General features: G+C 37.4%; 1 protein-coding gene and 1 pseudogene across 2 annotated transcripts; one reads left to right on the forward strand and one right to left on the reverse strand.

Moving 5' to 3' along the window:
• The first annotated feature begins 38,378 nt into the window (after nt 1–38,378).
• STAG2 (STAG2 cohesin complex component) lies at nt 38,379–175,534 on the forward strand. 2 transcript variants are annotated; one of them, XM_074208613.1, is made up of 34 exons: nt 38,379–38,461; nt 85,573–85,716; nt 93,457–93,535; nt 109,058–109,219; nt 111,344–111,440; nt 113,418–113,494; nt 115,967–116,171; nt 118,466–118,617; nt 119,087–119,160; nt 119,440–119,563; nt 120,312–120,410; nt 120,510–120,589; nt 126,027–126,134; nt 131,626–131,737; nt 133,578–133,695; nt 134,107–134,210; nt 134,976–135,068; nt 135,218–135,307; nt 136,215–136,418; nt 139,980–140,050; nt 140,648–140,735; nt 140,821–140,901; nt 142,039–142,131; nt 144,850–145,024; nt 146,646–146,785; nt 147,771–147,872; nt 148,301–148,449; nt 150,388–150,516; nt 151,265–151,470; nt 154,186–154,375; nt 154,468–154,581; nt 160,683–160,809; nt 165,841–165,918; nt 172,093–175,301. In XM_074208613.1, the coding sequence occupies exons 2-34, from the start codon at nt 85,673–85,675 to the stop codon at nt 172,114–172,116; spliced, it is 3,789 nt and encodes a 1,262-aa protein (XP_074064714.1). In that variant the 5' UTR covers nt 38,379–38,461; nt 85,573–85,672; the 3' UTR covers nt 172,117–175,301. The 2 variants fall into 2 exon arrangements, with proteins under 2 accessions (XP_074064714.1, XP_074064715.1); XM_074208614.1 differs by lacking the exon at nt 154,468–154,581 and having other exon boundaries at nt 172,093–175,534.
• On the reverse strand, nt 129,770–130,458 carry LOC141503373 (large ribosomal subunit protein eL19-like; annotated as a pseudogene).
• Nucleotides 175,535–288,358: the final 112,824 nt, after the last annotated feature.

Raw genomic sequence — 288,358 nt, forward strand, 5'->3', positions numbered from 1 at the left:
TTGGGGAAAGAGGACACTGGGATTTCAGGACATCTCCAGATGTAGAAGTTGTGGCCTTGGCAGTGAGAAGGGAATACAAGTATTTGAGAACAAGCCCTCTTTTTTTCTCTGTAACATCCATGGCAAATGGTCACTCAGTTACTAGTCTCTGCCAATTAACAAGAAAAGGGGAAAGAAATAAATGCCACCTACGTCCAAGGCAACATATTGCAAATATTATCTCATTTGGTCCTCACAATAATCCTCAGAAGTAGGCGCTGTTATCATTTTGCAGTTAGGGACTGCAAAGAGAGGTTAAGTGATTTGGAAAATAGTAAGTTTCTGAGGCAGAATTTCCTGAATTTGCTACTTCATTCCATAGCTATACATTATTCAGAAACTTCCTTTTACTGAACTATACTATTTTTCTGTAACTTGTAAACATTGGTCTGAGTTCTGTCTTCAAGGGCCAAGAAAATAAATCAAATTCATCTTCTACATGCTAGCAATCAATCAATAAGCATTTGTCCAACAATTCCTATGTGCTAGGGGATACAAGCGCTAAGAATGAAACAAGGTCTATTTCCAATAAGTTTACTTTTGAAAGAGGAGACAGGGAATGTATACACACACACACATATAAATACATGCAGCATAAATAAATATAACATGAATAGATAGTAATATATACAAAGAAGTTAAATATTAAATAGTCGGGGAAAGAGGGCATTGGGAATATGGGGGGATTCAGGAGATTCTCAGATATAGAAGTTATGACTTTGGCAGTGAGAAGGGAATACAATTATTTGAGAACAAGACCTCCTTAAAATCTTTCCTTCTATAATCCAACCCCCCCCCTTTCTGTCAGATAATCTTCATATGACATGGTTGCAGGCTTACTTACCATTTTGGTCACCCCCAGGTATGCTCTCTTCTCTGCCTCTTGGAAGTCCCAGACTTTCTTAAAATTTAGTACAAGCTTAGTATAAGTACCAGCTTCTCCCTGATATCCCCAGCTTCCTTCTCATCCAAGGATAACTTGTTTCTTTTTGCTTTGTGTGTGTCATATATATATATATATATATATATATATATATATATATGTGTGTGTGTGTGTGTGTGTGTGTGTGTGTGTGTGTATTTGTGTTTGCTTGTGCATGGATGCATGTATAGATCCATGTATGTGGATGTATATATATATATATATATATACATATATGTATATGTGTCATCTATCTTAATAAAATGTAAATCCCTTGAGGGGAGAGATCATTTCACAAATTGTCTTTGTGTCTCCATTGCCTACCAAAATGTTCGGCATAGAGTAATCATAAGTTTAAGTCATGAAGGGTCTTTATTGTTCCATCAAATACAATCTCTTCATTTTACATTTGACAGAACTAAGGAGGTGAACTGATTTGCCCAGGATCACCCAAGTAATCATTTACTAAATGATGATGTTTCAGTAAACAAAGCACCAACCCTAGAGTCAGGAGGAGCTGAGTTCAAATCTGGTCTCAGACACTTAATAATTACCTAGCTATGTGATTTTAGCAAGTAACTTAACCCCATTGCCTTGCAAAAAGCCAAAAAAAATTAACCCCAAAACATAATAAATGATGATGTTTGTCCTTCATTCTCTAGGAAGACCATGACATCGGGGAAGTGATGCCATGACAATCACCTGAATTGCATTTGAGTGAGGGGAAGCTATGCTAAGTCACCAGCCTTACTTTCTGCTACAAAGCCATCTGGATTTGGTGGCCAGATATGAATCAGGGACTGGAGATAGCCTGGGATTTGAGGCAATCAGGGTTAGGTGACTTATCCAAGGTCACATAGCTAGTAAGTGGCAAGTGTCTGAGGCCAAATTTGAACTCAGGTTCCCCTGACTCCTAGGTTGGTGCTCTACCCACTGCACCACTGAGTTGCCATCAAATTGTTGGATGAAATAAAGAAGATGTTGGAGTGTAATCACAATCTACAAACGTTCATTAATCTCGTACTATATATGCAAGGACACTGTGATAGATTTTGGAACTACTCATACTGAAAGGAAAAACAATCCTTGTCATCTAATATCAACCCAGATAAATATGGACGGTATAATTGAGGAGAAAGGAAAAAAGGAAAAAAGAACTTTGGCATAAGGGAGAGAAGTTCATTGGGTAGGTGGGGCTATGTCCTGAAGTGACTATGATATTATGTTGGTCAGAGATGAAGCTTTCATGGGAAAAAAAAGGTTTTAAAAGAGCAGAGAACAGTGGGGCAGCTAGGTGGTGCAGTGGATAGAGCACTGGCTCTGGAGTCAGGGGTACCTGAGTTCAAATGCAACCTCAGACACTTAATAATTGCCTGTGTGACCTTGGGCAAGTCACTTAACCCTATTGCCTTAAATAAATTTTTTTTTTAAAAGAGCAGAGAGCAGCAAATTGGTTGTGGAAAGGTATTAAATGTGTGAGATGATACATGAACTGAACCTGAGATTTTCTTTTTTTCATTTTTTTCTTCTTTTTCAAAAAAATTATTTTTTCAACTATATGCAAAGGTTTTCATTTTTCTGTAAGGTTTTGATTCCCACATTTTTCTCCCTCCTTCCCTTCCCCTCACCCTTCCCCTTGACAGTGAGCAATCTGATATAGGTTATACAGCTACAACTATGTTAAACTTATTTCTATATTAGTCAAGTTGCAGATGCCAGAGATTTTCAAGAAGAGGTGAGAAGTGTGTACTTTGAAGGTATGGGGGACAAGATACATAATTTCATGGAGGCCATCCTTGGATCCAGAAGGTCAAGAAATTTTAGGGAAGAGAGATTTATCCCTTAGGCCAGTGGAGTGGTCATTCTTGGGGAGGCAAAGAAGCTGAGGCCTTAAGTTAAATCCAGGGCCAGGTCTGATCCCTGGGCATTAACAGGAAGCTAGGAAGAACAGGATCTAAGGCCAGGGATTACTAAAGCAGTAACCTTTGATATTCTGCCTTCCTCCATTTCTGGCTGCCCTTTGGAGCTGAAGGATCAAAGTGCCAGTGACAGCCTTCCCTCCTCCTTCCCTGTACACATAATCCACTTGATGAGTGCCAGCTGCTAAGGCAGGTGACAGCAGGTGACAGCTGACCCCTCAGGCATGGAGCATTCTTCATACATATACATACATAGTCTTTAGTTACCCTGCTCCCACAAGGGGTGGGGCAGATTCTCAGAATACTCCACATCAGCTGTTAGGGGGCTAAATAGAATTCTTCCCTTCTTTCCCCCCTCCCCATTCCCCATTCTCCTCCAGAATCCCTTTTCACTAGGGTCTGGAAAAAAGACTTCAGTCCTCCTCCTAGTCCTAAATGTGCTGGAAGCCCAGTTTGTTCTTAAGCATTCTGGGGAGGCTAAGTATGGGGCTGTGTGGAATGGATGTCAGCTCAGATCTCCCGGGAGTGGGGGGGGGGGGATGGGAGGGGTGAGGGGAGGAAGTCCTTTTGCCAGTCTTTAACTAAACCATCATCTCTTTAAAGTTTTATGCTTCTTTATAGTTTCTATGTAAATGAATAGAGAGATCTAATGTAGACAAACTAGCAAAGACATTCAGAAAGTTTTTGATTGCAAAGTCTGAAATTGAACTCGGTCCTCCTCTTGCAGCTGAAGTTCTTTCATACATTTTGGTTTGTCATGATCATTCTGAATGCATTCATGATCTCCTGCCCATTACAAGGTGCTACCTCCCCCAACGAAGCTTTCTTTGATCTCCCTCCTCCAAGCAATCTCTTTGATTTTCTCCAAGCACTTTGTTTAGCCCTCCTTCCCCCAGTGTGTCCATTGTTCCTGGACCCAGCCAGCTAAGTGTGGACATGCTCGTTGGCTCCCAGATGCTGATCTATTCTGATCTGGTATCTAGGTTGTCAGAGGAACACCCACACCACTGAAATGGAAGTATTGACCCCATGACTAGGGTCACTAGGCCAAAGGGGCTTGAACAGTTTGGTAATCTTTATTGTGTGTGTACTGTTAGATTGCTTGCTAAAAAGATTGCACCAGCTCCAAATTCCACAAGTGTAGTGGATTTCTGGGTCTGTTTCCCCACAGCTCAGCCAACTTGTATTTTATTGGCTTCTTTAACCATTGTCAATTTAAAGGTAGGCAGAACAAGACAAACAAAAGTGTTGGAATCTTAAAAGATTTGTGCCTAGAAGCTGGCTCAACTGGGTCCTATTGCTAGGGCTGGCTACTCTGTGGGGTTTGGCTTCACTGGGTTCCCCTGCTTGCCGCAAACTCTGTGACTCTAAAATAATGTCTATACTCAAGTCATTGGAGTAAGTTTGTAAGGATGCATTTTCAGGTTATTTGAAGAAGACATTTTGCATTATTATTACAATCTCCTGCTATCATCACGATGCCTCCCATTTCAGGATTACAAAGTGCTTTCTCTAGGACAACTCTGAAAAGTGTTACATCACTTCTTCTTAGAGCTGCCTGGGTTGCCTGTAGGGTCATGTAAGCTTTTGTAAGAAAATTCTACTGTTTATTTTAGCTTTTGAATACATTAGCCCTGATTTTTGTCCTCTCCACTCCTCAGTATTGGCTTTTCATGAGCTCTCCAACAGACCCCAGAGGCAAGTCAGAGAGGGGAAGAGACTTGTCCAAAGTCACGTGGAAATCACAGCTCTAGAGTGGAAAGGGAACATTGAGGCTGGCTAGTCTAACTTCCTCACTTTACAGATGAAGAACTCGGGGCTAGAGAACTGACATAATTTGTCCAAGGAGTCAAATTTGAGTTCCGGTCCTGTAAAGTGAAAGCCCGTGTATGGGCTTTCCCTCGTACCTCAGTGCTTCCCTTGTAGCTCAGTGGTAGCCACACAACTAAACTGCTGCTTGAAAAATAGGCATACAATATGTAGGTGTGTTTCTTTGTCATTTTTTTAAAGCAATTAGAGTTAAGTGACTTGTCCAGGGTTACATATTCAGTGTTCTATCCACTGTGCCACCTAGCTGCCCCTGTAGGTGTGTTTCTAACTAGATTTCGAGCTAGAAGATACTTTAAATTCTAAAGTTTAGAGCGTATCAGTTCAAAATCCTCCTTTCTTTCCATTTTACTGTTGAGGAGATGGACACAGAAAAGTTAAATGATTTTCTCCCCACAGCTAGCAAACACAGCTAGCAAATGTGTTACTTGTAACTTCTAAGAACACCCCAAATGGGTTCATAAAGAGTCAGTCTCAACTGAATAACAGCGTCTGGGATTTGAACTTGTCATTCTGACATCTGTCCCATAGCCTCTCCATTATACCCCATTGCCTTTCCGGCTCACGAGGACCTGCCTAAATTCTGGCACAGACTTTGCCATGTCCCAGTCACCGCCATTCTGCGATCTTTTATGAATAGAAGAATGACATAACTCTAGACCTGTGTTTTAGAAATATCACTTTGGCAAGTATGTGGAGGATGGATTGGGCAGGAGATCAGATGAGTTCACAAGTAAAGCATTTTACAAAGCTAGCTATTATTATCTGGCATTAGCCTAGGATTCCAGAAGCAAATGAACCTCATTAGACACATTCCCCCTCATCTTCACTCCCCCCCCCCCAAGTCCTTTAAATCTATGGTTCTTAACTTGAAGGTCCAAGGATTTGGATGGGGGCGGGGGAATACATCTTTATTCTAATAATTCATTTCTTTTGTGTTTTGATGTATTTTGTTTTATGCCTTTAAGAACACAATTCTGAGAACGGGGTCTGTGGGCTTCCAAATACTGCCAAAGGGATCTAAGAACCAAAAAGGCCTTCGACTGTGCAGATGACTTCAGCACCTGTTTTTCTGGAACTATATTTTCTGAGGAGTTTTACATCTAGACTGAGCTTTTCATCTTCCACTTTTGTTATTCATTCAACCCCTCCCCTACCAAATTCATTGATTTGTTCTCTTCTCCACTCTGCCCCATCTCTTTCTCACCTTTTATTATTCGGTCCCCAACTGCTTCTAGCATTAATTTCTAGTGTCTAACATTAGAAGTGCTATCAGCATAAAACAGCAGATTTGCTACCAATGTTAGACATCAAAGACTGACCAGGCTTCCAGTGTTTGCTTTTATTTAACCCAGCTAGTCAGTAGGAAATCTCTTTCTTGGCATTCAAATGCAAGTAGTGGTCCTAGATGTGTATTATAAGAATACTCTCCAGAACCTTAGGAGATGCCAATGTCAAAGTTTTGCTTTAGCCTTGTATTATACACAACAGAGTATCACCTGTTAAAATTGTAATTCACCTAGAAGTTTGAACGCTTTGATTATTTCCTCCATTTTTTTTTTGGCAAATTGTCATTTATATTGCTGCTCCTCCCAAAGCTGATCTCATAGAAATGCTTTTATCTATGAATTTTAAAAAATGCTTAACCTATAAAGTCTTGGGAAGGAGGGCTAATTCGATTCCATTCAACACTATCTGCTGAGTACTTGTTATATTTAAAGATCGCTGCTGGGGACAGAAGGGAAAATGTCAGAGACAAATAAACACTGTGAAAATCAATCAATCAATCAACAAGCATTTATTACTAGGTGCCATCCACTGTTAACAATAGGAGGCAGTTTCTCATTAAATGTCCAAAAGAGTGAATTTGGATCTATAAAGAGAAAGGGGGTGGATGTCTGGACCAGACAAGGAGACGGTCTGAGCCCGGGGCTGGTGGTGGCAATGAATGTGCCATATTCTTGGACAGTGAGGTGGGTGCTTGTGTGCATGCCTCCCTTGGATAGGGAATGAAAGATGGCGGGAAGAAGTAAGCTTATCCAAGAGTTTCTTAAGATGTCTTAGACAAGGTAAGACCAGATTACGTACTACACTGCAGAACTCCTATGATCCTTTTCACATAGAATTCTAGTGAATTGTGTAAATATTTACTTGCCACAGTAGATTATTGCCTTCATAATGCCAGGAACTTTGCTTTACGCAGTTAAGCGTCTTACAAAGTACCTTCTATGTAGTCAACGTTCAATGGACATTTGTAGAATGAATGAATGATGAATGGAGGCCTTGAAAACATTGAAAGTCTGAGAATTTTGGCTGGATCTGGAGGCTAATGGGGAGCTACTGAAGATTTTTGAGCAAGGGGAATGGTGTGATAAAAGTGCTGTTTTAGAAAGATTAACTCCTTTTCTTTTCAATTTCATTGATATATTCTGTTTTTATTTCACCTTCATGTCCTTCTTCCTCTCCTACCCACTGAATCCCTTACAACAAAGAATAAAGAAAGAAAAAGGAACCGAGCTTGATATATGTATACATATTATAGATTGATACACACATACATGGATTTATGTATAGATAAATGAATTTTATACATATGAAAAGGTATTTATATTTTTATAATATATTTATATATGAAATTTTATATAATGAAATATTATATATATATATCAATGAATTTGGCTAACATCAACAGATATTTCCATATTCAAAGAACAGAAAAAAAACTGTGAGACTCTTATAACATTGAGCTTTTTAGTTTTCTTATTTATTAGATTCACCTGATAGTACTCACAGTGGCAGCATATTGTTTCCCTTCTGGACTTTGCTCTGGTCTCTTCTGTGTATTTTTTAAAGTGTTTTGGTGTTTGGTCATTATAATTATATAGCATTCAGTTTAGATTGAAGGTCAGAAACTCAGACAGAAGGAGACCGTATAAGAACAATCTATTCATGAGATGGTAAGGCCTTAGACTAGGATGTTAACAATGAGGATTGAAAGGAAGGACTATATGTACTTTTAAGGTAGTAATGGTAGGACTTGGTGATTAATTGGGTGAAGGAGAGCAAGGATTACATAGGGATGATTACTCTCTAGGGAATCAATTCCTGCTCTCCTAACTCTCAAGAAACTGATTTATAAACTAGAAAGCCAATTTAATTTACAAAGATGACTAGAATACTGATGTCTGCTATCCAGGGCACCCCATTCCTAGAACCTGGCTATAGGTTTCTGGAAAAATCAAATCAAAAATTAGAAAGCTGTTTAGTGAGCACAAAATTAGTACAAAAGGAACTGGAGAGTGGGCCGATGTAGAACGTGGAACATTTGTAGCTTTTCTACTACAAAGTACATCTTTTCTGTCAATTAACAAGCATTAATAAAAGTTCCTGATATGTGTCAGCCCCTGCCCTCACCCTCAAAGAGTTGACAGTTGATGGGGTCTGGGAAAATAAGATGTATGGAATAAGGTATATGGGTGGGCAGTCGCCCTAGCAGTTGGTAGATCAGGCAAGGTTAAATATACAGAAGTTGGCATCTGTCTTGAGTTTTGAAGGAAACTGGGGTTTTAAGAGGTGACGTGGGGGTAGGGAATTCCAGGCAAGGGGATACAGCCTGTGCAATACACAAGCTATGGGAGGTGCAACATTATCTGTTAGGAACAGCAAGTAAACCAGTTTGCCTGGAATGGAGTGTGTGAAGGGGAATGATGTTGTAATATCTGGAAAGGTTGGTTGAAGACAGTTTATGAAAGGTTTTAAAAACTGAACAGCAGGGTTTCTATTTGATTCTTGAGACAAGAGTCAGAGCATTTTTTGGTGCAGTTATATGACTTCAGACCTTTGCTTTAAGAATATTTCTCTGGTAGGTGTGTGGAGGATGGATTGGGCAAGAGAAGAGACTGAAGGAAGGGTTACAGATCAGGAGGCTACAGCAATAGTAAAGGAGATGAGGATCTGAATAAGGATTGGTGGCAGTTTGAGAGAAGAGAAGGGGAGAGATGCAGGGAAATAAATCTACATGCCTAATATATTGTCTCTCTTCCTTGGACACTACTTGAAGTTGAAAAGAAATCCAATCTTTTTAATTTTGGTGATGCTATTCATAGAAATAGGGAAGTTGTAAGGGGGTGTTGATTTGATGTGAGGGGGAAAGATGATGAGTTCTGAATCATTAGAAATTGTGGTTAAGATTAGGGTGTGTGTGTGTGTGTGTGTGTGTGTGTGTGTGTGTGTGTGTGTGTGTGTATTTGAATAAGTGTGTGGTGTAGGTGTTCTTATATTTGTGTGTGTATGTGAGTGTGTGAAATTGGCCATGATTTCATTAGGGTGGGGAATTCCAGTTCAAAAATTCCTTCTACCAAAACAGATCTGGCGACTCCTCAGTCATTTACAGCCTCAAGAGAGTTTCCTGGGGGAAACTGAGAAGCTAGGATTTACTGAGTCATGGAGTTAGGCTATATTAGAGGCAGGATCTGAACCTAGGTCATTCTGACTAGACCTTCTATCGACTACACTATGCCCCCCCCCCCCAGCTAGATGTTTAACTGGAAATGATAACTACCTAGTTGGAGTTATTGCACTGGAATTCATATGGAGAGGGTCATTTGTCAAACAATTGATCAGTTTCATTGTTTTGTGACTAATAAACTGATATCTAAGAAAAACTAGTAACTCTGTCATCTCTGTCTTTCTGTTTAAACTGTACGAGACCTTGGACTCTGTAAACTTCTATGTCTGCCAACAAAAAAGGGAAGCCTTATTTGGAGTCTTTGAGCAATGTTAATTTTAACGGAAAGCACTTTTAGCAACATTGGGAAATAGCCCAATTTTGAGGAAGAATGCTGATAACCCAGCTTACAGCAAGCAATACCACCCACCATTCAACCTGTTGCCCAACAATGACCTCTCTACCCGGAATACATTAAATATTACCCACATGTACCTGTTGAGTATGCTTGCATTTAACATTGTGAAAGTCTCTTGAAAATGCTGAAAATCTTTTTTTTTAAATCATCTTAAAAAGAATTCATAACAGTTGATAACTGAGAGGTCTGTTTTTGTTTGCATATCACATGCAAGAGAAGCATGGTGTTTAGGGATTCCAGAAAGAACCCCGATGTCATCTATCTTCAAGATTCAAGGAAACATTTTAAAGTGTTAAATGAATGAAGGGCTACCCAAATGCATAAAAGCCGTGTATTACATTGGATAGGGAGCTGACTTTGGAGCTAGAAGAGACTGGTTTCAAATCCTGACTGATTCATTCAAATGATATGCTCATAGGAAAGTTATATAACTTCTCAATATGCCAATCAGTTAATCAATAAGTCCCATTATGTGCCAGATACTGCTAAGAGCTTTGTATTTAGTCTTTTTTTTTAGATTTTTTTTTCAAGGCAATGGGGTTAAGTGGCTTGCCCAAGGCCACACAGCTAGGTAATTATTAAGTGTCTGAGGTCAGATTTGAACACAGGTCCTCCTGACTCCAAGGCCGGTGCGGTGCTCTATTCACTGCGACACCTAGCTGCCCTCTGCTAAGAGCTTTGGACACAACTAAAGGCAAAAGGCAATCTTTACCCTTGAGGAGCTTACAAATAAATATGTACAAACAAAGAATATACAAACAAATAGGAAATAATCAACAGTTGGAAGGCACTAGAATTAGAGGGATTGGCAAAAGCTTTCTGTAGAAAGTGGGATTTTAGTTGGAACTTGGAAGGAGCCAAGGAAACCAGAAGGTGGAGATGCAGAAAGAGAAAATTCCAGTCAAGGGAACAGCCAGAGAAATGCCTTGGCGATGTTCTAGAAACATCCTGGAGTCCAGTGACATTGTATTTTTTTAACTAGGCAATGGGGTTAAGTGGCTTGCCCAAGGCCACACAGCTAGGTAATTACTAAGTGTCTGAGGTCGAATTTGAACTCAGGTACTCCTGACTCCAGGGCCGGTGCTCTATCCACTGCGCCACCTAGCCGTCCCACTGACTTTGTAGGAGTTGCCTAGGAAGGGGAATAAAGCATAAGAAGACCGGAAAGGTGGGAAGGGGTCAGGCTATGGAGGACTATGAATACCAATCAGAGGATTTTGTATTTCATTCTGGAAGCAATAGTCATTGAACTTTGTGTTTGTGTTTGTGTGTGTGTGTGTGTGTGTGTGTGTGTGTGTGTGTGTGTGTGACATGATTAGATCTTTGATTTAAGAAAATCATTTTAGTTGCTAAATGGAATATGTTTTGGAACCTGGAGGAATTCCAAGTAGGTTGTTGTAACAGTTCAGGAATGAGGTGATGAGGGTCTGCAACTGGTTGATGGCAGCATGAGAAGAGAGGAAGGGATATGTTGGAGAGATATTCCAAAGATGAAATCAACAGGCTTTGGCACCATATTAGATACCTAATTAGATACCTAAGTTGTGAGCCTGGGTGACTGGGAGGATACTGGTGCCCTGGATGTTAGCAGGGAAGTTTGGAAAGGTGAAGGGATCGTTTTGAGATAAAGATAATGAGTTTAGTTTTGGACATGCTGAGGCTGAGACATTTACAGCACATTCAGTTCTAGATTTCTAACAAGCATTTGAAGATGTGAGACTTGAGGTCAGCAGAGAGGTTAAGACTGGATAAGTAGATTTGAGAATCATCAGCATTGAGAGATGATAATTAAATCCAAGAAAGCTGATGAGATCATCAAGTGAAGCAGTATTGAGGGAGAAGAATGTTGATTTGATTACCAATCCTTGAGCTAGAGGCAGTGCTTTTGTCTTTGTGTTTGTGTGTGTGTGTGTGTGTAGGGAGAGGGAGGAGGAAAGAGAGGGAGAGGGAGAGGGAGAGGGAGAGGGAGGGAGAGGGAGAGGGAGGGGGGGAGAGAGAGAGAGAGAGAGAGAGAGAGAGAGAGAGAGAGAGAGAGAGAGAGAGAGAGAGAGAGAGAAAGATTTTTTTTGGGGGGGTGTTTCTGTTTTCTGTATGTGAGGAGGGAGTTTTCCTAGAGGGAGTTTTTATAATGGGAATTCCCTACAACAGATAAAATCAAAGATCCTTTTCACCTCCCTACTGTCAACTCCAAAAAATGCTGATGGTATTAGGTGGAACAAGAATTAACTGAACTAGATTTGAAATAAGACTTATTCAGATGATTTTTGGCAAAAGTGGATTTTTTTTGCTAGAATTTCAAACTAATTCTACCAGTTTTTTCTTGCATTTTTAAAGTTTTCAGTGAATAAACTTTTATTTTCTTTCACTCCCAGACTCACCTCCTCATTGTCAGTCAATTATTATTTAGTTGGGGGAAAAGGGGAAAAAAAACCCTTTGTAACAAATATGTATCATTAAGCAAAACACATTCTTGAACTGGACATGTCCAAAATTGTCTTCTTTTTTATTTTTACATTATTAAAGATTTTATTTGAGTTTTACAATTTCCCCCCCAATCTTACTTCCCTCAAAATTGTCTTCTTCATCTTGAGTATTTAACCTCTCCAGCAGGAGGTGGAATCAGCTTTCCACTTTGCCTTACCAGTGCTAGGCTTTCAAAGTTCTGTTTACATAAAGAGGACAATGTGGTAATGCTCTTGAAATTTTGCCTTAGAATTTTGTCTTAGTAAATAGCACACTTGAGAGGTTCCGGACAGATAGCTGCTTGCTCATTCCCTTGGGGGTACTTAGTGGGGTTTCTTGGTTCCGAAGTCTGAGTCTCAGGACTGAAATTTCAGGTATCCTGTTTTTATTAAGTTGTTATTTATATTATTTGATGAACAAAATCCAAGGCTATGCTTCATGGGAACCCATATCTTATGAACCCGATTTACTAAACTCAAATGTCAGCTGAACTGACAAAAGTGCTTAGAATACGTGTGCCACTTCTCCTCAGGTACCCCCTTTCTAGCTACTGGAAAATCCAGTTAATGTGTCTGGAAGCATGCTATCAGTGTAATGGTAATTGCTGGTAGTATGGTGCTAGTCTTGAAGTCTGGAGGCCTGGGTTCAATTCTTGGCTCTGGATGTTGTGGGAACCAAATGAAACAATGTGTATAGTGCTTTGCAAAGCATAAGATACTTTGTAGATGGAAGGTATTATTATTAATAACGACTCATATTTGATAGCACTTTTGCATTAAGGTTTGTACCTTAAACAACGTGTGACCTACATAATGAAAGTATTATTTCTGTTTTACAGCTGAGAAAATAGGCTGAGAGGTTAATTAGCCTTACCAAGGAAGGCCACATAGCTAGTATATATGGCATAATGGGGACTCAACCCAGGTCCTCTGATTTCCAATTTATCTGACTTTGAAGGGCTACTAAGTATGTAACAGGATACATTATTGACTTTTCTGATAACTTTGTCATATGTGTGTATACTTGACACATTATGTCCTTTATGTATTGCGAGAGGTAAGAAATTATCATTGGATTGTTCTTTTTTCGTAACTCTTATCTTTCACTTAATTTTTTGTTACTGTATTTCTTCCTGAAGGAATTACTACTTAGGTGGGTTAAAAGAATGTTGCAATACCATTTGAATTGAGATCTTCCTTGGAAGCAAGTAGGGAGGCACCCAAGTCTGACACATTCAAAAGAAGGCTTTTGTGTTCATTTTAAAGGTTTAATCCTAAAAGATGAGACTTTCTGGCCTTTCCCCCATCTAAGTCCTCACCCAATCTGACACTCGCCATCCTCCTTTTGTAAGAGCCATACCTGTGTGACCCCTAGGCACCACCTCCCCTCTCTTTGGTCCCTAGTTTCCTCCTCTGTAAAATGACACATTTGTATGAGATTGAAGAAAGAATGACACAACTCTGGCAACAGCTAGAAGGGAGCTCAGTTCAACCTTTCCTGCCTACGCATTCGGTTTTAAAGCGTGGGGAATTATGTGGCCAAGGGGACTTGGCCAAGATCACAGTGGTGTAACTGGCAGAAAAGGGGGGATTCAAAGCCCCTGTCGCTGCCCGGCTTTCCTGTGAAGATCTGGTTCAACGTTAACATCCACTACAATCAGTTTATTATCAGTTACTATCCAAACTGGCCTGCAAGCTTTTTCTCACAATTGGACGTCCATTTTTGAAGCCTTCACGCCTCCACGCAGTTTGCAATACATTTCTCTCCACCACCCCTCTATCCCCCGGGGTTTTAAGTATCTTTAATGTACTTCAAATACTCAGTTCCTCAAATTCCCTCGTATTTGCTATCTTGGACAAAATTTCTCCCTAAGTAGACTGTAAGCTCCCTGAGGAGTTTCTTTTTTTTTTTTCTTTTGTTCTTTCCCCAGGGATAAGTGATTGCGTCTTTAAGTTCAGGGTACTTCCTCGTTGATTGAGGCTATTGTATCTGAGGGTGTGACCTCGGGCACGTAGAAGTTACCTGACCTGTCCGGGATCACTATTGGGGAAGGAAGAATTTGCACTCGGCCTCTGTTAAACGTACTGTTTTCTTGGTTTGAGGCTTGGAAACTTTGTCCATCATTCTCGTTACAGTGTCCTGACCGTCTTCCTATTTTCCTGTTCACTTGATGTGCTTGTCTCCTTGTCATGTCAGTGCCACCCCTTCGCCCCTCCCCAGCTGTGCGGCCACTCGGCAGCTTTTTACTCACACAGTTGGCATCTGACAGACCAAGTCGGAGAGTGTCCCACCGTGCAGTCAGTGTTGGGCACGGCAGAGTTTGGGGCACCCGCACGCTGCCTTCAAGTGAGCCCATGGAGGAGTCCTTAGCTTTCCTCCCCGCCTTCCCTCCTTTCCAGCAGCAGCGCCCGGCTTTCAGACCGAAGGCGGAGGATCCTGGCCGCTCGGCTCGCTCCCCTCCCCCCCCTCCGCTTGCTACCAGTTGCCGGGATTCGTCAGTTGCCCCCCGAGCCGGGTGTCCGCTTACAGCCGCAGCCCTGGGCTTTAGTCCTGCTCGCTGGCCTGCCTGCCCCGTTGCACTAGTCGCCTAGTGGTTAGTGTCTCGCCTCCCTTTGCATCTGCTTACTTTTGCTTTTGGTCTGCATTTCCTAGCTATACTTTGTGCTCTTTTGCTGTTTTCGGGGCTGAAAGCGCTTCGTTTTCTTCTGTGGATTGTTTTGTTTCGTTGGTTTTGCATCTGGCCCAAAGTGGGGGCGTCGGACTAGGGGAGCACAGCTCGGATCCATTCAAAAGTGTCTAGCCTCAGAAGCAGGAGCCTGTACAATACACTGGCCTTTTACTTTGCCTTAGCCTCATGCTCCGGAGCTCTAGAAAGCCAAGGAGAATCGCGCCAGACGAGAAGGAGCGGCGAGGATGGGGGGGGGGGGCGGAACTAGGCTTACGGCCCACGCCCCACCCTCCGACCCCCGCTAAATCGATAGCGAACATTTTGGCCCGGTTTTCTATGGCTCTGGCATCGAGTTCGCGACTCCAGCGCGGTGCTGGGGCATGATGGGAGGAAAGCGTTTTCTCAGTCCTGCCAGGCCGGCGTGGGAGAATCGCCCCCCCCCCCCCCCAGCCCAAAGGAAGCCCTCGCTGTCGGCCTGGGGAGCCGGCAGGCCGTTCGGGAGGCTCCAATTGCTGCGGCTTTTTTGTTTTTTTTTTTTTTCCCCCGTTTTTTCCCCGGGCGTGGGGGAGGGCTAGGGCTGGGGATGGAACCCAAAGGAGCTGGAATGGCTAGCGGTGAGGGGAGAGCAAGAGAGACCGGGATCCCCAATCGGAGGGCCTGGGCCTGAGGCCAGGCTCCGAAGCCTCGCGGGCCAAGTGGCTTCCCGGCTCTGCGAGCCTCAGTTTCCTCCTCCGTCAGACAGAGGAAATCGTCCTTCTGGCTTCGGGGCGTGAGGGTGGAAGCGCTTTGTTTCGTGTGAATGCGCGAGCGAAAAATGGGAGCGATTGTGTTTGTGTCTTGGCCAGCGCAGGGGGAGGCAGAGGCAGAGGCAGAGGGAGCGGGGCAGGCGGGCGGCCCCCAACGGGGTGTGTCCTAAGTCGACACATCACCGCGCCCCTCCCGCGGGGGGAGGGGGCCGCCCACGTCCGGAGTTGCCCGGACCTGGCCCCCGGCCCAGCCTCCCCCCTCGGGGGGGGAGGGGAGGAGCCGCCTGGCTCGGCGGGTTCGGGAGTAAGCGAGGCGCGGCCACGACACCTTGTTTACTCGGCGGCGCGCCCCTGCGGGCGCCTCGTTCCCGGCCCGGACGTCAGAGCTCGGCCCGCGCCCATTGGTCGGGAGTTCGGCGGGAGGGCGGCGCTGGCGAGGGGGGCGAGGGGGGGGCGCCGCAGGGCCCGGCCGAGCCCGCTAGATGGCGCTGTCCTCCAGCGGGAGTCGGGCGCGGGCTCGTGGCCGCCAGGTGGCGCTTGCACGCACCATTCGCCTCCAAGTCGCCGAACAGCAAACACCCCAAACAATCCCGAAGCGCCACCAAAAAAAAAAAACCCGCCGGAGCCGACTGCCACTTTGCACCCCCCCAGCCCCGGCGCCGGCCAGCCGCGGGAGCCCGAGGCCCGCACAGCAGCCCGGGGCCGCCAGGGGCCCGCCGCCCCGACAGGCCGCGTCGCGCCGCCCGGGCCTGGGCCGCCGACAAGGCCCCGCGGCCAGGAGGAAGGCGCGGGGGAGGCGGCCAGGGCCAGCGCCGCTGCCGCCGCTGCCTGTGCCCGCGGGGAGGTAAGTTAGAAAATGGCGGAGGCGAAGCTTCGAGAAGTTTGCGGGGGGCTTCCTGGGTGTGCGTGTGCGTGGCTGTGGGGGCTGCAGACGGGGGCAGCGCCGGAGCGGGAGGGGGTGGGAGGAGGCGCGAGCCTTCGTTCCGGCGTCAGCCCGGAGCCGTCGTGGGGGGGGGGGTGTCGGGGGCGGCCCCGGCCCTCGGCCGCCTGCCCGCACCCCCCCCCCCCGATCCCCGGCGGCTCCCGGGGGGCTGCCCACCCACCCCCCCCCGGCCCCGGCCGCCGCCGCCGCCGCCGCCGCCTCGCGGGGCTCCCCGCGCCCCCCGCCCCTGCTGCCCCCTCCCCGGTGCCCCCCGCAGGCGGCCCAAAATGGAGAACGCGGAGCCGCGCAAGATGGAGGCTCCGCTTCTCCGGGTGTGTGACGAGGGGGGGGCGCGATCGGGCCGGCGGGGAGGGCCGTGGGAGCCCACTGGGCGCCCACTGCGGCCCCGCGCTGCCCGGCGCGGGGGGGGGGGGGCGCCGCGGAGCCGAAAATGGTGGCGCTGGGGCCGGCGGGGGAGGGGGCCCGCTTGTGTACATCTGGGCTCGGGCAGAGGAGGGGCGAGCCCCCCTCCCCGCCCCCCCCGCCTCCCCCTCCTCCCCGGCGTTCATGTGACCCGGCCCCCCCCCCCGCCCGAGCCCGGCCCCAGCCCCCCCCCCCCCCCCGCCCGCCCGGGAGCCCGCTCCGCGGGAATGCGCAGGAGCCCGACCCCGCCGCGCTCCCCGGGCCCTCCTTGGGGCAATTCTCGGCGGGCAGCGCTCTGCCAGCGGGCCGGGCGCGGGCTGGCCGCGGGGGGGCAGAGCGGGCGGGCCCGCGTGCTGGCCATGCTCTGAAAGGGGCTGCGCTGGGCGGCGGGGGGGGGGGAAGGGCGGAAGGGGGAGGGCTGCGGGCCGGGGGGTTTTGGCGCCACTTTTGTTTTACTTTGAGTCCGGCCTGGCGGCTCCACCCCCGCCCCCCACGGCTCTGCTCCCCGCACACCGAGCCGAGCCCATCGCGCCGCAGGTAGGTGGCAAAGCCGCGGCTGCCGGGTCCCGCTGCCAGCCCCAGCCCCTGGGCTTCGCCGAGGCTGCAGCCGGGCCCGGGAGCCGGCGGGGGGAGACGGGCGGGCCGGACCGCGGCAGCGCCCGCTACTTCCACCAAACTTCAGGACCCTGCCCCCCCCTCCCGACCCGACCCCCCCCCCCCCCCCCACCCCGGCTTGCCTGGGCTCCTGGCGATCGCGCCTTGGCGTTGCTCCCGGGCCCGGATTAGAACGCTTTCCCTTTTCCTTGCTCATTTCCTCCGATTCCCCCCCCCCCCCCCCGCTCCCCGCCCCCGAGGAAGAAAAGTCTTGGTGCGCTGGGCACGGCTCCGCCGAAGTGCCCTGGGCCAGCGGCGGGCTGCTCTCCCGGTGCCAGCCCGGCCCCCGGATGCCATCTCGCTTTCTGCTCTCCCTGCCCCAGAAGTTTGATTTCTCTTCTGTGACTTGGGCGCCCCACTCCGCCCCCCACCCCCACTCGGGGCGCCCGGTAGGCTTTTTGTTACCCTCTTGCGTGGACTCGGAAGAGAAAGCGGGTCCTGCGGGCTCCGGCGTAAGTGGCCAAAGGAACCCTGGGCCCAGTGGGGGCCCAAGAATGGTGCCGCCACAGCCCTCCCCCCGCGAAAGCTTGGCAAATTCGGGCTCCTATTTATCTCCCCGACGCCCCGCTTCCCAGTCGCCACACCCTGTGGCTCTGCCTTTGCACTGGACTCTTTCTTGGCTTCATTTTGTGCCACCGGACTTGGCTAAGCATGAGGCTGCTTTCCGCTCCGGCTTAGGAGCCTGGTGAAAGATTCATAACCAAGCTCTCTGGAATCAGCCTGGTGAGCTTTGCCTGCCTCTGCCCTGTTGTCTCCCTCCTTCGGGCGGCTGCCAGGGGCAGCACCACCGCTGGGAGACGAGGGGAGACTGAGGGCAGGGGGGAGAGGGCGAAACCAGGGGGGGAGGGGGGGCCGGACAGAGAGGGAGGGGGAGGGGGAGAGAGAGAGAGAGAGAGAGAGAGACACACACACACACACACACACGCACACAACACGCAGAGGCGACACAGAGAAAGACAGAGACAGAGTCGGGTTACCGAAGTGCGTCATTCATGGCTCTTAACTGGGCCTGCTCTGGAGCCTCTTGTGTTTGTTACTGTCCAAGCTGCACTTTCCTGCTCCCGGGATTGGAGAGGAAAAAAGGAACCAGGCCCGCCTCGTACTCCCACTCCGGGGCCTAGAACCCAAGCGAAACCGGGCCTTTCCAAGCCCGAACCTTTTTCTCCCCAGATGCTGGTTTCGAACAGGGCACTTGGACATATTTTGATATGAAAAACTGATTTAATCCTTGGCCTAGTTAGCTGCGGTGTCATCTAATCACTGAACCATTAGGGTTCCAAAATGTATTTCAAGTGACCTAATCATATATCATTAGAAATGAAAATGGCCAATTTATCGTAAAGCTATTTTTTTTCCAGCCGTTGAAACATTATTTTGGGAGACCATCCTGTTAATATCTCATGCCCTTTTTTCCCCCTGGGTGAAGAATGGTAGAAAATAATCGCAGCAGTAAATAATTCGTTTATGTTTCCATGTATTCTTATTTAGAATTCTGTCTGAAAGAATAAAGACTATATTCCTTTAAAATTTTTTAAATTAAAATTTACTGCTAAGAACATTTTAAATCCATTTCAGTTTTTGAGTTGACTTTTTAGTTGACAGAATTTTTATAAATGACTGATTTGTTTTTACATCCGTGTTTTCTGAACATATTCCCCCCCCCCCCTTAAAAAGATATACCAACCAGAAAAGATCGAGAAGTAGATGCAGGATTCTGTACTTACAGGCATTCCCCCCAAGCCTCCTTCCTTACTTTCTGGAACAAGCTTGGTTATCACACAGCTAATGGTTTTGTTTCATTTTATTGTCTTACTAGTTTTAATAGCTATTTTTGGAGGGAAATTGTGGAGACAGTAGATGATTTGATTAATTACTTTTAACATAACATGGATGGTAGGTTCTGTTGTAGCATATTTTTAGTCTTTTTTTCTTAGCTCCAAGTAAGATATATTTCTTTAAGGAAAATGCTGTGAAATAATTTGATCTATTTATTAAGGAAGAACTTCTGGAATCAATTCTCCTGCTCTCCTTAATGGGTGACTTATTTTGGGTTTATGCTTCTTTCAAACATCTGAGGGAAACTCTCTTTCCACACTATTTCTTATTAGCCCTTGCTGCTTTAGTGGATTGTGATATACATTTAGTGGCCTCGACTGAAAAAAAAATTAAAAAATTCATCCCCTGTTGATTGATGAACCTCTCCAAATTTAACTAGGGTGGTTCTCAGATAATGAGGGTAGGATTCTACCATCATGGTAGCAACCTGTCTGAGCTTGTCCTTTACTGTTGCCTTGAATTGTCAGTCAACTCCATCCCATGATGAGGAGTATTGAGGTTTGCCTATTTTCAAAGGTTTCCATAGTGAAAGGAGTAGAGTTATCATGATTTATCTGAAGATCTTGGTTTAATGTTTCATACTTTTCCTGAGAAGGGGCCAAATTCAGATTATTAAGCTTCTGAATTTTTCTTTGAAAATGGAAAAAATGGAAACTTAATGAAATTGCATTTATCAAGTTAGTAGCATTACAAAGCTCAGCTCAATAGTGGCTATTTCAAAGACCCTATGAGAATAGAAGCTGTATCTAGTAGGCCCTACCAAGATACAAATGCTTGCTCTACTGGGCAAGGCTTTCAAATAGAATGGGCTTTGCCAGTTTAATGGCAGCACTAGAAAGAAATTGGTGACTACAGCACCTGGGATCCAGTGATTATATGAAGGATTATATGGGCTTAGTTCTGGATTCCTGTAGGGATATGAGAAGGGACCGAAAAGTAGAAGAATCCTGCTTATTAAGCAGCAGTCCTCAAGTGGGACCTTGAAAGGTTTTAACATCTATCTGAAGCTGGGATCTTCTCTATAACATCTTTGGAAAATGGTCACTTAGTCCCTAGACTCTTCCAATTAACAGGAAAGGGGGAAGGAAATAAAGGACTCCTATATCCAAGGCAAAATACTAAGTGCTTTACAAATATTACCTCATTTAGTCCTCACCAAAACTCTCAGAAGTAGGTGCTGTTATCATCATTTTGTAGTTAGGGACTGCAAACAGAGGTTAAGTGATTTGCAATAGTAGTAAGTTTCTGAGGCAGAATTTCCTGAATTTGCTACTTAGTTCCATTGGTTGGGATAGCTATACATTATTAGGAAACTTCCTTTTATTAAACTAAACTCTTTTTCTGTAACTTGTATCCATTATGTCTTCAAGAGTCAAGAAAATAAATCAAATTTCTCTTCTATACACTAGCAATCAATCAGCAAGCATTTGTCCAACACATTCTATGTGCTAGGGGATATAAGCACAAAGAATGAAACAAAGTCTATTTCCAATGAGTTTACTTTTGAAAGAGGAGACAGGAATATATATATATATATATATATATATATATATATATATATGTATATATATATACATATATATATAATATATACACACATGCAGCATAAATAAATATAACATGAGTAGATAGTAATATATGCAAAAGAAGTTAAATATTAAATAGTTGGGGAAAGAGGACACTGGGATTTCAGGACATCTCCAGATGTAGAAGTTGTGGCCTTGGCAGTGAGAAGGGAATACAAGTATTTGAGAACAAGCCCTCTTTTTTTCTCTGTAACATCCATGGCAAATGGTCACTCAGTTACTAGTCTCTGCCAATTAACAAGAAAAGGGGAAAGAAATAAATGCCACCTACGTCCAAGGCAACATATTGCAAATATTATCTCATTTGGTCCTCACAATAATCCTCAGAAGTAGGTGCTGTTATCATTTTGCAGTTAGGGACTGCAAAGAGAGGTTAAGTGATTTGGAAAATAGTAAGTTTCTGAGGCAGAATTTCCTGAATTTGCTACTTCATTCCATAGCTATACATTATTCAGAAACTTCCTTTTACTGAACTATACTATTTTTCTGTAACTTGTAAACACTGGTCTGAGTTCTGTCTTCAAGGGCCAAGAAAATAAATCAAATTCATCTTCTACATGCTAGCAATCAATCAATAAGCATTTGTCCAACAATTCCTATGTGCTAGGGGATACAAGCGCTAAGAATGAAACAAGGTCTATTTCCAATAAGTTTACTTTTGAAAGAGGAGACAGGGAATGTATACACACACACACACATATAAATACATGCAGCATAAATAAATATAACATGAATAGATAGTAATATATACAAAGAAGTTAAATATTAAATAGTTGGGGAAAGAGGGCATTGGGAATATGGGGGGATTCAGGAGATTCTCAGATATAGAAGTTATGACTTTGGCAGTGAGAAGGGAATACAATTATTTGAGAACAAGAACTCCTTAAAATCTTTCCTTCTATAATCCAACCCCCCCCCCCCTTTCTGTCAGATAATCTTCATATGACATGGTTGCAGGCTTACTTACCATTTTGGTCACCCCCAGGTATGCTCTCTTCTCTGCCTCTTGGAAGTCCCAGACTTTCTTAAAATTTAGTACAAGCTTAGTATAAGTACCAGCTTCTCCCTGATATCCCCAGCTTCCTTCTCATCCAAGGATAACTTGTTTCTTTTTGCTTTGTGTGTGTCATATATATATATGTGTGTGTGTGTGTGTGTGTGTGTGTGTGTGTGTGTATTTGTGTTTGCTTGTGCATGGATGCATGTATAGATCCATGTATGTGGATGTATATATATATATATATATATACACATATATGTATATGTGTCATCTATCTTAATAAAATGTAAATCCCTTGAGGGGAGAGATCATTTCACAAATTGTCTTTGTGTCTCCATTGCCTACCAAAATGTTCGGCATAGAGTAATCATAAGTTTAAGTCATGAAGGGTCTTTATTGTTCCATCAAATACAATCTCTTCATTTTACATTTGACAGAACTAAGGAGGTGAACTGATTTGCCCAGGATCACCCAAGTAATCATTTACTAAATGATGATGTTTCAGTAAACAAAGCACCAACCCTAGAGTCAGGAGGAGCTGAGTTCAAATCTGATCTCAGACACTTAATAATTACCTAGCTATGTGATTTTAGCAAGTAACTTAACCCCATTGCCTTGCAAAAAGCCAAAAAGAATTAACCCCAAAACATAATAAATGATGATGTTTGTCCTTCATTCTCTAGGAAGACCATGACATCGGGGAAGTGATGCCATGACAATCACCTGAATTGCATTTGAGTGAGGGGAAGCTATGCTAAGTCACCAGCCTTACTTTCTGCTCCAAAGCCATCTGGATTTGGTGGCCAGATATGAATCAGGGACTGGAGATAGCCTGGGATTTGAGGCAATCAGGGTTAGGTGACTTATCCAAGGTCACATAGCTAGTAAGTGGCAAGTGTCTGAGGCCAAATTTGAACTCAGGTTCCCCTGACTCCTAGGTTGGTGCTCTACCCACTGCACCACTGAGTTGCCATCAAATTGTTGGATGAAATAAAGAAGATGTTGGAGTGTAATCACAATCTACAAACGTTCATTAATCTCGTACTATATATGCAAGGACACTGTGATAGATTTTGGAACTACTCATACTGAAAGGAAAAACAATCCTTGTCATCTAATATCAACCCAGATAAATATGGACGGTATAATTGAGGAGAAAGGAAAAAAGGAAAAAAGAACTTTGGCATAAGGGAGAGAAGTTCATTGGGTAGGTGGGGCTATGTCCTGAAGTGACTATGATATTATGTTGGTCAGAGATGAAGCTTTCATGGGAAAAAAAGGTTTTAAAAGAGCAGAGAACAGTGGGGCAGCTAGGTGGTGCAGTGGATAGAGCACTGGCTCTGGAGTCAGGGGTACCTGAGTTCAAATGCAACCTCAGACACTTAATAATTGCCTGTGTGACCTTGGGCAAGTCACTTAACCCTATTGCCTTAAATAAAAATTTTTTTTTAAAAGAGCAGAGAGCAGCAAATTGGTTGTGGAAAGGTATTAAATGTGTGAGATGATACATGAACTGAACCTGAGATTTTCTTTTTTTCATTTTTTTCTTCTTTTTCAAAAAATTATTTTTTCAACTATATGCAAAGGTTTTCATTTTTCTGTAAGGTTTTGATTCCCACATTTTTCTCCCTCCTTCCCTTCCCCTCACCCTTCCCCTTGACAGTGAGCAATCTGATATAGGTTATACAGCTACAACTATGTTAAACTTATTTCTATATTAGTCAAGTTGCAGATGCCAGAGATTTTCAAGAAGAGGTGAGAAGTGTGTACTTTGAAGGTATGGGGGACAAGATACATAATTTCATGGAGGCCATCCTTGGATCCAGAAGGTCAAGAAATTTTAGGGAAGAGAGATTTATCCCTTAGGCCAGTGGAGTGGTCATTCTTGGGGAGGCAAAGAAGCTGAGGCCTTAAGTTAAATCCAGGGCCAGGTCTGATCCCTGGGCATTAACAGGAAGCTAGGAAGAACAGGATCTAAGGCCAGGGATTACTAAAGCAGTAACCTTTGATATTCTGCCTTCCTCCATTTCTGGCTGCCCTTTGGAGCTGAAGGATCAAAGTGCCAGTGACAGCCTTCCCTCCTCCTTCCCTGTACACATAATCCACTTGATGAGTGCCAGCTGCTAAGGCAGGTGACAGCAGGTGACAGCTGACCCCTCAGGCATGGAGCATTCTTCATACATATACATACATAGTCTTTAGTTACCCTGCTCCCACAAGGGGTGGGGCAGATTCTCAGAATACTCCACATCAGCTGTTAGGGGGCTAAATAGAATTCTTCCCTTCTTTCCCCCCTCCCCATTCCCCATTCTCCTCCAGAATCCCTTTTCACTAGGGTCTGGAAAAAAGACTTCAGTCCTCCTCCTAGTCCTAAATGTGCTGGAAGCCCAGTTTGTTCTTAAGCATTCTGGGGAGGCTAAGTATGGGGCTGTGTGGAATGGATGTCAGCTCAGATCTCCCGGGAGTGGGGGGGGGGGGATGGGAGGGGTGAGGGGAGGAAGTCCTTTTGCCAGTCTTTAACTAAACCATCATCTCTTTAAAGTTTTATGCTTCTTTATAGTTTCTATGTAAATGAATAGAGAGATCTAATGTAGACAAACTAGCAAAGACATTCAGAAAGTTTTTGATTGCAAAGTCTGAAATTGAACTCGGTCCTCCTCTTGCAGCTGAAGTTCTTTCATACATTTTGGTTTGTCATGATCATTCTGAATGCATTCATGATCTCCTGCCCATTACAAGGTGCTACCTCCCCCAACGAAGCTTTCTTTGATCTCCCTCCTCCAAGCAATCTCTTTGATTTTCTCCAAGCACTTTGTTTAGCCCTCCTTCCCCCAGTGTGTCCATTGTTCCTGGACCCAGCCAGCTAAGTGTGGACATGCTCGTTGGCTCCCAGATGCTGATCTATTCTGATCTGGTATCTAGGTTGTCAGAGGAACACCCACACCACTGAAATGGAAGTATTGACCCCATGACTAGGGTCACTAGGCCAAAGGGGCTTGAACAGTTTGGTAATCTTTATTGTGTGTGTACTGTTAGATTGCTTGCTAAAAAGATTGCACCAGCTCCAAATTCCACAAGTGTAGTGGATTTCTGGGTCTGTTTCCCCACAGCTCAGCCAACTTGTATTTTATTGGCTTCTTTAACCATTGTCAATTTAAAGGTAGGCAGAACAAGACAAACAAAAGTGTTGGAATCTTAAAAGATTTGTGCCTAGAAGCTGGCTCAACTGGGTCCTATTGCTAGGGCTGGCTACTCTGTGGGGTTTGGCTTCACTGGGTTCCCCTGCTTGCCGCAAACTCTGTGACTCTAAAATAATGTCTATACTCAAGTCATTGGAGTAAGTTTGTAAGGATGCATTTTCAGGTTATTTGAAGAAGACATTTTGCATTATTATTACAATCTCCTGCTATCATCACGATGCCTCCCATTTCAGGATTACAAAGTGCTTTCTCTAGGACAACTCTGAAAAGTGTTACATCACTTCTTCTTAGAGCTGCCTTTGGTTGCCTGTAGGGTCATGTAAGCTTTTGTAAGAAAATTCTACTGTTTATTTTAGCTTTTGAATACATTAGCCCTGATTTTTGTCCTCTCCACTCCTCAGTATTGGCTTTTCATGAGCTCTCCAACAGACCCCAGAGGCAAGTCAGAGAGGGGAAGAGACTTGTCCAAAGTCACGTGGAAATCACAGCTCTAGAGTGGAAAGGGAACATTGAGGCTGGCTAGTCTAACTTCCTCACTTTACAGATGAAGAACTCGGGGCTAGAGAACTGACATAATTTGTCCAAGGAGTCAAATTTGAATTCCGGTCCTGTAAAGTGAAAGCCCGTGTATGGGCTTTCCCTCGTACCTCAGTGCTTCCCTTGTAGCTCAGTGGTAGCCACACAACTAAACTGCTGCTTGAAAAATAGGCATACAATATGTAGGTGTGTTTCTTTGTCATTTTTTTAAAGCAATTAGAGTTAAGTGACTTGTCCAGGGTTACATATTCAGTGTTCTATCCACTGTGCCACCTAGCTGCCCCTGTAGGTGTGTTTCTAACTAGATTTCGAGCTAGAAGATACTTTAAATTCTAAAGTTTAGAGCGTATCAGTTCAAAATCCTCCTTTCTTTCCATTTTACTGTTGAGGAGATGGACACAGAAAAGTTAAATGATTTTCTCCCCACAGCTAGCAAACACAGCTAGCAAATGTGTTACTTGTAACTTCTAAGAACACCCCAAATGGGTTCATAAAGAGTCAGTCTCAACTGAATAACAGCGTCTGGGATTTGAACTTGTCATTCTGACATCTGTCCCATAGCCTCTCCATTATACCCCATTGCCTTTCCGGCTCACGAGGACCTGCCTAAATTCTGGCACAGACTTTGCCATGTCCCAGTCACCGCCATTCTGCGATCTTTTATGAATAGAAGAATGACATAACTCTAGACCTGTGTTTTAGAAATATCACTTTGGCAAGTATGTGGAGGATGGATTGGGCAGGAGATCAGATGAGTTCACAAGTAAAGCATTTTACAAAGCTAGCTATTATTATCTGGCATTAGCCTAGGATTCCAGAAGCAAATGAACCTCATTAGACACATTCCCCCTCATCTTCACTCCCCCCCCCCCAAGTCCTTTAAATCTATGGTTCTTAACTTGAAGGTCCAAGGATTTGGATGGGGGCGGGGGAATACATCTTTATTCTAATAATTCATTTCTTTTGTGTTTTGATGTATTTTGTTTTATGCCTTTAAGAACACAATTCTGAGAACGGGGTCTGTGGGCTTCCAAATACTGCCAAAGGGATCTAAGAACCAAAAAGGCCTTCGACTGTGCAGATGACTTCAGCACCTGTTTTTCTGGAACTATATTTTCTGAGGAGTTTTACATCTAGACTGAGCTTTTCATCTTCCACTTTTGTTATTCATTCAACCCCTCCCCTACCAAATTCATTGATTTGTTCTCTTCTCCACTCTGCCCCATCTCTTTCTCACCTTTTATTATTCGGTCCCCAACTGCTTCTAGCATTAATTTCTAGTGTCTAACATTAGAAGTGCTATCAGCATAAAACAGCAGATTTGCTACCAATGTTAGACATCAAAGACTGACCAGGCTTCCAGTGTTTGCTTTTATTTAACCCAGCTAGTCAGTAGGAAATCTCTTTCTTGGCATTCAAATGCAAGTAGTGGTCCTAGATGTGTATTATAAGAATACTCTCCAGAACCTTAGGAGATGCCAATGTCAAAGTTTTGCTTTAGCCTTGTATTATACACAACAGAGTATCACCTGTTAAAATTGTAATTCACCTAGAAGTTTGAACGCTTTGATTATTTCCTCCATTTTTTTTTTGGCAAATTGTCATTTATATTGCTGCTCCTCCCAAAGCTGATCTCATAGAAATGCTTTTATCTATGAATTTTAAAAAATGCTTAACCTATAAAGTCTTGGGAAGGAGGGCTAATTCGATTCCATTCAACACTATCTGCTGAGTACTTGTTATATTTAAAGATCGCTGCTGGGGACAGAAGGGAAAATGTCAGAGACAAATAAACACTGTGAAAATCAATCAATCAATCAACAAGCATTTATTACTAGGTGCCATCCACTGTTAACAATAGGAGGCAGTTTCTCATTAAATGTCCAAAAGAGTGAATTTGGATCTATAAAGAGAAAGGGGGTGGATGTCTGGACCAGACAAGGAGACGGTCTGAGCCCGGGGCTGGTGGTGGCAATGAATGTGCCATATTCTTGGACAGTGAGGTGGGTGCTTGTGTGCATGCCTCCCTTGGATAGGGAATGAAAGATGGCGGGAAGAAGTAAGCTTATCCAAGAGTTTCTTAAGATGTCTTAGACAAGGTAAGACCAGATTACGTACTACACTGCAGAACTCCTATGATCCTTTTCACATAGAATTCTAGTGAATTGTGTAAATATTTACTTGCCACAGTAGATTATTGCCTTCATAATGCCAGGAACTTTGCTTTACGCAGTTAAGCGTCTTACAAAGTACCTTCTATGTAGTCAACGTTCAATGGACATTTGTAGAATGAATGAATGATGAATGGAGGCCTTGAAAACATTGAAAGTCTGAGAATTTTGGCTGGATCTGGAGGCTAATGGGGAGCTACTGAAGATTTTTGAGCAAGGGGAATGGTGTGATAAAAGTGCTGTTTTAGAAAGATTAACTCCTTTTCTTTTCAATTTCATTGATATATTCTGTTTTTATTTCACCTTCATGTCCTTCTTCCTCTCCTACCCACTGAATCCCTTACAACAAAGAATAAAGAAAGAAAAAGGAACCGAGCTTGATATATGTATACATATTATAGATTGATACACACATACATGGATTTATGTATAGATAAATGAATTTTATACATATGAAAAGGTATTTATATTTTTATAATATATTTATATATGAAATTTTATATAATGAAATATTATATATATATATCAATGAATTTGGCTAACATCAACAGATATTTCCATATTCAAAGAACAGAAAAAAAACTGTGAGACTCTTATAACATTGAGCTTTTTAGTTTTCTTATTTATTAGATTCACCTGATAGTACTCACAGTGGCAGCATATTGTTTCCCTTCTGGACTTTGCTCTGGTCTCTTCTGTGTATTTTTTAAAGTGTTTTGGTGTTTGGTCATTATAATTATATAGCATTCAGTTTAGATTGAAGGTCAGAAACTCAGACAGAAGGAGACCGTATAAGAACAATCTATTCATGAGATGGTAAGGCCTTAGACTAGGATGTTAACAATGAGGATTGAAAGGAAGGACTATATGTACTTTTAAGGTAGTAATGGTAGGACTTGGTGATTAATTGGGTGAAGGAGAGCAAGGATTACATAGGGATGATTACTCTCTAGGGAATCAATTCCTGCTCTCCTAACTCTCAAGAAACTGATTTATAAACTAGAAAGCCAATTTAATTTACAAAGATGACTAGAATACTGATGTCTGCTATCCAGGGCACCCCATTCCTAGAACCTGGCTATAGGTTTCTGGAAAAATCAAATCAAAAATTAGAAAGCTGTTTAGTGAGCACAAAATTAGTACAAAAGGAACTGGAGAGTGGGCCGATGTAGAACGTGGAACATTTGTAGCTTTTCTACTACAAAGTACATCTTTTCTGTCAATTAACAAGCATTAATAAAAGTTCCTGATATGTGTCAGCCCCTGCCCTCACCCTCAAAGAGTTGACAGTTGATGGGGTCTGGGAAAATAAGATGTATGGAATAAGGTATATGGGTGGGCAGTCGCCCTAGCAGTTGGTAGATCAGGCAAGGTTAAATATATAGAAGTTGGCATCTGTCTTGAGTTTTGAAGGAAACTGGGGTTTTAAGAGGTGACGTGGGGGTAGGGAATTCCAGGCAAGGGGATACAGCCTGTGCAATACACAAGCTATGGGAGGTGCAACATTATCTGTGAGGAACAGCAAGTAAACCAGTTTGCCTGGAATGGAGTGTGTGAAGGGGAATGATGTTGTAATATCTGGAAAGGTTGGTTGAAGACAGTTTATGAAAGGTTTTAAAAACTGAACAGCAGGGTTTCTATTTGATTCTTGAGACAAGAGTCAGAGCATTTTTTGGTGCAGTTATATGACTTCAGACCTTTGCTTTAAGAATATTTCTCTGGTAGGTGTGTGGAGGATGGATTGGGCAAGAGAAGAGACTGAAGGAAGGGTTACAGATCAGGAGGCTACAGCAATAGTAAAGGAGATGAGGATCTGAATAAGGATTGGTGGCAGTTTGAGAGAAGAGAAGGGGAGAGATGCAGGGAAATAAATCTACATGCCTAATATATTGTCTCTCTTCCTTGGACACTACTTGAAGTTGAAAAGAAATCCAATCTTTTTAATTTTGGTGATGCTATTCATAGAAATAGGGAAGTTGTAAGGGGGTGTTGATTTGATGTGAGGGGGAAAGATGATGAGTTCTGAATCATTAGAAATTGTGGTTAAGATTAGGGTGTGTGTGTGTGTGTGTGTGTGTGTGTGTGTGTGTGTGTGTGTATTTGAATAAGTGTGTGGTGTAGGTGTTCTTATATTTGTGTGTGTATGTGAGTGTGTGAAATTGGCCATGATTTCATTAGGGTGGGGAATTCCAGTTCAAAAATTCCTTCTACCAAAACAGATCTGGCGACTCCTCAGTCATTTACAGCCTCAAGAGAGTTTCCTGGGGGAAACTGAGAAGCTAGGATTTACTGAGTCATGGAGTTAGGCTATATTAGAGGCAGGATCTGAACCTAGGTCATTCTGACTAGACCTTCTATCGACTACACTATGCCCCCCCCCCAGCTAGATGTTTAACTGGAAATGATAACTACCTAGTTGGAGTTATTGCACTGGAATTCATATGGAGAGGGTCATTTGTCAAACAATTGATCAGTTTCATTGTTTTGTGACTAATAAACTGATATCTAAGAAAAACTAGTAACTCTGTCATCTCTGTCTTTCTGTTTAAACTGTACGAGACCTTGGACTCTGTAAACTTCTATGTCTGCCAACAAAAAAGGGAAGCCTTATTTGGAGTCTTTGAGCAATGTTAATTTTAACGGAAAGCACTTTTAGCAACATTGGGAAATAGCCCAATTTTGAGGAAGAATGCTGATAACCCAGCTTACAGCAAGCAATACCACCCACCATTCAACCTGTTGCCCAACAATGACCTCTCTACCCGGAATACATTAAATATTACCCACATGTACCTGTTGAGTATGCTTGCATTTAACATTGTGAAAGTCTCTTGAAAATGCTGAAAATCTTTTTTTTTAAATCATCTTAAAAAGAATTCATAACAGTTGATAACTGAGAGGTCTGTTTTTGTTTGCATATCACATGCAAGAGAAGCATGGTGTTTAGGGATTCCAGAAAGAACCCCGATGTCATCTATCTTCAAGATTCAAGGAAACATTTTAAAGTGTTAAATGAATGAAGGGCTACCCAAATGCATAAAAGCCGTGTATTACATTGGATAGGGAGCTGACTTTGGAGCTAGAAGAGACTGGTTTCAAATCCTGACTGATTCATTCAAATGATATGCTCATAGGAAAGTTATATAACTTCTCAATATGCCAATCAGTTAATCAATAAGTCCCATTATGTGCCAGATACTGCTAAGAGCTTTGTATTTAGTCTTTTTTTTTTAGATTTTTTTTTTCAAGGCAATGGGGTTAAGTGGCTTGCCCAAGGCCACACAGCTAGGTAATTATTAAGTGTCTGAGGTCAGATTTGAACACAGGTCCTCCTGACTCCAAGGCCAGTGCGGTGCTCTATTCACTGCGACACCTAGCTGCCCTCTGCTAAGAGCTTTGGACACAACTAAAGGCAAAAGGCAATCTTTACCCTTGAGGAGCTTACAAATAAATATGTACAAACAAAGAATATACAAACAAATAGGAAATAATCAACAGTTGGAAGGCACTAGAATTAGAGGGATTGGCAAAAGCTTTCTGTAGAAAGTGGGATTTTAGTTGGAACTTGGAAGGAGCCAAGGAAACCAGAAGGTGGAGATGCAGAAAGAGAAAATTCCAGTCAAGGGAACAGCCAGAGAAATGCCTTGGCGATGTTCTAGAAACATCCTGGAGTCCAGTGACATTGTATTTTTTTAACTAGGCAATGGGGTTAAGTGGCTTGCCCAAGGCCACACAGCTAGGTAATTACTAAGTGTCTGAGGTCGAATTTGAACTCAGGTACTCCTGACTCCAGGGCCGGTGCTCTATCCACTGCGCCACCTAGCCGTCCCACTGACTTTGTAGGAGTTGCCTAGGAAGGGGAATAAAGCATAAGAAGACCGGAAAGGTGGGAAGGGGTCAGGCTATGGAGGACTATGAATACCAATCAGAGGATTTTGTATTTCATTCTGGAAGCAATAGTCATTGAACTTTGTGTTTGTGTTTGTGTGTGTGTGTGTGTGTGTGTGTGTGTGTGTGTGTGTGTGTGTGACATGATTAGATCTTTGATTTAAGAAAAATCATTTTAGTTGCTAAATGGAATATGTTTTGGAACCTGGAGGAATTCCAAGTAGGTTGTTGTAACAGTTCAGGAATGAGGTGATGAGGGTCTGCAACTGGTTGATGGCAGCATGAGAAGAGAGGAAGGGATATGTTGGAGAGATATTCCAAAGATGAAATCAACAGGCTTTGGCACCATATTAGATACCTAATTAGATACCTAAGTTGTGAGCCTGGGTGACTGGGAGGATACTGGTGCCCTGGATGTTAGCAGGGAAGTTTGGAAAGGTGAAGGGATCGTTTTGAGATAAAGATAATGAGTTTAGTTTTGGACATGCTGAGGCTGAGACATTTACAGCACATTCAGTTCTAGATTTCTAACAAGCATTTGAAGATGTGAGACTTGAGGTCAGCAGAGAGGTTAAGACTGGATAAGTAGATTTGAGAATCATCAGCATTGAGAGATGATAATTAAATCCAAGAAAGCTGATGAGATCATCAAGTGAAGCAGTATTGAGGGAGAAGAATGTTGATTTGATTACCAATCCTTGAGCTAGAGGCAGTGCTTTTGTCTTTGTGTTTGTGTGTGTGTGTGTGTAGGGAGAGGGAGGAGGAAAGAGAGGGAGAGGGAGAGGGAGAGGGAGAGGGAGGGAGAGGGAGAGGGAGGGGGGGGAGAGAGAGAGAGAGAGAGGAGAGAGAGAGAGAGAGAGAGAGAGAGAGAGAGAGAGAGAGAGAGAGAGAAAGATTTTTTTTGGGGGGTGTTTCTGTTTTCTGTATGTGAGGAGGGAGTTTTCCTAGAGGGAGTTTTTATAATGGGAATTCCCTACAACAGATAAAATCAAAGATCCTTTTCACCTCCCTACTGTCAACTCCAAAAAATGCTGATGGTATTAGGTGGAACAAGAATTAACTGAACTAGATTTGAAATAAGACTTATTCAGATGATTTTTGGCAAAAGTGGATTTTTTTTTGCTAGAATTTCAAACTAATTCTACCAGTTTTTTCTTGCATTTTTAAAGTTTTCAGTGAATAAACTTTTATTTTCTTTCACTCCCAGACTCACCTCCTCATTGTCAGTCAATTATTATTTAGTTGGGGGAAAAGGGGAAAAAAAACCCTTTGTAACAAATATGTATCATTAAGCAAAACACATTCTTGAACTGGACATGTCCAAAATTGTCTTCTTTTTTATTTTTACATTATTAAAGATTTTATTTGAGTTTTACAATTTACCCCCCAATCTTACTTCCCTCAAAATTGTCTTCTTCATCTTGAGTATTTAACCTCTCCAGCAGGAGGTGGAATCAGCTTTCCACTTTGCCTTACCAGTGCTAGGCTTTCAAAGTTCTGTTTACATAAAGAGGACAATGTGGTAATGCTCTTGAAATTTTGCCTTAGAATTTTGTCTTAGTAGATAGCACACTTGAGAGGTTCCGGACAGATAGCTGCTTGCTCATTCCCTTGGGGGTACTTAGTGGGGTTTCTTGGTTCCGAAGTCTGAGTCTCAGGACTGAAATTTCAGGTATCCTGTTTTTATTAAGTTGTTATTTATATTATTTGATGAACAAAATCCAAGGCTATGCTTCATGGGAACCCATATCTTATGAACCCGATTTACTAAAATCAAACGTCAGCTGAACTGACAAAAGTGCTTAGAATACATGTGCCACTTCTCCTCAGGTACCCCCTTTCTAGCTACTGGAAAATCCAGTTAATGTGTCTGGAAGCATGCTATCAGTGTAATGGTAATTGCTGGTAGTATGGTGCTAGTCTTGAAGTCTGGAGGCCTGGGTTCAATTCTTGGCTCTGGATGTTGTGGGAACCAAATGAAACAATGTGTATAGTGCTTTGCAAAGCATAAGATACTTTGTAGATGGAAGGTATTATTATTAATAACGACTCATATTTGATAGCACTTTTGCATTAAGGTTTGTACCTTAAACAACGTGTGACCTACATAATGAAAGTATTATTTCTGTTTTACAGCTGAGAAAATAGGCTGAGAGGTTAATTAGCCTTACCAAGGAAGGCCACATAGCTAGTATATATGGCATAATGGGGACTCAACCCAGGTCCTCTGATTTCCAATTTATCTGACTTTGAAGGGCTACTAAGTATGTAACAGGATACATTATTGACTTTTCTGATAACTTTGTCATATGTGTGTATACTTGACACATTATGTCCTTTATGTATTGCGAGAGGTAAGAAATTATCATTGGATTGTTCTTTTTTCGTAACTCTTATCTTTCACTTAATTTTTTTGTTACTGTATTTCTTCCTGAAGGAATTACTACTTAGGTGGGTTAAAAGAATGTTGCAATACCATTTGAATTGAGATCTTCCTTGGAAGCAAGTAGGGAGGCACCCAAGTCTGACACATTCAAAAGAAGGCTTTTGTGTTCATTTTTAAAGGTTTAATCCTAAAAGATGAGACTTTCTGGCCTTTCCCCCATCTAAGTCCTCACCCAATCTGACACTCGCCATCCTCCTTTTGTAAGAGCCATACCTGTGTGACCCCTAGGCACCACCTCCCCTCTCTTTGGTCCCTAGTTTCCTCCTCTGTAAAATGACACATTTGTATGAGATTGAAGAAAGAATGACACAACTCTGGCAACAGCTAGAAGGGAGCTCAGTTCAACCTTTCCTGCCTACGCATTCGGTTTTAAAGCGTGGGGAATTATGTGGCCAAGGGGACTTGGCCAAGATCACAGTGGTGTAACTGGCAGAAAAGGGGGGGTTCAAAGCCCCTGTCGCTGCCCGGCTTTCCTGTGAAGATCTGGTTCAACGTTAACATCCACTACAATCAGTTTATTATCAGTTACTATCCAAACTGGCCTGCAAGCTTTTTCTCACAATTGGACGTCCATTTTTGAAGCCTTCACGCCTCCACGCAGTTTGCAATACATTTCTCTCCACCACCCCTCTATCCCCCGGGCTTTTAAGTATCTTTAATGTACTTCAAATACTCAGTTCCTCAAATTCCCTCGTATTTGCTATCTTGGACAAAATTTCTCCCTAAGTAGACTGTAAGCTCCCTGAGGAGTTTCTTTTTTTTTTTTTCTTTTGTTCTTTCCCCAGGGATAAGTGATTGCGTCTTTAAGTTCAGGGTACTTCCTCGTTGATTGAGGCTATTGTATCTGAGGGTGTGACCTCGGGCACGTAGAAGTTACCTGACCTGTCCGGGATCACTATTGGGGAAGGAAGAATTTGCACTCGGCCTCTGTTAAACGTACTGTTTTCTTGGTTTGAGGCTTGGAAACTTTGTCCATCATTCTCGTTACAGTGTCCTGACCGTCTTCCTATTTTCCTGTTCACTTGATGTGCTTGTCCTCCTTGTCATGGTCAGTGCCACCCCTTCGCCCCTCCCCAGCTGTGCGGCCACTCGGCAGCCTTTTTACTCACACAGTTGGCATCTGACAGACCAAGTCGGAGAGTGTCCCCACCGTGCAGTCAGTGTTGGGCACGGCAGAGTTTGGGGCACCCGCACGCTGCCTTCAAGTGAGGCCCATGGAGGAGTCCTTAGCTTTCCTCCCCGCCTTCCCTCCTTTCCAGCAGGCAGCGCCCGGCTTTCAGACCGAAGGCGGAGGATCCTGGCCCGCTCGGCTCGCCTCCCCTCCCCCCCCCTCCGCTTGCTACCAGTTGCCGGGATTCGTCAGTTGCCCCCCGAGCCGGGTGTCCGCTTACCAGCCGCAGCCCTGGGCTTTAGTCCTGCTCGCTGGCCTGCCCTGCCCCTGTTGCACTAGTCGCCTAGTGGTTAGTGTCTCGCCTCCCTTTGCATCTGCTTACTTTTGCTTTTTGGTCTGCATTTCCTAGCTATACTTTGTGCTCTTTTGCTGTTTTCGGGGCTGAAAGCGCTTCGTTTTTCTTCTGTGGATTGTTTTGTTTTCGGTTGGTTTTGCATCTGGCCCAAAGTGGGGGCCGTCGGACTAGGGGAGCACAGCTCGGATCCATTCAAAAGTGTCTAGCCTCAGAAGCAGGAGCCTGTACAATACACTGGCCTTTTACTTTGCCTTAGCCTCATGCTCCGGAGCTCTAGAAAGCCAAGGAGAATCGCGCCAGACGAGAAGGAGGAGGATGGGGGGGGGGGGCGGAACTAGGCTTACGGCCCACGCCCCACCCTCCGACCCCCGCTAAATCGATAGCGAACATTTTGGCCCGGTTTTCTATGGCTCTGGCATCGAGTTCGCGACTCCAGCGCGGTGCTGGGGCATGATGGGAGGAAAGCGTTTTCCTCAGTCCTGCCAGGGCCGGCGTGGGAGAATCGCCCCCCCCCCCCCCCCCCCAGCCCAAAGGAAGCCCTCGCTGTCGGCCTGGGGAGCCGGCAGGCCGTTCGGGAGGCTCCAATTGCTGCGGCTTTTTTTTTTTTTGTTTTTTTTTTTTCCCCCGTTTTTTTTCCCCGGGCGTGGGGGAGGGCTAGGGCTGGGGATGGAACCCAAAGGAGCTGGAATGGCTAGCGGTGAGGGGAGAGCAAGAGAGACCGGGATCCCCAATCGGAGGGCCTGGGCCTGAGGCCAGGCTCCGAAGCCCTCGCGGGCCAAGTGGCTTCCCGGCTCTGCGAGCCTCAGTTTCCTCCTCCTCCGTCAGACAGAGGAAATCGTCCTTCTGGCTTCGGGGCGTGAGGGTGGAAGCGCTTTGTTTCGTGTGAATGCGCGAGAGCGAAAAATGGGAGCGATTGTGTTTGTGTCTTGGGCCAGCGCAGGGGGAGGCAGAGGGCAGAGGCAGAGGCAGGGAGCGGGGGCAGGCGGGCGGCCCCCAACGGGGGTGTGTCCTAAGTCGACACATCACCGCGCCCCTCCCGCGGGGGGGGAGGGGGCCGCCCACGTCCGGAGTTGCCCGGACCTGGCCCCCGGCCCAGCCTCCCCCCTCGGGGGGGGGAGGGGAGGAGCCGCCTGGCCTCGGCGGGTTCGGGAGGTAAGCGAGGCGCGGCCACGACACCTTGTTTACCTCCGCGCGGCGCGCCCCTGCGGGCGCCTCGTTCCCGGCCCGGACGTCAGAGCTCGGCCCGCGCCCATTGGTCGGGGAGTTCGGCGGGAGGGCGGCGCTGGCGAGGGGGGCGAGGGGGGGGGCGCCGCAGGGCCCGGCCGAGCCCGCTAGATGGCGCTGTCCTCCAGCGGGAGTCGGGCGCGGGCTCGTGGCCGCCAGGTGGCGCTTGCACGCACCATTCGCCTCCAAGTCGCCGAACAGCAAACACCCCAAACAAATCCCGAAGCGCCACCAAAAAAAAAAAACCCGCCGGAGCCGACTGCCACTTTGCACCCCCCCAGCCCCGGCGCCGGCCAGCCGCGGGGAGGCCCGAGGCCCGCACAGCAGCCCCGGGGCCGCCAGGGGGGCCCGGCCGCCCCGACAGGCCGCGTCGCGCCGCCCGGGCCTGGGCCGCCGACAAGGCCCCCGCGGCCAGGAGGAAGGCGCGGGGAGGCGGCCAGGGCCAGCGCCGCTCTGCCGCCGCTGCCTGTGCCCGCGGGGAGGTAAGTTAGAAAAATGGCGGAGGCGAAGCTTCGAGAAGTTTGCGGGGGGCTTCCTGGGTGTGCGTGTGCGTGGCTGTGGGGGCTGCAGACGGGGGCAGCGCCGGAGCGGGAGGGGGGTGGGAGGAGGCGCGAGCCTTCGTTCCGGCGGTCAGCCCGGAGCCGTCGTGGGGGGGGGGGTGTCGGGGGGCGGCCCCCGGCCCCTCGGCCGCCTGCCCGCCTACCCCCCCCCCCCGATCCCCGGCGGCTCCCGGGGGGCTGGCCCACCCACCCCCCCCCGGCCCGCCGGCCGCCCCGCCCGCCGCCGCCGCCGCCGCGCGGGGCTCCCCGCGCCCCCCCGCCCCTGCTGCCCCCTCCCCGGTGCCCCCCGCAGGCGGCCCCAAAATGGAGAACGCGGAGCCGCGCAAGATGGAGGCTCCGCTTTCTCCGGGTGTGTGACGAGGGGGGGGGCGCGATCGGGCCGGCGGGGAGGGCCGTGGGAGCCCACTGGGCGCCCACCTGCGGCCCCCGCGCTGGCCCGGCGCGGGGGGGGGGGGGCGCCGCGGAGCCGAAAATGGTGGGCGCTGGGGCCGGCGGGGGGAGGGGGCCCGCTTGTGTACATCTGGGCTCGGGCAGAGGAGGGGCGAGCCCCCCCTCCCCCGCCCCCCCCCGCCTCCCCCCTCCTCCCCGGCGTTCATGTGACCCGGCCCCCCCCCCCGGCCCCGAGCCCGGGCCCCAGCTCTCCCCCCCCCCCCCCGCCCGAGCCCCGGCCCCAGCTCCCCCCCCCCCCCCGCCCGAGCCCCGGCCCCAGCTCTCCCCCCCCCCGCCCGAGCCCGGCCCCAGCTCTCCCCCCCCCCGCCCGCCCGGGAGCCCGCTCCGCGGGAATGCGCAGGAGCCCGACCCCCGCCGCGCTCCCCGGGCCCTCCTTGGGGCAATTCTCGGCGGGCAGCGCTCTGCCAGCGGGCCGGGCGCGGGATGGCCGCGGGGGGGGCAGAGCGGGCGGGCCCGCGTGCTGGCCATGCTCTGAAAGGGGCTGCGCTAGGGCGGCGGGGGGGGGGGAAGGGCGGAAGGGGGAGGGCTGCGGGCCGGGGGGTTTTTTGGCGCCACTTTTGTTTTTACTTTGAGTCCGGCCTGGCGGCTCCCACCCCCGCCCCCCACGGCTCTGCTCCCCGCACACCGAGCCGAGCCCATCGCGCCGCAGGTAGGTGGCAAAGCCGCGGCTGCCGGGTCCCGCTGCCAGCCCCCAGCCCCTGGGCTTCGCCGAGGCTGCAGCCGGGCCCGGGAGCCGGCGGGGGGGAGAACGGGCGGGCCGGACCGCGGCAGCGCCCGCTACTTCCACCAAACTTCAGGACCCTGCCCCCCCCCTCCCGACCCCGACCCCCCCCCCCCCCCCACCCCGGCTTGCCTGGGCCTCCTGGCGATCCGCGCCTTGGCGTTGCTCCCGGGCCCGGATTAGAACGCTTTCCCCTTTTCCTTGCTCATTTCCTCCGATCCCCCCCCCCCCCCCGGCTCCCCGCCCCCGAGGAAGAAAAGTCTTGGTGCGCTGGGCCACGGCTCCGCCGAAGTGCCCTGGGCCAGCGGCGGGCTGCTCTCCCCGGTGCCAGCCCGGCCCCCGGATGCCATCTCGCTTTCTGCTCTCCCTGCCCCCAGAAGTTTGATTTCTCTTCTGTGACTTGGGCGCCCCACTCCGCCCCCCCACACCCCCACTCGGGGCGCCCCGGTAGGCTTTTTGTTACCCTCTTGCGTGGACCTCGGAAGAGAAAGCGGGTCCTGCGGGCTCCGGCGTAAGTGGCCAAAGGAACCCTGGGCCCAGTGGGGGCCCAAGAATGGTGCCGCCACAGCCCCTCCCCCCGCGAAAGCTTGGCAAATTCGGGCTCCTATTTATCTCCCCGACGCCCCCGCTTCCCAGTCGCCACACCCTGTGGCTCTGCCTTTGCACTGGACTCTTTCTTGGCTTCATTTTGTGCCACCGGGACTTGGCTAAGCATGAGGCTGCTTTCCGCTCCGGCTTAGGGAGCCTGGTGAAAGATTCATAACCAAGCTCTCTGGAATCAGCCTGGTGAGCTTTGCCTGCCTCTGCCCTGTTGTCTCCCTCCTTCGGGCGGCTGCCAGGGGCAGCACCCACCGCTGGGAGACGAGGGGAGACTGAGGGCAGGGGGGGAGAGGGCGAAACCAGGGGGGGAGGGGGGGGCCGGACAGAGAGGGAGGGGGAGGGAGAGAGAGAGAGAGAGAGAGAGAGAGAGAGAGAGACAGAGACACACACACACACACGCAACACAACACGCAGAGGCGACACAGAGAAAGACAGAGACAGAGTCGGGTTACCGAAGTGCGTCATTCATGGCTCTTAACTGGGCCTGCTCTGGAGCCTCTTGTGTTTGTTTACTGTCCAAGCTGCACTTTCCTGCTCCCGGGATTGGAGAGGAAAAAAGGAACCAGGCCCGCCTCGTACTCCCCACTCCCGGGGCCTAGAACCCAAGCGAAACCGGGCCTTTCCAAGCCCGAAACCTTTTTCTCCCCAGATGCTGGTTTCGAACAGGGCACTTGGACATATTTTTGATATGAAAAACTGATTATAATCCTTGGCCTAGTTAGCTGCGGTGTCATCTAATCACTGAACCATTAGGGTTTCCAAAATGTATTTCAAGTGACCTAATCATATATCATTAGAAATGAAAATGGCCAATTTATCGTAAAGCTATTTTTTTTTTCCAGCCGTTGAAACATTATTTTGGGAGACCATCCTGTTAATATCTCATGCCCTTTTTTCCCCCTGGGTGAAGAATGGTAGAAAATAATCGCAGCAGTAAATAATTCGTTTATGTTTCCATGTATTCTTATTTAGAATTCTGTCTGAAAGAATAAAGACTATATTCCTTTAAAATTTTTTAAATTAAAATTTACTGCTTAGAACATTTTAAAATCCATTTCAGTTTTTGAGTTGACTTTTTAGTTGACAGAATTTTTATAAATGACTGATTTGTTTTTACATCCGTGTTTTCTGAACATATTCCCCCCCCCCCCCCCCCCCCTTAAAAAGATATACCAACCAGAAAAGATCGAGAAGTAGATGCAGGATTCTGTACTTACAGGCATTCCCCCCAAGCCTCCTTCCTTACTTTCTAGAACAAGCTTGGTTATCACACAGCTAATGGTTTTGTTTCATTTTATTGTCTTACTAGTTTTAATAGCTATTTTTGGAGGGAAATTGTGGAGACAGTAGATGATTTGATTAATTACTTTTAACATAACATGGATGGTAGGTTCTGTTGTAGCATATTTTTAGTCTTTTTTTCTTAGCTCCAAGTAAGATATATTTCTTTAAGGAAAATGCTGTGAAATAATTTGATCTATTTATTAAGGAAGAACTTCTGGAATCAATTCTCCTGCTCTCCTTAATGGGTGACTTATTTTGGGTTTATGCTTCTTTCAAACATCTGAGGGAAACTCTCTTTCCACACTATTTCTTATTAGCCCTTGCTGCTTTAGTGGATTGTGATATACATTTAGTGGCCTCGACTGAAAAAAAAATTAAAAAATTCATCCCCTGTTGATTGATGAACCTCTCCAAATTTAACTAGGGTGGTTCTCAGATAATGAGGGTAGGATTCTACCATCATGGTAGCAACCTGTCTGAGCTTGTCCTTTACTGTTGCCTTGAATTGTCAGTCAACTCCATCCCATGATGAGGAGTATTTGAGGTTTGCCTATTTTCAAAGGTTTCCATAGTGAAAGGAGTAGAGTTATCATGATTTATCTGAAGATCTTGGTTTAATGTTTCATACTTTTCCTGAGAAGGGGCCAAATTCAGATTATTAAGCTTCTGAATTTTTCTTTGAAAATGGAAAAAATGGAAACTTAATGAAATTGCATTTATCAAGTTAGTAGCATTACAAAGCTCAGCTCAATAGTGGCTATTTCAAAGACCCTATGAGAATAGAAGCTGTATCTAGTAGGCCCTACCAAGATACAAATGCTTGCTCTACTGGGCAAGGCTTTCAAATAGAATGGGCTTTGCCAGTTTAATGGCAGCACTAGAAAGAAATTGGTGACTACAGCACCTGGGATCCAGTGATTATATGAAGGATTATATGGGCTTAGTTCTGGATTCCTGTAGGGATATGAGAAGGGACCGAAAAGTAGAAGAATCCTGCTTATTAAGCAGTCCTTCCCTAAAGCAGCTGTAGAAGTGGAAAGAGCTATTCACAATACCGTAGGTAGACTCGGCTGATGGGGGAAGGGGACTAGGAAGTGTCTCACTTCATTACTTCCTTGGATTTGTGATATAGTGAATCCCAACCCTCCAAAGGTGCAAATGGCAACTGTCCCTACCTTTTCATGCTAGGACATTGTCTTGCTCAAGTTCTTCTGTCACTCCTTGCACACCAAGATTTATTTGCATTTACTTCTCACTACTTATATCTCTATTTATTTGGACAAAGATCAAGTGCCAGACTTTTAACAGATGATACATGAAACCTAAAATGCCTTGATGGTCAGTATTTTTTTTTAATAAAAGATGTTAAAATGAAAATGACCTATTTTTTGCCTACAATTTTTTTTCTTATTCTAAGAAGTTTAATTGTTACATCATTTAAAATATAATTAACTTCATAAGGTGAGTATATTTATGCTATTTGTTTGGTTCAAATATATTTTTTCTTATAAAGTAGTTTTGATTTTATGCTCAACTTGTAAAGCTTGTCCGAAATAATGGAAATCAAGTGACTTTTCAAAACTGTGCTAATGAATTCTAAGTAAGAATTAAGTATTTAAATGTAGTTCAGTAAATTTCTAGTGCCTCCTAAGTGCCTTGAGGAAGACTGAGACAAAGAGGAAACAATTCTTGTCCTCAGGGAACTTCGAGGGGGTGAGAGGTGGGGGGGGGTATGGCAGAGGATGGGGTGAGCAGAGGGGAGTAGATACTGTATAAAGTAAATATAGACCTATTTGAGGTCAGAAAGAGCATGAAGAATTAGGCATCTTGGAAGGAAGGCTTCTGCTGAGGTGGCATCTGAACACGGCCGAGTAGGAAAATGAGAATTTAGAGGAGGGGGGGAAATTGAGAAGTTAGTGTATTTCAGGCACAAGGGGGTGCTTGTTCCTATGACAGGTGAATTTTTGCTTGCTTTAAGAAATAAGGGTGAGAAAGGCAGCTTTCAGTAAGATTATAGTATGCCTTATGTGCCAAGCAAAGGAGTTTTTATATTATCCTAGAAGCAGTGAAGGTGGTGATCCTTTGATTTAAGATTTTCATTCTACCATTTTTGTTTTCCCTTTCATAGAAAAGTAATGTAGAATAAGCAAGTATGATGTGAAATAGTGATAACTTTTTAGCGAATATAATTCTTAGTTCGAGGCCCTGTATATACTGCAAAGGATTTTTTTTCCCCTCTTTGCCAATATCATTGAAAGCTGTTTTGAAAAAGGTAGGCATTTAGCTAAAGATTTTTTTTTTACCCTAGCTATGATTTAGATTTTGAAAAATCATTTTTTTATAGCAGCATTTGATACAATTGTCCTGCAGTAGAGTTTTACATGAAACCTTTTTATCAAACTTGGGTCTTAGGTTTTTTTAACTTCTGAAAATTGGGAAGCTTATCATTGATCTTTCAGTCACTAACAAGTGGCTTCATTTGTAATCAGGCTTAAGTTGTTGCCTGATCTCCTTTCTAAAAATTGTTTTCATGGTGACAGCTGAAATGTATTAAATAAGCTTGGTCTTTAGTTATGTTTGAATATGTCTACTACAAAGTTTGTGAATATCATGTTGAGAAACCTTTTTGAAAATTGAAGTGTTACTTGTGCTAGGCAGTGAAAACTCTTAGGGGAGGGGGAGAAGGGGGGGATGAGAGAGAGAGAGAGAGAGCACGGATCTAAAATGGTTGCCTTAATTTAGCTGGCTTAACACTTACATAGGTACAGTAGAAATAAACTCAAGTTAGCTTTTTGACAACTCACTTTGCTTATTTGACTATGGAGAATAATCTGTTTGCAAGGAATTCTTATCACTGGTTAATCTCTCCCCACATATTTATTATGTTTTTTGCTTTCCCCCCCCAAAAGCTTTTTTCTTTTCACTTTCACAATAAAGGCACTTAAGTTTCATAATAAAAGCAAAAATCATTCTGGACTGGAGAAACCTAGTATTACTGTTGTGGACTCTAATTACCAAATGGTTATCATGTTTTGGCCTCAAGTCATTTATTTCTTCAAACTTCTCTTCCCCCATCATAAAAGAGACCCCACAGTCTTTTTAGATCTAAAAATCTGCTTTTATCTTAAATAAGGTAAATCAGGTGATAGGAGATAGTGAATATATTTTGTAGTGGTTTTTGGACAGTTAGGTAACATTTTGTTGACCTACTGATATATATATATATATGTGTGTGTGTGTGTGTCTGTATCTGTACATATATATACATGTATATATATATATTTTTATATAAATATATATGCTTAAGTTTAGTTCTGTAAGAACCAAATGAGCTTCAGCTTTTATACTATAGTCAATATTTAGACTACCGAAATTTCAGCAGCAGAATTTTTTTCTCCCTATTTAGTACCTTTTGGAGGGTATTCCTATAAAACATAATTTCATTTGGTTCAAATGTCAGGCAGCTTTTTATTTGCAGAAAATGTGGCATAGCATAATGTCTGTCAACTGTAAAATAGGGATACCACTGTTGGTTTGTCAGTTACCATCTATCTGATAAACTGGTTAGTGTAATTTCTAGCTTGTTGGTGCTACTTAGTATCTAAAAGGGTATCCGGAGAGCTAAAGGTATAACGTTAGTGAAAACTAATGTTGTGGGTACAATGTTGATTTGATACATATTTAAAAGCATTTTATAAAAAAACTCATTGACAATGACTTTTAAATTAGCAAAGTAATGGTTAGAAGGCTGGAAGTGGTTTTAATTCCTTGATGCCTGGACTCTGAGGAGCTATTTATCTTTTAATAGATTTCTTCTCAGGCTGTTTTTATTAGTGTTTGATTTATTATGAAGGTCAGTTTATAATTTAAACTGAATATTGTGAATCACTAGTAGGTTTTTAAGCCAACATTTTGAGGAGATTATGAGCATTGTGTTGATTAAGATCAATCGTTGAATAATCCTAAAGAAACAAGTTCAAGGAGATTGTTTCCTTTTAAATGTTTTTAACATTTTTTTTATAAGAATAAAGTTTTAAGTGTAGAAAATTCAAGGTATTTGAAAAAAATGGGCCTCAAGGAAGTTGAACGGAAGATAATTTCCTAACTGGGGATAAGTAAAGTACATTGGCCTTTTAAAAAGTAATCTTGGCCAGAACTTCATTGTTAAATAGAGCTTATCATAACAGATTTTAGTGATAATAGAGTCTTAACACAGAGATAGGCATTTGATTTCAGGGAATTAATAACCTGGTACATTTTTAAAGTTTGCTTTCCAGTTCTAAAATGGTGTAATAACTAACTTCTTTTAACACCTGAAAGTACAGAATATAGTTTCTTTACCTGCAAGAAAATGGTTTAGGGTAGAGATGAGAAGGGTCCCTACTTTTTGTAAATAAAGATTTTCTTGAAGTATGGCGGGGAGCAGTAATTTTGGTTTACAACTTGTTTTATGTTTTCTCAACCAGCTATTTTTCTTGTGGTATTTCTTTTGGGGGTGTCGTCATCTTGAACATATAAAAATTGAGAACTTTTTTTTTTAATTGCAGTGTTACAAATTAGCGTATACCTTTGCTTATTCCTCTTACCTCATTGCAGAAAATGTGACATAGTCTAATGTCTGTCAACTATGAAATACGAATACCACTGTTGGTTTCTTAATTACCATCTCTCTGATAAACTGGTTAGTGTAATTTATAGCTGTCAGTGCTATTTAGTATTTAAAAGGGCAGAGAAATGTAAGCTTTGTTCTTTCCTGTTCAATTTTATATATTTATAAGAAATTGTTTTTGAGGATTAAACTTTGTGTTTGCTTCCTGAAATGTTGTTCTCTTAACTACAATAGTGTGGCCATTAATAATGAGTTAAAGTGGGCTACAATGCGCAGTGTTACAAATTAGCGTATACCTTTGCTTATTCAACTCTTACCTCATTGCAGAAAATGTAGCATAGGTATAATGTCTGTCAGCTATAAAATAGGCGTGCGGCTGTTGGTTTGTCAGTTACTATCTCTCTGATAAACTGGTTAGTGTAATTTCTAGCTGTTAGTGCTACTTAGTATCTAAAAGGGGAGAGAAATGTTAGCATTGTTCTTGAGGATTCAACTTTGTGCTCGCTTTCTGAATAGTGTGGCCATTAATAATGATTTCAAGTGGGCTACAATGTGGGCCCAGTGATAGCATTCCCTATGTCTGGATCATTCCAGCTCAAATATCTCCATAAACCTTTTGCCTAAGTCCTCAAATGATTAGGATTTTATCGCTTCTTTGTAATTATCATACTGCTTTGTATTCTATTTATTTGTACGTTGCAGATAAGATCACATCTATGTAGCTAGTCCTAGTCTTTCTCTTCAGTTTTTTTTTCTATCACTACCTGCTTACTATACGTTTTCTAACTAAGCATCTCAAACTCAACTCGTGCAAAAGGGAATTCATTATCTCCCATCTCTTTACTTTTTTCTAACTTCTCTTATTACTATCTTCTAAGGAGTCTGAACCTCCTATCCTTAATATGCAATTTATTTTCTTGTCAATTCTATCATCATAATATCTTTTAGTTGATCACGTTTTTTCCACTCACAGGACGACCACCCTAGTTCAAGTCCATGTCTTCTCTCACTTGGACTGTATGGCTTCCTAATTGAGATCTTCGCTTCACACGAGTGATGAAGTGATATTCCTAGAGATAAGATCTTTTTCTCTTAATCATTTCTGACTGTCAAAGATACAGGTACTGATGAATCAATAGTATGGGCAAGAGACATTCTTTACCTAATTAGTTTTTCCTGTGCGGATTGTTAGGTCAAGTTTTTGTTATTATGAATCTCCTTTATTACACTCTACAGTTTTTGGAATTAGCACAACGTCTTGTTACAGTAGGATCATCTACGTGTCTCACCATCTATCTATTGGTGATCTTTTTTTCCATTTAGGTATTGTTCGATATTGATGGCACACACATTTCTTGGACCCAAGTCTCCCTCTTTCATGTATTGATTTAATAATTTGGGGTGGGCTCATTAAATAGAAGTTATTTGTGACATCTTTGAAGGAAACGTATATATTTTTGAAATATGTGTGGGAGATAACTTGTTGGAGGAGAGCCTCGAGGATTGGTTTGCTCTACTAAATCAAAAGCTTTTAAAAAAAGTTTTTATAGTCTATTGTGTGTGCAGCTTTGAGGAGTAATGGAATCCCCAATGGCAATTTTAAAGCAAGGACTTTATAACTTTATAATCACTTTTTGGTTATATCAAAGAGGGGCTTCTTGTTCTAGGATGCATTGAACTTGGGCCACAGAAACCCTTTCCAACTCTTTAGTTACATGATTCTGTGGAATGGTAAGTATGATTTTTCTAAGATAATAGTTGATTTTCCCCCCCCTCTTTGAGTTAATTCCTTGATATCTTAAATATGATAGAAATCCTCTGGATTAGGCATCTTCTTTGTATTTGATCTTGTCTGCCTCTCCTTTCCCGTAAGGCCATTCCTCCTGCTTTATAAATGAAGATAGATGTAACTGGCAAGAAAAAGAAATATGAACAGCAAACCTTATTAAAACTCCTTATGAACAATGAATTTAGTCGTAATTATTGTGGCTAAATGGGCTATTGACTTAGAAATTTGAGTTAGTTTTATTTGTTTGAAGTACCTGAAATATTTTTTCACCTAGTAAACATTTAGACAATCGAATAGTTTTACTTATATTGAATCAGTCAAATATTTATTAAATACCATACTTTGTAGTAAGCACTATGCTATGTTGTTGAGATACAGGGACAAAAAAGAAGTATTTCTAGTCCTAAAAGAGTTTATTGGGAGAAATAAAATAATGTGTGTGTGTGTGTGTGTGTGTGTGCATGTGTGCATGCATGCGCACGCACACACACACACACACACACACACACACACAAACACCAGGTAGGGGAATGAATAAGGGAGTGACACTTGCAATTGGACCATAAAAGGCCTTATAGAGGAGATTCAACTGAATTGGGCTTTAAGGAAAGCTAGGGATTCTAGGAGGCAGCTTGATGTAGTTTAAAAAGTACTGGTTCCAGTGTCTGCTCTGGTTTGAAAGACTACTTCTGATACTACCTATGGCTCTTAGGCAAGCCTCTTAATCTGTTCCCGTTTCCTCATAAAATGAGAGAGTTGGACCCCAGGTAGCCTTTGAGGTTCCTTCTAGTTCTGGCTGTGTAATCTGAAGGGATAGAGATGAGGAGAGAATATATTCTAGAATTTGGAGATAGCCTTTGCAAATAAGAAAGGAAATGGGATGTTCTGTGGGATGAACAGCAAGTAGTCTAGTTTGTCTGGACTATAGATGATGAGACGGGGAATAATGTGTAATAAATTTGGAAAAGCAGGCTGGGGATAGATTTTGAATGGCTTTAACAGACAAACAGAAAGCAAGACAGAGCCACTGGAGCTTAGTGAGTAAAGGAATAAGGTTTTTTTTTTCTTCTGTATGGAAGTATTATGGTTAAGCAAGCTCCTTGTTTGTTACCAAGTTTGACTGGGATCCTCCATATCAACTTATGTTTTGGTCTCTGCGGGTACTCCCTTCCCTTTGGTAGATCTCAACCTATCTATAATTTAGGATTTTATTGACTTGCCTGAGGGTTAGAGAATTTCAAATTTGCCCATGGACAACTAGTTAGTATGGGAGGCAGGACTAAACCTCACGTCTTCCTGACTCAAATATAGCATTATTCTCTCCATTATGCCTCCATTCTCCCCTCACCCCCTTCAACTTTCTTTAAATTTCCTTCAAGACAGAGTATAATTTTTTTTTCAGAGTGTCATTTTTAAAGTTTCCTGCATAAAAGTGATCTGTTATGTACCTTGTACTTCAAAAACATTGGAATTAGGACTTGACAACTGAAAAGAATACCCACTATCTTTGTTTAAAGTCTTTTTTTGTCTGTCAGTAAAGTCTTTTGGGAATAATGGAATGGAATTATTAATAAAAGGCATTATTCACTTTATCTTTTACTGTTTGTTGCCATGTTGCTTTCCAGGGAGATTTTACCAATTACTAACTCCATTAGTAGTTTACGGACCTGTCCACAGTTCTGCCAGCTTTTAAATTTTTTTATTTTCAGTTAACTTTGCTAGTACATGTTATGAGATTGATATAGATCGCAAAGGGACCTCAGAGGCCATAGACTTGAATGCCCTCATTTTACCCATAGAGAAACAGCCTTTGGGAGGTGAAGTGACTTGTCCAGAGACACGTAGTTATACAACAGTAAACCTCAGAAATGAAATTGGGCTGAAATATTCTAACTCCCTGAGACAGTGTACTTCATAAAAGGTGGTATCTGTCTTGTTTTGTCTCTAGAAAAAAGAGCAAAAAACCCGAATTGAGACAATAACTTTAGAAAAAGTAGCATTTACAAACCCATAGAAATTAATAGTAATTTTATATAGCAGTAACAAGTCCAAGAGGGAATAAATAGAAGGGAAAGGGTCATTCAAAAGAAATGCAAAACAAAAACTATACTAGGGAGTCATTTTGCCAGGGCACAACCCTGACTTTGATTTATTTTTATAATATGATATTACAATTACAAAATACTCCTTAAAGAAAGTGACTGAATTTTATCAGTTTATTGGTTATACCAGTCAAGGACATATTTTACAGTTAGACAAAACAGTAAAATTACTTTGAAAGAATATGAGATCAAGGGAAACAGAAAAAAGTAGAAAAGAAGCAGAAATAAAACTTAACTCAAATTTTCAAAAGTGATTAAAGGTATTTTGTCCTTGTTGAGAAAAGAACTGCAACAGTGTAATAGACTAGAGAAAAAAAGGAATCAAACATTTGGACTTAATGCAATATTCAGTAAGTCTGAGAACATAATTGACCTGTAGAACACCTCTGTATTTGATAATAGGTAGAAAAACTAGAGAACAGTCTGGAAGAAATTAGGTTCAGGCTATCATCTTATACCATATTATTATAAACTCAGAGTGAATCTATGATGATAAAACAGAAAAGAACCAGATTCAGTAGGCATGGAAATAAATTTTTAACCAAAGGGAAGAAGTGATCACAAAAGATGAAATAGATTGCATTCTGGTCCATTTTTTGTCATAAATTCTCCAAAGTATTAGATACATTGAAATCCTTTCTCTTAGGTATATTGTCTGTTGGTACAATATAGCAGTTTTGAACTCTCCATCATATTTCTTACTGCATCCACATGACCAACCCACTTATTTTTCTGATCACAAACTTCTGCACTTTTTTTTTGCACATTTTTTTTTTGGCAAGGCACTGGGATTGAGTGACTTGCCCAAGATCACACAGCTACAGCTAAATAAGTATTAAATGTATGAGGTCGGATTTGAACTCAGATCCTCCTCACTCCAGGGCTGGTGCTTTATCCACTTCACCACCTAGCTGCCTCTGCCCATTTCTTATTTGGTTTTTGAAAGGCAGTGGGGTTAACTGACTTGCCCAAGGTCACACAACTAGGTAATTATTAAGTGTCTGAGGTGGGATTTGAAACTCAGGTCCTCCTGACTCCAGGACTGGTGCTTTATCCACCTCACTACCTAACTGCCCCCTGCCCATTTCTTTTTTCTTTCTTTGTTTCTTTTTTAGGTTTTTGCAAGGCAAATGGTGTTAAGTGGCTTGCCCAAGGCCACACAGCTAGGGATTTGAACCCAGGTACTATTGACTCCAGGGCCGGTGCTCTATCCACTACGCCACCTAGCAGCCCCTCCGTTTCTTTTAAACATTTTTTTTCTCACTATTATTTTTTGACCATTTCTTAAGTGTAATTAATTCATGAAGAATGAGATACGGCCTATCTTTCCACAAGATGTGTTTTCATTACCCTTTGGGTTATCTGTAAATTTGATTTTGCCGAGATTGTAGGGGTTTTGATGAGTTCTCAGCACCACCAGGATGATTTTGTTTTGGTTGTATGAAAGCTTATTATCATGTAATTTCCTAAATGCAAACTAGTCCACTCTAATCTTACTTAATTCTGGTCCAAATTATTGCCTTTATGTAGTCTCTATCTATCTCAGATATTTGGACTTAGGCCTTAGAATCTAATCAGTAGATATTTTTCAGCCATTTATTTCTCATGATAAAGGGTATCTTGTGGAGTCCCTATAAATGATTTGGGGTATAATGAAATCAGTATAGTATCTTCAGCAAAGTATCTGAAAGACTTCATCTATAGGGAGTACTTCCATGTTTTTATTACATCCACCAAGACATTTTAAAATACATATGTGCCTGGAATAAAGAAAAGCCTTTATTTAATGCTGCATTTTTTTTTTTTACATCAAATGACTTTTAAAATAATCATACATATATGTTGGGTTGTTTTTCTCTACCTACTTTTCAGTTATATGACTAAAAGATAGAGATTGTTATGGATAAGAATTTGTGAAGTTCTGCCTCTATTTTTCCTCATTTTCTATCTAGATAACTCTTGATTTGAGTGTAACATTTTTGTGGGAATAAGAAGGGCATATGAGTTGGTAGTTATTGCTATTCTCCTCATTGTTTACTTTATTTTAGTAATATTCTAGATTTTTTTTTATCATTTTTCCAGTATCTTAAGTTGATCTCTTAATGCTTTGAAATTTTTTTCCATGTGCATTTGGTCTAGTTTAACAGCTCTTCCCATCTTTGTTTTAGTGTTATTTATATTTCCCATTATAATATATTGAGAATGGAGGTGTTAAGTTTTAAAAATGTGTTAAAATCCAAAGTGATGAAATCTGTTGGAGAAATGTCTTCCATTTTTCATTTTTCAAATCTTTACTGTTGTTTCCCTTCCACTTTCATGAATAGTTTTGGGATTATTTACTTGGATGGGTTTTGTTATAGATTCATTTTCCCTTTCGAATATGACTGCATATTCTCAACACTGTCACCCTTGGCTGCCATGTATTTCTGTATGCCAGAGGGCATTGTTTTCGCTGGCTAAGGTCTTTTTGTTGTGATTGTTTTACTTCAGTTAAATTTACAGAAAATTTTGCAGTATCCATGTTACTGCTTTTGTCTATTTACCATTTTTTGGTATCAGTAGCTAGTTTGAATAGGTCAGGTTGAAGTTGCAGTAATTTCTTCTCATCTGTATCTTTTATTTATTTTTAATTAATTTGTTTTTCCAACTACATGCAAAGATAGCTTTCAACAGTTATTTTCGTGTAAAGTTTTAAAGTTCTCTTTCTCCCTTACCTCCCTCCTCCTGACAGAAAGCAATCTAATATAGGTTATACATGTACAACTGTGTTAAATATATTTCCATAATAATGTTTTGAAATAATCAGAACAAGGAGAAAAAAGGTAAAAAATAGAACATTTTAAAAATTGAAAATAGTAAACCTTGATCTGCATTTAAACTCTATAGTTTCTTCTCTGGATGTGGATGGTATATTCCATCACAAATCCTTTAGAATTGGGTACAATATTCTGATTCTGCTCTCTTCACTCAGGATCAGCTCATGTAAGTCTTTCCAGGCTTTTCTGAAGTTGTACCCCTCATGATTTCTCATAGAACAATCATACTCTGTCATATTCATATACCACAGTTTGTTCAGCCATTCCCCAATTCTTTGCCACTACAAAAAGAGCTGCTATAAATATTTTTGTACATGGGGGATTTTTACTCTTTCTTGTGATCTTTGGGCATCTGTGTATCTTTTCTAAGTTGATGTTGATTTCTTCCTTTGATATAATAAGTTGATAGTTGGATTACAAACAGACAAATGACCTGAGAAGTAATTCTACCATCAGTTTCCTATCAAGATACAATTTCATTTTTTTGATGCAGTTAATTTCTTTATTTTTATTTTTTTGTTTTTAATTTATTTTATTAAATATTTTTATTCTTTTCCCATCAGTTCAAAATTCTCTGCTTCCTCTTCCCTCTCCCCTACCGGCAGAGAGAGCAAGAAAAACAAAACCCATTACAAATATGCATAGTCATGGCAAAACAAATTTCCACATTAGTCAAGTTTAACCAAAAAAAAAGCAAGGGAAAAAATCTGCTTCAATCTGTACTCTTAGTCCATCGCTCCTCTATCTGGAGGTGGATAATGTTTAATTGTGAGTACTTTAGACTTGTTGTAGATCATTCTATGATCAGAGTTACCAAGTATTTTCAATTGCTCATCTTTACAGTATTGTTATTATTGTGTAGATTGTCAGTTCTTATAAGTCTTCCCAGGTTTTTCTGAAACCATCCACTTCATCATTTCTTATAGCACAAAAGTATTCTATCTCATTCAAATACCATAACATGTTCAGCCATTCTCCAATTGAGAGGCATCCCATCATCATTTCTTATAGCACAAAAGTATTCTATCTCGTTCAAATACCATGACATGTTCAGCCATTCTCCAATTGAGAGGCATCCCTTCAGTTTCCAATTCTTTACCACCTCAAAAAGGACTGTTGTAAGCATTTTTATACTTAAGGGTTCTTTTCTTTCTTTGATCTCTTTGGTATACAGACCTAGTAGTGGTATTGCTGGTATAAAAAGCTTAATAGCTTTTTGGATATAGTTGCGAGTTGTTTTCTAGAATGGTTGAACTAGTTCACAGCCACAAATTTCATTAGTGTACTTGTTTTCCCATATCCTCTTCAGAATTTGTCATTTTCTTGTTTTCCCCTGTTAGGCTGATAGGTGTGATTATAGTACCTCAATTATTTTGATCTGCATTTTTCTAATTGTTAGTGATTTAGCATTTTTTTTTATATGGCTGTTGATAGCTTTGCTTGTTTTTCCTATTAGAATTGTCTGTTAATATCTTTTGACCATTTATCAACTGGGAAATGACTCTTATTCTTATAAATTTGACTTTTCTTCCTTCTCTCTATATTTTAGAAATGAAACCCCTTATCAGAGAAACTTACCAAGATCCCCCCAGTTTCTTGATTTTTTTTATTAGTTTCTTGCTTTTTAAAGAAATTAAGCTGTATTTGTGCAGAAACTTAAATTTTGCATATTCAAAATTACCCATTTAACCTCCTATGAACATCTTCTCATTTAGTCATGACCTCTTCCTTCATTCATAGATCTGATTGCTCCATTAATTTGTTTATGATATTATTCTTTATGTTTAAATCATATATCCAGGAGCTTATCTTTTATATAGTATGAGATGTTGATTTGTGCCTAGTTTTTGCCAGATGGCTTTTTATTTTAGTTTGTCAACATTTTTTTTTTGGTAAATAATGAGCTGGAAACTTTGGATTTATTAAACACTAGATTATATTTCCCAGGTACATTATGTACCTAATCTGTTCCACTGGTCAGCTTCTCACTCAGTTCCAAATTGTTTTGATGATTACAATTTTGAAAACTAGTACTGTGAGACTTCCTTCTTTCCCATTAAAATAAACTTAGTTCTCATAATATTCTTTTTTTTTTTTGCGGGGTGGGGGGGGAGAGGCAATTGGGTTTATTTACTTGCTTAGTCAGACAAGCTACTGTTTGAACTCAGGGTTTCTTTACCCCAGGCCTGGTACTCTTCTATCCAGTGAAGTGCGACCTAGGTGTCCTGATTTTCATGATATTCTTTACCTTTTATTTCTCTAGTTGAATTTTATTTTTTCCTAACTTTGTACAGTAATTCTTCAGTAATTTGCTTAGTATGCTACTTACTGAATAAACACATCGATTTAGGTGGTACAATTATTTTTATTATACTGGCTTGGCCTACCAATAAGCAATTAACATTTCTCTGATCACTTAGGTTTGTGAAGTGTTTTGTAATTGTGTTCCCATGTGTCTATTAGGCGATAGATTCCCAAGTATTTTATACTGTCTGTAGTTATTTTGAATAGAATTTCTGCTTCTTTCTCCTAGGTTATATTGATAATTTCTGTGTATTTTTATCTCCTTCAACTTTGTTGCTGTTAATTGTTTCATTTACCTAGTTGACAGAGTTTTCTAAGTAAACCACCATTGTTTTCAAAGTGGGCTCATTTTGTTTCCTGGTTGCCTAGACTTACTCTTCAATTTATTTTTCTTGTCTTATTGCAATAGTTCACTATTCATCAGTAATGGTGATAAGGCACTTCCATGCCTCATCATTGATCTTATTGGAAAATTCTAGCTTATCCCCATTATAGATAATGCATATTCCTTTGTTTTAAGTCTTACTCTTTTATTAGGTGACCTAAATAAATAGTGGTATGTATAGCCCCTGACCAACAGCCCCAATGCCTTATTATTTTTTCCAGATGAAGTTTTCATTTTATTTATGAATTTTACATTTTTTCCCCCCTAATCTTGCTTCCCTCCCCCCACCCCCCACAGAAGGCAGTCTGTTACTCTTTACATTATTTCCATACTATACATTGATCTAAGCTGAATTTGTTGAGAGAGAAATCATATCCTTAAGGAAAAAAAAATAAGATATAAGAGATAACAAAATTACATAATAAGATTAGTTTTTAAAATTTTTTTTTTATGTTTTTGCAAGGCAAATGGGGTTAAGTGGCTTGCCCAAGGCCACACAGCTAGGTAATTATTAAATGTCTGAGTCCAGATTTGAACTCAGGTACTCCTGACTCCAGGGTCGGTGCTCTATCCACTTCACCACCCTTACAGTTTTTTTTTTTTTAATTAAAGGTAATAGTCTTTGGTCTTTATTCAAATCCACACTTCTTTCTCTGGATACAGATGGTATTCTCCATTGCAGATACCCCAAAATTGTTCCTGATTGTTGCACTGATGGAACGAGCAAGTCCATTGAGATTGATCTTCAACCCCATGTCGCTGTTAGGGTGTACAGTGTTCTTCTGGTTCTGCATCAATTCACACAAATCCCTCCAGGCTTCTCTGAATTCCCATCCCTCCTGGTTTCTAATAGAACAATAGTGTTTCATAATGTATATATACCACAATTTGTTATTCATTCCCCAGTTGATGGACATTCACTCAGTTTGCAATTCTTTGCCACCACAAACAGAGCTGCTATAAATATTTTTGTACAAGTGATGTTTTTAGCCTTTTTCATCATCTCTTCAGGGTATAGACCCAGTAGTGGTATTGCTGGATCAAAGGGGATGCACATTTTTGTTGTCCTTTGGGCATAATTCCAAATTGCTCTCCAGAAATATCGGATGAGTTGACAGCTCCACCAACAACGCATTAGTGTCTCAGATTTCTTATATTCCCTTCCAACATTGATCATTGTCCTTTCTGGTCATATTGGCCAGTCTGAGAGGTGTGAGGTGGTATCTCAGAGAAGCTTTAATTTGAAGATAATGCATATTCTTGGTTGTAGAAGGATACTACTTATTTTAAGGAGAACTCTGTTTATTCCTATGCTTATTCCTATGGGTGTTAGATTCCTATCCTTATTCCTAGCCTATTCCTATGGGTGTTATATTTTGTTAGAACTTTTTAAAGCATGTATTGGAAGTATCATAGCTTTTTTGCATATCGATATGGTCAATTGTGCTATAATTTTCCTAATATTGAAATCACCTCCTACATTCCTGGTATAAATCTATCCTGGTTTGTGATGTATTATTCATATTTCCTTGCTCATTTTGTTGAAAACTTTTTGCATCTGTAATCATTAGAGAAATTGCTCTAGGCTTATTTAAAAATCTGTTTTAGATATCAAGATTGTATTTGTGAGGGGCAACTAGTTGGAGTAGTGAATAGAGCACTGGCCTTGGAGTGACAGATTAGTTTTGAATTAATTAATCTGTGCTTCCGAGCTTCTTATTTTTCTTTTTTTTCATTTTTTTTTTGCAAGGAGATGGGGTTAAGTGACTTTCCCAAAGTCACACAGCTAGGTAATTATTAAGTGACACACAACTAGGTAATTATTAAGTGCTAAGTTTTTATTCCATTGTGGTTAATAAATGATGCATTTAATGTTTCTGCTTTTTTGCATTTATTTGTGAGGTTATTATGCCCTACTTCTGGTCATTTTTTTGTGAGGGTACCATGAACAGCTGAGAAACAGATATATTCCTTTCTATTCCCATTCAGTATTCTCCAGAGGTCCATCATAGCTAACTCTTCTAAAATTCTATTCTTAATTTTTATGATTAGATTTTAGATTTATCCAAATCTAGATGGGTGAGTTAAATTGAGGTCCCCATTAATATGATTTTACTATCTATTTGCTCCTGCAACTCATTTAACTTTTCTTTCTCCTTTAAGAATTTAGATGCTGTGCTAATTGGTGCATGTATGTTTAATATTGATATTGTCTTTGGTACCTTTTTTTTCCCCCATTGATTTTGTTTTTCCAATTACATGTTATGAGTTTTTCAACATTCATCCACGTGCATATACATATTTATAAGTTACATACTTTCCTTCTACCCTCCCCTCAATGGTGAACAGTTTGGTGAACATTGTACATGTACATTTGTGTTTAATATATATACTGATTAGTCGTTTTCTATATGAAGAATTTGAACTAAGGGAAAAGAAAGACCATGAGATAGTAAATAAAAACTTAAGAGAACTTTTTAAAAAGTCAGTGTAGTATTCATTCAGATTTTGTAGGTTTTTTGTTGTGTATTATTTTTCTTCCTCTGGATATGGATAACTTTGTCCATAACAAACTTCCCAGCGTCATCCTGGGTCTCTGAACTGCTGAGAGGAGCTGCATCCATCAAAGTTGATTAACTCAATGTTATTGTTAATGTGTACAATGTTCTCTTGGTTCAGTTCCCTTCACTCAGCATCAGTTCCTGTAATGCATTTTATGCTTCTCTAGAATCTGACCATTCATGGTTTCTTATAGAACAATTGTACTCCATAATATTCATATATCATAACTTGTTCAGCCATTCCTCAATTGATGTACATCTCAATTTCCAATTCTTTTGCTACTCCAAAAACAGCTGCTATGAATATATTGGAACATGTGAGACTTTTTTCCATTTTTTATGATTTCTTTTGGATATAGACCTAGAATTGGTGTTGCTTTGTCAAAGGATATGATCAATTTTATTGCTCTTTGGGCATAGTTCCATATTGTTCTCCAGAATGCTTGGATAAGTTCACAACTGCATTTGATACCTTTTAGTAAAAGTTTTCTTGTTTATCTCTAAAGTCTACTTTTGCTTTGTTCAAGGTCATATTTGCCACCCCTGCATTTTTTAAAAATTTTGACTAAAGCATAATAGATTCTGATCCAGCTCCTTTTTTTAATTGTTGAACTCTGTTCACTTTGGTTGGCCGGGGGAGGTGGAGAATGTGTGGCCTAAGTTTCTGTCTTTATATTTATTCTACTGTTTTTTCAGTCTGTGTGCCTTCAAGTTTTTGGTGCTTCTGATATGTGATCTGGGGAGAGGGTCCTTCACTAGCCTCCTGGTCAGAGCCCTGCATATTCCTGACTCTGGTTTGTTCCTGTTGGATTCAGTTACTGTTAACCTGATAGAAAGTTCTCCAGCTTCAGAAGTACTGAATTGTTGGTTTCCCTTTGTCTGCAGACCTGATTATCCCATTGCAGGTGAAACGATAGAACTGAGTCCCTATTTTCTTCTGGGCTTAGACCCACATAGCTAAATTTTTGGTACTTGTTCTTTGTTCAGTACACATCTTGGACCCCCTCTTACTTGCTTTCAACTACTCTAGAACAGAGCTACCAGCTGGCACCTAGTAGTACTTCCAGTGCTGGTTAATGGTCACCCCCCCCCCCCCCCTTACTGCTCTGATAGTTCAGTCTTAAGCCCCTTACTGTCCTTAGGTGCTGGTGTGCCCTTCACCCCCACTGCCATTGTGCTGCATTACTCTGACCTCAGTGTCTATGAACTTCTCTTATCTTACTAAGCTTTCCTGGCTTTCCTAGTCAGAATGTGATCTGGTTTGTTTTCTAAGTTGTTATGGAGGTATGTTTAGGTGAGTTGTGCAAAAATGCTGCTTCTCACTCTGTCATGTTGACTCTGCCCTCCCAATTTCCCTTTTTAAAAAATTTATGTTCATTCTCCATTTTCAGAACTATTGACAGAAAGAACGAAACATACATTTATGAAGTATCTACTATGTGCCAGGCACTGTGTTTAACCACAGACATTATCTCATTTGACCTTGGCAACAACCCAGAGAATTTTGGGAGTTGAAGGAATAGTTGAAAAAACTGAGGTAACAGAGAATGAATAACTTGATGATCCACATGGAATTGAATTCAGATATTCCTAGCTGTCCCATCTTATCACTTTAGTGGAATCTACATTTTAATTTGCTGCAATAGATTAATAACATGATGCAATGGTTTTCATGCTAGTCTTTGGTTATACTCATCATTGAACTGCAAGGCAACAAAAGTCCTTTGAAATTGATGCTTGTTGTCTTTGAACACATGATGAAACTAAGAGTAGTAAGCTAGTAGAGTAGAAGAGAATGAATCATTTGCAGTAGGGATCCACTGAGTAAAGTATTTTGATCTTGGGAATGACATGGCCAGTCATACACATTAGAAAAAATTGTTAGCTGTTTTAAGTATGACCTGAGAGGAGAGATTGAAGGTAGGGTTACATCTAGGAGTATACTACAAACCATCCAAGTAAGAGGTAATAGGGTGTGAGGTGAAATCTCAGTGTAAATTTCATTGGAATTTCTCTTATTAGTAATTTGAAATGTGATTTCAAATGGTTACTTTTCAATTCTGTTGAAAATTTGTTATAAATTTCTGTTGATTTATTTCTATCAACTACTTACCTATTGTTTTAGTCTTATGTCTATTAAGTGTTTTATACATACATATGGATGTGTGTGTATTTCTAGATGATTTTCATTTACATATATTTCAAGTTCTTGATTGTCTTGGTGATTGTTTAACACAATACATACTTAGCTTTAAGAAATGTATGATCTACTTCTTTTTTGCTTTTTTTTGTATGATTGATTCCTGTATCCAGTAAGAATGTGTTACGAATTATGGTATAAGTTGTTGCCATGCTTTTTCATTTCTGCCATGTTGCTTTCCAGTCTTTTCAGAGGTTTTTATAAATAAGGAGGTTCTCCTTGTTTTCCTGTTTCTTGAACATTGAATTATTGAGTTCTATTGTTTCTAATTCCATTGATCTCTCTTGTTTTTTTTTTTTTTTTAAACAATGCCAGATGTTTTTAATGACTGACTCAGCTTTTAGCATACTGCTTGGCACTTAGGAGGAGTTTGATAACTATGTATTGACTACTTCTATATTGAATGATTTTTTTTTGGGGGGTGGAAGTGCTTTTCCTCTTTCATCCCTCTATTCTCATTTTTCCTGATAGTCTAGTTCTTTTATTTTTCCAATATTCCTTTGGTTATTTGATTGGCATAGCATTGAAAGTGTTTTAACTTCGATAGCATTGTCATTTTCATTAGAGCACTGAATAGTCTAACAGCTATTTAAGTTGTCCTTAATTTCTTTAAGAACTTCATAATTGAATCTCCAAGTATTTTGTGTACTTTGATATATTGATCTGTCCAAACTTGCAATCTGGCATAAATGAAAAAAAAAATCCAGTAGTTAGTTGAGGGAGAGATTGTGGAAAGTTAAACACATTAGTACATTGTTGATGGGCTAGGATTCATATAATCCTTTTGGAAACAGTTTAGAATTATGCAAAAATACCTTTTGATCCAGAGATTCTATTATTGGACTTAAAGCCCAAAGAGGGAGGCAAGTTCTGTAATGTATAAAAATATTTGTAGCAGTCCTTTGTGTAATAGCGAACAATTGGAAGCAAAGTAGAAGCCCACTGATTGACAACTGGTTAAACAAATTGTGATATGTGGATGTATTGCAATATTATGCTGTAAGAAATATGTGTGTGAGTACAGAGAAACAAGGAAAAATCTACATGAACTGATGCAGAATGAAGTAAGCAGAGCCTAGGAAGCCATATACACAGTCCTACAACAATGTAAATAGAACAACCACTTAAAAAAAACCCCAAAAGTGAATGTTGGAAAATTAAAAAAAAAGTAAAGCTTTGGAAAAAAGAAAGGATGACACTTCTATTAAACTCCTTTACCTGTAAATAGGTGATCCACAAGTGTACATTGCCTGTATTTTCAGACTTTGATGTATTGATGTTATACTGACTTTTTTTTCATTTAAAAAATTTGACTTTTACAGTGCTATTGTTTTGTCTCTGGGGAGGGAAAGCAATTTGAGATGCTGGTGTGGAGACATCAGGATATCAGCTAAATCCCAAATTCATCTTTGGGAATTAGGTATTTGTTTTGAGATAATTTTATTTCATTTTTCAAATTACATGTTATGAAAGTTTTTCAACATTCATCCATTGGTATGTTTATAAGTTACATAATTTTCTTCCACCCCTCCTTCCCCCCCAGTCTAGTGAATTTAACATGTTTATATATTAGTCATGTTGTGTATGAGGAATTCAAAAGAAAACCATGGGAAGGCAAAATATAAGAGAAATTTAAAAAAATGAACATGGTGTTCATTCAGATTTTTTTTTTGTTGGTTTGTTTGTTTTTCTACCTGGATGTGAATGGTATTGTCGATTAACAGCTCTTCCAGTGTTATTCTAGCTCTCTGAACTGCTGAGAGGAGCTGCATCCATGACAGTTGATCAACTCACAATTTTGCTGTTAATGTGTACGATGTTTTCTTGGTTGTTCTCCCTTCACTCACCATCAGTTGGTGTAATGCTTTCCATGCTTTTCTAGAGTCTGACCATTCATGGTTTCTTACCCCTTGATGGTAATTAGGTATTTGCTATAAGGAAAATTTCCTAGAGGACTAAAATTTAGTGCTTGAAAAGCTTTAGTGAACATAATATTCATCAGTGATTCAGGGTTATTATGAACATCAGTTGTTGTGTATATGATTCAAGTTATTCACGTGTTTAGGTGTTTTTGTTTTTTGTTTTTTGGAAAATGATTATATTGTTTATGGTGTCTCAAGTGTTGTAGTTTCTAGAATTCATTTCTCTACTGTTAAAAAATTGACAATCTCTGACCTCATCATGGGTTTTTTATTTTTTATTTTGATTTTTTTAAAAAAGGAGTTTTTATTGCTATATATATATATATATATATATATATGTAACAGAAAAGATGTTTGAGTTTAAAATAAAGGGAAAAATAAGCAAGTCTTAAACATCTATTCTTGCTCTTCAATTGAAAATGTACAGGGAGCTAGACTTGGATCTTTCTCCCTTTCCCCCTCTAGAAAATCAACTGAATGATTTTTCTTCTGGATGATTCTTCCAATACATTTTGAATTTTCTTCCTGAGGTAGAAGAAAAAAGTTTGCTATCTTGTCTCCAGTTGCTGGACTCTCTCTGACTCTGAGAACTTATTTCTGCCTGACCCTTCAAAAAGTTCTTTGACTTCATCTCTGTGAAAATCTGCTTCTAGGTTCTTAGTGAGTCCAGTCAATCCTTCTGTCCTGTTTCTCCTGAATAAGAGAAAATCTTCTATATTTGGTCTCTGCACATTTGGGTTTCAGATGTTGGCGGTAGTTTCCTTCACTTTAAACATGTCCCAGGGGCTCCACAGCTTGAAGTCTGCTCATCCTTGACCTATTGTCTGTTTTCCTGAAGCTAATATGATAGAAATGCCCTGCCTTCCACATCTCTTTCATGGACCACTCTTGAAGGGAAAAATCTGACAGCCTATCTTTGTGTAAAGCAACCATTTTGTTTGAATTGCTGTCCGAGAGATATACACACACATATAAAATAAAATATAATTTTGCTATTCTCCCAAACATTTTGAATTTGTAGGAACTGTAGTCTGGGCCTCCTTTCTAAAATGAAAGATGAATGAGATAATGCTAACATTTCTTTCAGTGCTCTTTGAATTTCTGCACTTTTTTCTTTTGTCTTTATTCCCCCCCGGAAACAAACATACTCCCTGGTAGGGTGCTTAATGAATGTTTACTTGCTTGATCTGCTTAGGAAGAATATGGTTGGAAAAATTAGAGGCAGCATTAAATGATTAACCTAGGCCTATGACAAGGAATGCTTTCCTCACCGCCACCCCTTTGAGAAAGGAAATACAGGTATTTATTTCAGATGAGGAAACTGAGAGGGCTTTGGGAGATTATGTGACTTGATTATAGTTCTATAACTAAACAGTGTGAGAGCTGGGACTTGAGCTTTGATCTCATGACTGTAGGTGGGTTCTTTATCTACTTAGTGGTTGATCCTTTAGGTGATTTTTAGGTGAAACTTTGAAACAGATTCTTCTACTACCTTCTTGGTTCTATTGGATATTTGGAGGTTGCTTAGTAGTTGACTTTAGAGTAGTCAGAAATGTCAAATCTCCTGAAACTTTAAGTCTTGCAAGTGAAAAAAGATGTGGTCATTTTTCTGGGGATAGAGGAAGTCTGGGGTGAGGTTAAGATTATTTTTAAAGCTACTTTTAACATTTTAAAACTACATTTTACTCATTTAATGTCACTGTTGGTCTGTGTGACCTGTGATTTCATTAATTCTTGTGGAAATTTCCTATTCTGATAAAGATGAATAATTTGGGGCCAGAGGACTTGAGTCCAGATATTTTAACTGTCATGTGTTACCGTGTGATTTTTTTTTTTGTACAAGTCACTTAATTTTCTGTCACCTTAGTTTCTTCACCAGTAAAATGAGAAATTTGGACTAGACAACATTTAAAGTCTCTTCTAGCTCCAAATCAGTGATACTGTCTTAGGCAATTACAATGACTTGGATTACTCAGAGGTTAAATAACTTGCCCATAATCCCAAAGGTAGAAGATAGTCCTCTATCCACTAATACATGCTGCCTTTACCCTTTTGTTTATAACTATCCAAAAAAGGTTCATATTTGAGGCATTCCTCAATTTATATGGTTTGAATTATAAAAGTTCGTTGTAAAACACTACTTAGTTTTTGTGCAAATATTTCTAGTAGTTTGGCCAGTCAGTAAAGACCTTTTAACCTGTAATCCTGTGCTTACACTGATCACCTAGTGTGACACTGTTTCCATGGGAAAATTTGTCTTGATTCAGTATTGTCTTGCATACCCCAAATTCACACCACCTGCAGTTGAAGAAGCAGAGGGCAAACCTCCATGATCTTTTTGTGGGCAGTGGGAATACTAACTCTCAGTTTCAAGCTAATGGTGGTGATTCCTAGGATGGGGCTTCTAGGGTAGAGGATAGTTTTTTTTTTTTAGGTACTGAGAGTTAGAACCAAGATCCTGTCAGACATCTGCAAGTGTAAGCTCCTGGCATGTTTCTTGACTTCAACAGGTTCTCTGTCATTTTGTTTCCTAATAGGCTGTTCCCTTTCTTTCTATTGTCTCTGTTTCTACCTGGAATTTCTCTTTCCTATATTTTACACATCCTTTTCAGGGTTTATAAGGCTCATTATTTGTTTGGTTGCTAATAAACAGCAAAAAGGAAATGCAGTTGGAGTAAAAATGCTCAGTGGTGGATGAGGGAAATTGTCATATTTTAAACACCAAGGCCATAGGTTTTGTAGCTGCCAATTGGTGGATCTCTGTATACAACATACTGAATTAAGATTTGTACATTTGGGGCCATCTAGGTGGCACAGTGGATAAAGCACCTGCCCTGGAGTCAGGAGTACCTGGGTTCAAATCTGGTCTCAGACACTTAATAATTACCTACTTGTGTGGCCTTGGGCAAGCCACTTAACCCCTTTTGCCTTGCCAAAAAAAAAAAATCTAAAAAAAATATTTGTACATTTGCAAAAATTATTCTCTCTGGGCATTTTTATTTTTATTTTTTACTGTAGCCAGAACCTGGGAAGGGACTTTAAAGACAAGATCAGGTAAGAAGTCAGAATGATAGAAGAACATTTTATTCACACACACACTAATGTATGAAATAGTGTGAAGCTGGAAGGAAGCAGACAGTATCATGAAAAGGACCTTATTGCTGTGTAAGTCTGCTTTAGTATATAGTATAGTTGAAATCATGATGAACTTGGAGTATCTGGATGTGAATCCTGGCTCTTCCATATAATGCCTACCTATAAGATCTTGGACTAGGCGTTTTATTCTCCCGGCCAATTTCTTTATCTATAAAATGTAGTTTTAGGGTCCTTTACAGCTCTGAAATCTTATGACATTAGTTCAAATGACTGAAGATGTTGTATTAATTTTTAAAATTCTGATCTTAAATACCAAAAGCAAAATGTGGACATTTTTCTTGGTTAAGTAAATACAAAGAGGATTGTATATGAATGATGAATATTCTATATATCTTGCATGAAAAAATTCATCCCATTTATTTTTAAAGATTTCACTTTTCAGTATTTATTTTTTTCTCTATATTTCAGTATTTCCTCACTCAGCGCCATTTAAAAGAAAAAATACTGACAATACATATAATCAAGTAAAACAGATTCATATTGTTCATATCAATAAATATTTCTCTTTTAGACTCAGTGATACTCTTCTTTGGGTCATGGATTAAAAAAAATTTTACTGTAGTTTTGACTTAGCAAAAATGATTCAATTTTACAGTAGTTTTTTGCTTTACTTCTATATTTTTGTAGAAAACCTGGTGATCTTGAACAAGTCATTTCACCTCTGTGGTATGAGTTGACCTTCTCTGTAACACGAGAGGGTTGAAGTACCTTCTTGATCAGTTGATCTATATACATGGTGGTTCACACTAGTAATCCATCCTGGGGAAGACCGAAGATGGTAGATCACTTGAACTCAAAAGTTTTCAACTGCAGGAGGGCTAAGCCAGGTCCCGATATGATGAACCCTCTGGAAATCATGCTGCCTAAGGAGGGAACTGAACCCTCATTGGATGTCATTAAAGCTTTCCAAATGATCACCATTGGAATTTGGTCATAAGTGACTGCTGTATTTTCAGGCTGGACTGTAGAGTTAAATAAGTGTGTGGATATTTTTTCTGGGGGAGGAGCAATGAAACTGAAAGGTTGAGTTGTTCCTAAACACTAGCCACAAGGTAGTAGTATTCAATCTGTTAACTAAAACACACTTTTTCTAGACCTGTAGACCTCACCTCATTGTTAAGGTCTTTTAACAAACATCAGATTTGGGAGTGTTTGATTAAGATTTACATTTTTAATTAAAATTAAGATTTTACTTACAGCTGTAGTTTAATATCTTGAATTCAGATTAAATGGTAACACTTTCCTTTCAATTCAAATTCCTGGAAAATTGAGTTCCACTTTCAAACTTTTTTTTTTTAATAAATTCTTCAAAAATGTAATAATTTACCTTCTTGTCTTTTAAAAATTAATCTGTGGTGTACCAAAGCATAGCTCAGGGACATGCAATCAATGGAATCAGAGCTCTGACATCACAAAAAGTAAAAAAAGAAAGGAATGATAAAATAAATATTAATACTTGCTTACTGATTTGTTGTATATGAAATTTCAGTCATTTTCATAGGGAAAAAAAAAAGCTGAATTTGTGTATTTTAGCCTTAAATATGGGAAAAGACAGTGAGGTGAGGCAGCTGCAAACTGTACCTCACCTTAGATTGTACAATCCTTCACAAACTGGGTTAAGCAGTATGCTGAGTGTGCGCCTCTTGCTATTTCTCTTTTTTTTTCCCTTAAATTTATGTAAGACAATGGGGTTAATTGGCCAAGGTCACACAGCTAGGTAATTCTTGTCTGAGGCTAGATTTGAACTCAGGTCCTCCTGATTCCAGGGTCGGTGCTGTAACCATTGTGCCACCTAGCTGCCCCTGCTACTTCTCTATGTCACTAGTGTAATGTTTGTAGACCCTTTTATTTTTATATGCTTATTTTCCATAATCTAGATCAGGGCTATCCAAAAGTTTTCCAGGTTCCTTTTGGAATCTAAGGAGAACTGTATTTTTTTGAGAGATGACTAAAACATATTAGTGTATATCAATGTAATATGATACTGTTGTACTGTATGACATGATGAAATGCTTTTAGAGAAATCTAGGAAGATTTATATAAACTTGAGAAAGAATGTGTGATGTGAGCACAACCAGAAGAAGTGTATGCAATAACAATATTATAAAGAAAAATAAATTTATAAAACTTGAACACTGATCAGAGTAAAGCAGCAAGACATGATTCTAGAGCAGGGCTGTCCAAAATGCGGTTGCAGTGTGATTTCATGTGTTCCCCCTGCCATGGGTTTACTAAATGCTTTTAGTAAATGAAGCCCAGCTACCGCAGAGCTCTCCCTAAAATGGCAAATCAAAATATATTGTCTGTTGTCTCAATAAAGACCTTTAAAAGTAAAGTTGGATAGCCCTAATCTAGACTATGTACTTCTCATTTGTGTATAAGCTCTTTAGTATCTGATTTTGTTGTTTTACTGCCTGAAAAACCACCAGGTGAGGCAAATTCTGACTCTGATACTCTTGTGCCTCTTGAGTGATGGACTGCGTTCCATGGCACAGTAACTTTAGGTACAGATGTTGCTGGATATAGAAGGCGGAGAGACAGTCATTCTAATTTGTGTAGAAAACTTTTCCTTTGGTTCTGTTGAGTTATAGTGACTGACAGTCTTTCAGTAAAAGCATAACTGGTGCCCATAGAGGCTATAATATGGAAATGAAACTGGCTATATGATCCTCCAGAGTTAGTCTATCTTTTTCTTCTCTGTTGACCTTTTAATACTAATAGTTTTTGAGGACCATCAAACAGCTAAAACCCACCAGGTTTCTCTTGCTTCCTGATTTTTGGTATTGCAGTTTATAATCTTTATCACTGTTATGTTTTGATCCTTGCAGAATATAGTTTGTTTATACAGGGTCAATAAACTTAGAAAAAGAAAAAGACAACTCTTATTTCAGTATAATTCATTTCCTTTGAACTCATGTATTTATGTATATACAGAATTTATTCTGGAATAGGACCTGTATATGTTACAAAAATACTTATAACAGCTATTTTTGTGGTGACAAAGAATTGAATAATAACTAAAAAAATGATATATGATTGTGATAGAATACTCTTGTGCTTTAAGAAATGACAAGCAGGATGGTTTCAGAAAATCCTGGGAAGACTTCTGTGAACTGATTCAAAGTGATTGAAGTGTAACCAGCAGAACATTCTACACTGTGACAACAGTATAACAATGATAATAAATTCTGGAAAATCTTAGCTCTTTTAATCAATAGAATGGTCTAAGACACTTCCATTGGACTCACAAAAAAAAATGCTATCCACATCTAGAGAGAGAACTAATGAATGCTGAATACAAATTGAAGCATATTTTTTTCATTTTTTAACAACATGGCTAGTAAGAAAATGTTTTGTATGACTTCATGTATAATTGATATATTGCTTGCCTTTTCAATGAGTGGGGGAGGAACTGGAGAGTCAGAATTTGGAACTGAATTTTAAAAATTAACTAAAAATAGAAAAAAGACCTTATTCTAGGAAAAGGGTCCAAAGACTTCACCGGATTGCCGAAGGGGTTCATGGCACCAAAAAAGGTGAAGTCCCTATCATTAGAAATTAATTCTTATTTTTTTGTCTATTCTGTCTGCTGGGTTTTCTCCAGAGCTCAATTGGCACTGTCAGCCAGTCAGCATTGGTTGTATGGAAAGAGTACTCTGGAGTCAGGAGACATGGATTTTTAGTTTTGTCTCTGCTACAACCAAGACATGTGACAAGAGAAATTTTTTTACCTTCCTTTGACTTTAATACCTTCATTCGTTACATATCTTTGTTTTTGTTTTTTTATTTAGGTTTTTGCAAGGCACTGGGGTCAAGTGACTTGTCCAGGGTCACACAGCTAGGCACTTATCAAGTGTCTGAGGCCGCATTTGAACTCAGGTCCTCCTGACTCCAGGGACGGTGCTGTATCCACTGTGCCACCTAGCCGCCCCATATATCTTTGTAATTACTTTTCTGTATACATGCTGTTTTTTTCATTCCCTGAATTCCTCTATAGAATGTAACCCTATGGGCAGTCACATTCCCTGTCTGTACCAGTATAGTTGTACAATGACAGTCATGCAACAGATGACCTTTCCAACCTAAATGTTGAGGCTAAATTTCCTGCCTCTCTACTGAAAACAACAATGAGCTTTTTCAATTTACTGTATATTCTTTCTTTAGTGGCTAGGATGATCCAAGTTCAAACTTATCATTTCAGATACCGACAGAAATAATGGATTCTATTACTCCTCTGTTCTTCACTTCCAGTTCTTTGTGTCATATTTGGGACAGGAATCAAAAGTTAGGAGCACATCCAACAAAGAGACTAGGTGTGAATCAGTCTTCCATTTTTTTTTTTTTTTTTTTTTTTTTTTTGTGAAAATGAAGTGGATAAGCACTGGTCCTGAACTAAGGATTTCCTGAGTTCAAATTTGGTCTTAAACACTTGATACTTAACTTAGGCTGAGTGTCCTTGGGCAAGTCATTTTAACCCCATTGCCCCACAAAAACAAAAACAAGAAAAAGAAAGGAAAAGAAGAGATAAGAAAATGGTGATACTTCTGGGAAGCATCTTTTCTTCTTGTATTTGAATTACATTATCCTGCTTTGTTCATTGTATGTATTTATATATTCATATGGTAGATGGTTGAGTAATATTTCTTTTGGCGGGGAGCGAAGACCAGTTAAAAACACAAGAATGCAGGGGCGGCTAGGTGCTGCAGTGGATAGAGCACCGGCCCTGGAGTCAGGAGGACCTGGGTTCAAATGCGGCCTCAGACACTTGATAATTACCTAGCTGTGTGGCCTTGGGTGAGCCACTTAACCCCATTTTACCTTGCAAAAACCTAAAAAAAACCCCAAAAACAAAAACACAAGAATGCTTTTTTAAAATACTCCTTAGAATGAATAAAATGCTGCTAGTTTCCAAATTTGTCTGACCATAAAAGAAAAATATATTTAAGAGTTGTAGAAATTAGGTTCACAGTAGATATTGAAATTTTTACTGCTAAAAAAGTGTGATAAATATGCTAAAAGGAGAGCAATCCTAAAAGGTGTTCAATTCAGTTGTTTTTTAGTCATACCCAACTCCTACATGATTGAGAATTTTGTTCTCTAGGCCATTTTACAAATGAGAAGACTAAAGCAAGCAAAATTAAGTGACTTGCCCAGGATCACACTGATAGTATTTGAAGTAGGATTTGAACTCAGGTCCATGAGTCTTTCTGACTCCAGAACTAGCACTCTTATGCACTGCAACTACCCTCTACTAAAAGGAAGTGGTGTTCAAATTGAATACATTGAATGACCTATTTTGGTTCTGGCAAGAAAATGATAGGAAAAGATATCTTTTTATTAGTTGAAAAATTTCAGATTATTAGATGTGAGGTGACAGGATCATAGGCCATCTGTTTTATAGATGAAGAAACTGAGGCTGAAAGAGTTGAAATGTCTTGCCTCAGAAGACTGCATTTAAGCTTGGATCACCCTGACAAAGTCCAGTGGTCTACTCAGTGTACCACACTGGTAATTTTGGTAAACATTTTTTCCTTTTGTTATAAGGCAGAGTGATATTGGAGAGAGGATTGGATATTGGGAAATGCTTGGAATAAAAAAATATCAAAAATTAAAAAATGTTGAGGTAATAGTTGTTGTAGATGTTGCCTTTTAGTGAATCCTTCCCCATCTATCTAACAATTTTCTCTGCTTATTAAAATATTTTCATGCTTTTAATTCTTGTTTTTAAGATTTCGTTTTGAAAATCTTAGATTTAAAATATTTTGATTAGTCTATTAGAAGTTGACCTTGTAATTAAGTATTAAAGGAATCTTAATGAAAGTTTTAATGGATTTTATAATTGACATGCATGATTTAAGAAAAATAGAGCACAGAATTGAGTCCGATGAGTCTTACAAGAGAAATACAAGTTGTGGTAGTCTCATGTACACATTTAAAACAATTCAATTCAGTAAACATTTATCAAGCTAGGTACATAGTGTTAATATCTGGGCTACTTGTTTCATCATGCTGCCACCTCCAGGATCTCTTTCCCTTTTCAGCTTCCTCATTTTTATCATTAATACCACTGTTCTAGAAACCCTACAGTTGTTTTTGACTCATTCTTCTCCATTTTCTGAATGTGCTTGACAATTCCTATGGTGTCTTCTTACATACCATTGCTGGGCAGCTTCCTTAAAACACTTAATGTAGCTCTCCTGCCTTCTTTTATTTTTCTTTTATTTTTTGTTATATTTTATTGCTACATTTGCTGCAATTACATTCCTTTCTTTTTTTTAGGTTCTTTTTTTTTTTTTTTTTTTGCAAGGCAAAAGGGGTTAAGTGGATTGCCCAAGGCCACATAGCTAGGTAATTATTAAGTGTCTGAGGTTGGATTTGAACTCAGCTTCTCCTCACTCCAGGGCCGGTGCTCTATCTATCCACTGCGCCAGCTAGCCACACCTGCAATTACATCCTCACCTCCCTCCTCAGCCCACATTAGAAAAAGGTCACCATTTGATTCAGTACATGTACATAATATAAATTCATGCATGTAAAACCATATTATGTCTACTTTTATTTAACAATTCTTTTTCAGAAGGTGGATAGCATTTCCCTTCTTAGGCACTTTGTAATTGAGGATACTTCAAACACCATTGGTATTACTGCATACAATGTTCTTGGTTCTGTTCATTTCACTCTTTGTTATTTCATGCAAATCTTTCCATATTTGTCTAAAATCAACCTCTATTTCATTTTTCTTTATTAAAGATTTTATTTATTTTGAGTTTTACAATTTTTCCCCTAATCTTACTTCCCTTTCCACACCCCCACAGAAGGCAATTTCTAGTCTTTACATTGTTTCCTTGGAATACATTGATCCAAATTGAGTGTGATGAGAGAGAAATCATATCTTTGAGGAAGAAACATAAAGTATGAGATAAGGCAAGATCAGACAATAAGATATTAGTTTTTTTTTCTAAATTTAAGGTAATAAGACTTCGTCTTTGTTGAAACTCCACAGTTGTTTCTCTGGATACAGAGGGTATTATTCATTGCAGACAGCCCCAAATTGTCCTTGACTGTTGCATTGATGGAATGAGCAAGTCCATCAAGGCTGATCATCGCCCCCATGTTGCTGTTAGGGTGTACAGTGTTTTTCTGGTTCTGCTCCCCTCACTCACCATCAGTTCATGCACATCCCTCCAGGCTTCCCTGAAATCCTGTCCCTCCTGGTTTCTAATAGAACAATAGTGTTCCATGACATACATATACCACAGTTTGCTAAACCATTCCCCAATGGATGGACATTTACTTAATTTCCAATTTTCTTGCCACCACAAACAACCTCATTATTTCTTACAGCACAGTTCTATTCCATTACATTCATATACCACTACTTGATCAGTCATTCCACAATTGATAGTCGTCATCCTTCAATTTCCAGTTCTTTGCCTCTAGTAAAAGAGCTACTTAAATATTTTTTAAATATATAGGTTCTTTTCCTTTCTTCTTGATCACTTTGAGAAACAGACCTAATAATAGTGGTATTGCTGGGTGAAAGGTGTACAGTTTTATAACTCTTTGGGCATAATTCCAGATTACTCTGCAAAATGGTTGAATCAGTTCACAGTTCTACCAATAGTGTATTAGTATCCCAGTTTTCCCCCATCTTGCTCCCTTCCACATTTCTCTCCAACACTTAACTTTTCCCCCTGCTTTCATTATTCAATCTGATTGGTGTAAAATGATATCTGAAAGTTATTTCAATTTGCCTTTTTAAATCAATAATGATTAAGAGCATTTTTATATGACCATATATACTTTTGATTTCTTTATCAAAAACTGCCTTAACATATTTTTGGCTTATCATCAGTGGAATGATTCATTTTTATAAATTTGACAGACTTCTGTGTATGAGATGAGACCTTTATCTGAGAAACTGTCTATAAAATCTTTCCTTCCCCCAATTTTCTGCTTCCCTTCTAATATTAGCTACATTGGTTTTATTTATTAACTCTTCTGTCTTCTTAAGCCACTCACCCTATTTTTCCAACACGTTGTCCACTCTAGTTTCCAACCAGATATTTTCAGCTCAAGACCACTCACAATCCAGTGAGCATTCCTTCCTCTGAAACTTTGTTTATTCTCTTACATAGCATGCAATGACATCTTTCCTCTTCCAAATTCTTCCAGCTTAAAATCCTACCCTACATGAAGCTTTATGCCATTGTGCTGATCATGCTGAACTTTCCTTGTCATCTTTATTGCACTTACTTAAAACAACATTTTATCAGTTATATATATATACATATATATATGTGTGTGTGTGTATATATATATATATATATATATATATATATATATATATATATTTCTTTTTTGGTACAGATGGTTCTTGAATCAAAGACATCTGACTTTGCAATATCTTTTTCATTCAAATGGCCAGTTGCCAGCTACACATCGCTACCAAGACTGCCACCTATTTGACTGTGGGTATGTATGTGACTCTGTCTGTCTTTGCTAGCATCTCTTCTATCTTTTCCTCATCACCTTTTTTTTCCTCACAATTTACTTTTAGGCATGCCATGCTCCTCCACACCCCTCCCCCCTCAATTTTGTACTGCACAAAGCACCTGGTTTATTCTATTTCAGATTCTCATCTGTACACCTTCAGTTCGGTTGAAACATTAAGCTTAATCTGCAACAAATTGCCATGGTTGTTACAGGTGATGTGTTGTTGTTCCATGATTGTTGTATGTGATGTGCATATATAGTTTTACAGTACAGAGGGGTGATAAAATTGAAGAGTAGTACAATCCAAGTGCTATCTTCCTAAAATCCTTCCGTTTTCCCCTTTTATAGCTTGTTAAGGCACTCCAGGAAAAAAAGTTTTGATTTATCTTTCCTAGTATTTGTGGGAATGGAGGCTAAAGAAGGATGACCTCATTGATAGCTAGTACGTCACACTCTACTTATATCATTTAAAAGTAAAGGACCAGTGCTTTCAGTCCTTGAAAGTGTCAATAACTTTTCCACAAATTTCTATTCTTAACTTGTTTATCTGTTTAAACTTGATTTCTAGCACCCTTGGCATCTAAAAATAAACATTCAACCTTTTATTTCATTGCTAGTATTATAACAATTTGTTTCATGCTATAATCACAAACAGTTTTTATGTTATCGTTATATAGAATTTTATGGCAATTATGGAATAGTTACAAAACAGTGATAAGGTTATTGTATGTGTAGTAGCTGTCACTATTTTATAGACACTGTAACATTGTTTCTGTGAGAAAAAGTCCATATGATGGACTTTAGGAATAAGCCTTGCTTGTGAATTGGCACTTTGTATTAACTATAGTAGAATTTGATGTGAAAGAACAAGAAGTCTTTTTCAATTTAATTAAAATTTAGTTGCTTTTCTGACTTCCTCCTCTCCCAATCCCAAGATTCCATGACTAAAAACTACTACTTACACCAGTACCTGTTCACAGTTTCCAAGTTCCATCTCTTACGCTTCACTTTTTAATGAAATGCAAAGGTTGGGTATGGTATCAAAAAAATTTAGTAAATTCGTATAGTATCAAAAAATTAGTAAAGTTTCATTTCATGTAATTTAAAAGAACTCAGTATCATCCTACTTCCTACAGTCAAAACGCATTAGATTCAATTTAAATTGAATTGATTTTTATTATGGAATAATATTTAATAGCACAAGTTCTAATTGTGAAGGTATATTATTTCCAATTTGATAGTCTGTCTTCTTGAAACTACTTATATAAAGCAACATGCTTTCAGTTTAGATTTTGTAAAACCAAGCCTCTCTGCTTTTCCCTGAGATCTTTAACACTAGAACAACCAGTTGTATCAATTAACAGAAAAATTGATATTTTACTTTGAAACAAATTTTCATCCTGTGAGTTGCTTTTCCCTATGGGTTAAGAAAAAAGCAGTGTCTTGAAACTGTGAGATATTCTTAAATTCCAATTCTTTTAATGCTAAAAGAGTTGTAATTGTTGAAATACTCCTGAAATTTACAGCCTTAGTAGTCTTTACCTGCCTCAGAAATAGAATTTACTTTTTTTTTGACATGTCTAGAGAGATGTCTTGTTCTTATATATAACAAAACTTAACTTCTCAATCTAACGACATTATTTAAGTGGAGAGGTAGGTAACAGGGTAGCAAAAAGAGGTGCCTGGTTTTATAATCCAGAAAATTTGCCTCTGACACAAGTTGTATGGCTTGGATCAAGTCACTTAGCATCTAGTGCCCCAGGCAAGTAATAACTCTTATAAGTGAGTGCTTGAGAGCACATTCCAATCAGAAGGGAGTTCCCTACAGAGTTGTCCTTATTAGAGAATCTTAATTTGGTCAAATATCTTCCCAGGAAATTTTTGGAAAATTAGGGATTACATATTTTTATTGAAGAGATAGGGAAGGACCTTTTTTAAGTTGGGGGAAGGAAAGTAGAACACTGAGGATGAGTGTTCAGTCATAAAACACCATGTGGCCTACATTAGTTTTTTTTTTTTTTCCTGATCCCTTAATGGGGTAACCAAAATTAGGAAATGGGACATGAGTGTCTTTATATTTGGCTAATTTTTTCTGAAAGTCTTTAGGCCTTTCCTGAAATCAGCTATTGGAAAGAACATTATAGTATGTCTCACTAACTTGATTATCTTTCTTGAGAATAGGGACTAGCATTAATTGCAGTTAGTTTGGGGGTTCTAAGTAGTGACCACTTTGGGATTATCTTTTGGAGAGAATTAACTAGAGGGTAGATAAAGTAAATTGATTTATGACTTATTTCTAGTTTCTGAAGTACTGCAATAAATGAATTTCCTACTTCCATTCTCTTCATGTGTTTCTGTTAAGTGAAAACAGTGGGTTGCTCTTGTGACACCTCATCATTCTTTTATCCTTTAGAGAAGCAAAAGAGTATGCTTTCTTTGATATTTTAAAGAGGCTGATGGGAGTGAGAATAAAATTTTAAAATTAGAGGAGATTTTGGAATCATCATTTTATAGACAAGGACATTGAACTTTGAAGAGGTCTAAGTAGGAATGTTAATCAAAATTAAACCCAGGTCCTCTCACTCTCAATCTATGTATACTTAATATTTTAAAGATCATGTTTTTAATTTATTTCTTTTTTACATTATTTTTTCAGAATTATCACTCCAGAATCCCACGAGCTTTCCCTTGTTTCAAAAAAAGAGGGGGGGGGGAATGAGAAGTTCAGCAAAACCTGTAACACTCTTGGGATTAAAAAACCCCCACAAACACCTGATAACTATGTATGACTGTATATATTATTCTGCAATTGTAGATATGCTGCTTTCTGCTTTTGAGGGTTAATGTGTGTTTTCTTCTCTGTTATCAGGAATCTTCATTTGATTTTCAGCTTCCTTTTAGCAATCTTTTGATACACATTGTTTTAGTTACATCAGTTTTCTGTTTATTTTTACTCTTATCAGTTCATACAGTTGGTACCATGTTTTTCAGAATTTCTCATTTATTATTTCTTACTGTATGATAATCTACTATTAAATAGTTTTATTTTGTTTCCTTTTATTCCTAAAAAGAAAATTCAGTTATCACTCCCTTCTTTTTTTCCCTCCTACTTCAAAGTTCATCTCATATGTTTCCATCTCTTATCAGAGCTTTTTGGGATCCTTCTTCCCTTTCCCCCAAATTACATCTCATCTGATGTTGTCACTTTGTCTTCTTTGCAGTCAGCTTACTGTGATTTGTTTTATAGCACATTTTATATGTGTGTCCCTCCATAATTTAGTAAGTTTCTTGGGGATGATCACCTTCTTATATTGTCTTGTCTCCCTCACTGCCCAATGAAGCACATTACACATAGGAGCGCCTTATTGCTATACTTTTTAAAAAAAGATTTTATTTATTTTGAGTTTTACAATTTTTCCCCTAATCTTACTTCCCTCCACCCCACTCCCACAGAAGGCAATTTGCCAGTCCTTATATTGTTTCCATGGTATGTATACATTGATCCAAATTAAATGTGATGAGAGAGAAATCATATCCTTAAGGAAGAAACATAAAGTAGAAGAGATAGCAAGACCAGACAATAAGATATTAGGTTTTTTTCTAAATTAAAGGTAATAGTCCTTGGTCTTTGTTCAAACTCCAGAGTTCTTTCTCTGGATACAGATGGGATTCTCCATCTCAGACAGACCCAAATTGTCCCTGATTGTTGCACTGATGGAATGAGCGAGTCCATCAAGGCTGATCATCACCCCCATGTTGCTGTTAGGGTGTACAATGTTTTTTTCTGGTTCTGCTCATCTTGCTCCGCATCAGTTCATGCAAATCCCTCCAGGCTTCCCTGAATTCTTATCTCTCCTGGTTTCTAATAGAGCAATAATCTTCCCTGACATACATATACCACAGTTTGTTAAGCCATTCCCCAACTGAAGGACATTTACTTGATTTCCAATTCTTTGCCACCACAAATAGGGCTGCTATGAATATTTTTGTACAAGTGATGTTTTTACCTTTTTCATCATCACTTCAGGTTATAGAATGCCATACTTCTTAAAACATACTATTTTCCCATTAAATTATTGTTCTAATCATTTTACAGTACATCTAAAGAGCTGAAAGTAGCAGAGGATCTGTCATAATGGAATCTAAAAATTTCTTGAATCTTTTAATCCTTTTTTAGGACACAGCTCAGCCTTTGAAAAATGTAATTTCTCAAAGTGAGAGAGTAGAGATGGGTGTCAGCTACTCTGATGTCAAATCAGCAATGCCCTCAAACCATAGTAGTGCTACTAGATAGGGGAATAATGACAAATCAATAGATGGAATTTTAACTTTTAGAGATTTATTAACTAGTAGAAGTATATTAAGAACAGAGAAAATTCCTATATGTGTGTGATGTGTTACCGGCTCACAAATGGAATCCTGGTAACCTCAGATCATAGAGTAGCAAGAGGAAAGAATTAGACTATATATGGTGAAGAAAATAGGGACTTGGAATCTATAGAACCTAGATCAGATCATTGTTATGGGCTAACTTGTTTGCCTCTATAAAGTGGGGAGTAATCTGCCTGTAATGCCGACTGTTCCTTTGAGAATCAAATGAAATATTATATGTAAGATGGCTTGCAAACCTCAGACCTACAGCTGTCAGTAGCTTATTATCTTTACTACTTTTGGTGTGGTCTACTTTTTTACCACTGGAATGAAGGAGAGTTTTCCAAATTATTTTATGTGCTTGCTTTTGAGTATGTAACACAGAAGGTTCTTAAGTTGTTTCTGGATTCATGGGAAAAACTCAATAGATTACAGATTTCATCAGATCATTTTCACATCTTTGATGACTCCTAAAAATAATATTCATATTATATGTTTTTATTGGGTTGGAACCAATGACCATATTTTACAAAATGACAACTTCCGAATAGTGTGAATTTAAATACAGACAGTCATATCTATATTAATGGGAACCTAGCTGTGTGCCCATATTGTAGATTGTTTTGCACAGTTGCTTAACTATGGAAAGCCAGCATCATATACTATCCAGCACTACTGAGTTTATTCCATTTTGTCAGCAATGTGGAGCTAAAAATTATCACTGGTATTGGAGTAGTAGTACATCCGTGCAATGTGTGAGTGATACATACACTGATAGATAAAAGAAAAGGATGTCATCCATATTTCATTGAAAGATCTGGGTTTGAATCCTGGCTCAATATGATGTGACCTGGGATAAGTCACTTTAGCATATTTCTTAACCTATAATGTAAGCAAGTTATTTTCATTTCTAAATAACAAGAACTTATTAATAATAAATTAACAAATAACCCAGCTTGCTTTCATTTCCAGCTCAAAATCTGATCTCTATATTTCCTCTCATTTTCTCATTCATAAAAGGGCGTAATGAAGATTGTATTGCGTCTGACTTAATTCTCAAGGGTGTTGTGTCAAACTAAATAATGTATGCACAGTGGTCCATAAGTTGCTTACTTCTAATATAAATAACCAGTTTTGGTTGTATTGGCAAGTAACTTTCTATCAATTTGGCATTTACTCAAGAACTAATAAACTGTTATTTTCTTGTGGGGTAGACTGTTTAACTTAGTGTATGAGCCATACCTAATGTGAATAGGAAGGTAGAATTTTCAGTAAGTTTCTAGAATCTGGACAATCTACCAGCATATTGTGCTTGCCAACTACAATACTCTTGGTAGGAAGTGTGTGGAGGATGGATGACTGCAGGATACCTAAACAGCTGTTATGACTATCAAGAGTAGATGACTATACAAGCTGGGCAAGCAGAGAAAATCTATATAAGGACACATGGAAACACAATTTAAGCCAAAGTAGTATAGCTGTGGGATATTGGAAAATAGTAGCAGACATCTTGGCATGAAATAATCAGAAACTGGAACGTTCTTTTTGAGCAAAGATAGCATATGAAGCAGAGAAGGAAAATCATAAATGACAATTTAAAAACAACAATTACAGATCCACAGTAAAAGAGCATCTTTAATATATGTAGTATGAAATAAATGGTTGATACTATATCTCATTATTCATACTATAAAGTTGATTGTTTGCAATAGTACTTTTCAAATATGAAGAACAGTACATACATTTGCATGTCTGAGGTTTGCCATATATATATATATACATATATATATGTATATATATATATATAATATATAGTGTCCTAAATGTCTTAGTTTGGTGTTAAAACTTATTGAGCTTAAACACTTGAAAGTGTAAAAAGAATTAGTCATTTCTTTTAAACTAATGAAGTTGATAATACATAACTATATTTAATTTAATTTTTTCTATATTTACATAGTTGTGCTTGTGTGTGTATATGTGTGTGTGTGTGTTGGTATTTTAAAGAATTATGAGATTAGTTGCGATGTCGGGGAGAGTTGTCTTCACATCTTTTTGGAACCTAGTTTGTTTTTTGTAATTTAATAGAAATTCAATTTTAATTGTTTTGTGCTTTTTTCCCCATTTCTCTTTGTGTAGCAATGTATTTTGTTTTCATGCCTCTCCTTACCTTTGCATCAATTCATTAAATTTTTTCCATTCTTCTCTGCTCACCATCAATCATTTCTTATTTCATAGTATTCAGTTTTTGTTTACAAATCTTTGTCATTTCTCTGATAAGGAATTGGTTTCTAAGATAAATAATATATATATATGTATATATATGTGTGTATATATATATATATATATATATATATATATATATATATATATATATATATACAAGACCCAAGTGATAAGTGATTAAAGGATAGAATTATTGTCTCAAGTAGTCTTTTTCTCTATTGCCTCCATTAGGTGGCACAGTACTGAGATTGAATAAAGGAAGGGGGTTGGAGAATGTAGAGTGAAAAATTTGCTGTTAGACAAGTTCTAGAAATTGCTTGTATTAATAATAACTAAGGTAAAGTTTTAGGAATTTATCTTGATGAAAATTATTGTCAGCTTATCTTATTGTGCAGACCTTAATAGAGATTATCACCATTACATACACATCTATTACATTTCTTTATAGAAAGAGAATTATAGTCTGCTGCCTAAGGTAATTAAAGAATTTTTCCTGTTCCTTTTCTTTCCTGAGAATGGGGCTTCCCAGTTTGCTCATCTGTAAAAGGAGGGTGATAATGGTTGCACCACATATTTGACAGCAATTATAAATGGTAGTTATTACATTGTCATCTATGTAGTGGGTAGTAGTAGTTAATATTTTTTTTTATCAGACACATTACATTTAAGTAGCCTCTTCTTGTCTGTCTGATGTTTTATGAAAAACACTGCAAACTTGATGACTTTAAATGATACAGGAAATTTACTTTCTTTTGTGCCAGAAATAGTGCTTATCTTTGGGGGCAAATGTCGTATTTTCTGATATGGTTAGATCATTCTCTAAAACTGGACAATTTAAAGTCATTTAAGAGACACATTTGTACTTTTGCTAAATTTAAAATATAAATGTAGTCGATATCCTTTATAAAATGGCTATGGAAAAGTTCAGTTAGTTTACTCAAGAGGCTGGTATTTTATAATGTCCAGGTGCTGTAGATTTCACTTCATTTATACCACTGGAGATGTAAATTGAGTGGGAGCGGGGTGGGGGAGTTATTGCATGCTCAGTTTTTGGCCAGAAAGATTTCCATCTTGTAGCACCAACTTTAACTTTCTAGAGCCACCCAGTTATTATATGTTTATTAATTTATCATATCACTTCTTAAAATATAGTTTATGTTTATATAAAGATTTTTAACAGTGAAATTGTATTAGTTACATGCTCTTGTAAATTCTTTTCCAATTAACACTGTTAAAAGAATTTACGGTTAATTGCTAGTCAAAAATGGTTTGATATGGAATATCTGAAGGTAATAGATAACTGTAGAATGCTGTCAGCTAATCTGAAGTGAAAGGGTTGAGAAAATGGGTGGAGTTCAGAGGAAATACTTGATAAAATATGAAATAAATTTGGCTGTTAGTTTATTAATAAGGTTGACTTTATAGTAAACAAATTATTGAAAAAATAAAATTTACAATTTATTACTCCCTAGATGAAATCTCTTCTCTCTTGCTGTAGTTTTGACATTGAATTGGTGTGCTTCACTTTTGTACAGTTTGAGCTATGTATGAAAATTTTGCTATTTTCTGTTCCTTTTAAGAATGATTTGAAAGCTTAGAGATTAATACCATATATGACTTTTTTTTAAACATAAATGACATAATCCTGCTTTAAAACTTTTTTTTTCTGGTTTGAATTCTCTATTGTTTGAGATTTGCCACTTGACTCATGAATACCAAGTTTGAAGTGATTTTTTTGATATCCATATCTACTTGGATTTATGAAAGACTTTTCTTGAAACCTAATGTGAATTTTATGAATTTCTAGGTCTAGAAATATTTTAATTATTTTAAAATTCTCTGAAATATGTTGGTTATTGCTACTGTCTTTTGCTAAATCTTTTGGCACATGATCCGTCGTGGTTTTCTAGTTAATATAGTTTAAATAACTGAAGGTCACTGTGGTTTTGGAAACCACTGAGCTAAGGTGGAATAGGCAGGGAACCCAATTTTGGAGGTTGTCCCTCCATTATTGGTTTAGATGTCAAAAGTGGCATAACCTCGAGAACAACTTTTAAGGAAATCTAGCATAAAGAAGATAAGTAGAAAAATTTAACACAATTTTATATAAATTTTGCTTACAAATGAAAATGCAGTTCCTGGGACACACTTACGCATTCCTCCATTCTATGTTATCCAGCCTTGCCCTAGTAACCTTTGGGAGAATAAGTGGCTATTTTAGTCTTATTTTCATTACTGCAGGTTATTTCCTGGTAATTCTCTGAGATGAGACCTGCTAAAAAAGAACGATCGGCTCACCTTCTATTCCCTTTTTACCCTTTGAAAAGGAAATGCCCTTAGCCCTATTGGACGCTCTGTAAAAAATCATATTACTGCCAGAATTGTCTCAAAATTGTTCATTGGGACAAGTGACACCCATCATAGACAATTCTGTCAACCTTTTAAATCTATATTGACATTTGAAATGACTGATGGGGCAAAATAATGAATGCAGAGTACCTTGGTGCCAAATCTGTGATCTTATGAAATTGTTTATGTATCTAAGTTTGCAACCTCTCTCCAAAATAACTACCTTTCTTAGCAGAGGTTTTCTATTAAGGAGAACTCACTGGAGTTTGCATGTTACTTTTCTTGTAGCAGAGGTCGGGTGTACAAATAATGCTATTCTCATTTTATAGATGGAGAAAGAGAGTTTATTAGTAATTGTGATGCTCACACAAAGCGATAAATTTACCCATGGACCATTTTTTATATCATGTATATGAAAACAGTTTCTATAAATATACTTGACACTCTCAAGTAACTTTTCAGTTGAGCCTCTAAAAGAAGCCAGATAGTTCTCAGAGATAATAGTGACGAAAGAAAGCAATGCAGAAGAAATAAAGGGTGTTTCAATAATATTAATTTGTGTAAAGTAAAACTTGCTTTTTAAGAGTAAGGATGTATTTTTGTTTCTTCATCTCCCTTTAACTAAAAGATATAACTACATAACTCCATTGTTTTTCCTTCTGATTATACTACTGTGGTTCACTTTAGATTATAAATAAGGGTAGACTGCCTTTTTATTAATTGCATGCCCCCCCCCCCCCATTTTTAGCACAGTGCTTGTCACAGAATAGGCATTTAATACATATCTTAGATTGGATATTGGATTGGGAGTTTAGTAGAGAGTGATGAAAATCCCAGAAAGCAAATTATGCAACATGAGTATGAATTTAATCCTGTAAATTTTGAAAGGAATCATGGCAGGTAGTTTGAATACTTTTACTCCCAGAGGAAAATCTTTTAGTATTACAGTCTAAATTGTAATCCCTCCCCTCCACTTTTCCCTTGTAGGAAGAACATCTAGCTATATGGAATTAGTATACGTGATAAAGCGTAACTAGAAGTTTAGACCTGTGTTCATGGTTTCTATCTTTGGGTGAGAGCTCCACCTTGTGATCTTGGAGTATACATTTGTATTTTAAATATACTGATTATGAAAGCATAATGGTTAAATTTTGTTAGTAATCTTTTTTTACTAATGAAAATGATGCCATTATTATGCTTCCATGAAATTCCATCTCATTTTCACTTAGGAAAAATAGGGCTACTCTTAAAATATGGCCTGTTATCTGCAAACCGTTATCCAGTCCACACCATTATCAGTTTCCTATGTACCTAAATGTGCTCAAGGTGAAAAATATATTTTGGGGTTTTATGTGGACCAAGTTTGACCTTGGGGAAAAAAAGAACAAACTTTTACAAGATTTAGCACTTGCTTTTTTTGCTTGAATTAAGAATTAAGTTTGTTTTGAACTAAAACCAAGCTCTCTTGATGGTAAGCTGTTTTTGCAGAGAATAAATATACTTGGAATTTAATGTGCTACTGCTGCTCCTTTTTCTAAATGAAGATCTGACTAGTGAGTTCATTGATATAGGGATCCCCCCCTCCTCCCAAATTGATCAACACTACATCTACTGTTTAGAGTCTTGCTTGGGGCAACTTTTGATTTGCCTAGAGGCACATAATCAGATGTCTGAGATACAAGATTTTAAACTCTGGTCATCCTGACTCCTAGGCTAACTCTCCCTTTTTTCCTATCATTAGTTCCTTTCTAGTATGTTTAGAAACAGATAATGTCACAAAGCAAAGAGGTACTTTTCTAGTTTAAGAAAAATGTTCCTTTTTAAAGTTCATGTAAAAACAGTTATGACTAACTTTATTTTAATGGGATAAAAAAATAGAAAATATTTTTTCCAAGTGTGTTAATTACTTTATAATCTTTTTTTAAAATCAGAGCTTTCTAATGAGACATGCTCATGATTTGGTATTTCATTCTTGCAGTATGAAACCCTTTCATGTAAAACTTTTTTGTTTATATATGATTCCTTTTTGTGTCTTAGATTGTTAACATAAATAGGTCTTAAAGATTTGTAAACTTTTTTCATTATAACAAGCATTCTTGGAAATAGTGCAAGTAATTTCCCTGTGTTTTTCAGATAAGGAAACTAAACTGTTAGAGAAATTAAGAGACTTGTCCCTGTTTATACATATAATGTCAGAGGTGCACATTGAAGGCCAAGACCACCGCTCTATTCATTATGTCATGTTACCTAGTGAGAATATATTTATGAACTGAATCTGTATTTAAATTACAATGAAATGTAAGGTGGCCAATTTATTTAACTAATGCAGTTATTTATCTGTTCTGCTCAAAGTTGTAGATGGCAGGGAACCTGCACTCACTGAAGTAGCTCTGAGAATTTGTGTGTGTATACTAACACATACACACACACACACACACACAAACACATTTTTAAACGGAAGTATTTAAATGGTAGTCTAAGAACAGTTGTGGATTGAGTCATGTAATGGGCATGTCACTAAATTAGCTATTTTTACAACATGAACACTTTAGGAGAGTGACAATTCAATATGGTTTTATGACAATTCTTGGATAATACAGGAGTTACTTTTCCTAATTTGTAGATTATTCATGCCTTCTGTTTTTCCTTGTCTCCTCTACTTTGGTATTAGAATTTTCTAATTCTAGGGTATAGGTGTCAGATGCAGGCAAGTGGCCCAAGTGTAAGTTGAGTAGCCTCTTTTCTGTTGGAGTTGGACACCATTGTTCTCGGGTTGAGAAGGACAAAGTTTTCTTCATGCCTTGTTTTATTGTATGTATATATCTACACACAAACACATGTAATACTTCATGAAGGAAGAAATAGAAACCTTTTAATTTCTCATGAGTCATTGGAAAAGGCAATCCTTATATTATTGTTTTGGAATGTTAACTGTAAAGTAATAGTAAATTAATAAAGTAATAGTAAATTAATAAAGTATTATGTAATGGGATCATCAGCCTCTTTTCTAGAGTTGTCAGCAGTTATAAGTAAGGCTGTATACTTGCAGGGGCAGCTAGGTGGCATAGTGGATAGAGCACCAGCTCTGGAGTCAGAGGACCTGGGTCCAAATTTACCCTCAGACAACTGATACTAACTGTGAGACTTTGGGCAAGTCACTTAACCCTATTCTCCCCCCCCCCCCCCAAAAAAAAAGTTGCTTACTTTCCATTATGAGTTGCATAGAAACAAAACTGGCCTATTTTTCTTTTCCTGGTTATATTTTGCTTACTTATATGGACCTGTCATTATAGCTTTCCAAAGTAATCTTAAGTCTTCACTATGAGACTGTTCTCTGCAGTTTAGCTTATAAAGTTACTTTAGGGGAAGAGTTAAAATTTAAAAAAATTGTATTTCCTATCTCCCTAAATATATAATGGTTGACTGATTAAATAAATGTTCTTTGAGTGAATAAATGGATGAATGGATATCTGAGAAGAGTGTTAGTTACTTGTTTACATTTCTGAAATTTCATAATTTCATATTGTTCCTTACAGTAGTTGAATTTTGTGAAGCTGTTTGAAAAGATCACATTGTGATTATTTAGAGTAAGCTTTTAAAAATCAAACTAAGGAATAGCAACAATTAACTTATAAATCAATTACATTTGTAGTAGAAGCTTTTATTTTTCTGTTTTACTTTTATTGTTGCATTGTACCTAATTATAACAAAAATGAGCATCTAGGTAAAGAACTAAAGGGGAGGTAAAAAACTCTTTTATTTGCTAAAACAGATAGCAGACATTGGTGTCTATAGCTTTTGTTGATGATCATTTTTCTGTCTTCCCTTTCTCAACTTTCCAGAATAAACATGGCCTGTTTTTCTTTTTTTAGGAATTGTCTGTCACAGAAGAAGGAAGTACACTTGTACTTTGCAAACATAAATTTATGAACACATTTCTAATACGGTGGTGTTCCAGAAGATGATAAAGAAATGATAGCAGCTCCAGAAATACCAACTGATTTTAACCTACTTCAGTAAGTAATTTCTAATAGTTGTATTCTTTTCTCCCACAGTTAATTGATGTTCTTGGTAGTGAAAATAGAAAGTAGTATATATTCTTTTAAGCAAGCAATGATTCTCAGTTGCTGGCAAGTGGTCCAAGTGTAAGTTTAGCAGCCTCTTTTCTGTTGGAGTTGGACACCACTGTTTGTGGGTCGAGGACAAGGTTTTTCCTCTTGCCTTGTTTTATTGTGTGTGTATGTGTATATATACATGTACACACACATGCACATCTACATACAAACACATGCAATCCTTGGTGAAGGAAGAAATAGAAACCAATTATTTCAGTTGGTGAATTATTTCAAGTAGTGTCACAGTTTTCAAAACTAATTTTGGCTCTTTTTAATAAAAAGTTTTTATATCAAGGCATTGCTTTTACCTCCTCAAATTTCAAAAATTATGGTACCCAATAATGAAGTTGTAATAAATGAAAACGAGGGAGAATAGCCACTTTGGCATCTTTTTCTATGAGAATATTTAAAACGACTGAAGTGGTTGTACTAAGCATCCATCAGAAATATTTGTTGGTGTAGATTCTAGATCCAGACAGCTCCTGCTTTGAGGTAAACCTGAAAACCTATTGCATTTAAATACAATTTACATAAATTTAATGTCTTTAAATTTAGGAGTATGCCAGTCATACATTTTAATAAACTTAATTTTTAGGCTATAGGTGTATAAACATACTATAATTAAAAGATTTTTCATGTATGAGTTCTAAGAGTTATCCATAATATTTTCTTGTAATTTCTGGCATTTAATTTTATAAGTAAATTTGGGGAATTAGATAGAACAGAGTAGAGATTGATAATTAGTGTGGAGTTTTGATAATACATGTTAGATTTAAAAATTTCTTGTGACCTGAATCTTGAGTGTTTTTTAATGTTACTAGAATAAGTAGAGCATTTTATGTGCTTATGTCACACTATGAGATTTACTGTTTGGGTGGTCCTTGTACTGTCAGTGTTTTATTATGAATATTTTAATTTTGCTTTGAATTAGCATCTTTAGTAAGTAAATTAGTGTTTTTGTTGCAATAAAATGTATTATTTTCTTAGATCCTAGATCCTAATCCTTAGATCCTAATATCCTCATAAAAGTGGTAATTATAATCACTATTTATCCATAACTCTGCCTAAAGACAGTGTAAGGATTTAGCAGAAGATCACAATAACCCTATCCTTGTAAGTTTACTTTATTAAAAACATTTTTTAATATAAATATTTTGTTTTCCACATTATATACAGTAAGTTTCTACATTTTTGAAGGTTTTTGAATTTTAAATTTTACCCCCTTCCCTCTCTTCCTTCTCTCCTCCTCCCAACAGAAGGTAGTCTGAAAGTCTTTACATGCATATATAAAAATTGAATGTTTGGAGAAAAAAACATGTCCTTAAGGAAGAAAGAGTATTAGCTATAGCAAAATTATATAATATATAAGATGACTTTTTTATAAATTGAAGATAATAATCTTTGGTCTTCGTTTAAACTCCATAGTTCTTTCTATGGATACTGATGGTATTCTTCATCACAGATTCCCTAAAGTTGTCCCTGATTATTACACTGATGGAGTGAGCAAGTCCATCAAGGTTGATCAGCACTCCATGTTGTTGTTAGGGTATACAAAGTTCTTTGTGTTCTGCTCACCTCACTCAGCATCAATTCATGCAAGTTTTTCCAGGCTTCTCTGAAATCCCATCTCTCCTGATTTCTAATAGAACTATAGTGTTCCATCACATACATATACCACAGTTTATTCAGCCATTGCTCAATTGATGGACATTCCCCTAATTTCTAATTTTTTGCCACTATAAACAGAGCTGCTATAAATATTTTTGTAATGTGGGTTTTTTACCCTTTTTCATGATCACTTCAGGATACAGACTCAGTTTTATTGCCCTTTGGGCATAATTCCAAATTGCTCTCCAGAAAGGTTGGATCAGTTCACAGCCCCACCAGCAATGCATTAGTGTCCCAAATTTCCCACATCCCCTCCAACATTGATCATTATCCTTTCTGGTCATATTGGCCCATCTGAGAGGTGTGAAGTGATACCTCAGAGATGCTTTAATTTTCATTTCTTTAATTAGTAAGATTTAGAGCAATTTTTTCATATGGCTATAGATAGCTTTGATTTCCTCATCTATAAATTGCCTTTGCATATTCTTTGACCATTTGTCACTTGGGGAATGGCTTGTTTTAGTTTATAGATTTGACTCCGTTCTCTATATATTTTACACATGAGTCCTTTGTCAGAAACACTGGTTGTAAAAATTGTTTCCCAATTTAAATGAAGAGGATATTAAATACCTAAATAACCCTATCTCAGAAAAAAGAAATTCATCAAGCCATCAGTGAATTCCTTAAGAAAACTTCTCCAGGGACAGATGTATTAAATATTCAAGGGACAATTGATTCCAATTCTATATAAACTATTTGGAAAAATAGGTGAAGATAGAACTCTGCCTAATTCTTTCTGTGACACTAACATGGTGCTGCTACCTAAACCAGGAAGAGTTAAAACAGAGAAAGAAAATTATAGACCAGTTTCCCTAATGAATATGGATGCAAAAATCTGAAGTAAAATAATAGCAAAGTGATAACAGCAAGTTATCACTAGGATAATATACTATGACCAAGCAGAAATTTTTTCCCCAATGCAGGGTCGGTTCAACATTAGGAAAACTGTCAGCATAATTGACTATATTGCTAACAAACCTAACAAAAATCATATGATTACCTCAATAGATGCTGAAAAAGCCTTTGACAAAATGCAGCATCCATTCCTACTAAAAATGGTAGCCAGCGTAGGAATAAATGGATTACTCTTTAAAAGGATAAGCAGTATCTATCTGAAACCATCAACAAGCATTATATTCAATGGGGAGAGGCTAGAGGCATTCCCAATAAGATCAGGGGTGAAACAAGGGTGCCCATTATCACCACTACTATTCAGTATCATATTAGAAATGTTAGCTTCAGCAATAAGAGAAGAAAAAAGAATTAGAATTGAGAAGGAAGAAGCAAAATTCTCTCTCTTGCCGATGAAATGATGGTATACCTGGAGAATCCTAAGTAATCATCTAAAAAACTTCTAGAAACAATGAGCAACTTTAGCAAAATGGCAGGATATAAAATCCTCAGCATTTCTATATATTACCAACAAGATACAGCAGCAAGAATTAGAAACACAAATCCCATTTAAAGTAACTGTAGACAATTTAAAATACTTGGGAGTCTACCTGCCAAGGCAGACTCAGAAACTCTATGAAAACAGCTATAAAACACTTTTCACACAAATAAAATGAGCTCTAAATAACTGGGCAAATAACAACTGCTTGTGGATAGATCTAGCCAACGTAATAAAAATGACAATTCTACCTAAATTAAACTAGTTATTTAGTGCCCTACCAATCCAACTGCCAAAAACTTATTTTAGTGAGCTGGAAAAAATTGTTAACTAAATTTATATGGAGAAACAAAAAAGTCAAGAATATCGAAGAATTTAATGAAAAAGCAAAAGAAGGTGGCTTAGTCTTACCAGATCTAAAATTATATTATAAAGCCTCAGTTATCAAAACTGTCTGGTACTGGCTAAGGAATAGTGGTGGATCAGTGGAGCAAAAGAGACAGCTGGAAATGATTATGGTAATCTGCTGGTTGATAAACCCAAAGAGTCTAGCTTCTGGTATAAGAATTCTCTCTTTGATAAAAACTGTTGGGAAAATTGGAAGATAGTATGACAGAAAGCAGGATTAGATCAACATCTCACACCCTATCTCAAGATAAGATCAAAATGTGTGTAGGATTTAGACATAAAAGACAATATTATAAGCAAATTAGGAGAACTACGAATAGTTTACCTGTCATATCTATGGAGGAGCAGTTTGTGACCAAGGAAGAGATGGAGAATATTATAAAAGACAATTTGAATAATTTTTTTTGGGGGGGGGCAAGGCAGTGGGAGTTAAGTGACTTGTCCAAGGTCGCACAGCTAGGTAATTATTAAGTGTCTGACTCCAGGGCCGGTGCTTTAACTATTGAGCCACCTAGCTGCCCCCGAATTGGATAATTTTGAATACATTAAATTAAAAAACTTGTGCACAAACAAAACCACTCTAATCAAGATTAAAAGAAGTGTAGTAAAATGAACTTTATACAGAAAAGTGGAAGGAAAACAAGGTATAGTTGTATAAAAATAATCTTAATGTGAAACTTGGATTCATTTTTATTTTTATTGGTCTTAACAGATTTTGTTTATGAGCTTCTTTATATGGAATGAGAGGAACAGTGTGGTATTGTGGAAAGTGGTTTTGTCCAGGCCAGGAAGACCTGGGTTCTACTTCAGATAACATGCTGGCATTATGACCCTGACCAAATTGTGGCATACATAAAAAAAAAATCTAGAACTTTCAGACCTTAAACATTTTTCTAGTTCAAACCTTTGGAACTGAGGAACCACAGAGGTTAAGTGACTTGTACAAAATCACAAAGGTAGTAACAGAGCCAGGATCAGAACCCAGATTTTCTAAATTCAAATTCAGTATTTTATGTACTGTACTATAATGCTTGTCAAAGTCATTTAACTGCCATCTACACCAGATGAAATCCTCTTTTGGTGGTAACCACTGATTTGACCCAAGTGCTTCGTTCTTGTTTTGAATATAAAAGAAATAGTATCCCTATCACACTACCTGAGGGTGGGCCCCCTCAGGAGAAACAAGTAGAGAATATAATACTACTTCTAGATAACTTATTTCATTTGTATACATTGTAGGCTATTAAGCAACACAGTGAGAGCTTGTAAAATTTATTTGACTGAAATATTAAGATACCTTAAAGTAATGGATGGTCTTAATATTTGTTCATTTTTGACTGGACCTCACATCTGTTGATTCATAAATAGGAAAAGCATTCACTTCTCTACATTTGAAGTACTTATAATATTTAGAGAATCTGTGATTTTATGTAGTCTCTCTTGTCTCCTTTCAACAAAACTGATTGAAAGTCCTTTAGGTCTAAGTAGCCTCTCCTCTCTGTGGTCAAAAAATTCATCACTAAGTTTTCTGACTTTAGACTGATCCTAAGACTATATAGCTAGTCCCACAATTGGGTAGCTTATATCTGGCAGAGTGTGGACTTTGCTGTGGCACAGCCTTTAGGATGCCAGAGTCATCTCCAGGCTGCAATAGACTATCATAAATAGGACCTCATATTTATGTAGCACTTCGATTTTACCAAGGCTTTCCAACACAATAACCCGGTAACTTAGGAATGGCAAATATTCCTAAGACTCAGGGTTGTACAGTGTCATAACTGCTATTCAAATATATTGTTAGATTTTTGAGGTGGAAAGAAGTCTGTCCCACGCAGTTCTGTCATATGGAAGCTGAGGCCAGAGATCACACAGGTATGATGAAGTTAGAATATGTACTGAGGATTCTTCCTTACATAGGTCCACTGTTTTTTTCCTTATACCCATATCCCCTTACAAGTGGCACTCCTTGTAGCATATGGTGAGAATTGAATCTAATTCATAACGTAATGTGAAATCCCCCACTTCCCACAATGGGATTATTAGTTTGCTACCCTCTTTAGTCTCTGGTGAAAGGTAAGAGTTGAAGCAGGAGTTTTGCTTATAAACCATTTTGTCAATGACCCATCAGCAAACTGATTTACCTCTGTGGATCTCAGTTTCTTTTTTCTCTCAACATTTGATTAAATCCAGGAAATAAAGCTTCAGGCTGTGCAATTTTCATTGGTTCTCTTCCTCTCCATTATCTTTCAGTCTGTCTATCTATCTTTGTCCTTTTTATTTGCCAAAATAAGTTTTTTTGGTTTTAAGAGAATAAATCTTGAGGATTTGAGTTTGAGCTGTTAGTTTTATAGCTGGAAGGTATTGTAGTTAAGTAATCCTGAATTTTTCAACCCACAGGGATTTAAAGTGACTTGTCTAAGTTCAAAGAGCCTAAAGTTCCTGGCACCCTTTCCAAACCCACATATTCTATTGAGGGTTGTCTTAAGAAGAATAACTAAAATCTTCTGTTGAGGAATTTGTATTTTATGGCTTCCTGTTGACTTCAATTTTGTAGGGTTTAGAAAATTCTTTAAACATCAGATGTCTTTTAGAACAGTATATTTTGATTTATTTATCTTTTCTTCCCTAGGAATCATTTTGATGAAGTTTTAAGAATTTAGTTCGTTTGGGGATGACTAGGTGGTGCAGCGGATAGAGCACCAGCCCTGGAGTCAGGATGTACCTGAGTTCAAATCCGGTCTCAGACACTTAATAATTACCTAATTGTGTGGCCTTGGGCAAGCTACTTAACCCCATTGCCTTGCAAAAAAAAAAAAAGAATTTAGCTGAGTCTCTTTTTTATTTATTAAGTAGCAAGTAAATGTTTCAAACCTACTTATTTCCCAGTGACTTGGAAAAGATTAAGAAGCTTATGGAACTCTTTCTAGAGCTGAGTGCTAGGAATTTTTGCAAATGTTCCATAAATGTCTTGGAGAGAGAGAGAAGAATCATCTCAAATACTGTGGTTTGCAAGAGTTCCCAGTTTTGGAAGGCTTTGTTTCCTGGAGTTAGGGTGGGGTGTTTTTCAAAGAACAGAACTGGAGCTAGCCCTTCTTAGTTTAAGTGTATGCTTTTAGTGAAACTACTGATTCTCTAAAATGACACCCATCCTATTGTCAACATCTTTGAACTAGAGCAGAGATTACCATAGAGTTCATTAGTCCTAAAATTATCTGAAGAAAGACATCAAGGCTAAGGTGCTGATATATAATAATATTTCATTAAATAATGGCTTGTTCATTATTTTAGATCTAAAAAAATCAATGCCACTGTATGACATCTGGAGAAGTATTTATTAGAGAAATAAAATATAAATAGAAAAAAAATTTTTGTTTGGTCCTTTCAGTTTCTTATGTTGGCTTGTAAATTTTGGGATGTTATGCTTATTTTTGGTTTTTAATTTAGTTATAAAAAACCTAGTTTAACTTTTTTCTGCATACACATCTATTTCCTTGTTAAAGTTTATTGCCTTTTTTTCTTATAAAACACATTTGTGAAATATATATATATATATATATATATATTATATATACATATATAGTAATTTAAAGTTCTGGATTTGTGGTCACATGTTCTAGATTCGAATTCCATCTTGGGATGGGATGGGCATGGCATTTTGTCCATCTCTCCTCATTTTCCTCTTTTTGATGATTTCAGAGGTCCCTGACCATGTCTAACACTAAAGCCTTGAAATAGTCAATTTCTCTTTATAATTTAACATAAGCCAACATATAAAAATTTGAATATGAAATAGTAGTCAAAAGTTATTTTAAAAAAATATTTAAGAAATAGGCAATGAAACTAATGCAATGAAATGTCCTAAGTCTTAGTATTTTGTGTTTAAGGGTTTTGTTTTTGCTTCCTTAGTCAAAATGAATATTTTTAAAATCTTTAAAATGTAAGTTTAAGTATTATTCACTTTTACATTTAAACTATTTTTGTAGTAGCTTAAAGTAAAGTCTTATAGCACTTGCTAGGAAAAATATTTCATGGATGGTTTTATCGAATTTTTTACTTTTAATGACATTTAGATTTAACTATACAGTTAAACTTCTATGACCTGTTTTTATAAAAAAAATGAAATTTGCTGTGCTTTCTGATTAAGTTTTCAAAATTTGCTTAATGTGTTCTTACAGGGAGTCAGAGACACATTTTTCTTCTGACACAGACTTTGAGGATATTGAAGGAAAAAACCAAAAACAAGGCAAAGGAAAAGTAAGTACGGCATTCATATTACCTGTCTTTTGAATTTTGAAGTCATTATTTATTGATGTGTCTGAAAGTAATTTAAAGTTATTGAAAATTTGGAAACCAGCAACTTTTAAAAGATATCCATATAATTTTGTTGACTGCTTTGTTTTATTTTAGCTAATTGATCTTTTTCCTAGGTTGTATTAATGAACACAATGTATTTGGCCTTCAGAGCATCAAATGACTTTTCTGCATGTATAAAATGAGAAGCAATAAATGTGTATTGTTATTTTTAGAATGTTATCTTTTTGAAAAAAAATATTTTAGGCTGCTTAATTTATATAATAGTTTTTGTTGTCTTAAAATCAACGGTTCTTTCTTCTTCCTTATCATTTTTTTTAAGGTTTTTGCAAGGCAAATGGGGTTAAGTGGCTTGCCCAAGGCCACACAGCTAGGTAATTATTAAGTGTCTGAGACTGGATTTGAACCCAGGTATTCTTGACTCCAGGGCCCAAGTGCTTTATCTACTGCGCTACCTAGCCTAGCCCCTTTTTAAAAACAAATTTAGTTTTTTTAATTGAAAAAAATTATTTTCTCTCCTCACTTTGAAATGACTTTTTGCAATGATCATGTGCAAAAAAGTCTCATTCTTCTTGCACCCTGAGTTTTATTACCTCTCCGTAGAGGTGTACTTCATTTATCCTCTAAAATCATGATTTGTTTTTACTTTAACCTGATCTCTAAAGTCTTAGAAATTTGTTTATCTTTATAATAATATTATTGTTATTTTATAGATTGTTCTTCTGAGGCTGCTGACTTTATTCTTCATCAGTATATATATATATATATATATATATATATATATATATATCTCCCTGGGTTTTTGTGAAAGTGTTCATTTCTTCATTTCTTACAGTATAATATTGTTTCATTACAATCATTTATATTTCTGCTATGTAGCGATTTCTAAATAATTTTGTACCACCTCAGATTCTAGTTTGGTGCTACTACAAAACAGCTGCTATAAACATTTTGTATATTTTTGTTTCTTTGTTCTCCTTGGGGTGTAAGATTGAGTTTAAAGGTTATCCAGTTTTCCTTTTTTTACTCCTTAATTTATGCTTTCCTTATTTGTTCTTTTCCATACATGCTACATACACAGCAGTGATTCAAATCCCCCTGGATTCAGTAATACCTAGGTAACTTTGGGCAAGTCACTTCACTTCTTTCTGGGCCTCAGTTTCCTCCACTATAAAAGAGGACTTGGGCTAGGTGGTCTTTAAACATTCCTTTTATTTGCTAATATGTTCTATTATTCATTATATCATTATTATTATCTGGTATATTTAAGAAATTGTCAGTAATATTTAGTCTTTGTATTTGTTCAAACTACATAATAAGTCCAACTATTTTGCTAATCATGTATAGACTCATAGTTTCAGAACTAGAAGAGGGATTTTATATACCTATTATATTTGAAGTGAAAAGTTTTTTTTTTATGGCTTTGAATCTTAAAACCAAAAAAAGTAGAGGGGGGAGTGGAAGGAGAGAGAGAAATAACATCAAGGATAACCAATGTTAAGAGAATTTGGGAATAAAAAGTCATATAGAATCACAGTAAGTAATTAAGCATGGAGTTCCCCTTGCCTATTGGTTGGTGGAGTTCTTGGGGGTACAGGGATTGGTGGTGGAATATGCTGTACAATACAAACACAGATAAGTATAGTTACATGGATCTTTGATCTTTTTGATGTGTATGTTCATCCATACCTGTTTATCCTTCAATCAGGCTGACACAAGAGTTCCACCTAAATTGGTTTATTTTGGCATCTTGATGATATCAATTGAGTTTAGGCCCTTACTCTTTCCATATGACCAGGCCATCTTTTTCAGTGTATATTTATTCATTAACATCACTTATTCCAGTTTTTCTTATTTCCTTGTTTATTATGTGTTGAATCTTTCTTCTTTCCTCTGTGTGCTTCTTTGCCTTCTGATATTCACTTCTAACACTAGCGTTCCATAACTTACCAGCCTTCAACACTAGTTCAATGTATTAAAAAGATGAGTCTTTGTTTCTTGGAGAAGTTTGGGCTCTTTAAAGGAATTTTGAAATTTCCCAAAGGCAATTCAGTTTATTCTCTTTATTCAACCCTAGATCCAGCTCTCATCTTTTTGCACAATGGATGAATTTTTAACTGCATATACAGTCATAATCTCTGTAATTGACATTATTTTAATTTTTTTTTCTGTCTTTTTTAGTGGCTATAGATCTCATTGTGCTTTTATAGTACTGTTATATGACTATGGGATATCGTGGCATTTGGTGGGGGGAAGACTTTTTTTGGATACGTGAAAAGTTAGACCCTAGGAGTCATATGGAAGGAGATGACAATTGAACCTATAGGAACTAATGGGATCCCTCAGAGAGGAGCCTTGGCAGTCACTCACATTTAGATGGTGAAATATGAATAGTGATTTGAGAAATGAGACTGAGGATTTTGATGTCATTAGAGGAAGAGACCTAGGAATCTTTGAGTGTTCAATCTCAAAAAGGCTCTTAGAATCTGTCTAATTCAACTCAAATCTGACCAGGAGTCCCTTTGACAAACTCAGTAAGTGAAATCTAGATTGAGGAGGTGGTGAATCCTCCACACTATTGTGTTCCACAGAGATCAGTATGATGAGGATTGAGAAAAGACCATGTACCTTAGGAACGTTAATGAACTGTTTCAGGTGAGTGAAATGGGATTGAACTCTAGATTGTAAAGTGAAGGATAGTCAGAGGAAATAGAGACAATAAAAGTACAAAGTCGCTTGAAGATGGTAAGCTCCAGTAAAGATTTTTAGGGGTAGAATACAGGTTCCTTTGGATAGAAGAAATGGTCTTTTTTCCATTATTAGGTTCCTAGCACCTAGTTTAAAAAGTACTTGATTAATGGTGGGAGAAGATCTAGACTTGCATGTATTTAAGTCAGGCAAATGGCCAATAGGAAGAAATTGAATATTGAATATTGGTTTTGGAAAGAGTTAGGAAAGGGGCAAGCTCCTAGAAGAGATGTGATAGGTGGCACATAGTAGGGCAGATGCAGAATAGTTGACCTTAGCTGGGAAGGGCCATAGTTTGTCCTATATTGTAGTAAAGCAAGAAACATTGGAGGACTATGGGGTTTTCAGGTCCCCTAAAAGTGCCCATGTAGTGCTTTGCAAAGAGCAGATAACAAATCTGTGCCTCAAACAGTTGCGTTTGTTAGGCTCTATTATTATTCTGGTTTACAGATGTGAACGACTAGACTGAGACAACTTTTAGCTGCTTGATCGGGTTCTCAGGTGAGATTTGACTGACTCCCAAGTTTTCAAAAGTCTGTATATAACTCCAGGAGAAGTAGTTTAGTTTGGAATCGTCTGTAGAGATTGAACGGTTGCTTTAGGGTAATTTGAAGAAATAAGGTAACCTGAACCTTCTGAAGAGTAAAAGAAAATCAGCTAGGAAATAGTTGGTCAGAATTGAGGGTCCTAGTTAAGAATAGGTAAGATGACTTTGTTGGGAATCCAGTATGATTTTGTAACTTTATACATTAGCAGTATTAAGCAGTATGAGCAGAGAATACAAATGGTGGGGAACACCCAAAATCATAATTGAGTTCTATATAAGTAGCAATATAGATAAGGAGAAAATGGATTCAAGAAGATTGGATCATACATAGTTATTTTGATTTTGATTATGAGAGGAAGAAAAGGAGATTAGAGTGGGGGTGATATGATGGTAGGGGAGAGGAGAGAAAGGAGTAGTGGAATGACATCAGGTCTGGGTCTGACATTATAGTCAGAAATTTTACAGGCCTGGATCATGCATACACTAGTGAGCTTTAATGGGCAAACCGTTTGACATCATCAAAAACATTGCTTGTTTTCCCAAGTATATTTCAGCCTTGTCTCCTTTTTCCTATTCTATTCTTGGTTCCTGCTTATTGTTCATTTGTATAGGTTTTATATGCTGTTTCTTTATTTTGGAATGTTAGATCATTTTCTTTCACTTTACTGTGGATTTCACTGTTGTGGTTAGGAGAGCTGGATATCTGCCAGTGGGTAAGTTTTTCTACTATTCACATTGATTTCAGGCTTAACTCTTGAGATCCTGTCTTCCAACCATTCTCCGAGACAGCTGGGGGAAGCTTACGTGTAATCTATGTACTTCAGTCAGTTGTATAATCATGGTAATGTCCTCTATAGAAAATTGTCTCCAAAAACTGATCTCTTAACTTCTTAATGCATCTCTTAACATCCTGTCTGCATTCACATGCTTGTCTCAAAAAGATTTTATAGAAATGAGAAAGGTGTTAGTAGTTATTTGCCTCCTGTCTCTTTCTAAGCATTGGCCATGATTTTTTCCCTTATTTTTCAATCACCCCCTTCTTTGAGGTGCCTCCTGCACACATTTCTTGAGTATTTACTTGATGGAGCATCTTGAGTTTAAATACCATTACATTTCTTTGCCTAATGCAGAGGTATTAATCTGGATTTGCTACTTTTTCCTCTTCTTACTGATGAATCTTGGTCTTAGTCATTTCTCGTTTGCTTTATTGACTCTCCCACCTAGTTTTGTCTTCAGATGTTCTCTAAACAATCAGTTTTAGCTAAATAAGTCTTAATAAGCCAAACATTTTCTCAGAGGCATCTTTCTTTATCAAAATTTATTTTATTACTGTCTTTTCTCTTTATATCATGGTAATTTCTACTTTCCCTTTCTCTCTCAACCATTTTCTTTTTAGCAAAGAAACAATTATGTAAATATGTCTGCTACAGTGAGCATATCCAATCACATATTGTAGTCATTGTATTCCTTAGATTCTGCCTCTTGTGTTCGACAGTTTACTTTCATATGCTATTTTTTCAGACATTGTCCAATTAATGGAGGCCCCTTTTGTTGCCTCATTTTGTTGCTATGAGTATTTTGGTCTATTTTAGAATTTTGTATATGCATGAATATTCCCAAGAATTTCTTTGTCAAAGGAAATGCAGTTTAGTCACTTTTTAAAAAAAACACTTTGGGAGTTGCTGGTTTATGATTAGGAGCATATTGACTAAGACTTGGAGATTGGTGGGAGTGGAGGCTCATGGGATAATCTGTTTTATATGAAACTTTTCTATTATGCTCTTGAAGGAAGCTAATCTAGTAGATTTTAATATTCAGTATCACCTTTATTTTTTGATTTCATTTTTGTGGTAAGTCTACAAATAATGTAACGGAACAGTTATAATTGACATTTCCTATTAATAGTTTTTCCTGTAAATCTAAGGAAGATACTGGAATGTTATGATTTATGGTATGAATATACATAATAACCAAATAATGTTATTTGTTCCATAAGATTTCCTCAATAAATCTTACCATAGTCAAGTAGAATAGGGTTTTTTTTCTTTTGCTTTTTGCAAGGCAATGGGGTTAAGTGACTTGTCCAAAGTCACACATCTAGGTAATTATTAAGGTTGGATTTGAACTCAGGTCCTCTTGACTTCAGGGCTTAGTGCTCTATCCACCAAGCTGCCCCTAGAATAGGTTTTTTTTTTTTTTTTTTTGGTTTGTTTGCTTTTTTAGGTTTTTACAAGGTAAATGGGGTTAAGTGGCTTGCCCAAGGCCACACAGCTAGGTAATTATTAAGTGTCTGAGACCGCATTTGAACCCAGGTACTCCTGACTGCAGGGCTGGTGATGTATCCACTGCGCCACCTAGCCGCCCCTAGAATAGGGTTTTAATGTTTTACTGTAGTTTAGATTTCAAGTTCCAAAGGAACCTGTTGATCTGGGTAAAGTCCTTTCAAATACTTCTTCCTTTTTAGGGAGTATGATGATGTCTTACTGCCAACCTTATTGTTTTGCCAACTTGAGATAGATTGCTCCCCCCCCCCCCCATCTTTTCTTCCCTCTTTCTCCACTCATCTACCAGTTCTTGTCATTAACTGGGATACACAGGTGTCAACCAGGCAGAAGGCACTTGGCACTATATATAGTTAGAATTCAATTAGTCCAGTCAGATCGTAAAAAGAAACAAACTCTGACCTAGAAAGGTGCAATGATCTTGTTGTCTTAAGGTTATATGACATGAGATCCCATAAGAGTGATGGCTTTGGAGCCAGGGAAGTCATGGGCCTTAATCCTGCTTTTGATATTCATTAATTGTGTCACCATGGGTTCTTCACCTAAGCCTCTTGTTTTTTTTTTTTTTTTAACCTACAAAGGGGAGATCATACCTGTACAATTTATTTCACTTGGTTTCCATTTTCCTCAAATGGGATAACGTCTTCAAGAGTGCTTTAGTAACTTTATAATTGTGGCATACCTGGGATTTGAATGCAGGCCTTTTTTTTTTTTAAGATTTTTCAAGGCAATGGAGTTAAGTGGCTTGCCCAAGGCCACACAGCTAGGTCATTATGAAGTGTCTGAGGTCGAATTTGAACCCAGGTACTCCTGACTCCAAGGCCGGTGCTCTATCCATTGCACCACCTAGCTGCCCCCAGGCCTTTTCTTTCACAAGTCTTCTGGCTTATTTTTCATAATGGTGAATAGAATAAAGAAAGTAATGGAGTATCAAACCCTTTAAATGTGGTAAGCAGACTTCTGAAGGTTAAAAAACGTGTGGAGGAGGCTGAAACAATGAATTCAAGCTAATAGTTGACCTTATTTACCTTTAAATTGACTGGTAACCTATTTAGGTTGGGGTGGGAGGAGTAACTTGTCAATATGACAAAAACAGGAATTTTCTATTTATTTTTAGCACATACACACCCCTTAATTGCCAAAGGATTTATCTGTTCTACTGCTGTATTAAAAGCTGCTATAGAAGAAGTGAAATTGGGATAAAGATTGAGGGCTTCAAAATTCATTGCTTTTTGCTGCCAAAAACCTGTCCAAAACATTGTAGCTTAAGTCCTCAACATAAGACTATCCATTCCTTATATTTTCAATGTTTCTTTTTAATCTGGTGATGATATATGACTATGAGGCATGTAATCACAACTTTAGGTGACCTTTGTGGCTCTTAGGCTACCATACAATATTAATTGTAAGTAGGGTTTGAGAGGAAAGAAGAGGTCCCTTATCTAGATTGAGGAATAGAAGATGATCCAAGCGTTTTCATGGTTAATCATCAAGTAAACAAAAATAGTTTCCAGGTTCTGGATTGATTTTATGGAAGGTTACATACATAGAACAAGAGAATGTGAGTGAGTTATATTGGAAAGAAATTGTTTTTGATAGTGGTTGAAGGAATATTTCCACCAACAAACATTTTATAACTTTTTAACTTTGACAGTTTTTCTCTTGGCAGGTGGTATTATGTATGCCTATTTTTCTTTCAAAGAGTTCATGTGTATGTCTGTATGGAGGACTTTACTAGTCCTATTATGGTACTTAAATGGATTAGTAATTATTAGAACTATTTTTTGGTTATTTTTTCCAATTACATGCAAAGGTATATTTCAGCATTCATCCATTTGTAGATTTATGAGTTCCACATTTTTATACCACTCTTTCTTTCCTCCTCCCTCCCCATAGTAAAACATATTTCTATATTAGTCATGTTGTGAAAGAGTAATTAGAATTAAGGACAAAGAGAAAAAAAACATGAGAAAGAAAGGAAAAATGTAAAAGAAATTTTAAAAAGGGGGAACATAGTGTGCTTTGCTCTGCATTCAGACTTCATAGTTTTTTCTCTGAATGTGGATGACATTACAGATAGCAGATCTCAGAATTGATTGTCGTTGATCTCTGAACTGCTGAGAGGAGCTGTATCTATTATAGTTGATCATCTCACAATGTGACACATAGTATTTCAATTTGCACTTCTCTTATGATTAGTGATATTGAACAATTTTTCAGATGATTGTTGGTAGTTGGTATTTCTTTTCAATGATATGTTCATATTATCTGGCCATTCATCTGTTGGAATGCGTCTTAATTTTATTGATATTTTTTTCACCACAGTACTTTCTTATTATGCCAGCCTTCTTACTCAGTTGTTTAGCTGCAGACTTTTATCAAAGAAAAGATACTTTATGCAACGATTTTTACAAATCAGTGTTCTGAATTAATTTGAATAAACTTTGGTTATTATCTCAAATGTAAACATCTCTTAGTTATATTCTGTCAAATGAAAAGTGCTTTAAGATATTTTTACTTAAATCAAATCAGCAGTGTTATGTATACAAAGACTGTAAAACTTCCAAGTTGTGTGGTCTATTCAAACTTGACTCTTTCAAGTAGATTAGAGACTTCCCCTAATAAAGACCTAGATATCAATTTTAATAATTTGTTCTAAATGGGGCTTCAAGTCTGCCCCCTTTCTTCCTTAGGGCAGCTAGGTGACTCAGTTCAGGGCCTCCAATCCAGGAAGATTCATCATCCTGAGTTCAAATCTGGATTCAGATACTTACTAGTTGTATGATTCAAGTCAGTTAACCCCTCATGACTCAGTTTCCTCATTTGTAAAATGAGTTGGAGAAAGAAGTGGCAAACCACTCCAGTATCTTTGCCAAGAAAACCCCAAATGGTGTTATAAAGAGTTAGACATGACTGAAATGACTGAATAACCACAATAACTTTCCCTCTTTAAATCTGATTTCTATGGCATTTGAATATGTATAGTCTGTATTTTCTTTCTTTCTTTTTTTAGTTTTTTTTTTTTTTTTTTTTTTTGCAAGGCAAACGGGGCTCCAGGGCCGGTGCTTTATAGTCTGTATTTTCAGTGTATACTTATTTCTTTGTTTACATAATCCCATTGTGTATGATATATATTTTTTTCTTGCAAAGAGCATGTGTGCATGTGAGGGGTCTTACTGGTACTAATATGGCACTTAAATGAATTAATGATTATTTAGAGCTCTGACAAATATTCAGTATCTATATATACCTTTTCTACTTCCTCTTTCACTTTTCCCCTAAGCCCCCCCACCACATATGAACTTCTTGAGGACAGAATTTTTAGTCTACTCCTGAAATGCCATCCCTTATAACAAATAATTTTTTAACGAAATAAAAGAAATAAATTCCACAAAACCAATGAATATATAGAAAACATATGCAGTATTCCACAATGGTGGCATTTTGCCCTTTCCTTTCACCTTTACAAAGGAGTAAATAGATACTTGCTTAAATTAAACTAACTAGAGCTCATTCTTATTTCTTTCATTGAATTGTGAATTACTCTCATTGTTTCTAATTTACTTTATTGTTTGATTGTTTTCTTATTAAGATTCAGGCTTGGAGAGAAAGATATATGGGAAGTACAGACTAAACAAGAAGCATTTTACTTGCGAAAATGACTTTTTTTCTTTACCTCTGACCCTCTTTGTCTTTTTGACATCATTATTTCTCTTGTATATGATCCAATCTTCCATGTTTTGTATGTTAAGATATTTTTAGTATTTTTAAAAAAACTATCCAGTCAAGAGTCAGAGTTAATCTAGTAAAAATCTATACCTAAATAGGAGTGATATATAAAATATCTGAATCAAGTGGTCTTCTTGTCTTTACTTGAAGACCCGAAGTAACATTACCTACCTATGCAATCTGCTTGGGCTTTTGAGCAGATTTTATGGTTTGATAGATAGATAGATAGATAGATATAAGGAAATAATTTCTATCTATCTATCTATCTATCTATCTATCTATCTATCTATCTTCATTCATTCACCTACTTATTCATTTATCTATTTATTTATCTATTCATTCATTCATACATTTATTTATTTTTAGATTTTTCAAGGCAATGGGGTTAAGTGGCTTGCCCAAGGCCACACAGCTAGGTAATTATTAAGTGTCTGAGGCTGGATTTGAACCCAGGTACTCCTGACTTCAAGGCCAGTGCTCTATCCACTGTACCACCTAGCCACCCCCATTTCCTTCTATTTAGCCATAATCTGCCTCTCTGCAATTTTTTTTAGTCTTTTTTTCCAGCAAAATTTCTTGGTTTCTTGGGGAAAAATACTCCTGAAGAGTCTAAACTTAGAAAGCGTGTTCTCAGTGTCTATGGATTACAATTTTGGAATTGACCTCAGTAGTCACTTAAACTTGTAACTTGAATAGTGATAAATTTAGTTTTTGCTCGAAGACTACCAATGATAAAGAAATCAATGCTTCCTGAGGCAGTTCATTTTATTTTTAGATTGTACTAGATATTACTAAACTTTTTCTCATACCAAACCTACATTTATCTTTTTGTAGTTTCCATTTAATTGTTTCTGATTTGCCTTTGGAGACAAATTAAGTCTCAACTCTTCTTCATTATCCACAGTTATTATGTTTCCCTTAAATCTTCTGCCTCATATCCTAAAAATGGTCCAACCTGAGCTCAATACTTCATATTTGGTCTGATCAAAACTAGAATAAAGAGGAACTATCCATTTTTTTTAATTCCTGAAAGGTATGCTTGTCTCAGAGGAAGTTCTCCGTGAGCTTAACTGAAGCTTTCAGAAAGGCAAGGTTAGGTGACTTCTAGTCTTGATTAACATTTGATCCTGATGATTAGGTATAAAGAGGTAACTAGTTAGGTATAGTGAATAAATAGTTAAGCAAGTTTGAATTTTCCCTCATTTATCTTTCTGATCCTAAGTCACTTCTCATAATGTCCATTTCCTAATTTGTAAAATAAAAGTAAGAACAACATTTTCCCCACTTTAGAAAACTATTGTCCAGTTTAGATGAAATTGTAAATAGTAAAATATGGGGTGCTTCAAATGCCTTACATTTTAAACCACTTGCCCTCCTCCTGGAGGGCAAATACTGCCTGTATTTGAAGATCCTATGGTTAGATGTATTTAAAACTGAACAACCAGACTCACAGTCAAATCATGGTTCAATTTTAAGCATATATAAATTAGAGGAGAAGAAGAAATTTTTTTCATATATCATTGAGTTCTTGGCCAAACAAGGGAGAGAAAATGGATAAGTTGGTTATATCAAATCACAGTGTTTTTGCACAGATAAAGCAAGTAAGAAGTTTGGACAGCCCTGTTCTAGAGGATGGATGATGAAGCATGTTACTTATATTGAAATTAATGTGATTGATTTGGTGTAGAACCAGACATAAAAATTTTTTTCTTTGCTTGATTATGGATATTTTTTCAAGGTTCCTCAACCCTTCCTTTGAGGGAAGGGGAAGACAAGATTAAAGTGGAGTGCAAAAAAATGCATATTAAGTAAATGAAATTTAAAATTGTGTTAACTTGAAGTCTCTAGAGACCCTGGTCAGTATCTGTACCAATCAATTGGTAAAGATTGCTAAAAACTGGTTTGCAAGATAAAAAAGAAGTAATAGATAATACTAGAATGTTATGTAAAATCTAATAAGATTGCACTTAATACTGTATTTTGCATTAGATTTGAACTTTTTGGTTTGAAGGGTGTTAGAACTATGAGCAAACAATAGGTTAGAGAAGTTGCAAAAAGGCAGCTTTAAGCTTATAAAGAATTCGAATGTGCTATCTTTTGGGTATCTTAATTCAAAGGCTACTATTGTTGAAAGTGTTCTTTTTGGAGTGTAGTTTGGACTGTGTAATTCAGTTAGATTAATGCTATAGGGAATTGAAATTTTCAGGGTAATGACAGTCATTAGGAATGTTATCTTGGCAGTTATATGAAAGATGATTTAGAGAGTGGAGGGATGGAAGGAGGGTGATTGGTTAGGTAATATATTTGAGGGTGGATCTCAAATTGATGACTGCAGAAAAGTTAAGGACTAATGGGAAGAATATGGACAGAGCCGGTTTCCCTATCCTCCACCCCATCCCCAAATTTAGAGAGATCCTTGCAAGCCATCTTTCAAATTGATTGAAGAAATAAGTGGTTCATTTGGAGACATGTTCTGTCTTAAATGACTTAGAAAATTTAGCAGTGAGATATCAATTGAATATTACATTGTTGAGTCAGGTGCAAGAAGTTGAAGCATTAGTTTTGGCTTAAAGGAAAACTGCTTCATCTAGAGACCCTGGACCAAAAGCGTGAGGTGTATAAAACCTTTGAAAGAGAGCTCATAGCAGAGAATAGATGACCTTTATCCTTGGCAAAGGCCGAAAGTAGATCTGAGAGAAAGGAATTAGGAAGGAAGTAGGGTAAAGTTGGGAGCTGGAGAAAAGGCTTGCTGTGACAAAGAAAATCATGACATCGGGGACATGATACCATGACATGTATGTGAATTGGGTGCTGTGCAAAGTCATCACCCATACTTTCTCTGGATCCAATGGCAGAAATGAATCCCGATGACTACAGATGGGTCTGGATGTGAAGTAGTCAGGGTTAAGTGATTTGCCCAAGTTACCCAGCTAGTAAGTGTCAAGTGTCTAAGGGCAAGATTTTAACTCAGGTTCTCCTGATTTAAGGGTTGGTGCTCTATTCGTTGTGTCATCTAGCTGCCCAAGACGTAAAGGCAAAATGTGCAGTGGTATGAGGTTCATTTCAGATTTGCTCACTCAAGATTTCTTTTTGTAGCATTCAACTGACTCGAGTAAGGTGCAGAAGAAGGTTCTTATTAATTTACATCTACAGCTGTAACATTTGTGATCTATTGCTATTGGCAAGGACTTGTGTGCTGATGCAAAGGCAAAAAAGAAACAGTTTCTACCTTCATAGAGCTCACACTTCACTATGGGAAGATGGTGGTTCAGGGATGCAATGTATACACAAAAAATTAAGAGGAAAATTGAAGAGAAAGAGAATATTATATTGAGTGAGTTGTATAGGGAAGGGTTCTCTGAAATAACACCTTAGCTGATACCTGTAGGAAGAGAGTGTATTTCTCTTTGCCAGGACCGGTCAAATAAGGACTGATTTGACAAGAATGCTTGTGAATGCTGCAAATAGCATTAAAATAAGAGTAGAAAAGTTGTTGAGAGCCAGGGTCTTAGACTGGGCTAGGTAAAGAGCTTGTATTTTTTTTTAATCCTAATTGTCACTGATGCTGATTGAACTGGGGAGTGACTTGGTAGAATCTATGACTTAAGAAAATCACATTGTCATGTGAAGGGAAGGATTGAAGAGAGGAGCTAGGCTGTGACAACGAATAGCAGTTAAGGAAACTCTTAGGGTTAGAGATCTGGGGAGGGAAAGAGAATGCAAGCGATGTTCTTCATCACCCTGATTCCATTAGGCTAAATTTAAGATACTCTGAGTGGAAAAATGGTTCTCTCTCTCTCTCTCTCTCTCTCTCTCTCTCTCTCTCTCTCTCTCTCTATATATATATATATATATATATATATATATGGTGATTTGAACTTGAAAAAAATCTATACTTTTCCACAATGTATGATTAATTTTTCTCAGAGTTTCTGATACCTTGGATCCATATTTTGACTATTTTAGGATGGAGAAGACAAAGATACAAGGTAACATGTAGGAAAAGAGAGTTTGAGGAACAAGGTAAAATCCATTAATTCTTTAAACTATCTCTCTGAGCTAAAAGATCTGATATAGTGGCCAGTTTTGACCTTTCCTCCTCTGTCTTAGTGAACATTGGCCATGTTCTACCTTTTTACTCACAGGAATTCATTTTTATTTATTTGTATTGTTAACTTTATTAGCAGTTTTTGGGGGAGAGGTTATATGATTTTCAATAGATAATTCTGGGTCTATAATCAGATTTTTAAATAGTCTCTAGATTTTCTGTGTGTTATTTGATATATAACATGAATTTTTTTCTATGATAATTTTTCTGGGGTTTTCTCTTTCCTTGCCATGATCTTGAATTTTATTTTGTTTTGATATCCTTTATGAGCTCACTCGAAAAGAAAAAAAGTATGTAAGAGCCTCCTCTTGTGGCCTTTTAGGATATGGCTGCCAAAGACTTGTAAAAGGAGATTTTTTTCCTCAACTGTTGATAGAAATGGATGTTAAACCCTTATCAAACCTTAATTTTAAAATTCCATATTAAAACCTTTATATATAAGGGACCTGAGGCAATGGGTTTGTATCTAATGATAATTTTTAGATGATGGAGTTGTTATATCAATCTATATAACTGGGCTATTGCTATAATCTTTAAAATTTTTTTCTTTTTATAAATTTCATAAACATCCACAAATATGATCACTTCCCTATAAGAATGGAAAATGAAACCATGAATCTCAACTATTTATAGCTTGATTTTTTTTGTGTGTGTGTGTATTTCAAATTTAATATGTTTAAATATTGTCCCTTTCTGACCTTAATTATAAAAGGTAAAAAAGATTGTTTTGATGCTGATCTAGTATCATAAAGGGTATCAGAGTCAAACTAATGAGGATGAAAACCTTTTTGTGCATAGTTTAATGGAAAATGGTTTCATAAATTGCCTTGTGATTCTTACTTTAAATACAGGTTTTAGTTACTTATTAAAGTGAAATCCTACTTATGGAGGTATTATGGATACAAATAGCATTTTAAAATAATAGAATGTCCAAGCAGAGCTGAGTCTTTACTTTTACATATGAAGAAACCGAGATCCGAAGAGATCAGGTGACTTGGAAGTATTTAGTAGTAGGCCCAAATTAGGTATGAAAGGGGAAATATGGTTAGTTCTCTGAAATATGATAAAGGCATGTGACCTGTAGCGCTAATAGAATGGTTTTGGGCTTTTTATTTGCCAGGCATGTGCCAAAGGTTTAGGATACAAAGAAAAATAAAAGACAATCCCTGCTTTCAAGGGGCTACTATCTTATTGGTGGAGATAGCATGCTGACTACTATGTACAGGGAAAAATATTCAGGCTAAATTGTAGCTAGGGGTTGGGGGCAGCTAGGTGGCGCACTGACCCTGGAGTCAGGAGTACCTGAGTTCAAATTCGGCCTCAGACATTTAATAATTACCTAGCTGCGTAGCCTTGGGCAAGCCACTTAACCCCATTGCCTTGCAAAAAAACCTGAAAAAAAAATTGAAGCTAGGGGGCAGGGTTATGAAAGGAGAAGAATTTAAATTATGAATAAAAGCCAGTGAAAATGAAATATTAAGCATAAGGAACAGAAAGAAGGCCTGTATTCACTGCATCAGAATATTAAGTTGGGGTGAAAGAAGAGGGCGTGTAAGAAGGTTGGAAAAATAGGTAGCGGCCAGGTTTTGAAGGACTTTAAAAGCCAAACAGCATTTTTTCCATTGGTCCTGGAGGTAATAGGGGAAACCATTGCAGTATATTGAACAGGATAGTGATGTGCTTAGAAGATCATTTTGATAGCTAAACGGAGTATGGAGCTACCAGTGGGGAGAGATTTGAGGCAAGGAGGCTAGCCCCGAGGCTTTTGCAATAATTCAAGTCTGAACTAGGGTAGTGATGTTATAAAAGGAGGGAAAAGGGCATATATCAGACATCTTGAAAAAGGAAAACTGACAGGACTTGGTATGTCATGTTTTAGGACACCTGCTCTTTTCTGGAGAAGTAGCAAAGTGGCTTCAGATCTAACACCATTGTATCATTTTGGGGGAGATTTTCTTAAAGTCTCAATAAGTAGATCAATGAAAACTTTTATTTCAGCATACTGTAACTTTACAAGCCATCTAGAAAGACTTATCTTTTATTTTTAACAGACTTGCAAAAAAGGCAAAAAAGGTCCTGGAGAGAAGGGAAAAGGTGGAAATGGAGGAGGAAAACCTTCTGGTCCAAATCGAATGAATGGGCATCATCAACAGAATGGAGTGGAAAACATGATGTTGTTTGAAGTTGTCAAAATGGGCAAGAGTGCTATGCAGGTACTATTTAAAATTTCCTACCTAAGGTTTTTTTTTTCCTTAAAGATTTTATTTATTTTGAGTTTTTAAAATTTTCCCCCTAATCTTACTTCCCTCTCCCCACCTCCTACAGAAGGCAATTTGCCAGTCTTTACATTGTTTCCATGGTATACATTGATCCAAATTGAATGTGATGAGAAAGCAGTTATATCCTTAAGGAAGAAAAATAAAGTATAAGAGATAGCAAAATTACAAAATAAGATAATTAAAGTATAAGAGATAGCAAGATCAGACAATAAGATATCATTTTTTTTTTCTAAATTTAAGGTAAATAGTTCTTAGTCTTTGTTCAGACTCCACAGTTCTTTCTCTGGATACAGATGCCTACCTGAGTTTTAAAAATAAGTTTTCAGGTTTTATGTTGATCACAGGAAATAGTTCCTGGTTAATTTAATTATATATCTTAGATATCTTTTTTTTTTTGAAGCAACAGAATTTAAAGAGGCCAGGGAAAGAAATGGACCTGTCTTTTAATCTTACCTTTTGCTGCTTATTAGCTTTGTGATCTGGGGGTTACCTCTCTTAATGCTCAGATTTCTTAATTATGAAAATGAGGTGATTAGACTAGCTGATCTCTACAATCCTCTGGTCCTATTTCATATATGTATGTAATTTAATTGATAGCATAGGCAAGAGCCTGTTCTAGAAAGCAGCAGGATAGATAAATTGACATTTCTTTATACAGATAATTGTGAAACAATTTCCTGGTGTAGAATTCCTGGCTATGTGAGATATGTGTGTGTGTGTGTGTGTGTGTGTGTGTGTGTGTGTGTGTGTATAATATAAACATATTTATCTGAATATAGGTTGTTCTCCCCTTACCCCCCCTCCCCACCCATGGACACTTCAGTGCACGTACACACACTATCAGATTTGTGTAAATATGAACCTATATTGGATGGTTTTTTTTTTCTTTTACTTTTTGTTATTAACTAAGTGCTGTGCTGGTGGGGAGGGTCTATTTGTGTTTTGTGTTTGTGTGTGTGTGTGTGTGTGTGTGTGTGTTCAATATCATCTCCTGTTTAGAGATTTTATATGGCCTAGTTCTTTATATTAAGACTAATTGCAATAATTACTAACTTATTTAGTAAATTGAATTGTGATTTTAGAGTGTTAGAACTGAACCATCAGAGATCCAGCCTCCAAGCTTGTAGTTGGTTTTTTTTGGGGGGGGGGGGTTTAGGTTTTTGCAAGGCAAATGGGGTTAATTGGCTTGCCCAAGGCCACACAGCTAGGTAATTAGTAAGTGTCTGAGACCGGATTTGAACCCAGGTACACCTGACTCCAAGGCCAGTGCTTTATCCACTACGCCACCTAGCCACCCGGCCACCCAGCTTGTAGTTTTATAGATAGAAAATAGTGACACTGCCTTGTCCCATTGTCATAGAGTGGGTTATTTTTGTGGAAGAGTTACCAGGCAAAGGGGTGAGGACAAAATTTATTTCTATTAATAAATATTTGGAAGTATGATTAGCTAAATGAAATTCATATAATTTATACACACATAACTAATTGATTAACTCCTAAGTCCATCACCACATTGGTAAACTGTCTAAAGTTGTCCTCTTGAAGCAGCTTTTGATCTAAAATAGAAAGGAAATTAATCTTGCAGTACTTCATTTTTCTACTTTAGAAAACAAATGAAAATACTTGCTTTTAATATTTTCTTACATTGTCAACAAAATTGAGTATTTTAGAGAAGAACATTGTTCCTCTCCTAGAATTTGATTTTGTTTTAGGCTTTCTTTTATTGCAGAGAAAATAGGAATGTTTTGAATATTTATTTTTTGGTTCTGAGTATCTCATCTACCAAATTGGATTCTATTTTTTATTGTTAAAAATGTTATATGAAAATATATTCAGGTGGGATATTGTCTTAGCTTTTCATACTAGTAGTAGTATTTCTCCCTTCCCCCTTTTTTAGCATATGTCAATGAAAATTCTATTTCCTGTTTTTCCTAAAAGTCTATATTGAGTGATTGTTTAGAGGCATATAACTAGATCTCCAGAATATTACATTATTCCCTTTTTTAGCACATGTGAAAAGTCAATGGCAGTTCTCTTTTCTTCTTTTTCCCCCTCCAGTCTGTAGTGGATGATTGGATAGAGTCATATAAACATGACCGGGATATTTCACTTCTGGATCTTATCAACTTCTTCATTCAGTGTTCAGGCTGTAAAGGTAAGACATCTACTCCACACATCACACTAAGAAGTAGAACAACTAAAACTGTTGAGAAGTGATATATACCTGTGAGAGGTGGGGTAAGATTGGCAGTTGTGGAGAGGCTATTCATTGTGGGGGTAAATCAGGTGAGACATCACTGTATTCCATCTGGCTACGATTTACCTTTTCCTGCCTTTATTTTATCTACACTCCCTCAAAAAAAGAAAATCTCCTTTTGTGGGGTTTAGAAAGGGTGGAAAGTATTTTCCAGGAGGGTACTACCTCCTCAAGGAAGTCTTTTCCCATCAAAATTCATTATCTGCTTAATCCCTACCTTTATTTCTTTTCTGCCCCCCCCCCCCCCCAAAAAAAAAAGAAGAGAGGAACTGAAACTGATCCTCAGATTTTTCTAGGTCAAACCTTTAGCAATTATTGCTCTCTTCTTGTATTTAGTAATTGGTATAGGGGTTGTCTCCTACTCTCCCTAGTATTTTAAGCTCTTTAGAAACTATTTTCTCTTTTAATCTTTGTTTTCCTGTTAGAATCAAGTCTTTACACTGAGTAAGTACTTAAGGTGGTTAATGAAGTTTCATTTGAATTGTTAACTTGTATAAACTAACCTGGGGTCATTGAGATATATTGGGGCCTTTTGCCCCTTCACCAACTGCCCCAGAATGTTTTTTTTTTTAGTTGCTTGGTTCTTTATCAATTTCTTTTATCTATGCTCTTGCAGTAATTTTCCTCTTTTCTGTGTTCCAATTTCTTGCTGTCACCTAATCCCTTTACTGTCTTCAAATTTTCAAGGAAAGTTAGATAACACATTGCTAATTTTCTTCACACTTCTAAGCCTATACCTTTGTCCTCATGCCTTAAAAATGGCTCAGTTTGTTCCTGAGGAATGAAGACAATGGACTTTGTTTCTTACTTTTTGAGACTTGTTTTTATTTTAAAAATAATTTTTAATGTGATTTCATCTTCATTTCCCACTCCTTATTTCCTCTAATCCTTTTTATATGGGTCTTTTCTTATAATAAAAAATAAGAAAGGAATAAGAAAAATTCAATATTGTCAATATTGAAAAAATCTAGGGTAACAATCTCCCCCCCCCCCCCCAAAATGAGTGAAAGTACTACTTCTGATTCCTCTTTCAGGCCAAAGCTGTGACCTTACATTTTACTTGGTTTCAGTTGTTTTGTTGCTACAGTTCTTTCAATTTACTTTGTTCTAGTCTGTTTCTAGTGTTTTTCTGCTTACAGTGACTTTTTTCTATCATTCATCTAAGTCATTATTTCTTTGTAGTTAACTATTTTTTTTGTCATTTCTTACATCATGGTAATGTTCCATTCATACACTACAGTTAGTTAATCCCTTCTAACTCTTTTGGCATCTACTTTGTTTTCCATCCTTTGCTGCTACAAAAACATATACGAATGTTTTGGTGTATATGGGACCTTTTTGTCATTGTTTCTTTTTATATTTAGGGATTTAAAACATTTCTTTTGTTATTGTTAATCAGAATCTTCTTTTGAATACTATTTGCTTTTCGTTTTTGACTGCTTATCTAGTGATTGGAGATTTTAAGAAATGATTTATTTTTAAGAGGCATTTTAACATTTTTTCCTTATTTTGACTTTGGTCCAAATTGTTGAGGTTGCCAGTAGTATTCCCCTATTATTGACTTACTTTTTTAAAAATATATTTAAGTAACTTGACCAAGGTCACACAGCTAGGCAGTTATTAAGTGTCTGAATTCAAATTTGAACTCAGGTCCTCCTGACTCTAGGGCCAGGGCTCTATCCACTGTACCACCTAACTGCCCTTAATTGGCTTACTTTTTATTCAAACTTTTGTCTTTGCTCCGAATTCATTATGGTTGATGTAGGATTATTTTTTTTTTTGTTACTTGTCCATTGATCACTCCAGATTAGTAAGTGTTCTATTTCAGTATATCCCCTGCTAAACTCGTTTTTTTTTTTACAAATTACATTGTAGGAGTTGTCACAGCCGAAATGTTTAGGCATATGCAGAACTCTGAAATAATTCGAAAGATGACAGAAGAATTTGATGAGGTAACTTAAGTGTTTTGAGAATGTCATTTGTAGCTATTATTTTGTTCCTGAATTGAATGGTCAGGTGTTATTGGTCTATTATCATTGTTAAATCAAATTCACAATGCGGGATGAATTTGTGATTTTATAGGACTGTTACACATTGGGGTATCTGTTTATTTTGAAATTTTATTGTTAGAACAAAGTATCTAAAAATTTAAGTGCAAAATGATGTTTATAAATTGAAAATTTCCTCTGAAAACCCATTTTTTTGTTTTATGGTTTTTATTTTTACTTTTATAGACATTTTGTTTTCAGGTGTGGCCTCTATTCTGTCTAATAGTTTACTCAAATATTTCAGTTTTTCTACTAATTTTAGAAAAGCGGATCACTAAATTAAATATGTAAATTAATCCACTGTACATACTTTAACCATTAAATTTGCCCATTTAATAGATACTTTTTGCCACCCTCAGTCTCTTTGGAAAAATATTTAATTATAGTACCTTATTATTGGTAAAAATTTGACTTTCTTCATCTGATGGTAGAAAGAAAGCTAACATTTTTGTTCACTAAATTCATTTTATAGTTCAGAGTTTTAAACATGATTATTTTAGTTTAATTGTGAAGACATACTGGTTATTAAAGTACTAAGAATTTGTCTTTATGCTTTAACCCTTTCATTATGGTAAATTGTGAAATTTCTATTTAGATGTATTTAGGGATCAGAACACCTAAGTAGAATGTTGGCTTTGCTTACTAAGGAGAGATGTAATTCTTTTGAGATGCATTTGCCTAATTTCTAGAGATGGATCCAGTAAAAACCTTTAAAAAAGCTAGTTAGCAAAGAATTTTGAAATATCTGAGAAAGTCAGTATTTCCAAATCAGTCACCCAGCGATTGACAAATAATGAAGTCTAATTTTTTAACCTTAATTTCATCTTTGATATTAGATTTTATATGTGTGTTAATTAAAAGAGATACTGATATAAATTTAGAGACTTTAAATTTTTTTCTGATCTATGATTACATTATTATGGTATGCCATTTACTTCTTGGAAATGGCTTAGTTTAGTCTAGGAAATCTTTTAACAGTCACTGTGATCAAATAATTTACTCTATAGTGAATCTAGTGATACTTTATTCTGAATTTAGGTAAGATTGGTCCTTGGGAAAAGGTCATTCAGTGCATTGCTGGCCTGCGCTTTTAGTTAGCCTGACAGAACTTATGGGGCATCATAGTTGGACTTCAATAAAAATTAGATTAACTACTGTTTGTAATGTAAGTTGGTACTCCAAAAAATGGAAAAATTTAGGGCCTTCAGTTGTCAACGATACCTTAAAAATATTCTTCAACTTTATAAGTTGAAGTTATTGGACCACGTTCCTAGTTTTTTCAGTTTAAAACACTGTATGTACCACTCATCTTGTACAACTCGTCTTTTTTCTTCCTAATGCAAGATATCTTTAATCATTGACACACCTTAGGTTTTACGTCATAGAATGTATATCAGTACATATCCTAAAATCAAATAATTAAAGTTAATGCATAATTGAAGAATCCTTTTGTTTGTAATGAAATCCTGAGGAAAGTGGGCTTTGACTGTTAAATTAGCTATTATCATTAAATGCAACCATTGTATTTTCTTTGCTAAAAATAGACATTTGGGTAGGGGTCAGTTTTGCTATTGTGGTTTTTTTAAAATGTTTAAAATGTAGTGCTTGAGTGAAGTGAAAATTCTTTTGGAGAAAGCTATAATGTTATGTTATTCTGTTGTACTCCCTTGACTGAAATGTCAATTTTTAAAAATTTTTATTATGAACTTGACAATCATTTCTTTATACAAAGAACAGAAAAGAGAATTGTAAATGACACTGAACTTTTGTTATGTAGTTTCTAAGTGTTATTCTTCAGTGAAACAAACTCTTGAGGCACACAGATGTGGGTTAGTTAGGAATGTCATAAAAGTCCATATGGACAGAATTCTGTAGTTTCTTCCATGGTGGTGTCAGTTGATGCAAACACTTTGTATTTTAAACCTCTCTGAGGATGTGCACTGTGTGAATATATTGTGAGATGAAAATTGTATTTCTGTTTATCATTGTATGTCACATTAGTCAGTTGTACAGTTTAATAGCTGTGCCATATCTGAGTTAATGATAGATTATGATCACTTAGGTTTATTAATGTTGGATAGTTTTTATCCTCTCTTTTTTGAATACTCATATTTGAAAGCTTAGAACTGTTTCTAAGGTAAAACGACCTACCAAAATAAAAAAAATAAAATAAGTGTCCTAGATTAGCTACTTAACAAAAAAAGACCTACCTCCTCACTTCCCTCTGCATAATCCTTTACTTCCCCTAATATTTCTTGCTTGGGTTTCCATGTACTAAAGTAAAGTACATCTTTATTAGTGTTTGTTACATATGTAACATTTTTCTCTGTCAATCAGTATTTGAAAAGAGCTTAATATTTTAAAATTTTATTTTAGGATAGTGGTGATTATCCACTCACCATGGCTGGACCTCAGTGGAAGAAATTCAAATCCAGTTTTTGTGAATTCATTGGTGTATTAGTGAGGCAGTGTCAATATAGTATCATATATGATGAGTACATGATGGATACAGTCATTTCACTGCTTACGGGATTGTCTGACTCTCAAGTCAGGGCATTTCGACACACCAGCACATTGGCAGGTTAGCATTTTTAATTCATTTTTTTTTGCAAGGCAAATGGGGTAAAGTGGCTTGCCCAAGGCCACACAGCTAGGTAATTATTAAGTGTCTGAGACCGGATTTGAACCCAAGTACTCCTGACTCCAAGGCCAGTGCTTTATCCACTACGCCACCTAGCCACCCTTTAATTCATTTCTGTATGCAGCTTGAGAAGGTAAGATAAGTAGTTCAACATGGCATTATTGTCGGGTTAATTTTATTTTGAATCTTTTCATCATTAGAAGGCCTCTTCTTGTGCTGTACTGGACCCTGGACTGATAAATGCTAAAGGACTAAGTGTAATGGCAGGTTATAGTTAATTTTAAGAATCCTTGATTGTTTTGTTGTATATGCATTTATAATGATGCTTCTAGTTTTTTAAGCTGAGATTTTATATAAATGGCCAGGGATCAGAGCAGGTCTCTGTGATATGGAGAAGGAGCCAAGTAGAGAGAATATAGCATAATTCTCTCCTTAAAATCCCATCAATTGCCTCATTGGAAAATTTGTAGACTTTGATCTTAGGGGACTTTATAGTACTAGTCACTACCTCATTCTCTGGTTCTGACAGTTTTCACATATTTATAACAACTAGTGTTTATCAATATTTTCTAAAATGAACAAGTCAAGTAAGAGTAATACATGAGCCATAATTTTCGAAACTTAGTCCTAGACCTTTTTTTTGGAAGGGGAGGGAAGAGTAGTTTGAATCTTTATGATAATATGTTAACTCTCCCCCCCCCCCCTTCAAAAATACCATAAAATAATTTTCTACTGCTAAGTGAGCACATTTGGTTTTTTTTTTATTAAATAGAGAAGAGTGATTGATTGTATAACCTTATCCAAAGTATTGAATAACTTGACTTTTCAGATATTTTTGTTTATTTTCAACCCATTTATAGTGATTCTAGTACAATGATAAATATCTTTTGACTCCCATTATTACATTGTGCTGAAATAGAAAATGCTTAGTATTCCATGGTTTGATAACTTTGGCTATAGCACACTTTTTCTTGTTGTTTGGGAATTTAAAGTTCTTTCCCCTTTAATAATAATTCTATTTACAGTGCCCTTTATTTGAACAAATAAAATGTATAAATTGTAAAGAAAATGTTGTGCTCTTAACTAATAGATTTTTATAGACCACAAGTTGTTACAGGATATATGATCTACAATTTTTACAGCTTTCAATATCAGTTTAATGTCATAATTTTTTTGATGTATAAGTTTAAGTACATTTATTTTGCTGTCTTATTTCCTCTTAGATGGGAAAATCTAACATTTATGTGCAAGATCTAACATTTATGTGTCTTTGATAATGAACCTGCTTCCTTCATCATCAAAGTCAGCATTTTGTAGTGTTTGCACATGGACTAAATATGATAGAGACTAGGGTATACCAGATGTGGCACCAAATGATCTGATCCCTTATATGCATATATTACATTGTCCTTCAAATGATATTCTTTAAAATGTTTCTGAGAATAAAAGTTTGATTAAAAAGTTCATGAGAAGGATTGACTTTGAAAGCTAGTCATTAAAATTCCACTTAAAAAAAAAGTCTGCAAAAGTATTAGTCAAATCACTTTTTTTTTTCATTATTTCATTTGGACCTATTCCTCTAGCAACTTTTTGCCCCCACCCATCAGCTTCAACTTTTATTTTATAATTTAATTGAGCACAGTATCTAATGGGATTTTTTTTGAAGACCCAGATTTAAGTGTATGTGTGCATGCGTGTGCTCACACACACACATTTTTGATGCACACATTTTGATCCTGACTGACCTGTGATTTTCTTAGTATGGGGTGCTCCCAGTAAGGTCCTCTGCCAATGTAGATATGCAACTTTAGAGGATTTCTGTGCTACTCTGTCAATATAAGTGACTTGCCCAGGATCACATAGCCATTGTGGATCAGAGTATAGAATTAAGAACTCCAATTAAGGCCTTTTTGAAGTTGGCTCTCTATTCACTGTCATCTTTCTCTCACAATAGTGATTCAATGCATTTTTTTTGAATGAAGGGTAAAAAACTGGAGCTTAAGAGTTTGTTTTTCTTACAGAGTAAACTTCATTGTAAAGAAGGTCAGTTTTGAAACACCACATCCTTTAAAAGATATCTTGTTATGTTGTAGGACAGAATAGAGAATTCTGAGTACCAGCAACTGCCTGAATTTTGTCTTTATTTCTTGTGAATAATAGACTTGAATTTAGTTTGAAATGACCTAAAATTGCTCTTCTTTTTTCTTTCTGATTCTACTTTCTTAAAACAATAGCTATGAAGTTGATGACAGCTTTGGTGAATGTGGCGTTGAATCTCAGCATTAACATGGACAATACACAAAGGCAGTATGAAGCGGAGCGAAATAAAATGATTGGGAAGCGAGCAAATGATAGACTGGAACTTTTACTACAGAAGAGGAAAGAGGTAAATGGGTGACAGGATGGTTAGCTGTCAGTATGTTTCCGAGATAGGCAATATTTAACTAATTCATCGGCACTGAATTATTCATCTGATGTTGCCAACTCTTTTTTTCACAGGCATAAAATGAATTATTTCAGATTTTACATAATTTAGTTTAACAACTAAAATGATGCTTTTAAGATTTCTTTGAAAGTAAAGAAAGGTCTCTTTTTTCCTATCACTTTGATCTAGTTGAAAGGATCCACCCAAAGTGTGGAGATTTTGGTCAAGCATTTTTTTCAGTGGTTACATTCAAAAAGCCAAATTTAGTGGAATTTCCAAGGCACATTTGTATGACAATAAACTTTGTCTCAGTGAGGAGCAATGTTGTGGGTGTCCCCCCTCCCCAAACCTCCCCTCCAAAATCTTTTGTACTTTTGGGACATCTGTCCACTTAAAAGCATTTTATTGAGTGTTATGTTTATGCTTTTAGCTTCAAGAAAATCAAGATGAAATAGAAAATATGATGAATGCCATATTTAAAGGAGTCTTTGTACATAGATACCGGTAAGTTAAATAATTGCTTCTGTAAGCAGGGGGTACATTTTGGGGAGGGTGGTTGAAACCAGGTCATGTTTTGTTGGACACTTTATTTTTATATAATTTGTAATGACAGGATATTTATTCTTGTGGTATATATATATATGTGTGTGTGTGTGTGTGTGTGTGTATGTATGTATGTATATGTATATGTAGAGGACACCAAATAATACTTGTTGAATGAGCATAGAGCATAAGTTATGTTACAGTTTATTAGTAAGTGTGACACTCTCATTTTTTATTCAGTGATGCAATAGCAGAAATCCGTGCTATTTGTATTGAAGAGATTGGAATTTGGATGAAAATGTACAGTGATGCCTTTCTTAATGACAGCTATTTAAAATATGTTGGGTGGACTATGCATGATAAGGTAAGTCATACATAATAAGCTTTTTGGATACAGCATGCAGATGCATCATATATCTTAGGTTATCTCATATTTTTTGACAGTATAATTCTGCCTCTAGTTATTTTCAGTGCCTCTATTTTCAAATTGTATTTCTTGGAATCCTTTGAATTTGGGGAGAACTGATTATTCCTCTGATATTTTTAAATATTTTAGACAGTTTTTATATGTACTTAGACCTAGAATTTTGGAAAGAATATATAAAACTTTAAAGATAATTCCCTGAATGATGTAGGTGGATACTATGCATTGGTATATAGACATAGCCCTAAGCTATGTCTTTATAAAATCACATTCACCAACTACATTTAAGAATAATAAACAATGCAAAGGGCAAAAGTATTTTTTAAGGCTTACTTCAGATAGTGTTTTTACTGGATTTGTCTGGATTAAGATTTCACTGGCATCTTAAGGGCAACTAGGCAAGTAACACCTTTGCTGCTATTTGGTGACATGAATGCTTATATGAAGCTATTCTTGACAAAATGTGCAATGTTAAGCGCATATATATGATAATCCAACTTCATAATTGCATTAGTTTTTTCCTTGCTAAGTATCACAAAATGGTTAAGTAAAAAATAGGTTTTATAGAAGATCTAAATTTCTGAATATTTTTTCTGCTGGTTCATTTCTATTTTAATTGATGATATGTACCTTGAAAATTAAAGTGTGAAATTAATTGTATTTTAATCTGTCTTCCAATTTTATTTAGCAAGGGGAAGTAAGACTAAAATGTCTTACTGCGCTGCAAGGGCTCTATTATAATAAAGAGCTTAATTCCAAACTGGAGCTCTTCACCAGTCGATTTAAGGTTAGTAGTGTTTGATATTGGCTAGCATATTACCTGTATTTTAAAAGGTTTTTTTTTTCTTCATCTCCCTTTTAAATATACTTTATTTTCTATTCTTAGGATAGAATTGTTTCCATGACCCTTGATAAAGAGTATGATGTTGCAGTGCAAGCAATAAAATTACTCACTCTTGTTTTACAGTAAGTACCTACATTTATTATATAAATGTATATGACATATTCAAAGAGATGAGTCACTACGATTGGCTTATAGTTATTAACTATTCATCTCAAACTTGATGAAACAAGTGGAAAATCTGCTAACATTCTTTAATGCTTACTATATACATGTTATTGCTGTAGGTTTTTGTGATACTTAGAGAAAAGCAAAACTATTTTTTTAAGGAGCTGGAGGCAGGATCAGGGTAGTGATGGATGGATGTACCTGGATAATTAAGTAAAAGGTATTATGAGTGTGTAGAAGAATTTTAGAAAAGACGTCATGGTGGCGACTGGTATCTCAGTGAGTACTTGTGAAGGGGTTGTATTCCACTTATGAAGAATTTGAGGTTTTAGGAAATATGTGGAGGGAGTTTAACTGTATAGGTAGCAGTCTTCAAGCCAGAGTGTGAAAGGTCTTTGTGGAAGACCGAGGAGTTCTTATTATTTATCTTGTGTTCTGCCTGGAATCACTTAACACTTGAGTATGGATGGGAATGATATGCTTGGAACTTTGATTTAGTAGGGTTATTTTGACTGATTTGTGGAAATCATGAATTTTGAAACTAAACTTTTATTAGTTTAGGAAATAAATTAAACTATGGTAATGGTTGTTTATGGAGAGTAGCAGATGTGAGATGTTCTTAAGACAGAATTAGTAACATTTTGCACCAGGATATGTAGGATTGAAATGGAAAGAAAGCAGGACTTTATGAAGACTGAGACTATGAACCTTAGAGAATTTTGGTGTCTAAAACAGACTGTTATATACAGACTGCTTATACTGTTTTCAGTATAAGTTTATGAGGGAAGATGGTGAGTATAGTTTTTTTAACATTTTGGATTTGAAATGTTGACAACCCATTTTGGTATGGAGATCTGTGTAGTTAGTATTGTATGACTAGAATTGTGTTAAAAGAAAATCAGGACTTCATCTCTATAGATTCTTTAAACCTCTGTGTGTAGAGGAGATCACCAAGGAATAGAGTATAGAAAGAGACTAGAATATGACCCAACTTCTCTGCTGACTCGCAGTTAAATGTTTCTTCAGTGTCCTAGTGGATATCTCAAATTGCATTTCCTGTACAAATTTTGAACTTAATTTATCCAAAATCTTTCCCACTAAACCTTTCCCTTTTCCTATCAAGCGCACCATTATCTTCCCAGTCTTGCAGCCTAGGTATCATCCTAGAGTCCTTAATCTCTTTTACCCTTCATATCTAATCTATTTCCAAGGCCGCTTCATTTTGACCTTTATAACATATTTTATATTCTTCTCTTCCTCTGTTGGCATTGCCACCAACTGGATTCTTCATCATTCCATGTCTGAACTGTCCTAATATAGTCTGCTTATTGGTCTTCCTCTCTCTGCTCTTTTCTACTGTAGTCCGTCCTCAAAGTGATATTCTAAAAGTACAGGTCTTACCATTGTCATCCCCTTATTCAATAATCTCTAATGGTTTCTTATCGTTTCTAGGATCGACTATAAAATCTTCTTTAGAACTCAAAGCTCTTCAGAACCTGGCAGATCATGTTCCTCCTTTCCAAACTTCTTATAATTTCTCTGCTTTTCTACCCCTTTTTTTGAATGCATTTATGGCTGTTCCATGCAGTAGACATTCTATTTCCCATTTGTACTGGCTGTCTCCCATACCAGGAATACTCTCTTTCCTCATCTCTGCCTCCTGATTTCCTTAAAATTTCAATTACAGTCTTGTTTTAGTAAAGTCTGTTTTTTGGCTTTCCTTGTCTCCCCAACCCCAACTCTGATAAATTTCATCTTTTCTAAGAAACCCTTCCCAGTCCCCCTTAATATTAGTTCTTTTCCCTCACCCACAGTGTTAACTATTTATGAATAGTTGTTTGTATATTGTCTTCTTCTGTTAGACTAAGCTCCTTGAGAGTAGGGTCTGTCATACTGCCTTCTTGTATCTGAACTTTTTTCCCATAGTATACTTTAGTTATTTATGAAAATTCTTTTTAAAATGATGGTCCATTTATCATTAGAATTTAGTATCATTAGATTTAACCTTTCATTAAAAAAAAGAAAATTACTGCCTACAGTTGTGACTCCTGTACTATTCTACAGCAGAGCAAGAACTGTACATTTCCTTGGCCCTATAGACCCAACCTAGGATAGGATGATTTGTCATTTGAAGAAAATTAAACAATGCTAGTCTCTTTTTTTCTAATTACATGTAAAGATAGTTTTCAACACCCATTTTTGGAATGATTTTGATTTTCAGAATTTTCTTCATTTCTTCCCTCTCTCCCCAATCCCTTTGCTGGCAATTAATCTAATATAGGTTATACATGGTACAACTGTGTTAAACATATTTCCATATTAGACATGTTATGATAGAAGAATTAGAACAAAAGGGAAAAAATCACGAGAGGGGAAAAATGAAATAAATTGTAAAAATTGAAAATATTATGCTGTGGTCTGCCTTCAGACCCCATAGTTCTTTCTCTGGATATAGGTTGTATTTTCTATCAAAAGTCTTTTAGAATTGTCTTTTCATTGTACTGCTAAGAATGGTAGCTCCATCATAATTGATCATCACACGGTGTTGTTATTAATGTGTACAGTATTTTCATGGTTCTGCTAACTTCACTCAGCTTCGGTGCATAGTACTATCTTTCCAGATTTTTCTGAAGTCCACCAACTCATGATTTTTTACAGAACAGTAGTATTTCATCACATTCATAGACCACAGTTTGTCCAGCCAAGTCATGGACTTTTTGAACTACAAACATTGATAATATATAAATTGTCCTTGTCACCCATCTCCTCTCATTTATAAAATTTGTAAAATTCAACACACTCAAAAATTATGGCATACAATTACATGAACTCTTTTGTTCTATGACTTTTTGAAATTTGTTCTACCCTCAAAGGTGGCCTTATACAATACTAGGTGTTTATTGACTATCTGTCCAGCTTATTAAAGAGCTTTCTTTTACAGCTGTTACCTCTGCTAGGGAGTAGTATATACATGAAGATTCTGAAAGGAAAACTGTAATCAGGGAAGGAGAATTGAACCAGGGGATGAGAGAAGTGGTTAGTAGGTAAGAAGCTTCAGAGGAGTCAAGGAAATGAATAGTAAGAAAAGGGGGAAAATTATTGCTAACTTTTAAGAGAGCATTTTGAGTATAGGAATATAATCAGAATCTTGAATGAACAGAAGAGAGAAATGAATGTGATGTTAAAAAAAGGTAGTAGATATAGGTGGCCCTTTTTATTAGTTTGACTTCACCCCTGAGAAAAGGTAGGGTAAAACTAACTTTTGGGGTTAAGATAAGTAGCTTTCGAGGAGTAACAGGTGGGATCTTGACAGGTATTTGCATATGTTTGTGTATAGCAGGGATTGAGGACTGATACAACTGAGTTAGATCAACATCAAAGTAAACAAGTTACATACTACTTCCAGTAAAGTGAATGGAAAGGATTCCAAAAAGGCAGCTGAACTCAGTTTAATTGGTAGACTTGTTTAGCTACTTTTTCTTTCTGTCAGGAGTGAGTTTGCTAAGGACATATTGGAAAATGATTAACAAAAAGCATATGTAAGGCATAATGTTGCAGCATTTTTTTCTTATAAGCCATCTCTTGTGATAAAAAATTAAAAACCTAGTCTGCCATCATAAGCAATGTTGCACGTTCCATAGGCTCCCATCTCTGCAAAAAAGGGAGTGTTTTCTCATCTTTGTCATGTTTGTTTAACATTCATTTTGCTTTGTCTTATTTATGTTAGAGTTATTGTTTGTATATTCCTGGTTCTGTGATTTCAGTAGTAAGTTTTGCCATATTTTCATATTCATAATTTCTTAAAAGCAGAATTATAAGGGGTGGCTCGATGGCACAGTGGATAGAGAGCACCAGTCCTGGAGTCAGGAGGAACTGAGTTCAAATCTGGCCTCAGACACTTAATAATTACCTAGCTGTGTGACCTTGGGCAAGTCATTCAACCCCACTGCTTTGCCAAAAAAAGCACAGTTATATCCTAGTGCTCTTATGCACCATAACTTGTTGATTTTTAATTTATGTCAAGTTCCAACAACCTTGATATTTTGTTGTTTTTAAGATCATAAGAAATTAGTAAAGAAGGGGAAAGATGTAAGAAGATTGCCTGAAAGAAGACTTAAAAAGTGTGAAAGTTTTTAGAACTTTTTTTTTGTCTAAGACTTCTTTGTGTCATCTGAGTGAGGTGAATGTCATAAACTGCATTTATTTGGACCTCTTATTATATTGGAGTGGGTGCTCTCTTCAACATTATAGAGCACAGCCCATCTGTGCCTTCTCATTCTTTTCTGCTCTCTATAATTTCTCCACAGAGAATATACTCAATATGTTAGGGGCTAGCTTTAGATTTCTTGATATTACTTGGGTACTAGTGAATGATTAGCCATTTACTGTTCTCAGTATTTATCTGGTGATGCATGTATGGTTGCTGTAATCTCTCTTTGGTAATATATTATAGCTTATGGTAACAGAAATGTGTTCTTCATTTTTTGTTTTTTTTTTCCTTTGAGATGTATGGTTTGCATTTATACCACCAGATATATTTTTTTTTTGAAAAAACTGTAGTTTGAAATTATTTCTATTATTTAAATAGGTAATCTAATTATGAGAAGTTTCTGGGAGTTTTTTTTTGGAATCTCAGGAAATGATCAGTGAAATCCCTCAATTTTTATTTTACCCTCTGCTTCTAGGATCTCAGGGCAATTTTGCTGTATTATTTCTTGAAAAATGAAGTCTAGGCTCTTTTCCTTGTTGTGATTTTCAGGTAGCCCAATAATTTTTAAATTATTTCTTCTAGATCTGTTTTCAAGGTCAGTTGTTTTTCCAATGAAAATTTTCCACATTTTCTTCTAATTTGGGGGGAGGTCTTTTTGGAATAGTTTTATTTCTTCCTGATTTCTTGCAGTTCCTGATTTCTTAGTTCCATTCTGCATTTGAAAGAGTTATTTTCTTCAGAGAGCTTTTTTTTTTTTTATCTCTCTTTCCTTGTTGATGATCTTTAAAGTAAATTCCAACTGTCACATTTTTTAGCTCTTTGTTAATACTGTTTTCCTCCTTAGTCAGTGATTTTCACATTACTTTCAAGGCTTTTTTTAATGGTTTAGGACCCATGAAAGCAATTAGAGAATTTATGCAAGTAAGATTTCAAAGTTGAAGACAATGTTCTGATTAGCATCTACTTCTCTTGGCCCCCTTTTCAGTTTTTTCCATTTAGTAAGGTTGCTTATACTCCTTCCAAAATAGTTGCAATTTTTCTTGATTAATAATGAACGAGGCTTCATTTATTTTTGAATTGTTAATTTTGGGAGGAAGGCACTATTGTGCAGCTTTTGTCTTTGAACTCTGACTTGAAATTAAAAAATTAACTGAAATGATTGAATCTGATATTTTTTTCCATAGGAGTAGTGAAGAAGTTCTTACTGCAGAAGACTGTGAAAATGTGTACCATTTGGTTTATTCAGCCCATCGACCAGTTGCAGTAGCAGCAGGAGAATTTCTTTATAAAAAGTAAGTCAAGTTTAGCTATTTTCTGTGTAAGTTTCATAGCATTTCTTTTTTTTTTTTTCTCTGAGTCTTAAGAATTGTAACCAAAACAGAAAATGTTAAAGTCAAATTGCTTTTCTCCCTATTTAATATTTCTTTTAAAGGACCCAATAGTATTATTTTTAGTACTTTTTTATAAAATGGTAAACTCAATTCATTTGATGTTATAACAAAAATTGGAGACCATCTAGGTCTCTGTCTTCATTTAAATGTGAAGAAATCAAGACCTAGGGAAATGAAGTTATTTCTCACAATCACACAGGGACTTGATACCTACCTGGAGTCTCTGATTTCCAGTTCAATGCAGTCTTGACCCCTGAACCAGGAAGGTATTTGTTGTTTTTATTTGCCTCACAAGTTTTTATTTGATCTATCTTCAGAACACAGCCTGTAGTGATATTGAATTTGATTTTGTGAACTAAAAATGTCACTCACCAAACCTTCAAATTTGATTTCAGTTTTTACTTTTATCTAGTTATTTCTCTTCTGTATCACTGAATTAATAGAAGCTTTACTAAATTTCCCTGATAAAGTTACATTTTAGAACATAAATATTTGAACCATGCGGTTTCATTTAGGGTGCAGAGGTTTAGAAAATTGGTAGGTAGCTTGGTGATGCCATAGTTAAAGTTCAATCTGCTATCAGGAAGAAAGGAGTTCAGTTCTGGCCTCAGATATTTTTGTAGTTCTTTTGACTGTAGGCAAATCTCTTACCCTTTGTCTACCTCTATTTTCTCAATTATAAAATGGGGGTGTAACCTACCTTCCAGAGGTGTTGGATTAAATGAGGTATTTAAAAAGCACTTAGCACAGTACCTCTTTCATAGTAATTACCTATTAAATGCTTCTTTTACACTGTGTGATTTTTAACTTGTTTTTATTTGATGGAATGGGTACAGGAAGTATATGATATTTCAGATTAGGGAGAGTAACTGAATATATAATGAAACTCAGTGATGACCAAGTAAATTTTTATGTTAAACTAGGTTGTATTGAGAAAGTACTTAAAGTACTTGGAATAAGAAATTGTTACGAGCTTTGATGTTATCTTCATGGCATTTTATTATTGAATTACATGGAAAAAATTTTAATTTTTCACATTCTAGTACCATGTCTTTATCTGATTACCCAGTTTTAATTTTATTTTGCCTTGTTTTCTGAAACAAAGCCCTGTATTATTCATAGAAATGTACTACTGAGTGTAAGTTTTAGTTTTTCTTTTTTTAAATCGAATTAAGTTTTTTCTTTCTGTCAGGGGATGTGACTTAATAAGTGAGATCAAAAAAGATTAGGGTAATACCTTTAGGATAAGAGCCTTCACTTGATGAATTGAAAGATGTGAAATTTCCCCTGCCAAAAATATGGTTCTTTTCTTTCTTTTTTTTTTTTTTTTTTGTTTAGTGTTTTATTTTTCCACAGTTACATATAAAAACAATTTTTAACATTCATTTAAAAAACTTTGATTTCCAAATTCTCTTTCTTCCTCCCTCCCTCCCTCATCCCTCCTCATTTAAAAGACAAGTAATTTGATATAAGCGATATAGATTATACATGTGTAGTCATATGAAACATTCCCATATTAGTCGTGTTGTGAAAGAATATACACAAAAAAGTTTAAAAAGTATGCTTCAATCTGTATTCAGATACAATCATTTCTTTCTGTTGATGAATAGTATTTTTCATCTAAAGTCCTTCAGATTTGTTTTGGATGATTGTATTGATGAGAATAGCTAAGTCATTCACAGCTGATCATTTTTCAATTTTGCAATTACTTTGTACACAGTATGTTTCACTTTGTATCAGTTCATATAAGTCTTTTCTTATTTTTCTGAGAGCATACTGACTGCACTTATAGCACATTTGATCATGATCATGATCACTCGCCACAATTTGTTCAGCCATTCCCCGGTTGATGGGCAGCCCCTCAATTTCCAATTCTTTGCCATCAGAAAAGAGCTGCTATACATATTTTTGTGCATATAGATTCTTTTTGTTTTAAATTTTTTTATTATTTATTTTTTCCCCAAGTATATGTATAGTTTTTTCAACTTTCATTTTTTTAAAGTTTTCTCCCTCCTACCCTACTCTACCCCTGCCCTAAGATAGCAAGTAATCTGGATAAAGATTATACATGCATAATCATGTTACATCTATTTTCTGTATTAGTCATACTGTAAAAGAAGGATCAGAACCAAAGGGGAAAACCACAAGAAAGAATAATATTCTTTTCATATACCACAGTCACATACCACAACTTGTTCAGCCATTCCTCAATTGATGAACATCCCCTCAATTTCCAATTTTTTGCCACCACATAAAGGGCTGCCATGAATATTTTTGTGCATGTGGGTCTTTTCCCCTTGGGATACAGACTTAGTAGTAGTTCTAGATCAAAGGGTATCCACAGTTTTTTAACCATTTTGGCATAATTTCAAATTGCTGTACAGAATGGTTGAATGAGGTCACAACTCCACCAATAGCGTATTAATGTCTCATTTTTCTCACATCCTCTCCAAACTGGTCATTTTCTTTTTCTGTCTTATTAACCAATCTAATAGTGATGAAGTAATACCTCAGAATTGTTTTATTTTGGATTTCTCCTATCAGTAGCGATTTAAGAGCATTTTTTATATAGCTCTAGATAGCTTTGGTTACTTCATCTGAAAACCATTCTTTTTATCATTTATCAATTGGGGAATGGCTGTAATTTTTATAAATTTGAATCAGTTTTCTATGATTGAGAAATGAGACTTTTATCAGAAATGTTAGAATTTTCTTCCACTGTTACAGTTGCTAGCTATATTTCCCATCATCCTATTTCTTCATCTTTTTATTCTATTCTCTCTCCTTTTATCCTGTTCCTGTTTTGCTTCTGACTACTGCTTCCCCAAATCTTTTCTTATACCCTTCTTCTCCTACTTTCCTGTAGAGTAAAATAGATTTCTATAATCAAATGAGAGTGTAGTTGGTCATTTCTGATGAGTTTACGGTTCACTCTCTTCCCCCTTATATTCAACTCACACCTTTGTCTGTATATACTCCTAACTTCTGCAATAATGATTAGGTTCATATGAGTATCAAGTGTCATCTTTGCATATAGGAGTGTAAAAACCTTAACCTTATGAAGTCCCTATGATTTTTCTTTCCTGTTTATCTTTTTTATGCTTTTCCTTGAGTCTTATATTTGAAAGTCAGGTTTTCTATTAAACTCTGATCCTTTCATCAAGAATGCTTGGAAGTCTTCTATTTCATTGAATATCCATTTTCCCCCTTAATGAATTATACTCAATTTTGATTCTTGATTGTAATCCTAGCTTTTTGCCCTCAGAAATATTCCAAGCTAGTCTATCCTTTAATATGGAAACTACTAAATCTTGTGTTATCGTAACTGTTCCTCTATGACAGTTGAAGTCTTTCTTTCTTTCTGACTGCAATATTTTCTTTGCCTCTTTTTTCCATCTGTCCAATTATGCTTTTCAGTGCATTTTTCTCTGCTTGCTTTTTTTTAAACCACTTACCATTTGCCCTAGTTTATTTTTTAGTCTTATTTTTTCAGTGTTTTTTGGGGGGGGTGGTCTCCTTTATTTTTTTTTTCCAAGACAGCCTGTCAAGTTTTATTTTATGATCCAAATAGAAAGGTACGATGTGCAGAGGAGATAGGGGAGAATCATTTCTTAGTCTCCTCCTTGGACAAAGTCTTGATAATCTCCTCTTTCTTAGCCTGCAAACGCTCTTCCCGATGCTTTTGTGCTTCTTTGGTCTTAGCCCGGCGAGCTTCAGCCTGGTCAGCCAAGAGCTTCTTCTGGGCCTTGTCTGCTTTCAGTTTATGAATGTACTCCATGAGGATCTGCTTATTCTTGAACACATTTCCCTTCACCTTCAAATAAAAGCTGTTGTACATATGGTGGTCGATCTTTTTGGATTCACAGTATCTTTGGAGTAGATGGCACAGAATCCTCATTCACCTCATCCAAGTCACCTTCTCAGGCATACGAGCACTGGCAGTACCCTTTCTCTTATCAATGCCCATGTGCCTGCCCTTCCTTCGAGCCAGAGTATTTTTTTGGCATCTGGCTCGAGGATGCACAGTAACAGGCTTATGGATGATCAGCCCATCTTTAATCAGCTTCTGGATCTGCTGACAGGAATTGGCGTTGACAATTTCATTGGTCTCATTGGGGTCAAGCCATACCTTCTTCTTTCCACATTGAAGGACACTAGAGGCAAGCCTCTTCTGAAGCCTGAGCATACTCATGGGTGCAGCTGCAGCGCGGAAAAGGAAAGGAGAGAGAACCTTTTGTCTCCTTTATTAAACTGTTAATTCATTTTCTTGTATCACACATTTCTTATAAGACCCAATTTTCCCACTACCTCTTACTTGATTTTCAGAATCCTTTTTGAGCTCTTACATGACCTGAGACCAATTCATATTTTTCTTGTAGCCTTTGGATGTAGGGGCTTGGACATCATCTTCTTATGTGTGTGTGTATTTTGAGCTTCCTTGTCACCATAGCAACTTCCTGTGATTAGATTGTTTTGTTTTTTCAGTTTTCCTGCCTATTTCTTGATTTTTAAGTCTTTGTTAAGGTGGGGTCTGCTTCCAGATTATGGAAGGTGCACTGGCCAAGCTTCAGGGTTTTTGTGCAGCTATTTCTGAGATACTTCTATGGACCTGAAAGTTTTCAGTTCTTCCAAGGTGCTATGAGCTAAGGAGAGGTAGATATTGCTCTCCTGGCCTGTGCTTTGATCTGTGAGTGACTACAAGCATTCTTCTATTCCCTGAAACTATGATGAAAGTCCCTGCTCCACTGTGGCCTGCAAGCTCTGGTGAATTACTGCTCCTCCTAGTCCTGGGACTGCCATCCAGGACTGTGACCTTGACCTGAGTATGGCCAAGCAACAGAGTCCTGCCCCCAGTGTCAATGCCAATGTCTGACCTCCTTACTGTCTGCGACTGAGAGCTCCAGAAATAGCTCTTACCACTGCAGATTCAGTGACTCCCAAGACCTACTCCTCATTTTCTTGGATCTGGTCTGCCAAGACTGTGCTCTACTCTCACCCCAGTGTGGGATACCTTTTCTGCTGACCTTCTAAATTGTCTTTGACTGGAAAAATAAGTTCTTTTGTGGGTTCTGGCACTCCAGGAATTGTTTTATGACATTATTTAAAGATCCATTTTGGGGAGAGCTCAGGTGACTTGCTGCCTTTTCCTGCCCTCTTGATGACACCTCCTTGTTCATTTTAGAGTTGAAAAATTTTAAGGGGTTTCTTTGATGGATAATGAGATAAAAATATTCCATATTCTAAATGTGTAGGGAATACTGCAGTCTATATTATGGACAAAGAGTGTGTGTTTGTCTTTGCTTAAATTGTCAGTCAGTTAATTTTTAAAGCATCTTTTTAAAATCAGGTAATTCTTTGTTTTCTATGGAGTAAATATTTTGCTTGGTTCTAGGCTTTTTAGTCGCAGAGATCCTGAAGAAGATGGAATCCTCAAAAGAAGGGGAAGACAAAGCCCAAATGCCAACCTGGTCAAGACATTGGTATTTTTCTTTTTAGAAAGTGAGGTTAGTTGGCATTTTTGTCCTCTGTTAATCAATTCTCAATGGTAATTTTAGTAGATCTTTGTGAGAGCTGTTTCTGCTGGTAGAATAAGTTCAGTTTGGAATTAAGCCATTTAATGTATTAGTAATATATTTCAATGATCATTAATATATTTTAGCGATAATAGAGTGGGCCTGTCTTTTTTTTCCCTGATGGGCTTAATCTATGGGCTTAACCCTTAATCCCTCCAGCTTTGTGAGAAGCACAGTAGCAGGCAAGAATGACAGGTATCAGGTACAGTTTAACTATTAACTAACTGTCAACATGTTCTACATACCATGTATGCTTGTTTGTTGACTTTGCTTTGGGTTGCATGTCTGTGGTTATAATCATTGGTGGTTGCTTAGCTCTTAGTTTTCTGAGAATGAAATGAGGCAACATGCATAAAACGGCTTTAAAGAGAACCACTCTGCAGATATATTGCTATTTTATCATGCCCCTGCTGATTGCAACTGAATCCACATTTTTGTTAACAAAGTGAAATAGCAAATTTATGGACAACAACACTTAATCTATTGTATTTAAAAATAATTTTTCTTGTTTTCTGCATATTTGAACTATGACTTTTATTAAGTGAAAAGATTATATAAAATTATGGTTAAATCAGAGACAGTGACTCTGCAATGTCCCAAACTTTCACATCTTAAATATGCATGAAGACCTATTTTTATTTAAAAGTCTAATCAACTTTATCATCTTCCAATTGTTTTACAAATCCCTATTATTTTCTATAATTAAAATAATTAGATATTGCCACTCCTTCCAAACTGTGATGCAAAAAATTTATACACAATTTCTTGACTCATGTCTTTGTACTAAAATAACTAAAGTCACCTAATCAATTTTATTTTAGTATGTAAGTGATGGTTTTTTTTATTTAAGGAAATATGATACAATGAAGTTATTTTTGAATTTATCTTTAACTTATAACACAGAAAAATCAAGGCTCTTACATGGGTTGAATATATTTCTGGTCCAATTTTAACTTAGCTTTCTTTTTTATGCCCAGTTATCCAGACTTGGTACCTATATTTAGTCTATTAATTTTAAATGAGATATAGAAAGTAAACATTTACAGAAAGTATTTTTCTATTTAATGTTTCCTTGTCAGAATGTTTTCTTTGGAAAGGGATATTATACATTTTCTTGTTTTGAACTCCTCATTTATCGATAGGAAAATTGAATAGTGGATATAAATTTTGCTTTTTGGTTGCATGTCCAAGTAGCAATATAATGAGTTTTCTTTCTAAAATCTGAGATTATACCCTGCGTTCCACTTATGTGGCTCATCCACCTATGCAGCAGTAGGGTGGAGGGAGAAGCAGATCCTTTCTTCTATTTATTTCTTGTGCTCTGTTATTTTGCAACACTTGCATTTTGATTGTGATTTTTTTCTGTTTACATTGGTGCAATCATTGTGTATATACATTTTTAATATTCTAATTCACTTTGTATCATTTCATTTAAATTTGTCATGTTTCTCTGTTGACCATATTTTTCTGGTACAGAAATAGTCTATTCTATACATGTGCCACAATTTTTTCAATCCTTTAAAAAGTATCACAATTTCTTTTCCCTACAACTTATTATATGTCTTTACCAGTAGCCATTTTCAGAGTTTGCTGTGATTTCAGGGCATATCCAGCTCAACAGATTACCTGCAGTTTTTGCCTTTTAATTTTGTGCTAATTCTTTTTTGTAAATCTTAGTCCTTGGTGGCAAGGAGTAGCAAGTAGTCCTTCCAAGGATTTTGATATGAAGCAGTTAGGTTTTTAACGAAGATCATATTTATGTTCATTGCAGTTGCACGAACATGCAGCATACCTTGTGGATAGCATGTGGGACTGTGCTACAGAGCTGCTGAAGGACTGGGAATGTATGAATAGTTTGCTGTTGGAAGAACCACTCACTGGAGAGGAACGTAAGAAAGTTTTAAGTATAATTTGTTCTAGACTCTTTTGAAATTAAGATTTTTTTGCTCAATCAGACTTGATTTTCAGTTATTTCATATAATTTGCTAGGATTGATTAAATTCTCATTTTACATAAAGAAATTATTATAAAGTTTTCTTAAGACTACATTAAGATTTTGGGGGCATCTTCTATTTCTCTCTGTATCCATCCATCCATTCGTCCATCCATCCATCCATCAAGTATGTGTGTGTACAATATGTATGTTACATTGCAGGATGCAGCTATTGCGAGCATTTTTCAAGCTAAACTTCTTCATCTGATAGTCTCCTAAAATCTGCTTATAGACAGGAGAATCAGTTATAGAATAATTACTCGAATTAATCTGGTAGTAGAGTTGATTAAGTCTTTCTTATTTGCAGCATTAACCGACAGACAGGAGAGTGCACTTATTGAAATAATGCTCTGTACCATTCGACAAGCAGCTGAATGCCATCCTCCTGTGGGAAGAGGGACAGGAAAAAGGGTATGACTACTGAAGAACTTGATATAGGAAGTTTTCTTTTCCAACATTATGACTTTGCTTCCTAGCTATCTAACATGCCTTTCATTTCATTATTTCATTTTTTCAGTTGAGTTGGGGCATACATAATTTGAATATATGTACTAAATAGGCATTTTTTTTTTATTTTGGCTAAGTTTAAGTCTGATGTCTTTGTTGATTTCTTATGATCTAGTTCCCATGTTATAGGTTCATGTACTATTGATTTCACTTTTTCTGTTTACTTGGAATATTTTTACTGTAGCTTTCATTATTTTACTACATTATAAAAAAATTCACATAGATTTGTATTTCCTATACATGATTTCAGAAGAAGTGTCCAGGAAAGTAAAGCATAGTTTCATATAATCCCACATTCTCTGGTTTCAGTTTTGTGTTTTTCAGAAATAGATATGGGAGGGTTGTTGGTAGGCCATGCTGGTTTTGCTTCTTGGTTTTTTTTTTTTTTTTTTGAGAAATACAATCCTCATGTTCAGAGTTGAAGAGGGATGGGTGGTATAATAAGGAAAATTGATTTTTTGTTTTACTTAATTTTCCAGATTTTTGATATAAATAGCTTGCTCATGTAGACTGCTTGATACTTAATATATAGCAGTAGTAGTTATCCTTTTCAATTGTTGAGTTTTATTGCTATGATATTTACTTACAGATAAAAGTATAATTTAGAATCTGTGTTTATGTTTTTTAAACTTTCCCACTTTGTGCACTTAATGTATCATCTAAATTTAGGTTCTGACAGCAAAGGAGAAAAAGACCCAGCTAGATGATAGAACAAGAATTACTGAACTATTTGCAGTAGCCCTTCCCCAGTTGTTAGCAAAAGTAAGTTAAAAACTTATATCCATGTCATTTGGTACTGATTGTCACTTGGTTACATGTGTGTGATCACCTTACAAATATACTACTTTACAAATATGTTATATGAGTAACACTGCTATTATTTTCTTACTGTATTTTTTTTAATTTCAAAGTACTCTATAGATGCAGAAAAGGTGACTAACTTGTTGCAGTTGCCGCAGTACTTTGATTTGGAAATCTATACAACTGGCCGATTAGAGAAGGTAAGATGGTATCTACTTAAGATGGTATCCACATATAGTATTAAACCTTAAAAATTCATTTCTGTTCATTAGATTGTATTGGTTTGTGTTCAAAATTATGCTTAGATACAAGTTAATAATTTTGATTAGGTGTCATTGGTCTATGTAAGTGTCATAATTCATAATAATATTCTATGGTAGCTCAGGAAGGCAGAATCAGGAAAAACCTCTTCCCCATCTTCATTTCCTAATATATTATTACAGTGAGCATTTCATTTATTTGTATTTTGCCAATGAAATAACCTAATACTGGATCAAGTAGCATCACTTTATTTTTTACATTTCTAAAAGTTTTATTTAAGGCAATGGAGTTAAGGGTGACTTGCCCAAGGTCACACTGTTAGGCAATTTTAAAGTGTCAAAGGTCAGTTTTGAACTAAGGTCCTCCTGACGCCACGGCCTGTGCTCTATCCACTGCACCACCTAGCTGCCCTAAGTAGAATCGCTTTAAATATTTACATTCAGCATTTATGTTAATTATAAATTCTGTAGAGTTGATATGAAATAAATATTTATTAAGTGCTATTTTTTTTTTACCTTAAAATTGTTTTACTAGTCTCTTCATTTACAGGGTACTACTATTTCAGAGGTCTGTATCTGAGCTTATTTGTAATGAGTTACAAATATGGGTTTGTAAACTCTTTGTATGAAGTACTTTGGTTCTTTATTTTCTTGTACAGCCTTGGTATGAATCTATACTATTGGCTATAAGAGTGGGACAGTGTAATATGGCTATTAACTCTCAAACTAAGAATTTTATTTAGCTTTATTTAGTTTTATTTGTGTTGCTCTTTCTCTTATTATGGTAGACACTTTGTAGAAAGAAATCTTGGTTTTAACAGACAAATGTTAATTGAATTTTTTGCAGCATTTGGATGCCTTATTACGACAAATCCGGGATATTGTAGAGAAGCACACAGATACGGATGTTTTGGAAGCTTGTTCTAAAACCTATCATGCACTCTGTAATGAAGAGTTCACCATATTTAACAGAGTAGATATTGCAAGAAGTCAGTTGATTGATGAATTGGCAGATAAGTTTAATCGACTTCTTGAAGATTTTCTACAAGAGGTATTTGTCCTTTTTCCACAAATGGGGAAATTAGAGTATAATTCAGTAGAATTGTGGTCAAACTTTTATTTTTATTTTTGACACTTGCCATACTGCTTAGTACTCTGCCAAAATAGAGGCACCATGTTGTCTTCATATTTTAGAAGTTGATTTTAGTGGAAAATGTGGAAAGTAGTACATCAAAACTTGGTACCAGATGTAGGCAAAAATAGTAATATTAGTTGAGTGATTATTGATGAACTTGCTTGGAATAACTTCCCAGTTTATTAGTTTATGAGTGACCTGAAGCTGAAGAAGAAAGCTAAGGCTAAAGCTAACAAAATGGGGGGATGAAGAGGATCAAGGAATAGTTCATAGCTCTGATCCGGATGGATGCTATGAGAATAATAGTTAAGTTTGTATAAGAGCTTAAGGTTTTCAAGACATTTTACATAATCATCTCAGGCTTATGAAGTAATGCAGAATTGGAGATAGGCCTTTGTTGTCTAGTCAAGTCAATAAGACTTTACTAAGCACCTACCATGTTTGTAGCTTGTTGGTGTTGGTGACACAAGAAAAAAACTAAAGCAGCCGCTGCCCTCCAAGAACTCATAACATATTTGGGGAGACAACATATAAACACACAGACATTCAAACATGGCATGTAGACTAACTTGACAAGCTCTAGCATTGAGGTGGGCTTGGAAAGGTTTCTTGCAGGTAAGATTTTTAAGAGAAAAAAACCCAAGTAAGTTACTGGTGGAGGATGAGATTTCCAGGACTGGGGATCGGCTAATTAAAAGGATATGTTCATTTGGGACTAAATTTTCCTTACAGGAATCCATTCTGTTGCTATCTTAGTACCAGGTTAGAGAATGTAGAAAACTATAGTAATTTGGAAGAGATATTTTGTTATTACAGGGAGATGCAACGTGTTAATCCAGAAACAGCAAGCAGACAGTACTCCTCCACAGTAACATGTCATAGTATTATTTCATTTTATTCATCTGGCATTTATTTTTTTAACCACCATTTCATCATTGGGCACCCAGTTTGTTTCTGGCTATTTTATTACTACAGGATACTGCAGTTTCAATGTATTTCAGTATACTTCTTACTATTTTTTGCACCAGGATTCCTTTAGAATAAGATTCTGCCCTAGAATTGTTTAAATCCTACCACATGTAAAATGAACTCAGCCTTGCTTGTATTTTGTAATTCTTTTTCAGGCATACTTTAGAGGGAAAATACTGTTTATTTATACTTTCAGTTGTAGTTTGAATTAGATGGCCTCTGGACTCTCTTTTCTGTTCTGGGATTGCTTATTATCCTGGATAGATTCATATTTATGAGGCAGTATGATTTGGTGGATAGAACTTGTATTCAGTAAGACCTATGTTCAAACCAAGCATGGTCATCACTTGTCCTCTCTAAGCCTCAGTTTTCTCATTTACAGAACTGTATTTATAATTCCTCTAGTGACTGCTTTATGGGATTGTTAGGTTCAAATGTGATATTTGTAAAACATTTTCAAACTTCAATTGCATCATGCCATTTTTGTTTGTGGTTGCTAGTTTGTTTATAGAAATTATTTGCACAGTTGAAAAAGTCATATTTCTATTTGCCCCCTTTGTGTAACCCTCTTTTAAATTAAATGATTGGTGTAATGTTCAGTTTTAATGTTTTGTAGATTATCCATTTGAATTTTGTTCTTATAGTTTTCAAGTAATATATTGAAGCACTAGTGTGGAATTCTTTGGTCACTATTTTAAAATTCTCAAATACAGTAATTTTTATATATCGGAGAAATAGGATTTTTTAATATTCAATATCAGAATTTTAGAGGAACTGTTGAAGGTAATGTTTACTTCAGTAGATATAATTTTAAGACAGGAATATATAACTTAAAATAAACAAACACATGATAAATGAATCAGAGAAACTATCCCTTTTTCCTTTCCTCCTCCCCACAAGAAAAAGAAAAGCCCTCTTAAAGCAAGAGTCATCAAGCAAAACCAATTTTTCTATTGTCTGTGTCCAAAAAAAAAATTCTTAACCAGAATTCTGAGTCTATTATCTATGATAGGAGGTGGGTGGGGTCATTGCATTGATCAGAGTTCAAGTCTTTCATCAGAGTGTCTTTACATTATTGTTTATCATACTATTTTTTCTCCTAGTTCTACTCACTTAACATTGTATTAGTTCATAAAAGTTTTCCCAGATTTTTCTCCCTGTCCCCTTGATCATTTCTTATGATATGTTGATATTCTATCATATTCATAGACCCTATTGTTTAGAGTTTTCCTAATAGATAGTTTATTGTCAGTTTATTAAAAAAAAAAGACTACACTTGGAAAATTTTGGTTTAACTTATGTGGGAGAGTTCACTGTATTTGGAGTTCTCTGCTTAAGTCTCCTTATCTTAACATGGGGATGATGGTGATGTTAATAGATGAAGTACATTTCTTTATAATTTGTGAATTTAATTCTATCTCTGTGGCTAAAGTACTTTTGTCCTGCCTTTTAATTTGAATCAGCTATGTGACAAATCTAGTAAAACTCAACTAAGAGATACTTGGTACAGGTCTTTGTATCTCCTTTGTACCTCCTTTGTACCTCCTGTACTTTGATTCTCTCCTAAGTCATATTACCTTTCAGTTTCACATGAGATATGGTGCTTTGTTCATCTGAATACCTAGCACCTGTTCATTACAGTAAGTGTCACAGCAGATAGAATGCCAGGCATACTGGTAAACTTGTCTTCCTGAGTTCAGATCTGGTCTTAGAAACATGCTAGCTGTGTGACCCTAGGCAAGTCACTTAACCTTGCTTGCCTTAGTTTCATCTTGATTATAGAAAGTAAGATTTAATATGAGGTGGAGAAAGACATATTAACATTCTAGTATCTCTTCCAAGAAAACGCCAAATGGGGTATTGTAGAGTTGGACACAACTAAAATGACTTAATACCAGTTTATTATAACATTTCTATTTATTTAATACTTTTTTCTTCTTTTAAATGGATTTAGTCAATGTTTTCTAGAGTTTCTTTTGATATACATTTGATAATTGTGATTATTTTTTTAATTATTTTTCCCTTAGGTTCTCCAATTTAACTACCTTATGATACATTTAAAAAAATTATTTAAGACATTGGGGTTTAGAGTGACTTGTCCAAGGTCACATAGCTAGGCAATTATTAAATGTCTGAGGCCAGATTTGAACTCAGGTTCTCCCGACTCCAGGCCCAGTACATTGCACCACCTAGTTGTCCTCTTTACTACTTTCGGAACCAAATTTCTTTCCCACTTCCCCCCTCTGATTTTCATTTATATTGGAAAAAGAGAATTATTTATTTCTCTTCTCATTCATCCTTTATTTGTAATGTATCTGTGATATTATACTTTTTATATCATATTTGCAATGCCTCTGAATTATTCCTGGCCTTGAATTGGGAATGAAAATTATAGTTGTTCTGTTGCCATTGCCCATCTTCAAGGTGGTGGGGTTTTTTTTTTGAACAGCTAGGACTTTTCCTGTAGTGATTTGTAGAGTCTTAACATTGTACAACTAATATTAATAGGGGGAAGAGCCTGATGAGGATGATGCATATCAAGTCCTATCAACATTAAAAAGGATCACTGCTTTTCACAAGTAAGTGTGTTACCTTTTATAATTTCTCTTACCAGACCCCAGATTGTAGAACCAATGGTTGGAAGCTTCAGGAAGTGAACATCTGTTCACTTTTAAAGATGGGTTTTCTAATGATGCTGTCATAAGGGAGCAGTATGGAGGTAGAGAGAGATACCTTAGAGAAGAAGTTATTTGTGGCTGGATGATTGTATATTGAAGATATAGTAGATAGTGTTTTGTCTGTAGGACTGATAAAGGCCCATTAAAAGATCCCCATCAATAAACCAACTTATTTCACCTTGTCAATTTAGTTAAGTTATTCTTGGAGAAATTTCCTGATGTTGAAAAAACTTAAAATTATTATTATAATTTAGCATCCTTAAATAGACTGATACTTTTTGAATTGGAAAACTATTGAAAAATGATTTTAAATTACTACAAGCAAATCAAAATAAAAAAAAATCTTAGAGAGAAATTTGTTTTTTGGATCTGTTTCTTGGGTTTTTTGGGGGGGTGGGGACTTACTGTGATTAGCAATACGTATTCTATTAATAATGTTTCAAAAATGTGATTAAATTTGACTTTTTAATGACTTGGGCTTTTCAAAATTTCTTCTAGTACCCATGATCTTTCAAGATGGGATTTATTTGGCTGTAATTACAAGTTATTGAAAACTGGTATTGAAAATGGAGATATGCCTGAGCAGGTTTGTATTTAAAAGTTGCGTGGGGAATTTGGATTCCCAAAACATTTGGCTTTGGGTTTTTAACTGGCTGTTGTTGTTTTTGTAGATTGTTATTCATGCCTTGCAGTGTACTCACTATGTAATCCTTTGGCAACTAGCAAAAATTACTGAAAGCAGCTCAACCAAGGTATGTGTCAATAGCCATATGCTGTTCAGTAATTTAATGTTGTTATGGAGAGTATAGAGATCTGTTGTGAATGTCCTCTTTCACCCTACTTGCTGGGTGCATTTGCATAGCTGAAATAAGTCCTTCCATTTCTAGTCAATTTAAAATATTTAAACTGTTAAGACCATTTTAAATATAAATATTGAAATTTGTTTTTTGTTCAGACAAATTTTTCTTTTTTTGAACTTAATGTTGTAAACATCTATACAACGTGTCAAAAACACAACTTGAGCAGTTGAAAGACAAAGCAATTTCAATATATATTACTCTAGTAATAAGAGGAAAAACTACTGTAATGAGTGGGTGAAAAGTGAAGTATGTCCTGTTGCAAATCACTTCGGCCTCAGTTTCCTCATTAAAATAAAGATGTTTGATTAGGTGATGTAATTTTTTTTAATGCTCTCATTTTATGCTGTGATTGACCTTCAAGAATACCACTGTTTTGCAGTAAATGAGAGCAAAATTTAATCTGTATAGTTAATGAAATGGAGAGGTAAATTATAGTCTTTTCAAAGACTTATCAAAACAAATTAAGTAGAAAATCCTCAGTGAGTTTTCCTACATTTTTGGTTTTTAAAGTTTTTGTTGCACAAATCAACAATTTTGTGCAAAATGAAAAGCCTTGCAACCTACACTAGCTCATCCACATTACTTGAAGGAAAAAGGGATCAATCTAGAGGAAATTACACTGCTCGTACTTGTTATTGACAGTCAGCCCTAAGAAATTCTGGGATTTATTGCCATATGCAGTTTAAGAAGCCTTTCCATCCCACTGAATTCTGGAGTATTACAGAATACTATCCAGAAAAAGCTGAGGTTTTGTTTCAGTTTGATAAAAATCAGTCACGTATGATACTTTTTTCATCTTCTGTAATGAAGAGTAATAGAGCAAAGAAAGGAAAGTGTCTTTGTAAATGAGTATTTGTGAGTTAACCATTAGTTAATTAGCATTTGGATAGTATAGCATTTGAAATGTTTATCTTATATATCTTCTTGTAAAGCAATATGTGGAAATGTCTTCTGAGAATAATTTTTGAGAAAACAGAAGGATTCAGGATATACACTTCTAAATTTCACTCATCATAAATTATTTTGCAGGAGGATCTACTTCGTTTAAAGAAACAAATGAGGGTCTTCTGTCAGATTTGTCAACATTACCTGACCAATGTGAATACTGCTGTTAAAGAACAGGTTAGTTTTGTTCATTTTGTCACATAAGATGACATTTGGATAGCTTCTTAAGATGCCATATTGTTTGGTGTAGGGCATTATAAAATGAAGTATAATTTTGTAATCTTATTTTACAATGCACAACTCAAATTGCTCAGATTATTTGGCTTGATTATGATATGATTCAGAATACAATTGCTGTAAATTTGCTCTGAAAATGCTCTTAACAGCCCATCTATTTTGTGAAGGATTCCTTTGCAAATCCAGCTAAAATAAAATAAAAATTCCACAGCATGGAAACTGATTTTAAGGGGTTTTTGGCATGCTATTTCCTTAGAACTTTGAAAGCATATGATCGTTATATGTCATAGTATTTTTATGAGAAAATTTGTTGAGATTTTTATCTGAGGTTCTAGGAACATATTACTGCATGTTATATTGAATTGGAATTCTATAAAATTCAGACATATTTATGGTGATTATTTTGATATGGTAATAAGAGTTCTACTATAGTTGGGATTGGAAGTACCAGAGGTAATATCTTCCTTCTGGTAGAAACCCTTTGGCATAGTTTTTAGTCCTGCTGTAGATCCCCTTCTTTTCTCTATTTTATGAAATCTCATACTGCTCTTCCATATCCTCTGCCCCTCCCACACCTTAAAGGGAAAGACAAAAGTCTCACCTTTGGATCTTTAGGTATACAGTGTTGAAGTAAGAGGAGATTGGTTGGATATCTTGATGAGTTGGACAATCTTTAGGATAATATAGAATATGGGATGGGTATTTCCAAGCAGGAACTTGAGGGTATTGTTAATATTAACACAATACCAGGCAGTGACATTGAGAGCCTACTCTTGGAGATAACTTTTGCCATGTATCTTTATTTAACATACTAGTGAGGATTTGATAAACCTTCAAAAACCTGCATGAAAAAAAGCAAAACAGTTTCTATATTGAGACCAAGCAGGAAGTTAAAAGCAAAACACTACTATTATCTTTTTTTTTTCCTACCATCTAGGCTTTGAAACTTGTTCTAGAGTTTCATAAAATCCATTGTGATACTTGGTTGTAATCCCCCCTCCATCAATCCTATATGTTACCTTCTAGCTTTTTATTTTTATTTATTTATTTATTTTTAGGACCTTATAGCTTTTGATAGAATTTCTACATTTTGTTTATTAGTTTGCTGGCTACTCTCTTACCTTTAATGGAAATTTTTTGATTATTATTATCAAACCTTCTCATTGACCCGTAGGATTCAAACAGTTCATCAAAATGCTGTCTTTCTAAGAACTTGTTTTGGGTAACCTATAACAACAGACAGAGAGAGTGACTTATTTCTTTCACTTACACCCTGGTTTTCAATGATAAAAGTTGTAAACATTGTCAAAATAAATTCCCTTTTAATTTCCTGTTATTAGGGTGTAACATTTTAAGTCAAATGCAAGAAAGTACAAATACTATGAATTCCTGTGTTTTAATTTTTTTTTTTCTGATGTCAAGGTTCCTTGATTTTATATATTTCTAGCAGGAATATGTAATGTAAACTCTTCTTATGAGCATCAGAATTTTCTCCTATTTAAAATATGCAATTTCTGAAAAGTAGGTCTCTGAAATTGCAAAATGAATTTGGATCCTTTCTGTTTGAATAGACATTCATGTTTGAAAATTATTCAATCTAAACTTTGTATCCTTGGTATTTACAATATGATGCTTTCTGTTGACTATACCAATTATTTTGCTTACCATTTTCCTGTTATGAAAACATTCCCCTATGGTTAACCCATATGATTTTATGTCATTCTATACGACCTTCTGGTGACTTAAGACATTTTTATTTGACTCTTGCTGCATTTTAGATACAATTATCTGGCCTCTATATATGGGTGGAAGCTCTCTGGTGTCCTGATATCTTTTTAATTCTCTCTAAATGCTCAATACTTTCCCATTGGATGCCTCTCCATCATATAACTTTATCTATCCTCACTGGTTTCTCTCTGAAGTGCCAGAGAGGTAGGGTCAGTAACTCAAATCTTCCCTTTCCCATTTATTTTATGACTACTGTCACCAAAGTTCTACCCTATTCTGCATGCCCACCACTTCCCTAAACTTTCTTAGCCAGTAATTTAAAATGATGTAATTTGTATTTATTATCAAGTGGCAGTTGAAGTATGGTATGCCAGATCATACCTGAGTATTACATGCTTGTCTTCCCAGTGTCTTCATTCATTATCTGTAAGTTTGTATAGTTGGTTCTTTTCATGTCACTTCTCCCCTTAATTGTGAACTCCTTGAGAACAAGACCTATCTTTTCCCTTTTTTTTTTTTAAATCCCAGAACTTAATAAGCTTAGGGCTTGTGCTGTAAGCCCTTAATTAAATGCTTATTGATGGACTGACTGAAATTGAGAGAGGGAAATATATGAAATTGGAAAGCCTAATTTTTCCAGTCATTTTTTCCAGTGCTCTTGTGAATTAAAAAATTTTTTTTGCAAACCATAAGTATATTCCTTATCTATTACATATTTAATTGTAATGTATTGATATTTGCTGACATTTGTCTGTTATTTAAATTGTTTCAATTTGAGAAATTCATAAAAACAACTTTATGTACATAAAACATTTTTTCAGTATCTCAGAAAAGTTTTCAGAGTAACTCATTGTTTTGGGAATTTTGTGTTGGGCAGTAGAAATTTAGTTGGGAAAGTTGATTTATAAAATTTTGAATTTCTTTATTCAGGCCTTCACTATTTTGTGTGATGTATTGATGATCTCCAGCCATCAGATTATGTCAGGAGGACGGGACATGTTAGAGCCACTAGTTTACACTCCTGATTCTTCACTGCAGTCTGAATTGCTCAGCTTTATTTTGGATCATGTCTTTATTGACCAGGATGATGATAACAATAGTGCAGGTAGGTAATCTTGACAATATACGTTCATGTAAAAGAAATATTTAACTGAAGATTTTGAAATATATCTTTTTTTGGGAATATATTTAATAATCCATAATCCATATTGCTCAAATGCTCTTGAGTTTTCATTAGGGCCTTTTAACTTATCTAGATTTTAAAATATTTTCTTAACTTATTCCAGTACAGTAGTATAATACTTTATATTTGTGTGTGTGTGTGTGTGTGTGTGTGTATACATCTGTGTATGCATACATATATATATAGTAAAGTAATATATGTATAATTTCTGTAAAAAAAGGTTTTTCTATATCCTTTTTGAAATATCCCTTTAAAAATATCCCTATTTTCAAAAGACATCAAAGCAATTTTCTAAATCAGTTTCTGAAGTACTCTACAGGATAACAAAGTGAAGATAAAATGTTCTGGGGAAAAAATATGACCAAATTTCTCCCTTTTGAGCTAAAATTACATAGAAAACATGATTTTAAAAAGATGAATGAAGATTTTTTACTATGTTACAAACATAAGAGAAATAATAGGGTATGTTACTCTGTGTGTATGTGTCTATATATATATATATATGTGTGTGTGTGTGTGTATTTTCAGTTTTTTGGAATATGTTAGGGTATCTGGAACTGAACAAAGATATCCTAGAGTAATATCCTTTACCGTGGATTTTCAAACTTAGAAAGGACCTCAGAGATCATCTTACTTAGACTTGATAAAGTTCAAATCACAGAATCAGCCGTATGGGAAAGGCATCTCTGAGGTCATCTAGTCTATAATTCAGTGTAGTTCTGGTATACTAAAGCCACTGTGGACCTCCTTGTAATTGTTTATCCTTTAGCTTAGATACCATTCAAATAAGCTTAATTACCTTTTTTTCCCATCCCACAACAGCTTAAAAGTCTCAAATTAGAAAGAGGAAATAGGGAGAAACAAGTGTTGTTCTTAGGGTACTACTATCCTTATAAAGGCAATTGAAAGTCCTGGGATGAGATGAAAAGTCTATCAGATAGGAACTCAAAAAGAATAGCCTGCATGATTTTGCATACAAACAAATCATCTTAAGTATTTGACTCCAGCCCTAACTATCATATTCCAGCAGAGTACACTTGGTGATCTTGAGTCATTAAAAGATTATTTTGTTTGTAAAATATGTTATAAAACTCACAAATGGTTAAAAATGAAAAAAAAAATTGTTCTCGAGGAGTGCATACTTATGCATTGGTTTCAGTTTTCGAAAAGCCACCTGTGGCTCCGCTTCATTTTAGTTGTTCTTTTAGAGCTGGTTTTCCATGACCCAATTTGCAGATGAGCCTTTTTTGCAATTAGGGTTGGTTCTTTATGGGGGACCATTCTTCAAGGCTTTCTGATTTACTAGAGTCTGCCAGGCTCTACATGCACAGCTTGAGAATCTTTGCTCACTTGCATGTAATATCTCTGAGTATCTGAGTGGAGAGGTGGGTTTGAACTTAACTATAAAGGAAAATGCGTTGTCTCTCTTCTAGCAGATTTGTGAACATCTATCTTTTTTTTGGAACAGCTGTTTTTCAGTCTTTTCTTTAATATTGAATATGTAGCTTAAAAAACTCAGTTTAACATTTAGGACTTTTTTCAGATGGACAGCAGGATGATGAAGCCAGTAAAATTGAAGCACTGCACAAGCGGAGAAATTTACTTGCAGCTTTTTGTAAACTAATTGTATATACTGTGGTGGAAATGAATACAGCTGCAGATATTTTCAAGCAATACATGAAGGTAAATATGACGAACAGAATATTTTTCAGATTTGGAGAATGTACCATTTGATTCACGAAGCCTACATCGATCCTTTCCCTGGGTCACTCTCTCCCCTCATTGGTGTGCTAGAAATGACTTGCATGTGGTACTTAGTAAATAAATGATAGCATTTCATGGAAACATGCTTGGCTTTTTTGTTGTTGTTGTTGCTTGAAAGCAATTTGAGTTTTTGTTTTGCAAGGTTGTAGAACTTATTGTCAGTATTTTGGAGCCTAGTCTGCAGTCTTGCCGACCCAGAAACTCATTTTTATCTTATTACCCAAGGGTGATCAGGTATTTGGGGAATAATTTATGTTAACCAAATTCACAAGAGGGATTTATAAACCAGAATGCCAATTTATTAATTTGCTGTGGGAGATACATTGCAACCAGAATACTAATTCTCAATACCCAGGGCACCCCAATCTAGCTGAGAAACCAAATGACCAATTTAGACAGTTACAGTGTAAGTATGGAATCAATGCAAAGGGAATTGGATGGTGTTATGAGGTACTTTAGGCTGTAATAAAACCTAAATTTTTTTTTCTGCTCCCCCATTGAGTATACCTTTCTATTGACCAGAGAGAGTCACCTTGGACAGGGTGTACAAATGTTTCATTTCTGCTCCTTTTTCTAGATTCCAGGAACAATAACATTTAAATTAATCACAGACCTTCACATGACCTTAGACTATGAAGTACTTCCATGCATATCTTATTTATTGTTTATAATAAGCCTTTCTGGGTTGATAGGGCATCATTTGTTCCTTTTAGTAGAAGAGGATTCTGAGACTGGGAAATTTGTGCCTTTCCCCAAACCACAGAACAAAGCCAGCTTGAGAATATAATTCTTCTGATGCCCACCTCAGCTTTCTTTGCACTACCCTTTACTCTCTCTACCTACAAATCACAAACATTTCTTGATGATATAAAGTTCACTTAATATATGCAAATTTCTTTTCTAGTATTACAATGATTATGGAGACATTATAAAAGAAACAATGAGCAAAACAAGGCAGATAGACAAAATCCAATGTGCAAAGACGCTTATTCTCAGTTTACAGCAGGTAAGAATGAATAATTTTAAGTATTTATTGATTCTTTCAAAAAAGATTAATATTCAAACCAAGAAACCTTTTTTCCTAAATAAATCACATGCTTATTTTGCCTCTTGTATAGATAAAGAAAAAAATCAGAACAACAATAACCTCTTCTTTTTGATAGCTATGGATGTAATTAATGTGCTGGGCTTTGTTTCATCTTTTTATATTCATATTCATTAGGTTCATAATTGTGTTGAAACCACCAGGAAATAGTTTTGCCTTGGCTTAACTAAAAAGATCTAAAGAGGATAGCTGACACCAGCGTTAAGTGCTTCTTTATTAATTTGTATGAGATTAAATATTTATAACAGATTAGGTATAGAAGTGTTTATACTAATTATTAATATTAGCAACCCAAAAAAACCCCAAATGTTTTCTTTGATTCCAAACAGCTGTTCAACGAAATGATACAAGAAAATGGGTATAATTTTGACAGATCATCACCAACATTCAGTGGTATTAAAGAACTTGCCCGACGTTTTGCTTTAACTTTTGGACTTGATCAGTTGAAAACAAGAGAAGCCATCGCCATGTTACACAAGTAATTTCCCAATATTTTACTTGAATTCAACTAATCATAATGGCTGACATTAATTAATATAACACCTTAAGGTTTATAAGCGTACATATTCTTGTTTGCTCCTTATGACAAACCTGAGGGTAGGGAGTTCAAGTATCACCTTTATTTTATGAATGAGGAAAATGAGGCTCAGATGGGATGGTGACTTGCCCATTGTCATGGAGTTGGTGAGTGGTAGAGCTGGGACATGAGTCCTGGCTCCTTGGCTTCAGATCTAGTGCTTTTTCCACTGTTCTATGCTCTACATATTACAGGGTTTTTTGTTTTTAATTAGGATTCAAATCTTTTTCTGAATATTGTTGGGCTAATATATAATGTGTTAGCATATGGATTTGTCTTCTAACAAATTCTCTATTCTTAGGATTAAAAAAATAGATCTAGTGATATCTCAGTCAGTGAAATCTGGAAATGAAGCTCTTTTAGAAAGTAAACCACACACCAAATCTTCATAAATAACAAGAAATAGGGATATTCTTGTCTTTAGACATGACAACAAATATCTCTGTATAATTTCTATTTCCTCTTAGTTGAAGGCAAAAAATGTTGGTCACGAGCAATGTTGGATAGTATAGGAAGTTTCTTTTGAGTCCTCAGTAGCCTCTACTTTCTTGTACCTATTTTTCATTCCATGGTAATTAAGCCCCCATCGTTATGATCCCTGTTCATTCCCCTTTTGCTGCCCCAGTCTTTTGTCAGACGATATACTGTTTTCAGTTGTATTATGTTGACTGGCAATTCTTAAATGATTTATCTAGTAATCTGGATAGTTTTGCTTTATCTCTATTAACATGTACTTTTTGCCTCTATATAATGAAAAACTTTGTCCAAACCCCTGTCCCTGCAGGTAAAAGAATTTTGGAAATCATAAAGCAGGTCAGGTGATATGTTTTGTTTGACAAGAGCCCCCCTGCAATTACTGATCTCTCCCCAAAAGAACTGAGCTTCCCATTCATTGTCAGGCAGCCTGTCTTACCTTCAGACCTTTCATTTCCAGCTACAAATCCAGGCACCTTTCCTAATCTGAACTCTTTTTTTCTACCTTTGTCCCTGAGTTCCCAGTTCCGTACCTTTTTATTTTTCCTACAGTAACCCTTGGCCTCTTTTCCTCTCTCACCCTCTTAGATTCTATTGTGCTTCTCATTATCTTAATAAAGTTACTGGTGGTGTTTCTGTAATTAGAGTTCATCCTCTTATTTAAATGAAGCATTGCTGTACTACCAGGTCTTGTGGGAAGTCCAGTTACACTATTGTTGAACTTCTTATTCATTTTGTTATTGCTGGTTTGCAATTTTGTCCCTTTTCTACCTAAACTTCAGTAAATGGTTTGATCATTAAAAGACACCTTTCAACAACTGACTTAATTGCTTTATTTTACTTTGGATTTGTGATTTCTTTACACAAGTATAGATTGCAACCTTACTGTGCACGCTGTCTTTTTGGATGTGATTCTTGTCCATATCTTTCTTTAAATCCTCCACTTGCAGCCTTTAGAAGCTTTCTTTGTGTTTCATGATGTGATACTATCCTAACACCCTCATCGTGTAGAATGTTTAATTGCTTTGGTTTGGTCCACTACCTGGAAGGATTTGGGTTTTTCTGGGTAAGATGCTAAGGAAACCTCAGAAGTAATGTAATTATATCATTTCTATATTGCTTTTAGCAAAGATAGCATTATCTTGGCCAATAAATCAAGAAATGCAATAATTTCTCTTTCTCACTTGTCACCCTTCTTTTCTTAATTCACTTCTTATTTGTATATCTCAATCTTTAGACACAGACATAAATCCATAATGTCCATTTTGCTAGTGGAATAATTATCCAGATACATTTCTTCCATTCTATAATATCACACTTGAATGATTTCACTTTTCAGATATTCATTATGTCCTTTTCTTCTAGGGATGGGATAGAATTTGCATTTAAGGAACCTAATCCACAAGGTGAAAGCCATCCACCTTTAAATTTGGCATTTCTTGATATTTTGAGTGAATTTTCTTCTAAACTTCTCCGACAAGATAAAAGAACAGTGTAAGTATTTAATTTTTATCCTCCAAATGAAATATTCAGTTTCAGGAGTTCAAAGGCAACATTTATATATTTTATGCTTCCACTTGGCATTGCATTTCTAGGATTCCAAGATTACACTAAGGCCCTTATGTGAATTAATAACATAAATAAACATAAGACTGCTTCTAGCTTATTACTATTGGAACAGTATTTTGGAACAATTTTATCCATTAAGAATACTATTGCTATTTTTAAATGATTATATTTACTTGCTTAGTATCCCTGATTAAATGTTGAAAGAGGTATTCAGAGATCTAGTTTAGCTTCATGTGATGTCTTGAAATGGTATCAATAAATTTAATCTTGAAAGTCTCATCTGTTTTAAAATTTGGATATATTATATTCTCAAAAAATTCAATATAATTCTATAGGTTTTTTTCTGATTTGGAGGGAGAAGGGATTGTTCTATGTCCTGTTTTGGAGAGACTTGGTAGACAACCTTGTTGAAGTGCATATTTTGTATGTTTCACATGCGCATGTGTGTTTTAGCATTGCAACATAGTTTTAATGAAAACTTTTTGAAGTATACATGACTCTTGAAAGAATTTCGTAATAAAGATTTTGCAGCTGCAAATTAAAATGTATAGTGCCAACCACTTTAGCAAGCTCCTTCCGTCTTTACTATTTCTAAACTACTGGGATTTTGTGATAGTATATGTATTTTATTTCAATATAAAAACATTTGTAATCATTGTTACTTCTCTTTAAGGTATGTTTATTTGGAAAAGTTCATGACCTTTCAGATGTCACTCCGAAGAGAAGATGTGTGGCTTCCTTTGATGTCTTATAGGAATTCTTTATTAGCTGGAGGTGATGATGACACCATGTCAGTCATCAGTGGAATTAGCAGTCGAGGATCGACTGTGAGGAATAAAAAAACAAAGCCGGCAACAGGAAAACGAAAATTACCTGAAGGTTAAGTATCCTTCTTTTTTTTTTAAAATATCCTTCCCTTTCTTATTTTCCATGAAGACAATTGCAGTCTCAGGATGAAAACATTACCTTTTTATTTAGTTAAAGGTACATTTCAGTTTTGATTGATTAAGTCTAATGTTCTACAGTATCTTTTGAATCAAAAAGTTCTTTGAAGATTATCTTGTTCTGACTTCTCCACTAACCAAAATTGAAAATACACGTCTTCTCATCAACTACTAGTCTCTTCATACTATATATAGTGTACTTCTGCATGTATATGTGTCATGAAGTGTTAATTTGTATATATTTCATGACTTGGTCCTGTAGTTAATATTCTGAATTTTAATTTGATCATTGTGGTGTTGAGCTTGGCATTTAGTATTCTTAGATAATTTATTTTACTGATGAGGGAACTGAAGTGACTTGCCTAGGATCTCAGCCAATAAGTGTCCAACCAGGAATTTAACACAGATTTTCAAGTCCTGCCCCTACTCTTCACTAAATCAAACTTCCCTTTATTACTAGAAAATGAATGAGTCTAATGATTTGAAGGTTTAGGCTGTAGGCATCTTCAGCTTTTTAGATGAAGCCTACTTAGAGAACTTGCCTTATTAATTATATCTGTCAAGATTTAGAATCTCAATGAATGGTTATTCATAAGCAAAATGAAGTATAATACATAGTGCCTTAAAAGGAATGAAACCGTAAAAGGTAGGCATCCCATTCCTAGCAACTTGCTTGAGTCTATTTATAAAGTCACTTATGGGCAACTTGGTGGTGTAGTGTGTAGAGTGCCAGCCCTGAAGTCAGGGGGACCTGAGTTCACATTTGGCCTCGATACTTATTAGAGTGCTATGTGCCCTTGAGCAAGTCATTGATTGCCAGACATCCAGGGCCATCTCCAGTTGTCCTGATTAACATTGGCCCCTGGACCCAGATGACTCCAGAGGAGAAAAATGAGGCCGGTAATTTAGCATAGCACCTCCTTACTCAAATCCAATTTGCTTCCTGGTTGTGGAATCACCTTCCTGATGTCATGGTCTCTTGAGGGTGTTGCCATTCTTATATTGAACCACTTCCTTCTGTAATTATTTTAGAAATTGTAATATAATATTGAGCTCTCTTCATTCATCAGGAATATGTGGGCACTCTACCCTATATATGGACCTCTCTCATTAATCCCCATATTTTTTATTGTCCTTTAATTCCTTTTGACTCTTACAAGAATATTTCTTAGGGTAAAGCCATTCTATAAAGGCATAGATTGTAAGCTGCTTGTGGGAAAACACACTTTGTCTTTTGTGCTCCAATGCAAAAGCACTGTGTTGAAGGTTTTTCTTACTGCTTTTCATTAATAAATTCTGAAAGCACATGCTGCTAATTCTTTGGGACTCTTCCTGTTTTAGAATTATTGTTATAGCTCCTTCTTTTTCTGTTTTAATGTGAAACAATTTTATTTTGAGTTGCCAGGGATTTAATCTTCATATACTGATGGCACGGTATCTCCTTTTATGCTTCATTTAGTACTAATAATGAGACTATTATTAGATATTTTTTGTTGGTATCCTCTCCAGAATCATAAAATTTTAACATTTGGATGGGTTGTATTTTCTATCGGATTATAGTTTATATCATAACATTTTCTCCTGAATTCTGTAAAAATTCCTTTTTTATAGTCGCCAAGAAGTGCTTTTTCTTCTCTGTAGCTTATTATGTGACAACAAATATGTGGTCTCCTATAGAAGGTCTGGTGAATACCTTCATATTATAAGACATATTCTTATTCAGACTTTCTTGAGATGAAAAATAGTTATTGATGATCGATCACTTCTTTTTGGATCAGACACAATTTTTCCCTATCATTTTCCTATCATATTCCCTTTCAGATTTCCTGAGAGTCAATTTTCAATGACTTTAAAATTGTGTCACATACTTAGTCTGGTCCAGTAGTTCCTCTTTGTCTTTTTTTTTTAAGCACCTTTTCTTCTTTTTATTCTAATATGTGAGTTCAAAGGTTAGGAGTCCAAATATGATACCTCCACTAATATTGATGAAAAAGGATTTTTTTTTTTACAGAAACTTTGACCTATCCTTTTCATTTTTAAATATTCCTTTCATTTTCACCATTAAATGCTTCAAGACTCAAATTTATTCTTACCCCAAACTTTCTGCAGACTTCTCCCCCATTATCCCTTGGACTTTTATAAAATAATAATTACTCATAATTTTTCCTTATTCTCTCAAAATTTGCAAATGAGTTTTTCTTCAAAAAGGACAGTTCTTTTTTGCCTTCTCTAAAAAGGAAATGCAATGTTTGCTAGTTGAAGCAGTTTCTTGCTTCTTTTGGTTTTATTGGGATGACAGTATTGAAAATGTTTTTTGATTGAAACAGTCATTGGAAATGGTGATAGCTTGAGTTGATAAGTGAATGAATCAATGTGAAAACATTTAGTAAGCACTTAGCTTATACCAGGCTCTATGCCAAGAGCTTGGGAAATAAATGGAAAAAAGTAAGATGGGCCTCAGGTCACTAATAAACACACATTTTTTTAAAAAAAATGTACATACAGATTCACATCTTTTTAAACACACACATTTAATAATGAAGTTTTAATGCTAGAGTAGATCTAGCTTCTTTGATCCTATCTTATAAATCTGCTTGTGATGTTTATTGGTCACTATGCTTAATGGCTGTTGCTTATTTTCTTCCTTTAGCTGAAGAAAGTAGTAGTAGTGATAGCATGTGGTTGAATAGAGAACAGACAATGCACACGCCTGTTATGATGCAGACACCACAGCTTACTTCAACTATAATGAGAGAGCCTAAAAGATTGCGACCAGAGGAGAACTACATGGGTGTCTATCCAATACAGCCAGAACACCATCCTACACCACTCGACTACAAGTAAGTACAACTGATCATTTTCTATGCTTTAAATTTATTAACAACTTATCATAAAAAAGTTCAGTTAAAGAAGAATAAAATTCTCCTTGAAGCACGCAGGTAACATGGATGTTAGCTCAAAGACAACAAGAAGAAGCAGCCAGGCAACAACAGGAGAGAGCAGCAATGAGCTATGTTAAGCTGCGAACTAACCTTCAGCATGCCATGTAAGTGAGAGGGCCATGTTTTTGTAAGTCTGGGATTTTCTCTAATTCAATTTTAACATCCTTGAAATTGTGCCTGGTCTAAACCTTTCAGCAGTCATCCTAGTGCTGTGAAAAAAAGAACCAGAGTGTCAGAGTATTTAGTCTCATTTTGCTTAATATCTTTGAAATGTTCACCAAATCATTCTGACTCATCTGTAGAATGTGGATGTATGCCTTGTCTGTTTCACAGGTTGTTATGGGAGCCACACATTTTGAAAGTTGGGAACATCTGGACCTCAGGGGTCATTTAGTATAAACCTTACACCAGGGGAATTTCCACTATAATATACCTGACAAGTAGTTATCTAACCTTTGTTTGAAGACCTCCAAGGATGGGGAACTCCCCAACTATCCTGTCCTTTATTTGAGAACCCTAATTGTTAAGTCCTTCATGACATTAAGCCTAAATGATTATTTTTTAATTCCCACTAATTGCTTCTGGTTCTGTACTCTAGAGACCAAACATCCCTCTTATACAAGATAGCCCTTCAAATTCCCCTTTAGTATTCTCTTTGGCAGGTTAAACATGTCTACTTTCATCAGCCAGTCTTTATGACATGGACTCATGACCTGGCAGTTTTTATGGTTGTCCTTCTCTGCATATCCTCCAGTATATCAATACTCTTTGTGAATCATGGTGACGAGAACTGAACATAGTTGTCCAGATAAAGTCTGAGGGCACAGTATGAAAGGACTATTGCCTCTTTATTCCAAGAGGCCATGCTCCCTCTACAACCCAAAATCATACTGACTTCTTGTCTGTTACATCATGTTGAATCATTCAACTTGCAGTCCACTAACACCTCCAGATTTGTTTCCTAGAATAATTGCTGTCTTAACCATCCTTTTTCCCATCTTATATTTAAGTTGATTTTTTTTCCAGAATAACTGCTGTCTTAACCATTCTTCTCCCATCCTATATTTAGTTTAATTTTTCTTTTTATACACAATTTATACTTTATACATTTATACTTATTAAATTTAACCTTAAAAGTTCCTTACTAGAAGCATCCCGTTGTATTGGTTAAAAGACTGGTCTTAGAAACGGCAAGACCTGATTGGAGTGTCTCCTTGGGCATTAAATCTCTTTCAGTCCTCTAGGAGATCTGTAAATTTTCCCAGGCAGCTTGGTGGCACTACAGTAGCTAGAATATTGGACCTGGGGTCAGGAAGACCTGAATTCAAATGTGGCCTCAGACACTTACTAACCATATGACCCTGGGCAAGTCATTTAACCTCTGCCTCAGGTCCTTCGTCTGTAAATTAGCAAACAGTAACAGCATCTGTCTTGCAACATTGTTTTAGATCAGATGAGATATTTTATTGTAAAATATTTACTCTAGTGCCTGGTACACATTAAGCTCTCTATAAATGTTAACTGTTGTTCATTGTTGTTATCATTATTGACTATAAGTGCAGAAAAAAGTCTTAATACCTTCATTGAGAGAATGTTTCTTCATATGGGATTTTTCCTATGCTAGTAAAATCACATTTCCTATCCCTAACCATTATTATACTAAGTAAAGATCCTTTTGTATCCAATGTATTATTAGCATTTCTCCCAGCTCACATCCTCTGCAAATTTGATAAATATGTCATCTATACCTTGATCCCATGATATTGATATCCTTGGGATATTCCACTAGAGACCTAGCAGAAATGGCTCTTTGAGACTGGTTACCCAGTCAGTTCTGAATCCATCTGACTGTATTTTCATCTAGTCCATAACTTCGATCTAATCTGTAAAGCTACTATGAGAATATCCATGTTAACTATTAAGATTCATTTACTAGTTTAGTTATTCTGTGAAAAGGGGAAAATGATGTTGACATTCTGGCAGAACCTGTTCTTGAGATAACCGTACTGCTCTTTGTAATCACCACTTCCCTTTCCTAGTTGGATTTTCTTTTACTTCACTATTCATACATATTAAAAGGGTTTTTATTTTCCCAACCTCTTCATGTTTCAAAGGAAAGGGAGTGTTATCAATTGAGTTGCCAAAAGAAAAAAATAAGAGGGAGCGGCTAGGTGGCGCAGTGGATCAAGCACCGGCCCTGGTGTCAGGAGTACCTGGGTTCAAATCTGGTCTCAGACACTTAATAATTACTTAGCTGTGTGGCCTTGGGCAGGCCACTTAACCCCATTTGCCTTGCAAAAACCTAAAAAAAAATAAAGGCTCAGCAAAATATTTTTTTTTAAATTGCCCCTTAAACAGATGGAGGTTTAGAAGGAGGCAGAAACATGATAACTTTGAAATTTACATGGTTACTTTATTATATAGGAATAGCAAACTTTTCTTGGTAGATATTTGCTGTTTTATTTATAGTGCTCTTTTTCTGTTCTTTGTATATAGAAATGCTTATGTTATTTTATGTTTATGAATGTAGATTAAAAAATGAAACTGGGGCGGCTAGGTGGCGCAGTGGATAAAGCACCAGCCCTGGAGTCAGGAGTACCTGGGTTCAAATTCGGTCTCAGAAATTTAATAGTTACCTAGCTGTGTGGCCTTGGGCAAGCCACTTAACCCCATTTGCCTTGGAAAAATCTAGAAAAAAAAAAGAAACTTAGAATTTTCCCAGGAATTCTAAATTATTCTCTTACATTTTTGAAAATTAGAAGAATATTTGTACTTTTCCCTATATTGTGCTACCTCTCCTGTTTTCCATGATCTTCCTGGCAGTCATTTAGCAGTCACAGCATCCATGAATATAATTCTTCTAATAGAGGTTGCTTGAATTCTTGAAAGGCAATTCCATATTTCTACCATGGTTTTTTGTTATCATGAGTATCAGCTCCCAGTTAAGTCATTTTAGATTTATGGAGTCAAAGATAAGGCATATAAAAGTGCTTTGTAAAGTATTTTTGCATTATATAAATGTAGCACAACTAACTGAGATGAATTGAGAGACTACAAAAAAATCTTTGCTTTCTATGTGAAAGATTATATTCTTCATAAATAAAAGACATTTTCCCTCTGTAATTTGATTTAGAAATCTGAGTGGGAGCTTGATGCGATTTGAGTATTGATAGTTCTCTTTCCACTAGTTTATTTGCAAGTCAGTTGTTTAGTGTTTATAATATATTTTCTTCTATGGCAAAATAAAATCGAGAGTGACTGAGTTTCTAAGGCTTACTCATAAAAATCTAACCCGTGGTATACCATAGCCTATGTAAGAAATGTTTCTGTGGGAACTGGTTTTGGAGTTCCAATGTTTGTTGACAGGAACATTATTTTATTCAATCCCACACCCTCCTTTCCTCTCCTTCCCTGGCCAGATTACAGGGATGTGTCTTTCCTTAACTCCACTTTATTTGTAGTAGCTCCTTCACTTAACAGTAGTTCTGTTCTCTTTCAAGAGAAGCTTCAAGCAAAAGGATTATTGATAGGAGAAGAAGGGAATGTAAGAAGCTGGCAAAGGGTGGACATGGAGTAGTTTTATTCCAGAATTAAACCTTTGTGTACTTTGCTTCTTACCCCCTTTCTAGGTCCTTCTTAATCTCTTTGCTTTTCTTCTAAAATCTCCAGGACCCACCTCTTTACCTTTTTACTTTTTAACACTAGCAATATAATGGAAACCATAGAAGAAATAAAAATATTCTCTCCTTTCATTTCTGTTACTCTCCTTTTAACTGGCAAGTGAGCTCTCCCCAGTTGAATAAAAATAATTTGTGTTTCATAGACAGTTCAGACTTAATTGTGTGCATTGGGCAAATATGATGAGTCTTGGTGATTGCGATAAGGTATATGTTGAGAGATTTGTCCTTTGAAGACCAGTATTTATATTCTGGCTCTTCTGTTTTGCTTCTGATTATGGACAGATGATATAAGTTCTCAGGACAGTTTACTAAAATGAACTGCTTGGTTTAGATGGCCTCTTGGGTACCTTCCAATTTTAAATCTTTGATTTAGTATTTAGTGCTGGAGTAGAATTAGGAGTGGAACCCGCTACATTTGACTTTGTCTTTTCCTCTCTTTCTTCTTGCTATCGTCCTACTACTCAAGGAGTGAATTAAAGAGTATTTCTCTAGTAGTTTAAGTAGAGAAGAGGAGAGAAAACAAAGTGGAAGGAAAGGCAATTAATTTTCTGCTAATTTGAATAAGGGGCAGCATAGGTGGTGACACCTGATTATAAAATGAGTAGTAAACAATAGACAGTTCCTAAAGAATATATTTTATCAATTTAGCAATCCATTACAACTCCAAAGGACTCATGATGAAAAATGCTTCACTACTATTGGATAGTGAAGTGATGGACTTAGAATGCAGATTATAGCATAATTTTTCCCTTCCCTTCCTTAACAACCCCTAACCCCCCTCCCCCAATTGAATACTTTATATCATGATTGGAAAGAGCATACTTTCATTTCATGACTATTTAAGGTTGGAATGGTAGTTTTTTAATGGATTTTGAATGTCCAACCAAGCTTAAGTTTGAATTCCTAGATAAAATGCCTTTTTTCAAAACAATTTTATTTATTTTGAGTTTTACAATTTTCCCCCTAATCTTACTTTCCTCCCCCCACCCCCCACAGAAGGCAATTTGCCAGTCTTTACATTGTTTCCAGGACAGATTTTTTTTTAGGTTTTTTTATTTGTTTGTTTTTGCAAGGCAGTGGGGTTAAGTGGCTTGCCCAAGGCCACACAGCTAGGTAATTTTTAAGTGTATGAGGCTGGATTTGAACTCAGGTACTCCTGACTCTCGGGCCAGTGTTCTATCCACCATGCCACCTAGCCTCACCTCATGGTATACATTGACCCAAAATGAATATGATAAGAGAGAAATCATATCCTTAAGGAAGAAATATAAAGTATAAGAGGCAGCAAGATCAGACAATAAGATATCATTTTTTTTCTAAATTAAAGGTAATAGTCCTTGGTCTTTGTTCAAACTCCACAGTTCTGAGAAAATACTTTTTTAAAAGAATTTTTTTTAGAAAATTACTTTCTACTAATTATGTCAGTTAGAATCAGGTGTCAGAAGGAAATCTTAAGTCTATACTCTTTAGTACATCCCTTATCTGAAGCATGAACAGCAACTTTTAGATATTCTCAGGGCTGCCTATTCTCGTTTTGAAATGGGTTACTAATTACTAAGGATTGTCTTATTTTGACTAAATATCTGCCTTGCTGCAATTTTTACTTACTGATTTCTAGTTTTGTCCTCTGGGACCAAATAGTATAAAATTTTCCTTCTGTATAAATTTACATATTTGGAAATTCTTTACCCTGTTCTTCAGCTTTTCTTTGTAAAATTGAGTCTACATAATGGTGATAACTTGTTCAGATCCTGTTTTTGAACGTAAGCAGTTGCTAGAGGTATTTCTGTCATGGTTTGTGCAATGAGAATGTTTTGACTCTGGATGTAGCTAAGGTCAGAATACTCACTTTAGCTTTTACCCAGTGGGTTTCTCTATTTTCAATTTCATCGCCTTAAAAGATACAGAAGGTCTCTAAATTGCTAGTGAGAGAAGTTGTTTTTTGTACTCTTAAGAATGTCAGTCAGTGGTCTGTTTTTTGTCTTGGGGAGATTCTTTTTAAGGAAACTAGAATGAAGTAATTCTTGAGTTATTTCCTTGCTTTTTTCTTTTCTTTTCATGTGCTAGCACATAACCCTTAATTAATGCTTACTGAGTGATTGAGAAACGGCATGGTACAGTGGGTAGAGTGCTAGACTTGGAGTCAAAAAGACCTGTGCTCAAATGCTTCAGGTACTTACTTAGCTGTATGATTGTAGATGAGTCACAGAATCTCATTTTCCTCATCTGTTCTTGTTAGGAAAGTACTTTACAAACATATTCATCTATCTAACTAATCACAAAAATAACTTTACTTGTTATGGTTATTTGATATTCACATAAGATTACTTCATTCACATTTAGAGGATAGAAAAACTTAATCATAGTTAAATTTCTCAGAGCAAGTTAAAATAAAGAACTTTTGGGACTTAATAGACATTTGAGCATTTGTGTTTTAGAATAAATTTAATCAATTTCTATTCTGCCACTAATTTTTCATAATATGTATTTCCCCTCTTGACTATTTAAAATTCTTTTTTTGTTAGTCGGCGTGGTACCAGCCTAATGGAAGATGATGAAGAACCAATTGTTGAAGATGTCATGATGTCTTCAGAAGGGAGAATTGAGGATCTTAATGAGGGGATGGATTTTGACACAATGGATATAGACTTGGTAAATATTTCTTTTCTCTCTTTCACGATATTCAGTAATTTTAGTTGTAAAGTTGTTTGTTCCTTTCAGTATTAGTAAGAAATATTGGTACCCTCAACCGAACTATTCTTGTGACTGGAGGAAATTGAGTATTGCCACATACTGAAGTATATGTCAAGCATTAAAGATTTTCCTTTAGGTCTCAGTTCAAGAGAACCTCTAGGTCCTTCATGTGCAGATATTCTATTTGCATCTAACCTATTTTTTGATATGTAAAGTCAATTTAATATCCAGATATGATTTAATGATTTATGTTTAAATGCAGGCAAGACCATCTCATTTGTGACCTTTACTTTTCCTTGAAACTTCTATGATGTGCTTCTCTGTCTTCCTTTCTTCTTCAGAGAGAGAACGTACCTTCCTCAATGCCGAGGTTCAAAGACTTGTAGTCTTTATGCCATCTTCTCCTTTTACCTGTGAAATTTTCTCTCTGTCACATTTTCAGTCTGTCTCTGTACATAGGCTGTTCTTCCATCCTACAAACCTGCTTATGTTTCCCCTATTCTAAAATGAAAGCAAAAAACTTCTCTCAATTTTTAGTCCTTCAGGCTGCTTTTTCCATTTCCTTTCTCCATTTTGCTGCCAAGATCTTACTTCCAGACTCAATGTTTCCAATTCTTCACCACTCATTCCCACTTTCATTTTCTTGCAGTCTTTCTCCTGACTTTGCTGCTTCAACTGAAACTTAGAATAGTTTAATGATTACCTACTAATGAATAAATCCAATGAATCTTTTTCTCTTAACTTCTGGACAACATTGGATAGAGTTTATTGTAGACATGTACCTCCTCCCCTCCTCACATCTTTTTAATTTATTCCTTGATTTCTATGATGCTGATCGTCCAACCACTGCTTCTTGAGTGCTGTTTTTTGTTACTATCTCTTCTTCCTTCCACCTCCTAGATGTATTCTTCAGAGTATTAGCACTTTTGGCACTTAGCATCATACAGGGCAGATGATCATTTAGGCTTTTGCTTGACTATCTTTTTTTTATTTTTATTTTTTTAGGGTTTTTTTTTTTTTTTTTTGGCAAGGCAGTTGGGGCTAAATGGCTTGCCCAAGGCCATATAACTAGGTAATTATGAAGTGTCTGAGGCTGGATTTGAACCCAGGTCCTCCTGACTCCAGGGCTGGTGCTCTATCCACTGTGCCACCTAGCTGCCCCCTTGAAGATCTTCTAAAAGGGAGCCCACTGCTTCTAGAAGCAATCATTTTTATTTTCTGACTTTTCTCCTTCAGAATACTAATTCTGTCCTTTCGTCTTCATTGCTTCTAGTTGGTGTTTTTTGAAACTTCTGCTCTGTGCTGTGGAGCCTAGCAGGAAACGGATAATCCCTTTTAGTTGTGGCTGCCCTTCTATAGTGGGCATGGAGTTTTGTGGTACTTAGCCTTTTATGCGTGATATTTCAGTTCTAGAAAGAGGGTTTTCCTTCTCTAATGTAAATATTTTCAGTTTCTTTTACCTGGGAAGCATATGGAATGGACTCAGGGCCCGTCAGCATCCTAATTACTTCTCTTTGGAGAATCTTCAGCCCGTTTATCCTTTAAAATCAGATACTTTCAGTTGAACACAGTGTTCCTGGTGTGATCTGGGTAGGACAGAATTAAGTACAGTACTATCACTCTGCTATTCCTGGACTTTGTACTTTTCTGAATGTATTACAGGATAAGATTGTCTTTCATGAGGGTGCTTGAGGTTCCTATCTAGCTGTATTTCTCCTGTCTGATAAAAGTTGACTTTTCAAACTCAAATGCTGCAGTTATCCTTTCTTCTTAATAGATATGGATCATATTCTATAGTGTTGCATCCTGTCACACAGTACAGTATTTATTCTGGTTTTGTCATGCACATTTTGATACATGTGTATGCTAAGACATTGATGAAAAAATGTTACAGAGTCACAGGGTCAAGTACAGATTCCTTTACTTACCAATGACTTACAGGTTGACATTGAACCATTAATTAACCCTTTGTATCTGACTGTTTATTCAGTTCTGAATTCACTATTTCTTAACTTTTTTTGTCTTCTCCACAAGAACAACATTCCTCTGAATTTTAATAACTCTTTCAAAAATGACTCTGGTTAGCTTTTTTTCTCCATTTTTGTGGCATCTTCCTTTTGTGATCTTATCTTCATAAGTTCTTTTTGCATAGTTTTTGTAAGTTTTCAAATTGTGACTAAAGATCTAAATTGGTTATGATTTCACTGTGCCATTTTCTTAAGAAAAAAAAATCTTAAATCAGAATTCTACCTCTCCTTTCCCTTTCTTCCAATATATTCCTTTCTCGCCCATTATCTCCTTCTTTATATCATACCTTTTTTGTCTTTAGTATTTTTCTTTTCTTTATTTTCACATTACCACAATAGTCTTGATGTAAAAGTAAACATCCCCCCCCCCCAGAAAAATAAAGTGAGAATGGAAAAATAAACTATACTTCATTCTGTGTTCAGATACAATCAGCTCTGTCTCTGGGATGGATCTCATTCTTTATCATAAGTCCATCAGAGAAATTGCTTCAATATTTTTTCCCCCATAGTTGCTATTGCTAGCTGTATTTCCCTCCACCCTATCCCTCCCCACCCCCATTTATTTTACTCTCCTTTAACCGTGTCCCTCCTCAATAGGGTGTTTTATCTGACTACCTCTCTCCCACAGTTTTCTCTCTCTTCTATCACCTACACTTCCCCTTCCCCTACTCCTGTCCCTTTTTCCCCCATCCCTTTCCTCTCCTTTTTTCCCTCTAGGGCAAGATAGATTTCTATATCCTACCAAGTATGTATGTTTTGTGCATGTTACCTTCCAATGAAAATGAAGGCTCACTCATTTCCCCTAACCTCCCCCTCTCCATTCCATTGCAAATACTTTTTCTTACCTCTTTTTTTTTTAAGGTTTTTGCTAGGCAATGGGGTTAAGTGACTTGCCCAAGGCCACACAGCTAGGTAATTATTAAGTGTCTGAGGCCAGAATTGAACTCAGGGACTCCTGACTCCAAGGTCAGTGATCTATCCACTGTGCCACCTAGCTGCCCCTCTTACCTCTTTTACATGAAATATCTTAGCCCATTCTACCTCTCCTTTCCCTTCCAGTATATTCCTTTCTCACCCATTAATTCCATCTTTATAATATATCATATCTTCATGATCAGCTTTCTCCTGTTTCTTGTCTATATATTAGCATTTTTTTCAAGTGCTTCCTATTCCTCTTTCACTGATTTTCTTTTTCTTTGTGGTGGGTACTGTTCCTCCCTTTCCTTTCCTGTGTTACCCCCCTCCCCCATTCTTTCAATTGCAGCATTCCTTTCTATTGGTCAGATTAAAATCTAACAGTTTTCTGTGTTAATTTCTTTACCTTTCTAAAGAATGAAATAATTAAATCAAGCCTAGAAATTATTAGCTACCAAACTTTTGAAAGGGAGAACACTAGCAGATGTCTATATAATTGAAGTTGTCCATCACTATTTCATGCCAAACTTAGGATGTCTTTCATGAGCCCCTTATCAATTTCTTCTTTTTTCCTAAGTGTCCTGTATAGCAATATCATTTCTATTTTCTCCCTCTTTTGATCTTTTTTTTTTTTCCAGACAGTGGCCCAAGACCACACAGCTAGACAATTATTGTCTTTGGACAGATTGGAACTCAGGTCCCCCCTGAATCCAAGACTGCTGCTTTATCCACTGCACCACCCAGCTGCCCCCCTCATTTGATCTTGACCAAGTGTTTTCTATTGTATGCTTCTTCCCCTCTGGTTCCTGGACTTTTCACATGATTTTTTTTTTATCATATCTATCTAAACTTTTTTTAAAAAACATAATCTCAACTTAATTCTTTCTCCAAGCTCTACATCCACATACCCAACTGCCAGCTTTTTATTTCTATGTATAATTCCTGCTGGTTCCTCTGACTTAAGTGCTAAACTGGATTCATCTTTTCTCCCAAATCTGTTCTTCCTCCTACTTACTATTCATTAACTTCACCACCATTCTCCTAATTACCCTGGTATAGAATATATTTGATTTCTCTATGTCTTTTACCCTCCATATTGCTTCATTTTCTATATGTTGGAAATTTTACAACTTTACAATATCTCTTGATTCATTTTCTCCTTAACTTTTTCAATGTTGAAAATGCCATTCTAGTTGTTTCTTTTAATCCCTTTTATTGTATCCTTTTAACTAGTATCCCTCCCTCTAGTCTGTTACTCTTCAGCTTCACATACTTCTTTCAAAGAAGAGTTTTGATAATAGCACTTTTTTTCTCAAAAATTTTCAGTGGTTCTACTCATTCTCTTTTATCAACTGAATCAAATATGTTCATTGCTTAATACATTTTTAGTTTATCTTCAACTTTACTCTCCCAACCCTCCTGCTCTATTGAATTACTTATTCTTAACTGAGCAGTGATTTTCCAGTACTATAATCTCATAGACCACTTTCTCTGTTTTCAAAACCCCTCATACTTCTTTGTACCTCTCTAATTTATTCAGTTGTGAAATTCAAATCAATATTTAATATGTTTTATTTACTCACCTAGATTATAAGCTGCTCAAGATTAAATATCCAGGTGTTTATATCCTTGTATTTTCTAGGTCTTAACACCTTGTCAAACTTAGCAGATGCTTGAATTATTACTAGTTGAAGTCATCTAAACAAGATACTAAGAAAACAGAGATGTTTTCTTTTGACCAAGTATAGTTCATTTTTACTTACCCTTGTAATTTCAAGCATTTTTAAAAAGATAGTTTTGCTATAGAGTACTTGTTTTGAAATGTAAAGTTGCATTTGTTTATTTTAGCTATGTTCTTTTAACATTTTCCTTGAATGAACTATATTTTTATTCTTTTAAATGGTTTTTCTGTACAATATATTTCTAGTATTGCAAAATACATCAACTCTGTTACATGGAATGTGACAATGTGAGCACCACTTTTTCAAGTATTATCTAGTTATTTGTGAATGTCTACTCATTTGCCCCCCTCCCTTTTTTTTTTAAGCCACCATCCAAGAACAGGAGAGAGAGGACAGAGCTGAAGCCTGATTTCTTTGATCCTGCTTCAATTATGGATGAATCAGTAGGTCTACTTTAAGTCATTAAGATTTCAAACTCACGAGTAAAAGTGGTTTTCACCTTATAATATGGACTGTGTTCAACATGTTAGTGAGTTATTTGGAACTTGAAAAATAGTCTTCCTTCAAATCATACTATCTTGGATAATCAAGTTCCCAGACTATTTAACCTAATTAATTCAGTCTATACTTGAAGTCTACTTCCATAAGACTTAACCATAGAAACGTTGCTATATGTGATAGTTAAGATGCATTCTGAGTTCTGGTTTGTAATGCTAGGAACATATCTTGCCCTATTCTAATCCAAGCAGGAGTTGAGGCACTGAAGAAGGTTCGTGGGAAGAAGAGGGTGAAAGAACAATTCAGGGGTAAAGCTTTTGTAATTTGGGGCTTTCTAATGGCATAAGTCCTTATAGTCCTTATAGTCTTTGTCAAGATGCCAAGTCATTGCCCTTCTGCAGATCGTCCCTCAAACCTGGTCTCCGGGGTGTGAACTGTGGACTTTTCTGTTTTTTACTGTTCCTCATATCCTTATGTCACAGACAAATCCCTTTGTGTTTTGGGACAGTTGTTTAAGGGTTTCATTGGTATGTGTGGGTAAAAAACAAGAGAAGAGATTTTTAAAAATTCTTTTATGTTAATTGGAATATACCTAGATCCTAAGTCCTAATCTTTGTTAGCTTTTCTTTACCTTAAAAGGGAATCTTTAGTTTTTGAGAAGCCCTAACCTTCTATACTTTTCACAATTAAAAGGAAGACATTTCTTCAGTAAAGGAGGCTATGTATTTTATAAACTTTGAAAGCGTTTAGGTCACAGGCATGAAGAGAAGAAAGATGATGTTAATGATGATGATTGGAAAGCTCTTGGGAAAAAATTAATTTCCTCAGCATATATTACTGTGTTCAAGATTGTCCTTTGAGGGGCGGCTAGGTGGCACAGTAGATAGTGCACTGGCCCTGGAGTCAGGAGGACCTGAGTTCAGATCCGGCCTCAGACACTTTAATAATTACCTAGCCGTGTGGCCTTGGGCAAGCCACTTTAACCCCGTTTGCCTTGCACAAAAAAAAAAAAAAAAAAAAAAGATTGTGCTTTGATCCTGTGATAAAGAATTGCTTTTTTTTGCCTTGTACTTAAGGAGCTAAGCCTGTATCTCAGAAGAAAACCCAGACATCCTTTCCTTTGGTTCATCTTTCCTTATAAAGGGAAGTTAGCTTAAGTATTTTACTTAGAATTTGCTTATATTTAAAGGTTTTATGATGGAAAATGTCACAAGATTCTTCTCCAAATGAAATTCTAAGGTAGTGCAGAATTTCTAATAGTTCCTCATATTGCCTGTCTCTTCAGTACCAGCCAAGTTGGGCCAAATAAGCATTTCTCCTTAGTGCCATCTATCTTTCAACATATTCTTCCAGATTCCAATACCTTTTTGCTGTCCTAAGCCACCTAGTTAGTTCTGACTTGGTTGGAAAGTGCTCCCTTCTCAAAGAACTTCCAGATATGAGATAGAAATGTCATAATGTTAATTCATATTGAGTTGTCAGTGAACTCAATGATTTGAATCAAAGTGATTTTCAGAGGGAGGTCCTTTTGAATTGAAGCCCCTTAGAATCACATCTCCATTGCTGCCATTTCCTTGTGTCACTGGCTTGCCCCACAATTGAGTCCATGGTCTGTCTCACTTTTAATACAGATGTTCGTTTTTGTATTACTTAAGTATGTGTGAAATTTACTCATATAAAGCTGTCACTTGCTGGGATACAGAAGCATGGCTCCTCCTTGATCTGACCCCCTCCCCCCCACACCCACACACTCACAGATTTCATTATGGGTTGTCTTTCTCCATTAGTTTGTAAACTGTTTGAAAGGAGAGAAAATCTGGTTTTCTTTTTATATTTTGCACTCAACACAGTGCTGGATACATAACATAGTAAGCACTTAATACTCTTAATTTTCTTATTTGACATTAATAGTGTTTTGCAATTTGTAAAACATTTTGTTATGTCATCATTTGTAATGATTTCAGTTTTACTTTATGAAACTGAATTTTGTTCTTTTGATTAATTGATGGCCTATAGCCTTTTGCTTTTTATTACTTCAAAATCAATTCTTGATACGAAACTTTTTCTCCCATCGTCCCTAGTGAGTCCTCCCCTTGTCCAAAAAGGGGGAAAAAATCATCAAAAAAAAGATCAAATAAAATCCATGGACAAAAACCACTGAATCTAACAATATATTGCAGCTATGAGTTTGAATACTTAGTTACACTAATGTAATAGGCTCTTGGAAAAAAATTCCATGAAAAATTAATAATTGAACATTTGGGAATGATCAGGGATTAATAGAGAATGGAGAATTCGTTTTGAATTTTAAGATTTTCTTCCAAATTTTTGAAATTTTTATATCATTTTCATTTGTCACCATATCTTTTCCCCTGTGTTATTCCAACGAGCCATCCCTTATCACAATGAGTAAAAAAAAGAGAAATATCAGTTCAATAAAATTATCCAGAATAGCAAGTCTTAACAGCAGGTATTGTATTTCCTTTCTGTGCAAAGAAGGGAGGGAGAGGTGCTTACTTATCTCTTCATACTTTCCTATGTTCTTTATATTCATCTTTTCTTATAGCATAGTTATATGACATTGCTTTCTGTAACATAATTTGTTTAAATACCTCCCAGTCAGTGGGCAGCTTTTATTTCAATTAATTATTTAATCAACTGTTATTTCAATTAAATGTTAATTAACTATAATCCTCATTTAGGACAATTTCTTAGAGCTGGAGATTTAGCTATCCCTACATCTCTTAAACTTAAAAGTAATTTAGTCTACTTTCTTGGTATTTAGAGAGCCACTGTTACCACAGTTTCAGTAGTTTCAACAACTAATTGGTAGAAAATTATATTAACTCACTAGACTTTGGCTTAAAAAATATATCTTTTAGCTCACTATCTCTTCCACCAAGTCTCTATAGACATTGGAAACTCATTCTCAAAATACTAGTCATCAACATTATATTGAATTATGTTCAATATTCTATATGTCATGAGACAGAAAAGAAAGTAAAATATTTTGGAAAGATTCCCAATGCTCAGCCAAAATGATTTTCTGCATTTTCTTAATATCAAAAAAATCACAAAATGTTTCTTTTTCATGATGTCCGGGGAGAATGGCAGGTTGCCATTATGAAAATTTGTGTTTCCTAAACATTATTCTTGGCTTCTGGGATACCAGGGATAGTCTTAATGCAATGAATGTAAGAGTTGCATTTTCAGTATTCAAAGTTTGAGTTCATAAAATTGTGACTTAACAGTTTTGTCTTACTTTTGACATCAGCTCTATGTGGCTCATCGCTCTCATTGATAAAGGCACAAAGTTTATTTGTTAAAAGAATTGTAGATTCCATTTGTGATTGCTCTTCTGTGATTTTTGTCAATCTCATTTGTCTTTCCCACATGCTGTGGAATCTAAACCTTCATTTCCTCATTGTCACCACATGATGGCAGCAGGCTAACATGTGCCTAGGTGCTTTTTAAAAAAAGTCAATTGAATTTTTTTTTTTTCAAATTAAGAAATTGACTTGATTATTTCAAGATACAGGTGTAGTATTTTCACATTTTTTACCAAGTTTTACCAATGAAAAATGTTAAGGAAAATTTCATCAAGCAAAATAAATTTGTGTTTCAGTTCTCATTTATGAAATGCTTTTTTACTGCTTTTAGATTTTGCTGCAGTAGAGAACTAGATCTTTTTTTTTTTTTTAAGTCAGTTTAAATTTCTGTCCTTTTATAGTGCCCTGACCTTTGTATCACTCACTTTGGGATATGGACTATATCTTTTTTTTAATATATCTATCAAGGATCTTCTGTACATTGGGATTTATGTGTAATACTGATATAAAAATTTAAGTTTGAATACTTAATGTGTATAAACTTATAGAAGGCACTAATAATGATAAAATCTGTCATCATTCATGACCTGTTGCTTTTAAATATTTCTGGAGAAAACATTTATAATTTGAGAATGAAGTTAGGACATTTTTAGATTAACAGAGCTAAATTCTACCAATCACTCAAGTTGCCACTGGACTACCTGATCCCTCCTCCCAGGAAACTTAAAATCTATGTAGCAAACAATTAGAAAGCAACACAAATATTATGTAATGAAATACTACAATACTTTAATAAAATATGTGAGGGAATAAACATGATATAATTCAGTGAAAACTTAGACAAGTTTTGTGATCTTTACTAAGACATAAGTCATCTATAAATGAGGAGGTTGGGCTATTTGATATCTTCATTTTTTAGCTCTGATTTTCTGTGATTCTTCAGAGGTGTTACTTGCTTCTTAATGAAAATGAGAGAAAGGTGACGATCAATTTACAATTCCTCTTCAGATTGCCATATATTTGACAATAGTCCCCTTTCCAAGTAGCACCATAGTCCGCATATATACTTGTATTCAATTTTAAATTAAGATGATTGGTAAGTTGCATTGACAATAAACAATACAAAAAATTAAGTTGCCACCTGAAAGGTGATAGAAAACTGAAAGCAGTGTATAGTTCTGACTATATCCTGCTATTTCCTACAGGAAGTCTTGAGACCATTGTAAAAATGTATGCAATTTATTGTCTAGAAGCATAGGATGCTTTTTTTTTTTTATCCCATTGTGACGCTGCCTATTACCTCCACATACAAGTCAGCCCTTCTTAGAATACCAAGACAACACACTTTTAAAAAATGAGTATATATGTATTCTTATTTAACTATAAATCCTTGTTTGAACAAGCCTATTTTGGGTTAAAAGAACAGAACCATTGAGAACAAGGTACCTTTAGGAGTTCTGTTTTTTCTTTAATCACCAAAATTGTCTGTAGAACAATAGTGCCAAAATAGCATTACATTACAAAGAAGGCATAGCATAACAAAGCTATTCCTGTGGCCCAGTGCCTGAGCTATGGAACCAGTACTTGATTGACCTGCTATTAGTCTGTTAAATACGACAAAGATTCTTGCTTAGGTGTTCTGTATATAAAAACTTAAGTACTCTTAACATTGTCATTGGAGCTCATTTTGACCCATCTAGACTGTCACCATAAAGCCAAATACTAGGAAAACAAGAGAATGATGAATGGTGCAGTTTTTTCCTTCCCTTACAGAGTTGAAGGCATTTATTTTTCCTCGTTAATTCTTTATAAATATAAGCCCGGAAGTCACTGTCTTCCTACGTCTCAGAATGTTATTTTACTAGCAGCATACATTTTATGTAGGGAAACAATTTGAGGGCTTCATGGACTTCATTGTGATGGTACTTATCTGGTTTTGGCTGTAACCATGAGTCCTGACATGAATCTTACCCCTTTTAAGTTCATGCCATCTTTCCACTTGGAACCAAAAAGATGATTTTTTCATTTCAGTTTTACTGTCAGAATAACTTAAGATTTTTTGTGCATACCTAACTAAAACTTCAACTCTTCATTTTAAAAGGAATGTACCCCTGCCCCTCTGCTATTCTCTTTAGTTGTCTAGTAATTGGCAACTAATACTGTTATCAGGTATAAGATTGTGCTTGTATTTTGGATGGGGGGAAAGAAATGCATCATTGTTTTCCTTAAATCTAGTGTAGGCTTCCCTAAGAAATGTAGAATTTTCTTCAGTTATTTCCAGATATTATTCTGAGGAATGCATAGGTTTCACAAGATTGTCAAATGATTTCATGATTTCCCTGCCTGGAAGTCTGTTTACTGTGTGCCAAGTGCTAGCTCTTTGATAGTTAATTTTACTCATTTATAAGTACAGATGGTCAAATCTAAATACACTGAAATTGAGTCCCCACGTTTTCCCCCTCTGGACTATTCTGTATGAACGTGAACTTAGAACATGATGCAAGATGTTAAATTTTATTTGGATAGCTTTGATTTTTGAATGTTCTTTCCTTAGTTGTACATGTAAGATTGATCCTAATTTTATCATTTGCATTCTTGCTAAGAAACAAATTTGCCATTCTAAAATAAGTTAGCCAGAGAGTTGGACTGTTTCTTGTTGGCCATCATAAGTATTTCATTACACTGACTGCAATTCATTTTCCTGTGATATATAGATATATAGATATATAGATATATAAAATGGTCAAATTCATGCTTGTTTTTTAACACTCTCTTTTCCTCTCTCATTAGGTTCTTGGGGTGTCAATGTTTTAATCTGTGGTGAAGTCATTTTCTAAGTGGAAGAGGAAGTTTTTCAATAAAGTTGGGGTAGTAGATACAGTGAAATTCTGTACAGATTTTTCTCTAAGGAGAATGAAACATGCCTACCAAGATCAAGTGCATTGTGAGAGGCAGTTTTGTTTGCCTGAAAAAAAAAAAGAAAAGTAAAGGACAAGTAAACAATTTGAGGATAAGCTACAAGTTTTTGTTGGAAAGCAAATATTTTATTTATGTGCTATCAGTTGATTTTGAGTCATGAGAAGTATTCCCTCTTGTTTTTAATCTAACCATAATCTGAGAGGTACTTGATGCAGATTTAAGTTCTTTTCTCACACATTTATTTACTGGGTGTACTAAGTAGTCATGACCTCTGCTGGATTTTTTGTTTACATCCATGAACTGAAATGACAGATGGATTGATTTTTCCCATCCTGGGATTGTAGAACAGAAGAGTTTGGCATTTTAAATTTAGATGCTCAAAACTTCAATCAACAGAAGCTTTGTTTTAAGTACTGTAATCATGGAGAAAAGTAAACTTAGAAGCAGAACTTTTACAATTTTTTCACCTAAAATGTATTTTAAGATATTTTTGAAATTCAAAAGCTTCTCTAGCCTTCTCAGAAATATCCAGATGCAGTGAACTGCCAGAAGGTAACCAATCTCAGACATGCTTGCCCATTATCAACCCTGAAAGTTTGCTTGTCCTTTAAGAAAAAAAATGTAATGTTGTGAAATTCCTTCCAGTAGTGCCACTGTATTTTGTCTCCAAATAAAAGAAGCTTATTGTAGTATGTTTGCAGAAAAATTCTAAACAAAAATTATACAGCTTATTAGAGTGTGGGAATAGGGAATCTAAATTTTAAATAAAATTATATATATATATAAATTGGTGCTGATTTTATAATTGCGCAGTTTGTTTAGTTTTTTCTTACTTTTAAATTCCAACTTAAAATTATGAGGTTTCAGAAATATATTGAAAGTTTAACAATGTTTAAAAATAGAAAAGCATGAGTGTTCCATGCTTTAAAATGATTTTTAAATTTGTATTTTATATTGTTTTATCTATCTGTCTTTGCAAGCAGTCTTCAGGTTAAAGATACTTCTAACAGGTTACAGTACATTTCCTCTGTATGTAAATTAGATGGGATAATAGAAATTCATAACCCATAATATTCTTTGAAAGCTAAGCTTTAAACTTCATTTTGTGTCCTTTCACAAACAAATCAAAACAGAAAGTGGCGACCTGCCATTTTGACATCAACTCATTTTGCTAGGCTTAGGCAGCTAGACATCATTTAAAACAAAATATTAACTTATATTACATATGTATATTTTTTGTCAGTTGTCTCTCAGTTCTTGAGGTATATTCTTTTAATCATTCCATGCCTTACTATGCTTGCAATACAAGAACATCCCCGGATAGGTTAATTTTGAGAAAGGCTTCCTGTTTTTAGATTCCCAAAAGTAAACATTGGGCTGTGGTAGCCAAAAACCATAGTTTATGTAAGGGATTGTGATCAAATCTAAATATTTTACTAAATCAGGGGGTACTAACCAGCCCCAAACCAGACCTGCCTAACTCACTTTCATAAACAAATATTCTCATGTCTGAAAGTACTGCCTATGTTGTTTTCCACACCACTGCATTTAATAGAGCTGCTGAGAGGACTGTATATATGATTTTAAACTTAAGTTGATTTTTTTTCTCACTCTTGAAAAAGGAGCATTTCTTTGTGAAAGCAGTTCTTACAGCTTTGTTTTCAACCAGCTAAAAATGTTTTATATATTTACCTTAACCTGTTGTCCTCCACATTCTATTGTCCTAATTGTACTGTTTTCTGATTTGTATTTATGTCTTGAGACAGTAACTTTTTGAATAAAAATAAACCTACAGTATGTTGTATGTTTGCTCTTTTTGAATCACATGGGATGGGGGGAGGGCAACTAAAGTAAGCTTTATCCTGATGGAAATGTTATGTTTATAGGAATTCTTTTATCATGTCTTTTAAGTGTTTGTTTCAAAGTTGATATAATGTATGGAAAACAGCACTGTTTTATATTTGTAACAAATTGTACAAGTTTTTTAATGTGAATAAAGCACTAATTGGGTTAATAACTTAAAGTAGACAAGCTATGCAATCATGATTGTTTTAAATGTCTTTTAATGTGGGAGAAAGCTGTTAAAAACAACTGCTTTGTGGAATTGTCTCCAAAAACAACTCTGGTTAGCATTGAAGATATCGATGACCTTCAAAAGGTAAATGAAACTTGTTTTAGCAAATGAAAGGGAAGTCACCCACAGTGTGGTGTGATCACTTAGGTTGTAAATGAACTAGTTATAGTTTATTACGAGAGACTGGATAGTTAACGTTCACATGTAAACCATGACACTTGTCTTTGATTGAACATACTAAAAAGAATCAAAACTATTATAATCACATTAAATATTATTGAAAGGACTTTTATACATATCATGGGTGTGTTCTCAAGAACCTTTGCTCCTTTTAAGAAGTCAGGTTGGATTTATGATTTGAGTGAGGAGCAGCTCAACTTTCAAATGAAGCTGAGAGAGAGTGATATAAGGTTGAAGAGGGTCATTTCTTCCTAGGAAGAAATGTAAGTTTTGTGACATTAGCAAGGAAATCTTGGCGATGTAGGCAGTTTGGGAGAGAGATGCCTAGAGAGATTTCTGATTACTTCCAGTATGCTAAGCCTACTGCAGAGATCTTGGTAAAATAAAGAAGATAATGCATACTGTGTCTCCTAGTGCCTGGCCCATAGTAAGTACTGAACAAAGGCCTCTTAATTGAGATTGAAAAGCATTTGGGATCAATTTTTTTTTTCTGAGAAATCGTTTAGTTACTTGTTTCTAATTTTTTTTTAGTGATAAGGGTGACTCCATGGGGAAGGATGTTTATGATAGCATTGATCTTAAGTATTTTATTTTAAAATATTTAATAATTTACCAAAATTGAAAACTATGCTTAGGAATTTTTTAAAAGTAATGTAACAATATAATTAAATTGGGTCCAGTTCTTGTCAGTAGAGAAATTTCCCAACCACTCAAAGAATCTCAACTTTTAAAGCAGAAAATTTTCTGTACAACTCTCCCTGTGGCCCTATTCCCAACCCCCACCAGAAAATTAAAAAAAAAAATTACTGTGGTCTTCTTGAAAAATAGACTACTCAACAGCATTCAGTGATATACTGGAAACAGCAAACATAAATGGTAAGAAAAAATAATTTATAAGAACGATTCTTAGCTTATTTGCTGAATTTCCCTCAGTTCAAATTTGGCTCAATTTTTGAATGTGGACTACTTGATTAAACTGAGTTAGTTAGAAGGCATCATGCATTAAAGATATCTCAGTTTTGCAAAATTGCTATTGCCCAAATTTAACCTTATTTATATTGTTTACAGTTGGTTTGGGGAATGTTCCAACTTGAAACCAATGTTCTCCTTATTAGATTTCAATATTCATATATAAGTTGTCATGTTAGGGCAAAATAATCAGTATCTTTTTACAAAAGAAAACATTAATATTCAGACATGGGTTCTTTAAATATGAATTTTTATGCCCTATATTAAAGCTTGATTTTATATATCCCTTTTCATGCACAGGACACTAATTTGGCAGAAATTAAAATTCTGTTCAATTTAAATGTTTTGGTTTCATACAACCTAAACAAACCTATTTTGGATTAATTTTTACTTCCCTTTTATTCTGCTGCAGCATTATCTTTGTTGTCTCACTTTCCCCAAGGTTTTTCTTTTCGGGTAGTTTAGAGAATGACATTTTTGATGTCATTGAGTAGGTGTTATTTCACAAGTAATTTTGAATACTTGTACTTGTGGTTGAGCTGAAAGCCCATGTAACATTGGATTTGCCCTTTTCCACATAAAGTTTTTCACAAAAAATATTTCCTCTTGAAGAAATATCTTTATCAAAGGGCAAAATTTCTCAGATTTTTTTTTCCCCTTACATAAAGGGTTGGTATCTTGTCCGTCCATTGTTTGTCATTACTTCATTTTATCAGACTTCCTGGTTATCTGCTACTGAAAAGCTGTAGTAGTCATATATAGTGAACTCCAATTTGCTGATCTGGTTTGGTCATCAGTCTTACAGTCTTAACTGACTCTTTTCTCCTCCCCCACTCTCTCCTATTTTCTTCAGTGCTTTTTCTTCTTCTATGGGTCCTCTAATGATGTTTTGGAGAAGAGATCTCATTGCCTGAAAAAAAAAAAGTTCTGATTGCTGACGCATTTACAAGTGTATGAATCCATTGCTAAGTTCTTAACAGTGTTAGATATCTGTGAGGTGCCTAAATACGTGTTGTTTTTCTCACAGTTTTCAGCATTTAGTAACTGCCTACAGATTTTATGTATAATCCCATACCGTATCAGAAATGAAAGGACACATCCAGTCCTTAGCTTACAGAAGCTTTCTACTGTTCTCAAGGCTGAGTCTTACTAACTTTACCCTAAAGTGCCAGTCCTCTCTCAAACAGATCAAAGGCCACTTTAGGGCTTTTCCCCCTTATTTTGTTTTTCAATTAAGAGGTATTTATTTTCTTTCTCACCTTCATTAGTAAAAGAAGAAAAAACACTCATAAAAATATGCATAGTCAAGCAAAACATTTCCAAAAATGTATGTCGTCTTCTACATCTTGAATCCACCTCTTCAGGAATTGATAACAAGGTTTGTCATCAGTTCTTTGGAATCGTGATTGTTCATTGCATTGATTGAAGTTCTTAGGTTTTTCAAAGTTTTTTATTGTATAAATTGTTCTCGTGTTTCTACTTCACTCTGCATCATTTCATAAAGACTCTTAAATTTCATCTCATGTTTTTTCATTTTATCGTAATTTCTCAAAGCACAATCTTCAGTTTCCTGCTTTTGTCATTCATGAACACTTTCATAAATAATTTGGAACACATGAGTCCTTTACCTCTGGCATACAAAGACAGTAAAAGGAAAACACTGTCACGTTTTGGCACTACCCTCCCCCTAACCTACCCCCCCCCCCCATAGTGCTCTTGCCTGGGTCAGCAAAACATTTTTGTTTAATGGTAACACTTTTATGGCATCTGGGGTGACTTCAGACTATAACTGCAAAGATAATCACCCCAATTCCCTTTCCCCTTTCTGGGATGCCATTAAAGTTTATGCTCTGGCCTCGGACACTTGCCACTTACTGGCTGTGTGACCTTGGCAAGCCCCTTAACCCTGATTGCCTCACATCCAGGGCCATCTGTAGGCATCCAAATTCATATCTGGTCGCTGAACCCAGATGGCTCCAGACTTTTTAGCACAGCACCCCTTCACTCAAATCCAATGTCATGGCATCGCATCACATCCCCGATGTCATGGTCTTCCAGGATGAAGGACAAAACGTCAGAATTCACAGTGCCTGTCTGATGACAGTAGAGTAGATAAATTCTCTTCCCGGGTCCCTTTGGGCTCTATACAATAATATGACACATGTTCCTTCAAATCTCCAAAGAGGATTACTAAGGTAAGAAGATTTTCAGATTGGACATTGGATTTTTGTGTTTCTTTAATCCAAGAAGCGCTACCTTACAACAGGGGCCAGGCCGAGTCCTAGGCAAGAAATGTGGTTGCCCTCAAGTGCCAAATTGAATTGTCTGCTTCGAATTATAAGCCCATTACTAAATTGATGGTTTCTGTTTTCAGGATGGAAGTCTTTTTAGGAGGGAAGACCAATAGAGTAGGGCCTGGCACCTGAATATGAAACTGAAGGCAAATTAACTAGATTGAAAAAAACACTAAGAGTAGAATTATATTAGACTTGTTGGGGCGGATCTCAGGAGGATCTCTAATGGAATAGTTCGATATTAGAACCTTTTAAATTTGTTGCATATCTTGCTGTGGCTGGAGAAGAGAAGAAAGGAGAATTGAATATAGAATTTTGGTAAAACATTGTTTATTGGAGCAGACCTGGTAGAATGGAATGAAAGGTCCTGGGTTCAAATTCCACCTCTGCCACTAAGGTCACTTCAGACAAGCCCAAGTTTCATCTGCTCACTGCGGCAGATGAATTGTGATATCCTTGACCCCTTTCTCCATCACACCCCTCCAACCCAATTGGCTCATGATCTGAATGTTTCCAGCGCTCCTCATTCTTAGAAGGTTAGACCGCCATCCCTTTGCAAAGTGCTTCACAAAACACGATATTAGCTATTCTGTTGACAAAGGAAAAGATCTAGGAGAGGCCAAATGACTTGATTTGGACTCCAGCCCCAAATACTCGATTCTCAGTGGAACAATTAATACAATAACAACTGTTGTAAGGAAAGTTCTGAAGAATTGAGGAACTCTTGATCAACACGGTGGCCTATAATAATTCATGATGAAATACGGTGCCCACTGCCAGATAAAGAAGTGTAGGTTAATTATTCTCATGTCCCTTTTTTTTGAAGGGAGGTGGATATGGCTAATCCAGGAATTTATTTTCCATAACCATACATGTTTGTAATGGGTTTTTGTTTTTCTTGCTTTTTTGGGTGAGGGTTGGGGAGAATTTAGAGGTGAAAATAAAAATGAATTAAGTACTGGGTTCTTTGCATTAAACCATACTGAAATCTAGCCAGCATTCCATTCTCTTGTTAGCAAATCTATACTGGGAATGTTAAGTTCTAAAAGCCTTCTGTGCTGACTCTCCCAGATCATATTTGCCTATAAACAATTCAATTCAATAAATATTAAGTAGCTACAGGTACCAGGGACTGTGTTGAGTGCTGGGTGATACAAAAAAGCAAAGCAAAAGATAGTCCCTGCACTGTCAGAGCTCATAATCTAATAGGTAAAAGAACATGAAAACGTGTGTTTGTATGTGTGTGTGTGTGTGGCTGATGACTTCACTGAAATCCAGTTCTCTTGCATGGCATCACCTCCCAGATGATATGGCCTTCAAGAATGAGGGACAAACAACACAATCACCATATGGGGGGAAGAGGTTCTAGACCCCAAAGCACACATACATATAAAAAGTTATTTTTTAATCTTATTTCTGAAATATATATTTAAGAAATAAGATTAACAAATAAAAAGAGGGAAAGCATTGCAATTAAGAGGAGTTAGGGAAAGTGATCTGTGGAAGGTGGGGTTCTAGTTGAGACAAGGGAAGTCAGGGAGTTGAAATGGATGAGGGGCCGGTATATGGGGGGGGGGAACAGCCAGAGAATGGAACAGCTATGACAACAGCTAGTGACTTACTCCAATACTGTGAGTGGGGGCTCAGGCACTGGCAAGCAGGGGAAATTTGGGGGCCAGTTGCTATCCTCTGCTCTCTGCTGGCCACCTGCATGGGCACATGAGTAATTCTTAGAAAATGTAAACTCTTTCATGACCTGACATTTCGTGAGAAGCAAAATATTGGAGCTTTTAGATAGATTTTGCTACGTTAACAGTTTCTCCTAGCTAGGAGAAACTTTAGGCCATTCATTCTGATCCATAGCTGAATTAGAATCCTTTCAAAAGGGATCATTTCAAATTTTGAGCATCTCTAGTGGATGAGAAGCTTTGCCTGATATCATATACAGGCTATCATTAACTCAGCAGACATGGTTGCAAAGTTGCAAATATTGTCATAAATTGAACCTTATTTTCATTTTGATTGAGTTGTAGGGGAAGAGGTTCTAGGCTTCGGTTCAAATCCCACTGATGCCACCTATGTGATCTTGGAGAAGTCACTGAACTACTCAGTCTCAGGTTCCACACATATAAAAATAGGGACCTTTGATCTAGATGACCTCCACAGTCTCTTCTAGTCCTAAATCTAGGGTCCCAGTTTCCCCTCAGAACTGTCCTTTGTTCCTGTTGGCTCTGAAGTGACTCCAGCAGTGTGGTCTTCTCAGCCTGGAATTCTTTTCCCAAGCTCCTAAGCAGTGTTTAGCATTCTGACCAAAAGGAAAGCTGCAGGTGAAACTTTTCATCATTGTGACCTTCTGATCCATAATGGACAAAGTACTGGGTTTGAGGTTCAGAAACCCTGGCATCTCAGTTTGGGTCCCAAGTCTGCTTGTGTGCCCGTAAGAAAGTCAGCTGAGCTCCATTTCTCTTTCTCTGAAATAAGAAGGGTGGACTGGCAAAGTCTTGCCATCTGCTTGCTTTGTACATTCATGTGCCCGTACTTTGAAGTTTTTGAAAGCAAAGACTACCTCTGGTGTCCTGTAAAATGTGTACCTTGCTGGGACTGCGAGAGGACCTGTGTGCTACTTGGGAAAAGCAGATGGTATCTTGGGGTCTACAAATTCTTCCCCACCCCCACACCTGCAGTTGTGAAGGGAGTGGGGCGAGCGGGCCTTCGATGGGCTCAGTATATCACACACACAATTACCATTTGTTACCTTGGGTGATAGTTCCAAGAAACAGAGATGTGCCTCTTTTCAGCTGCAGTTAAACCACAGTTTTGGAGTGATTGCAGCTCGTGATCATCTTACATCTTCCTTAGCATGTTGTTTTCACAGCTTCACATTCTGCCTGTCTAAAAAAATAAGTAGTTTCAAAAATGAGTCTAAAACCACATCCACCTGGTTTCCTTACTCCTCCTAGTAAATGGCACTTATCAATACTGAGACTTCTGGGGCTGCCTGTGACCCCATTGCTAAGGTCCTCTGGGAGGCCAAATGATGACTGAATTCGGTGACTTATTTCCTTCGGCTGTAGCATGGGGAGGATAATATTTGCAATGGGGTTTTTATCATGGCAAGTGGAAAGAGCACTGCCTCAGGAGTCAGAGGACCGGAGTTCAAATTCTGATGATATGTGTGACCTTGGAAAAGTCACTTCTCTCTGGGCCTCTTTTGAGGGAATGGCCTTTGAGTTCCCTTCTAGCTCTACATCTAGGATCCACTGTGAGCCCTGACCTTCTGAATATGCTTTCACAACCTCAGTGCCGGGGGTTCTTTGCCTTCTTTGTGCCCTGGATTTCTTGGGCAGTCCAATGAAGCTATGCACCCTTTCTCAGAACAACGTTTTTAAATGCGTAAAATAAAATGCATAAAAATACCGAATGTTAAAACTTGTTTTTTCAACTGGGGAAAAAAATCAAATTAAAAAAAGAGCAAAATGAAATGCAGATGATTTCAAAAAGAAACCAAAGGTTGGTGAAAATAAAGATGCAATTTTTTTCACCATCCAAGTTCACACATACACTCTGAAATCTATCCACAGCCCCCAGGTTGAGAATGTCTCTCTCAAGTGGTATGTACTGATCAGCTCTCATTTTGCACTGGAATAGTAGCTCTGTTGTTACCATTGCTTTCTCAGACCCACTAACAATTCACATATTTTCTAACTCTCCTTTCTCAGTAGGCACCTTGATCTTTATTGATTTTGGATCTTAGAAGTTGGCTTTTGGTATTAACCACCTTGTAGATGGGAGAAGGGGGGGGGTGATAGGTTCCTGCCCTAGCAGTTTGCTGGGAGGTCTGCTCCATAGTTGAACAAAGGTACTTTCCCTCACCCTTCCTCTAAGCTTACTCCAATTCCCTATCACCTCCTTTCTTTGTCCCAAGGTTTCCAGGTCCATATGCAACACAGGATGATGGAAACACTCCAGACCTGGAACCCAAAGAGCTGTGGTGTCAAACAATGAATAAACACTGGGATACAAAGGCAAAAGGGAGACAGTCCTTGCTCTCAGGGAGCTCACTTCCTTACATCTAAGGTATATTCAAGACTCAAAAGAAGCAGCCAGAAAATACCTTGGAGAGGAAGACACAGTGTTTACTACCTATGTGACTATGGGCAAAGTCTCTTTCTTTCTCTGAACCTATTTCCATTTTGTAAAATTGTGGGTTGGAACTAGAGGATCCCCAAACTCTAAATCCTCTAAAGTTTGCAATGTTGGCTGCTACTTTTGAGCGTTTTATGAAAACAGTAAACATTTACAACTTAATATGCAAAGAAAGTTGAAAATAGCATTTTCAGACAGCATTTGAAATTGTTTGGAACTTATTTTCATAATTATATAAAACATATTTTCTCATTGAGAGATGAGGATTTCAAGATGAATAACATCTGATTTTAAAAAAAATAAAAAAAATATCCAAACCCTGGAATTAAGCCACAGTCTTTCATTGCCTGGATTTTTATGTAAAAATGAATGTTTGTCCAAATGAGTTGAAATAGAAAGGAACACACTTTCTCATACTTTTACACAATCACTATGTTCTTTAAGGTTGTCTAGAACAAGAAGCTTGATGTATAGCCACTTTAGAACTGAGGTCTTTCCAATCCCAAAAGTATTATTTACCTACAAGAAAAAAGAACAATTAATTTGATAAAAATAGGGAGCTATTTTTAAAATCAGTATAATTGATGATCCATTAAATTTAATACAAAAAAGGGGGAAATGAAAACCAACAAAATTACAAATAAAAAGTAGCAACCACAACAAAGGCAAGAAATTTATAATATTAAGGAATGCTCATAGTGATGTTCTCAACAAATTATAAAATTTAAAGGATATAGATGATTCTTTATAAAAAATGTAAATGACTAAAACTAGTGATGTAAACAGACCAAGAGGAATTAAGATGTCATTACTCCATTAAAAAAAAAACTGTCCAAATGGGCTTATAGCTGAATGACTTCAAATATTCCAAAAATAAATAATTTCTATATTTAATAAACAAACAGAATATTTAATAAACACTTATACTGTGTCAGGCATTATCTTAAGAGATACAAATACAAGTCAGTAAGACAATCCCTACCTTCCAGGAGCTTATAATGTTTGTTCTTCATTTTTTGAAGAAGACCATGACATCAAGTAGATGATGTCATGACAAGCATGTAAATGGGATTTGAGTGAGGGGGCTGCTGTGCTAAGTGGGAAAAGACAAGACATGGAAAAGAGCTGGAAAGTGAAAGACGGAAGACTGGATATGAGCAGCGATTTGGCATGGGATGCCTAGCAAGTGTTGTGGAGCTCTGTTTCTAGAGAAAAAAATACACAAATTCACCTCTTGGAGTTGTATGGATTCCAAGCTTACCTTGAAGTGGAGGTGATGTGGTTTAGAGTTTGTGACTGAGAAGTGATTATATATTATTCATAAATCTAGAGAAAGATAATACCTACTTCTTTTTCCAAATGAGTCAACAAGGCAGGGTGGTCCTAGGGAAAGAAGTCTGGTTTTGCTACTTCCTGAAAGTTTTCTTCTTTGTAGAATGAGAATATCAGACTAGATTCCCTCTGAAGTCCCTCCCTAGATCTAAAGACTATACTCCTACTTTGGGGGTCTATGGAAAACACTGAGACAGGAGAATTGACTAGATTTTCCTATTTTTGTTGTTTCCTACACACGTGGGCAATTATTCTCTAATTTTACTTTCCCCCTCAGTACAGAGGCCTTTCTCAACATTTGTTCATATTTGTATGCTGCTGAACCAAGTTGGAAGAATCATTAACTGTATTAACAGTATTCACTATAACTTTATGTTATGTAATCTCAACTGAATATTGATGCTAGATAAGCCTTCTCTAATTTACTCACTATCCCATTCTACCACAACATCTTTTCCAAACCTTCTCATCCCTCCTTAAATCTCCCATGGCTCTCCCTATTCTCGTCATCTCAGCTGAGAATCTTGTTTCATATTTCACTTAAAATATTGAGGCCATTCTTTGGGAGGTGTCTATTCTTCCCCTTCCTCACTTCATACCATTTGGTTGCTTTTTGCTCCTATCTCCTCCTTCATCCTATTCTCATATGTTTAAGGGAAATCCCCTTAAAACGGATAGATAAACTATTCCATCTCTCCTCACCAAGAGATTGTTCCCTCTGTCATGCCTACTCTCTTATCTTCGCTCTTTCCCTGTCTATTGGCTCTTTTCCTACTGTCTACAAACATTTCTTTATCTCCTCCATTCTCAAAAATACCCTCACTTAATAGATCCATATATAGTATATATATATATAATATATAATAATATATATATAATATAATAATATATACTATATATACTATATATATATATAATAGATCCACATATATTATATATCTCCTCCTTTTTATGCCTCAACTCTTTTGAGAAGACCATCTATAATCAATTCCTCTACCATCCATCCTCCCTGTAATCTCGATTCACAACCTAGGTGTCATCCTCCCTCTTTTACTATCTTTCACCCCACACATCCAATCAGTTGTCAAGTTCTGTTGAAATTTTTCTTCACAACATCTCTTTCATATAATCCCCTATTTGCTCTGATACTGCTATCACCCTGGTACAGGCCTTCATATCCTCAAACCCGGACTAATGCTGTCCTTATACTTGAGCTTCTTCCATCAAATGTCTCGACACTCCAGTCTATCTTCCCCTCAACTGTCAAATTTATTTTCCTAAAACATAGCTCACTCCATTTATAAACTGCAGTGGCTTCCTCTCTATCATATTTAGATTCAAATAGAAAATCTTCGTTTGGTTTTTAAAATCCTTGATAATCTGGTTTCTCCATAACTTCTGACCTTTCTAGGATTCTGACATCATTCCCTCTTAGCCCCCACTATATATCCTGTGATCCAATGATACTGGCTTTTTTGCTGTTTCTAGCAGAAAATACTGTATTTCCCAACTCTGGATTTTCAGATCTAGAATGCTCTCCACCCTCATCTCTGCTTCCTGGTTTCTCTGACTTCCTTCAAGTCTAGAATCCTATCTTTTATAGGAAAGCTTTCCTATTCTACCTTAGTTTTAGTGTCTTACTTCTGTTGACTCTCTCCAATTGATCATGTATACGATTTGTTTGTTTATAATTGTTTACGTATTGTCTTCCTCATTAGATTGTGAGTTCCTTGAAGGTGGAGACTGGTTTTTAATTTTCTTTATATCCTCAGGGCTAAGTCCAGTGCCTTGCATATAAGAGCTGTTTAATAATGTTTGTCCTTCATTTTTTTTTTAGGTTTTTGCAAGGCAATGGTGTTAAGTGGTTTGCCCAAGGCCACACAGCTAGGTAATTATTAAATGTCTGAGGCCGGATTTGAACTCAGGTACTCCTGACTCCAGGTCTGGTGCTCTATCCACTGCTGCTACCTAGCTGCCCCTGTTTGTCCTTCATTTTTGAAGAAGACCAATGACCTCACAGTATGATATCTTGACTCATGGATGAATTGGATTGAAGTGAGGCAGAGCTGTCAGCCTTACTCTTTCTTCCAGAGTCTTTGAAGTTCAGTGGCAAGACAAAAGTCAGGACAACTTGTGATGGATTATGGTGCAGTGGACGCCCTTGGCATCTTCCATGTCTAACCAGCTCAAAGTGCTCCACATGCCTACTTCAGTTGCCTTCATGGCTGTTGGAACAAATTGTTCTTATTCAGCCATTCCACCAGGGCAAGTCTTCACATGCTTGGGGTCAGACACCCTACTATGTCACTGATGGGTTTGTGCCCTGTTGGTTACACTCAACCTGGTGTAAGCTATATGCTGAAATGAATTACCAAGGTGTAGACACTGTGGTTGCTACAACTTTTTAGAGCATAGGTGAGAGTTGAGTTCCAGGTGGACACCAAAGGTATCCAAAGGAGCAACCCTCATACCAGAGGTGTTAGTCCTTCTGAACACTCCAGAGACCACAGTAGGTTCTTTATAAACACTTGACTTGACAACTTTTTATGGTTAACCACTCTACCCAGAGAAGAAAGGAACAGCTACAGACACAGACAGAATTTTGTATCTTAATGAGGTTTATGGAAGGATATTTTTTCCTAACCAGTAGAGGTCTTAGGAAGTCAGGAAATGAGGAATCAGGTCATCAGGTCTGTGGTGGATCTCCTCCAGTTATGTGAGCAAGTCAGGTACCAATAATTTCAGATCACCGAATGAGGAACAGAATTTGGAATGATAGCAATTTCTCAAAGGGCCCCGTGAGGGATTAAAACACCACAGAATAGGTGACAATTAACAAGCATGTATTAAGCACCTGTACTGTGCTAGGTGCTATGCTAAGCATTGGGCATTCTAAGACAAAAGAAAAAATAATTCCTACTTCCAACTTATTTTTCTTCCAGTTCAATAGAATTCCATTACAATTCTATACCACAGTTTCTTCAGTCATTCCCTAATTGATGGGCATCCCCTCAATTTGTCATCCTTTGTTACTACAGAAAGAGCTGTCATAAATATATTTTTTAGGTTGCTTTTTTTTTTTGCAAGGCAAATGGGATTAAGTGGTTTGTCCAAGGCCACACTGCTAGGTAATTAGTAAGTGTCTGAGACCAGATTTGAACCCAGGAACCCAGGTACTCCTGACTCCAAGGCCGATGCTTTATCCACTACGCCACCTGGCCTCCCCGTCATAAATATTTTTGTATATATAGGCTCTTTTTCTTTTTATTTCTTTTTTTTAAAGGTTTGTTTTGCAAGGCAAATCGGGTTAAGTGGCTTGCCCAAGGCCACACAGCTAGGTAATTATTATGTGTCTGAGGCAAGATTTGAACTCAGGTACTCCTGACTCCAGGGCCAGTGTTCTATCCACTGAACCACCTAGTTGCCCCTTTGATTTCATTAGGATACAGACCTAGTAGTGTTATTGCTGGGTCAAGAGTATGTATAGTTTGATAGCTTTTTGGGCATCATTGCAAATTATTCTCTAGAATGGTTGAACCAGTTCATACCTCAACCAACAGTGCATCATTGGCCAATCTTTCCATTTCCCCTTTTGTCATTGTCATTTGAACATTTGTTCAATGACATTGAACGTTTGTCATGTTCCTTTTCTGTTATATTAACTAATTTGATGAGTGTGAGATAGTTCCTCAGAGTTATTTTAATTTGCCTTTCTCTAATGAATAATGATTTAGAGCATTTTTTCATATGACTTTAGAGAGCTTTGATTTCTTTGCCTTTAAATTATCTATTCATATCCTTTCATCATTTATCATTTGGAGAATGACTCATATTCTTTTTTTAGGTTGTTTTTTCTTATTTTTTGCAAGGCAAACAGGGGTTAAGTGGCTTGCCCAAGGCCACACGGCTAGGTCATTATCAAGTGTCTGAGACCGGATTTGAACCCAGGTCCTCCTGACTCCAGAGCTCGTGCTTTATCCACTGCGCCACCTAGCTGCCCCTCATATTCTTTTTTTTATGTTTTTTTTTTGCAAGGCAATGGGGTTAATTGACTTGCCCAAGGTCATACAGCTAGGTAATTATTAAGTGACTGAGGCAAAATTTAAACTCAGGTCCTCCTAACTCCAGGCCAATACTCCATCAACTGCACCCCTGACTCATATTCTTATAAATTTAACTCAGTTCCCTATATGTTTGAGAGATGAGTCCTTTAATCACAGAAACTTGCTGTAATTCCTTCTAATGTTGACTGCATTGGCATTGTTTGTGCAAAACCTTTTTTAATTTAATGTATTCAAAATCATCTATTTTATATCCCATAATGCTTTCTATCTCTTGCTTGTTCATAAATTCTTCCTTTCTCCATAGATCTGACAAGTAATGCTCCCCCTAATTTGACCGGTATTGCCCTTTACATTTAAATCATTGACCCATTTTGACTTTATCTCGGAGTATATAAGTTTCTTAAAACTTGAAAAATCTGCATGATTATATAAAAAAGCAGAAAAAAGCCTTTGATTAAAAACCCTATACTCAGGGCAGCTAAGTGGCGCAGTGGATAAAGCACGAGCTCTGGAGTCAGGAGGACCTGGGTTCAAATCCGGTCTCAGACACTTGATAATGACCTAGCCGTGTGGCCTTGGGCAAGCCACGTAACCCCACTGCCTTGCCAAACAACAACAACAGCGACAACAAAAACCCTAACCCATGTGTGGTATATCCACTAAACTGTAGGAAATAGTGATGCTTTTCCTCAACAGCATAAAACAATCTGCCTTAAAGTGAGAACCAACATCATATACAACAAAGGAAAAAAATAGAAAATTTCCTGCTAAGAATGGGCAAAAGCAAGGCTTTCATCTTTCACTGCTTTTACAGTATTTGACAGAATTCTAGCAATTGCAAAAAAAGGAATAAAAGAAATGGCAGGCTTAACATTGGAAACAAAGAGATAAAAATATTTTTTCTTATTAAAGATTTTATTTATTTTGAGTTTTTAAAATTTTTCCCCTAATCTTATTTCCCTCCCCCCACCCCCCACAGAAGGCAATTTGCCAGTCTTTACCTTGTTTCCATGGTATACATTGATCCAAATTGAATGTGATGAGAGAGAAATCCTATCCTTAAGGAAGAAACATGAAGTATAAGAGATAGCAAGATTAGACAATAAGATAACAGGTTTTTTTTCCCCTAAATTAAAGGTAATTGTCCTTGGTCTTTGTTCAAACTCCACAGTTCTTTCTCTGGATACAGATGGCATTCTCCATCGCAGACAGCCCCAAATTGTCCCTGATTGATGCACTGATGGAATGAGCGAGTCTATCAAGGTTGATCCTCACCCCCATGTTGCTGTTAGGGTGTACAGTGTTTTTGTGGTTCTGCTCATCTCACTCAGCATCAGTTCATGCAAACCCCTCCAGGCTTCCCTGAATTCCCATTCCTCCTGGTTTCTAATAGAACAATAATGTTCTATGACATACATATACCACAATTTGCTAAGGCATTCCACAATTGAAGGACATTCACTCCATCTCCAGTTCTTTGCCACCACAAACAGAGCTGTTATGAATATTTTTGTACAAGTGATGTTTTTACTCTTTTTCATCAAAAGAGATAAAAAAATATTGCCATGTGTAGAGGGCAAGATAGTGTATTTAGAAATTCCAAGTATTTCAACCAAAAAATTTAATGAAGGCATAAGTGAGTTCAGCAAAGCTGAAGAATATAGGATTAACCCTCAAAAATAATTTATATTTTTATACTTGTAGTAAAGATTAAGAAAAAAATCAGAAAAGAAAACAATAAATAATAGGCTATCAAATATTAGGGAATCAACCTACCTAGAAATAAACAGAATCAGAAAAATTATTGGTTAGATCTTTTATATTTATGCATAGGTTGGATTAGTGGCACTGGACCTGTAATGAAGAAACCTCCTCTGACAAAGCAAGGCAGCATCCTCTCTGCCATTTTGAACTTTAGAGAGCTGCCTTGATCATTGAGAGGCTTGGGAGTTTGAAGTGACTTAACCAGGGTCATGGCTTGTATATATTAGAGATGGGACTTGAATCCTAAGGCCAGCTCTTTATCTGTCATGAAGCCTTCTCATGGATTTGATTAATTCAGCAAAATCACAATACTCTTCAAATTAAATAATATATTTAATGCAATTTCAATCAAAACATCAATGAGTTTCTTTATAGAGCAAGACAAAATAATATTATTTAAATTAAGGATCATACCTTGCATGAACTGTTGCTAAGTGAAATGTACTGAATACAAAGGAATGGCAATATTGTAAGATAATCAGTTGTTTCTCCTTTTAATGGGTAAAGGAGGTTGCCATTAGTGCCTTAAATTAGGCAGGAGTTTCCTCTCGAGGGCTAAGATGGGAAGAAGACTCCACAGTTGTTTTGGTCTTAATATTGGATTCCCTGTAATGTGGGCACCATTAATGGCAGTCTTTTCATGACTTTTCCCACTTCAGACTCTTTCTGTGATGGAGATAATTTGGAGAAAAGAGACAGAAAAAGGGAAGAGGCTTACAGGAGGAGTGGATTCTGGGGAGGTGGAGGAAGAAGGAAGGCACTCCTATAAGACTTTGCTTGGGGAGAAGATTGACTCACTGTGGGGGTGTTTGGGGCTGGCAGTGTCAGCCCCTCCCCCCAACTTAAGCTTTAGAAAGAACCCTTGAGGTTAATCCTGCAATCCAAAGAATCTTCTAGAAATAGTTGACTTACCACTCCAAATCCTAACAGAGCTATCCCTGTGCCACCTTCTTCCCTGATTCAGATAGTTGCTCTCAATCGAGTCATGATTCTTCCCTTCAGCCCTTACATGGATCTATATTGTGCAGTTCTTTACTGCATTTGGCCTACAATATGAGGTATCACAGGCATCTGTGTTTCAGTCCTCCTAGGAGACTGACCTTGAAGACAGGAGCCACATCTCATCTACCACAGTGCCTGCTGCGTGATAAATGCCTTTCCATTCTGCCAGTCATTTAGCTAAACTGCCTATCTGCTTAAGGCCTAGCATGGTACCCTATCCCAAGAAGGGGCTAAGTAAGTGTTTGGTGAAGAATACCCAAAACTGTTGTCTTTCAGCTTTTATTTTTTAATACTAGACCACCCCTGCCCCCAAAGGACACCTGTATTTTCCCAATTACATAATCCACTCACTTGAAGAACAATGTTATGATTTCCAGAATATGACTGTATTTAAGGCTGTCATGATGAAATGTTCCATTTCTGGTCTGGACCAAAAAAGTGAAATGAGGAGTTTGGTCTCTGAGATCCCTTCCAGTTTGACATCTATGATCCTTGTACCTTTTAAATTTCAGGTTAAAATTTCTCTCCTTTAGAGATGGGAATTCAGGGAAGCCTGGAGGGATTTGCATGAACTGATGCTGAGATGAGCAGAACCAGAAAAACACTGTATACCCTAATAGCAACATGGGGATGATAATCAACCCTGATGGACTCACTCATTCCATCAGTGCAATAACCAGGGACAATTTGGGGCTGTCTGCAATGGAGAATACCATCTGTATCCAGAGAAAGAACCATGGAGTTTGAACAGAAACCAAGGACTATTACCTTTAATGTAGAAAAAATGCCTGATATCTTATTGTCTGATCCTGCTATCTCTTATACTTTATGTTTCTTCCTTAAGGCTATGATTTCTCTCTCATCACATTTAATTTGGATCAATGTATACCATGGAAACAATGTAAAGACTGACAAATTGCCTTCTGTGGGGGGTGGGGGAGGGAAGTAAGATTAGGGGAAACATTGTAAAACTCAAAATAAATAAAATCGTTAAAAAGATTGTAAATGGGCAGGCAACTAATGGGTGACACAGTGAATAGAGCATCAGCCCTGGAGTCAGGAAGACCTGAGTTCAAATCTGACCACAGACACTTAATTGCCTGTGTGACCTTGGGCAAGTTACTTAACCCCACTGCCTTAAATAAATAAAATTAAAAAAAATTTCTCTCCTGTAGTAAATATTCCATGGTTACTCTATTCATCGAATTCCTTTTATCCTGGATACTTTTTGGGCTGAAACTACTTTGATATATATATATATATATACACACACACACACACACACACACATATATATATATATATGTACACACACACACACACACACACACACACACAGAAGAGGATTACTAGGAGAGTGCAGGTGGAGCAACACATTTGTTCCCAGTCTTGCTGTACTTACCACTCTGAGCCTTCTGGACTAGCTTGCTTTTGCCACAAACATTATTTGAGGCTCAATGAGGCAGTCATGCACAATCAGAAGAATTGGGACAGATACGATGGTTGCATAATATCTAAAATAGGACCTGTAGTTAGTGTGAAAGGATGTTTCATGTGGAAGAGTGAACAGTGACCTTGGGCAAGTTACATCAGTGAGAGGGCCCTTCTAGCTCTAGATGTATATGTAAACTTGGGCGAATCACATCTCCTCCCTTTGGGTTTTTCCCCCCCATCTGTAAAATCAGTGCTCAACTAGAGGTTCTCTCAGTGTTTTGCATTTCCATATCTGTGATCCCATGACCTTGGACCTTTGCCCTAAGGGAATGGCATTATTTTAAGTCTCCAGCTCTCCCTCATTCAATAGACAGACCCGTCTCAGGAATGGCACTTTATCCTCTTGCCATACCTACATAGGAGCTATGGGACTTCTATCCCCATCCTCCAAAAGGGAGTTGGTAGAAGCTGCCCAACAAATTGTGGTCAACTTGACCATGGCTGGCCTTCGCACAGCTAACCTGGGTCTAGAACGGTGTGGATCCAGGGACCTAGGCTGCTCAGTAGAGTAGGCGAACTGAATGAGGGGCAGGAGGAATAAAAACTGTGTCGTCAATGAGCTGGGTGGGGGGCACAGAAAGTTACCAGGGTGCCAAAGCAAGGATTCAAGGAATAAAGCCTCTTATCGTTTAAGATCACACAGCTCCAGAGTTGGGAGGGACTTAATGGCCATTTAATTCACCCCTTAATTGTATAGGAATTCCCTCTAGAGCATGTCAGGGAGGAGAAACCCATCATTGGTGTGGACAGCCCATTCCACTTTGGACTAATAGCTCTTAGTTCTAGGAGGTTTGTCCACATAGGGAACCTAAATCTGTCTCTGCAACTTCTCAAGGCTCCAAAAGGAGAACCATCCATTAAGGAGTACCAACACTGCCAATTTCTATCCCTGGCCACAAACGTAACGTCATCGGAGAGACTTGTCTAGTGTCACTGTCCAGGCTGATACAGTCAGAATAGAACTGGGAAATCAACTCAAGTTTTCTTGATCCAAGGCATGTTCACTGCTACTATGACATGCTGCCTCTCCAGAAGTATTTTTAGCAGGATTTATTTATTGATTTTTCCTTTTTGTCCCGCCCCCCATGATTTTTATAAATGAGGAAATTGAGACTGAGTTTGATTACCTGGATCTAGATCTCAAAGCCAGTCAGTGACTCAGACCAGATTCAGCTCAGGTGCTCTCTGTTTCAAGGTCAGTGAAAACTTTGCTGCCACTCACCAGATGCCAATATTATTAGATGAGTGCTTATTGGTAGATTTGTCTCAGATGGAAAGAAGTGCTCAGGGAAAGGGGGATTCTTGGAAGAATCTTCAGAGGGCAGTTCTTCCCCATGGAAGCAGATATAACCTGTATGGCTTAGATTCTCAGGGGATGAAGAGATCCCAAGGAGTTACTGTGGTTCAGGACTGGGCTGTAAACTGAAAAATACCTGCTCTCCTTTTGGCCATTTATGTGAACTTAGGTAAGTAATTTTACTTTCTTACATGTTACTTTTTCCATTGCAAACTGAGAAATTTGGACTAAATGGCATTTGAGGTCTAGATCTCTGGGTGTCTTTGGAAACCTCAGAGGCCCCATCTAGTATGGCATTGAACTTCCAGGACATATGGACATGCTAACAATTATCATTCAATTTGTAGGGCTTCATTTCTGGTCTGGTGAGAAGGAAGGCAAAAAAGACAGAGGGAGTGATAGAGTAGGGAATGGGGCCCTTCTAGCTGCTTCCCTTTCCTCCTTTCTGAAGCAACTACCACCCAGGTGGTTCCCCTCCCCCCTCCCCCTCCCCTCCAAACTCTGTTCAATGAGTAAAGAATAAGGGGACCCTTTCTGGAACATTGGCTCAAAGGTGGTTGTGTGTGTTTTTGCTGCTTGTTTTTAGCTCTGCTCTTGCCTCCTTGTCTTTGTTCTGAGGGAGAACTGTATACATAAAGACCTTTGCTCCTCTCTGCTTCCCCAGCATGGATATGCTCAGTCTCTGAGTTCATTCTTTGATCCCCTTGAATAAATCACCCTTGGTTCCTGGTTGACTCCAGCCCTGTCTAAAGTGGAAGCTCTTTTCCACGCTAGATGAGGTCAAATTTCCTTGGCACCTCTTGAAAGGAGCCAGGTTACTGTGGTGGAGAAAGCACTCACTGGATAGAGCTTGGCAGACACTGGAAATCTCAAAAGATGTCATAGGAATGTTCCCCCCACCACCTGAAATCCCTTCCAGTTTGGTGCAGTGTGGAGGAATGGACACTGAATGTAGAGTATAATTTCCTGCTTTGGCTACCTCTGTATTTTTTTGGATAAATTCTTCCCTCTTCCTTAGCCTCAGTTTCCTCTTTTGTAAAATAAGGGAGTTGGACTAGCCAGCCTCTGAGGTCCCTTTCAGCCCTAGAATCCTGTGTGTGATCTTGGGTAACTCTCTTCCCCAATCTTGGCCTCAATTATAATAGGGCATACTGCCATAAAAGGATGGAGGATGACATTGGGTTTGAACAGGGTACAATGTCAGCATCTGCCTTCCCATGTGCAAGTATACATAGATAGCTTATCTCACTGGACTCTGAGTCATGTGATCAGGGATGGTCTTATCTCTAGATGGTGGCACTGTGCTCTGCCTACTGGAGATTCTTAATTGGAGTTTGTTGAATGGAATCAATGGGTTCATTTTACTTTGGTCATAGAATCCAGTGAAGTCAGGCCATGTTTCCTATCACCTCTTATCACCCTTCCTGACTGATTGCTTACCTACTTTAACATCTCTAAAACTCCCCCTCTGTGTAATTGTAGTCCTGGGGTGGCTGAGTGTAGGGAGGAATGCATGTCAGCCCTACCAGCAAACTGGCCCCAAAAAGCCTCCTCGACTTGTCACCCCAGCTGCCATTATGCTGGCACACCTGTGCCCTCATTGGCAGTGACACAGGTCTTTGAAGCTAACCTCAGCTCTGCTGCCAGCATCTCTCATCCTCCCCCCTTTGACTTGCTTCTTCCTTTGCCCTCTCTCAGTGTGTCTGGCTTACTCATTTTTTGCTTTACCCTTTTTCCACTGTAATCCTCCAGTAACCTCAGACCTCCATCCAGTCCTTAATTTAGGCATGGGATTTTTTTGTGTGACAATGTCAGCTGGAGTAGCAGAGAAATTAGCTCTTACTTCCCTGAAGCCAGGGATGACAGCAGACATCAGGCAGCTCATTACTGCATACAGCAGAGTGGGCATGTGTGTGTCCGAGCTCTGGCCAGTCAAAAGATCAGTAATGGGAAAGAAAGAAAGAATGAATGGAGCCTTCATTCAACACCTTTTTGGTGAAAGCATGGTGGCAATTGCTGGGGTACAAGCACAATTTCCCCCCATCAGCCAGGCGTTCTTCCCAAGGCAGTGTGTGGTAGAACAGACCCTGAGTTGGATTTATAGAATTTGCCAATTGTGCCACCCTGGGCAAGTCGCTTCACTTTCCCAGGCCTCAGTTTCGTCCTATGTAAACACAAAGGGCTTGGCCTAGATGATCTCTGAAGTCTCTTGCAGTTTTAGGTCTAGGGTACTATATGTGATCATGGACAATTCACTTGCCTTTCCTCCTTAAAAGAAGCGGGGGTTGGAAAAGAGAAGGGGTTCTTCTTAAACTGGCGTCTGGGAACTTTAAAAAAATCCATTTTGACAACTGCATTTCAATAGCAATGGCGTCCTTTATAATCTGTTGTATATAATATATTTAAAAACCTGGGAAGGAGTCCATTGGCTTCACCAGGCTGTCAGAGGGTCCCAGAATTCTCAAAAACCTGCCTCTTGGTTCCCCATATATAGTAGGGGTAGGGTCAATGGTTGATCAACATTAGCTCTTTCATGACACTCTATTCCTTTCTGTTTCTTACAGGATTTCCTATTCAGTTACATTTCAGCAACCATTGAGGAAGCATTGCCGTATACATTTGAAAGCTGTGCAAGGTTGGAGTGGGGAGGAGACAAGAATAGCTAAGAGAGAAATTTAGAGTCTAGTGATATTCCAGTACCTACAATTATTATATATGGCAATGTCATTCATGCTCCATCTATTAAATCCTCAGAGTGGGACAAAGCCTTATGGAGCTTAACACTGGACCTTGCATATAGTAAGAGTATGTTGTTTTCTCTACCTTGAATCCATCACTTCTCTGACAGAAGAGTAGCTTTTCTCATCCTCAGGCCTCAGAAGGGAGTTGTGTTCAGTCAGTACACTGATTAGAATTCTTCATTCTTAATTAATTCATTTACATGCAGTAAACTTTACAACCTTTTCCAGCTTAAAAAACCCTTTAGTAGATACCACATCCTTTTGTTGCTGTTATTTGTTTTATGATGCTAGACATTGACTTCACAAGATTTTGAAAAATAGTCTGAAATTCTTTTCCCCAAAAGTGTACTTTTATTAGTTTTATTTTTTTGGCAAGGCAATGGGGTTAAGTGACTTGCCCAAGGCCACACAGCTAGGTAATTATTAAGTGTCTGAGGTTGGATTTGAACTCAGATACTCCTGACTCCAAGGCTGGTGCTCGATCCATTGTGCCACCTAGCCACCCCCAGAAAGTATACTTTTAACACACTGGATATTGTCTACCTTTGAACAGATTGTCAAGATTATAACACGTTGGAACTCTTCTTTCCTTTCTTTCCCTCCTTTCTCTGTCTCTGTGCCTTTTTTCTGTCTCTCTGTCTCTGTCTCTCTTTCTTGCTCTTTATCTTTGTCTCTGTCTTTTTCTCCCTCTCCCTTTCTCCCTGTCTCTTTGCATCTCTCTCTCTTTTTCTCTGTCTCCTTTCTCTTGAACTTAATAAACACCCATTAAATGAACATTTTCATGTCCTTTGTAGACTAGTTGGGGATTGTACTTAAGACCGATCTTATCGATTTTGTAGAACTGGATTTCTTTTTAAGTATAATGCATTTTACATATCACTTTCAAAGCTATCAGTAATTTCTCCTGACCTTTTTTTCCCCTTCTCATTTCTTTTTAACCATATCCTTACTCTTCTTTCTCTATTCCCCTGCTCCTACTAATTGGAAAGAAAGCAAATCCCTTGCAACAAATAAACAGAAAATTCTGTTTGTCACCAAGCATTTATGAAGTCCCTACTGTATGACAGGCACTATCTAAGCACCGGAATACAATGAAAGGCAAAAAGACAGTTCTGAGCTCAAGGAGCTTCTAGTCCAATGGAAGAGACAAGATGCAATCATCAATGTTTTAACAAGGATAGGTTGCAGAAAATCAGGAGGGAGAAGGTACTAGAATTAAGGTAGATAGGGAAAGTATTCCTGTAAAATATAGGATTTTAATTGGGATTTGATGGAAGCCAGGGAAGTCAGAAGGCAGAGATGAGGAAGGAGAACATTCCAGGTATGGCGAAACAAACCAGTGAAAATCCACAGAGTGGAGAGATAAGGACATGTTGCAAAATAGTAAGGAAGCCTCTGGATCACAGGGAGAGTAAAGGGGAAAAAAAGACTGGAAAAATTAGAGTGGGCCTATTATGAATGACTTTAAATGCCTAAAAGAGAATTTTGTATTTGATCCTAAAGGTGATAGGGAGTCTCTGGAGTTCATTGAATGGTGGTGGTAGTGGTGGTGGTAGTGATGATGATGGTGGAGGTGATATGATCAGATCTGTGTAATACAAAGATTGATTGGGCAGCTGAATGGAAGATGGACTAGAATGGGGCAGATGGACCAACTAGAAAGCTGTCATAATCCAGGTACGAGATGATGACAGCTTACTGAGAGATGGAAGTGGAGGGAGGGAAGAGGAAAGGAGAGAGAGAGAGAGAGAGAGAGAGAGAGAGAGAGAGAGAGAGAGAGAGAATGAGAATATATATATGTATATATTACATATACACATATTTATTGTGAAGAGAGAAATGACAAGATTTGACAAGTGATTGGCCATGGGGGGAATGAGAGAGACTGAAGTGTCAGAGTTGGTTGTTAGGTTGTGAACCTAACTGAAGGATGGTGAGGATAGTGATGTCTTCACAGTAGGGAAGTTAGGAAGGGGAAGGTAGTTGGGGAGGAACGATAATGAGTTCATATTTGCACATGTTAGTTTACGATGTCTATGGGACATCCAGTTTGAGTTGTCTGTTGGCAGTTAGAGATGGCAATCTGGTGGTCAGAGGAAAGGTTAGGACTGGATGAGTAGATGTTTTTTTGGTAAGGCAAATGGGGTTAAGTGGCTTGCCCAAGGCCACACAGTCAGGTAATTATTTAATGTCTGAGGCTGGATTTGAACTCAGGTCCTCCCGACTCCAAGGCCAGTGTTCCATCCACTGTGCCACCTAGCTGCCCCTAGATAAGGAGATTTGAGAGTCATCTGCACAGCAATGATAATTGAATCCAAGGGAACTGATGAGGTCACCAAGTAGAATAGGATAGAGGGAAGAGAGAAGAAGGTCCAGGGTAGATCCTGAACACCCTTGGGATCAAATAAAGGGGTTTTGAGGATAAGGGAAGCATGGACATATTTGTAGGCTACAGGGAAGCAGTCGATAATAAGAGAGTGAAATGAAGTAAGAAATGGTAGAGATGATGAAGGGGGGCAATCTGCTCAAGAAAATGGAATGAAATGGGATCACTGTGCTTAGAGCTGGAAATACAAATACGAGTAGAAAGAGGGACAGCTCCTATCCTCAGGGGGCTTACATCCTAATAGGGGAAGACAACACAAAAAAGGAAGCTAAAGGGAGGATGAAGGGGGGGTATGGTAGAGAGTCTGGAATGCAGCCTGAAGAGGAATGAATAGTGAAGAAATATTTTAAAAATTTAAATAAATGAGGAAAGCAAAATGAATTATGCTATTGATTATGTCTAAAATGTATGTCTTATTCTATTTTTTAATCTATCACCTTTCTATTAGGAGGTGGGTAACATACTTCATTTTCAGTCCTGTGAAATTGTGGAAAGTAATTATATCGATCAGAGTTCTTAAGTTTCTCAAAGTTGCTTCCCTTTTAAGATTAATTCATTTTTTTCATTGAACAAAATTGGTTTTGATCTGTATCAACTTCCTCCTTTCATTGAAGGAAAAACAATTCTTTTTTTTATTTTTGACAAATATGCGTAGTCAAGCAAAACAAATTTCCACACTGATCTTGTCTAAAACTGTATGTCTCACTTTGCACCCTGAGTCACCTCTCTCGCAAGAGGTGGATAGCAGGCTCCATTACTGGTCCTCTGAAACTATGTATTGTCATTGTTTTTTTATCAGAGTTCTTAAGTATTTCCCTTTATGATGTGTTTAATTTATAAATAGCTTTTCTTGTTCTGCTTACCTAATTCTTCATTGCCTCATAACAAATTTTTCCAGGTTTTTCTCAAACTATTCCTTCCTTAGGGCAATCATCCATGGTTCAAAAATATTATATAATATATGACATACATACAGTAATAATACTGTAAACTCATGTGCAGCAAATTGTTTAGTTATTCCCTTATTCTAGCTTTACCATTCCAAAAAGAGTTGCTACAATTATTTTTGTACCTAAGAGTCCTTTTACTATTTCTATGATCCTTTGGAGAATAGGGGATCTGGTCTGCTTTTAAATTAAGGAACTCAGCCTCTAGAAAGAAATTACAACTCTAAGTGTCTAGAAAAAGGTAATAAAATGAGGAAGGTAGAGGTGGAAGATGGGAGCTGTTTAGCCTGGAAAGAAAAAGACTGAAGAAGCAACTAGTATCAGAATCTCAGACTAGTATCAATCTCAGAGCTGAAGTGAAATCAGGGAACACCTAATCTAACATATCTGAACTGAAATTCTCCCTACAGTATAATTGATAAATAGTTTTCTGGCCTCCATATGAAGACATCTCATGATGAGGAACCCACTACTATTTTACCAAGCAACTATTCCCACGGTTTGAGATAATTCTAATTACTGAAAAGTTTTTCTTTAAACTGAGTTGGAATCTGTTTCCTAAGATTTCTATCGGACTTCTGCCCTTTTAGGTCCATTGCAACAAGTACGATCCAGAATAGAATAGGGGGTGTTGGATTTGAGTTCAAATTCTTCCTCTGACTTCTTATTTGTCAGGTCACTTCATCTTCATCCTCGGGTACTTTGTTTGTAAATGAGGAGGCCTAACCAGATAGGCCGCTTCTACGAGTAAATATTGGCTTCTATGTATTGCTTTGGGCAAGTCATTTCATCTTTCTCAACTTCAGTTTCTTCATTTGAAAAATGAGAGGACTAGACTAGATAACCTCTCAGAGACCTTCTACGCTAAGTTTATGATCCTATGCTCCTATGTATGACATTAGGCAAGTCAGTTTTCCTGCTCTGGGCCTCAGTTTCCTCTTTGGCAAAATAAGGTTGTACTAGATAGCCTCTGAAGTCTCTTTCAGCAAAGTGATCCTTTCAGCAATGTGGTCTATGTGGGAATCCTCAGTTAACTTCCACTCTATGATTGTATGAATGATCTTGGGCAAGTCATCTTACCTTTCTGGGCCTCAGTTTTCTAATCAGTAGAATCAAGGTGTTGAACTAACTAGCCTCTGAGGTCTCTTCCACTGTAGGACTCTGATTTTATAAGTGACCTTGAGTAAGTTCTTTCACTTCCCTGAGTTTCAGTTTCTTCCTTAAAATGAAAGGGTTGAACTAGATGATTTCTTAGTTCCTTTCCAGTTATTAGTTTGATTCTGTGACTACAGGGCAGCAATTTCCAAACTGTAGTGAAGGGGTGGAACTAATGTGCATATAATATCATTCTCTTTTGGGGCTTCAGTAGGCAGCCTTGGGCAGGTCCTGGTCCTGGCACAAATGTTTAATCTAAGAACTGAATTGGTAAACACGAACAAACAAAATAACCCTTCATTCAATGAAGAATTGCTATATATCAAAAGAATCCCATGACAAATCCCAGAGAAAGAAAATGACCCCCAAATAATCATAGGTAGGATCTCAGTAGAAAGAATAAATTGACCATAAGAACTCTAAGCATACTTAGAAGAAATAAACAAGAGATTAAAAATTAAATTAGAATTCTTGGAAAACACAACTTAGCAGAAAGTGGACAATCTTATTAAACACCCTGAAGAACAAAATGGAGAAAGGAGAACCCAGCAATCCAACGAGGCAACAAAAATGATTAGAACCAAATTGAAAGACTGAAAAATTTGAAGAACAAATGAGCTATCTACTATCAAAAACCACTGACCTGGAAAACAGGACATGGAGAGAGAATTTCAGAATATTGTACTCTCTGAAAACCATGACCAAACAAAAAAACCTGGATTCCATACTTGAAGAAATCATACAAGAAAACTATTCTGAACTGTTAGAGCCAGAGGGTAAAGTGAAAAAAGAAAGCATTTATTGGTTACCTCCTGAAACAATATAAGTAGTTTTAAAAAGGTTTAGATACAGACATGGACGAGTGAACTAGAGTAGAACAAAGGCAAGTACGATATTTGGTATACAGTCCTTACCATGGAGGTTGATGAGTTTTTTCATCAATCAGAAAAAGCAATATAAGTTAGCTATAGACCAGGAGAATGACTTAATATTTCTGATTCTAACTTCATTTCCTTATGCCGTGGTTGAAATTCATCCCCTTTCAACTACTATATTACAAATTCTGTGAAAATGAAGACTATATCACAAGATCATAGATTTAGAATTGGAAACAATCTTAAAGATCTTCAAGTTAAACCTCCTCATTTTACAAAGGAGGAAATCAAGGCCTAAAAAAGTAAAATGACTTGTCTGAGGTCACTGAGGCAATAAGTGGGAGAGAAATGGGGCTATATATATATATATATATATATATATATATATATATATATCAATCTTTACATTGACTCATCTTTTGTTTTCATTTCCTGTAAGCTATAGCATAGTGTTTAGTCCAAAGTAGGCAAATTCTTGTTGATATGGTTATGATTCATTCTGGTTTTATCTTAATGGGGAGAGAGAAGAGTTAATTATCCTCCTCTGTGTAATTACTTTCCCATTTATTTGAATACCATAAGCCCATCATACCACAAAATGGCTCAGTGATAACACGATCAGGTCACAGAATGGTAGAGTTGGAAGGGATCTCCTTTCCAGTCCCTACCTGAGCAGGAATTCCTGAAAAAATTAGCATTCCACCTTTGCTGGAATTTCTCCAGTAGTAGGGAACTCAGCTCCTGAGGAAGCCTAATCTTTTTTGGATAGCCATGCTTATTAGAACAGTTATTCTTATATTTAGATGAGATTGACTTTGTTGTAACTTTTATCTATTGCTTCTGGTTGCCCCTTTAGGGTCAAGCAGAACAAATCTAATGATCCCTCTTCCACATGACAGACTTTCACATAAAGTACTTGAAGTATCACTTTGTTGTTCATTAACGAAGTATCTTTGTTGTTGAGTCTTTCGGTCACGTCCGACTCTTTGGGACTCTATGGATCATAACATACCAGGGCCTTCTGTCCTTCACTATCACTTGAAGCCTGTTCAAATTCACTTTCATTTCTCCATCTTATCCTCTGCTGTTGCCTTTTCCTTTTGCCTTCAATCTTTCCCACATTAAGATCTTCAACAGTGAGTTCCATCTTCCCATCATATGACCCAAGTATTTAAGCTTCAGCTTCAGCTTTTGGTCTTTTAATGAATAGCTTGAATTAATTCCTTTTAAGAATTGACTGATTTCACCTCCTTGCTGTCCAGGGGACTTTAAGAAGTCTCCTCCAGCACCACAACTCTGAAGTGCCAAATCTATGGGACTTGGTTTTCTTTATAGTCAAACTCTGATAGCTATACACTGCTACTAGAAAAACAGTAATTTTGACTAAATATCACTAAATATCTACCTTAAGTCTTACATTTTCTAAGGCTAAAGATACCCGTTCCTTCATCCATTTCCCCCAAAACCTGCCTTAAAAAGTCCTCTTCTCCTTAATGTACATTACTTTGTCAATGTCCTTCCTGAAATGTAGCAACCAGAACATGATACTCCAGATATAGTCAGATTATTATAGACACTAAGCTTCTATTTAGTAGTTAATCAGAGAAAAAATTCCAATTAGGTGCAGTGACCCAAAAAGATAGTATCTATTGGGGGGGGTTATATTGAAGAGTCTTTTAGGACCGTGGAAATTGGACTGTACTTTTAAAACCTTAATTCTTTATTCATATGAGGTGGTATCCAGGCACATCTTGTTCTTTGGCACCTTTTTTTTTTTAAGTTTTTGCAAGGCAAATGGGGTGAAGTGGCTTGCCCAAGGCCACACAGCTAGGTAATTATTAAGTGACTGCAGCTGGATTTGAACTCAGTTACTCCTGACTTCAGGGCCAATGCTCTATCCACTGTGCCAGCTAGCTGCCCCCTTCGGCAGCTTTTTAATAAAATCAGTTGCGAAACTTTATCTTGAATTTTTCTGTGTTAAATTTAGCTCATTGTTCTAGTTGGTCCAAATAGTTTTGAATCACCATTTTGCTCTCTGGGCTCACTCTACAGCTTTTGATCACATACAAGTTTGAATTGTGTTTCCATGTACAGCTCTGTTTCCCTTCCTAAATGTTCAAGTCAAATGTCTCAAAGCAATAATAGATATGTAAGTACCTTTCTGGAAAAATCACTGAAAAAGCTGTCTCCTTACACTTTCCTAAGGCACTTGATCTGGATCTCTCCTTCGCCCCATTACACTCTTACCTCGTATTACATTTGTCTAAGCATCACATCTCTCCAGGAGAATGCAAGTTTCCTGAGGGCAGATACAATTTTTATTTGTCTTTGTCAAGTGCCTTTGTATATTAGGTTTTTGATAGCTGTCTGTTCTTTTTCAGATGCAAAACCATAACCAGTGACATCGCAGTCTCTACCTTTCTGCCACAACATGATATCTTTATCATTATTATATTTGTAATGGGCACTTTTGTTGTTAGTTTGTTATGTTTGTTATTGTATATTCTGAAGAGATTTTGTATATTCTTAGAGATATTACAAGTGTCTGTAATATTTCCTTCTTAAAATTATGAAGGAGACAGCCAAATGGGGGAGGGGATAGAGTGCTGAATTTGAAATCAGTAAAATCTGTGTTACTGTGTGACCCTGGGCAAGTCACTGTGCCTGAGTTCCTCACCTGCAAAATGGGAATTAAAAATAGTACCCCTGTCATTGAGTAATGAGGATCAAATGTGATAATAGATGTAAAAAGCACATTGAACATCGTAAAGTGATAAAGAAATGCTAGTGATTATTATGATGACGATGATAATCATAGAATATAAGGGCTAGGAAAGAATCTTAGAAATCACTTAGTCCAATCCTTTGATTTTATAGTTGAGTAGATTGAGGCCTAGAAAGAGGCTGTAACTTGCCTGAGATCACACAGTGAAGTAATAGAGATTGAATGAGAAGAATTCTGGGCCACTTTAATCCATTTTTTGGAGGCAGCAAGACTTGAGTGAAAAAGATCCTGAAACTAAAGCTGCAGGGAGAGGGCGTGGGTCGTAAACCTAACTTGGTTATTTGTTACCTTTTATGATCATAGGCCAATTACTTAATTGCTTTGGGCCTCAGTTTCTATATCTGTAAAATGAGGACGTAGTATTGGATGCTATCTCAGGTCCTTTTCAGCTTAGACATTCTAAGAGTCCATTGCTTTTCATTGAAATCTTTGCCTTGAATCAGCCCTTCCTCTCTTCTCTCTCGCCTCCCCCCCTCCCATTAGTATTATTTACCAACTTTTTCATTCTCATGGAAAAAAAAAAACTGAATGCAGAAAACTGGTTTTCAGCACTTATTTGGTAGCCAAGAGGGGGCCTGGCAACAAGAGGAGCCAGAGAATGCCCCTCTAGGGCCATTGGCTTCTGTGGAATTAATGGTGCTAGAGAGACCTTGGCAACCCAAGCCAGTGGCTCTGGTGGCTCCAGCACCTGTCACTTAAGCAGCTGTCACTTTGAAATCTCCTAAAAGCTGTTTGACGATTAAAATAGGAAATGAAGCACTTTATTGGCATCTACGGAGACATTGGCTTCCAAAGAGCCCTGTGCCCACATTTGGCCCATAAAGGAAGCAGCAGGCTTTTCTCTCCCCTAAAAATGTACATTTTAATAATCATTTAAGTTTGAGGATACATCATTATGAAATAGTGTTAGTGCCTGTAAATCCCTCACTCCTGTGCCTGCCTCCCTCCACCCCTCTCCAATTAGAGTGGATGATGCTTATAAATGACCAGCGCTGGGGAGTGGGGAACCAGTATTTCCTCATTTTAAATCTAAATAAACACTCTCAGGTGCACAACTGTGACCTCCACTACCTCTAGCCAAGGACTTCAAATTACCCATATACATCCCAGCAGGACGCTGTCACTCTTGTGATGCTGACAGCCTTAGTGTCTGTAAGGCCAGGGCAGCTCCTTCCTTTCTTCTCCCTTCCCTTCCTATGTACTCTGTATCTTATTTGTACATAGTTGTTGACATGTTGTCTATGAGCTTTAGGAGAATTTTTTTTAAGAAAAATTTTATTTATTTTGAGTTTTACAATTTTCCCCCTATTCTTGCTTCCCTCCACCCACCCCCTACAGAAGGCAGTCTGTTAGTCTTTACATTGTTGCCATGATATACATTGATCTCAGTTGAATGTGATGAGAGAGAAATCATATCCTTAAGGAAGAAAAATAAAGTATAAGAGATAGCAGAATTACATAATAAGATAATGGGGTTTTTCCCCTAAATTGAAGGTAATAGTCTTTGGTCTTTGTTTAAACTCCACAGTTCTTTATCTGGATACAGATAGTATTCTCCATCACAGATACCGGAAAATTGTGCCTGATTGTTGCACTGATAGAATGATCAAGTCCATCAAGGTTGATCATCACCCCCATGTTGCTGTTAGGGTGTACAATGTTCTTCTGGTTCTGCTCATCTCACTTAGCATCACATCAGTTCATGAACTCCTAGCTTCTCTTAATTCCCATCCCTCCTGGTTTCTAATAGAACAATAGTGTTCCATGACATGAATATACCACAGTTTGTTAAGCCATTCCACAAATGAGGGACATTCACTTAATTTCTAATTCTTTGCCACCACAGACAGGGCTGCTATGAATATTTTTGTACAAGTGATGTTTTTACACTTTTTCCTCATCTTTTCAGGGTATAGACCCAATAGTGGTATTGCTGGATCAAAGGGTATGTACATTTTTGTTGCCCTTTGGTTGTAATTGCTCTCCAGAAAGGTTGTATGAGTTCATGGCTCCACCAACAATATATCAGTGTCCCGAATTTCCCACATCCCTTCCAACTTTGATCATTGTCCTTTCTGGTGATATTGACCAGTCTGAGAGGTGTGAGGTGATACCTCAGAGATGTTTTAATTTGCATTTCTCTAATAAGTAATGATTTGGAGCAATTTTTCATATGACTATGGATCGCTTTGATTTCCTCAACTGTAAATTGCCTTTGCATATGCTTTGACCATTTGTCAATTGGGGAATGGCTTTTTTTTAAAATTTGACTCAGTTCTCTGTATATTTTAGAAACGAGTCCTTTGTCAGAAATACTAGTTGTAAAGATTATTTCTCAGTTTGCTACATTTCTTTTGATCTTGTTTACAGTGATTTTTGTCTGTGCAAAAGCTTTTTAATTTAATGTAATCAAAATTCTATAGTTTGTTTTTAATGATGTTCTCCATTTCTTCCTTGGTCATAAACTGCTTCCCTTTCCATAGATCTGACAGGTAAGCTACTCCTTGATCTTCTAGTTTGCTTATAGTATTGTTTTTTCTGTCTAAGGTCTGTATCCATTTGGATCTTCTCTTGGTATAGGGTGTGAGGTGTTGGTCTAATATAAGTTTCTTCCATACTAACTTCCAATTTTCCCAACAGTTTTTATCAAATGAGAGTTTTTATCCCAGAAGCTGGACTCTTTGGGTTTGTCAAACAGCAGATTACTGTAATCATCTCCAGCTTTTGCACCTAGTCTATTCCACTGATCCACCACTGTATTTCTTAGCCAGTACCAGACAATTTTGATGACTGATGTTTTATAATATAATTTTAGATCTGGTAAGACTAAGCCACCTTCTTTTGTACTTTTTATTGAATCCCTGGAAATTCTTGACTTTTTCTTTCTCCATATGAATTTACTTATAACTTTTTCTAACTCATTAAAGTAATTTTTTGGAATTTTGATTGGTAGGCCACTAAACAAGTAGTGTAGTTTTGGTAGAATTGTCATTTGTATTATATTAGCTTGACCTATCCATGAGCAGTTGAGGCTTGCCCAGTGATTTAAATCTGATTTTAATTTGCATGAGATGTGTTTTGTAATTGTTTTCAAAAAGTTTTTGAGTCTGCCTTGGCAGGTAGACTCCCAGGTATTTTATATTATCTGAGGTTACTTTGAATGGGATTTTTCTCTCTCTCTCTCGCTCTTTCTGCTGTATCTTGCTAGTCATATGTAGAAAAGTTGAGGATTTATGAGGGTTTATTTTAAATCCTGCAACTTTGCTAAAGTTGCTAATTATTTCTAGTATTTTTTAGATAATTTTTTGGGATTCTCTAGAGTGAGAGTTTTGTCTCCTCCTTCCCAATTCTAATTCCTTCAATTTCTTTTTCCTTCTCTTATTGCTGAAGCTAACATTTATTTTATTTCCTTTTTTTTAGGTTTTTGCAAGGCAATGGAGTTAAGTGGCTTGCCCCAGACCACACAGCTAGGTAATTATCAAGTATCTGTGGTCAAATTTGAACTCAGGTACTCCTGACTGCAGGGCTGGTGCTTTATCCACTGCAACACCTAGCTGCCCCTGTAGCTAACATTTCTAATATGATATTGAATAGTAGTGGTGATAATGGGCCTCCTTGTTTCACCCCGATCTTATTTGGAATGCCTCTAACCTATCCCCGTTGCATATAATGTTTGTTGATGGTTTCAGATAGATACTGCTCATTATTCTAAGGAACATTCTATTTATTCCTACACTGTAGTGTTTTTAGTAGGAATGGGTGCTATATTTTGTCAAAAGCTTTTACAGCTTCTATTGATATAATTATATGATTTAATTTTTTTCCTTTTTCTTTTTAGTTTTTGCAAGGCAATGGGGTTAAGTGGCCTGCCCCAGGTCACACGGCTAGGTAATTAAGTGTCTGAGGCTGGATTTGAACTCAAGGACTCCTGACTCCGAGGCCGGTGCTCTATCCACCGTGCCACCTAGCCGGCCCAATCATATGATTTTGGATAGGTTTGTGATTGATATAAAGAATGGGGACTGTCTTGACCTATCTTTACATTCCTAGTGTCTGAGCGCCTGACACATTTGTTATTATTGTTATTGTATCATTTAGTTGTATTTCACACTTTGTGACGATGGAACTCTAGGCTTTTCAGTCCTCCACTATCTCCCAGAGACTGTTCAAGCTCATATTTGCTGCTTCCATGCCATTATCTGTCTCATCTTCTGCCGTTCTCTTCAACTTTTTCCTTCTATCTTCCCCAATATCGGGGTTTTTCCCCCAGTGATTTCTGACTTCTCATTATGTGTTCACAATACTCAAACTTCAACTTCATTAATTGACTTTCCAATGAAGAGTAGTCTGAATTAATTTCTTTAAATTTCTTTCTTTCTCTTTTCTTCCTTCCTTCCTCTTCCTTCCCTCCTCCATATGCATGTGTATTTTTTAAGGTACAAAATGTCCTTCCACCCTTCCTTCCCACCCACCTCCTCTCAGTGGCAAACAGTCAGGTTCTCATTGTACTTACATATTTTTTGATAAACAAAAAATATGTTTACAGATTAATCATTTTTGGTATGAGGAATTAGGATTAAGACACACAAGAGATACATAAGAGATAATTTTTATAAAGTGTTAATTAGATTCTGAAAGGTTGTGTTTTCTTTTTGTTTTTGTTTTGTTTTTCTTCCTCTGGATGGGGATAACATTGTCCATAGCCAGTCTAATATGGTTGTCCTAGCTCTCTGAACTGCTCAGAGGAGCTGCTTCCATCAAGGTTCATCATCTCACAATGTTGTGGTTAATGTGTACATTCTTCTCTTGGTAATTTCTTTAAATCTTTAGTGATTTGAGTCCTTCTTGTCCAAGGAGTTCTCAAAAACCTCCTGCACCACAACTTAAAAGTGATGCTTCTTTGGTGTTTAGCTTTCCTATTTATAGTCCAACTCACACAACCATACTTTACTACTGCAAAAATTATACTTTTGACTCTCTATGGATCTTTGTTCACAAGGTGAAGTCTCTAACCTTTAGTTTGCTGTCCGGATTTGCCATAGCATTCCTTCTAAAGAGCAAGCATTTTCTAATTTCATGACTATAGTCATACTTTTGAGTACAAGTTACTCATATCTTCAAGTCCAAGACTATAAAATCTGACAATGCTTACATTTCTCCCCCCTCTTTTTGTCAGGAAGTGATGGGATCAGTTGCCATGATCTTAGTTTTTTAATGGTAAGCTTCAAGCCAGTTTTTATACTCTCCTCTTTCACCGTAATCAAGAGACCTCTTAATTCGTCTTCATTTTCTACCATCAGAGAGGGATTATCTATATAGCTGAGACTGCTGATATTTCTCCCAGCAACCTAAATTCTAACTTTTGTTTTGTCTGGTCTGGCATTTTGTATGAGGTACTCTGCATATAAATTAAGGTGACAGACAATATATCACCTTGTCATACTCCTTTCCCAACTTTTGATTCGTCTGGTCTGGCATTTTGTATGATGTACTCTGCATATAAGTGAAGGTGATGATATGCCACCTTGACGAATTCTTTTCCTAATCTGTTGTTTCTTGTTTGATTCTAACTGTTGCTTCTTGACCCATATAGAGGTTCCTTGGGAAACAAGTAAGATGATCTGGTACTACCACGTCTTTGAGGACCTGTCACATTTTGTTGTGATCCATTCAGTCAAAGACTTTTATGTAGTCAATGAAGCAGATATAGATTGGTTTTTTTTTTTTCTGGAATTCCCTTGCTTCCTCTGTAATCCAGAGAATGTTAGCAATTTAGTCTCTAGTTCTTCTGTCTCTTCAAAAACCAGTCCAGTTCTGATAATTCTCTATTCACATGCTGCTGAAGCTTAGTTTGCAGAATCTTAAGCATAGCCTTGCTAGAATGCTAAATGAATACAGTTGTTTGGTAACCTGAACATTCTTTGGCATTGCCCTTCTCTAGGATTGAAACATAAATTGATCTTTTCCAACGTAGTGACCACTGCAGAGTGGTCCAAATTTGCTGGCAGAGGGAGTGCAGCACTTCAACAACATTATCTTTTAGGATTTTAAATAGCTCAGCTAGAATTCCATCACCTCTACGAGCCTTATTGTTAGTAATACTCCCTAAAGCCCACTTGACTTCATTCTCCAGAATGTCTGACTCTGGGTCAGTAGCAGCACCATTGTGGTTATCAGTGATGTCAAGAACGATCTGTGGGTCTTCTCTATATTTTTGCCATCTCTTCGACTTCTGTTAAGTCCCTATCATTTTTTTTATCATATCCATTTTCGAATGAATTATTTTCTTGATTTTTCTAATTTTCTTGAAGAGATCTCTTGTTTTTTCCGTCTATTGTTTTCTTCTATTTAAGAAAATCTTAGCTTTTCTCGCTGTTCTCTCAAATTAGTTACTTTTCCTTTCTCCTTTACTTTTTGCTTTCGTTCTTATCTCTTTGTAAAGGCCTATTGACATAGACTTGTCACCAAACATGGGATGTACCTTCTGACAAAGACTAAATGGGTACGTCTTACCAGCTATAGCACTGGGACTGAATGTTGCAAAGTCAAAAATCCCTAAGCTTGGCAGTAGCATTCTGCACAGGTGCTTTGTTGATATGGGAAATAGGAAATAAGTACATCTAAGAGATCAAGGTCTCCCACTCTATCCAGACCAACACCAGATGTCCTGTTTGCTATACTATCAGGCCACTGGGTTCAGACAGTTCTGGAAGAGGTAGTAAGAAGGATGTCTTTGCATAACATTCCCCTTCCCTTATTCAGCATAATGTGCACATCATACCATCATTCACTTGATGCCATGGTCTTCTTCGATCATGAAGGATAATAATCAATTCTTTGGGATAGTTTTTGTTGCTGTCTCCTATCTAGTATTGTGATGATTTCTGTCTGTAGTTCTTCAGGCACTTTATCTACCATTAATCTTTTAAATCTATTCAGCACTTTCCCTTCATATTTATAAGCTTTATTATTTAGGTCATGCCTGTATGATCTGATGGTTTTCCTTACTTCAATTTAAGTCTAAATTTTGTATTAAGAAACTCATGATCTGAGCCACTGTCAGCTTCGAGTCTTGTTTTAACTGACTGTATAAAGCTTCTTCAAATTTGGTTGTCAATTACATAATCATCCTGATTTCAATATTAATCATCTGGTTATGTTCATATATAGAGTCACTTTTGGGTTGTTGGGAAAAAAAAGTATTTGCCATGACTAGTTAAGTCATCTTGACAAAACTCTGTTAGTATCATCATTTTGTACTCTATGGCTATACTTGTGATTTCCTGTTTGAGCTTTCCAATACCTTGTTGATGAATGTGGCATCTTTTTGGGGGGTATTATTTCTTTTTTCTTTAATTTTTTTATTAAAGATTTTGTTTATTTTGAGTTTTACAATTTTCCCCCTAATCTTACTTCCCTCCCCTCACCCCCCCCCCCACAGAAGGCATTTTGCCAGTCTTTACATTGTTTCCATGGTATACATTGATCCAAATTGAGTGTGATGAGAGAGAAATCATATCCTTAAGGAAGAAACATAAAGTATAAGAGATAGCAAGATCAGACAATAAGATATCATTTTTTTCCTAAATTAAAGGTAATAGTCCTTGGTCTTTGTTCAAACTCCACAGTTCTTTCTCTGGATGCAGATGGTATTCTCCATTGCAGAGAGCCCCAAATTGTCCCTGACTGTTTCACTGATGGAATGAACGAGTCCATCAAGGTTGATCATTGCCCCCAAGTTGCTGTTAGGGTGTACAGTGTTTTTCTGGTTCTGCTCATCTCACTCAGCATCAGTTCATGCAAAGCCCTCCAGGCTTCCCTGAATTCCCTTCCCTCCTGGTTTCTAATAGAACAGTAGTGTTCCATGACGTACATATACCTCTCACTGTATCCAGACCAACACTATGAGGATTACTTCATTACTTCATTTCTGCAAAAGGAATCTTGCTTACAGTAGTAAATGTAATGAGCACCTAAATTAAATTTGCCTATTCCCATCCACTTAGGATCAAATCCACACTCAACTTATCTTGGTTCATAGATCTTACATTCCAGGTTCCTATGTAATATTGATCTTTGCAGCATCAAAATTTCCTTTTGTCATCAGAGACATCCACAGCTCAACTTCCCCTTGGTTTGGACCCAGTCACCTCATTCTTTCTGGAACTACTTGTGACTGTTTTCCGCTCTTCTCCAGTAACATGTTGGACACTTTCTGACTTGAGGGGTTCATCTTCTAAAGTCATATCTTTTATCATTTTAATACTTTCCGTGGGGTTTTCTTGGCAAAGATCCTAGAGTATCTTGCCATTTCCTTCTCCAGTGGATCATGTTTTATCTTAACTCACTGCTATGACCTGCCCATCTTGGGTAGTTTCATTGAGCTATGTAAGCCCTTCCCCCAGGATAAGGCAGTAGGTGCCTGATCCAGAGTTGGTGCTTTCTGAATTATTGACTCCTCTGGCCCCTGTCAGCTTAGCTCATGAGTATTCTACCATCTCATTGGCAATCTACTTTTACTAGTACATTCTACAGACATGTTCAGGTTTTATCCAAACTTTAAGTAATTATCACTTGACTGTCACACCCCTGCCCCATAAACAACCCCCTGTCACTGCTTCTCCAACTATATCATTTCCTTTCTTTTCAAACACCTGGAAAGAATTCTCTATATTAATCTCTACTTCCTTACCCTCTCAACTTCTTATAATTTGGTTTTGCCTCACATTCTCCTGAAATTACTCATTCCAAGGATATAAATGACTTTTTAAAGGAAGCAACCTATCCTTTCTTTCTCAGATGATATCATGGTCTATCTAGAGAGCCCTAAAGAGTCAGCTAAAGTTAATTGAAACTATTAGTAAATTTAGCAAAGTCGCAGGATATAAAATAAGTCCATATATACTTTTAGTATTTCTGTATATTACCAGTATTACTCAGCAGTAAGAGGATAAAGAAAAAAATCAATTGAAATAACTGCAGAATGTATGAAAGACTTAGGAGTTTACCTGTTAGAGACGCATCAGACCTATATGAATGCAGTTGCAAACACTTTATAAACATGAAGACTTAATAATTGGATCCATGTCAAAGAACACCAGTGATACCTCTCCCATGAATTTACTTTTTCAGTTACATTCCAATTAAACTACCAAAGGATTACTTTAAAGGGCTAGAAAAAAAAATGATAATGAAATTCAGGTGGAGGAACAAAAGATCTCGAATGGAAAGAGAAACAATGAAAAAATAAATGGGAAAGGGGTCTGGTAGAATCTGGTGTCAGTCTTTACTGTAACAGGAATCATCAGCACTATTTGGAACTTGTTAATCAATAGCTTTCAACAGGGAAACCAATGAGATACCCAAATTGCAAAACAACAGTTACCTGATGTTTCCTAGACTCAAACTGAATTTAGGACTCGCTTGATATTTGACAAAAACTGCTGGGAAAACTGGAAAGAGTCGGGCAGAAATCAGGTGATAGGCATCGGCGTCTTACACAGCATCCCCGGATAAATGTGAAGTGCAAATATGAAAGGCAGAAAAGATGAAGGGGATATTAATGGGGACGTAGAATAACAAAAAGAAAAAGATAAAAGGAAAGAGGACCATTGTGGCATCTTTAAGAAATGGAGCAGGCAGGCAGGAAAGGAGCATAGACGAGCATGACATCTTTGAAAGCTATAGGTTGAACTTAAATATCTAAAAAGAAGAGCAGTATGTACTTGATATGGATCTTCAGCTTCATGGAAAATCCTTTTTATCTATTCTATATATGTGAAAGTGCCCATTCTATTTGCTGTTACACTCATAATAACAATTATAATTATAATAATGATGAGATATAATAATGGCCTATTAACTACAAACCCATTGGCCATTTCTCTGTTTTCACAGTCAGCATCTTCAACTTTTTGATAATGTGTAGTGACTGCCTGCTCATTCCTTAGTCTCTTTTTCTGGGTTATATCTATCTCCTCAGTGTTCCATGGGGCTCTGTTCTGAGTTCTCTTCCTTCTTTAGGAGAACTCAATTGTGTTCTATAGGTCTGCAATTCGCAAATCTACATATCCAACTCTAGCTTCTCTCTTGAACTCCACAATATTTCACATTTTCGATAATGTTTTAAGGATTCCAAAACACTTTATATACATTGTTTTATTTTAGCCTTGTCAGGTAAGTGCTATTCTTAGTTCCACGTTAGAGATGGAGAAACTGAGTCTCAGAGAGGTTAAGTGATTTGTCCTTAATTACATGGATAGAATTTGAGATAGGCTTTGAACCTAGTTGGGCTTTTGTGACTCCAAGTTCAGTACTCTGTTTTATATTTGAGAGCTGGACTGAAAACCGATAAGATTTGGATTCAAGTTCTGCCTCTGACACATTATGTGACCTTGGACATGTCGTTTAATTTCTGAGACAAGTAAGGCTACGTAAATTGAAGATATAACCCGGCATTATACAGAGAAGACATAGAGTTTTATCATCTAAGAGTTTCTTATAGCTATAAAATCACAGGGTCATTCTTTTTCCTTAATATTTATAGGTGTATTGAGTTGTGTTAAGATTAGTTTGGGTTTCCAAATTAACAAAGAGAGAGAAAGTTGATAGTCCCCAGATAGAAGGTTTGTGCATTAAAAAAAAAAAATCATTGTTACCTGAGATCCTCTTAATTCAAGATTCTAAGATCTTGTAATGAAAAAGAGTAGGAGGGGATAGAAGGTACTATTTAATCTTGTTCAGACCTTAGCTTTGCCTTCATCTTTTCTTTGACTTCTCCTTCCTGATGTTAGATGCCCACCAGAGGGCAGAGATGGGAGGATCTCAATGACTGGGACACGCCCATCTCACCCTCTACCTCACCCTGACCTATTTTCATTCTTTCTTCCTTAACTAGGGTTTTCTTAGGGTAATCCATGGAGGCAAGTTTTAGCCCCCGGAAGTCATGGGAGGTAGCTAACCCCTCCTTTACCCTCACTTCTTAGGTTCCTGAGAGCTTACCACTTGATCCACCCCTTATAGTTAAGGCACTGAAGTCTTTCCTAAAGTGCAAAGGAAATCATTAAGTTAGCTTAATTGATTTATATGTTGGGTTAGGCAGTCACCTAGCAGGGCCCTGATGGAATAGAAGGGATGGAACTGGGAGATTTTTAAGATGAAATGAGTAGAGGGTAAGGAGGCAGCTAGGTGGGGCAATGAATAGAATATTGGCCTTGGAGTTAGGAAGACCTGAGCTCAAATTTAGCTTCAGACACTTGTATTAGAGGTGTGACCCTGGACAAGTCACTTAACCTCTTTTTGCCTTATCCTCTGGAGAAGATAATGACAAACCACTCCAGGATCTTTGTCAAGAAAACTCTATGCCCCAAATTGACCTGTTATGGTCTACGAAGGTTACAAATAAATGACGCAACAGCAGCAACAAATTAGAGAGTATGGTCTGAGACATTAAGTACTGTCTGAAGAGGTGAGAGACCCAAAAAAGGGAGAAGTCACCACATCATGGAGTAAAATGCCCTCAGGGGTCACTCAGTGCATATTGAAGAGGAAATGGAGGCCTAGAGAAATTGTTACTTTCCTGAGTCACACAGAACCATAAATTTAGAGCTGGGAGGGATCAAAGTGACCCTCTTGTTCAACTCTGTCATTTTACAGATGAGGAAAGTGAGCCCCCAAAGTAGGTGACTTAACTGGCCCAGCATCACATAGGTAGTAAGTGACAGAGGGAGAATTCCAAGGTTGCTCCTCACACTCCAAACCTAGCCTTCTTTCTACTGTCCCCCTTGATTTAGAGAAACTGAAGTCTTTGTTTTGTAGAGTTAGCAAAATATGACCCTAACTCTTGCTGGGGAGAAGAGGGGAGAAGAGAAAACTTCAGATGACTTGCATACGCGGTGGTGTCTCAATTTCCATTGACCCAGAACTGATGTATCAGTGATGATAAAGCAGCTGGCATGGAAATGTTGATGAACTGCTATGAATTGGGGCCTGGTTTGCACACTATGATTTGCATCTGTGGTTTGGGGTTATGCTTTGCCCCCATCACTCTGAAGGATTGAGGGTTGGTTAAAGCTAAGCAGTGGGACCTTTGATCATAAAACATTTGGTAAACCCAGTGACTGTATTTGACAGTGTCAAAGAGTAGGTCCCATGTTTACCTAAAATCTAATTGTTCCCTATACCTGGAATGCTCTTCCTCAGAGTCACTTCTTGGAACTCCTAGTTCCCTTCAAGGCTCAGTTCAAGTGCCATCTCCTACAAGAAACCTTCCTTGATTTTGCTAGGTAATAATTCATGCCTCACTCTCCTCAGTTTGTATTTATTTTGTATCTGTCGGGCATTTTACTAATCTGTGAATCGTATATCTTTCCAGTGGAATGCAAACTCTTTGAGGGCAAAGACAAAAGTGAGAGAGTCACCTCATGGGTACTTAATGCTTGTTTTTTTTTTTGTTTGTTTGTTTTCTTTTTGCAAAGTAGTAGAGTTAAGTGACTTGCCCAAGGTCACACAGCTAGGTAATTAAGTGAGATCAAATTTGAACTCAGGTCCTTCTGACTTGAGGGCCAGTGTTCTATCCCCTGTGCCACCTAGCTGCCCCCAGTACTTAATGCAATTGATTGGTAAGAGAATCCCTGCCCTCATGGAACTTATAGCCTAGTACAGCTTACTTCATTAAAAAAATTGTATCGATATCTTTTGTTTTTGCATAACCCTCATTTCCAAATATATTCTTCTCTTTTCCTCCCATAACAGAGAATAAAAAAGGTACAAAAAAGCTGTTCATCAAAATTAAACAGTGTATCCTGTCTGACAGTTTATACAGTATTTGATACCCAGTCTCCTCTCTCTGAAGAGATGGATTGTTGTTGTTCAGTTGTGCCCAACTCTTTGAGACGCCATTTGGGATTTTCTTGGCAAAGATAACAGGGTGGTTTACCATTTCCTTCTTTAACTCATTTTACAGATGAGGAAATTGAGGCAAAGAAGGTGAAGTAACTTCAGGGTCACACAGCTAGTAAGTATCTGAGGTCAGATTTGAACTCAGGAAGATGAGTTTTCCTTACTTTGGGCCTCGAACTCTATCCACTGCTGTGCCACCTAGCTGCCCAATACCTAGCACATAGTAAGAACATAATAAATACTTAGTGACTGATTGAATTACAGGAAATAGCAGAGAACCTGGCAGAATTTCTGGACTCTACTGGAGTAACTGTCTTATATCCAAATTATATGATTTCTTTCCCCAGATGTATTCCTTTCTTTATATATCTTAGTCATCTTGCTCTGCACCCTCCAGAGACCATGTGCTGGAGGACTTAACCCCCTCAATTATGGAGCTCCCACCCCTAAGGCCTGCATTGTCAAATTACTGAAGACTGGAATACAAACTTGCATGGCTAGAAGGTGCCCTCTATCTAGCTGTCCCCAGACAGGCTTTACCTTCCTTCTAGATTTCTGCTTCCTCCTTCAGGTACAGTGATCAGATACCTACGTGCCATAGTTACCAAACATGCCAGACAATGCTTCTAAACCCCATTCTGTACTCGGGTAACTTTTCAAACAAAAACATCCCTTCTGGGTCACTACTGCTCTCTATATACTGTCTCCTATTAGAACATAAACTCCTTGGGAGCAAGGTTCATCTTGGTTTTACAGTTGTATTCCCATAGTCCTTGACATGTAATAAGCCTTTAATACATTTAAAAAAAAATAAATCTTCTCCTTTTGAATAAAGGACTGAGGGCTGGGCCAGATACTTGGGTGTGGGGCATATCAGGGGAGTCTAAGCCTTGATCAATCAGTTTTTCTGGGCTACATGCCTTCCCTTCCCCTTTACAGTTAATGCAGTAGGATTCTTTTCATTTCTATCTGTTAGCTAATTAAAACATGTATTGAACACAAAGATACCTGTGTTCTGGGGGAAACTGGACACAAAACTGGAAACCAAAAAAAGGATTTATATACTTGGTCTTTAGGTTTCTACTGAGTTGCAGAAATTCCTACATTCAGACCATTGATGTATCTTGATAATGATGAAAATGGGGAAAACCCCCCTCAATTTTGTATCTATTTGATCTCATTATACTTGGGTTTTCTTATTTCTCATCTTTCAACGAAGAGGAGCTATTAGAGTTGGGAATTTGAAGCCTTCATTGGAGGAAGTGATTGGCTTCTTTTTTGTCTGTTTTTTGAAGTGCCTCATGCTATTGGGAGTAAGATTTTTTTAGGATCTCCTTGTAAAGCTGGACAGGACCTCAGTAGTCTACTCCTTTATTTTACAGATTGAATAATTTAGGTCCAGGAAGGCTAAGTGACTTGTCTAATGTTACAGAGTAAGCATCAGAGGCAGGATTTGAACCCTGGTCCTCAGTCTTCAGAGCCTATATTGTGATTCTTTCCATTCTGTCTCTCATTTTAAATGTTCATCTAGCCCAGGGGCTGAACTGTGTATCCCTGTGAGCAGGAGGTGCTCAGTAAACTGGTGACTGCTTTGAGCCTTCTCGCTGAACTTCACTGAACAATGTTGTGACAGTGCCTTCTATTGTGCTTAAGATTTTGCTAGGGCAGCTAGCTGGCACAATGGATAGAGCACTGGCCCTGAAGTCAGGAAGACCTGAGTTCAAATATGACCTCAGACACTTGACACTTAACTAGTTGTGTGGCCGTGGATAAGTCACTTAACTCTAATCATCTCGTATCCAGGACCATCTCTAGTCCTTGTGATCCATATCTTCAGAGAATAAAGTGAGACTGGTGACTTAGCCCAGCCCCTCCTCACTCCAATCCAATTCAATTGCTTGTTATGACATCACTTCCCTGATGTCATGGTCTTTTTCAAGAACAAAGGACAGACATCATCATCATCATCATCATCATCATCATCATCATGTCTTGGCTATGTATGACATAAGGAAAAGAAACCAGATTCTACTTCCTGAGTCACAGAGTGACTAAGCTACTTAAGTGCTGGAGGCATACCCTTGATGGATAGCATCTCAGAGTGCTGTCCACTGAGGGCCTGGTTTGGCTAAATTAGGGAGTGGGACTGGACGGTGTGTTTATATATGTGTGTATGTGTGTTTTGTATTCACGTTAGCTTTGCAGAGGCCAAATGTACATTTCTCAATGTTCTAGGCTGTCATAGTTCCTGATCACATAGAAATACTGTCTTCTCTTACGCTGTATCTGATTGGTCAGTATCTGCCCATGGCCATTCAAGAGGCATGGACGTAGTTGTTATAAAGGACATTGGGCCATGGTGCTCGTCTGGAGATCATTACTTTCCTGTGTCATTCTATTATCATTTGAGGAGCAGCTAAGAGAAGGGCAGCTACATTACACAGGAAAAAGGATGAGCTCTGGCCTACTAGATGAAAAGATGCTTATCTTGGAAACAGTGGTTTCTTATGCAAAGCAGGGGGCCCCCAAACGATTGTGCCCCACTGAGTACATTCAACATCAGGGATTGTAAATGAATAATCTATTTTGCATACTGACTGATGGGATCACCAAAAGGCCAGATGGTTCATTAATTAAAAAAATTTAAAAAAAAACACCACAAACCTCATGTGATCTGAATTAATGTAGTTTGTTTCCTTTTCCAGGTGGATAGAAAAGTAGGGTTTGGAGTCCAGAAAGGGTTCAAATTACATCTCTGACACTAACACTGTGACACTAGGCAAAGTCTCATATCTGAAGCTCACTTTTCTCACCTGTACCTACCTAATGGGGTTGTTGAAAAGAAGAGCTGAGAAAATTAGCTCCTCCAAAAGCATGTAAACTCTTTGAGGGCAGGGGTTGTTTGATTTTTGTTTTTGTATCTCCAGCATTTAGCTCAGGGCCTGGCACATTGATTGATGATATCTATATATCTATATATCTATATATCTATATATCTATATATCTATATATCATACCCTACAAATGTCACCTATTATTATTAATCTGCTATGCTTCTCAACTACTATCGACACTGTGCTATCTGCACAAATCAGTCAATTAAAGCACTAAAGGTAGAAATAGAAACAAGTGAGGCAATCTTTGATCTCATCTATGTTATATTCCTCTGGGAGAATGCAACCCAAAGAGAGGTGAGATGTGGCCCGGATAATTCGGAACAATGGTTAATCCATTTGCATTTCAAATAAAATATGCCTTTAAAATATGAAAATTCTCCAGCCTACATGCTACCCTACTTATGCTTGGTTTAATAAAACAATAATACTTCTGTGGATCTATGATCTCCCTTATATGGTCATTTCCTTCAGCAGCACAAGCTGCAGCCCATCCCCACCAATTTTCTTGTGTGACTCTTGTTCAGTTTTTGGTTGCCATGGGCAAAAAAATTCATTGCTTTTCAATGGTGAGATTCTCTGATTGTCAGTGATCATAAAGAGCACATCATTATAACTGGAGTAAATTAGAATTATTTGGCAGAGATATCAATAGAAGGGGAATAGTAGGGGAAGGGGAGAAGGAAGCTCCTGAAATGGAATTATTAGGACCTGACAGAAGAAAAAGAAGAGGTAGGAAGTGGCTGAAAATTGCAATAACTTGTAAAAGTTGGGAGTTGGAAAGGAAATTATGCAAATGAAGCTGAGTGAGCTCGCCTTGCTTGGGAAAGAAACAAATCATCTCTCAGGAGAACCTAGTGAGAGTAACAGGTGTGACCAAGAGGCATTTTGGAATAGGAACTACTGGGAAGATGTGTAGAAGATGGAGGATTTCACTTTCAGGAAGTATGGAAGGCAGGGAAAACCTTAGTCAACTGCAGAGTATATGTGTGATGGATGTCTTTCTGTCATGCCAACTAACTGCTTTGTATGCATAATGTCTAGGCTGGTCTACTCCCTAAATGGGAAGCTAAAGGATTGCAGAAAATCCCCTCTATTCTTCAGCTTAGCAGGAAGAATGCAACTGCCCCAAATGGGAGAAAATATTCCAAGTTAAAACAGAATAAAAAGGACTTCTAGAGTAAGGGAGTTGTGGCCTTGGTTAGGAGATTGGAGACAAGGAGAATGTGATATTGAAGAGAAGGAAAAGAAGGGCCAGGAAAGAAGGGGGGAAAGAATCAGGGATAAAGTTCTTGCTGTAGAATGGGGCACTGCACCCTCTGAGGAGGAAGCAATTGCTTTTGCTCCAAATATCCACAGCTGACATGAGGAGAGAGATTATTCAGGATGGATCAAAGGGAGAAAAAAATGAATTGTGATTGGCCTTTTTTGGCCCATTTTTACCTTAACAACTTAACAAACACCAAATAAAATGGACATATCCATAAACATTTTGAAACGGAAATGGCAGGATTGTACATAAAATAGTACTTTGCTATTATGTTGAACTTGGTTTTCTTTTTCTTTTTACAGTAACTGTCAGAGTAGTTGAGTTCTATAGTGACTTTCAAAGCTATCTTTCTTGTCAGTGATTACTTCTGGCTTGATTTCTGTCTCCCGATTATTTATTTGGGGAGAGATCTATTTCTAACTCCCCTCTTCTTCCTCCTCTCTCTTCCCCAAAAAAGAAAAACAGATCCCTTGTAATCACTTTGCATAGTTGAGCAAAAAAAATTCTCCCATGTTGACCATGTCCAAAAATATGTCTCCTTGTGCACCCTGAATCTGTTACCTCTCTGTCAGGAGGCACTGGGCCTTTGGAATTTTTGTTAGTAATTGAAGTTTTTGTGTCTTTCAAAGTTGTTTGTCTTTTTTACATAGTTGTAATTGAAATCATTCTCCTAATTTTGCTCACTTTGTACCAGTTCATATAAATGTCTGGAATTGCCCTTTTCGCTATTTCCTGTGGCACAGTGACATTCCATTGCATTCATGTACTCTATGTTGTTCCGTCATTCCCTATGGACTTCTCTCAGTTCTTTGCCATTCCAAAAAAGCTGTTATCAATATTTTTGTACCAGTGAATCTTTTTCCATTTTGTTTTATACCTTTGTCATATAGAGGCCTATACTAAAGATACATTAATATGACTGTTTTTCTGCAGTCTGTTCAACAGTTGTCAATTTGCTTTTTTGTCATCATTAACAATCTGGACAATATGAGGTAGAACCTCAGAGTTGCTTTATTTTATATTTCTCTAATTATTGGTGATTTGGAACATTTTTTCATATGGCTAGCAATAGCTTGTATTTCTCCTGTAGATAACTACCGGTTCATGTCCCTTGACTATTAATCCATTGGACAATAGTTCTTATTAATTTGAATTAACTGTTCATCTATTTTGGAAATAAGTGCTTTATTAGAGAAATTTGCTGCAAAGATTTTTCCTCTATTCCCTAGTTCACTCCTTATCTTGGCTGTAATTAATTTTGTTTGTACTAAGGCTTTTTGGTTTTATACAATAAAAATTGTTCATATTTTCATCTGTAATCATCTCTTTACTATATTTGGTCCAAAAGTCCTTTCCTACTCACAATTGCTAGATACATTTTTATTTGCTCTTCTATTTTATTTACAATATGACTTTTTATATCTAGGTCATATATCCCTTTGGAATTGATGCTGATATATAGAATGAAATGTTGGTTTCATATCTATTTCCTGCCAGACGGCTTTCCAGTCTTCTAAGCATTTTAAAACCATCTATCTAATTTAAAACAATAAGGATGCCTTTCTTAAAATACATGTAACTTGGTTGAATATATCTGTAAAAGATTCAGAAAGATTTAAAAAATCAAAAGATTTTTGATCTTTTCAAGGAGTTGGGCCAGAGGGAAGGGAATTATAATTGGTTTTCATCGAATACCTTTTTCACTGAACATGATCTGTTTGTTCTAATAGGTTTCATGAGATGAGGATGTTTCATAACTTTTGATAATTAAAAAACTGACAAAGAATTGGAACAGAAACCTTTATCAACTTTGCAATCATATGAAATTGTATTGTGCTTGTCTTTTCAAGTTGTGTCCAAATGTCTATTTTCTCTAGTATGGTTGAAACAACCTTTCCATGCCCTTTGTAGAACTATAGCCCAGAGGAAAACGGAATCCACTTCCTATGATATCTTCTTTGGTAGACTTGTTGTATAGCTTATATGAATAATTTTTTTTTCTGTATCACAGTTACTTACTATACTCCAATATTGAATATGGCATTTTTTTTAAGGTTTTTGCAAGGCAATGGAGTTAAGTGGCTTGCCCAAGGCCACACAGCTAGGTAATTATTAAGTGTCTGAGGCCGGATTTGAACCCAGGTACTCCTGACTCCAGGGCTGGTGCATTATCCACTATGCCACCCAGCCACCCCTCCACTACGCCACCTAGCCACCCCTTGACATTTATTTTTTAAAAGAAGTTTTACTGATATTTTCTGTTTCTTATATCACCACAATATTCCATATATCTTTCCCACTCCTAGAGAACCATCTCACAAAATAAATAATATTGTTTTGGAAAGGAAAAAAAAAGTCAGCACAACTAATCGACACATTGGAAAAATCTGAAAATGTGTGCAATGTGTAACACCTGTGGATCTCTCCTCTCCATGAACAGATGGGTGGGGGTGTTATCATATCTCTTCATTCTGACATCTGTTTAATCTTTATAATTTTGTTACATTTATTTTTTGATTTTGAGAGGTGTAACTCTTTCTATTTACATTGTATTTACATTGTATATATTGTTTGGCTTTGTTTATTTCATTCTCTCTATATCAGTTTATATAGATTTTTCCATGCTTTTCTGGATTAATCACATATATCTTATCTTACAGACCAATAATATCCTATTATATTCATGTACAACAATTTATTTAGCTGTTCTCTAATGGATGGGCATATCATTTGTTTCCAGTTTTTAGTTATCACAAAAATACTGCTATAAATAGTTTAGTGCATCTTGGGACTTTTTTTTTCAGTGACTTTTTGAGGATAGAAGCCCACTGGTGGAGTCTCTGGTTCAAAGGGTGTGTGGCCGTTTTAGTACTTTAATTATAGAGTTCACAGTTGCTTTCTGAAATGATTGTACCATTTTATAGTTCTACCAAGGATATATTAGAGGGCCTGTCTTTCCACAATTACTTCAACATTGACTGTTTCTATTTTTTTGGTTATTTCTGGCAATTTGTAAGTTTTAAGATGAAACTTTAGTAGGTTCATTCTGATTTGCATTTGCATTTCATTTATTTGGTGCACTTTTTTTGTGAATTCTTTGCAGAAAACTTGTGGTCATTTCCTCGGACTATATATATATATATATATATGTATATGTTTTTATTTTATATTTATATTTAATTATATTAAATATTTATATTTATATGTTTTTATGGCTATTAGTCATATATTTGTTATTTATCTTGAATGTTAAACCGTAATTAGAGGAATTTGATACAAAGATTTTTCCCTCATTTAACCACTTCCCTTCTTATCCTAGCTGCATTGATGTTGTATATGCAGAAGTTTTTGAGCTTCAAGTAATCAAAGTTATCTATTTTATCTTTTGTGATTGGTTTTATTACTTATTTGATTAAGAATTTATATTTTACCCATTGTTATGAAAGATATATGATCTGTTTTTCTTCTAATTTATTATTATTATTTGTGAGGCTTGAGTGGAGTTTATGTAGTATATATATATGTGTGTGTGTGTGTGTGTATATATATATATATATATATATATATATATATGTATGTATGTAAGCTTTTGTGGGATTAAGTGACTTAATCCAACGTCACACAGATAGCAAGTGTCTGAGGCTGAATTTGAACTCAGGTCCTCCTGATTCTAGGGCCAGTGCTCTATTCACTGAGCCCCCAGCAGTCCCTCTTCTAGTTTTTAAATATTATTATCTTTACTAGCCAGATCATATGTTCATTTAGAATGTACTGTGGAGTGTCACATAAAGTCTTGGTCGAAAACGAATTTCTAATGGACGACTTTGTAGTTTTCTTGGCAGTGTTTCTCATATAGGGAGTTTTTCCCCCAGGTAATTTTATCTTGTTCACTTTATCAAATGCTGAGTTATTTTTTTCTGAATCTCTCTTATCTGTTCAATTTCACTATTTCTCTATTCTTTTTTTTTTTAGGTTTTTGCAAGGCAAATGGGGTTAAGTGGCTTGGCCAAGGCCACACAGCTAGGTCATTATTAAGTGTCTGAGGCCGGATTTGAACCGAGGTACTCCTGACTCCAGGGCCGGTGCTCTATCCACTGCGCCACGTAGCCGCCCTTATTTCTCTATTCTTTAGTCAATACCTGATGGATTTGATGACTACTGATTTTATTTTTTTAGGCTTTTGCAAGGCAATGGGGTTAAGTGGCTTGCCCAAGGCCACACAGCTAGGTCATTATTAAGTGTCTGAGGCCGGATTTGAACTCAGGTACTCCTGACTCCAGGGTCGGTGCTCTATCCACTGCGCTACCTAAATGCCCTGATGACTACTGATTTATAAAACAGTTTGAAGTCTGGATGTACTATTCCTCCTTCATTCCTAATTTTTGTTCACCATTTTTCTTGATATTTTAGAATTTAGATCTTTTGTTTTTCCATATGAATTTTATTATTTGGTCAAGTTCTACAAACTATCCCCTTGCTCATTTGATTGTTATGCCATGTTAAAAGTGTAAGGCAGGGGCGACTAGGTGGCGCAGTGGATAGAGCACCGGTCCTGGAGTCAGGAGTACCTGAGTTCAAATCCGGCCTCAGACACTTAATAATGACCTAGCTGTGTGGCCTTGGGCAAGCCACTTAACCCCATCGCCTTAGGAAAAATTAAAACAAATATAAGGCAGCTAGGTAGCACAATGACTAGAGTACCAGACCTGGAGTCAGGAAGACTGATTTCAAAGCTGACTTCAGATACTTGCTAGCTTTGTGACTCTGGGTGACTTGCTTCACCTTGTTTGCCTTGGTTTGTCATCTGTAAAATGAATTGAAGAAAGAAATGGAAAATCACTCCAGTATCTTTGCCAAGAAAGCCTAATTCTTTAAAGTATCTGAGTTCTTTAACGTATCCCCTTATTATTATTGCTTCTTGAGTTTTGTTATTATTATGTAGAAGTGCTGTTGATTTTTGAAGATTTATTTTGTAGCCTAGATCTTTGTGGAAACTATTTTTGTCTCATTTAGAATCTTTTAATTTCCCAGGAATTTTCAAGGAAACCATCATATCATCTGCAAAAAAGGAAAGTTTTATCTCCTCTTTACCTAGGCTTATTCTTTTAACTTCTTTCTTTTGCCTTATTGCTATAACTAATACTTCAAGAATTAAATGAATTTATAGTAAGGACAGTGGGCATTGTTTTTATTAAGCTCGTATTTAATGGAAAAGGTTCTAGTTTACCTCCATTACATATGATACTTGCTTTTGATTTTAGACGGTTGCTTTTGCTTATCTTAAAAAATGGTGCTTCTATACCCGTAGTTTATACAATTTTTTTTTAACATAAAAGAGCATTAGAGTTTTGTCAGAATTTTTTTTCATCGACAGAAATGATCATGTGGTTTGAGATGTTTTGGTTTATAAGATGACTAATTATATTGATTAAAGCATCCATGTATCCCTGTATAAATTCCATTTGATCATAATGGATGATTTCTTGGATAAATGATTGCAGTCGGTTAGAATTTTGTTTAAAATTTCTGAGTCAATGTTCATTAGTGATATTGGGTTATACTTTTGAAAATAATTTATGAAATATTGAGTATTAATTATATTTGGAGTATAGAATTTAATTTATTTCTGATATTGGTTTGTTGATTTTGATTCCTTTCAGCATAATATACTTTGCTTGTTTATCCCTTTTTAGTTTTTGAATGTTTGTTTTTTTCTTTATTCTAATAGCTTGATGGCAACCCTTGCTTTTTTGATTCATTTGATACAGAGTAACTTTTTTCTACCCTCAGTTTTATTTTTTCGAATGTCTTTGTTTTTTGAATGTATTTCTTCTAAGCATAGATTGTAGAATTTTTTTCTTATCCAACCTGTCATTCATTTTCATTTTATTGAATTATTTAATCCATGTATGTGTGTGTGTATATATATATATATATATGTATATATTTTAGTTTTTGCAAGGCATTGGGATTAAGTGATTTGCCCAAGATCACACAGCTAGTTAATTGTTAAGTGTTTGATGCTGGATTTGAAAAATATTTTACCTTTTTTTTTTTTTTTTTGGTTTTTGCAAGGTAGTGGGGGATAAGTGACTTGCCCAAGGTCACACAGCTAGGTAATTATTATGTGTCTGAGGTCAAATTTGAACTCAGGTCCTCCTGACTCCAGGACTGGTGTTGTATCCATTGTGCCACCTAACCACCCTAATCTAGTCATATTTAAAGTTATGAATGTTAGGTTTATATTTCTCTCCATCTGTCTCTAAAATAGTTTGTCTTTCAAAGTTAAGATTTTTTCTCTCTTCTTCTATAAGGACAGTATTATATTCAATTTTTTCAAGATGACATCATTTCCAGTGGTTCTCTTTACCTTACCCTGAACATCCCCCTGTTCTCATTTATTACTCCTTTTCCTTTAGGATCTTATTTATTAGTTCCTTTTTCTATCTTGCTTTTATCTGGTTATATTTTTCTTCTTCCTCTTTTTTCCTTTTAGTTAGATAGATTCCACCTTCCTCTCCTCCCCTCTCCTTCAGCTAGTCCTGTTCAGTAGTTTTTAAAAATCTTTGTTTCACCTCTTTCCACAAAGGATTTATCTCATTCTCTGTTTCCTGTCATGGTTCTAGACCCTCATTCTCATATCTGTGATCCCTTATAATCATTGGATTTCTCTCTATATTCTTCATGTAATTAAAGCTCCTGCAGTATCCATTTTAGTTTTTTCCCTCTAGGTGCTTTCTGTCACTGTGTCTTATTCCCCTTTTCCATTGTGCCTCAATCTCAGAACAGTGACAGTTATGTTAGATGTCATGGTAGAGGCCCTGCGTCACTATTGATCTTTTCCCCTCTCTTGTTCCTACATTTACCTGGAAATCTCCCCACTATGTTCAGGCTCCCATTCCTTCAGATGCCATTTGTCCCCAGAAGTTCCAACTCTGGTACTGCCCCTAGGACAAGTAAGCTTTCCAAGGACCAAATCTTACAGGTCTCATTCCATGTCAGTTGCTTATCTTCTTCACCTACCATCTCTCTTCATTCTTAGGAACGTTAATCAGTGGGATCTTCTCCTATCTCCAAAGTAAGACCTACTCTCTTTCCCCCTCTTTTCAATCTACCTACCCTCCTCCCTGCTCACTGCTTTTCTTTTGAGATTGAAGAAGTCACCTTCCCCTCATTACAAACCCTAGATTCAATGTTCCTGTTCCCTGCCCTCCCTTATAGTCATCCCCCTATGATATAATGTAGTCACACAAAGGAGGCATTCATTTATAGTTAGGGTGCTGCCAGGTCCTGTCAGTAATGTTCCCTATCTGCCTCTTCACCATGACTTCTACAGATTTCAACCTTCATCCCTGTTTCTTCATGCATATTTAGAAAAAAGTCCCTTACTGGTCTTTCTGTGGTCATTATGTTGCATTTGCTGTTCTTGCCTACTGTTTTTATTCACCTCTGCATTTTTTTTTAAATTTAGACTGAGAAGCAAACAATCTGTCCAATTCTTGTTTTCCTTTTAAAAATGTTTTTTTTTTCATTATTGAACTTCCATCTTCTTTCTAGAATAGCCAAGCTCAAATTTGCAGAATAGATTACCTGTGCTCCCTGGCTCTTCAAATACATTATTATTCCATTCCTTCCTCCTTTTTCTAGTGACTGAGGAATTGTCCTGCATTATTTGAATGCCCTTTTCTTTGTATTTGAAGGTCTGATGACTTGCAGATTTTGTTTCTGAATTGAATTGTTAAATATAACTACTATGTGTCTAGGAGTTGGCATCCTGACCTTCCCCCCCCCCCCCAGGAGATGATCTCTGTATTGTTTCAATTGGAATTTCATGTTATATGTTCAATAGTTCTCTTTTATTGCATCTTACATTAAGGTTTTTTGTTCTGGCATGTTCTTCTGGGACATCTATAATCCTCATGTTGTCTGTATGCATCCTCACTTTGAGAGCAATACATTTTGCTTGCAAAGTGAAGATAATTTCTTCTTTAAGAAATTTACTTCTAGGGGCGGCTAGGTGGCGCAGTGTATAAAGCACAGGTCCTGGAGTCAGGAGTACCTGGGTTCGAATCCGGTCTCAGACACTTAATAATTACCTAGCTGTGTGGCCTTGGGCAAGCAAGCCACTTAACCCCATTTGCCTTTGCAAAAAAAAAAAAAAAAGAAAAAAAAATTACTTCTTTACTGAATTGGTAATGCTTCTTGGGTAGCCCTCAAGTTACAATTCACATAGAGAACTGGCCCAGTGAGTTATTGTAGTTGAGTTGTGTATTAGTTTAAAGTGTTTGAGAACAGTGTCATTTATCGATATTGAGTGTTGGAAGCAGTAGCTTCTGAGTGTGAAACCTTAGAGCCTCTTCCATATTTGGTGTGTGACAACCGTCGAGTATGCACCTTTGGAGCTGCTATCTCTGTGAGTGCATTTGGCAGTCTGGATCTGAATGATTAGTTTTGAGAGCAAGAGGATGGCCCTGGGGAAACCTGGGGTATGAGCCCTAGAGAAGTTTGTTTGAGTTTGATTGGATCTTGGAGGGTGAATGAAAGGCATGGATCGTGGGTTGTAGATAGAAAGAGAGAGTTGTGGGTAGAAGGTATTTGTATGTGATGTCATCATACTATTCCCCAATTACGTGTAGAAAGGAAGAGTCCTTAGGCGTGGACCCCATTAGTTACTTTGGTGAGTGTAAGTTAAAACAATTCAATGCAGACCCTCAGAGTAGATTCTTTGTTGAGTTTATGAAGACTGGATTCCAGGGCTAGGCCTGTGGTGCTAACACATAGTTTGGAGTCCTGAATCCAACTGCTTATCATGATAGAATATTCTTAGTTAGGATGAGAATGACATTTAACTGACTGCCCTGACCCAGGACCAAGAGAATCTTTGAGAATAGTATTTGAAGGTCTCTAACAGAATGATGATATCATGGAAGGCAGTATGATACGGTGGAAATAGTGATGGATTTACAGTAAGAAGACCTGAGTTCAAATTCTGGCTTGCCATTTACTCTCTTTGATGTCTTCAGCAAGTTCCTCCTCTCTGGGCCTCAGTTTTCTCATCTGTAGAATGAGAATATTGAACTAAATTATCACTAAGGTGTCTTCTCAACTAAATCTATGATCCCCTAGGTCTTAGTCTCTGTCCAGAACACCCTGTGGGGCTGCATCTCCGTTTGTTGTCTGGCTCCTTGATGAATGTGTTTCCCCATACTGAAAATTTACACACACTTAAGACTTCTCTCCAGGGAATTGAGTCTTTCTTTGACTGAGATTTCTGTTTTCCTGCATTTGAGCTCTGTTTTGAGATCTACTGTAAATCCAAGTCAGTATTTGAACAAGGGCCTCATTAGTGGGGCAGTAAGCATAAGGAAAGTTCTCCCCTTGCTGAGGAAATTTGTACCTTGTTAAGAAGGGACAGAAAGATATCTAGGGCACATTAAAAACATGCCATTTAATAGAGTCAATATGAAATCCAATGAATTTTTTTCTTTTTTTTTTTATGAAGCTCCATAAAGTAGAGATATATAATATGTTGACTTGACTTGAACCTAAAAATCAACTTCACAAATATGGGGTATGTGGCAGTAGGGTTAGATACCAGTTTATCTGAAGAAAAGCTTCTATTGTTATTTGAAAGCCTTATGTGATAGCCAAAAAATTAAGGCAATTTTAGGTGGCTTTGAGCAACCTAATGGCCTACATCTGGGATATTATGTCCGGTCCTACTAATTATATTTAAAGAAGAACCTTGAAAAGCACGAGAGCATTCAGAGGAAGGCAACCAAAATGATAAAGGCCCTAGAGACCATATTAGTTGAAGGAATTGAGGATTTTTTAATCTGGAGAAAAGAAACCCTGAAAGGTATTGGAGAAACTTTCATGCAGAAAAAAAGGTAATTTAGATAGAACTAGAAGCAAGTAATGCGTGGAAGAGGAAGGTTTAAGTTGGACATAAGAAAAAATTTCCTATTAGATAAATTATGCAAATGTGTCTACTTAGGGAGCTCTTCCGATAGAGACTAAAGGGTCACTTCTGGGGATGCTAGAGTAGGACTTTGAGGAGGAATCCTTGGTATAGCTATAATGGTTTATATTTTTCTTTTCCAGAATTATTTGTTCAAAACCCTTTGTCCTCTTATCCCTTGAGAGGAACCATGAAACATAAGGTAGATGAAATTAATGTAAAAGTAGAAGATGACCCTTTTTTAGTTTTTTTTTTTTTTTGCAAGGAAATGGGGTTAAGTGACTTGCTCAAGACCACACAGCTAGGTAGTTATTAGTGTCTGAGGTTGGATTTGAACTCAGGTCCTCCTGACTCCAGGGCCAGTGCTCTATTCACTGTACCACCTAGGTGCCCCCTAGATAACCCTTTTAAAAAGTCAAAGATGGATTTTTACATGAGATATTTGATGCAGCAATTTTATATAACTCCTTTTTATCCCTGTTGCATTGAATTTGTTAATGAAAAACTTTTAAATTTAATATATTGAAATAGTTTATTTCAATTTTTGTGTGATATCATGTATTTGTTGAAGGATTCTCTTTCTAAATCCCGAGAATGGATTATAATGTTTGAAAGCAGGAGAAAGTATACTATTTTCACTTTTTAAAATTTGCTTTTTTTCTTTCTAAAGGTTTCTCCCCCCTCACCTTTTTCTGATTTTTCTTTCTTAATGTGACTAATATGGAAATAGGTTTAACATGATTGCACATATGTAACCATAACCTCTATCAGATTACTTGCTGTCTTGGGGAGGGAAGGGAGGGAGGGAGAGAGAAAATTGTGAAACTCAAAATCTTACAAAAAAATGAATTTTGAAAACCATCTTTACATGTAAATGGAAAAAAAAGAAAAAGAAAAAAAAAAGAATTCTCTTTTTAGCCCCTGGATCTTTTTAGTACTGGTTCGCCATAGACATAAAAGTCAATCTCTCTGTAAACCTTGATTGGGCAGCTTCCCTGTGCTAGACACTATACTTAGTTCTGATGACATAAGAAAGGCATAGACAGTCTCCATTTGAATGGAGGAGACAGTAAGCAAACCACTATATTCAAACAATCCATTTATAGGCTTAAATAGTCAACCAAGGGAAGACACTAGAGCACTTCCCATAGAAGACAGTATTTTAGCTGGAACTTAAAGGAAGCTGAGGAAGCCAGGAGGTAGAGATGAGGGAAAAGGACACCTCCTTTCATTTTCAAAAGATATAATATTTTACATATAGTTAGGGTATCCCTTTGCATTCCATATTGTCATATAGTATGGAATGTTAGCCTGAAACTACTTTTTTGGGTCAAGAAATTTTTGAATTTTCCCAGGAGATGTTAAATAGAGAATTTGGGTCTAAGTCATGAATGTCTTTATATTTCTTGGTCCCTGGGTTGTTTAGTTTGATTCTGATTTTTGCTTATATGGTCAGGTCCACAGATCTATTTTTCTATTTTTCATTTTGATGATTACTCTTTTGTAATATTGTCTGAGATCTGAAAGTGTTATTCGCCTTTAATTCTTAATTCTTCCCTTGAGATTTGAGATCATTTTTTCTTCCAAATGAATTTTTTTTATTATTCCTTCTCACTCTATAGAGTAGTACAATATGGTAGGTTCACAAACGATCCTTTTTTCCTTGCTTAAGGCCCTGAACACTCTTTCTCCTACATTCTCTGGACCCAACCATTGCCCTCTTGGGTCTTGGAATGAGACAAACTTCCTGATGGCAAGCACCACATCTTGTGCATTCTTTGGAAAACAAAAGTGATCCAAGTGAGAGAAGAATTTGGGAAATATGTTTGTCAGTGTTTTCATACATGCCACCTTTGACATATGGAAATGATACTTCTTACTTGGAATTTATTAACCTCCATACTTTGAGTCATTACTGCCTGAAAACATCTGGTGCCTTCATACCATCATCCATCACATACTTTCAATCGCCTCTTCCCCAAAAGAACTATACCCTAAAATCACTTCTACAGGATCACAGAATACCAGAGCTTAGATGGGACCTTAGAGATCATCTTGCTTAATCCCCCTCACTGTACAGAGAGGGAAAATGAGATTCAGAATGGTGGGGCATCTTTTAACTAGTAAATGGTAGAATAGAGTACTGACCTGACCCAAATCTCTCAGGGCCTTCTCCCTCTACAATTACTATTTGTTCTGCTAAATTCATCATTTATTCATTTAATCAGTTGTGCCAATGGGGTTAGTGAGGCTTCTTTTCCCTCACAAACTTTAAATTCTTCTGGAGAAGAATTCTTTCCCCCAATGAATAATTCTCTCTTGGCATTTTTTTGGGTAGGGATTTTAGGTCCTATGGGTTAGGAATTTTGTGGAGGAAGAGGAAAGGTGAGGCAGGGGATTTTCCCTACCTCCTTGTCATATAACTTTGAGATCTCTCTACTTTGTGCATGTGTATGCACACGCATACACAGACTTACCCCCCCCCCCCCAATATGCTTCAGGGGTCCAATTATCTCCATACCCTCCCCCAGTGAGTTGATGAGTAAGAGACACTGGAATAATAATAAAAAGTAATAGCTTGAATTTATGTATTACTTTAAACTTTGCAAAGTGCTTTGTCATCATAATGGATTGGGTTAGTTTGGCTCATGGTATGACGTCCTAACTTATCACCTGTATGACTCTAGAATTTGAGAGCACGCTTTGGTACTCCAAATATCTAACAAGCATTCCGAACCTGAGCAATGATTATATTGGTACATAAAATAGAAAGATTAGAGTCTCAGTTGCCTGTTTATTATGTAAATGTAACCAGTTATGTGTGAGTGCTTTTCATGAAGCAACTTGCGCTTCTGTTTTTAAGCATGTGGGATGATTGATGGGAAAAAATCACTCTAATAACCTATTAGACATCATATTCACTGGGAGGTATTTTGGAAAATCACTGTTTTGGAATGAGATGCATTGTGAACTAGAACCAGACTAGAAGCTGGAAGGATTGACTAAGTTCCAGACTCGTTGGATCTCTTTGATCATGGGAATATGGAATCAGAGATGAAGAGCTAGAAGTCCAGGAGGCCTTCAAGCCCCTTGATGATATGGCTGAGTGAACTGGGAAAGTCTTTTGGTCTCCCTAGGCATTATTTCCCCATCTGTAGACTAGCCTCTTTTCTCTGGCCTTATAGAGGCTCATAGGGGATGGTGATATCTACAAGGTGCTTCTCTTTCCCCTGAAATGTGAATTAGGCTAATTTTCCCTAAAAGGTGACAAAGCTGTACCCAGCACCTTGTTGGCTCCAGCAACTTCCACGACAAAACATTCAGATGTATTGGTGTGACTTCCTGCTCAACTAAGGGCATAAGACCGCCACCTATAATATGAAGTCTAGGTTCTTTGGACTTGGCAAAGGTTCCAAAACTAAGGGGGGAGTCACTACATCCTGCCCTGCTGACCAAATGCATTTCCATAAGAAGAGAAGAGGCTTCATTTTCCGCAGCTAAATGTTATTATGTCCTTGTTGAATATCTTTTTCTGGGGGGTAACTAGGTGGGGCAGTGGATAGAGCACCGGCCCTGGAGTCAGGAGGGCTGAGTTCAAATCTGTCCTCAGACACTTAATAATGACCTAGTTGTGTGACCTTGAGTAAGTCACTTAACCCCATTGCCTTGAAAAAAAACAAAAAAAATAATAATGATGAATATCTTTTCTATACCTACTAAACATTTTGTTAACTTTTCAGTGGCCTATAAATACATCATTTCATCCTGACATTGAATCTGAGCTAACAGGGTTTTGACTTGAGTAAGGTCTACCCCCAATAGGGCCATTATAATATGATCTTAAATTCTGTGACATGTCTTTATAACATGAATGACTGGATGGTGGCAGTTCTCTGTTGGGAGGAATTCTCTTTTTCATCCATCTCTAATTTTTAAAAAAAATTCGACCTTTTGTTTTTATATTAGCTTAATTTCTAAATTTATACCTTATCTTTTCCCTTTCCCCTACTCAGAGAGCTGTCCCCTGTAACAAATAAAGAAAAAAAAGAACAAAGTGATCCAGCAAAATCAACCATCACATTAGCAGAGTGTGATAGTATATACAGTGGTCCACATCTACAGCTTTCTCCTTTTTGAAGAAAGAATGCAAGTACATTTTTTTCATCTCTTCTTTGGGGTCAAGTTTGGTTATAATAATTTCATAGTGCTCACTTGTTTGTTTTTCTTCCCATTGATCTTGTTGCAGTCATTGTGCATGTTTGTCTCGTTCTATTTACTTCACTTTGTGTCCATGCTTCTCTGAATTCTTCAAAATCATCGTTTCTTAATTGTGCCTTAATAGGACATTATGACCTTCATGTAATAGAGTTTGTAGATATCTCCCAATTTATGGGCTAACTCACTTTATAAAAATAGATTTTTATTGATAGCTTTTGTTTTTACATTGCCTGGATTTCCCCCTCTATCCCTCTCTTCTTCCCTGAAAGCGTTCTTTATCACAAAGAATTTGATGGGGTGGCTGGGTGGCGCAGTGGATGGAACACTGGCCCTGGAGTCAGGGGGACCTGAGTTCAAATCCAGACTCAGATACTTAACAATAATTACCTAGTTGTGTGACCTTGGGCATGTTACTTAACCCCATTGCCTTAAATAAATAAAAAATTAAAAAAAGAATTTGAGAGGAGAAAGAGAAACATTCTGTAAAACTGAACAATACATAAAACATCTGACATTTTGTGCAATATTCCACACATGTGATCCAGTTAATTTTTCTCTTATTTAGTTGAGACCAGATCTTCCCATTTCACTGATCCCATTACTGATTGGCCCTGAAGTTGCGACCCACTCTGATCAGACCTGCCCTTCAGTTTTTCATATTGTTGCTGGACTCAGTGAGAACTCAAGGGACCCACCTGTCTCAGCCTCCTCTTGTAACAAGGATTACAGATGTGCACCATCATGGCCAGTCCAATTAAATTTTAAGAGACTAAATATGTTGGGGTAGTTAGGTGGCACAGTGGAGGGACAGCTACGTGGCACAGTGGATAGAGCACCAGTCCTGGAGTCAGGAGGATCTGAGTTCAAATATGACCTCAGACACTTAATAATTGCCTAGCTATGTGCCCTTGGGCGAGTAACTTGATCCCATTGCCTTGTTAAAAAAAGAGAATATATCTTTTTTCCTAATGGAGTTCTAGATAAGATAGTGGAACAGGAAAGAAGACTTTTTCCACCCTCTCATATATATTTCAAAACTTTTTGAGTGAACAACACCGATCTAAACAGAAATGAGACTTCAGAAAGGTCTGTGATTTCCTTATGGTACCTTAGTAGGAGCAATGGAATCATTTCACATTTGTAAGGGCTCATAAACAGATATGAATTGCATAGTAACTGAGTCTGATGAGGGTACAGAAACAAATCCTATCCTGGGGCAGCTAGGTGGCACATAAGATGGAGCACTGACCTTGGAGTCAGGAGGATGGGAGTTAGAATCCAGTCTCAGACACTTGTCACTTAGTAGTCTGTGTGACCTTGGACAAGTCATTTAACTCTGCCTCATATCCAGGGCCCTCTTCAGTCATCCTGATTCATATCTGGCCACTGGACCCAGACGACTCTGGAGGAGAAAGTGAGCCTCCTCCCCCCACTCAAATCCAATTCATGTGCTTGTCATGGCATCCCCTCTCTGATGTCATGGTCTTCTTCCAGAATGAAGGACAAATATTATCAAATCCTATCGTTCATCGACAATTCGTTGAGTGTGTGACTTTATTTTCTTTCTCCATTTTTTTCTTACTTTTCCCCCCCTCATTTTAGTTTTCACTGATGTTAATAGCATCTTCAACACTTTCCTTACCTGACCTGACATTTGTGAAAGCTGATCTGCTTTTCTTCCTTTGGGACCTTGATCTTGGTACTTGCATTTGATAGCCTTGGACTTAGACCTACTGTGTTCCTTGCATTTGAGCATCATTCAGCTGGGAGCTCTTCTTAAAAATCTGTTTTAAAAAAGAAAACTCTCTTCTGGAACCTCTAGGTCTAGGCCTTAGTCATAGTAAGGAAGGGCAGTAAGGGATAAACTTGGAATTGAACTTTTGACTCTCTCTCCTTTGTATCTGGGACCCTAATTTACTTCCATCAGGCCTAATGCTTTGAGTTGTGGCTCTAGGAGTGGAATGAGTTTATATTGTCATACTCTTCTCGCCCATTCCTTCCCCCACTTGCCTAGTAAATGAAGGAAAGAACAATTAAAAATAAATTTCATTACTATTTTTATTTTTCCTTTCCCTACATTTTCCAGTGTTACATTCCCCTCAAGTGTCTATAAGATACTTCTTATTAATAAAGAATAAAGGAGAGGGAAAAAACCTTGTTCAATAAAACTAACCAACACATAAATTCTGAATCTATAGTGTTCTCCACCTATAGTTCTCTACCTCTTCAGAGAAGGGAGGGAAATACTTTCTTTGGCACTAAGCATAATCACAATTTCATAATATTCACTTTCAGTTGTGTTTCTTTCCATTTATGTTATAGTTGTTGTGAATTATACTCCGGGTTTTGCTAACTTCACTTTGCTTCCATTTACATGGATCTTTGATGCTTCTCTGTATTCATTATTTTCATCATTTTGTACGGCACAATATTATTACATTACGTTTATGTCCTATGACTTGTTTAGCTTACTTCAATCTATGGTCATCTACTTTGTTTCTAGTACTAGGAAAGAATGGCAAGAAGAAAGAACAAAGGAAATGAAAACCCCTGGCTTTTCTTGTTGTCTTTCTCCTCTAATTATATTAGTGTTACTAAGAGGGAAAATATGAAAAAAGATTCTTCCGAATTTGTGCACAAATAGAATCAATGTAACCAAAATTATAAGGAAAATAGAAAACTGATTTTTAATAGGTATATCTGATAAAGATTTTATTTCTTAGATAAAGAACTGAGTCAAATTTATAAAAATACAAGACATAAATGGTCAAAGGAGATGAACAGGTAGTTTGCAGAAAAAGAGAGTAAAGCTATCTATGATCATTTGAAAAACTGCTCTAAATCACTATAGATCAGAGAATGCAAGTTAAAACAACTCTTGATACTTGCATTTGATAGCCTTGTACACGCCTATGAGAGTGTTAATATGAAAGGAAAAAGGAAAATATTGGATTTGGAGGGAATGTTGAAGAAATGAGTCACTAATGGAAAAGTTGTGAACTTAATCATTCTGTAGAGCAATTTGGAGCTTTGCCCCCAAAGGACTGTAAAACCATGCATACCCTTTGATCTACCAATACCACTGCTAGGTCTATATCCCATAGACATCCAAAAAAAGGGGAAAAGACTTGTTTGTACAAAAAATATCTATAGTAGCTCTTCTTGTAATGACTAAGAATTGGACATCAAAGGGCTGCCCATTGGAGAATAAACAAACTGTTGTATATAATTATAATGAAATATTATTGTACTAAAAGAAAGGACAGGCAGTTTGACTTGAGAAAAACACAGAGACTTAGATGAACTGATGAATAGTGAGGTGAACAGAATACAGTAAAAGCTATATTGTTAGATAAGAAATTGTGAATTTGGCTATTCTCAGCAATATAATGATGCTAGAACATCCTAAAAGACTAATGATGATGCATACTACCTACCTCCAAAGAAAGAACTAATATTGACTGAATCCATGGTATTTTTCACTTTCTTTCATTTTTTCTTTGATTTGAGTCTTTTACAAATTGACTAAATGTTTTACTTAACTGAATATGTATAACCTATATGCTTACCATCTCAGGGAGGGGTGAGGGGAGGAAGGGAAGGAGGGATAGAAGTTGAAACTCAAAACTTTAAATAAAAATGCTAAAAAATTGGAAAAAATAATAGAGATAAAAAGATACTCCTCCCGCAACCAACTGATTTTATATGAGCATAAGTGTTTGTGTGGGAGATGGAGGATGTGGTTAGGCAGAAGTTAATGTTAAAGAACCGTATCACTTTTCAGTGGATGCCAAGCTCTATAATGAGTCAACAGTGGGACAAGGAAGCTCAGAAAGGCAATGTAATCTTAGGCCACAATAAAAGAAGAGTCATGGCGAGAAGAAAGGAGTTGATAGTCCCACTGAATTCTGTATTAGTTAGACTTCATTTGGAGTATTGTTCAATTCTGGACACTGCTTTTAAGGAAGTAAATTTATATACTGGACACTGTCTAATGGAGGGTGACCAGAAGGGTGAAGTGTTTTAAGATAAACTATATGAGGCTTGATTGAAAGAACGAGAGCTAGGGTCCTTTAGCTTGCAGAAGAGATGATTCAAAGGAGGACATGATCACTATCTCCATAAATTGTAACGTAACCAATGTACAAGATTGTAATGGACAAAAACGACTTAGATTTAATATGCTTTGTAGCAGAAGACAGAACCAGGAGAAAATGGGTGTATTATCATAGAGAAGAATTTAACAAACAAAACTGTAAAAAAATTGAATGAATTGCCTCCATAGATAGAAAGTTCTCTGTCCCTTGGAAATGTTGTATGGAAGATTCATGTTGAAGGCATAGTTAAATTAGATGCTTCTAAGTTCCTTTCTAGATATAAGATTTTATGATTCCATTTTCTTTTTCTTTTCATTCTAACCATTCTAATCACTGAATGGCTGTTGCCTCAGTCAAATTGAGGCCTATTCAAGACCTTACCTTAAAAAGGCTAAAGATCCCCACTGCATCCAGGGCCATCTCTAGTCATCCTGTTCAATATCTGGCCACTGGACACGGATGACTCCAGAGGAGAAAGTAAGGCTGCTAACTTTACACAACCCTCCCTCACTTAAATCAATTCACTTTGTAAGTCATGATATCACCTCCTTGACGTCATGGTCTTTTTTGAGGATGAAAAATATAAAATCAAAATGATTCCGTAACACCTTGCTACCTTGAACAATCTGTGCTTTCCTTCACTTATATAAATCGAACCCCTTCCACATCTTCTCATTGTATCTTATTTTCTTCTCTTCTGTCATACATTCTCAGCAGAGAATACATATACCAGAGTCCTATCTTATGTTCTTTTAGTATCATGAGGGTACCCATACGCCAGCTGGGATATCCACCTATTGTATTTCATTCTTGTTACATGATCAGCTCGCATCTTTTTGCTCAAATATGTTTTTTGGTTTTATTTATAATGACAACACCATTAGGGACATGATTCAGTTCAGGTCATTTGATACATTAAGAATATCAGTGGTTAAATTAATGTTTGTAGATGGTCTTGAAGGTACGTGATTCTTCTTTCTCTCTGTCCCCTTTCCATCACTTTATCACTATGTTTGCAAACATGAAATGGGGCTTTCACACATTGTAGACTGTTACAGGTTTTTGTTGGTTTCAGATGGCTCTGTGGTCAGAAAATTCATCACTTGGTGGTTAGATCTCACTATAATTAGGTTGACTGACCCTTAGGCATCTGCCATAGTTTATCTCTGTGTCCTTTTCAGCTTTTCAAACTGGTCAGAGTTTGTCCTTGATGACGTAGCCTTTGAAAGTTCTGGAGTCACTGCCATGCTATCAAGGAGGATCAGAAGAGGAGATCGATGGAGCATGATCTTATGAGAAAAATGGAGTCTGTTTCTGAAGGGAAGGTTGACACAACTACCCTTTGACATCTCTTCCTAAGTTCTGAGCAATTCGTTGAGTATTGTTAAGCAGGTAGCTAAGTAACAAGGACATTTCTAGAATTCTGAGAGCTTATACCACTCAGGATTATAACTTCTTCTAGGTTCTTGGAGAGGTACTGAAAGGTCCCTATCCTAATATCTCTCTCAAGCTAACCTGCCCAGGTGTCTAAAATTTCTCAGACTAATGTCATTACTTAAGGGGTTAAATCATTCCCTTATATGAGAAGGCAACTCATTTAATTTTATTCAACAAGCATATATTGTATCTACTATATCATGTTAAAAGAAGTAGAAGCTGGCCCCTGGCACACTGGTTATACCCTTTATGGAGGATTGATGGAGAGACAAGTATAAAAATGACACAGGTTGAGAAGGTTGAGATCTGTGCTGGTGGAGGGTACCTATGCCAGAGAGATTATCAATCCAGGTACAAGGGGTCATTATAAAGAAGAATAATACTTGGTCCCTGATCACTAGATGCTTCTGCTGGTGGAGGTGGGGGAGGAGAAGGAAAAGGAAATTAACCATGTACATGCAGCCTACCAAATTTAATGAACTTCCTTCCCATTAACTTCCAGTGCCCAACCCAGGCAGTAGCTTTCCTTGAGATATCTGTATCCTTTTTTTTCTTTTTTTAAAAAAAGATTTTATTTTGAGTTTTATATTTTTCCCTTAATCTTACTTCCCCCACCCCCACAGAAGGCAATTTGCCAGTCTTTACATTGCTTCCATGGTATACACTGATCCAAATTGAATGTGATGAGAGAGAAATCATATCCTTAAGGGAGAAACATAAAGTGTAAGAGATGGCAAGATCAGACAATAAGATATCAGGTTTTTTTCTAAATTAAAGGCAATAGTCCTTGGTCTCTGTTCAAACTCCACAGTTCTTTCTCTGGTGTATCCTTTTTTTCTTACATTAGCAACCTCAATTTATCTGTCCTCTTCAGAAGCAAACCCATTTCACTACTTAAAATGGGTAAACTTTTTCTCTCTGGAGCAAACAAAATGGGAATAGGACTATGTCTGTCTGTCTGTAGGGAGGTAGGAAGATTGGGAAGGGAGCATGGTTCCACTTTCCTGCCTTTTCCTCTAAAGTTTGCCCTTCTCTACAAACTGTGAAATAATGGAGGTTTGTATAGGAAACCCCCAACTCTCCTCCCCACGAAGGGAGCTCCATTGATGTTCCTTCTTGTTTCCCTTGGAAATCCAATATCTTAAGTGTACTGAATTCTAGTCCCTTTTCATCAAAACTTGCCCTCTGTAGAAGTACTGGTAAATTCATTCAGAATAGAAATTAAATCATAGAATCACAGATTTAGAGCTAGAAGTTATCTTAAAGGACTTTTAAGACCAGTCCTCTTTGATGAGGAGAAGTGACTTAGCCAAGAACACACACAGGTTCACAGATTTCAAACTGAAAGGGTTCTCGGAGACTATCTAGTGTCCCCCCACTACCCCCCATAGAGATGGAAATCTGAAGGCCAGAGAGGGAAAGGGTTCCGGATCACATGCTAAGTGTCAGAGGTATAATTTGTATTCAGGTCCTTTGATTGGAAATCCAGTACTCAGTTCTCTATACTCTGCGTTTCTCTTGGTTTGAAAAGTCTTAATGTATCTAGTATGAGTGTGTATATGGCACATAGTAAATGTTTAATAAATTCTTGTTGGTTTGGTTTAATGTATTATCCCTATCAGAGATTGACATTTTTATAGGGGAAAAAGTACTGCCCAAGAAATTATTTGCAGTTGAGGAATTTTACTAATCAATGACTGCCAAGAAGAGATATTTTTGGGTAGGGACATTTTGTTGGTGGCACTCAAAATCATGCCACAGAGGTGGTTACCTATAATATCTTTAAATAATGCCACCCTGGATAATCTTATCTTTGGGTGCTCAGATCCTATGCTTTTTTTTGTAAAATATTCCAACTCTCTGGTAAGTCAATGCCTTAACTGAAATAGCGAAACAGCTAAAGCAATAGTAGACCATCAGAAAAATAAGCTCTTATTGTCTTATTGGTGGATTAATCAGGGCATGCTTACTGGTAACCTCGGAAAGCTACAGCCTGTCTAGCATGTCCTGAATTTTTTTGATGATTTACTACCCTGACCCTACCCCACATTGGCAGAAAGAAAAGAAACAAACCTTGTAGCAAATATACAGTCATGCAAAACCAATTTTGACACTGGCCCTGTTCAAAAATTCATGCTTTACATATACACACACGTGTGCATGTTTTATATATATGAGTATGTACACATATACAACATACATACGCACATATGCACATGCATGTGCACACACAGACATACATGCACACATAAATATAGGTCTGTACACACACACACACACACACACACACACACACTCACATTTTAAAAAAAAATCCCTTTGTAGAGGCTTTAATATTGTCATCTCCATTCTCTTCTGGAGCCTTTTTAAAAACAAACCAAAACAAAAACCAAGTAATTAAACTTGAGCTTTCTCCTCAGCCCCATCCCCTCCTCTTCTAGTTAATTTTGGAGACTAAGAAAGAGAGCTGGAGATCTGTAAAAGATCTGCTTCTCTTTCCACCTGAATTGACTTTTTTAGTTCATTCCCTTTAATTGTAGGAAATTGTTGTGGGCTTGAAACCCTCACATATGTACCCTGGGTTAGATTCTGTGCAACAAATTGGATTATGATAATTACCACACAGATGTTTAGAAAACTCTTAATGCAAATCAGTGCAATTAAGCATGACTTAATATCCCATAATTCAGACACTGGAATGTCTTATTGTGATTCTACTATTTTAGAACAAAATGCTTTTAAAAAAGAAAAGAAAAGAAAAGGATTCTTTTCATGTTGAGGCCCACGTGCCCTGAAAAAGAAACTGTGTTATGTTAATTTGGACTTTCGCTTTTCAGAATTCCTATTAACTAATCAAATACTTCAATTTCTCTGCCCCCTTTTCTACTAAGAAACCCACTTGTTCAGTGAGCCAATCTTATGAATAATTCCACTTGAGTGCCTGTATTAGTAAAAAGGAGTTTGTACACACATGGTTATGTGTACACATGGTTGTCTTTTTTTACCAACAAAAATGGAGGAAAAGTCAGATCTATTTCTGCCATCATCAGAGCTTAGTTAGTGGTGGACTGGATCAAAACATCTGGGTTTCTGGGATCCAGAGATGACCCGGTCTGTAGTGACACATCAGGTGATTGGGAAGGTTGGAGCAGAAGTCATTAGAAGTATCACAGACTCACCAATCTAGGCATGACAGAGTTCTTAGTGGCCATTAGTCCATACCCAACATTTTACAGAAGAGCAAGGGCGGGGGGAAGAGGGGCACGGCTCACCCAGGGAGGTCACATGGTAATAGTAATCATTAGTGAAACAATTTGAGCCAAACTCCTCTGACTATAGAGTCCATGCTCTTTTATGCTGACCTCCTAAACACATAGTTAACATAGTTTATTTTATTTTTACCACAGTAATTTTGATCTGAATGTTTGGAATCTCTGAACAATATATGAATTGTATTCTAGCAATATTTTGTCTAGCCATGTGCTAGGTATGACGTTGGTTCACAGCTGAGGTGTTAGTCAATGAGGTTCCTGCCAGCTCTCTGATCCTTGGTGTTTCCTTGGGCGAGTGACATCTCCTCTCCTGGTCTCAATTTCTCCCCCCTGTAAAAGGAGGGGATTGAACTAGATGGCTACTGTGGTTTTTTCCCAGTTCAACTGGAGTGTAGAGTACTTAGAGAGGATCAAAGAATGAGAAGAATGCGTCGAAGAGGGACACAACAGAATTGTGCTTTTGAAGATTCACAACTTGTCAACCTTTAATCTAGGGACACTAATCTCTGAGTACATTTCAGTATTGTACACTCTGTGTTTGGTTTACTACATAACCCTGGAAAAGGGAACACTTCTTAACCAGGCTATTGACATGAAGGCAGAATTCTTAAATGGGACCTGGGAAAGAACATGAAAGGAATTAATGGAGCAGGTGACCTGGTGATACAAAAGTCTCAGAATCCTGGAGTTTGGAAGGGACCTTAAGTCTGATCTCTAAATTCTGCCCTCTATCAATAAATACAGAAAGACAGTCTAGGAATACTACAGAAAGGGTCACCAAGAAGTGGGTAGACTGGAGTTTCCCAGTAGAGAACTTGGAGCATTATTTCACCTTTGTGATCTCTCAGTTTGTCCAGCCCCAAATTATAGATACCCTGAGGTTAGTGGAAGAATAGAGATTCTTGTTCCTTTGTTGACATACTCTGTGACCAGATAGACTTTCCATGACTCTTATCTTCATATTCTATTGAGTAAGCATCCTCTAATATCAGCTAAGGGTTCCTCCTTTTTTTCTTTCCCTCCCTCCTCCCTCTATCTCCATTTGGCTCTTGTCTCTTTCCCCCCTCTCTAGTTCTAAAAATTTTTTAATTTTTAATTTTTTGTTGATTTTTTGTTTTTATATAACTTTCATTTATGAATGTATTTCTCCTTTAGCCCTATTAGCAAGCTATCATTGAAACAAGGAATATGAAAGAAAGAGGACGAGGAAAACATTTTATTGTATTTATAAATTAAATAATATTATGTTTTTCCCAATTATAATTTTTCACATTCATTTTTAAAAATCTGGAGTTGCAAATTCTCTCCTTCCCTTCCTTCTCCCACCCTTGATGGTAAGTAATTTGAAGCAGGTTATACATGTGCAGGCATGTAAAACATATGGGAAAGCACTGTAGCAAAGTAGACAACAGTGACTACTTCCATTTTCTCATCTCTTCTTTTGGAGCAAGTTTGTTCATTATATAATGATTAGTATTTTTTTTTAAAATCATAGAATTATAGATTTGGAGCTGGAAGGAACTTTAGAAGCCATTGAGTCCCACCTCTTTGTGTTACCGAGACCCACAAATATGATAGTACAAGTGGTATTGAAAACAGTGGATGATTTTCTTTCGTTTGTAGCTTCACAGGGCTTGTTTTGTGTTAAATGATTTCAAAATTTCTCGGAACTCTTTAAACCTGAATGTGTACAGAGTTTGGATGTGAAATATGATATAGGAGAATGCCTGCAGCTAGGACTTTGTCACTCTCATCTCAACTTCAGTTTTCACATATATAAAACAAGTTAAAAGTGTATATACTGTCTACCTGGACAGAATTGTGAAGATAAAAATCAAATATATATGTACACATGCTTTGAGATATGAAGAGGGGGTTAATTTTACAAGACGTTTAGCATTCACTTCATGGACTCATGAATCCAGAACTAGAAGGGCCCTTAGAGATCATGTAGTCCAACCTACTCATTTTACAGATGGAGAAACTAAAGTCCAAGGAAGTTAAGTGACAAGTGACTTGCTCAAGGTCACAAGATTAGTTTAGGAAAGGAGATAAGAAAATAATCTTCTCTCCCTTCTTTGCAGAAGTGGGAGATGATGGATAAGAAATATTGCATATACTGTCTCACTTGGATGATATGTTGGTTAATTTTGCCATGTTCCTTTTTTCTTTTAAATTCTTCATTACAAGGGATAGCTCTCAATAAGGGAGAAATGAAGGATAGATTTAGAAATGAAGGTGACATAAAAATAATCAAAATTAAAAATTAAAAAAGACAAAAGATTTTCAATAAGACATTGATGTTATTTTAAATGTCGATCTAAGACTGATTTCTTCCTTACTTTTTTTACACTTTTGGCAAACCCACAAATAGTTAAAAAAAAACCCAGGCTCAATCCCAACCAGTTTGCATAGCAGGGAAAAATTAAATAGTGGCTTGGACTGAGTGTGTCTTGTTTGTATTTCTTCCATAGCTGAATGATTGTTATCTAATTCTAAGTGTACACTGGTCTCTCTCATAGAGTGGAAAATGAAGGGACAGAAAGAAAACTTCTCCATCTTCCAGGTTGTTAGTGGGGTAATGAAATATTCCTAAAGGAAAAAAGAAGGGAAGCTTCAGTGGGGAACAGAGAAGGTCTGAGCTGAGGAGGACAGATGAGTTTTATATAGAGGAAGAAGAGAAGGACAAAGAGAGTTGTATTCTCAGAGCTAAAATGGATCTGAGACTCTTGCTGAAGACGTAGCTATTATCAGTAGGTAGCCATGTGAAAAAAATGCTCTAAATCACAAATAACTGGAAGAAAAGAATGAAAACAGCTCTGAGAAACCAACTCACACCTATTGTAACACCTACATTTTTTTAAAAAAATGAACATGATATATGCTGGAGGGGATGTGAGTATAGTATTGCACTGTTGGTGGAACTGTGACCTAGTCTAGCCATTCTGCAGAGAGCTTTGGAACTATAGCCTAAAAGGCTATTCAGCTGTACATGCCCATTCACCTAGTCATATACTACTTGGGCCTATGCCCTAAAGAAATCAAGAAAGAGGAAAAAGGTCTACATTGCAAAAAAATATTTATAGCAGCTCGTTTTGAAGTGGCAGATTTGGAAACTGATGGAGTATCCATCATTTTGAGAATTCCTGAACAAGTTATGGCATATGAATGTGAAGGAATGCTATCATGCTGTAAGAAATGATGAAGGGAATGGTTTCAGGAAAAAACCTGGAAAGAGCTTTGTGAACTGCTAAGAAGTGAAATGAGGAAAACTAGGAGAACAGTCTACAATAATAATTGCAATATTGTTAAGATAATCAACTTTGAAAGACTCAGTAACTGATCAACACGACCACTCACAGTCCCAAAGACCTCTTGTTGAAATGTGCAATCTACCCCCTAAAGACCTGATGGACTTAGTACTGGATGAAACAGATTTTCTCTTCTTTCTTTCTTCCTTCTTTGACATAGCTAATGCAAGAATTTGTTTTATGTAACTATACATATTTGTGTTGTGCTTTGTTATTCATGCTTTCTCAAGGGAAGGAAGAAGGAAAAAAATTCATATGTGAAAATAAAATATGGGGTGGCTAGGTGGCGTAGTGGATAAAGCACCGGCCTTGGAGTCAGGAGTACCTGGGTTCAAATCCGGTCTCAGACACTTAATGGTTACCCAGCTGTGTGGCCTTGGGCAAGCCACTTAACCCCATTTGCCTCGCAAAAAAACCTAAAAAAAAAAAGAAAAGAAAATACAATTGTCCATTAAAAGAAAAGAGAAGTGAGCTGGATGCTTGGAGGAAGAAACAGCTATCCAGGTATAATGACCTAGTAGAGCTATAGAAGCTATAAAGTGAGAGATCATCTGGTAAAGGGCAGAGGGAGAATTATAGAGTAGCAGTGGCTGCCCTGGGGTATTTGGGCAGCTATTGGTTGACCTTATCGTTACAGTGAAGACATCAGAGAAAATAGAGTTTGTTACAAAGAGGCAAATTTAGGTTTGATATCAGGAAAAAACTTAATAATTAGAGCTACTCAAGAGCTGAATGGTCTGTCTCTAGAGATCTTCGAAAACTTCAAGCAGAGATTAGATGACTATTTCTTGGGCATGATGTAAGGTTTTTTTTTCAAACATGATTTGGACTAGGTGATTGTTGAGGTCCCTTCTAACTCTCAGATTCTGTTTTTTTTTTTCATGAAGTTAACTTTTGTGAATTGTATTATTATTCAAAGCTATCTGTTGGGCCTTTTCAAATAAGAAATCTGTCAATGTCACAATTAATGTGAAAGTCGAGATCCCTGTAATGATCCCAAGACCTTCCCATACCTCAGGTGAGTTTCTCCTCAGTCATTCTTTTCCTTTCTTCCCTGATCTTTAAAAAAAATTAATTTAATTAAAAACATTTCATCTCCCTCTTACCTTCCCCCCCCACCATGGGGAAAAAAGAAAAAAGAATACCTTTGTGATGAACATGCATAGTTAATCAAATCAAATTCTCCTAGTGACCAAGCCCAAAAGGGAAAAAAAAGACTTATACGTACAAAGATATTTATTGCAGTTCTTTTTTTGTGTGGTGAAAAAAACTGGAAACTAATGGAGAAACTCACCAATTAGGGAAGAGCTGAACAAATTATGGTATGTAAGTGTTATCGAATACTATTTTACTATAAGAAATGATGAAAGGAATGGTTACAGAGAAACCTGTGGAGATTGTATGATTTGATGTACAATGTCTGGCACATAATAGGCACAATAAATTCTTAATGACTTGATGCAGAATAAAGTTGACAGAGCTAATAGAACACTTTTTACAATATCAACGTTGTAAATAACAGTTTGGAAAGAACACTGATCACTGAACTCACCAAACCCATCTCCTGCTGAAAAGGTGATAGACTCGGGTTGCAAAATGAAACATGTTTTTTGGAGACAACACGTACCCAGATAAGTATGTATGAAATATATATGCAAAATAAATACAAAAGCTGGGGCCTCATGGAGGAGGTAAGTGATATTTAAACTGAGCTTCTAAACTAGCCTGGATTCTAAGAGGCAGAGGGGAAGAGAGAGGTCATTCCAGGCATGGAATGTGCAAAAACAGGAAGACAAAACATGAGGAAAAACAAGAAAGCCAATTTGATTAGATCATGGAATTTGTAAAGAAAAAGGAATAGTGTATACTAAGGCTTGCATCGAGTTAAGTTGTGAAGGACTTTGCATGCCAAGCAGAGGAGTCTGTATTAGATCCTAAGGAATCACTGAAGTTTAATGAGTAGGGGAATGAAATCATCAGACTTGTGCTTTATGATTTTCACTTTGGCAATTGTTTGGAGGATGGAGCACTGACCTTGGAGTCAGGAGACTAGGAGTTCAGCTCTGACCTCAGACACTTGACACTTACTAGCCGTGTGACCCTGGACAAGTCAACTTAACGCTGATTGCCTCTCATCCGGGACCATCTCTAGTCATTCTGTTTCATTTCTGACCACTAGATCCAGATGGCTCTGGAGGTGAAGGTGAGGTTGGTGACTTAGCACAGCCTCCTCTAACTCAAATCCAATTTATGTGCTTGTCAAGACATCACTTCCCTGATGTCATGGTCTTCTTTGAGAATGAAAGACAACTATCATCATCATCATCATCATCATCATCATCAGTAAGCATTTACTAATGCCTACTCTAGGTCAGATACAGTGCTAAATTTGGGGATTCAAAGAAAGACAAAAGGCAGTTTCGAATCCCAAGGGATTCACAATCTAACAAGGGAGAGAATATGTAAATAATTATAAACAAAATATTGCTAAAATATGTAAACAAATGTAAGCAAACAAACTACTTGCATGATCAGTTGGAAATAGTCCGCAGAGAAAAGGCACTAGAATGGAGGAACATCAAGAAAGGCTTTTTGTGAAACATGGGACTTTAACTGGGACTTGAAGGAAGACAGGAGGTGGAGATGAGGAGGGAGAACTTTCTTGGGATGGAGGGCAGTCAATGAAAAGGTACTGAAATTGAAGATGTAAGAATAGCTTTGTGGGAGGTGATGGGGACCTACCATGCAGGTCATGTGCCCCAGCCTATCACAGCCTCCTGTAACAGAGTCAATACCTTGATTTTTACTTCTGTATTCTATACTTGTAATAATAGTGAATTAATTAAGGATGAAAGGTTGAAGAGCTATCTTTAAAAGATTTTATTTATTTTGAGTTTTACAATTTTCCCCCTAACCTTACTTCCCTCCTCTCACCCCCCACAGATGGCAATTTGCCAGTCTTTAGATTGTTTCCATTGTACATATTGATCTAAACTGAGTGTGATGAGAGAGAAATCATATCCTTAAGGAAGAAACATAAAGTATAAGAGATAGCAGGATCAGACAATAAAAGATCAGTTTTTTCTAAATTAAAGATAATAGTCCTTGGTCTTTGTTCAAACTCCACAGTTCTTTCTCTGGATACAGATGGCACTCTCCATTGCAGACAGCCCCAAATTGTCCCTGATTGTTGCACTGATGGAATGAGCAAGTCCATCAAGGTTGAGCCTCACCCCCATGTTGCTGTTAGGGTGTACAATGTTTTTCTGGTTCTGCTCATCTCACTCAGCATCAGTTCATGCAAATCCCTCCAGGCTTCCCTGAATTTCCATCCCTCCTGATTTCTAATAGAACAATAGTGTTCCATGACATACATATACCACAGTTTGCTAAGCCATTTCCCAATTGAAGGACATTGACTTGATTTCCAATTCTTTGCCACCACAAACAGGGCCGCTATGAATATTTTTGTACAGGTGATTTTTTAACCCTTTTTCATCTTCTCATCAGGGTATAGACCCAGTAGTGGTATTGCTGGATCAAAGGGTATGTACACTTTTGTTGTCCTTTGGGCGTAGCTCCAAATTTCTCTCCAGAAAGGTTGGATGAGTTCACAGCTCCACCAACAATGTAATAGTGTCCCAGATTTCCCACATCCCTTCCAACAATTATCATTATCCTTTATGGTCATATTGGCCAGTCTGGAAGGTGTGAGATGGTACCTCAGAGAGGCTTTAATTTGCATTTAAGAGCTATTTTTTTAGATGATTAAAATGCCCTTGTACAAATTTGTTTAATAAGAATACTCTTTATCTTTTGGAAAACAAGTATATTTGTGTGGCCTTAATGTAATTTATGAACTACAATTGCTTTGCTTTCTTTCATTTGCTATAATTTTTTAAATTAAATTTTATTTTAAAAATTGTCAAGTGTTTTTCTTTCCATCTCCCCTCTCCCATAAAGAAATAGAAAAAAAGAAAAGAAAAACATGACCAGTCCCTATAACAAGGATGCATATTGAAGCAAAACGAAGTCTCACATTGGCTTTGTCAAAAATCGAGTCTCATTCTGTATCTTGAGTCCATCACTTCCTTACTGGTTTTCCATAATCGTGGTTGATTGAGATAATTAAGGCAGCTAGGTACTGCTGCAGTAGAGAAGAGTGCTGGGACTAGAGTCAGGAAGACTCAACTTCTTGAATCCAAATCCAGCCTTAGACACTGTTTTTGTGACCCTGGGTAAATCACTCAATCCTGTTTGCCTCAATTTCCTCAACTGTACAGTGAGCTAGAGAAATCATAGAAAATCACTCTAGTATCTTTGTCCAGAGCATGTCAAATGGGGTCACCAAGAATTAAGCATGTCTGAAACTACTGAACAGCAATAAATTGGGATGATGGTGATTATTTTTTAAAAAATATATTATTCTCCCCCCCTCAATTACATGTAAAAACTGTCTTTAACATTTTTTAAAGTTTTGAGTTCCAAATTCTATCTCTCTCTCTCCCCTTCCTGAGATAATAAAACAACCTGATATAGGTTATACATGAGAAATCATGTAAAACATTTACATATTAGTCATTCTGAGCAAAAAGACTCAAGAAAGAAAGAGAAAAATAGTATGGTTTACTCTGCATTCAGACAACATCAGTACTTTCTCTGAAGGTGACTAGCATTTTTCATCTTGAGTTCTCTGAGATTTTCTTATTGCTGAGAATAACTAAGTCATTCACACTTCTTCATTAAATAATATTGCTCTTATAATGTGTTTTGCTCATTTCACTTTGTATCACTTCATGTAAATCTTTCCAGATTATTTTTTAACAACTATATTTATCATAGCTTAAAACATATGCATTATTTATAAAGGCTAAAATTTATTTTTATATTGGCAAAACCCCCACATTTTTCTGGATGTGTTTGTATGTGATACATTAAGCCTTTATTAGCTAAACACCTTTATTGTCCATGTCTTTATGAACAGACATGAACATAAATGGAATCCAAGATAGATAACTTGGAATGGAGGGGGGGGGAGGAGGGGATTCCTGGAATGAGGTGGCCAGAAGTTCTAATGGTGTCATAGGCTTGCTGAGGACCTGAACTGAGAGTGGTTTCTCAGGTTTCCTGTTTGCTTTACCCTCCATAGAGCTGTCAAAAGAATCTTCCTAAACTGTGGGTCTACAGCACATCTCTTCTTTGCTTAAGAAACTTCAGTAAATCTCCTCCATCTTTAGAATAAAGTACAAGATCCTTTGACACTGAAAATTTTATACAACCTGACTCTAACCTGCTTTTCTTTTCTTTTGAAATTAAATTTTTTTATATTGAATGTAAATTGATTTTATTTTCTTCCCACCTCCTACCATTGAGAAAAGAAAATCAAATCCCTTGTAACAACTACTGCAGTCTGCTTTTCCATGCATCCACATGAGATAATTCTACCATGTTCCCTATCATGTATTCTCCTGTTTAGCCAAACTGACCTTAGTGTTCCCTGTTCACACATTCCATCTTTGGCCTTCTTGCCTCTACAGAAGTAGCCTCTTGGAATCCTGAGCCTTCACTGGGCCTCAGCTCATTGTCACCTTTACCTGAAACCTTTGCTGATCCCCATCGTTACTGTCCTCCATATCACCTTGTCCAGAATCAGCACCTAATATATTTATTGAATGGAATTGAATGCCTGACAGTTGTTCTGGTCACTGATAGAGAGGACAGGCTTACATCTTGAACATCTCTAGCTGATGCCCTATAATCATGATATCACATAGCGTCACTTAATCTCATAGGACAACATTATGCATGGGATATTATCAGAACGACACTTCACAATACTAGAGTTGGTGATACCATATTCATGTTATTATTAGAAAGTGACTTTGTCTATGACTATATTAATTAGGACCATGCCTCTCTATCTCTTACTTTCAACAGAAGCAACTACTTGAGGTCATGTCTTTTCCTTTCTCACTGGTTTCATGAGGATAAAGATAAGTGCCGGTAGAGTTGCACTGGAGAGGTCCAATGGATATTTCAGTAATTCCCTAAATATTTCAAAACAAACATAAGCCAACCTCACTGTGGGATAGATGTATTTATCAAAAAGTTGAAAATCTTTGAAACTTGGGCAGAATAATTTCTATTTTGTTATATATTTGTTGTGTATTAGGGATTTATTTACAAGAGCCCTGTAATGGTTTTGTATTTATATACCCTGGTAGAGTATAAATTATCTGAGGGCAGTGGCTATTTTACTTTTCTTTTTGTATCCCCAGCTCAAGCATGATACCCACCACATAGTGGGTGGAACAAGCATTTGTTGATTGATTGATGGACCCTTTTGTAATGCAAATAATCACAATATATTTGCGTTTCTTAAATTTAGAATTGTATGCATTAGAGTTTTTAAAAGTATGTTCTAATCTATCCTATATTTTTCCAGAAAACCTTTATCACAAAAGTGATTTTCAATGTATATAAATATTTTTTAGGGGTTAGGGAATGGGAATGTGGATTTTGGTATATTTTGGAGCTGAAAGGTACACTAAAAATCATCAAGTACAAACCCCTCATTTTTAGAGATGAAAAAAATGAGACCTAGAGAGAGGGAAGGAATTCATCTGATATTATACTCTAAAATGAGAGAGAAGAGCCAAGAACTTTTGGTCTTCTGAGTCAGTACAATTTTTTATTAACTTTTATTAAAGATATTATTTGAGTTTTACAATTTCCCCCCAATCTTATTTCCTTCTTCCCACCCCCGCCAGAAAGCAATCTGTCAGTCTTTACTTTGTTTCCATGTTGTACCTTGATCCAAATTGGGTGTGATGAGAGAGAAATCATATCCTTAGAGAAGAGACAAGAATTCTAAAAGGTAACAAGATCAGACAATAAGATATCTGTATTTTTTCTAAATTAAGGGGAACAGTCCTTGAACTTTATTTAAACTCCACAGCTCCTTAACTGGATACAGATGGCACTCTCCTCTGCAGACAGCCCAAAATTGCTCCTGATTGTTGTACTGATGGAATGAACAAGTACATCAAGATTGATCATCACCCCCATGTAGCTGTTAGGATGTATAGTGTTCTGGTTCTGCTCATATCACTCAGCATCAGTTCATGCAAATCCCTCCAGGCTTCCCTGAATTTCCATCCCTCCTGGTTTCTAATAGAACAATAGTGTTCCATGACATACATATACCACAGTTTGCTAAGCCATTTCCCAATTGAAGGACATTGACTTGATTTCCAATTCTTTGCCACCACAAACAGGGCTGCTATAAATATTTTTGTACAAGTAATGTATTTACTCTTTTTCTTCATCTCTTCAGGATATAGACCCAGTAGTGGTATTGCTGGGTCAAAGGGTATGCACATTTTTGTTGCCCTTTGGGCTTAGTTCCAAATAGCTCTCCAAAAGGTTTGGATGAGTTCACAGCTCCACCCACAGTGTAATAGTATCCCAGATTTCCCACAACCCTTCCAACAATGATCATTATCCTTTCTGGTCATATTGGCCAATCTGAGAGGTGTGAGGTGGTATCTCAGAAAAGCTTTAATTTGCTTTTCTCTAATAATTAATGATTTAGAGCATTTTTTCATATGGCTATGAATTGCTTTGATCTCCTCATCTGTAAATTGCCTTTGCATATCCTTTGACCATTTTTCAATTGGGGAATGGCTTTTGGTTTTAAAAATATGACTCAGTTCTCTGTATATTTTAGAAATGAGTCCTTTGTCAGAATCATTTGTTGTAAAGATTGTTTCCCAATTTACTACATTTCTTTTGATCTTGGTTACAGTGGTTTTATCTGTGTAAAAGATTTTTAATTTAATGTAATTGAAATCAGCTCATTGGTTTTTGGTGAGGTTCTCCAACTCTTCCTTAGTCATAAACTGCTCCCCTTTCCATAGATCTGACAGGTAAGTCAGTACTTTTTTAAATCTATACTAACCCTCGCTCTTATTTTTAGAAAAGTCAGAATTCAAGGCTCAAGGAAATTACTGTTTTCTTGGTTCCCTGTTTCTGTGGCATTTCTTTGAAAAGATTTCAATTAACAAAATTTATTTTCCCTTCCATCTTTAATCCCCTTCCCCCACTACCCCCAAGAAAGAAAAACCAACAGATATGAAGTCAAGTAAAGCAAAGTCTCATATTGGCAGTATCAAAAAATATGTATTTCATTCCCTATCTCTAGTCCATTACTTCTTTATCGGGGAAGGTAGCTTGCTTCGTCTTTGATTCTCTGATATCATGGTTTCTCATTGCATTGATCAGAGTTCTTAGGTCTTTTAAAGTTGTTTGCTTTTCCTCCTCTGAACTGACCACTGACCTCCTTTACTTCCTTTAAGATCTAACATTCTACCTTTTACAGGGCACCTTCCCTAACCACTTTTAATTATAGTGCTTTCCCTTTTTATTTCCTTTTTATCTTATATATAGCTTGCCTTGCATATGTTTGTTTACATGTTGTCCCCTCTAATTAGATTGTAAGCTCCTTAAGGTTAGGGACTCTTGTGTTCAAAGAAACCATCACCTTGTGGACAAACCATAGGATTATAACTAATTCAACAACAACAGACAAAACAATTCAAATTCATAAGCATTTACCAAGGTCTCATTAGGTGCCAAAGACTGTATCTGGTACTGGGGTTACAAAGACAAACTGAAAACAGTGCAGGTTCTTAAGGAGCTTGTATCATGGTCACAAAAAACGATCCAGATGGAATGGTGGAGACAGATGGGATGAGCTTCAGAGGATATGAGAATGCTAAGTGATGCTCAAAGAAGAAATAATGATCTTAGCTCTTGAAAATTAAATTTCCTCTTACTGTCAAGAAGGGGGAAGAAAGGGGAGGGAAGGAGAAAAATATGAAACTCAATCTTATAAAAACTTATTGAAAACTCTCTTTGCATATCATTGGAATAATAAATAATTTTAAAAATAAGATTTAAAAAAATTTGTTGTTGTCTTTAAATTTCCATCACCTTCATTTATGAACACATACCTCCTTCTTTTGCTACCCAGCAAGAATCACTGCCTGTAACAAAAGTGTAGAAAGAGAAAAAAAAGTTGAGCAAAACTAATTAATGTATCAGCTGAGTCGACAATAGTAGTATTTCACATCATTAATCTTCAACTTCTGCAAAGAAAGGAAGGTTAGTATGTTTCTTTTGTCTTTTCTGGACCAAACTTGGTTATTACATAAATTTCTTTATATATATATATATATATATATATATATATATATATATATATATATATATATATAGTTATTTATAGTTATACATCCATATAAGTGTTTTCTTTCTGCCCTATTTTTTCCATAGATCATCCTGACCATCATCTGATCATCAAAAAATCCACCATAGCTGGTGGAAGACTCAAGCTCTCTTGATATTTGTGTTCTTGCTAACATTTTCAGATGAAGATTTTAAAACCTAGCAGATGAAGTGGAACATTTTCTAAGAAGTTGAGACAATGGAAGGGCTGCCAGTGATTTGCTTAGGTTCAGTTGTCTGAAATAAGTTCCTGTATAAGTGAAATGACTCAAATGCTCCTACTGAACACTGGAGTATATTAGAATAAATAGAAACAGAGTGAGATATGATAACCAATTGATTGGTTCTTCTGATCTCTTTGTCCTTCAGTTAGAACAAGTATCAGTTGGGTAATGAATTTCATAAATTCGGAAAGTTGCAATCCCTTTCAAAGAGATTTGGGAAAAAGCAAAACCGAATAAGAAAGAAAAGAAAGGGGGAGGGAAAGCTTGTGGGTGAATATGGCATTCTCTTCTCTGGTTTTAATGCATGATGGAAAATTCAGATTCTTTTATTTTCTCCACTTGAGTCATCTGAAACACTTGGATTTGTGCACTTGCTGGTGGAAAATTTCAGTGTGCCCTTTGATTTCTTCTGATGAATAGATCTGCTTTTTTAAAGTCACCAGAGTACTTCAAAGAGATAATCATAATCTCCATCAGGGTATTGCTGGCTTACTGGAAAAGGTCAGGGTCATTTCACTGAAGCCTGGGGTTTAAAGCCCCACACGTGATTGGGTAGGAATAAGTAGGCATAGATTCAGTATCAAAGTCCTATAAGAAACCTAGTCCAACTGCTTGCTTTCAAACTTTTTTCTTCACCTAGGAAAGACAGTAGTTTGCTTTCTTGAAGCAACCAGGTGACACAGTGTATAGAGGGCTACCTTTGGAGTCTGGATGACCTGAATTTGAGTCCTGCCACAGATACTAGTTATGTGACCTTGAACAAGTTGTTGAACCTCTCTCTGCTGTCTGCAAAATGGGAATAATTATAACACCTACTTCACAAGATTGTTTCAAGGATCAAATGAAAAATCCTATGTAAAGTACATTGAAGTGTTGAAGAAATGTTAGTTATTCACCATTTTCTTCTTTTTTGGAGATGGGCATTTCTGAATCTCCTTGAGTCAACCAATGAAATTGGGAGTCCATCCATCAACCAACATTATGTATTAGACAAGAAGATACAAAGACCAAAAGCAAAACAAAAAAGTCCCTGGTGCCAAGGAGTTTGCATTCTACCATCTAGACCAGGGGTTGGAAACCTTTTCTCTGCCAAGGGTTATTTGGATATTTATAACATCCTTGGAGGGCCATTCATAATAATCACCTTAAAAATGAGCCTGCTGTATTTCGTCCACCATAGAATTAGCTCAGCCCTTATGTGATGGCTTGAACTGCTTCTCTTTGGTGAGGCATGTGATGTGAGCTGGTATTGATAATGAGGCTACTTGACACTTTTCCCAGCTTTGCATTGGTCAGTCTGGAGTGTAGTCGACTCTGTGATGGTGAATTTTAAAAAACTAAGATGTTCCAAACACAGATTCTATGCATAGTGCAATGCATGTCTCCTCAAAGTGTGAAATTCATCATTGCTTATGTAATGTTTCTAGAACTCAAGCAGTGGGAAGTAGTTGTACCTAGCTTTCAGCTTATCATAGCTTTGCAGATGAATGATTTTGTGTTGTAGCTTTATCGGGTATATCAACTGATTCCATATTGAACAAAGATGTTCAGTTCCATTTGCTTACTTTTCATGTTCTCGAATCTTTCATTGAATATCATAATTAGTTGTGTATTCACCAGAATATTCAAATAATGTAAAAGGTTTTTGTTCTTCCAGATTGGGGAAACACACCCTGTTATTCCTTTTGAGTTGCGCTTTCCACAACCTTAATTTATCTCCAAATGATTGCACTTTTGGAAGCAGGGAGTTGAAAAGCTGGTTGGGGCCCTGCAGCTTGATGTTCAGCTCTGAGATTTCACCATGAATGCAAGATCACATAGCCACTTGCTATCATTTAGTTCTCTGATAGATTTTCCTACGGGCAGCTAGATGGTGCAGCGATTACAGCACTGGCCTTGGAATCAGGAGGATGTGAATTCGAATCTGACCTCAGACACTTGACACTTACTAGCTGTGTGACCTTGGGCAAGTCACTTAATCTTGATCACTTCACATCCAGGCCCATCTCCAGTCATCCTGATTCATATCTGGCCATTGGATCCAGGTAAGACTGGTGACTTAGCAGCAGCACCCACTCACTCAGATCCAATTCACGTACTTGTCATGACATTACCTCCTTGATATCGTGGTCTTTTTCGAAATGAAGGACAAACATCTTCATCATCATCATCATCATCATTATGATTATTAGTTTTCCCTTCATCCCCACAAACTGCTTGACTTTATCCCAAGTTTGTAAAATCTCACGAATGAGTTCCCGTGACTTAGTCACTGTACTTCACAGTGAAAAACAAGAACACGGTACTCAGAGTCAAGAATATTAAGTAACTCCTTAAACTGTTAAACTCTCTGCTTTTGATAAAATTGTTGCAAGAAGCTACTGTTGACATCACATTGTTGCGCTGCAAAGACTGTGCACAAAGACTTTCTTGGTATATGATACAGTGGCATCTCATTAAATCCCTTGGAATAAGACTGAGAAGATTCAATTCTTTTTTTTTTTTTTTTTTGCAAGGCAATGGGGTCAAGTGACTTGCCCAAGATCACACAGCTAGATAATAATTAAGTGTCTGAGGACAGATTTGAACTCAGGTCCTCCTGACTCCAGGGTTAGTGCTCTATCCACTGCACTACCTAGCTACCCCTGTTCCAATTCTTTTTTTTTTTTTTTAGGTTTTTGCAAGGCAAATGGGGTTAAGTGGCTTGCCCAAGGCCACACAGCTAAGTAATTATTAAGTGTCTGAGACCGGATTTGAACCCAGGTCCTCCTGACTCCAGGGCCGGTGCTTTATCTACTATGCCACCTAGCCGCCCCCCCAATTCTTTCTTGACAAATGCAATTAACCTTTTTTGAGCCAGCCATGTCTGGAGTTCTGTTTGTAGTAAAGACATAACTTTCAAATATTCAATGCTTTTCATCGAAAAAACCAAGTCTTTCAAACAAGTCCTCACCTCTTGTAGTGGCATGCATACTTCCAGTGACAGTAGTTCCTCTCAAATGTCAAATTCTGTATCATCCCGCAAACAAAAATGGCCAGTTGGGCAGCATTTGTTCAGTCTGTTGTCATAAGCCAGGGGGAAAAACTGGAAATCTCCTGCAGAATCTTTCAGTGCGTTTTCTTTTTTCCTTTTATTAAAGATTTTATTGGAGTTTTACATTTTTTCCCCTCAGTTTTACTCCCCCCCCCCACAGAAAGCAATCTGTCAGTCTTTACTTTGTTTCCCAGTGTTTTTTCAATATCTTGTACTAAGTCAGTAATCTGATGAGACAATTCTCCAAGACAAACTAACAATCTGAAACATTTTACTTTGTTTGGTGCAAATAACTCTGCAGCGACTATACATTCTTTCCCAAACTCCCCCTGTACATGACATCTCAGCTTTTTTTTGCGATTAGTTCAATCACTACATAACTTGTATGAATAACATTATCTCTGTCACAACAAGGCCTAGCAAAAGTGGCTTGTTGTGGTTCCAAGCTCTGCTGAAGAGCATTGATTTTATCCAGATGCAATTAGACTTCCAATTCACTGAGTTTAGAATATTTTGAGTTCTAATGATGTTCCAGATTGGTCTTTTTTTCATTACTGCCAATGTAGCTTGATATTGATCCCTGTCAAAAATCTAGAACGTATTTTGACAAATAAAAATTTTAGTGCTATATTTTGATTTTATATCAATCAGTTCTATTTCATTTTCCTTTTTTTAGAAAAAGATAAATATAGTACTTTATTTTTTTATTTTATTTTTTTTTTAGGTTTTTGCAAGGCAAATGGGGTTAAGTGGCTTGTCCAAGGCCACACAGCTAGGTAATTATTAAGTGTCTGAGACCAGATTTGAACCCAGGTCCTCCTGACTCCAGGGCCGTTGCTTTATCCACTGTGCCACCTAGCCGCCCCTATATAGTACTTTATTTTAGAAAAGAATTTGCCATATACATTATTACTCTCTTGTCCCTGTTCCCCCGAATTCACTTTCATAAAAGAATAGATAAGTACAAATGCATGTAGTGATTCTTTCTTGTGAATACTGTAAAGAACTGTATGTGTGTATTTATGTAAATATAATTCAACTCTACATTAAGACACTAAATATGACAATTTTATTTTGGGACTATGTGGATTGCTATGGCTGCAACTTTTAGGGCAAAATGAAATTCCTTACCCAGAATCCCAAAATATAGGGTACCTCTAAAAATGTCTAGAAGCACTCCCATGCTCTGGTTTTGGTAGTCCAGTTTGGGCAGAAACATTTCCATTAGATTTACAATGTATACTTTGGAAGTCACCTGGTCAGTTTTCTGACTTTTCTGCGATTCTTCAACCACGTCTCCTTTTGAATTATGGATTGTATAAAATGAATGTCTTATTTGTGGAAAAATTTGTGAGGCTTGTTAGGATTCACATTTTTCCCTGGTATTCTTATGAACAACAGGATGGAGGACTAGATCCCCATGGCCTCTGAAACCTTTCCAAAATAGAAATTATGTCACAAAGATAAAAACAATTTCAGTTATCTCTATGGTGTAGAACACCAGAATCCCAGAGAAGATTAAAAAGACCCCAAATTCATGATCTGATACTGCTCCTGAATTCACTGGGCACCCTTTGCTTACCTTCCATTTTAATGTAAAGACACACTAGCAGACTCAAGGACAGAAAACAAACTTACAACGAAACCCATCCTCACTAATTGATCCACCCTCCCTCTTTTCAGCCTATGGAGATCCTAGCTCCAAGCTATGGAAATTTGTCCTGGCCATCACTAGAAAGTTGCCCTAGCCACCACAGACATCCGGGCGGCCACAAATCATCAGGAGTCTGCTGGGGACCAAAGAACTCAGTAACAGAGGGAATGGGATAGGACACCAGAATAGGACTCTGTGGGTGTCCTCCCTTCCCCTCCAGAACCACTCCACTAGTCTGAGGGAAAGACTTCAATCTGAGATCACCCAAATGTAATTTGGGACAGAGACCTAGGCTGGTGAACCACGAATTGCTTAGTATTAGAAGTGACCAAGACACTTTGAGTTCTAGCACCCAGGGAAAGTGCAGTCAGAGGGGAAGGAGTCAGAAAATGAGCAATAGGGGAAAATAAGGGGTGGGGGGAAGAGGAAAGATTGAAATTATCAAAGATTTCAGGGAGAAGGAAATTTTTAGACCTTAAATACATCAACAGGAAAAACAGTAACGACCAAAGGGAATTCGCCTCTAGATCTAGTAAACTAAGGCATCTATGAATAAATACTTCAAAACAAGTAATCAAGTATTTGGTGAGACAGAGGACACTGTGGGATGTGAGGAGAACATGGAACCATAATTTACTATCCCTGAGTAGTTAAAGAATTATGAGAACAGAATTCATGTCCTTCACATCAAAAATAATGAGCAGAATAGAAAAACTGATATCTCTAATGGCAAACCTCACTAAAGCCGTAAAAGAGGGAACAGTAGATTGGTGATGCAAATACACAGAAGTGAACTACATTTTCCCATGGTAATGGATTTTTCTTTTTTTAATTATCACATCTTTTGGGGAAAAGTCATACGTGGACACATATACAACTTCAGCTCTGAAAGTGCTCACAAATGAAATAAAAGGAATATGTTCTTTCTTTTTCATACTGATTTGGAAAAGTTTCTTGATTGGACCTTTGTGAATTGTTGTAATGGTTTTTGGGAACATGGGAGAGATTTACTAAGGTTCAGGGCTGTTAAAATACTTTCCAATATATTCTCCTTCCCCTACCAGAGAACTATACCTTATGATAAATAATAAAAGAGGGATTAAAAAGTTTAGCAAAACTATCAAATATATCCCCAAAGTTTCACATTACCTGAAGTATTCTGCACCTATAGTTCCCCACCTATACATAGAAGCAGGGACAGGTGCCTTATCAAATTTCATCTTTGGAGCCAAACTTGATAATTAAATCATGCAATATTCAATTTCTTTTATCTTGCTGTTGTTAATTTCTGTTGTTGTCATATTTTGTTTTCCTGATCCTATTTACTCCACTTAGCATCAGTTTATATAGCTCTTCCCATATTTCTCTATATTCATTGTATTTATTGTTTGTTCTAAGAGAATAATATTTTGTCACATTCATGTGCCAGTGCTTGCCTAGCCATTCCATGATTGATGACCATCTACTGAACAGATGCTTAAATAGCATTTTTTCGTTTTTTCATTAATTTTTTTTAGATTTTTCAAGGCAGTGGGATCAAGCGGCTTGCCCAAGGCCACACAGCTCGATAATTATTAAGTGTCTGAGGTCACATTTGAACCCAGGTACTCCTGACTCCAAGGCCGGTACTCTATCCACTGCGCCACCTAGCCGCCCCCTTTTTTCATTATTAAAGATATTATTTGAGTTTTACCATTCCCCCCCAATCTTGCTTCCCTCCCTCCCCCCTCAGAAAGCAATCTGTCAGTCTTTACATTATTTCCATGTTGTACATTGATCCAAATTGAATGTGATGAGAGAGGAATCATATCCTTAAGGAAGAGACAAAAAGTCTAAGAGATAAGATCAGACAATAAGATGTCTGTTTTTTTTTTTTTCTAAATTAAAGGGAATAGTCCTTGAACTTTGTTTAAACTCCTTAGCTCTTTATCTGGATACAGATGGCACTCTCCTTTGCAGATAGCCCAAAATTGTTCCCAATTGTTGCACTGATGGAATGAGTGAGTCCTTCAAGGTTGAACATCACCTCCATGTTGCTGTTAGAGTATATAGTGTTCTTCTGGTTCTGCTCATCTGCTCATCTCACTCAGCATCAGGTCATGCAAATCCCTCCAGGCTTCCCTGAAATCCGGTTCTCTCCTGGTTTCTAATAGAACAATAGTGTTCCATGACATACATATGCCACAGTTTGCTAAGCCATTCCCCAATTGAAGGACATTTACTTGATTTCCAATTCTTTGCCACCACATACAGGCCTGCTGTGAATATTTTTGTACAAGTGATGTTTTTACCCTTTTTCATCATCTCTTCAGCATATAGACCCAGTAGTGGTCAGAGGGTATGCACATTTGTGTTGCCCTTTGGGCATAATTCCAATTAGCTCTCCAGAAGGGTTGGATGAGTTCACAGCTCCACCAACAGTGTAATAGTGTCCCAGATTTCCCACAACCCTTCCAACAATGATTATTATCCTTCCTGGTCATATGGGCCAATCTGAGAGGTGTGAGGTGGTACATCAGAGAAGCTTTAATTTGCATTTCTCTAATGATTTAGAGCAATTTTCCCTATGGCTATGGATTGCTTTGATCTCCTCATCTGTAAATTGCCTTTGCATATCCTTTGACTATTTGTCAATTGGGGAATGGCTTTTTTTAAAAATATGACTCAGGGCGGCTAGGTGGTGTGGTGGATAAAGCACTGGCCTTGGAGTCAGGAGTCCCTGGGTTCAAATCCAGTCTCAGACACTTAATAATTACCTAGCTGTGTAGCCTTGGGCAAGCCACTTAACCCCATTTGCCTTGCAAAAATCTAAAAAAAATATGACTCAGTTCTCTGTATATTTTAGAAATGAGTCCTTTGTCAGACTCATTAGTTGTAAAGATTGTTTCCCAATTTACTACATTTCTGTTGATCTTGGTTACAGTGGTTTTATCGGTTCAAAAGTTTTTAAATAGCATTTTAAATGAAACAAGTGACATCTTAGAAGTTGTTAAATAATAAGTCATATATTTGTGTATATGCATATATACATACATATATATATACACACACACACAGACACTTGGTTCATTTGTTTCAGTCATGTCTGACTCTTTGCAACCCCATTTGAGGTTTTCTTGCCAGAGGGAGTGGTTTGCTGTTTCCTTCTCTAGGTCATTTTACAGTTGAGGAAACTGAGGTAAATAGGTTAAGTGACTTGACCAGGTTACAAAGTTAGTATCTGAGACCATGTTTGATTTCAGGAAGCTGAGTCTTCCTGATTCCAGACCCAGTGCTCTAACACAAACACAAACACACACACAGACACATACACACATGCATGCATGGTTGCATACTTTTATACAGGCAGCTAGATGGTGCAGTGTATCGAGCACTTTGCCTAGAGTCAGGAAAGCCTGAGTTAAAATCAGACAATTATTAACTGTGTGTCCCTGGGTAAGTTACTTTACCCTGTTTTCCTCAGTTTCCTCATGTATAAAATGAGCTGGAAAAGGAAACGGCAAACCACTCCAGCATTTATTGCCAAGAAATCCTCAAATGGATCAAAAATGGCTGAAACAAACAACAGCAATTTATGCACGTGCGCGCGCGCGCACACACACACACTTAATTTCAATTTTGGAATTTTTCTCTTGAGCAATGGTTTGCAATAGTTGACTCATTGCTAGACAAACACATTCTTAGGTTCTGTTTATTTCTGTGAAATGAAGTGAAAATGCTTGCCCATACAGCTATATAGTGGAAAATGATGATTTTCCAAGTTCTCTTGCTGAAAGATTGGAATTCCTTTTTAAAGCTATTTATCTAATTGATGAAAATGAATAGCTGGTTATAAAGCAAAATACTTAATTTCGACTGTCCATCAATAAGCACCAGATTGAACCATCAATATTGTTATTGGTTTTCCTTTATTTTCGAAGAGGACCAATGACATTTCATTGCCTTGTGAGTGAATTGGATTTAAGTGAGGCATTGTTGCACAATGATCAGCCTCCTCTCCCTCCCAGCATCATCAAAGTCTGGTGGCGAGATAGAAGTCTAATGATGATGACTCCAGATGCAACATATGACCTTGGTATCATCTGTGCTTGACCATTAAATGTTTCACAATGCCTGCTTTAGCCACCTTCATGACTGTTGGAGCCAATTGTGCTCATCTGCCCTTTCCCTGAGGGAAGTCTTTACATGCTTGGGGTAGACATTCCCCTAACTCACCAATGGGTTTGAGGTCAGTCTATGACCTTTAACCTGGCTTAACCCATCTGCTTAGACAACCGGGTTGTGACTGTGGCACATGCTACATGTTCTCGAAGTCACAGGTGAGGGTGTTGAGTGAAAGATGAAAGCCCTTTTCAGGGCTACTCATCCACCTTTGGTGTCTACCTTTTAAATGATTAATGTACTAAAAGTGTGGTTGCACATATTGCTTTTTTCTTATGTGTTAATGTTAATATGTAAACTCACCTTTGTCAGTAACATATCACTTCAGACATAACTTTCTTCTCTTCTAGCACTGGCACGGTTATAGAAGCTCTACTGAATGGCTGATTGGTATTGCCAACCATTGCATTTGAAATTTTGCCAGATAGAATAATAGCAGTGAAATTAGAGAATAAGTTTAAGTTAGAAAGCAGCCTTAACACTGCAATGAGGCAACATACAATTTGTTCTGCAGAATGTTTGTGATGATCCATGATAGTTTCAAAATGGCTTTTTAATGCACTTACACAGTGATTGTGGTTTTCAAAGAGCTTGATCTTCGTGGTACCCACAACCCAAAGGTTCTTAACCTTTTGATCACATGATAATGCAGCCAATGAAGTTTGATTACAGGGTAACAGATGGGAATGGGAGAGCTCTTCTGGTGCAGGGACCAGAATGCAAATGAGAATAGGCACATGCGTCTGATTTACCATTAAAAATTAGTTTGAGTTCAAATGTCAAATCCTTGTGATGATTTGGAGATAATTTGATGATAGTGTGAGGAATTGTAAGAACATGTTTGTGCTTTGTCAGAAGTGGTCAGCTTGATGTAATCTCTGCACAAACACCAACATCATTATGCACATGGATCATGACAGCTTTGAATTGCTACAGAAATAATTCTATGAAGTTTCATTCACCTGCTTGTTGTGACAGAAAAAAAACATATTTGTATTATGATTGGGCATTGTAATACGATTAAGCCATCATTAAAGAAATTGGACTCCTTGGCCCACCAGCATGAACCCCAAGGTTTGCAAATCACTAAATAGAAGTCACTGATTTGGAGGGAGATCTGTAGTAGAGTGTCTGGAACTCTGTGCTTGTCCCTGTGTTGTTAAACCTATTCCTCAGTGACTTGGGTAAAGACATAGTTGGAATCGAATTTGAATTAGAAGATATAGTTAAATCTATGTATCTCTCAATTTATTAATTTATCATGTATCTATGTAGTTATCTCTGTATCATCTGTCTGTCTGACTATCTGATTGTCTGTCTATCTACCTACTGGGTGGCACAGTGGATAGCGTGTCAGGCCTGGAGTCAAGATGACTCATCTTCGTGAGTTCAAATCTGGCTTATTAACTGTGTGACCATGGACGAGTCATGTACCTTATTTGCTTCAGTTTTTCATCTATAAAATGAGTTAGAGAAAGAAATAGAGTGCATGTGCGCACGCGCACACACACACACACACACACACACACATACACATTAAAGTCCATTAACTGGCTAATCTTGAGAGGCTTTTGTGGTCTTCCTTATGCTTTTTTTTTTAAATTGGTTTTAGAGACAGAAATTTTTAGAGCCTTGCTTACTGAGGAGATTCTGGTTAATTTGCTCTGTGATTACTTCCCCTCAGCCACCTCTATGAACTTGACTACCTCAGCTCCTTTCTGGTCACAGACTGATGCAAACAGTCTAATTCACCATTCCACCCCTTTCCAGCTTGGGGAAACATAAGAAACACCAACATAAGAGCAAGTCGTGTCGCTTTTTATACTGGTGTTAATGATTTTGATCTACAAATTCACTCAAAGGCCCAGTTGAATGGTGAATATGGAACGTGTAGGACTGAAGGTTCTCCTGTATGATCATACTCTATATGGAATCATATTGAGTTTGCCTGTAATTAGCTTTCCTAACAGGCTGCAAAAGGGGGAAGGAATATGGGTTGAAATTTTGATTCAGCCACATAGCAATCTGTGACCTCAGTTTCCTCTTCTATAGAATGAGGGGACTGAATGAACTGTCCTCTGAGATCCCTTCCAGTTTTAGACCTAGGATCCCATAAAGATTGTCAAATTCTTGGTTCCGTGTCAGGTCTCAAACTGGATGACAAATCCCCAGGCTAATTATCTATTTTATTGGTGACTAATAGAGAAGTAATGCAGATCTAGCTGACCCTTTTGTAGGGGTACTTTCCAATGTCCTTCCCTTCCCTTCTTTGATTCATGAGGCTATTCAAGCTGTGCTGATCTGACATTGTAGATGTCTTCCTTTTGGAAGGAATAGGTAACCAGACCACTAACACCTATCTATTAGTGATCAGTTTATAAGTGACGTTTGACATTTCATCTATTTAACTATGGATATTTGCTAGTATCAATTGGATGGAACCAGCCTTTGACCTGTAGGCAGCCAGAGCTGAACAGAGCAGACTAGGAGAGTCAGGAATCACATAGAAGTTTTATTCCAAAATGTGGAAAATGGCTTGCAAGAAAGGACACGTGTGCTGGAGCCCCACCCCTAGTGGGGGAGGGACCCATTTTAGTGTGATCTAATCTCAGTACTTATAACAATGACTATGTAGTGAGCTGTAGCCCTAACAATGAGGAGTTACAGCAACAATGTGACAAGTTTGATTCATATCAGAGCTTCATGATCCTAACATGGATATAGTAGGTGCTTGTTTGAGCTCAGAGAACACCTGGTGCTGGTCAAAGGAATACAATATGAAACAGTTCTGAGATTTTGCTGTGGCTGAGATCAACCAGAGAGTGAGCACAATGGATTGTTGTTATGCCAAGCTCAGGGCACAGCCTGTTTGCTGGGCCTTAGCTCTGGAAAACATGGTGTGTCCTAAAATCTTGACACTACATGACTGAGCAAATCACAGCCTCTCTGAATCTCAGTTTCCTCATTTTAAACTGAGGTTGCTTTCAAGGTCAAATGAGATAAAGTTCTATATACATATTATTATTCTTGGTATATCAGACAGATGCCCTTCAAAAGGAGGGAGGTGAGCACACCTAGACAGACAGAGAGACTGAGAGAGAAGGAAGGTGAGGGAGGGGAGAGAGAGAGAGAGAGAGAGAAAACACTAAAAGTTAATCTTAACAACTTAGAAAAAGCAAGCATAAAGTCAGGTTATTGTAGGAAATAAGTACCTCTTTCATAGATTCCTAATATTTTTAAAATTATATTTTATTCATTTTCCTTCCTATTCTCTGCAAAAGCAAAATTCGAGTTACAAATAAATATAGTAAAGTAAAACAAATTTCTTCTTGGGCCATTTTCAATACATACACACATATGCATGGATGTGTATGGGTGTGTATTTCATTCTGTACTCTGAATCCTTCTCCCTGACTTTTAGGAGGTGGGTAGAAAGCTTCATCATAAGTCCTTTGAAATAGTGGTTGGTCCTTACACTGATTGGAGTTCCTAATTCTCTCACAATTGTTTGTCTTTTTAAAAAAAATAAAAATTTATTTAAGGCATTGGGGTTAAGTGACTTGCCCAAGGTCACACAGGTAGGTCATTATTAAGTGTCTGAGACTGGATTTGAACTCAGGTCTTCCTAACTCCAGGGCCAGTGCTCTAACCACTGCACCACCTAGCTGCCCCAGAATTGTTTGTCTTAACTGTATTGTTGTGTTTATATAAATTGTTTTCTTAATTCTGTTCACCTCATTCTACATCAGCTCATCTAAATCTTTCCAAGTTTCTCTGAAACTGTCTACACCATTTCTTAAATGTACAATAGTATTCCTTCATACTTCTGTACCATAAATTATTCAGCCATTCCCCATTCAGATTCCATTCTTTGTTGTCTCAGAAAGATCTTAAAATATTTTTGTACACTCTTAGGGTTTATTTTGCTGAGGACTAATCTTTTTCTTAATCTATCTTCCTTCTAATTCTCCTTTCTCTCTTCACCTATTATTACTCTTTCGTGAGATCAATTTTTTGAATCTGTGTGTGTTGATTGTTCCTTTCTTTCACCAGTTCAGATGCGAGTGAGGTTCAAGTGTCAGTTGTTCTCTTCCCTCCTCCTTGTCACTGTGTCTTCTTATGTAATCTCATTATATGTGACATAATTTTCCTTAACCTTCTCTGCATCTCCTCCTCCCAGGGTATTCCTCTCTCCTTGTCTTTCCAGTCTTCATTTAATGTAAGATCATGAAGACATAACAGAACCACTCCCAGGTCTTCTCTCTAAATAGACTTCCTCTATGACCCTTGATGATGGGGACACATATGTCATCTCATATTAGATTGCAAGTAGGCAGTCCTTGCTTGTCCTCTATCATTGTGCACATTTACCTTTTTATTTGAACTCTTGTGTTTGAATTTCAAAGTTTCTATGCAGTTTTGGTCTTTTCATCAGGAATTCTTGGGAGTTCTTTCATTAAAGATCAATTTCCCACCCTGTAGGATTATACTCAGTTTTGCTGGTTTAGTAATTATTGAATAAAAGCATGTATCCTTTGCCTTTGGGAGATGGTATTCCAAACTTTCTACTTCTTTTTTTTTAGGGTTTTTTTTTTGCAAGGCAAATGGGGTTAAGTGGCTTGCCCAAGGCCACACAGCTAGGTAATTATTAAGTGTCTGAGACCGGATTTGAACCCAGGGACTCCTGACTCCAAGGCCGGTGCTTTATCCACTACGCCACGTAGCCGCCCCCTTTCTACTTCTTTATAATGGCGACTGATAAACTATATGATCCTGATTATGGCTTCTCAGTACTTGAATTCTTGCTTTCTGGCAAAATCTTGCACAGAGCTCATTTCTTTTCCTCCCCCCCACCCCACCCCAGCACTCATATTTCATTGACAAAACCATTTTACCTTTTTTTAAAACTCCTGCCTCTCTCTCCCAAGAATGCTAATTTGTGTTCAAGCTGTGTTTGCCTTTGAGGCTTTGCTTGTAAATATTTTAGAGTCATTCTCTTCTTCTGAGTTTGTTTCTTGTCTGATCTGTTACCACAAAAATTTTTGATGGTGGGATCTTTTTTGTTTGTTTGCTTATTCTTCAGCCTACTTCCTGACTTTGGTTTTATTGTTCAGTTGTTTCAGTAATGTCCGACTCTACGTAACCCCATTTGGGGTTTTTCTGGGCAAATATGTCGGTATGGTTTGCCATTTGCTTCTCCAGTTCATTTTATAGATTATATAGATGGAGAACTGAGGCATGCAGGGTTAAATGACTGGCCCTGGATCATACAGCTAAGTGTCTGAGATCAGATTTGAATGCTTGGAGTCTTCCTGACTCCACGTCCAGTGCTCTATGACAGGATATGTACTTCTGGAGGGAAGGTCTGGCCTGGTTCTGGTGCTGCTTTCTTGGGGCCATTGAAATTGTGTTGTTTTAGAATCTTAAGGACAGATCGGGTTGGGGAATTACTGGTTTCCTCCTAAAGTGCTTTATTCAAAGTGTGATAGTTGCCCCCTTGATCTGAACTGGACTAGGCCACTGACAGCTAATTGGGAAGCAATCTTGGTTCAGTTACAGAACTGCAGGCTCTTCTTTGGGTTGGAATTTTTCCCCCCTAGTTATTCCTCTGTAGGCATCAGATTGGGCCGGAGCCTAACGATGGAATCTCCTGCTGCGAGGTTCTGAGCCACTGCTTGGTTTCTCTTTCTGTATATTGCTTAGGGCCTGATACTGGCGTGGGATGGGGATGGGCACACATTCTATTGTCAGCTCTGGATATGTTGATCTAGAAGTAGATAGTGGGCAATAAAACTGTCAGTTTGCACCTGTCTCTGTTGTGGTTCCTCACTGTGAGTCTGGGATCCCTCCAGGTGGTGTGTTCTACATTAAAGATTCTATTCCCAATAGCAGACCTATTTGTCTCCCTGGGCTGATCTGGGCTGGAAAAATGACTCAGTATGAATTTTTCTTGGATTTCCCCATCAGGATTCAGTTAAGTACATTTTCTAGAGTTTTGAGGGTGAACTTCTCACTGTACTACTTCCTACCATCTTGGCTCCATCTTACTGTTCCTAGTGTTGATTAGCAACAATCAGTCAATTTAACAATCTATTTGGTTTAGAAGAGAAGTGCAGGGGGAAAAATCTATTAACTTGTTTATTGAATTTACTTTCCCAAGTTTTTTTGTGCTGGAAGTTTTAATCTTTCTTTGTCTTACTGGTGTGTGTGTGTGTGTGTGTGTGTGTGTGTGAGAGAGAGAGAGAGAGAGAGAGAGAATGGCTTTTTAAAAATGATACTTTACATAGAACCCTTTCTTACACAATTTCCTTTCCATAGAACCCTACCCTATAATAAGCAAAAATAGTTAAGCATTATCATTTAATAGTGATTATAACCGACAGAAAATCTAACATTTCTAGATTCATAGTCAACCACCTCTCTACCGAAAAGTTGCAAGTGTATTCTATCAACAGAGCTGTGGATTTTCACATTTTCTCCTCTGATTCTTTGCATCAGTGTATATCGCACCATTGTTATGTTGTGAACAACAGCATTTTCCTTGTATTCTTTGTTACCCCATCCTTAAACTCTAAGACTGGAAGCATAATGACATAATGGAAATAACACTGACCTTAGATTCAAAGAATCTGAATTTAAATCCCACTTCTGATGCTTTCTTATCTGTGGGAAGTTGGGTAGGTTTTTTAACCTTCTAGACCTTAGTTTCCTAATCTGTAAAATGTGGGGGTTTAGATTGTATGTCCTCTGAAGGCCCTTCTACTTGTAGACTTAAGATCTTCTCTTGTATATTTATGTCCTCCTTCAGAAAAATGAACAGCATAAAGGTTGGCCAACAAGACATTCTCTTTAGTTGCTTTTATTATTGTAAGTTTTACGAAAAACAATCAATTCACTATTTAATGAATGAACAAAATGACACTGATTGGCTTTTTTAGAGTCTCTAATCCATGCCCTTATCCTAAGTAACACTGGACTTTAAGCCACTGAGCTAAGACAACCAGAGAAGGCATCAAGAATGTTGCGTGGATCTTGCTTATATGGAAGACTGTTGGAACAAAAGACCAAGTGTCTTAAAGGTTGATGAATGGAAGTACTAAGGAGGCAGTGCCCATGTGAAGAAAACCATGGAGCTATTCATTACTCAAGATATTAAAAAATGGATGTGTGACCTGAGTGTTATAGACATATTTCCTCCAACAATTCATATCACAATCCATTCATGTTTGCCCATCCTGTGCAACTCTTGCCTATGTCCCATCACTTTGTCACAGAACACCCAGCTGGCATAGAGAAGTAAGGGTTTTTCCTTGCTTTCTTTCGACATTTTAAGGATATCAGAGGAGCACTAAAGGTGACCATCAGTGGCTCTTTGCTCTTGCTATAGGACCAGCCCATGTTTTTAACTCATATTTTCATATTAACCCATTATTCTTTACTCTGGTTCTTTCCCATAGTTCTTTATTTATGAGGTGTTACAGTGTGCTCATGCCCACCGTCCTTCCCACCATTGTTTTCTTCATAATACTCATTTTAAATTCTTCCTGTCTTGTAGTGTTCTAGTCCTACAATGATACCAAGTAGAATATTGGGCTTTAGAAGATGGACCTTTGTTTCAGGGAGAAATTTGGAGCCATTAAAAGAATTTCATAATTTTCCTTAGATATTTTCATCTTCCTGTTTAATTTTGCATCACTTGTGGTATCTGTATTATATACATAAGTATTCAATATATGCATGATATGTGGTAATTCATGACATAACGAATAATAAAGATGCACATACATGTGTAGAAGCTCAATAGGTTGTTCATTCAACTGAATCAGTATGAAGAGGAGGCATTCTTCCTCTACTTGTTTTTTCTCCTAGATAGATGGTTAGACCACACTCTTTTGAGTGCTTATGGATCTAATTCATGAAGTTCTGCCATATCCTAGGCTAAGGAGTTGATAGGATCAGTATGATGTGTTCTGCAAACAGGGACATTTGGACAACTACATTTTTGTAGGAAATATTTCTTTGACTTATACTAGGTACTGGGTCTCTTCCCTAGTGGTAGTGATCATATCTCTCACTGTTTTAGGCTCATATTAACTATCAAAGGATCATTGACCGAAGTTGTTTCCATTGTTATTTCTTTCATGGAGTCTTGAATAATTTTGATATATTCATGGGAGACATCTAGAACTGCTGGTACCTTCCTCTCCCTCCATTACAGTGCATTTATTTTGCATATACCTTAGATGTATTTATGCACAAGTTGTCTTCCCCAGTAGACTATAACCTCTTTTAGGAAAGGTGCTCCTTCATTTTTGTCTATATCTCCCTGGTGTCTAGTGCAGTGAAAGATACTAGTATATAATGCTTATTGATTAATTAGTTGAATAACTTTAAAGCTATTTATGATTTACTGAATTAAAAACTTTTTAATATTCAACATTCAGTAGTCACAGAGGGATTTTGTATTCTGTATATATATATATATATATATATATATATATATATATATATATATGTTTCAATAAAGTGTCTAACTTCTGTGGAATAGTCCTCCTTAAAGCCTGCCTTTTCCCCAAGAATACTCTCATAGAGGATAGCGTCAATGAACGTGTAGATTATTCTCATCAACATTTTATGTGGATGGGATTGATTGAAGTATGACAAGTACTTCAAAAAATTTGGAGGTGCAGATTGCCCTTGTTTGAAGGCCACATGTGCTTCACCAAGACTGAATGTAAGATATTCTTAATTTATCTTCTTTTTCATGTCGCGCCAATGTATGCTTTGAGTGTTACATTTTGTACAAACTATTTTTAAACAAAGTATATTAGACAGTTACTGTTTTTACTTGTGGTATTTGACACTCAGTTTTCAGTTAGTCACCTTCTTCACCTTAGCAACTTCACAGTTAACCACACTAACTGAAGAGAAAACAGTTTACTATCATGTCACCTCTGACAACAGACAAGTTGGGAAGCCATTTTTTAAAATGCTAAGTTCAAAGAAATGAAGATGAACTGAGCTATAAACCCACCTTAGGGCTGATTACTGACAATTGGAGCTTCAGAAAGATTCCCAAATGACTTGGAAGAATAATTTTTATGTCTTTCCCTGGCCCCAGATCCTATAGTCCATTTATTAGCTTCCCGATCTTTATTGAATATCAATATTTATTGAATAATAGATCCAAACAATGGAAGAAGTTGGTAGATAACATGGCAAAAATTTCGGTGAGACACAAAGAACTTTATTAAGATGTTTTGGTTTCATTAGTGTGAATACTCTTTCTACCACTCACACATCACATCTCCTTTACAGCCTTCCATCCTGTGCGATTCTCAACCATGTCTGGTAAAAAATCATGAATTCTTCTCTGCTTCACATTATTACTCTTCAGCAACAAAGTCAGAGAGAAAATATTTGCTTTTGCTAGTTATGAGGAAAAGGCATAGAGAATGTCCCCCCTCCATTTGGGGAATTCTCAATAGTACGTTCAGTATCGTCTGAAGGTGTTACCCTCTATGCCTCACCCTCCCTCACCCCATATATCCAATCAGTTGCCAAACATTGGTGATTCTGTCTCCACAACATCTCTTGCATTAGGCCCATCTTTCTACTCATTTTCTACTCTAGCTCCTGACCTGTTGCAGGCACGGTCATTTCTTGCCTCGCCGATTGTAAAGTTTCCTAACTGATTTTCCCGCCCCAAATTTCTCCATATCAGTCTCTCCTTTACACTATTGATAAGATGAATTTCCTACAAATCTGACAATGTCCTTTCCTAATCAATAAGCCCCAGGGGTTTCCTATTGACTCAAGGACAAAATAGAAACTCCTGTTTAGATCTGAAAGCCTTTCCCAGCCTGTCTTTCTAGACCCATTGTTCATCACGTTGAACTGATGTTCTATCTGTTTCTCACCCATGATACTTTATCTCCTGCCTCTGGGCCTTTGCATTGACTGTTCTACATGCCTGGAAGGCATTTTCTCCCCACTTCCATCTCATAGAATACCTCTCTTCCTTACATCTTCTGAATGGAGGCTTTTCTGATTCTTCAACTGGTGAGCTCTCCTCCCCCTGCCCCCCTCCCCATTATCTTGCACTTAATTTTCTTTGTATTTATTTGTGTTCATTCTTTTTATATTATATATATATATATATATATATACATATATATTTCTATTATATCATCTCTATGTATGTAGATCCTCGTGATCTCCCCTGTTCCTTGGGAATTGAGAGTAGTAATTACATTGCATTTTTATCCCTAGTGACTAACAAGTGTTTAGCCTATAGTAGGCGTTTAATAAATATTTATTCATTGGTTGAGGTATTGAAGGAGATTTTGGAATTCTCAGTTTGATTGTTGAATGGAAATATGATCATAGGTTCCGAAAGAGAGTGCTGCAAGTGACCTTGGGCCAATATCCTCATTTTACAGAGGAACAAAATGTGGCCCAGAGAAAAAGTTCCTTGACTGAGGTCATGGAGGATTAAATAAGCATCTATTTAGAAACAGATGATGTAATGGGGCAAGCAAGTGAGCTCCCTGCCCCTTCCCCCCCTCCTGCCCCCTCCCAATCTGTAGCATCCTGACCCCATTTCAGTAGGCTGTATATGTTTTGGTTCTATGCTTGCTGAAATCTACAAGATTTCTTGGTTCCCTCCATATCCCTTTGTGGGTATTGGGATAGAGGAAACGAATGTGTCCGTTGCTAGGAAGTCCTAGCTGCAGCACTTTTAAAGGAAAGATAACTTTCTCCCACTCTCTCTATTCCTCCACCATCCTGAGCATATTTCTTACAACCCTCCCTCTGGAATTCATTTATCTGTTTTCATTTATCTGTCAAAAAGATCAGATATAGACTGGAATCAAGACTCTGAAGACATATAAGTTTGTCATATCCTCATGATGGGTACCCTTCACCCGAATTCTGTCAGAATTTGCTATTAGCATAATTTTGGGCAATAATAATAGTTGATATTTATAATGTGTTTTGAGGTTTGCAAAGTACTTTTACATAGATCATGGCTCAGATTCTCACAACAGCCTTGTGAGGTAGGTGCTATTGTTTTCTTTGCTTTTCTTTTCTTTTTTTTTTTAACAGTTGAGGAAATGGGCTCAGAGAGATATAAAATTAATGACCTGGGTGAGATTTCAACCCAGGTCTTTTTGACTTTGGAGACAGAATGCTAATTACTAATATTGATCACACTATCTGCCCTTGTAAGTCCCTTCTCCTGCCTGGGCCTCAGCTTCCTGCTCTGTAAAATGAGAGAGTTGACTTAGCTGATCTCCAAGGTCCCTTCCACATCATAATAATAATAGTGTTATAAAGGGCTTTGAAAATATTAGCTAGATCTACCATCTCATATGGGACCTTTAGCAAGTCTCTTCACTTCTCTGGACCTCAGTTTCCTCCTGTATAAAATGGGATTAGATGAGATGTGCTCTGTGGGCCCCTCCTGTTCTAGATCTTGGATGTCTGTTATCATCAGGTCTTGGCCCTCTCCCTGCCCCTTCCCTTTCCTATACTGTTTCTATCATGAATCTTTTCTCACCAAACATGGGTGATTAAATGTAGGTTCCTGTGTTAAAATTTAAAATTTATTTTGTTTATTTATTCATCCTCTGTATTGATATTTAAATATCTGTGTCTATAATGTTGCCCTACCTGCAAAGGACTTTAACTCAAACTGTTATTGTATGCTCTGTGTTCTGAGATCCCTGTAAAATCAACCATTCTCTATAAGAAGGTCCTCCCTAGCTCTGACATTCTTTCTGACCTAAGGGTCCTTTGGATTCTTAAATTTTTATGCTTCATATTCTAAAGTCCTTCAAGCTCTGACATTCTGTTTCTGTTTTTGCTTCCTAATTATATTTTTGTTTGGAAAAATATTAGGCACTTCCCCTGCTCCTGTTCTTTCATTATGTTTCCTACCTGTTGTCTTCCATAGTATCTGGCTTTTAAAATTTTTTAAAGTTTTTTTTTTTTTTTTTGCAAGGCAGTGGGGTTAAGTGACTTGCCCCAAGGTCACACAACTAGGTAATTATTAAGTATCTGAGGCTGGATTTGAACTCAGATACTCCTAACTCCAGGGCCGGTGTTCTACCCACTGTGCCACCTAGCTGCCCCCATAGTATTTGGTTTTACAGTTTTAAGTGGATACATTTTCCTTTTTTCCTCTTAGATTTCAGTTTTAAATCTCTTATAATGAGATCAGCAGGGATGTTTCCATGACTGCTAGCTCTGCCTCCCATCTTTCTGCTCACGATGACATCCTGGAAGGAAAGGGGAATTGGCCTTCTCAGAAGCACAGTACTTTAGTTGGGGCTAGTCCTAATAAGTCAAAAGCATATTTGAATGAGTTTTGAGTGAGTAGACCTTGGAACTGTAGCATTCTTATTGTCACACTTTATGCTGGCTTTTAAAGGCATAATGGAAAAGATTTTTGCACTAAAAAAAGAAAAACTCTCATCATATAGAAATTAATTTATATATATATATATATATATATTTTCCACTAGGTAATGGCAAGAATTACTCTTTTTCTTCTAAGGTCAACGTGGTGAACTTGATATCACAAATACTCTGTGAATCATTTTCAGTATCTTCAGTGAACACTCTATCTTTGACTTTCAATAGAGTAATGAAGACATCAAACATATTTATACAATCTTTCTGAAAATAGTTAAAATTATGATTTAACTTGTAATCTCCCATGATGATGATAAAATAGATGTCAATTTCAATGGGATCAAATGACTTAAGGTAGTAATACTTGATGCCTGACCCAAAAAAGTCAAGATTGATTCTTCACCACAAAGTGATGTGATAATTTTCGTTTTGAGAGCCTGCTATTTGTCATTTAGCAACAGTTTAGTTTCTAATAGAATACTTTGATTTTTCTCGATAAAGACCTCTCTTCTCCCTCCCCCCCCTCCCCCCTTCCCCTCTTTTCTTTCAACAACAAAGGAAATCAGTAATTCGGTGGACAGAGTGATGGATTTGGAGTCAGAGGACTTGCTTCTGAATTCTGGCTCTGTTATTTACTGCCTGAGTGACATTAGGTAACACATTTAACCTTTCTGGGTTAGTTTCCCAGAAGGAGAATGAGGAGATAGACTAGATGTAGTTTCTTCATGTTTTTTGTGTCCTGTACTCCTTGGGCAGTTTGGTTAAAACCTATGGAAACAAAAAAAATAAAACCTATGGAAACCTTTGGAGAATTATGTTTTAAATGAGTAAAATAAAATCTATAGGATTATGAAAAATATCAATTATATTGAAATTATATTGGCCAGTTTTTTAAAAAAGTTCTGACCCCAGGTTTAGAACCCTGCGCCCCCATAAGAGATGGTTGTGGAAGGGCCTTCCATTTCTAGATGCTAATATTTTCTTTTCTTTGTTTTGCAAGGCAATGGGGTTAAGTGACTTGCCCAAGGTCCCATAGCTAAGTGAGTATTAAGTGTCTGAAGCAGGATTTGAACTCAGGTCCTCCTGACTCCGGGGTCAGTGCTCTATTCACTGTGCCACCTAGCTGCCCCTAGATCCTAATATTTTCCAATTTCTGACATTTTCCAACAAGCTCTACTGCTTTTGGACTTATGTGGAACTTTCCACATCTCTCACGTCACACCCCTCCCTCCCCCAATTTCAACTTCCTTTTGTATATTGTGAGGTCATGGACTGTGTTTTTATTTGTATTTGTATCTCCAGCTTCTGGCACAGTCTCTGGCAAAAGCAGATGCCTATAAATGTTTATTGACCAACTGGCATTGGAAAATGGAGCTTGTCCATTAACACTATAGATATATCTCTATAAATCTCTATATCATTAGATAGAAAGATAAATATTGATAAAGTTATACAAATGATTAACTATCTGTTTATTGGACAGGTATTATAATTGGCCAGTTATTGACTCCAAAATTAAAAAGGAGGAGAAGGGACTGAATTTCTTTTGGAAAATCCAGAGTTATTTGATTGACCTCAAGTTTCTCTCTGAAACAAAGACCTATCTTTTTAATATTAGTATTTTCGCAGAAGTGTTATATGACTCTATGTCATGAAATACTGCCATCTCTGAAGAACTAAAATTAAAGACGAACTAAGAGGTAATAGAGAGGTGCATGGTGGGCATGAATAGTCTGAAACATGTTACAAAAAAAGAGTTATACAGGATAAAGGTTATCATCAAAGAACATTATAATGAGGGGCAGCTAGGTGCTGCAGGATAGAGCACTGGCTCCGGAGTCAGGAGGACCTGAGTTCAAATCCAACTTCAGACGCTTAATAATTGCCTAGCTGTGTGACCTTGGGCAAGTCACTCAACCCCATTGCCTTAAATATATAAAATTAAAAAAAATTATAATAAAAGATGGACTGGCCACATGGCAAGAATGAAGGATAACTGGACAATTCACATTTTCCATTGATATCCTCCAATGTCAACAGAACCCAAGGAAGGATCCTACTGCGTTTGCTAGACCTCTCCTTCCAACCCTCCTGTGACAAATTTAGGGAAGGACATGGGCAACAGTTACACAGAATAGGTAAGCCTGGATAGATGGTAATCTTCATTGCCATCGGGAAGCCCACATTGAACAGATCATAGATTCAGTGGGACACTGGAGAGATACGTGGTGTTTAATATTTATAAAGTAAGAAAATGATATAGGGGAAAGATTATTCATTATGGAACCAGGAGAACCAATGAACTGTGACAATTTGGGAAAGTCCCTCCCTTTTTCTGGTCGATCAACTGACGTGTATGTGAACACATAGAAAAAAAAATATATATATATACACACACACACACACACACATACACATATATGTGGCAGGGAACTAGCATTAGCACTTTGGGGGAACAGGGAGGGCTTCATAAGAAAGTGATACTTGAGATGGATCTTCAAGTAAATGAGAGAATTTTATGGAATGGGGTGAAGAAGAGGTGCATTTCAGGTATGGGAGATGACCACCTTTCTCCACTATAAAATGAGGGATATGAGCTAGTTAATCTGTAATGTAACTTCCAACTCTTATATTCTGTATTCTAAGAAAACATCATACTCAAGTGTTCAAAAGATTTGTGATATCTGTAGAGTAGGAAACTCCTTATATGAGAATTCCCTCCATCAAGACAGATCACAGCCTCTATAAGTAAGTACTAAGGACTGACAAATGGCCTGAGATATATAGAAGTAGATCATCTAAAGGCATTGAGATTTTACCTCAAGTCATCCTTGTTCCAAACCGTGCCCTCTATCCACTAGACCACACTGCTTGATCATAGCTCACATTATTCTTTTTTTTGGATAACACATTCAATTGTACCCTAGTTGAGTGGTGAGGGCAGCAAATGATTAACTGGAAGGAGAATGTGAGGAAATTGGGCTTTATTAACCTCATCGTAAAGAAACAGTGAGATAATGAGGTATTATGATAATTGTACCATGTAGCCACTCTGGGTGATGCCTTTATGAGGTACAAATTAGTTGCTTAAGAAAATAGAAAAGAGGGGTAGCTAGGTGGCGCAGTGGATAAAGCACCGGCCCTGGAGTCAGGAGTACCTGGGTTCAAATCCAGTCTCAGACATTTAATAATTACCTAGCTGTGTGGCCTTAGGCAAGCCACGTAACTCCATTTGCCTTGCAAAAACCTAAAAAAAAAGATAGAAAAGAGCTTCCCTTAGTCCAGGAAAAGAAGAACCTTGCTTCTCTTGAGATGAGCATAAGAAGCCATATGGAGCCAAGAAGGAAGCTTCGTGGAATGAAGCAAATGCCACAGAGAAGGGGGGCTGGGACTGTGACTGTAAGGCAGGTGGGACACAAGGTGTCAGGAAAGGAGTTGTCTTGCTGAAACCTTCAGACTACAGTCCCTAAGGGAATAAACCTGTATCTCCTTTCACTACCAGAACTCTTTCAAAAGTCTTTTCATATGAGTATGGGGGAATGTTTGTTTACCTTTCTTTGTTTGAAATGTTTACTTTGTCTTTATAAACTGAGGGAGCTACCTGGAAATTTCTAATTGTAGTTGTACATATTACTGTACTTTTCCAGAATACATATGGGAAGAAGCATGGGAGCAGGAAATATCCCCAGAGAGGAAATAGAAAAATCTAACGCTGAGGGGTTTTGCTGCAAGTGCAGTTTCTTGCTTGAGCTTGGAAATTAACAAAATGATAAGCGAATTACCTATCTTTTGATATTACTTTTCAGTGTGGAAAAGGAGCATTTATCTTAGAAAAAACCCATCTAAGCAATGTATCCATAATAGGACTAGAGGCACTATTCCCTTGAATATTTGCTATCTTTGTGTTCCTTACTTTCCTATCATATAGTGAGTTCCTAGAGTGGAGGGTGGTGTTTCCCTATATCATGTTTAAGCAATATTTGTTTATGTATAATCTTCTCATTAGGAACAAAGCATCAGTCTTCACTCTTATGATAAAACTGAGTGAAGGGGGATCTGGGGGAACAGAGGCAGGAGAGCGTCAAGAGTACCTGTCAACAGAGTAGCTTTGCTTCTTTTATCATATTGAGTCACAATCACTTTCAATCATGTTGGGAGCTTTTAAAAAGTGGAATAATATAGTGGCAGCACTTAGACTCTAAAGGGAAATGAACAATAGTCACATGGTAAATTGCTTCTGTGTGAGGGATCGAGGCATAACATTCAACTTAATCACCTTTAAGAGGTAAGCATTCATTCTTTCAAAGAGAATTGGAAAGGAAAGCTAAAGTACCTGAAACCCCCAAATAATTGGGGTTGAAATCCATTTACTCTTTTTCCCTTCCTCTGAAAAATGATCTTGATTAGGATTTTTTTTTTTTTGGATTTAGTTTTCTATCCTGAAAGGAATGTTCCTTATAGAAGGAGCTTTGAGAAAGTGTGGGTGTTCAGTACAGTGAATAAAAGATAGGCATGTGAGGAGAAAGCTGTGGATTGAGGGTGGATTTTTAAAAGGAAGTGGCTCCCACTCCTGAGGAGTGAGCAAGTAGTTCTTTTGGGGAGACTTATTAACACTTTAGTCTTACTTGGTGGTCGCCTTTTTGAGTATGCTTCCTTCATATCATTGATTGACCCGCTTTGACTGGATCTTGATTTTTTTTTTTTTGCCAGGTTGGGGAGACTATCTGTTTCTTGTCAAACCATATCATTTAGGTGGCTGCCTATTCTTTTTTTTAAAGTTTTAAAAAGATTTTATTTTGAATTTTACAATGTCCCCCCTAATCTTGCTTCCCTCCACCACCCCCACAGAAGGCAGTCTTTACATTGTTTTCATGCTGTTCATTGATCTAAACTGAATATGTTGAGAGAAAAATCACATCCTTAAAGAAGAAACATAAATTATAAGACATTAGCAAGATCAGACAATAAGATACTAGTTTTTTTTTTCTAAATTTAAAGTAATAGTCCTTGGTCTTTGTTCAAATTCCACAATTGTTTCTCTGGATACAGATGGTATTCTCCATGGCAAACAGCCCCAAATTGTCTCTGATGGTTGCACTGATGGAATGAGCAAGTTCATCAAGGTTGATCATCACCCCCATGTTGTTGCTAGGGTGTACAATGTTCTCCTGGTTCTGCTCATCTCACTCAGCATCAGTTCATGCAAATCCTTCCAGGCTCCCCTGAATTCCCATCCCTCCTGGTTTCTAATAGAACAATAGTGTTCCATGACATACATATACCACAGTTTGTTAAGCCATTCCCCAATTGAAGGACATTTAGTTAATTTCCAATTCTTTGGGTGGCTGCCTATTCTTAAAGGCCAGCACTGGATAATATATAGAATTGACTGTTAATTTTAGACCTCTCTGCTTTTTTTTTCCTACTACATACAGAATTGAACCTATCAATTCTATTAATTTGAGTTCAGTGTAACCAATGGCCCAGCACCCCAAGCTCTGGACTTAGGTGGATCAGGTTTGATTCTTACCCCCCCCCCCCAATCTCCTGCAATTAATTTTTCTCTGGCTCATTTCCCTTCACCCAGGGTTCTTTCTGGAAATTTTCAAAATATAGCTCAAGTGCCATTCTCAGCTGATGTGGAAGAGTCTCTAGATTTTGTAGAAGTACAAAAAGTAGCATTTCATATCAAGGATAGGACAAGCTTTATCCCAATTCATGGAAAAATATAGAAAACATATTGAAACACCATTTGCAGAAACTTTTGAAAGCCATTTATATGCCAAAATTTCAAATTGTTAAAATTTTTTTTTCTTTAAGAAAAATGGAAACATCTGAAAGAAACTCAAGGGGGCAGGTAGGTGACACAGTGCATAGAGCACTGGCCCTGCAGTCAGGAGGACCTGAGTTCAAATGTGAACTCAGACATTTAATAGTTGCTTAGCTGTGTGACCTTAAGGCAAGTCACTTAACCCCCATACCTTGCAAAAAAAAACTAAAAAAAGGAAAGAAACTCAAGCAGATGTACTAGCTATGGTAGACTTTGTGTCCAGGTCTTGAATGTGCAATGATTCTTTGAGATTATTTTTGCTTTGACACTTATGAAGGTCTATTCTGAACCCCCCAAAACCAAATAGTAAAAAGCAAAACTACTACAACAAAGAGCACTGGCTCTGAAATGTGATGACTTAGGTTCAAATCCTACTTCTCACACACAATACCTGTGTGGATTTGGCAAAGTCACTTAACTTTCCTAGGTCTTAGTTTCTTCACCTAGAAAATGAAGGAATTGGACTAATGACCTCTGAGGTCCTTTGCAGCTTTAGATTTACTTTTCTATGATCCTATCCCAACAGAAAAAGTAAGATAAAAAAGGGGAAAAATAATCCACCCCCCACCAAAAGGGGAAGTATTCCTTTCCTGTGAACCTGAAACCTGCAGGAATCTGGATGTGACATTATGGGTTCTAGGATCAATCTTGGGGGTTTCTCATAAATCATTCCTATCCAGGGCTTCCTCTGGGAACATCAGAATAAAATCTCACCTGATGAACACCTAAGGTAACTAAAATAAACTCTCTCTCTTTCTCTCTCTCTCTCTCTCTCTCTCTCTCTCTCTCTGTATGTATGTATGTATGTATGTATTGTTGAAGTGCTAGTTGACTGATTGGCTCCCTTCCCAGGAACCCAAGGCTATCCTTCAGTTTTCACTTTTTTGTGCTTAGCTCTGTCTCCATCTGCTTCTCTTATTGATCCGTGAGTTTCCTTCATTTAGACTCAAATCTCAGGGTTTGACTGGGATCTATTTATAGGCCAGCCCAACTATTAATTATTCTGGCATTCCAGGACTCTTTAACATGGTGTGAGCAATGCTTTATGCTTTTCAAGACTACAGAATCAACGTCTCAAAGAAAGACCTGATCCATTAATCTTGTAGAGTTGTGTAGACCTTCTTCTATTTCTACCTTCTAAGTAAGTCAGTTGCTTGATACTCTGAAGGCATTTTCCTGTAGAAACAACTTTGTGCCTGGTTGTTGGGTTTTTGACCAGTCTAGAAGTCACGTAACTCAGAAGGTACTTGAGGTATAATCCTGAGCCCTACCATCAACTTAGTTGGCTAGGAGCATTGCTAGGTCTCAATCAGTGTAAATACCAAGTCCTCTGAAGTGGTAAATGTATTTGATTGAACACTGTTGGAAGTTATAATTATCTAAAATATGGTCATTGGTTGAAGCCTAATGGAAATGTGCATTTCAAATAATGCAACCTTTTTTTGGAATCCATTATTCAAACTGACCCTAAGTATGAGTTGCAGGAGAGGTTGAAAGAGAAAAGAGTATGCTAAAGAACCTTGAGTCTTTTCAATGAATAAAGGAAAAGTAAATCTGTGGACTGAATTTTTTATAATCTGATATTTCATTATTTGATTGGTTTTTCAAAATTATGAATTGACCTTTGCAAATCCTGAGTAAAAGTGCTCTTCAGAAAATATTTAAATATTGCATCAAAGCCAACTCTGTTCTCACTGCGCTGTTCTTCCTCTATCAGAGATGGCAATATTTCAAACACCGTTAACGTACAGGACAAGGGACAAAAAGTTAAACTTGGGGTTTGGATTACCTGTTCCCTTCATTAAAAAGACCTTGAATTATAATCACTGATTATGCAACAGTTCTTTTATGGTTTCTCTGAATCGAGTCTCTCTCCCCTTTCATAATTATCTTTTTGTTGTTAGAAGTATAAAGAGAAAGACAATAGAAGATCTACAAAGGTATGGAGAGCAGAAATGACCTGTACAGTATGTGATGCTTATCTTTCTGTCAGGGCCTAATAATTGTAGTCTCTCTTCAAAGAACAGACTGATTTCTCTCTGAGCAAGGAAAACATGTGTCTATTGTCTCAGTGAGCAGGAAAGATGGAGTGTTCTTTTAAGAAAATGACAGGAGGCCTCAATGTGAAAATGAAGAAGAAAGGGGGCAGGAGAGAGAGAGAGGAATGGCTATTTGTGTTAGGAACTTGAAGGATTAACAAATTTGATGTAAAAGAGAAAGGGAAGAGAGACTACTGAGCATGTGGAGGAAGTTACAGATATGTGGCTCTTCCCAAAGAGGAGGAAACAAAGAAAGTAGCTGCTAAATGATGCAGCAGAGCATTGTGCATATACAGATGAGAATTTTCAATGACAGTCAGAGGAAGAAGAGTGCTGGTTGGCAACTTCCTATTGGGGGTGCTGAGGCAATGTGTCAATATGACGAGAAAAATTGAGGTGGTTTTTAAAAAAATTATTATTTTTAATGGGGTTAAGTGACTTGCCCAAGGCCACACAGCTAGGTAATTATTAAATATCTAAGGTCCAATTTGAACTCAGGTCCTCCTGCCTCCAGGGCCAGAGCTCTATCCAATGCATGACCTAGCCGCCCCGAAAAATGAAGATGTTAACTCTTTCTGGGCTTTGTTTTTGGGATATGATAGAGAATCTTCAAAGACCCATTAAACCTCATGAATACTACCCACAGCCTAGGCTTCTCATAGATACAAAGGTATGTTATAAGAAAGAGCCCAAGGTGGTATTTTTATCGCTGCCTCGGATAAAAAACAAGAACTTCTCGGATACAAAAACATATTGAGAAAGTTAATAGCTATTTAAGACGATAGTATCTGAGAACAGAAATTGGATTTCGGGACCGCTGCTTAAACTCGGGCAAATCAATTGCCAAAACAACATGACATGGAGACTATTAAAAAGATCTTAGTTAGAAGACACCTGACTCACTTGTCAGGAGGAGTGAGATGGGGACTAAAGGCAACAGCAGGTTAGAATATCAACTAATCTGTAAAAACTTTTGGAGAAGAAATATAGGTGAGTATGAGATCATTTCATAGAACACATAGAATCTGTGAAGGAGAAAATTAATTTAAAGAAAACATGGTGAGGATCTGATAAGGCAAAGTCATCTTGGAGACATTTTAGGATGGAAATACAAGTTTGACAGCAAATTGAAGAAAAATGGAAAAGATCTTAAAAGATTTTTATAAGAAACTTTTTCCAACATCAAGGACAGTAGAGTCACCACATTTGGACTACAATATCATTGTTCCAGATGTACCTTTAGAGAAGATAGAAATGTCACTAAAGTGAACAAAGATGAGGGAAACAGTTGAATTAGACCAAATTTGTGCCTAGAGATTTTTGTTGGACATTGAGGGATCATTTGCAAGATATCTGAAGGAGGGAAAGACATCAAGGTGTGGAGAAAATATCTACCTCTATGCCTTCTTTTCCATCCATATCAAATTTTATGAGAATCATTACATACAAATTGAGGGTATCATTGATGAGAGAAGGCAATAGGCAGGCTTTTGCAAATGACATTGCATAAGCCAGAACACATCATTACCCTTACCTAACTGATTCAAAGATGTAGACAGTGCAGACATATATATATATATATATATATATATGTGTATATATATATATATGTATATATGTATGTATACACATGTACTACAATGCACACTGACATACCTTGTAAATGGACAACAAATCTTTTTTTTAATTTAATTTAATTTTTTAATTCTCATTTTGTACAATTTTTTTTACATTAATAAAATATTCTTGTTTAAGAGTAAACAAAATACCCCTCCCCATGAATATAAACTTGCTTGGGCGATAAAGTAAAGGGGAGAGGAAAAAAATTAAATTAAAAAATAGTAGTAATTGTAGGTATGGCCAGGTGGCACAATAGACGAAGCACCAGCCCTGGAGCCACGAGCACCCGAGCGCACATCCGGCCCCATAGACCCAACAATCACCCAGCTGTGTGACATGCAAGCCACCCGATCCCCACTGCCCTGCAAAAACCTAAAAGAAGAAAAAAAAGACCCAAAATAAAATAAAATAGTAATAATAGTAGGGGTGGCTGGGTGGCAGACAGAGCATTGGCCCTTGAGCCAGGAGTACCCGGGTCCAAATCCGGCCCCAGACACCCAATGATCACCCTGCTATGCAGCCCCAGGCAGGCCACCCAGCCCCACTTGCCCTGCACCCTCCCCCAAATGATAATAATAATAAAAAATGTGCTTGAGTCTTTGTTCCAACACCAACAACTCTGTCGTTAGTGGATCACATTCTTTATGATAAGTCCATGGCAAAAGTTGCTTCCATATTTTTCCACCGTTGCCATTGCTGATCGCACCTTCCTCCTTTCTTATTTCTCCACTACCATGTACTCTACTTTCTCTCTCCTTTCACTCTGACTCTGCTGTAGGGTCGCTGAGTGGCGCAGCAGACAGATCCCTGGCTCTGGGGCCAAGAGGCCCTGAGCCCCCCTACCACCCCTTAGGCCCAGAATCTACCTGGCCCTGTGGCCCTGGGCAGGCCTTCCAATCCCAGCCCCTTGCAAGAAGTAAAACAGAAAATGTGTTATATCTGACCACTGTCCCCCCATGGTCCATCTTCTCCTCCTTTATTCACATCCCCACCCCTTCCCCC

This window comes from Macrotis lagotis, chromosome X (genome assembly GCF_037893015.1).
Source record: "Macrotis lagotis isolate mMagLag1 chromosome X, bilby.v1.9.chrom.fasta, whole genome shotgun sequence".
NCBI lineage: Eukaryota > Metazoa > Chordata > Mammalia > Peramelemorphia > Peramelidae > Macrotis > Macrotis lagotis.

Bases quoted from the DNA above. Each gene is read 5' to 3' on its own strand.
- STAG2 (XM_074208613.1), top strand. From the start codon at position 85,673: ATGATAGCAGCTCCAGAAATACCAACTGATTTTAACCTACTTCA. The intron at 113,495-115,966 runs GTAACTTAAGTG...ATTTTATTTTAG, and splicing joins TGACAGAAGAATTTGATGAG to GATAGTGGTGATTATCCACT. The intron at 145,025-146,645 runs GTAGGTAATCTT...GACTTTTTTCAG, and splicing joins TGATGATAACAATAGTGCAG to ATGGACAGCAGGATGATGAA.